This window comes from Stigmatopora argus, chromosome 1 (assembly GCF_051989625.1).
Source record: "Stigmatopora argus isolate UIUO_Sarg chromosome 1, RoL_Sarg_1.0, whole genome shotgun sequence".
NCBI classification, from domain to species: domain Eukaryota; kingdom Metazoa; phylum Chordata; class Actinopteri; order Syngnathiformes; family Syngnathidae; genus Stigmatopora; species Stigmatopora argus.
The window spans coordinates 30,104,219-30,315,104 of NC_135387.1; the positions used below are offsets into that span (position 1 = coordinate 30,104,219).

Here is a 210,886-nt window from a genome sequence, read left to right on the forward strand (position 1 = left end):
GATTTGAAAGTCATATCTCTTACTTCATTCTCATAAATCTGAATTTATTCTCTGAGTTCTTACTTTCATCTCAGAATTTTCACTTTATTCTCATAATTCTGAATTTCAAGTCAGATTTCTGACAAGAACGTCAGAATTATGATTTTAAAGTCATAATTTAGACTTCATTCTCATAAATCTGAATGTATTCTCAGAATCCTTTCATCTCAGAATTCTCCATTTATTCTCATAATTCAGAATTTCAAATCAGATTTCTGACTTGAAAATCAGAATTGTGATTTTAAAGTCATAATTTAGACTTCATTCTTCTAAATTTACTTTATTATATCATTTGACTATATTCACTCATAATTCTGACATTCTCATAATTCTCTTTCATCTCAAAATTCTCACTTTATTCTCATAATTCTCACTTTATTCTCATAATTCTCACTTTATTCTCATAATTCTCATTTTATTCTCATAATTCTCACTTTATTCTCATAATTCTCACTTTATTCTCATAATTCTCACTTTATTCTCATAATTCTCACTTTATTCTCATAATTCTCACTTTATTCTCATAATTCTCACTTTATACTCATAATTCTCACTTTATTCTCATATTTCTGAATTTCAAATTAGAATTTTGACATGAAAATCCAAATTATTATTTGAAAGTCAAAATTCTGACTTCATTCTCATAAATCTGAAATTATTCTCAGAATTCTCATTTTCATTTCAGAATTCGGACTCAATTCTCCAAATTCGGACATAAATCTGACTTTATTCTCATAATCCTGACCAAAATTCTATCTGAAATATTAGATGAGTAAAATCCGAATCACGACCACCTATTTTTTTTCCCTCCAATGGCCCGATAGCCCCGCCTTAACACCACCCCCGGCCCCGCCCACCCCAATCCAATTGGTTCTCAAAGTAAATTGCACCCAGACAGCAACAATCCAAGTACAATACATTCAATTATTTGAAGACCATCACAAGTTTAAAGTCTTAAGTATCTCATAGTAGTCATATTTAATACAAGTTCATGCACAAAGCTATGAATGTTTATCGGGGGAAGGGTACCGGCGGTCATAATAATATTTAAAAAAAAAAAATCAGATTTATCATTCATTAGCTGGAAGCGGTAAATCATTCTAAGCCACAATCCAGTTCTACATGCAGCGATTGGTCGACTGAAAACCAACACCGTGTCCATCCCGCACATGCCCCTCCCCCTTCGAACCCCGCTGACGTGCAATACAACGAGGGCCGTCCCACATTTTCTCCCCCTCCCCCTTCGAAACGTCCCATGGTTAAAAACAGAGACCATATTTGTTTTTAGAGTTTTTTTTACCTAGTCATTGCCTCCGAATACATTTTTAAAAGGACAACTTTGGCTGTCAAATCCGTCTCTTTTTGTACGTTTCGTGCGGGTAGGACATTTTTTTTTGTCAGAACGCGGGATACATTCAGATGGAAAGAAAGTACGACCATGGCTCGTTATCCTCTACCTGAAGAACAATGGATCGGATACATTCAATGCGAGCATTAGACGTCCATTGAAAACCTTTTGCATCAATTGGAACTTCGACATGCTCCAGGGGCGGAACCTAAGGGGGGTTTGGCCGGACCCGGGCCCCCGGTACGAGGGTGTGTTCGGATGGGAGAAGTGAAACAAATGTAAGATCATGTCCTTTTACCATATTTTCTTGCATATTAGCCGCCTCCGTGTATAAGCCATAGCCTTAAAATTGCCTTAAAATAGCTGAATTTTAAAATTTCTGTCGTATAAGCCGCCCCCTGATTCCCAATTTTCACCTCCATATTCATGGTTTCAATAGGGAGTACAAATGTGTTACTTTGAAGGGAAAATCTTAAGAAAAATCATGATTTTGAGATTTTGTATGAATCGAAAGGATCGTCTGCTGGATTGCACACTCAAAAAAGTAGTTGCCTGCATATAGACAAATTCAAAAAGGAAGTCATGTGAGCAGTACAACCAGGAAGTGTGTCCGTAGCGGTCTAGTTTGTCGTCTCTAGGTAAGATGGCGGTGCCCTGAGCGACCAATGGCAGGCAAGAGTGAGGTTTTTTTCACATTTTATGCTAGATACAGCATATTTTTTTACTTGAATTTCATTCATAGACCTCAAAATAAATTTTGTTTAGCGTTTTATCCGTTTATATTTTCTTTATTTTGAAATAAATGACCGTAACGGTCGCATAGTCTTGCGTTACGGTGTTTTGTGCATGTCAAGTGTAATTTGTGCGCATATAAGCCGTACCTGTGAATCAGTCATCATTTTTTTAGCGACAAATGTGGCGTGTATTCGAGAAAATACGGTATTCATTTGCCGTTTCACTTCTCCTTGCAAGGGTCGTAGGGGTGCTGGAGCCTATCCCAGCCAACTACAGGCTGAATTTGTTGCCAGCCAATCACAAAGACTCAATCATTAATACCTATGGACAATTTAAAGTCTTAGCACGCAAATTTTTTGAATGTGAGGCAGAACCAGAAACCCGAAGAAAACCCACACAGGCACAAGGAGAACATGCAAACTCCATAGAGCAAGGTCGAAACCAACCGGGGATCGAACCCTTGTTCTCCGAGCTGCGAGGCGGATGTGGCCCACCGTGGAAAATACTTTATTTCTAACTGTAACATTTTTTTAATAATTACATGATTATACTCAGGGAAATAATCTAGTGTTTTAGTAGTAAAATATATCTGGGTGTAACCCCCCCTTTCAATCAACCTTGCCATTTAGGGGGCCCGTTGAGATGGATCGCACCCGGGGCCCATTCACGTGTGTTCCGCCCCTGGCATGGTCACATTTAGGAGAACATGTTTTTTTTGCAGTAAATTGACTGATATTTCGTTGCCAGGGTAACAATCGCAAACTCGAGGCTCATTTAGTCATCTTTTTTGTTTCATTTTGGATTTCGCACACGTTATATATATTATATACATTTTTTTTAAATATACAAACAGTTGGTTTCTTCAGTGTTTGCGACAAGACAACTTGGGGAACAAAATGGACGCCGGAGAAACAAAATAGTACAAGAGAAATGCAAGATATTAACGTCCGTATAAAATAACATAAGGAAATAAAAGGAAATTCATACCTGTTAAATTGTAGAAATTCAAATTCAGGAGGTTTCTTTTTCCCGACCGCGATTACACTATTCCTGTAACTTAAAATAAAAAAACATGTTTTACAGACATTCTAAAAAGTTGCACTGTCATTCCGCTGCGATGTTTGGACATGTTTCAAAACGTCATTTTTACCTCCATGGCTGGTTCAGATATGTCGAAAAAAGGCTAAAGTTAATCCTCTGTTACTTTTAAACAACCAGGAATATTTTTTTGCCGTGTTATTTGATATTTCTATTCATATTTTCTCTTCTTTCTGAGGTTAATGTTATTGTCGGCCATTTTGGTTCTCAGCTCCAGAATGAACTTGCGGACGTGATCGTCACGTGACTTTAATTTGGTGCTTTAAGGGACACATAATACGGTCGGAAAAAACATTGACGTATCTGTATTAGTACGTATATTAGCATTGTATTATTTTTATTATTATTATTATTATTATTATTATTATTATTAGATTATTTTAGGAAAAATAAAAAGTTTAATAAAAAAGTGGCGAGATTTAGCTGGATAAAAACTCTGCAATACTTAAAAGTGAGTTTATGAACGAAATTGATATTTTGATATATTGGACACTGTGAAATCCCATGGCAGTTTGATTCATGACGTCCAATCCATTTCAACCGGGTGGGGACGAATGAACGTCCGTAAACTGGAAACAAAATGGCAGTGTTGTTGTTTCTTGTGCTGTTTTGGCTTCCTTATTTTTTCGACCAAAATGATGCCAAGAATCGTCACAATGAGCCTGAGAGTCGTATTAATTATCGAAAAAAACACGTTGATTGATCAATTCATGCATAGGGTACCAAGCGGACATTTTGTTTTTAGGGTTTTCAGGCATTTTTGCGAACACCCCCGTGTTATTACCGTATTTTCTCGCATGTTAGCTGCCTTCGCGTATAAGCCGTACCCTTAAAATAGCCTTAAAATGGTTTAATTTGACAATTTCTCTCGTATAAGCCTTTTTATAGATCTAAAACAATGTTTATTTTAGCTTTTTTATATGTATTTTTAGATTTTACAAAATGATTTTTGAACTAAAAACACAGAAAAAAATGGATTAAAAAAATACTATTATTGATTTAAAAGGGGGAAAGTCAGGAAATTTAATATACATCTATACTCTCTTTTAATTTCATCCTAAAACAGAAAGTCGGCACTCATCATTTACTTTCCCGGGCCACACAAAAGGATGCGGCGGGCCAGATTTGGCCCCCGGGCCGCCACTTTGACACGTGCGTTAGGGTGTTATAGTGTTCTGTCTTTGTCACGTTGCAGTTTCGTGCAAGTCTAATTTGTGCGCATATAAGCCCTACCCTCGATTTAATCATCTTTTTTTAAGCGACAAATACGGCCTATATGCGAGAAAATACGGTATTTGGGTGGGGGGGGTTGGAATAGTGCTTTTGTGGTTTACTAACCCACGTAATTAAACTACTGGCAGGTTTGTTTTTTGTAAAATGACGAGATTGAGTTATGTACACAAGGTAGAAAAGAAAAACGGATCGAGCGACGGCAAATATAAAAACGGATTGGATGAGAACTTGGTCCGGAAACGTTCTGGGTCGGGTCTTTCAGTCTGTGGTCTGACGTGGATGGAGATAAACGCAGGTAGAAAAAAGCACGGGCAGGAAATGGAGTTGAACGGCGAGCGGTCGCCCGACAAAAGGCGTCCGATCAGACGTAGTAGAGCCAGTAGATGAGATTAAAAAAGGAGAAAACGGAAGGGAAGATGATCCGCGACCAGCGGTCGATGGCGTTGACGTCGGTCAGGTCGGGGATTTTGATCCTCAGCTGGGAGCTCCGCCTCCTCAGACGGCTGCGTTTCATCTGAGCCGAGCGATCCAGCGAATGGCGGCTGGACGAACGCGGGGCGCCGCTCTGCTTGCGGTACTGAATGTGCGACGAGGCCGTGCTGTCCAATTGGACCATGGACTGAGAGTTCCGGATGTCCGCCACGCTGGTAGTGATTTCGCCGCCCGCCACTTCGTTGTGGATTTCCAGGGTGGTCAGGAGAATGTTCCCGTGTCCCGGTTCGGCCTGGGCGAGGGAAACGGTAGACGTTAGCGGCGTCGGTCGGTTGGAACTCGCTAGCGGTTTACGCTAATTGTGAAGACTAGATATTGGTAAATGAATAAAAATGGAGGGGTTGGGGTGCACCGATTGGTCGCTTGGCTGATCGAGTTCATGGATCGGTACGTCTTTAAAGCTTTAAAAAAGGAATTGATCTTGTCGATTGATTGTATCAAGGGGGAGTTAGCTACATTAGCCTGCTAGCATTGGTTCGGAAATGTTGGAAAGCGTCAGATTTGAATAAGCGTTTCGTAGGTGGAGGTTTGACTATGGGTGACTAAAGTATGGGTATGGTTTTGTGATCTTTGGGTATGGAGTGCAAAACTGTGGTTGTGGTTTCGTGGTCTGTGGGTACAGAGTACTAAACTGTGGGTATAGTTTATCAATCTGTGGATGGGGTTTAGTAAGATTCGGATACGGAATGTAAAATTTTGTGCAGTTTTGTGATCTGTGGGTACAGAATACTAAAATTGGGGTATAGTTTCGTAAGGTCTGCATCAGGTAAGTAAAATTTTGAGTGCAGTTTCGTAATCTGTGGGTACAGTTTAGTAATCTCCAGGTCTGGAATGCCAAAATATGGGTGGAGTTTCATAATCTGTGGGTACAGTTTAATCATCTTTGGGTCCGGAATCCAAAACTGTGGGTGCAGTTTGGTAATCTGTGGGTACAGTTTAGTAATCTCCAGGTCTGGAATGCAAAAATATGGGTGGAGTTTCATAATGTGTGGGTACATAATCCTAAAATTGGGGTATAGTTTCGTAATCTCTTGATCTGGAATGTAAAATTTTGAGTGCAGTTTCGTAATCTGTGGGTACAGAATATTAATCTGTGGGTACAGAATTCTAAAGTGTGGGTACAGTTTAGTTATCTCCAGATCTGGAATTCCAAAATATGGGTGGTTTCATAATCTGTGGGTACAGAATACTAAACTGTGGGTACAGTTTAGTAATCTCGGGGTACGGAACTCAAAACTATGGGTGCAGTTTCATAATCTGTGCATACAGAATACTAATCTGTGGGTACAGAATACTAATCTGTGGATACAGAATACTAAAGTATGGGTACAGTTTAGTAATCTCCAGGTCTGGAATGCCAAAATATGGGTGGAGATTCATAATCTGTGGGTACAGAATACTAATCTGTGGGTACAGTTTAGTAATCTTTGGGTCCGGAATGCAAAACTGTGGATGCAGTTTCATAATCTGTGCGTACAGAATACTAATCAGTGGGTACAGAATACTAATCTGTGGGTTCAGAATACTAAAGTGTGGGTACAGTTTAGTAATCTCCAGGTCTGGAATGCAAAAATATGGGTACAGTTTCATAATCTGTGGGTACAGAATACTAAAATGGGGGTATAGTTTATAAATATGTGGGTACAGTTTCGTAATCTCCGGGTCCGGAATGCAAAACCCTTGGTGTAGTTTTGTAATCTTTGGGTACAGAATACTAAAATGGGGGTATAGTTTATAAATATGTGAGTACAGTTTCGTAATCTCCGGGTCCGGAATGCAAAACTATGGTTGCAGTTTCCTAATCTGTGGGTACAGATCCTTATCTGGGACTTTTGAAAAAAACGTTGATCGGCCAGAAAAATGGCGATCGGTGCACCCCCGAACGAAGACTCAACCAGGAAGGAAATTCGATTAAATGCACGACAACGCATGCTCACGATGTGCGCAAAATGGCGGCGAGCCACGTGCAAATGTCGCAGCAACAATTTTGCGCTTATGACCAATGACTTTAGTTCATCACTAAATCCATGTCCAATCCATCTGAAGTGGAAGGGCTGGCAGCGAATAAACCGTCATTCATTCGCCGTCACTCTGATGAATGGGAAGCATCATGAAGACACATGCAGGTCCCTCCTAGCCAATGGGAGGCCGGCGGGGTGTCGGGAGACGGCCAATGGGAGAGAAACTCTTATCGTGGTCATTTCAAAATAAAATACAGGATGCATAAAGCGTATTTATTTGAAATTCTTTCGTACCCAGATACAAAGCTTTCCAATTGAAGCACTTTGTAACTTGAATATTCGTAAGTACAGGTGTTTGTAAGTAGAGGCGTTTGTAAGTAGAGACGTTTGTAAGTAGAGGTACCACTGTATAATATAATGGATACACAGAGCTGCCAAATACTACTACAAATCTTCCTACTTTACTATGCGAGTCTTTACCAAACTACAAAATACATATTTTGACCAAAAATATATTTTTCAGTAATTAACATGAAAAAAAAAAATATGTCCAAAGTTTTTGCCTGGCCATTTTAACTTCTACAAAATACATATTTTGACCATTTTTTTTATTTTTCACTAATTTACATGAAAAAAATAATAAAAATGTCCAAAGTTTTTGCCTGGCCATTTTAACTTCTACAAAATACATATTTTGACAAAAAAAAATAATTTTTCAGTAATTAACATTTGACAATAAAAAAATGTTTTGTCTCAGTAATTTCCATGAAAAAAATTAAAATGTCCAAAGTTTTTGCCAACTGCACGTTGTCATCAAATTCCATTATTTTGAAAGGAGCGCACTCACTTCCTTTACAAAAACATGTAAATTTTTCATTTTTTTGCAAGAATTAACTATTCAAAAAATAAAACTATTGGAAAATTATTAGATAATATTAAGGGTTTTTTTTGTACATTTTGAAAATTCTCTTTTGCCACTACGAAATATGATTTTTGACATTTGGCAGGTCTGGAACCAGTTTTTGAGCTCATGAAACATTGTTTACATTCAAACCGTTTTTTTAACCCTTCACCCACACGGGATGCCACCGTAATGTCTAAAAAAAACTGAAATGCAAAAGTGTGAATGGATGAAAATTTTCATGCTGATCAGCATTGATGAGCATAGAAGCATTTTTTTTTTGCTTCAGGGAACATGAAGACGAAGAAGATCCGCGTTTCCCATCTGGGCTGAAAAGAACTCACCGAGCGTGAGTGGCGAAGGCCTCTAATCTGATTGGAGCGTTTTAGGGATGCAGCCCTACTACCCGCTTCCTGAGAAAACCACAAAGTTTTTTATCATAAGACGGAATCCTCAACTTTATAGAAGCCCGTTCGCTAACGTCAATAGCATTTCCAGGTGACTTCCTGTTGATTTTGGTTATTTTCCAGGTAACTTCCTGTTGGTTTTGGGCACATCCTGGTGACTTCCTGCTGTTTTGGGGCATTGCCAGGTGACTTCCTGTTGGATTTGGGCACTTCCTGGTGAATTCCTGTTTGTTTGGGGCATTTCCAGGTGACTTCCTGTTGGGTTTGGGCACTTCACGGTGACTTCCTGCTGTTTTTAGGTACTTCCAGGTGAGTTCCTGTTGGTTTTGGGCACTTCCAGGTGACTTCCTGCTGTTTTTGGGCATTTCCAGGCGACTTCCTGATGGTTTAGGGCACTTCCAGGGACTTCCTGATGGTTTAGGGCACTTCCAGGTGAATTCCTGTTTGTTTGGGGCATTTCCAGGTGACTTCCTGTTGAGTTTGGGCACTTCACGGTGACTTTCTGCTGTTTTGGGGCATTTCCAGGTGACTTCCTGTTAGTTTTGGGCATTTCCAGGTAATTTCCTGTTGGGTTTGGGCACTTCACGGTGACTTCCTGCTGTTTTGGGGCATTTCCAGGTGACTTCCTGTTAGTTTTGGGCATTTCCAGGTAATTTCCTGTTGGGTTTGGGCACTTCACGGTGACTTCCTGCTGTTTTGGGGCATTTCCAGGTGACTTCCTGTTGGTTTTGGGCACTTCCTGGTGAATATCTGTTTGTTTGGGGCATTTCCAGGTGACTTCCTGTTGGGTTTGGGCACTTCACGGTGACTTCCTGCTGTTTTGGGGTACTTCCAGGTGGCTTCCTGTTGGTGTGGGGCATTTTTCAGGTGACTTAATGTTGGTTTTGGGCACTTCCAGGTGACTTCCTGATGGTTTAGGGCATTTCCAGGTGACTTCCTGATGGTTTAGGGCTCTTTCAGGTAATTTCTTGTTTGTTTTGGGCACTTCCAGGTGACTTCCTGTTGGTTTTGGGCACTTCCTGGTGACTTCATGTTGGTTTGGGGCATTTCCATGTGACTTCCTGTTGCTTTTGGGCATTCCTGTGAACAAATGTTCAACCGGCCCCCAGTCAAAATGGATCAGACGTCACTGGTGCAAGTAAGTGAACTTTTTGGGCCAAAAATAAACTAAAATCTAGTTGTCCCGCCCACCAAGCAAACGGAGTTGGACACCTTTGCTGGAGAAAAAAAATGACTTTTGTTGCTTTAAGAAAGAAGCTTTTCAGCAAAAAATGTATTCATTTCTCCATCACTGAACGTAAACAAAGCGTTTATTTTTATTCATTTTTTTGTTAAAACTCACCCTGGCGGCGTCGTACTTGGCGGCCCTCTCGTTGTTGGCCTTCTCGGCCTTCTCGGCCATCTTTTTTTGCATCTGAGGACCTCTCCCGAAGAAGATGTAGTTGACAAAGGCGTACTCCAGGAGGGCGAGGAAGACCATGACGAAGCAGCCCATCAAGTACATGTCGATGGCCTTCACGTAGGGGATCTTGGGCAAGGTCTCCCTCAAGTGGGTGTTGATGGTGGTCATGGTCAGCACCGTGGTGATTCCTTGGGTGGAACAACAAGAAATGATGGCGTACGTGAGGATGGAGCTCACCCCAAAAATTTTTTTGTTTGCAAAATAGATTTACAGTCATGCCTCTACTTACGAATGTCCCTAGGTACAAACGTTTCAGGCTACGATTTTTTTTTACATGCAAATGGAGATATTTTACTGGCGCGGGGCACATTTTCATATGCTTTACTACTACGACTACTACTATTACGACTACTACTAGTACTACTACCACTACAACTATTGAGAATAGTACTAGTACTACTACTACTACTACTACAGCTCCATCTATTGTGATGTATAACACAATCCCCTTCTACTACTACTACCACTACTACCACTACTACTACCACTACTACTACTAATACTACTACTGCTACTACTACCAACACTAACACTACTACTACCACTACTACTACCACTACTACTACCACTACTACTACCACTACTACTACCACTACTACCACTACTACCACTACTACTACTGTTATCACTACAAATACTACTACATCTACGACTGCTACTACTACTACCACTACTACTACAACTACTACTACTACTACCACTACTACTACAACTACTACCACTACTACTACAACTACTACGACCACTACTACTACCACTACTACTACAACTACTACTACAACCAGTACCACTACTACTACCAGTACCACCACTACTACTACTACTACTGCTACTACTGCCAACACTAACACTACTACTACCACTACTACTACTACTAATACTAGTACTGCTACTACTACTCCTACCAGTACCACTACTTCTACCACTGCTACTAATGGTACTACTACTACTATTACGACTACTACTAGTACTACTACCACCACTACTATTGTGACTACTACTAGTTGTAGTACTACTACTGCTACTACTGCATCTTCTAATTTGGTGCACCTTATATAGGAAACAAAGATAAACCATTTAATTATATATATTTTTTTATTTTTATTTTAAGGAATTCAGGTTTGTCTATCACAAAGTTACTGGGTGGTCAACATATATATATATATATATATATATATATATATATATATATATATATATATATAAAAATTTATATATAGAGAGAAAGCGGAGTAGCAAATTCTGAAAATCTGATTTCCATTGATTTAATATTTCATCATTCAAAAGCGGAGAGATGAATGGTCGCAAGCCCTTGTGCCACTTGATTGGATTTCTTCCTTGAAAGGAGCCAGAAAATCTACTGACGTGCAGTCGATGTGACAATTGGGGGCGCGAGGGGGGGGATCATCTCGGGGGACCGGACCTCGGGGTCAATTTTCTCACTCTCTATTCCGGCCTTGTCAACGGGTGACTTGCGGTTGTCGTGATAGGTCGCCGAGCCAACCATCAATTCGTGAAACCGCCATATTGTTCTACTGCTGTAGTAATTGTCATATGAAAATGTTTCCCTTTTGTAGCGTCTCCAGAATAGCAAATCATAATTATAAGAAATAATAACTAATCATAATAATTAATAACTAATAATCATCATCCTCCTCCTCCTTATCCTCCTCCTCCTCCTCCTCATCATCCTCATCCTCATCATCCTCCTCATCCTCATCATCATCATCCTCATCATCATCATCCTCATCCTCATCATCATCCTCATCCTCCTCATCCTCCTCATCCTCCTCCTCCTCCTCCTCCTCATCATCATCATCATCCTCATCATCATCCTCCTCATCCTCATCATCCTCCTCCTCATCATCATCATCCTCATCATCATCATCATCATCATCATCCTCCTCATCATCATCATCCTCATCATCATCATCATCATCATCATCATCATCATCATCATCATCATCATCATCTTCATCATCATCATCATCATCATCATCATCATCATCATCATCATCATCATCATCATCATCCTCATCCTCATCATCATCCTCATCATCATCCTCATCCTCATCCTCCTCATCCTCATCATCATCCTCCTCTTCATCCTCATCATCATCATCCTCCTCTTCCTCCTTATCCTCATGCTCATCCTCCTCCTCCTCCTCCTCCTCCTCCTCCTCCTCCTCCTCATCATCATCATCATCATCATCATCATCATAATCATAATAAAAATATTAATAATAATAAAAAGTATTAATAATAATAATAAGAAGAAGAATAATTATAATAAATAATAATAATAATAATAATAATCGCGTCGGTCCCACAATTCTGTGGTCGTGGGTTCGATCCCAGGTGGGTCCTCACTGTGTGGAGTTTGCATGTTCTCCCCGGGCTGTTGTGGGTTTTCTCTGGGTACTCCGCTTTCCTCCCACATCCCAAAAACATGCATGCTATGCTAATTGCAGACTCTAAATTGTCCCTAGCTATGATTGGTTTTCCTTCTCCTTGTGTCCTGGGATTGGCTGGCCCCCGACTCAGGGGTTCCGTAGTTGGTTGGTATAGGCTCTAGCACCCCCCCATGACCCATGTGAGGATAAGTGGTTCGGAAAATGAATAAATAAGGGGGTAATAACACTAGAGCTGCTGTTCTTTATTGTTTACTTATTTACACTTGGCATTAAATGGTGTTCTCTGTGGTTTGTTTATGGGAGGTGCGCCCCAAAATGGATTGCGCCTTATGCAGTCGCCCACATTGCCCATAGCATAAAAGCGGCGTTCTACGACAAGAGCGCCGTTCGGGCGGCTTACCGAGAGCGACCCTGGCCGCCGAGGCGTCGTAGTTGATCCAGAAGGACACCCAGGAGAGGATGGTGATCAGGATGGACGGCATGTAAGTCTGGAGAATGAAATAGCCGATGTTCCTCTTCAGTTTGAAGCTCAGGGAAAGCCGCGGGTAGGCACCTGGAAACAAAAGGACCCTTATTTCATCCTTGGCTGGGAGGCGTCGCCATGACAACTTCAGATTGTCGTCAAGATAGAGCTGGAAATGGCCCGCCATACTCTGACTTACATGCGGGATAAGTGGACTGCGTGGTTGGTTGGCTTTTTAAAAAAAAAGTATTATGAGCGGAGACATTTACACCGTTGTTTTTAACGTGGCGGTTCGAGTCGGAAGTCCGCTGGTTGAGATGGAGACGCTCAATGTCAGCAGGATTTTGGCGCGAATGTGATATGTCGGTGCGATTCGGCCGCCATGCTCGTTCAAAACAGGCATCCATAAAAATTATTTGCCGAAATTTGGGCCCGACACGATAAATAATGAAATGGGATTTGTTTTTCACCCAAAATTTATCTATCTATTCGTTCCTCAAACCATCCATCCAACCACCCATCAATCCATCTGACTACCGGTCCATCCATCCATCCATCCATCCATCTCTCCAGGCACCCACCCACCCATCCACCCATCCATCCATCCGACCACCCGTCCATTCGTCCATCCGTCTATCTCCACATCCGCCCATCAATCCATCCGACAACCCATCCATTCATCCATCCATCCAACCATCCATCTGACCACCCATCCATCCATCCATCCATCCATCCGACCACCTCTCCATTCATCCATCTGTGCATCCAGCCATCCAACCATCCATCTGACCACTCATCCATCATCCATCCGACCACTGGTCCATCCATTCATCCATCCATCCAACCATCCATCTGACCACCCATCCATCCATCCATCCATCCGACCACCGGTCCATTTGTCCATCCATCTGCCCATCCATCCGATCCCCCATCCACCCACCCATCCTTCCATCCATCCATCCATCCATCTCACAACGCCCCCACCCATCCATCCATCTATCCATCCATCCATCCAACCACCCGTCCATTCGTCTATCTGTTCACCCACCCACCCGTCCATCTGACCACCCGCCCCCATCCATCCATCCATCCATCCATCCATCCATCCATCCATCCCTCTATTTTTGCCTGACAGCAAAATCTCTGCGCCCCCTGCAACTATATTGCTAACTTAGAATCAACTCCCAATCCACCGTTCATCCTTTTTGTCTCAGTCTGGCTTCCAATAAGACAATCAAATGCTCTAACCCCGCCCCCATTTGCTTGCCCTTTCCACTTCCCGCAAAACACCCAATTTTCCCCCAAACAACAACGCAGGCAAACTGTCGCCGAGCCCCCCCAAAAATGCCCATCAAGTGCACACCTCCACACCACGCAGATGAAGGGTGTGCGAGTGAGTGTGCGCGGGGGTGTCGAGCGCACGTGTGGGTGTCGAGCCGCGCTGGCTGTACCTGCTACAAAAGAGTGGGAGGACCGAGCAGCTGCCACGGCGGCGGGAAGCGACGCCACGGCGCCGGCGGCGAAAAAGTCAAAGTTGATCCGAAGACAACGACGACAACAAAAGCCGTTTTTAACCGGGTGGCTCATTTCCACCCGTTTTATTCGTTCAGGAGAGATTTGAGATGTTGAATTTATTGATCTGTGTGGAGTTTGTATGTTCGCCCCAGGCTTGTGTGGGTTTTCTCCGGGTAGTCCGCTTTCCTCCCACATCCCCAAAACATGCACGCTAGGCTAATTGTACGCTAAATCATCCATAGCGCATACCTCTACACTCCATTTGGTGGCGCACGTGAGCCCACCCTCATTTTTTTCCGTTTTCCAAAATACATACTTGAAAAAAAAATCCCGCTCCGGCACCCCCACCACCCTTGGGAGGAAAAGCATTGTGGAAAATTATTTAATATTAGACCAAGGGTGTCTGACTCGGGTTGGTTGGCGGGCCGCTTTAACGTCAACTTGATTTGATGTGGGCCGGACCATTTTAGATATAATATTTAGATTTTTTTTTTAATAAATGGATTAAAAGAACTGGATTAAAAGCCCTGAATATTCCGTTTTTTATAGATCTAAAACAATGTTTAATTGAGCTTTTTTAATATATTTTTTTAGATTTTACAAAATGATTTTTGAACTAAAAACACAGAAAAATTGATTAAAAATGACAATTATTGATTTAAAAGAGGGAAAATCAGGAAATTTAATACACATCGGACCATTTTAGATATAATATTTAGATTTTTTCATATAAATGGATTAAAAGAACTGGATTAAAAGCCCTGAATATTCTGTTTTTTATAGATCTAAAACAATGTTTATTTTCGCTTTTTTAAAATATATTTTTAGATTTTACAAAATGATTTTTGAACTAAAACACAGAAAAAATGGATTTAAAAAATGACAATTATGGATTAAAAGAACAGGATTAAAAGCCCTGAATATTCCGTTTTTTATAGATCTAAAACAATTTTTATTTTAGATTTTACAAAATGATTTTTGAACTAAAAACACAGAAAAAAATGATTAAAAAATGACAATGATTGATTTAAAAGGGGAAAAATCAGTAAATTTAATATACATCTATACTCTTCATTTTAATTTGATCCTAAAACAGAAAGTTGGCACTCATCATTTACTTTCCCGGGCCACACAAAATGATGCGGCGGACCAGATTTGACCCCCAAGCCGCCACTTTGACACCTGTGTATTAGAGTCTGCTTCACCACACTCGCATGGGTTTTCTCCGGGTACTCCGGTTTCCTCCCACATCCCAAAAACAAGCATGCTAATCTAATTGTATGCTAACAACAAGTTAATGGTTCTTTGTCTCCTCGTGCCTTGCGATTGGCTGGCCACAAAAGAGTGTGTAAAAGACGGGTGCATTCATTTACCTGTGGAAAACACAACGTTTCTGGAAACCAGCTTGTAATCGACGATGGAAAACTGCGGCAGCTCGATGCGCGTCACCCCCGTGACGGCCGACTCGCCGCCTTTCCAGTAGAACTCGATGTCGTCCGTGGTGTAGCCATCTGCACGAGAGGAGACGCGCAAACACCGAGGTGAAACCATCTGCCGAGGAGCGCCGCAGAGTAAAAACACGCCACCTTGCCCGCTTTTTAGCGGTAAAAAAAACAACACGCCCGTTTGAAGTCGTCTCTGGAAACCGTGGGTTGTTTTGACGAGACATTTAAATCCTACCAGGCACAATATTTACTGCTTTTTTTTCTCCCTTTCCTCATACCTGGCAACTATGCCTATGTTTTGTATGGGAATTCCAATCGTGGGTGGTTAGCGTGTCGGCCTTGCAGTTTAGGGGTCGAGGGTTCGATCCCAGGTGGAGTTTGCGTGTTCTGGGGTTGCGTGGGTTTTCTCCGGGTACTCCAGTTTACTCCCACATCCCAAAAACATGCATGCTAGGGTAATTGTATGCTAAATTTTTGCTAGGTATTCGTGTGATTGGTCGTTTGTTTCACTGGGCCCTGCCATTGGCTAGCCACCAAATCAGGGATAGGCTCCGGCACCCTCCACGACCCTTGGGAGGATAAGCGTTCTGGAAAATGATTGAATATTAGAGTGTGCCTCCCCGGAATTGCATGGGTTTTCTCCAGGTACTCCGGTTCACTCCCACATCCCACAAAAATGCATGCTAGGCTAATTTTATGCTAAATCTTTGCTAGGTTTTTGTGTGATTGGGCATTTGTTTCACTGTGCCCTGCCATTGGCTGGCTATCAAATTAGGGTTGTTGCCAGGATAGGCTCCGGCACCCCCATGACCCTTAGCAGGATAAGCGTTATGGAAAATGATTGAATATTAGAGGCTGCTTCCCCGGATTTGCATGGGTTTTCTCTGGGTACTCCGGTTTCCTCCCACATTCCAAAAACATGCATGCTATGCTAATTGTATGCTAACTATGAGTTAATGGTTCTTTGTTTCCTCCTGCCTTGCTATTGGCTGGCCACAAATTCAGGGTGCTCCCTGCCTGGTGCCTAAAGACAGCTGGGATAGACTCCAGCACCCCCCATGACCCTTGTGAGGATAGGCAGTTCAAAAAATGAACAAATTTAAAACGTTATATTACAGCGAAATATAGAGGAAACACAAAAAGTTAAAAGTAAATTAAACCATTCACTCAGTTAGGGACCATTTAGCATAAAATTAGCCTAGCACGAATGTTTTTTGGAATGTGGGAGGAAACCGCAGTACCCGGAGAAAACCCACGCAAGCCCGGGGAGAACACGCAAACGCCACACAGGCGGACCGACCTGGATTTGAACCCAGGACCCCAGAGCTGTGAGGCCCACGTGCTAACCACTCAAGCCCTTGGGTGGAATTTTATTGGATGGAATTGGAAAGGAAAATGTAAAGGAAAGGACACAAAATGGAGGCTTTCGTGGGCTGGTTACTCACAGCTCTCGATCTCCAGAGTGCAGTTCTGTTCGTCCAGGGGATACCTCCGAAGATCCATCATGCACGCCGCCGTCGTGGTTATCCTGCCGAAGAAGAAATGGAACATATCACTTCTTTGCCATTTTTGTTCTGCTATTAATGATTTTAAAAATATGTATATATATATTTAAGTTCATAAAAAACTGAAACTCATAAGTGGAAGCCAATTTAGCTACTAGGACTTAGCATTGAGAAAAAAAGTAGTTATTATAGCACCCCTATTATAACTACAGTAATCCCTCAAATATAGATATAGGTTAATGTAGACCACAGGTGTCAAAGGGTGGCCCGGGGGCCAAATCTGGCCCGCCGCATCATTTTGTGTGGCCCGGGAAAGTAAATGATGAGTGCCGACTTTCTGTTTTAGGATCAAATTAAAATGAAGAGTATAGATATATATTAAATTTCCTGATTTTCCCCCTTTTAAATTAATTATTGTCATTTTTTCATCCATTTTTTCTGTGTTTTTAGTTCTAAAATCATTTTGTAAAATCTAAAAATATATGAAAAAAGCTCAAATAAACATTGTTTTAGATCATTTAAAAAATGAATATTCAGGTATTTTAATCCAGTTCTTTTAATCAATAATTGTCATTTTTTAATCATTTTTTCTGTGTTTTTAGTTCAAAAATCATTTTGTAAAATCTAAATATATATAAAAAAAGCTAAAATAAACATTGTTTTGGATCTATAAAAAACGGAATATTCAGGGATTTTAATCCAGTTCTTTTAATAAATAATTGTCATTTTTTAATCGTGTTTTTAGTTCAAAAATCATTTTGTAAAATCTAAAAATATATTTTAAAAAAAGCTAAAATAAACATTGTTTTAGATAGAAAAAAGACAGAAATAATAAACGTGCAAATTTATTTTATCTTTCGTGTACAAAAATAAAGTGGGATACAGTAAATACTGTGTAGAATTTTTTGATTTAACAAAAAATAGCTTTTTTGATTGTTTTTTTAAAAAGTGAATATTATTGTTAGTATTTTTCTTCCCAAAATGGGCGATCAAAGAGTAAATATTCTCTAATTTCCGGGATGCAATGGTTGTGAATGAGTCATTTGTCCTGCGTCATTTTCATTAAAAAAAACCTGAATAAAGGAAAGAAATTCCAAAACCCGTACCTCAAGCCGTAAAGGACGGTCCCATCCGGATGAAGCCGGATCATTCGGTTTTTAACCGTGACTCCGTGAACAAACGACTTCTTGTCGTTGAGGAAATAAGTGTCCGGAACCCACAACTGATCGGCCACTCGGTTGTCCAAGGTCAGATTGAGCGGAATTCCCACGTAGGCCAGTCGTTTGTCCCGCCAGTATTGCTGGAAATACATCGTCAACGTGTAGTCCTGTTCGAGAACACCAGGGGGAAACGTAGAGTTTGTTAGTGGAAGGTTCCAAAAACAGGTTACAAAAAAACCCAAAGCAAACCAATGACATTTTCAACAGAGTACGGTAATTATTTGAGTATAACGCGCACCCATAATTTGTGACTAAAAATTGGTATATTTTTTTTTCACTTTTACTCGGAAAATTGGTACGGAAACAAACTACAGTAATCCCTCGATTATCGCGGGTTCACGACATCGCGTTTTTTTTCTGGGGGATTTTATTTTTTTTATTTTTTTTGTAAGTTCATAAAAATGTGAAAATACACGCTGATATTTGCAAGAGGAAGCCACTCCCCTTTCCTCCGCTTGCTACTAAAACTCAGCACTAAAGTATAAATAAATAGATAAATAAATACATAGATAAATAAATACATTAATACAATTTTAAAGTTCATAAAAATGTAAAAAAAAATGTTTTATTTTTAAAGTTCATAAAAATGTGAAAATCCATGCTGAAATTTGCAAGCAGAAGCCACGCCCCTTCCTCCGCTTGCAACTAAAACTCAGCACTAAAGTAAAAATAGTTAAATAAATAAATAAATAATTTTTTAAAGTTCATAAAAATGTGAAAAAATAAATGTTTTTTAAAGTTCATAAAAATGTGAAAAAACATGTTTTATTTTTAAAGTTCATAAAAATGTGAAAATCCATGCTGAAATTTGCAAGAGCAAGCCACTCCCCTTTCCTCCGCTTGCTACTAGAACTCAGCACTAAAGTAAAAATAGTTAAATAAATAAATGGTTATTGGTATTCCCCTTTTTTGGAACACAAACTATTTTTTATTTTATTTTTATTCAAAATACAATAGATTATTTGCTATTTAAGGCTCAAAAAATAGTTTGGACAAATTTGAATGTCTAGAAAACATGAATCGATGCCAAAAATGACGTTTCATGACATCATAGCTATAATTTCCAAATTTTCCAATCCTTTGCCGCCCGGTGTCTTAAGTGGTTAGCACGTTGGCCTCACAGCTCTGGGGTCCCGGGTTCAAATCCAGGTACTGAGCCCACCTGTGTGGAGTTTGCATGTTCGCAGTTTGGCCTGCGTGGGTTTTCTCTAGGTACTCCGGCTACCTCCCACATCCCCTAAACATGCATGCTAGGCTAACTAGCTAACACTCTAAATTGCCCCTAGCTATGATTGGTTGTCCTTTATGTGCCCTGTGATTGGCTGGCCACCCTTCCAGTGTGTCCCCCCTACCCCACCTCTGGGCTGAAGTCAGCTGGGATAGGCTCCAGCACCCCCGCGACCCTAAAGCGGTTCAGAAAGTGAATAAATGAATGAGTAGCTTTGATTTAGCAATTCTTTACAGTTGTTAGAAAAAACACAATCTGTCAAAAAACAAATATCATCCCATTATCTCACTTTCCTGCTCCCAAAAAACACCCTTTCAAAATAAAACGTCCATTCTAGAGGCATAATAAAGCAAGCAAAGTCAAATGAGTGAGTTCCTTCCATCCAACAAACACTAAGCCAATTTGTACTCTTCTCCAAATAACAAAAGACCCGAGCCAAATCCCCCCATTTCCTTTCTGCTTCTCTAGCACCCCCCCCCATCCCCGAAGCCCCTCACGTACCCCCCCAAGCCCCCCACCCCCCTACACTTGAGCCAACGCCATGTCCTCCTCTTCGCCTGCTGTGGCTCTGAAAGGAAACCAGGCTGCACCAACCTGGTCCTGGCAAGCCACACACACACAAAAACACACAAAAACACACAAAAACACACACACGCGTGCTGCTACAATGTTTGACGCATAACAACAAAGCACGTTCAAGCACCCTCGTCGTTACGCAACCGCAGGTATCGCTCTTTTTTTGCGCATCCCGGGTGTGCCAGACCCACACACTCGTAAAACGTTGGAGCAAAGGCTGCTTTAAAAAAGTCCATCGAAAAACCTGGCAACCTCGGACAATTGCTGCCCTTATTAATGATCGCAATTCCCTTAATGAAGTGATTATAATAAATAATAAAGGACAAATGCAAGATATTTAATCACATAGGGCACAGTAACCGTATTTTGTCGCATATAAGCCGCCCCCGCGTATAAGCCGCACCCATAAAATGGCCTTAAAATGGTTGAATTTGACCATTTCCCTCGTATAAGCCGCCCCCTGATTCCCAATTTTCTCCTCCATATTCATGGTTTTTAATAGGGAGAACAAATGTGTTACTTTGAAGGGAAAATCCTAAGAAAAAAATCATATTTCTGAGATACTTTATGAATCAAAAGCACATTATTAGGGTCAATATCATAAGAAATTATTTCATCCGGTAATGGTTGTTTTCTTACTGCAAAACTGAAAATAACCAACAAATAATAAATGTTAATTTGCCAATATCTACAGGTGAAAAAGAGTATAGCAACGCTGTAAAGTCCATTCCACATATAAGCCGCCCCGCGTATAAGCCGCACCCTTAAAATTGCCTCAAAATGGTTGAATTTGACCATTTCCCTCGTATAAGCCGCCTCCTGATTCCCAATTTTCACCTCCATATTTGTGGTTTTAATAGGGAGTACAAATGTGTTACTTTGAAAGGAAAATCTGAAGAAAAATCATATTTCTGAGATACAAAAGTACATTATTAGGGTCAATATCATAAAGAATTAATTCATCCAGTAATGTTGTTTTCTTACTGCAAAACTGAAAATAACCAACAAATAATAAATGTTAATTTGCCGACATCTACTGGTGAAAAATAGTATAGCAAGTCTTGTGCGCATATAAGCCATACCCTTGATTCAGCCATTATTTTAGTTACAAATACGGCTTATATGCGAGAAAATACGCAAACTTGGAATCGAATCCAGAACCCCAGAACTGTGAGCCCTACGTGCTAACCACTCAAAAGCTGTCCTGTTTTGTCTGTGTTGTGCACAAAAACAGGTTTTGGAATGCGCAGGGGAAAGCAGAATACCCAGAGAAAACCCACCCAAGCCTGGGAGGACCCACCTGGGATCGAACCCTCGACCCAGAACCGTGAAGCCGACACGCTTGCCACCTCAACATACTAAGTTGTAATAAAAAAAATAAACGGGCAGATCTTCGGGTTTGCAGCAATTCTAATTAACCCGCGCGGACCACGAACTGGAAATCCTCCATTAAGCCACCCGCATAATCACATCCAGATAAGCAGAATTTTGTCTGTCCAGCAACCCGCATTTAATTGAATACTTTTTTTCTCGCGCGGCGTTAGCATTGTCACCGCTAAGTGCGTCCGGTCCCGACAGACAAACAAAAAAAAGCGACAAATGATTGGTTAAGCGGACACCGTGGACTCCAAACGAATGATGTCATTTCAAGCTTTTGTCTCGGGCGCGAGATTGGTCGCTACAGTGTGGGGGAATCCCTCCGTGATTTCCGATGACCTTTCTTTTATCTTATAGAAGAATAAAAATAACCCACAAATGGAGGGAAACGACAAAAAAAGACAGAATTGCCTTTTTTCTCGAACACGACAGCCGGCGACCAATCAGATGCGCTGGTTTAGCTAATGAACGGGGCTAAAATTATATTTGCTAGGCAATTGTTAACCCAAGCATATTTCAGTTTTTATCAAACCTGTTTTATTTTGTTTAAAATTTACAGTAGTATTTACTCATTCACTCACAAGGGTCGCGGGGGGTGCTGGAGTCTATCCCAGTCAACTATAGGCAGCAGGCGGGAGTAGTAGTGGAGAAGTATTCATGCAATATAATAATAATAGTAATAATAATAATTATATTAATAATAATGATAATAATGATAATAATGATAATAGTTATAAAAATTATAATAATGATAATAATGATAATAATGATAATAATGATAATAATGATAATGATGATAATGATGATAATGATAATAATGACGATAATAATAATAATAATAATGATAATACGGATAATAAGGATAACAATGATAATAATGATAATAATGATAATAATGATAATGATGATAATGATGACAATGATAATAATGATGATAATAATAATTATAATAAGGATAATAAGGATAACAATTATAATAATGATAACAATGATGATAATGATGATATTGATGATAATGATGATAATGATGATAATGATGATAATGATGATAATGATGATAATGACGATAATAATAATAATAGTGATAATAATAATGATAATACGGATAATAAGGATAACAATGATAATAATGATAATAATGATAATAATGGTAATAGTTATAATAGTGATGATAGTGATAATAATGATAATAATGATAATAATGACAATAATGATAATAATGATAATGATGATAATGATGACAATGATAATAATGATGATAATAATAATGATAATAAGGATAATAAGGATAATAATGATAACAATGATGATAATGATGATATTGATGATAATGATGATAATGATGATAATGATGATAATTATAATAATCAACATAATAATAATAATAATAAGATTCAAGAGCGGCCCGGTGGATGAGTTGTTAGCGTGTTGGCCTCATAACAATGGGGTCCTGGGTTCAAATCCAGGACGGTCCACCTGTTTGCATGTTTTCCCCGGGCCTGCGTGGGTTTTCTCCAGGTACTCCGATTTCCTCCCACATCCCAAAAACATGCATGGTAGGCTGATCGGACCCTCTAAACTGCCCCTAGCTATGATTGGTTGTTTGTCTCCTGGTGCCCTGCGATTGGCTGGCTTCCAATTCAGGCTGTTAGAGGCTAAAAATCAAAAGATTATAAATATATAGAGGATTTTTATCATTTTTTGCCTTTAAAAGAACAATTAAATCAGCATTTTTTGCGAGTGGTTAGCGCGTCTGCCTCACAGTTTTGGGGTCGTGGGTTCAATCCCAGGTCGGCCCTCGACTGGCTGGTGTGGGTTTTTCCGGGTACTCGGGTTCCCTCCCACATCCCAAAAGCCTGCATGCATGCTAAGCTAATATAGCATTCTAAATTGTCCCTAGCTATTATATGATTGGTTGTTTGTCTCATTGTAACCTGCGATTGGCTGGCGACCAATTCAGGGTGTCCGGTAGTCAGCTGGGATAGGCTCCAGCACCCCCTGCGACCCTAGTGAGGATAAAGCGGTTGAGAAAATGAATGAATATGAATATTTGCCTCTATGATTTAAGAAACAGGGCGTGGCCTATGGAGGCCAATCACAGTTCATCAGTCAGGAAGTCGGATGGTGAAGAAAAAGATACCCGAATAAATCTTGCCACACTGGATAAAATATGTTTGAGACCTAGATAAGATAACGAGGGTGACACAGTTAGAGCTTAGAAGTTATTCGGGTATTTTGCTGAATGCGGGAAGTTGTTTTTGAAGAAATTTGATGATAAAGTGTGAAAAAATAGCAACAAAGTAGAAAGAAAAAAGGGGCAACAATGGCATGAGGAAGACTTTTTTTTCCCGCGTTTCATGATGAATCTCTCTCGTTCGCCCACGTGCAGCCGTGGGATGACTCGTTTTTCCGCCCGTGACTGGAATTCAACGAATTCAACGTATTTCACGTGATTTATTGAATTTAAAAAGGGGTTTAATCGAATAATTAGTGATTAAATTGCCTCATTTCGTTTTTTTCATGGTAATAATATCCAACAATGGGCTATTAAAACGTAACCATTCATTCGTTTTGCCTAGCGAGGGTCGCGGGGGGTGCTAGAGCCTATCCTGGTCAAGTATATGAGCACCAGGCCTAAATTGATAGCCGGCCAATCGCAGAGCATGAGGAGACGAACCAAAAAAATTCACGCTAATGCTCATTTCTAGAGACAATTTAGCGTCCGTTAGCGTAGCAAGCCTGTTTTTTTAGATGTGGGAAGAAACCAGAGTACCCGGAAAAAACACACGCTAACGCTCATTTCTAGCGACAATTTAGCATACCATTAGCGTAGCAAGCCTGTTTTTTTAGATGTGGGAAGAAACCAGAGTACTCGGAATAAAACCATGCTAACGCTCATTTCTAGCGCCAATTTAGCGTACCGTTAGCGTAGCGAGCATGTTTTTTTAGATGTGGGAAGAAACCAGAGTACCCGGAAAAAACCCATGCTAACGCTCATTTCTAGTGACAATTTAGTGTACCATTAGCGTACTGTTAGCGTAGCAAACATTTTTTTTAAATGTGGGAAGAAACCAGAGTACCCAGCAAAAACCCATGCTAATGCTCATTTCTAGCGACAATTTAGCGTACCATTAGGGTACCATTAGCGTACCATTAGCATACCATTAGCGTACCATTAGCGTACCATTAGCGTAGCAAACATGTTTTTTTAGATGTGGAAAGAAACCAGAGTACCCAGAAAAAAACCACGCTAAGGCTAATTTCTAGCGACAATTTAGCGTTCCGTAGCATAGCAAGCAGGTTTCTTTTTTAGATATGGGAAGAAACCAGAGTACCCAGAAAAAACCCACGCAAACCCCCTAACATGGCGTCGATCGGGATCGACCAATCAGTCGCCTGCAAGGAAGATTTGATCCAGGTTATTAGTTTTCTTTGGGTATGGAATATGTCAACCGCAATACCCACACTTATTTTTAAACCCTCATATCTGACTCATTTAGCAATCGTTAAGGTCGTTAGGGTCTCATCAGGATTTAAACCGTGGCGCCGACACCCTCAGCTAACATAACCGACAGTTGCTTGTCAAGTCCTTCCTTTGATTTTGGACACAATTATTTCTTCATTTACTCTTTGGCCAGGCTGGCATTTCTGAGGTACGGTAATTAGCACCCTGGTTTATGCCCCTTTAGCATCTGCTAGCGCGCTCGTCCGGGCACGGGGGGGCCGTGAAAAAGCCACGCCGGCAAACCCGCCTCGCCAGATGTCGTCACCGTGCTATTTTCGGTAAATATTTACATCTGAAAGATCTTCCTGTATTTCTCAGGCTCTTGATTGGTCGCCAGGGTCGATTGGATCAGGGAGTTTGTTTCATCAGAAAGAGGAATGAAACATGGAGCTTCGTTAGGAAATCATCAAACGCTGCCTCACGCTGAGAACGGCGTGTTTTATTTGGACCGGCGATGTACACACATGCAAATTTGAATCATTAACATGCCAACAAATGTAGACCTGTCACTCAAATATCTCTGTGATTTATTGGAATGACACAGTATCCAATTGAATTGAATTGCATTGAATTGCATTGGGGCGGCACGGTGGATGAGTGGTTAGCGCATCGTTAGCATTTCACCAATTTCGTCATACGCAGTTTCTGGGTGTGATGACAAGTAGGTTTTTTGTTGTTGATGATGACGACCGGGCCTATGTCCGATTATTATTATTATTATTATTATTATTATTATTATTATGTCGGACTCACAGTTCTGGGGGTTTTGGGTTCAAACCCAGGTCAGTCCACCTGTGTGGAGTTTGCATGTTCTCCCTGGGCCGGTTTGGGTTTTCTCCAGGTACTCCAATTTCCACCCACAGACCGAAAACATGCATGCTAGGCTAATTATATGCTAAATCTGTCAGCTTCACAGTTCTGGGGTCCTGGGTTCAAATCCAGGTCGGTCCACCTGTGTGGAGTTTGTATGTTCTTCCCTGGCCTGTGCGGATTTTCTCCGGGTACCCCAATTTCCTCCCACATGCCAAAATCATGCATGCTAGGCTAATTGTATGCTAAAATTGTCAGCCTCACAGTTCTGGCGTCCTGGGTTCAAATCCAGGTCGGTCAACCTGTGTGGAGTTTGCATGTTGTTCCCTGGCTTCCCAGGTTTTCTCCGGGTACTCCACTTTCCATTCCAAAAACATGCATGCTAGGCTGATTGGACACTCTAAATTGCCCCTAGGTTTGAGTGTGTGTGCATGGTTGTCCGTCTCCCGAGTTTACCCTGGCCTGTGTGGGTTTTCTCCGGGTACTCCGCTTTCCTCCCACATCCCAAAAACATGCATGCTAGGCTAATATAGCATTCTAAATTGTCCCCATTGGCCACCAATTCAGGGGGTCCCCCCGGTAGGGAAATGCAAAAAATAACAACAAACAAACCAATAAATAATAAATAGTCATAACAAATAAATAAATAAACAAGCACGAATCTAATCTAATCTCATCTCATCTAATCTATAGTGTAATGTAAGGTAAAGTAATGTAATGTAATGTAATGTAATCTATAATGTAATGTAATCTAATCTAATCTATAATGTAATGTAATCTAATCTATAATGTAATGTAAGGTAATGTAATGTAAGGTAATGTAATGTAAGGTAATGTAATGTAAGGTAATGTAATGTAAGGTAATGTAATGTAAGGTAATGTAATGTAAGGTAATGTAATGTAAGGTAATGTAATCTAATCTATAATGTAATGTAATGTAATCTATAATGTAATGTAATCTAATCTATAATGTAATGTAAGGTAAGGTAATGTAATCTAATCTATAAAGTAATGTAATCTAATCTATAATGTTATGTAATGTAATCTATAATGTAAGGTAAAGTAATGTAATCTAATCTATTATGTAATGTAATCTAATCTATAATGTTATGTAATGTAATCTAATCTATAATGTTATGTAATGTAATCTATAATGTAATGTAAGGTAAGGTAATGTAATGTAATCTATAATGTAAGGTAAGGTAATGTAATGTAATATAATGTAATTTATAATGTAATGTAATCTGTAAGGTAAGGTAATGTAATGTAATCTATAATGTAATGTAATCTATAATGTAATGTAATCTATAATGTAATGTAATGTTAGGTAAGGTAATGTAATGTAATATAATGTAATGAAGCTAAACGGCTATAAAATCTAGCACTAAAGCGAGCAAGAAATTGAAGCTCCGCCCTTGACCGCATCGGCATTCGACCTCGACCAGGGCTCATAAATCCAAGCAATAACCGGGTGACGCCGGCTTTGGGCGGGATGCGTTCGGGTGAGATATGACGCCGTAAATCCACCAATGCAATTTATCAAAGGAAATTAGAGGCACACAAATGTAATCTCGCCGGATTGAGTGGTTTTTCCGCGGGACGGACTGCATGAACGATCCCAGCGAGCCACCACCAAGTGAAGTAATCATCGGGTCATTAGTATTGATCAGCGCTCACCCGCGTAGGAATCCCTCTGGGTTCCGCCACGTAAATAAGCCGGAGTGCTTTTCACTGGGTAAATATTTATAGAAGCGCGGGCATTTCCTCTGATATTTATGTTTTATGATTTTTTCTATGAGCCTGAAATGCGATTGACTTGATAAAGTCGTTCAATTCACACAAGGGGGAGGAGCTATTTATGTTAAATCCTGAAGTCAGGTGGGATCGGCTCTGGCACCCCCCATTACCTTAACAAAAAATTAGCATTTGCGCTAATTGTCGTTGTTAAGTATGACCCACGACTGCGATTGGCCGGCCACCGATTCAAGGTGTCACCTGCCTGGTGACTGAAGTCAGCTGGGATCGGCTCCGGCACCCCCGTAACCTTAACAACCTAGAAAATTAACAAATGAAGCGGCCCAGTGGACGAGTGGTTACCGCGTCGACCTCGCAGTTCTGGGGTCGGGGTTCGATCCCAGGTGGGTCCTCGCTGTGTAGAGTTTGCATGTTCCCCCCGGGCTTGTATGGGTTTTCTCTGGGTACTCCAGTTTCCTCCCACAACCCCAAAACATGCATGCTAGGCTAACGGCTAAAATTGTACATATGTAATGACCATAAAGGCATTCAATGCAATGTTCTCCCAGGGTTTGCGTGGGTTTTCTCCAGGTATTCCTTCCACATCCCGAAAACATGCATGCTAGGCTAGCTAGTTAAACACTCTAAATTGCCCCTAGCTATGATTGGTTGTTTGTCTCCTTGTTCCCTGCCGTTGGCTGGCCACCTATTCGGGTTGCCCGAAGTCAGCTGGGATCGGCTCCAGCACCCCCCAGTAGCCTTGTGGGGATAAATAGTACAAAATGAAAAAATATGAAGCGGACCGTCGGCCTCAAAGTCTTCGTGTCGAGGGTTCAATCCCAGGTGGGTCCTCACTGTGTGGAGTTTGCATGTTCTACCCGGGCTTGGGTGGGTTTTCTCTGGGTATTCGGCTTTCCTAACACATTCCCAAAACATTTATGCATCTATTTTTTAATACTCTTTGACAAGATTGGATCAGTTAAAGCAGTTCTCATTCGCTCCTTCCTTCGCACCACAGTTAAAGGTAACGTAAAGAAACCGCTGATTGATACTGAATGAGTCAACCGTGTTGCGACTTATTAGCAGCGCCATCTGCCCTCTTTCGATTCGTGCAGACTCACGCTAATCTAGATTTAGACGGCGGACCGAAATAGGACCCAAAGACTCCGCAAAGCCATTCGACGGGACGAGACGGCCCGATTTACATTCGGGAGAAAATTTAGGTCGCCGTTTTTAGGGCGTACGGGGCGAGTCCCAACCATGACGAGCCCAAAAACATTTTTTGAAGCGCCGAGCTGGCGGTTTTCCGACAGCTGTCAGATGAGAAGGCCTCCCGAGAGGTTGCACTTCCTAACACGACCTCTAGAGGTTGACAAACAGATTTTATTTGGTCTAATATGTTCATGTCATAAATTATAGTGTGGTTTCCTAATAACAGTTCATAGAAATGATTCACAAAATAAAAATATCAACAAAATCATTGCACTTGAGCATTCATATACTTTCTCAACCGCTTATCCTCACAAGGATCACGGGGGTGCTTGATCCTATCCCAGCCAACTTTAGTTGAGTATTTTTTTTCCACCAAATACTATTTAACTTTTACTTGATTACATTTTTTGAGATGCCTACTTTTACATCAGCATTCATTCCTTCATCCTATTCCTCACAAGGGTCGCTGGGGGTGCCAGAGTCTATCCCAGCTAACTACGGGCACTAGATGGCGGACACCCTGAATCGGTGGGCAGCCAATCGTAGGGCACGAGGAGACAAACAACCAATCATATCATAGCTAGGGACAATTTAGCATACAATTAGCCTAGCATGAATGTTTTTGGGGATGTGTGAGGAAACCGGAGAACCCGGAGAAAACCCACACAACCCCGGATCAAACTTGAAAAACTTCACACTGGTGGACCAACCTGGATTTGAACCCAGGACCCCAAAACCGTGAAGCCGTGAAGCCGACGCGGTAACCACTTAGCCACCGGACCGCCTTTATATGAAAAATATTATTTAAATAACGTTTTTTTGAAAAAAATAGTTTAAAAAATCTGTACAAAAGTTTTTATACAGTGTACACCAGGGGCGGGCTGCGTTAACGTCAACTCGATTTCATGTGGGCCGGACCATTTTAGATAGAATATTTAGATGTTTTTCCAATCCAATATCCTGTTTGGGGTGTTTTTTCAGAGGGTTGGAACCAATTCATTTGTTTTGAGTTCATTTCTATGGGAAACGTTCATTTGAGTTACGAGAAAATCGACATACGACCTCAGTCCCGGAACGCATGAAGCTCGTATCTCGAGGTACCACTGTATTTAAAAATTAATAGCATAAAGAAGAAGTGAATTTGCGATAATCAAGGCTGTAAAATCCAGGAAAAAAAGTTGACAGATATGGCAACACTACCCTCCCTTGAGTAAACCTAAGCTCCGCTCCATCACCCCTTCATAGTCAATGTCCACATACAATCTCCAATAGTATTCCACCGGGATTGGGCCCGCAGGCCTTAAAAGTGGAAGCGGTTTCTTCCTCCGACTAACAGTCGCAATGATATACTGCCAGCGCAGGCATTTAAATGTGGCGAGGCTTCCAAGAAGACCATCCAATCTGCCGCACATCACACGGTGGAACGTGTTGGACGGCAAACGGAGATTTACATTGACGCTTGTTACCAAGACGGCCTACGTTTAGAATTATAACGCAATTTTTTGTTTGTTTTTGCAACCAGTGGGGGTCCAGAAGAAAACGTACAAACATAAGAATGTTTCATGTCGTTAACGTTATTTATTCATTCATTTACAGTCATACCTCTACTTACAAATGCCTATGATCCATTTTAAAGGGTTTAGTTCACAGGTGTCAAAGTGGCGGCCCGGGGGCCAAATCTGGCCCGCCGAATCATTTTGTGTGGCCCGGGAAAGTAAATGATGAGTGCCGACTTTCTGTTTTAGGATCAAATTAAAATGAAGAGTATAGATGTATATTAAATTTCCTGATTTCCCCCCTTTTAAATCAATCATTGTCATTTTTTAATCCATTTTTTTCTGTGTTTTTAGTTCAAAAATCATTTTGTAAAATCAAATTTGATCCTAAAACAGAAAGTCGGCACTTTCCCGGGCCACACAAAATGATGCGGCGGGCCAGATTCGGCCCCCGGGCCACCACTTTGACACATGTGGTGTACGCATATAACAACATTTTGATTTTTTTTTAGCATTTGTACGGTTTATTATCGCTTAAAAAGGTGAATTGAAATAATTAATAAGGGGAGCAAATGGCCGAGATTGACAGGTATGGTAAAATAATCGAAAATAAAACAATGATGCCCTCACGTGCGCCCCTAAATAGAGTGCACCGAGGGCATTCGCCTACATTGACCATTGCAAAAACCAAGCAATATTTGATATCAACCTTTTTTTAAATGTAAATCCACTCACCATGTTGACTTCAGACACCATGTCTATGCTGGCCACATCTATGCTCATCCCCACGGCTACTGGGGCACCTAGAAGAGGTTAAATCGAATATTATTAGGAAAAATAGGACAACCCTTACCTGACCACAAGAAAAAATCAAACCAAAAAAGGTTTGGGCGGATTCCTCACGGATGGATAAATACCTCCAAAGTCTGGCCTGAGACGGATGTCGTACCCTTTCAGGAGTTTATCCACCGTCTCCTTGACAAAAGACATATTCCCCGGTTCGTTGACACTGAAACGACCACAAAAAAAAGAGGATGACTGTAGCCGCGCGTCACGCCAGGTTGGCCGGTAACCTTGACTCGGAAACGTCGGGGGTGCGAGAGCTCACCTTTTGGCGCAACACACTATGGACCCGACTACCAGTGCGGTCAAGACGCGCATTTGGCGCGTCTTGTGTAAAGTCAACATGTTTACAAGCACGGACGACGGCGGTAAATAAATAAATAAAGGAAAATACGAGAGAGGTCCTCGATCAACAGTAGCAAATCGGAGTCAAACGCATTGATTTATCCATGAGAAAAAGTCGGAGAGGCTTGCTTGGGGGCGATTGGAAGCAGTCAAGAGCGACGATTGGAAATAGGGCTTGACATCGTACCCCCCCTTGTTAAAGAGAGCTTTTTCCGGGCTAACTGGGGGGTTTAATAGCGCATCTTGGGGAGGGGGGGTGGACGAGGAAGCTGCTGCCGCCGCCGCCGCTGCTGCTGATGCTGGCGGCGTTGAAGGCACTCGGTTCGGTTCGGCTCGGTTCGGCGAGACTCGGCTCGTTCACGAGTCGTTCGCGCCTCGACACTTGCCCTCTGTAAGAAATGCTCACAACAGGGGCGTTCCGTTTTTTGTTTTTTTTACTACCCCGTTCACACGTAAATTGTTTCCCACGAGTGATTCAAATATCCATTTGTGTGTTTTTTAAAATCTATTTATTTATTAAAACAGCTCTTTTTGCCTAAACAAAGTTTTTTAAAATGTCAATAAACGCATTCAATTGAACTCATTTCAATTCAATATATGCTTACGTGTTTCTTAAATACATTTGATGAATATTGTGGCATTTATTTTACATTTTAATTGCAATATGATGGAATTAATCCTTGTTTTAGGACGTTTTCAATGCTGAATTCATTTCTTTTTTTTCGGATTGACAATGGTTTACGCCATTAGGCGTGACACTTTTTACAGCGTTCTCAGCACCATCTGCAGCTCCCCTTTATTTTCTCTAAAAATGGTAAGTCCCAATCCCTAGAGGAGGTCTAGTTGTGTTATTTAATTTAATTATTCAACGCTTGGAATAGATAGCAATATGATTGTGGCCGCTATTTTTAATTTTTATTATTATTATTTATTTATTTATTCAATGGACAAAGTGAATGGGCGAATGGTCATTTTGGACTTACGTACCTGCTTGTGTCATATATGGCGAACAACTTCTTATTTCCATCAACTGCATTCCTGCGGGGAAAAGGTGAAGAAAAAGAAAAGTTTTTAGTGAATATGATACATTTTATTTGACAAACTGGTGACCGTGGGCTCATTAGTGACAGGCGACCCGCTGATAATACGGTATTTGTTAGTGCACTTCATTCTCTGGGTTTGCGTCCGACCACGCTTCACTCGAGAGGTACGTAGGTTTAAAAACTTTTTTTTGCTTTTCAACGTCATATTTGCTTGCTAAAAGTTTTTGTTATAGTCGTGGTTGAACCATTAATGATACCATTTACAAGAGTTCGCTTGTTTTAGTGCTAGAATAAGCCGTACTACGGTCTATCCAGTAAACCTAATGCTAACTAGCTAGCTAACTAGCTAGCTAGCTTTAAACACCGAAGCGTTTTTTTGACAAAATGGCTGCCATGCGGTCATTAGTATCGCCTACCGTTCGTAAGGGAACAAATCCCGAGCACTAATGGTTCATTTTCCGAACCGCTTACCCTCTTATATCCACAAATAAATTACGTTTAGTCATATATTTTAAATGTAAATATTAATTAATTCATTTTCCGAACAGCTAATTCTCCTGTATCCTCAAATAAAGGACATATAGCCATATACTTTTCAATGAAAACATTCATTAATTCATTTTCCGAACAGCGTATTGTCCTATTATCCTCAAATAAAGTACATATAGCCATATACTTTTCAATGAAAACATTCATTAATTCATTTTCTGAAGCCCTTATCCTCACAAGGCTCGCGGGGGGTGCTAGAGCATATCCCAGCCAGGTGTGGGACAACACCCTGAATCGGTGGGCAGCCAATGGCAGGCCACAAGGACGACAAAAGGACAACCAATCATAGATGGATGCAATTTTAGAGTCTTAAACCAGCCAGTTTAGCATGTTTTTGGGACGTGGGAGGAAACTGAAGTACCTGATGAAAACCCTCACAAGCCCAGTACGGACATGAAAACCCCGCCCACCTGGATTTCAAACCCTCGTCCCTAGAACTGCGAAGCCGACGCGCTAACCACTCGATCGCCGTGCCGCCCACATCGCAAGTTTACACACGCACACACAATTAACTCACTGGCGCTGTAATTGACTCGGTTTGTAATAACAGTCATCACTCGGATTGAATAATTCAACACAAGATTATCCTCGACGGCGGGTCAAATTAACCACACGCCATTTGACACACCCGCATTTGAACTAACACGGGTGCCAACTCTTTTTTTTTCCCCGCAGCAATTTCACGTCGTCCCCGAGACTCGAAATGAGGCGGCGACCAAGCAACAACGGCGCCGTGTTCTCCAGGATTTTGAATGCATGGTCTCGCAGGTGGGTGTGGCTTGTCATTTTTTGGGGGGTGTTGGCCAGGGGCGTAACTAGGTTTGGAGGACACGTGGGGCTTAGCCCCCCAGGGGGAGGAGTTAAGGATATAGTAAATATTCTTGTAGACATTAAGCAATTAAAAGACATCTCAAAGAACTGGCGAAAAACTTTTTCATTCATTTTCCGAACTGCTTTTTCTCACATGGCTCGTGGGGGGTGCTGGAGCCTACCCCAGCTAACTATGGGGGACACCCTGGTGGGCAGCCAATCGCAGGGCACGAGGAGACAGACAACCAATCACTTATAACTAGGAACAATTTAGCATACGCTTAGCCTAGCATGTTTGTTTTTGGGATGTGGGAGGAAACCGGAGTACCCGGAGAAAACCCACGAGAACATGCACATTCCACAGAGTGAGGACAAAACTGGAATTGAACCCTCGACCCTAAAATTGTGAGACCGACCTGCTAACCACTCTTTCAAAAATTGTTATCACGATAAAAAATAAAGAAAAGAAAAATTATAATCGCATATTTTGGCGATTTGCGTTGATGCTCCGTGATAGCCTCTATTGCTAACATGCTAAAAACACATTTCCTCATCATCCTCTTCTCCTGGCTGTTTTTTTTCTGGACTAGCATTCATCTCACAACAGCGACCCCATTCTCCGTGGTGGCCGTGTGGTGTAATTACAGTTTACATTATCATTTTTTTCCGAAAGCTTTTAATATTATCATTGAGAAAAACATTTTTACAATAATTATCATTAAAATTTTCTCACCTACGCTAACCACAGATTTGAACAAATTTTGGAGATAATACGCTCATTTGGCAATATTTCTTTTGATTTTTCCCCCCTTTTTTGCATTCTTTTCAGGTAAAATATCTTTGTTCGAGCCCCCTTTTTTTCATTTTTATTGTTCCATCCTTTGCTCTCAAACTAAATAAACGCCAGTGTTCCAAATTTAAACCTGTTTGTGAAATTTTCCTCCATGTTCTCTCACACAGATCAAGACAGATATTTTTGGCACAAGCTTTGTTCCAGCGCCCGACACAGAAATGGTAAGTTCAGCTTCATACAGTTTGTATCCGTGAATATTTTTATTGTAATTAAAAAAGAAAAGGTACAAAGAAGTATTAAATGGATCTTTTAGAACAAAAAAATAATAATTTAAAGAGAGGAGAATATTTGCTATTCAGAAAAGGAAAATTTAGACAAATTAATCTATTAATGATCTATTTACTATAACGAAAGCTGGTGATTAATGAATAAGTCGATTAATTAAGTTGGGCATTCTTAATGAAACCGTAACGACGATTTGGGACGTCCAAAAAATAAGTTGGACAGCCTTCGTTTGCTTGGGAAAGAGAGCTGATTTTTTTAATGTAACAGCGACATCCAGTGGTTGTTTTTAATTTAAAAAAGTTATTAAGCTTCTCACTCATATGAAGATGATAAAAGTGCAATATTTTTTTTCACATTTTCATGGTATTGTCTATTTTTCAGAATTTCATATTTTAACTATCTAACCAAGCTTTCAAATGACCAAGAATAATTTCATATTTATTATTTTTTGGCCTCTTTTATTAAACAAACAATTCATAAAAAAATATATTTCCGTTACATTTACTCTATCAATTGACATGGGAATTACTTAATTAATTTTCAATTCATCAAAATGTATGTTCAGTCATTATATATTTGGTTAGCTAATTGTTGATTATTATAATTGTTTTAAAAATAAAAACAAATTAAAAAACGGCGGTCAAAAAAATTATTGCAAATTGATATTTTTAACAATGTGGAAATTTAGTTCTTAGTAAGGGAAAATGTCTTTTAATCTTTTGTTTTTCATTTAAAAAGGAAATAACTAAATATTTTTTAATTATGTTCAATAATAGTGGAAAACAGAACATATTTTTTTAAATTGTATTTATTTTTTAATAAATGTAATTTTATTTGTTTTTCATTTCAAAAGGAAACTAATTATTTTTTTAATTATGTTCAATTAAAAAGTAGAAAACAGAAAATATTTTTTTTAAATTTTATTTATTTTATAATAAACTGTATTTGATCTGTTTTTCATTTCAAAAGGAAACTAAATATTTTTAATTATGTTCAATAATAAAGTGGAAAACAGAAAATATTTTTTTAAATTTTATTTATTTTTTAAATAAATTTTATTTTATTTGTTTTTCATTTCAATTTGAAACTAAATATTTTTAATTATGTTCAATAATAAAGTGGAAAACAGAAACTATTTTTTTATTTATTTATTTATTTTTAGAGCCCAAAAGTCACTATTTAGCAAAATTTCTGTTTTCTACCTAAATAAATTGTTAATACCATTTATCCTCACAAAGTTTGTGGGGGTGCTGGAGCCCATCCCAGCTCAATATGGGTACTTAGTAGGATACACCTTAAATTGGTCGCAGGCCAATCGCAGGGCACGAGACAAACAACCAATCAAAGTCGGTTTAGCATACAATTAGCCTAGCATGCATTTTTTGGGGATGCGCGAGGAAACCGGAGTACTCATAGAAAAACCACATAGCCACGGGGAGAACGCGCAAATTCCACACAAAAACGACGGAATCCGTCAGGGAATCAAACCCTCCATCTTAGAACTGAATCTCACACTGAGGTGGGTCTCGCGGGGATTCCAAGATGGCCTCCAAACCGCCTGGTTGACTCGATTTTTGCAATATTTTGTGCTCCGCTGAATTCGTAAAGTTCACTGAACTTCAATCTTTATAATATTGCGTAAGACGCGGGAAAATGTACCCAGGGGATTTTGATTCCTTATACCTCGTTATACGGTAGTGACCTACCAATCCATAACTGTCTTTGTGAAAAAAATCGGAAACCCCGATATTTGGGGGATTACTGTAGTGGTTTGGGGTTGCATTCTACATGACTAGATGGCATCGTTAGGACACCCTTGTTGTATCGATTATTGCTATAATGCACAGACCTCTCACCTGCAGGGCATTCCTCCAAAGCGATTAAGGTTCCAGTTTGACACAGGAGTCCCATGTGGCCCCTTACCCTGTAATTGGATTGCAGTCAAATGTGCTTCCCCCGCGTAATGACGGCGTCCCGGCGATATACGGAGATAAGAGCCTCATCCTTTTAGCCCGAGAAGCTCGAGCAGATCGTTTTTTTCTTCTTTTTTTTATAAAGACCGCAAGGATCAGCGCGGCGTTATACCTGTCCTCGCCAGTCGGTCGGACCGGCCGTTTTATTTTGGGAAAGCCCCACTGATTGAAGGCTGGCCTGAATTAGTGTAGCGAACATGCGCTAATCGCCGACCTGACCAAAATAATTGTGGGCGACTTCATCCTGTTAGGTTGGCAGTCTTTTGGAGTCAGCGCTTTTTCGCTTCGCGGAACTTTCGGTTTGAGAATTTGACTGAACCAACGTTCCCAGTCGAAATGGATTGGATTCCCCAGTCAAAGTTAGCCTTTTGGGACCAAAAAAAAAAAAAAAACAGATCCCACCCACAAGAGAGCTTATTGGCTGTCCTCGTACGCCCAACGCGATATTGACAACACTTGAAAAAGTGATGTGAGGCAAATATTAAATGTACCACTGTACAGTGGTACCTCAACATACGAGTGCCCCGACCTACGAGCAATTTGAGATACTTTGGAATGTGGGAGGAAACCGGAGTACCCGGAGAAAACCCACCTAGGCCCGGGGAGAACATGCAAACTCCACACAGGTGGACCGACCTGGATTTGAACCCAGGACTCCCACTATGAGGCCGCCACGCTAACCACACATCCACCAGTCCGCCCTGGGGTCGTCTTATATTCGGGCCAATACGGTATTTCCAACATTACCCTATATTTACACCCACACACCCGTATTTGATAATACTTTTTATCCATTATTGAAGTTTTCTCGATTAAAAGTCGAAAATAAGAGCGCCGATAGTAAACGTGGGAGACTTTATCTGGGATCAGAGTCAATGAGCGACGCGGGAGAGTAGCCTATCCCTCACACAACCAGCTGTCCACGAGCCCTGGGCACAACACTTATCCCTGGTGTGAACACACATACCCACACACACACACACAAACACACACACACACAAGCCTGGGATTAATCCCCGAGCAACGAACGGCCACCCCCACGCCGACGCTCGCCGTCAGCTTTTGCATAAGACATGACATCACAGATCGAGCGATTGGTCGCCCGGGGCGTTCGCCTGTACCCATTTTATTTATTTATTGTGCAAAACGATGGACGAAATCTCGGAGGCACCTGCGTTAGTTTTGCCGTCTCGCAGATTTCATTATCTGATAGTCGCCAACCATCGAATTCGACCTGTATGCGTGCCGGAATTGGATTGGACAGCCAGCTGTGACACGTGGAGGGGTGGCGTGCGGGTCATTGAAAGGCATCTGCTTAATACTCTTATGTAAAATTGAAATGGAATGCAAGTTCATCCAGTTTTTGATCATCGAAAAATCGCTAAGTAAGGTCACCCCTATTAAAAAACACATATGTATATATATATATATAGTCGTACCTCTACTTACAAAATTAATTGGTTCCAAGACCTTTTTCGTAACTTGAAAATTTGGTAAGTAGAGGTGTACTTTATATGTAAATTCTCTTTTTCTCACACAACTACCAACTAAATGTTTTAAAATTGGTAATTAAAAATTCTAATATAATAAAATAATAATTCTGTCATAAAAACCAGAATATAGTCATACCGCTACTTATGAAATTAATTGGTTCCAAGACTTTTTTCATAACTTGAAAATTTCGTAAGTAGAAGTGTACTTTATATGTAAATGGGTCTGACCCATTTACATATAAAGTACACTTCTACTTACGAAATTTTCAAGTTATGAAAAAAGTCTTTTATTTTGAATTCCCATTATTAAGCGATTAAAAACCACAAATGCAACATACCACATATTTTCACACACACACACACACACACGTGTGTGTGAAAATATGTGGTATGTTGCATTTGTGGTTTTTAATCGCTTAATAATGGGAATTCAAAATAAAATAACGGATAAGGAAATGCATTTACTTTTTGGGGGATTTCGTCACTTGGATCTTTTTCGTATCTCGAGTCACTCATTTGCTTATAAAAAAAATTGTAACCTGAAACTATTGTACCTAGAGGCATTCGTAAGTAGAGGTATGACTGTATATAAATATATATATATATATATATATACAGTAAATAATTTTCTATTTTTACTTCAGTGCTTACGAGTTTCAGCGTGGATTTTGACATTTTTACGAACTTAAAAGACAAAAATAATAAATTTTTTAAAAAATAAAAAAAATATAAATATACAGTAAATAATTTTCTTTTTTTTACTTCAGTGCTTACGAGTTTCAGCGTGTATTTTGACATTTTTACGAACTTTAAAAGATACAAATAATACAATTAAAAAAAATATATATATAAATATTTTTTTTATTTTTATTTTTTAAATTTAAAATGTATTTTATTGTTTTTTAACTATAGTGCTGAGTCCTAGTTTCCACTTTAGCTACTAGGGCTCAGCACAAAAGCTAATATATACATATATACATATGATCATCTCTTTATTAGGTTGCTATTTTTATTTAGTTTTAATACTAAATGGCATTGTCATACATAATCATGGCATAACACTTGTTATAAATTTGAACAAATTATGCCACTTTTAAAATGTCATTTATTTCAAGAACATTATTAAAGTTAAATCTGTCCAATGCATTCTATTAAAGGGTTCATTTCTGAGGTTTGTGGATCAGGCCTAAATTTGCTTTCTCCCAAATATAGATCCAAAAAGTATGCGCAGCTAGCAAGCTAAGTGGCTAAAAATAACGAGGATAAATTTGTCGTCCTAAGGTCGTTAGTCCACATTAGCGTTTAACTTTGTTGGGGACATCGCCGCTCGCTCCTTAAAATAATCCTAACACCATCTTTAAAATTAGATTAAAAAGGGTACAAATAGAGAGGTCACGTGATGTCCAATCTAGTTCGACTGGGAGGGCCGGCAGAGATTGGTCAATCAGTGGCGGTGAAATATGATTTGAAATACAGTCATACCTCTACTTATGAATTTCTAAAAGTACGGAAATTTCAGGTTACAATTCTTTTATATAAAAGTAAATGCATTTCCTTATCCGTCATTTTATTTTGAAAATATTGTCGCGGATGCATTGATTCTCACTTTAGATCATCACTGCCCTCTACTGGGCTCTCATTGGCTGTCTCATAACAACCACTATCCATGTTTCAAGATAACTCTCTTACATAACTGTCCAACTTGCCATTTTTTATATGCTTTATTTATTTTAAGACATAAATAAATAATTTTCTTATTTTCTCTCATTTTTGTGTGTTTCCTCAAACCTTTTTATACAAAATTGGGACTTTTTAAGCAATTTTAAAGGGTTTAGTTGGTAGTCGTGTGAGGACCGTGGAACCAATTCGAGAATTTACATATAAAGTACACTTCTCCTTACGGAATTTTCAAGTTATGAAAAAAATCAATTCATTTCATAAGTAGAGGTACGACTGTATTTTACATACCGCGCATCCTCGCAAGGGTTGGTGGAGCCTATCCCAGCTGACCTCGGGCGAAAGACTGGTCGCCAGGATACACAGAGAGACATACGACCATTTGCACTCCCAATCAGTCCATACCAAAGTCAGTTAATGATTGGAATTCCCCTTATTAAGCAATTAAAAACCATACAAATACAATGCGGCACATATTTTCACACACACAAACGGTGCAAAAATATTGAGCCGGGGTGTCCCTGGGCTTAAAGTCAAAATGGTACAAAAGTATTGGGTCGGGCCATCCCCTAGGCCCAAATTGAGAACAGGGTGCAAAATTTTGGGTCGGGGTGTCCCTAGGCCCAAAGACGGTATAGATAGCAAAAGTATTGGGTCGGGCCATCCCCTAGGCCACATGTGTCAAAGTGGCGGCCCGGGGGCCAAATCTGGCCCACCGCATTATTTTGTGTGGCCCGGGAAAGTAAATCATGAGTGCTGACTTTCTGTTTTAGGTTCAAATTAAAATGAAGAGTGTAGATGTATATTAAATTTCCAGATTTTGCCCCTTTTAGATCAATAATTGTCATTTTTAATATATTTTTTTCTGTGTTTTTAGTTCAAAAATCATTTTGTAAAATGTAAAAATATATTTAAAAAAAGCTCAAATAAACATTGTTTTAGATCTATAAAAAATGAATATTCAGGGCTTTTAATCCATTTATTAAAAAAAATCTAAATATATCTAAAATGGTCCTATGTATATTAAATTTCCTGATTTTTTTCAATTATCGCGGCCATGTTTGGTCTACATTAACCGCGATATTCGAGGGATTACTGTATACGTTTTTTCATCATTTCAAATGGTGTACACCACATGTGTTAAAGTGGTGGCCCGGGGGCCAAATCTGGCCCACCGCATCATTTTGTGTGGCCCGGGAAAGTAAATGATGAGTGCTGACTTTCTGTTTTAGGATCAAATTAAAATGAACAGAGTAGATGTATATTAAATTTCCTGATTCTGCCCCTTTTAAATCAATAATTGTAATTGTTAATATTTTTTTTTCTGTTTTTAGTTCAAAAATCATTTTGTAAAATCTAAAAATATATATAAAAAAAGCTAATAAACATTGTTTTATATATATAAAAAAACTGAATATTCAGGGATTTTAATCCAGTTCTTTTAATCCATTTATTAAAAAAAATCCAAATATTATATCTAAAATGGTCCGGCCCATATGAAATCGAGTCGACATTAATGCGGCCCGCGAACCAACCCGAGTCTGACACCCTTGCCCTAGGCCCAAAGACAGAACAGATTGCAAAAGTTTTGGGTCGGGCCATCCCCTAGGCCACATGTGTCAAAGTGGCGGCCCGGGGGCCAAATCTGGCTCGCTGCATCATTTTGTGTGGCCCGGGAAAGTAAATTCTGAGCTCTGACTCTCTGTTTTAGGATCAAATTAAAATGAAGAGTGCAGATTTATATTAAATTTCCTGATTTTCCCCCTTATAAATCAATAATTGTCATTTTTTAATCCATTTTTTCTGTATTTTTAGTTCAAAAATCAAAGTTTTGGGTCGGTGCATCCTCAGGCCCAAATTCATAACAGGGTGCAAAAATATTGGACAGACCAATTTTGTTATACGCAGCTGTGTATGATGACAATAAAGGCTTTTTTTATCCCTAGGCCCAAATTCCGAACATCGGCAAGAAACGTTAACTCACCAGTTGACCAACATGGCGGCGTCGTTCCCCGATATAAAAGGAAGTTCTCCTTGGACACGGCTTAGGCAAAAGACAGGTAAAATCCAGCAGAGGAACATGTTCCTCTTCATCCCTGGCTCGCCAGTCCTCTCTCGGCCAATCAAACGTGACGTGGCTAAACACTCTCCCACTCCCAACTCGCTGCCGTCCCGGGGGTCTTCGGCTGGAGCTCGGCGAGGGCCGCCGGCGAAACCGCGATCCCGAGTGACGGTGGCGCATTCGCCACCCGATGGAATTCCTCGTCAATTCGGCCAAATAGGTCAAATTCCAACAGGATAAAAAAAAAAAAAAAAAAACACGTAAAGCCCCCCAACCCTACCCGCCTAGCCCCCCTCCATCCCACCAATTCGTCGGACGCCCCGCGCCAAAGTGCCGAGGCGCGTACCACCACCACCGTCGCCGCCGCCGCTCGGAGTTCAGGCGTCTTTGCGAGTGGCACGACCCGAGTGGGCGGGGCACGCGTCCCGGGACGGGGGAAGGCCCTCCCCCACCGACCCGAGGCCGCGCCCCTCCCCCCCCAGCCCCCCTTCACTCGCCGCTCAGAGTCTTACTGACGGCAGGATGCAGATTGTAACCGGGGATTAGGGAGATTCAAAAATCCGATTTCGCCCGGAGAACGCCTGGCGTATTAGCGCGGGTGTGCGTGCGTGCGTGTGGGTTTGCCAGGGCGAGAACGCGCTTGACTTCCGGTTTGTTTGAGTGTGCGGCCGGTCTGTCGTCATAGGGGTTTTTCTTTATTAAAATAGGACAGATTAGGACTGAGGGCAGCCTGGTGGGAGTCATTAGCTTGCCGTTATCTCGCCGTTAGCTTGACGTTAGTGCGTCAGCCTCACAGTTCTGGGGTCGAGGGTTCGATTCCCAGGTGGATCCTTACTTTGTGTAGTTTGCATGGGCTTTTGTGTCCGTTAGCTTGCCATTAGTGTGTCGGCCTAACAGTTCAGGGGTTGAGAGTTTGATTCCCAGGTGGATCCTCACTTTGTGGAGATTCCATGGGCTTTTTGTGGCCGTTAGCATGTCGGTCTCACAGGTCTGGGGTCGAGGGTTCAATTCCCAGGTGGATCCTCACTTTGTGGAGTTTGCATGGGCTTTTGTGGCCGTTAGCGCGTCGGCCTCACAGGTCTGGGATCGAGGGTTCGATTCCCAGGTGGATCCTTACTTTGTGGAGTTTGCATGGGCTTTTGTGGCCGTTAGCTTGCCATTAGTGTGTCGGCCTAACAGTTCTGGGGTTGAGGGTTTGATTCCCAGGTGGGTCCTCGCTTTGTGGAGTTTGCATGGGCTTTTGTGGCAGTTAGCTTTCCGTTACCATGTCGGCCTAACAGTTCTGGGGTCAAGGGTTCGATTCCCAGGTGGGTCCTCGCATTGTGGAGTTTGCATGGGCTTTTGTGGCCGTTAGCGTGACGGCATCACAGTTCTGGGGTCGAGGGTTCGATTCCCAGGTGCATCCTCACTTTGTGGAGTTTGCATGGGCTTTTGTGGCCGTTAGCGTGTCAGCCTCACAGTTCTGGGGTCGAGGGTTCGATTCCCAGTTGGATCCTCACTTTGTGGAGTTTGAATGGGCTTTTGTGGCCGTTAGCTTCACAGTTCTGGGGTCGAGGGTTCGTTTCCCAGGTGGGTCTTCGCTTTGTGGAGTTTGCATGATCTCCCTGGGCTTTTGTGGCTTCCCTCCGGGTACTCCGGTTTCCTCCCACATCCCAGAAACATACATGCTAGGCTACTTTAGCCCTCTAAATTGTCCCCGGCCATGATATGATTGTTTTTTTTTGTCTCTTTCGGCCCTGCGATTGGCTGGCCATCGATTCAGGGTGTCCCATTAGTCAGCTGGGATGGGCTCCAGCACCCCTGCAACTCTTGTGAGGATGAGCGGTTCAGAAAATGAATAAGGAATTGTCAGGTTGGCCATTAGACATTACACAAAAGCATGCTTGTGGACTTTCACTTGCGAGGAGGACGGAGGGACGTTGAGGACGACTCCCCAACGGCGTTCTGACCTTTCCTTTCTTTTGTCCCAGTTTCATGATATCACATTCATCTTTATATACGAAAGTTGTGCTGTATGTGTGTTTCATTGTTTATCATGTACCCACATAAAGGACTAAAGATGGGAATTAGCCCTCGGCTACAAACTTACATATTTACATATACAGTCATGCCTCTACTTATGAATGCCTCTAGGTCCGAATGTTTCAGGTTACGAAATTTTTTATATGCAAATATTTTTGAAATTTACCGTATCTTCTCGCATATTAGCCGCCCCCGTGTATAAGCCGCACCGTTAAAATGGTTGAATTTGACAATTTTCCCGGATTCTCAATTTTCACCTCCATATTCATGAATTTAATTTCCTGTTGCAATTGGGTAATTAAAGTTCACTTCCTGTTACTTTTACAGAATTTACAGGTCATTTTCTGTTGATTTTCAGTTACTTCCTGTTCCTCCAGTCACCAAAAAAGGATCAGTAAATGAAAAAAATCTACCGTATTTTCTCGCGTATAAGCCGCACGCTTAAAATGGTTGAATTTGACCATTTCCCTCGTATAAGCCGCCCCCTGATTGACAATTTTCAACTCCATTTTCATGGTTTTAATAGGGAGACCAAATGTGTTACTTTGAAGGGAAAATATTAAGAAAAATCATATTTCTGAGATACTGTATGAATCAAAAGTAGATTGTTAGCATCAATATAGTAATTTATTGAATTTTGCGGGTAATGTAGACCAGACATGGCCGTGATAATTGAAAAATTGAGTAGGGTCACCCCTATTAAAAAAAAATAATAATAATGTTTAATTTTTTTAATTAATAAAAATGTGAAAATCTAATAAAATGTGCCGTTGTATAAGCACAAATGTAAAATGCACAAAATCTCAAACATGAAAATAGAATAGAGTAAATTCAAATGATATAGAAAATAAAATAATACATATAATCAGAATTCGGTGGTTGTGGTTAGCGCGTTTGTCATCCCTAGCTAAGATAGCGGCGCCCTGAGCGAGCAATGGCAGGCACAAGTAAGCAAGTTTTTTCACATTTTATGCAAGATACGGGTTATTTTTCTTCAATTTCATTCATAGACGTCAAAATAAATTTTGTTTGGCCTTTTATCTGTTTATCTTTTCTCTATTTTGAAATAAATGACCGCATTGTCTTGCATTATGGCGTTTCGCCTTTGCCATTTTGCAGTTTCCTGCATGTCAAGTCAAATTTGTGCGCATATAAGCCGTACCCTCGATTCAGTCATCATTTTTTTTGGCAACAAATACGGCTTATATGCGAGAAAACACGACACACAACCACGCCCCCTTTACAGACCGGGGGCCCAGGTGCCCCCCTGTCGCCCCTCTAGGTTCCGCCCCTGGTTCAATCCATGTTAACTGGCACCAAATGCTCACTGCCGGCCCTCCTATATTCAGTCATTCCAGCTCTTGTCATATTTAATGTTGAGACCTTTTATTATTACCATTTTTTTTCTTCAGTTCTTGGCGGTGATTCAGTTCTCGTCTCATACCCTAAAGAGTAAACAATGTACTGAGTCCAGCACTTCCTCAATCTCACATGATCGATATTGGACTTGTCGAGGCTGCGGCTTTGGGTGTCGTGTTTATTTTTTATTGTTTTTTCATAGGTCACTCACTTTTTCCCGGAAAGAAGATTGGATATTTTGTCACCCAGACGGAGACGCCATCTTTCTTGACGCTAATCCTGTCCCGAGTGACACTTTTGGACAAATAGACTATCTCTTCTTCTGTTTTTTGGTGAGTAAATAAATCCAGCTCCAGATTTCACCGTTTTATGAACACTTTTTTTTTTAATTATACGCCCAACATTAACACATCCATCCACATTAAACTCCTATTTTTTCTACTAAAATAGTTTTTTTCATGTTGTTTTTAGTAGTTGAGTTGATTTAGTCATCTTTTTTTTGCGACAAATACGGCTTATATGCGAGAAAATACGGTGTCCATTTTGTCTTGGAGAACTGGAACAAAAATGCTTTTTAAAACAAGTGTCCGGTTTATATTCGCACAAATTACACTTGAATGCACAAAACTGCAAGGTGACAAAGACGTCATGATGCCATGACGTCATGAAGCCATGACCTCATGAAGCCATGACGTCAGGAATCCATGACGTCAGAAACCATGACGTCATGATGCCATGCCGTCATGATGCCATGCCGTCATGATGCCATGACGTCATGATGCCATGACGTCATTATGCCATGACGTCATGATGCCATGACGTCATGAAGCCATGGCGTCATGATACCATGGCGTCATGATGCCATGTCGTCATGAAGCCATGAAGTCATGACGTCAGGAAGCCATGACGTCAGGAAGCCATGACGTCAGGAAGCCATGACGTCATGATGCCATGACGTCATGATGCCATGTCGTCATGAAGCCATGACGTCATGAAGCCATGACGTCATGAAGCCATGACGTCAGGAAGCCATGACGTCAGGAAGCCATGACGTCAGAAACCATGACGTCATGATGCCATGCCGTCATGATGCCATGCCGTCATGATGCCATGCCGTCATGATGCCATGACGTCATGATGCCATGACGTCATGATGCCATGACGTCATGATGCCATGACGTCATGAAGCCATGGCGTCATGATACCATGGCGTCATGATGCCATGTCGTCATGACGTCAGGAAGCCATGACGTCAGGAAGCCATGACGTCAGGATGCCATGACGTCATGATGCCATGACGTCATGATGCCATGTCGTCATGAAGCCATGACGTCATGAAGCCATGACGTCAGGAAGCCATGACGTCAGGAAGCCATGACGTCAGGAAGCCATGACGTCATGATGCCATGACGTCATGATGCCATGGCGTCATGATGCCATGGCGTCATGAAGCCATGGCGCCATGAAGCCATGACGTCATGAAGCCATGACGTCATGAAGCCCTGACGTCATGAAGCCATGACGCCCTGATGTCATGACGCCCTGACGTCATGACGCAAGACAATACGGCCGATACGGTCATTTACTTTCAAATAAAGAAAAGATAAACAGATAAAACGCTAAAGAAAATTTATTTTGACGTCTATGAATGAAATTCAAGAAAAAAAATATATCTTGCATAAAGCGTGAAAAAAAATTAAATTCGTGCCTGCCATTGCTCGCTCAGGGTGCCGCCATCTTACCTAGGGATGACAAACTAGACGGACACACTTCCTGGTTGTACTGCTCACATGACTTCCTTTTTTAATTCGTCCACGTGCGATGATTTAAAAAAAAAATCCCTTCAAAGTAAGACATTAGTACTCCCTAATAAAACCATGAATATGGAGGTTAAAATTGTGAATCGAGGGGCGGCTTATACGAGAGAAATTGTAAAATTCAACGATTTCTAAGGCAATTTTAAGGGTACGGCGGTCAATATGCGAGAAAATACGGTATCTACCGTCAACGCAGTTCTGTTTGAAATATAATTTAATTTGAAAATTAAATAACAATAATAATTCATAATAGTAATAAAGCTGAAATGTTACATCAAAATAGGTGGTATTTGAAATCGGCTATTTCTTTCTGAAATGAAGAATCGTACTGTTTTTTTAACGCCACATGCATTTTTTAAAAATGTTTATTTTCATTTTATTTATATATTTTATTTTTTATTTTTTTATGTATGTGATATTTCCTTTAATATGTTTGACATGCATTTACAATTAATGCTTTGACAAATCCATAGGTTACTATTGTGCTTTTAGTTGTAATGTCAACTTTATCCTCTAGAGGGCAATGAAGCTTCTAAAATGGCTTCGGCTTTGTGGACGTTCAGTTTGGATTTCAATTGGTTGTTGAAAGGATAGAAAAATGTTCAGGAATATAGCATAGTATAGATAATAGATTGGACTTCACCTGCCGTCAATTATCTAAGAATGATAAAATAAATATTTATATTATACAAATTACACTTGCGGTGTTAATTCCAGTATTTAAAAATAATCATGTGAACTGAGAGCGTAAAAGGATTTGATTACATTTCAGTGCCTTTAATGGGAATAGACGCCTAAAATGAATTGGACGCTTGTTGTCATTAATGGTAGCTAATTATATTATAATAAAGTAAACATACTTCCCACAAATACATCAAGGGACCAATTAAACTTGCTGTGTTAATGCAAGGATATAAGAATAATCATTTAAAGTGGTAGTACGCCAGCAAATGATCACGCCATTGACGGTATCAGACGCTCAAATCGTATTGGACGTCCATTTCCGTCAATGGTAGCCTGTTACAAAAAAAACAAGGGCCTTTCAGGACCAATTTAACTTGCAGTGTTAATGCAAGCATATTAGAATAATCATTTAAAGTGGTAGTACGCCAGCAAATGATCACGCCATTGACGGCAACAGACGCCCAAATCGTATTGGACGTCCATTACCGTCAATGGTAGCATGTTGCAAAAAAAAAGGGCCTTTCAGGACCAATTAAACTTGCCGTGATATAAGAATAATCATTTAAAGTGGTAGTACGGCAGCAATTGATGCCCAAATCAGATTGGACGTCCATTACCGTCAATGGTAGCATGTTACAGGCCAAATTAAACTTGGTGTTAATGCAAAAATATAAAAATAATCATTTAAAGTGGTAGTACGCCAGCAAATTATGACGTCAATGATGCCCAAATCAAATTGGACGTCAACTGCCGTCAATGGCAACCAATATTAAAAAAAATAAAAACAACCCTCCCACGTACACATCAGGTGACAAATTCCACTTGTTGTGTGCCGTGATGAGTCACGAGCGACGTGGCTCGGAGGGAGGGCGCAGCTGGAAGCGCCCCACGTGACGCCCAGCACCCCCCGCGCCCTCTCCGCCGATCGCCGATCGATCGTCTGGGGAGAAGACGGGCGAGAACAAAAAAATAAAAGAGGAGCCCCGCCCCCTCGCCGGGAGAGGAGCGCCGCCAGCCCAGCTGCGCTCAGGCGCTCGCTCGCTCGCTGGCGACGAGCGAAGCGAAGGAAAGCGCGTCGAAGTTGAGGGAACGCACTCGTTTGACGAGCGCGCCGCCGTCGGAGACGCCACTTTTTTTTCCGCCGCACGCTGGCGGGGCGGGAACACGCCGTACGACACACCCGCGGCCAAAATGACCATCAAGTTGAGGGTGGTCCTCTTCTCACTCGTGGTCGTCCGCGGCGTTCGGTGAGTTTGGGCGGAAATTAACTCGCTTCCGGGGATCGGTCGGTCGCCCGAACAAAGACGCGCCGAGAGACTAACGAGGCGATTGTGTTGCAGCTGCGAGCAGCCGCCGACGCCGCCGATTGGCGGCGACCACGATGAGGAGCTCCATCATCCAGCTGTCAATCAAATGATGGCGCCCAGGTCGCACCAGGAGGACGCCACTTTGATTCTCAACAATCTCCTCAAGGATTACGACAGGACTCTGCGGCCAGATATCGGAGGTACGGCGCCCCCTCGTTAAAAGTTCACCTGGGGGTGGGGCTAATTTTAGGGAACGGGAAAACGTCCTTTAAAAGTCTGGAATGATTAATAATTGCTCGTCTTGAGCTTTGTACTTGGATTTTTGTATATACCGTATTTTCACGACTATAAGGCGCACCGCATTAAAAGGCGCACCCTTAATGAATGAGACATTTGAATTTTTGTTCCATATATAAAGGACACTGGATTATAAGGAGCCCTGTCTATTTTGGAGAAAATTTAAGACTTAAGTGGGCCTTATAGTCGTGGAAATACGGTATTTACCGTTTTTTCTCGCGTATAAGCCGCACCCTTAAATGGGCTTGAAATTGTTGGATTTCCAATTTGTCACGTTTAAGCTGCAACCAGATTGGCAATTTTCACCTCCATGTTCGTGGTTTTAATAGGGAGTACAAATGTGTTACTTTGAAGGGAAAATATTAAGAAAAATCATATTTCTGAGATACTGAATGAATCAAAAGTAGATTGTTAGGGTCAATACAGTAATTTATTGAATATTGCGGGTAATGTAGACCAGACATGGCCGTGATAATTGAAAAATTGAGAAGTAGAGTCACTCCTAATAATTTTTTTTTTTAATTAATAAAAATGTGAAAATCAAATAAAATGTGCCCTCCTTATATAAGCAGAAATATAAAATACACAAAATCTGAAATACAAATAAACAATAGAGTAAATTCAAATGGTAAAGAAAATAAAATAATTAATATAATCAGAATTTGGCGGCTAGAGTGGTTAGCGCGTCAGCCTCGCAGCTCTGGGGTTCTGGGTTCAAATCCAGATCAGTTCACTTGTGTAGAGTTTGCATGTTCTCCCCGGGCCTGTGTGGGTTTTCTCCGGGTACTCCACTTTCCTCCCACATTCCAAAAACATGCATAGTAAGCTGATTGGACACACTAAATTGCCCTGATTGGTTGTATGTCTCTTCGTGCCCTTCGATTGGCTAGCCACCAATTCAGGGTGTCCAAAATCAGCTGGGATAGGCTCCAGCACCCCCTGCGATCCTTGTAAGGTCGGTCCACCTGTGTGGCGTTTGCATGTTCACCCTGGGCCTGCCTGGGTTTTCTCCGGGTACTCCAGTTTCCTTCCAAATTCCAAAAACAATCATGCTAGGCTAATTGTACGCCTAAATTATACATAGAGGTGAGCGAATTTTAGTTTGTCTCCTTGTGCCCTGCGATTGGCTGGCCACCCATTCACGGTGTCCAAAGTCAGCTGGGATAGGCTCCAGCACCCCCGCGACCCTTGTCAAGTTGGCCCACCTGTGTGGAGTTTGCATGTTCACCCTGGGCCTGGGTTTTGTAAGGGTACTCCGGTTTCCTCCCACATTCCAAAAACATACATGCTAGGCTAGGCTAATTGTACACTAAATTATACGTAGCGGTGTAGGCTAGGCTAATTGTACTCTAAATTACGTTGCTGTGAGTGTATGTTTTTTTGTCTCCTTGTGCTCTGCGATTGGCTGGCCACCCATTCAGGGTGTCCAAAGTCAGCTGGGATAGGCTCCAGAACCCCCCGCGACCCTTGTGAGGATAAGTTTCAGAAAATTAATGAATTAATTTTTTTTATTATTTTAGTCATCTTTTCTGAAAAAGGGGAAAAATAAGTAAATTATCATAATCATCATTTAATTTTATTTTGAAACATGAAATCGACACACAATTTATTTTGGCGAGCCACCAGAGATGTGCTTTAACACCTGTGTTGTTTATTTATGGTATTTTCTTGCTCTGACCTAGTAGGATGTCTTTATTTCTATCGCGGTCGGCATTTTTTCTTACCCGAATAATACGCTGATGCGTGGACGTGGCTGGGGAATTGCTCCGTTTCGCAGTTTGGGGTAAACATCACGCCGCTTTTTTGGGGGGTGTACTTGTCGTCGTTGCTGTTTTTTTTTACCGCCAGCCGCGGGGATCCGGATTTTCACCTCAGTTTTGACACGCATCCTCATTTGCGCCTGCTGATGAAGCACCCGTGAAAAGGCGGACAAATCATTAGCAAGACCGCAGCCTGAGCGGTTAGCGCTGCGGTCGAGTCGCAGTTCCGGGGTCGTGGGTTCGATCCCAGGTGGGGCCTTGCTCTGTGGAGTTTGGATGTTCTCCCTGGGCTTGCGTGGGTTCTCTCCAGGTACTACAGTTTCCTCCCATAGCATGAACGCTAGGCTAATTGTATACGCTAAATTTGTCGGCCTCACAGCTCCAGGGTTCTGGGTTCGAATCCTGTTCGGTCGTGTGAAGTTTGCATGTTCACCCTGGGCCTGCGTGGGTTTTCTCCGGGTACTCCGGTTTCCTCCCACATCCCCAAAACATGCATGCTAGGCTAATTGTATGCCAAATTCGCCGGCTTCACAGCTTTGGGGTTCTAGGTTCGAATCCAGGTCGGTCCACGTGTGTGGAGTTTGCATATTTTTCCCGGGCCTGTGTGGGTTTTTCGCCAGGTATTCCAGTTTCCTCCCACATTTCCAAAACATACATGCTAGGCTAGGCTAATTGTATGCTAAATTGTCCCTAGCTAAGAGTGATTGGTTGTTTGTCTCCCTGTGCCCTGTGATTGGCTAGCCACCCATTCAGGGTGTCCATCTGGCTGAGATGTGATCCGACACCCCCTGCGAACCTTGTTATGCAATACAGCAAGGGTGTCAGACTCGGGTTGGTTCGCGGGCCGCTTTAACGTCGACTTGATTTCACGTGGGCTGGACCATTTTAGATATAATATTTAGATTTTTTTTATAAATGGATTAAAAGAACTGGATTAAAAGCCCTAAATATTCATTTCTTGATAGATCTAAAACAATGTTTATTTTAGCTTTTTTAAAAATATATTTTATAGATTTTACAAAATGATTTTTGAACTAAAAACACAGAAAAATAAGGATTAAAAATGACAATAATTTATTTCAAAGGGGGAAAATCAGGAAATGTAATATACATCTTTACTCTTCATTTTAATTTGATCCTAAAACAGAAAGTCGGCACTCATCATTTACTTTCCCGGGCCACACAAAATGATGCGGCGGGCCAGATTTGGCCCCCGGGCCGCCACTTTGACACCTGTGATGTAGTACATAAATCTATCAAATTCAATAAAGTACTCCTTGAGGTGATATCTCCAGTTTTAAGGCCGCCTCCCTCCCCAGAAAGTGGGTTAAACACCCACATTTAGCACAAAGCGGGACGGTTCAACGCCGCCGGGAAGCGTCGCCCGGATTTAACCTCCCGGGCGACCTTTCGGAGGACGCCTCCCCCAAGCTCGGCTCGCGTCGTCGGGGATGAATGTTTGAAAAGATCCCGTTGCCGTAACTCTGGCGTGGCCATGAATTGTTAACGCGCCGTCAAAATCCTGCGACCAAAGGAAATTTGATTTAAAAAAAAAAAAAAGCAAAACAAGTCTCTTTGGAGTTGAGAAGCAACTGAAGCTTTTATAAAGGTCAGCTGCTGCCCTTTTGTTTGAGATGTCTTTTATTGGGGAGGCAAAAAGACCACATAAAAATGCTTTTCCGCTTCTATTCCCAGGGTTTCCAAGTCATGTTGTTGTCCGCATCCGGTTACCATATTTACTCGCATTAAACTTGTATAATGACAATACAGTGGTACCTCGAGATACGAGGTTAATTCGTTCCGGGACTGAGCTCGTATGTCGATTTATTCGTATCTCAAATGAACGTTTCCAATAGAAATGAACTAAAAACAAATTAATTGGTTCCAACCCTCTGAAAAAACACCCAAAACAGGAAATTGGATTGGAAAAACATTTGTATTTGTTCTAATTTGCTGTCTATTAACAAAGTAACAAATAACTAGTGGTTTAATAGTACTAAAATGTGTTTAATAGTACTAAAGTCAGACTTTTTGCATGGCAACGCGCTCGTAACATAACAAACAAATTTAAATGAACTTGGTTATGATGCAGACACACTCAAAAATATGTTTAATCTAACCTTACACCAAACTTAATTCTAATTTTGATTGACATTTTGATATCTTTCTTGGCTCTATTGGCCCCGCCTCCACCCTGACTTTCAGATGCAACCTATCAAGGGTTGTTTGCTTTTATCTTCCCTTCAAAATATTCCCAATATGAATAATATAACAGTAATATAAATCTATATATATATTATATATATAAAAATATATATATAAAAAACAATATATATATATAAAAAAAAAATTATATATAAAATATATATATATAATATATATATATATAAATATTCCCTGCACACAAATGTCCTCACAAAAGGATAACGCACGAGCGTATTCATGGGTTTAATAGGGGGTGCAACTGTGTTACAGTAATCCCTCGATTATCGCGGTTAATGTAGACCAGACATGGCCGCGATAAACAAAAAACTGTGAAGTAGGGTCACCCCTATTTTTATATATATATATATATATATGTATATGTATATATATATATATATATATATACTTGTGTTGAGTCCTAGTGGCAAGCGGAGGACATGGGAGTGGCTTTTCACATTTTTATGAACTTATAAAATTTTATTAAAAATCTGTGATGTCGTGAAGCCGCGATATTCGAGGGATTACTGTATTTTGAAGGGGAAATCTTCAGAAAAGTAGTATTGCTGAGATATTGTATGATTTAGAAGCACATTATTAGGGTCGGTATCATAAGGAATTAATTCATACAGTAATGGTTGTTTTCTTACGGCAAAACTGAAAATAACCAACAAATAATAAATGTTACTTTGCTGACATCTACGGGTGAAAAAGAGTATATTAAGTCTTGTGCGTATTATAAGCCGTACCCTTGATTCAGTCATTTTTTTGTTACAAATACGGCTTATATGCGAGAAAATATGGTAATGGTCTTTTTGGTAGTCGATAAATCATTTAGAGGCATTCAAATTTGTCCAAATTTTTGTTTTTTAGACCCGTTTTCGCAAATGTTTTCATCTGTTTTTGACTTATTTTCATAATTTTTTCATTCCAGCATAAAGGGAAATTTTTTTTTTTAGGTTTTATTCTTTCTTTTTTTAGTTAAAAAGGAAAAAAAAACGTAAATATTTTATTTAAATTGAAAAGTAAAAAGGGGAAAGAGTCATTTTTTTCAGTTTGATGTATTAGTTTTTTTTCTAGATGATAAAATATTTTTGGATACAAAAAATGGGGGAAAAATAAGATTACATTTGTTTTATTTTTTTAGATTAAAAAAAACGTTAAAGGGAAAAACTTTTTTTTTATTGTCAAAAAAAGAAGATAATTTAAAAAAATTGTCAATATATATTTTTTTATTTACATAAAAAATACTGTCTTATATAAAAAGTTAAAATGTTATATTTTTATTTATTTTAGATTTTTTTTTAAATGGTAATTTGATAACAAAAAAATCCATGAAAATTGACATATTTTTAAAATCATAAATGGCTTTTTTTGTCTTAAAAAAGGCAAATTATTATTATCATTTATTTGACTTTTGAAACATGAATTCGACAGACGTACTTTTGCGGACCACACAAAGAGATGCGGCGGTCCGAATCTGGCCCCCGACCCGCCACTTTGACACCCGCATTATCTACTCTAGCAGTCAACTTTTCACCCGCATATTTTGAAAGCCACTTTTCCAGCCAACTCCATTGATTAAAGGACAAATTATATTCCAGGCTCGTTCGCACTTCAAAAATGTCCTCCGTAGCGTCCAAGCAAGAGAGCGGTGGACGCCCGGTACGACACGGGGGGTCTTGCTTATTAGCTTTGATTTCCCATGTTTGTCCCAGTCAAGCTAGCCCAGGGACTAATCTGGCTCTAAATTGGGTGACCGAGCCTCACCTTCGCCGATAACAAGCAATTTATGTTCCTATTGTGTCACTTTCCCTTTTGGATTCTGACCGTGATTCCCGCGTTTCGGCCGCCTGTGTGTGTGTGAGAGACAGAGAGCGAGAGACTTTGAAACTGAGAAGATAGTCATCCTTTCACTCATTTTCTGAACTGCTTTATCTTCACTAGGCTCGTGGGGGGTGCTAGAGCCTATCCCAGCGGGCGCCAGGCGGGTGACACCCTGAATCGGTGGCCAGCCAATTGCAGGGCACAAGGAGACAAATAACAATTTGCTCAGAAGCTAAGGACAATTTAGCATACAATTAGCCTAGCCTAGCATTTAGGTTTTGGAAATGTGGGAGGAAACCAGAATTCCCAGTGAAAAACCCACACAGGCCCGGGGAGAATATGAAAACTCCACATAGATGGACCGACCTGGATTAGAACCCAGAACCCCCAAAGCTGTGAAGCCGGCGAATTTAGCATACAATTAGCCTAGCATGCATGTTTTAGGGAGGTCGGAGGAAACCGGAGTACCCGGAGAAAACCCACACAGACCCAGTGTGAACATGCAAACGTCACACAAGTGGACCGACATGGGATTCGAACCCAGGACCCCAGAGCTGTGAGCCCGATGAATTTAGCATGCAATTAGCCTAGCATGCATGTTTTAGGAAAGTGGGAGGAAACCGGAGTACCCGGAGAAAACCCATGCAGGCCCATGATGAACATGCAAACTCCACACAGGTGGACCGACCTGGATTCGAACCCAGGACCCCAGGGATGTGAGGCCAATGAGTGTAGCATTCAATAAAACCTAGCATGCATGTTTTAGGGATGTGGGGGAAACCGGAGTACCCGGAGAAAACCCACGCAGACCCAGGGTGAACATGCAAACTTCACACAAGTGGACCGAAAAGGATTCGAACCCAGGACCCCAGAGCTGTGAGGCCGATGAATCTAGCTTAGCCTAGCATGTCTGTTTTGGAAATGTGGGTGGAAACTGGAGCACCCGGCAAAAAAAACACGCAGGCCCAGGGTGAACATGCAAACTTCACACAAGTGGACAGACATGGGATTCGAACCCAGGACCCCAGAGCTGTGAGGCCGACAAATTTAGCATGCAATTAGCCTAGCATGCATGTTTTAGGGATGTGGGACGAAACTGGAATACCCGGAGAAAACCCACGCAGGCCCAGCGTAAACATGCAAACTCCACACAAGTGGACCAAACAGGATTCGAACCCAGGACCCTAGAGCTGTGAGCCCGACAAATTTAGCATACAATTAGCCTAGCCTAGCATGTATGTTTTGGAAATGTAGGAGGAAAAAGCAAAAAAAACACACAGGCCCACACAGGAGAATATGCAAACTCCACACATGGATTCGAACCCAGGACCCCAAAGCTGTGAGTCCGACCTGCTAACCACTCATCCACCGGACCGGGCCGCCTCTTATAAGATATGTTGATTGACAAATGAAAAACTATATTTGCTAGAAGGCATTTTCAAAGCTAGTGCTATTCATAGATTTATTTATATATTATAGATTTATAGATAGCTATTTATATGTATCCTAGATTGCGTGCCTTTTTTTTAGTTATTTGCCAAGGCATAGCGGCCAAATCATATGATTTTTTTCTGTTGTTTTTACCAAAACTGCTAAATATGCATTTTGTATAAGCATTTTTTAATTGATTTTTTTATCCCGCCAACATTATCGCATTTCCGATCACGTGATCGATCGGGGATGAATGAATTTCACTGGTTATGAATCCGCGTGGTCTCCCCAACATTTATGTATTATTAACAGCCTTCGTCAAGAGTCCATCATTTAATTAGTGCGCCCCAAACGAGCGACGGCAGACTGCTTTTAAAAGCCACGACGCCGCATGGCGCTCGCGACATAGCTTGGACGTCAAAAGACATTCATCAGAAAGAAGCACTTCTGCTAATGTGGGACTCCATTACATTTGTTTACTCCTTCGGAAGAAGGAAAAAAAAATAGCAACCAGGCGACGGGGAAGCAACCCACAAAAACACAAAATATCATTAGGACATGGCGGAATAGCTGTAACCTAAATTGGATAAAATATTTTATTAACTGATTCTGGTAACCTCCCACTCACCCAAATTGTGCATGCTAGGCTAATTGTATGCTAACTTTATGTGTACATTATGGACGGTCCAGTGGTAAAGTGGTTATTGTGTCAGTCTCGCAGTTCTGGGGCCGAGGGTTTGATCCCAGCTGTGTCGTCACTGTATGTTCTCCCTGGACTTTTGTGGGTGTTTTTCTGGGTATTCTGGTTTCCTCCCACACCCTCAAAATGCATGCTAGGCTAATTGTACGCTAATTTTGTGTGTTCATTTTGGACGGCCCGGTGGAGAAGTGGTTAGTGCATTGGGCTAGCAGTTCTGGGGCCGAAGGCTCGATCCCAGCTGTGTCGTCACTGTGTGGCATGTATGTTCTCCCTGGACTTCTGTGTTTTTTTCTGGGTATTGTGGTTTCCTCCCACACCCTCAAAATGCATGCTAGGCTAATTGTACGCTAATTTTGTGTGTTCATTTTGGACGGCCCGGTGCAAAAGTGGTTAGCGTGTCAGTCTCGCAGTTCTGTGGCCGAGGGTTTGATCCTCACTGTGGCATTTGCATGTTCTCCCTGGACTTCTATGGGTTTTCTCTGGGTATTCTGCTTTCCTCCCACAGCCCCAAAATGTGCATGCTATGCTAATTGTATGCTAACTCTGTGTTCATTTTGGACGGCTAGGTGGAGAAGTGGTTAGCGCATCGGTCTCGCAGTTCTGGGGTCGAGGGTTTGATTCCCACCTGTGGCGTTTGCATGTTCTCCCTGGACTTATGTGGATTTTTTCTCTGGGTATTCTGCTTTCCTCCCACACCCCCAAAATGTGCATGCTAGGCTAATTATACGCTAAATTACTCCTAGCTACGACTTATTGGTCATTTCTCTCCTTGTGCCCTGCGATTGGCGCCTGTAGTTGACTGGGATGGGCTCCAGCACCCTCTGCGACCCTTTTGAGGATAAACAGTTCGAAAACCAAATGAACAAATTTCCATTTTGATGATTTTCTTTCCCCAAAGTGATGTCCAAAAATTTCAATCAATATCACAAAGTGAACAAAACATGCACCCCTACTTTCCGATACCCCAAAAATAGCCGCATCCATCGTTGCCATTGACTTTCACTACTTCTCATTTTCCCTTTCCATCGCGTATTCTTCTACCTGTGCGACCTATCCTCCGATAAATCCTCTCATTTGAACAATATTTGAATTTTTAATGGAGTCCCAACACTAAAGTAATGAACTGCTCCAACCCAAATCCTCCAATCACTCCCGTGTTTGCGTACCTTGGACGCCAGCTCCCATTCGGATCCGTGACGGCTCCTCGCCGTCCATTAATAAGCCGCGACACCTTTCCGTTGCCCCCCCCCCCCCCCCCCCGCTCTCATTACGCCGTCCCTTCTCAGATCGAGCAGTTGTCTGGCATGGACGGATTCGACGTCTTCGCACCAAAAGTTATTTCAATGAAAGCTATTTTTAAACGTGAAGATGAGTTCGCCACACGTTAGCTAACGCCGCCGTCGGGCCTCCTAGCGTGCCAAAGCTCACCCTGTTAATGAGGTGAGAAAAAAATAAGACAGTAATTGTCACTTTAGCCACGATCACTAAAGCACGCTTTGACATCTTGCCATATTTTCTCGCATATAAGCCGTATTTTGAACTAAAAAAAATGCGCATAAAAACGGCATTTGTCGCCAAAAAAAGATGACTGAATCCAGGGTATGGCTTATATGCGCATAAAAAAATGCATTTGTCGCCAAAAAATTATGACTGCATCCTGGGTACGGCTTATATGCGCATAAAAAACGGTATTTGTCGCTAAAATATGATGATTGAATCCAGGGTACGGCTTATATGCGCATAAAAACGGTATTCGTCGCAAAAAAATGATGATTGAATCCAGGGTACGGCTTATATGCGCATAAAAACGGTATTTGTCGCTAAAAAATGATGAGTAAATCCAGGGTACGGCCTATATGCGCATAAAAAATTGTATTTGTCGCTAAAAAATTGACGGAATCCAGGGTACGGCTTATATGCGCATAAAAACGGCATTTGTCGCCAAAAAAAGATGACTGAATCCAGGGTATGGCTTATATGCGCATAAAAAAATGCATTTGTCGCCAAAAAATTATGACTGCATCCAGGGCACGGCTTATATGCACATAAAAATCGGTATTTGTCGCTAAAAAATGACGACTGAATCCAGGGTACGGTTTATATGTGCCAAAAAACGGTATTTGTCGCCCCCCCTCACATTACTTCCTTTTTTAATTCGTCCAAGTGCGTTGATTTTTCTTAAAATTTTCCCTTCAAAGTAACACATTTGTACTCCCTATTAAAACCATGAATATGGAGGTGAAATTTGGGAATCAGGGGGCGGCTTATACGAGGGAAATTGTCAAATTCAACAAGCTTAGCTTATAAGGCTCATGGGCGAGCTAACTCCACTCATTTCCCTTTCGGCGCACCGATTAATTGCCCACGGCACCCCGCAGCCTCGATGAGCCTCAGCGGTGTTGAAAAGGAACAAACGGTTACAGTAAAGCTTTCTCCGGGTTTGTTGTTTTCCCGCGTTTTTTCCGCCGCTGCTTTACAAAGAGAGAAAACAACTCCGCTTGATTGCCGTTGATTTGTTTCCCAGAATTCAATCCTTGCTTTGGCTGGAGTATTCGGGGAAGCTCAACATTTAACGTGTACAGAAAAATAGGTACATTAAAATAATAATAATAAAAAATAAATAAAAAGAATAGGAGAAATAGCACAGGGTCGGTTTTCACTATAAGCAATATGGGCGACTGCACAGGGTGCCATCTAGTTGAGGGCGCACAATTCATTCATCAATTAAACTGCCAGTTGTCTAAACTATTATTCATTCATTTTCTCAATCGCTTATCATCACAAGGGTTGCGGGGGGTGATGGAGCCCAGCTATCGATGGACACCAGGCGGGGGAGACCCCGGTGGCCAGCCAATCACAGGGCACCATGAGACAAACAACCAATCACTCATAATTACAAGCTATTTAGCGCACAATTAGCATAGCATGCATGTTTTTGGGATGTGGGAGGAAACTGGAGTACCCGGAGAAAACCCACTCAAGCCCAAGGTGAACATGAAAACTCCACACAGTGAGGACCCACCTGGGATCGAACCCTCGACCCTAGAACTGTGAGACAAACCCGCTAACACGTTCATATATTCATTCATTTTCCAAACCGTTTATCCTCACAAGGGTCACAGGGGGTGATGGAGCCTTTCCCAGCTATTTATGGACATCATTTTTAATGATTATTAATTAGTTTGTTGATGATTTATCGAGAGCCGAGTGAGGGGAATCGAACGCTCGCACCTAGAACTGTGAGACAGACGCGCTAACCACTTCTCCACCGTGCCGCATTTTAAAAATGATTATTAATTACTTTGTTGAAAATTTAATTGAGGGCTGAGTGAGGGGAATCTAACCCTCGCCCCTAGAACTGCGAGGCTGACACGCTAACCACTATTCCACCGGGCCGCAATTTTTTTTTAATGATTATTAATTAGTTTTTTTTTTCTTAATGTAAGAAATGTCCAATGTTTGATCATTTTGCATCACAGAAGACTAGAATTCAATTTAATCTCTTCTATTTTCGTGGTTTAAGGTTTTCATTGGGTTTTTAATCCAGGCCTTGCTTTTTGGTGATTTCTTTGGATCGCCATTTTGAATGTGGCGTCCAACGGCTAACCATTTGGCTTTTCACTTTTTTTTTGTTCATTTTGCGTTTGACGAGTCGTGGTAATTTTCCGGGCCGGCCTCGTTGTTATGGCGAATCCATTAGCGGCTAATTGTTTACTGGAATTGCAAGTTACAACACTTTACTCCCGTTTTATTGGATGAAGCGGAATGGCGTCGCTGGCCGTGTTCCGGAAGTTGAAATGTGCCGTTGCATTTAGCAAATGAATCCACGCTGCGGCAAAAATGCACGCCGTCCGCCGCTTTGCTTTTTCTTTTCAGCCACGGAGTCTTTTAGCAAAAGAGCCACTTTAGTCCTTTCCATTTTCTCTTGTTTTCTTTCCCCCTCCAGTTTGTCAAGTGCATTTTGCTTATTTACTGTAATCAGGTATTTCATTCAAAGGGAATAATATATATATATATATATATATATATATATATATATATATATATATATATATATATATATATATATATATATATATATATATATATATATATATATATATATATATATATATATATATATACACACAGTACACATACACATATTGTACACATAGTATATACATATAGTACACATGTACACATCGTACACATATAAACATATAATACACTTTTAGATTAGATTAGATAACTTTATTCATCCCGTATTTGGGAAATTTCATTGTCACAATAGCAAGAGGGTGAGAATACAGACACAGCAAAAGACACCCTAGACATAAATAAATGAATAATAAATAAATAAAATAAAAAAATAAAAATATATATAAAAATAAATAAATAAATAAAATAACTATTAAATAAATAAAATTAAAATAAATAAAATAACAATAAAATAAATAAAATAACAATTAAATATAAAATGAAATAAATATATGATAACAATTAAATATATATAATAACAATAGAATTTAAAAAAAAATGTGAATAAATAAATGAATAAACAAGCGTGTTGCTTGTACACTAGCTTGCTCACTCATCCCTACATTGCTAGTACACAGACATATAGTACACATATACACATTTAGTACACATTTAGTAGACATATACACATTTAGTACACATACACATGGACACATACAAATATAGTACACAAAAACATTGTACACATTTGGTACACAGACACATAAACATTGTACACATATACACATAGTACACATTAATATTGTACACAGACACATACACATATAGTACACATAGACACATATAGTACACTTATAGTACACATACATAGACACATATACACATAGTATACATAAATATTGTACATAGACACATATATACATATAGTACATATAAATATTGTGAACATATAGTACACATAAACATTGTACTCACACATTGTACACATTTAGTACACACACAAACACATTTAGTACACATAAACATATTAAACATATACACAAAGTACACATTAATATTGTACACATAAACATTGTACACATATTGTACACATATAGTACACAATCACATTGTACATGTTTAGTACACATAAATAAACACATATAGTACACATATACACATAAAGTACACAATAATATTGTACACATATAGCACACATAGACACATAAATATTGTACACAGTACACATATACACGTTTTGTACACTTGGTACACATACAGATAGACATGTACACAAACATTGTACACATTTACACATATTGTACACTTTTAGTACACATACACATATTGTACACTTGGTACACATACAGATAGACACATATACACATAGTACACATACATTATACACATATACACATATTGTACATGTTTGGTACATATATACACATTGTACACATTTAGTACACATATACACAGAAACATTGTACACATATGCACATGGTACACAGACACACAGTACACCTATATAAATATAATATAAATCAAGCTCCACGGCTTTATTGTGTTGATGTGAATGGGAGTGACTTATGTTCTTTTTTATGACAAATATGATCGACAAAAATGAGTTGTTTGGGGAATGACGCTAAGAAATGCCAATGAATTTTAGTGCCTTGTGATTGAGTCCAAGACGCACGCTCATTATCTCTCTTGGAAGTCCACCACAAAGACAATCCAACGGCGCCCACGTCTTTTGTCACGCCGTGTCGCTTGCCAAATGCCGCCGTATTCGGGAGGGGATTTTCCCGGAGGAAAAAAAATCCCCGAATTTAAAACATAAATTCCATCCCATTCCTGGAGAATGTCAGTAATTGCTCATTAGGAAAAGGCAAAGATTGTTTGACATGACCACCTTTTCATTCATTTTATCAACCGTTTATCCTCACAAGGGTTGCGGGGGGTGCCGGAGCCTAACCCATCGTGCTTAGCAAGTATGATTAAAAAGTGAATTGAATGATTTTGTTGTCATTATACAAGTAGAATGAGTATTAAAGCTTTACAAAGTGCACAAATAACAAAAAAATAATAATCATAAATGGAAACAATGAAAAATAAATAAATAATCAATAAATAAGTGATAGATAAATAAGTAGTCATATAATAAGTAGGGAAGTTCATAAATCACAACAAAAACAGATACATAATCAATAAATAATAATAAAGAAATTATCCATGAATAAGTAATAAATAAATTAGTCACATAATGAGTTCACAAATAACAACAACAAACACAAACAGGTATATAATAAATAAATAATAATAAATAAATAATCAATAAATAATAATACATAAATAATAATAAAAAATCAATACATAATATTAAATAAATAAATAATCAATTAATAATATTAAATAAATAATAACAAAGAAGCAATAAATAATATTAAATAAATAATAATAATCAATAATCAATTACTAAGTGGTAAATAAATAAGTAGGGAAGTTCACAAATAACAAACACAATCAGACACTTAATCAATAAATAATAATAAATAAATTATCAATAAATAAGCAATAAATATATAAGTAGTCACATAATTTCACAAATAACAACAACAAACACAAACAGCTACAATCAATAAATAATAATGAAGACATTATCAATAAATAAGTGATAAATAATCAATAAGTGATAAATGAATAAGTAGGAAAGTTCACAAATAACAACACAAACAGATACATAATCAATAAATAATAATGAATAAATTGTCAATTAATAATAATAAATAAATTATCAATAAATTAGTAGTCAAATGATAAGTTCACAAATAACAACAAAAACAAACATACATAATCATTAAATAATAATAATTAAATACTCAATACATAATAATAAATACTAATAAATAAATAATCAATAAATAATAATAGATAAATAATCAATAAATAAGTGGTAAATAAATAAATAGGGAAGTTCACAAATAACAACAAGCAAACAGATACATAATCAATAAATAAGTCATAAATAAATAAGTAGTCACATAATAAGTAGGGAAGTTCACAAAAAACAACAACAAACAGATTTATAATCACTAAATAATCAAAAATAAATAATCAAATGAGTAATAAATAAGTATAAGCCCACATAATAAATAAGTAGTCAACATGAATTAGTAGTCACATTTGAGATTATTTATCAGTTTGTTTGTTTTGTTGTTGTTGTTGTTATTTGCGCACTTCCCTACATGTTTAGTTATGCATTTGTCACTACTTATTATATTGACGACTTATTTATTTATGAGTCATTATTTTTCATTGACTATTTATATGTCTGGTTGTTTGTTGTTGTTATTTGTTCACTCCGTGATGAAGCTTTAAATCTCATTATACTCATTTTCCACCCACTTAAAGAGCCCCATGTGGCTCTCGAGCCGCAAGTTCAACCCCACGCGGCGGCTTTGCCGAGGAAATTAGCTCCGTTTTTTTTTTTGCATTTGTTTGGGACGGAACCACAGCGGGCGGGAACTCATGAATTATTTCACAGGCTAATTAAATACTCCAGATTCACCTGGAAGGCGGCATCTGGCTCGCCGTTTCCCGCGGCCCACCCCTCCCCCGAGGTCAGCCGGGGGGGGATGCGGGGGTGCTGGGGGGGGGGGGCGTCTCGGGCCAAGGCCGACCGACAATGCGTCACTCGTTCGCCGCCAGCTCCGCCGAGACGAAGGCTCTTTATTCCTAATGGAAGCCATTCCGGAATAGAGACGGACGGGGGAGGCCAGATCTGGAGGAAGATGTAAAAGTGTCAAAAGGAGGGAGTTGAAATCACCTGCTCTCCCAGGATGCGCTACTCCCATTAGCCCCAGTTCTTTGATCCGGTTGGTGTTTTTTGGGGGGGTGGGCTTTCTTCTCCGACATAAAAGTTGTCCCTTTTGTGTAGACGAGAGATCAAAGAAGCTTTATTAATTTTTTTAAAAGATGTGTTTCGGACTTGCTCCTATGCGTTTGCTTTAGAAAACTTCCATGTGGTGTTCAGGTGGCGTCGTGCTTCAGATGAGTACTCGAATAGGCTTTTTGGGTGTTATTGTGGTGGGGAAAGTGAATGGGGATGGATGGAAAACGCTTATTGTTGCAAGTTACTGCTTTTTGGATTGGATTGCATAACTTTATTCGTCCCGTATTCGGGAAATTTCGTTGTCACGGTAGCAAAAGGGTCCAAATGCAGATATAGGGAAGGCATTTTAGATATGAATAGATAGAAAATAAGTCACTGAATATTGAATTTTACGTTAAAATTTTAATTTTAGATTACAATTTTAATTTTAAATTACAATTTAAATTTTAGATAAAAAAATGTAATTTTAAATTAAAACTAGTTTTAAATTAAAACTAGTTTTAAATTAAAACTGTAATTTTAAATTAACATTGTAATTTTAAATTACTATTTTAATTTCAAATTAAAATTTAAATCTTAATTTTAATTTTTGATTATATTAAAATTTTAATTTTAAATTTGTATTTTAATATATTAAAATTTTAATTCTAATTTTAAATTGTTATTTTAAAATATTAAAATTTTATATTTAAATTTTTATTTTTATTTATTAAAAATTTAATTTTAAATATTTATTTAAATATATTAAAATTTTAAATTTTTATTTTTATATATTAAATTATTATTATTATTATTTTTTATATATAAACATTTTAATATTAAATTTTTATTTTAATATATAAAAAATGTAACGTTGAATTTGTATTTTAATATATTAAAATGTTAATTTTAAATTGTATTTTAATTTTACATTTTATTTTATTTTTAAATTTTTATTTTTATTTTAAATTAAAAATTTTCTTTTAAATTAAATGTTTTTATTTTTATTTTAAATTATTTTTTTTTATTTTATTTTAAATTTATGATTAAAATTTTAATTTTAAATTCATATTTTAATTTTAAAAATGTTAAATATTAAAAAAAATACATCACTAAATATTGCTGGGATGACCAGGTAGGGTCAGCTGATGGCCAAATGCCATTTTACATTTCAAACCTGAACATTTTGTATGTAGAGGCATGCATTTGTAAGTAGAGGTACATTGGCGATCAACGTATGCGGCACCCCAGCAGTCTTACCGGTGGAACAGTGGTTTTTGCGACTGAACGGCTGTCCCTAATTGGCCACTTGCCGAAGCGTGACGCATCGGTGGAACGGAAGCCGGCCTCCCCGGCAGGCGTCCCGGCGGCCCTCCGTCCTACCGACGCGAACAAGGATGTGCGTGCCCGGAACAGCTCAGCGAGTCCTGGAGGAACCACGCGCTGATCCGCACACGCCTGCTTGTCCTCGCCGAGCCGCGTCTCGCCAGCAACAATAGATTTGGGAATCGCCGCGTAATTAGGGGGGGACTCGAAACTCTTCCGATTCGCCGAGCGCCAGCGGTTCACTTCAGGTTAGGTTTTTTTGCCATCAGATTACATGGATCATCATTGGGTCAGAAAATTATTTAACAGAAAAATAAGCTCTTTATATTATTTTGTTGTCATTTTTATAGAATTTATCCCAAGTAGACAGACTGTAATTACCCAAACTGAAACAGGAAGTGAACTGTAGTTACCCAAACTGTAACAGGAAGTGAACTGTACCTACCCAAAATCTAACAGGAAGTGAACTACAATTACCCAAAGTGTAACAGGAAGTGAACTGTAGTTACCTAAAATGTAACAGGAAGTGAACTGTAATTACCCAAAATTTAACAGGAAGTGAGTGAACTGTAATTGCCTAAAATGTAACAGGAAGTGAACTGTAAATGCCCAAAATGTAACAGGAAGTGAACTGTAATTGCCCAAAATGTAACAGGAAGTCAACTTAGTACCCAATATCTAACAGGAAGTCAACTAAGTACCCAAAATCTAACAGGAAGTCAACTAAGTACCCAAAATGTTACATGAAGTTAACTCTGGTTACCCAAAATGTAACAGGAAGTGAACTGTAATTACCCAAAATGTAACAGAAAGTGAACTAATTACCCAAAATGTAACAGGAAGTGAACTAATTACCCAAAATAAAACAGGAAGTGAACTGTAATTACCCAAAATAAAACAGGAAGTGAACTGTAATTACCCAAAATGTAACAGGAAGTGAACTGTGGTTAGCCGAAATGTAACAGGAAGTGAACTCTAGTTACCCAAAATGTAACAGGAAGTGAACTCTAGTTAGCCGAAATGTAACAGGAAGTGAACTGTAATTACCCAAAATGCAACAGGAAGTGAGCTGTAATTACCCAAAATGCAACAGGAAGTGAACTCTAATTACCCAAAATGCAACAGGAAGTGACCCAGAAAGCGATTCCTACTTTTCACTGGATTGGGCGCCGTTTAGGGACTTTCCCGTCCGCCTTGTCTCTGGCGACCCCTGCGTCAAGTTTGGTGAAAATCTCCTTCCTATTTTTATGCACTCTTTGACACGAAAACATTCAGGGCAAGATGGCGGGTAGATATCGCAACGTCAGGGAAACGCCGCCGAGGACGACCATGGCGACAGACGTCGTCAATTATTAAAAAGGGGAGAGAAAAAAAAACGAGTTGGGGGTTTCAAAGCGTGCCATTCGGAAATCCTTTCCATCGCTTGCCTCCGGGTAAAAGTCACGAGTACAAACGCCATTGTGTGTGTCGGCGCCGTTTGGCCACATCAAAAGACACGCCCACTTTGACATTTCATTCAAGAATCCACTTGAACGGCGTAAAAAACTGGGGTGTCATATTTATTTTTATTATTATTTTTATACAGCGGTACCTCTAAATACAACATTTTTATCTTGAGATGCAAACGACTGTTCCAATATACAAAATAAAAGCATAATTCATTTTTCGAAATCCCCAAAATGCCAATACATTTTTGTTATTTTATTTTGAAATTGTCACGGTAGCGTTTTGTCCTACTTGACAATCTCCCTACTCTCTGCTGGCCTCCCATTGGCTGTCTCCCAATAACAACTCATCTTATCATTTTTTTTAAAGTAAGCAGAAATTATTGTAATTCCTTTTTGAAAAATACAAGTTATGAAACAAATAATTTTGTATTTATTTGGGTTTAATTTATTTTATAATGGACAGCACATATTAATGAACATATCGGATGATTTAATTTTAATTTTTTTTGTTCTTTCAGTGAAGCCAACGGTGGTCGACGTGGGAATTTACGTCAACAGCATCGGGCCGGTGTCATCCATCGATATGGTAAGTTTACTTCCTGCTTAGGTGTCCAATCCAGTTGGACTGGGAAGTGTGGCGCCTGTTAGCAAAACTAACCCAAACCGCTTCACAGGATCGTCATGAGCTTTAAAAAATAGTTTTCTTTAAAAGAATTCCCTTTTAGTTTGAAGTAGGAGCTCATTGGCTCCCTCTAGTGGCGACACATGTCCAATCCAGTTTGACTGGGAAGTGTGGCGCCTGTTGGCAAAACGGACCAAATCAAACCGCTTCACATGATCGTCATGAGCTTTAAAAAATCGTTTTCTTTAAAAGTATTCCCTTTTAGTTTGACGTAGGAACTCATTGGCTCCCTCTAGTGGCGACATACGTCCAAACCAGTTTAACTGGGAGATCTGGCAGTGCTAAGAAATCTATTTTTTTCTTATTTTTATTAAGTATTAGTCCATTGATGGCAAAAGATGTCAAATCCATCCGTCAATGGCAGCTAAAAAGGTTTAAAAAAATGAAAAATAATATAAAAATGTTTTATGAAAAACATATTTTGGTTTATATCTAACTATTAAACAGCTTTTAAATGGATATCTTTCAAGCGATTGATGCTGAGAAAAAAACACACGACATTTTCAAAAGAGGAATTTGGGACAGGAAGTCGCTTAGTGATATAAAAAAAAAATGAAATATATTTTTAAAAAGCGACAAGCAGCAAATCAAAGGGAAAGAAAATATTCCCGTTTTTTTTTGTCCGTCGGCGAGCAGGTCAGCCGGCCTTTCCCCGAAAGCACATTTTTTGGCAATCACGCGCCATCCATTCCAACAATTTTTTTCTCCTCTACGTGGCACTGATTGGCCGCACGCCGCGGACAGCGGGCGCCGCCATCCAAATCCCCCGCCGTCGTGGGAGTTGATCTGCGACGCTGCTTTCCCGCCTCCAAATTTCTTCCTCTCTTTCTCCTCGGTTTCATCATTTTGGTTAAGCCGCTTCACGGGCCCAACTGGGAAGCTCCGGGCTCAAGATATGGCGACACAGATACAGGGGGTGCCTTGAGATATGAGCTTAATTCGTTCCGGGACTGAGCTCGTATGTTGATTTACTTGTAAGTCAAATGAACGTTTCCCATAGAAATGAACTAAAAATGAATTAATTGGTTCCAACCCTCTGAAAAAACACCCAAAACAGGATATTGGATTGGAAAAACATTATAATTTGTTCTAATTCGCCATCTATTAACAAAGTAACACATAACTAGTGGTTTAATAGTACTAAAATGTGTTTAATAGTACAAAAATTAGAGCGAGAGACTTTTTGCACGGTAACGCGCTCGTGACATAAAATAAACCAATTGAAATGAACTTGGATGACGATGCAGACACACTCAAAAATAAGTTGAATATAACAATACACTAAACTTAATTCTAATTTTGTTTGAAATTTTGATACTTTTTTTGGCTCCATTGGCCCCGCCTCCACCTTGACTTTCAGATGCAACCTATCGAGGGCTGTTTGCTTTTGTCTTTCCTTCAAAATACAGGGGGTACCTCGAGATATGAGCTTAATTTGTTCCGGGACTGAGCTCGTATGTCAATTTACTCGTAACTCAAATGAACGTTTCCCATAGAAATGAACTCAAAACTAATTAATTCCTTTTTAACCATCTTAAAAAACATCAAAAAGAGGATATTGGATTGGAAAAATATTTGTATTTGTTCTAATTGGCCATCTATTAACAAAGTAACAAATAACTGGTGGTTTAATACTACTAAAATGTGTTTAATAGTACTAAAATTAGAGACATTTTGCACAGCAACGCGCTCGTAACATAAATACATTTAAATGAACTTGGATGACAATGCAGACACACTCAAAAATAAGTTTTAATTAACCTTACACTAAACTTAATCGTAATTTTTTTAAAAAATTTGATACCTTTCTTGGCTCTATTGGCCCCGCCTCCACCCTGACTTTCAGATGCAACCAATCGAGGGTTGTTTGCTTTTGTTTTCCCTTCAAAATATTCCCAAAATGATGCACACAAAGCTTGAAAATCAAACCAAAAAAATCCAAAAAACAACCCTAGAAAATTATTTAATTTGAAAAACAAAAAAAACAAAAACAAAACCAATATATATATATATATATATATATATATATATATATATATATATATAAATATGTATATACGTATGTGTGTATATGTATATACGTATATGTGTATATATGTGTGTATATATATACATATATATATATGTATATACGTATATGTGTGTATATGTATATACGTATATGTGTATATATGTGTGTATATATATATACATATACATACATATATATATACATATATATACGTATATATGTATATATGTGTGTGTATATATATATATATATATATATATATATATATAAATATATATATATATATGGATATATATATATATATATGGATATATATATATATATATATATATATATATATATATATATATATATAAATATATATATATATGGATATATATGGATATATTACAAAAACAACCTCAGAAAATAAATTCATTTGAAAAACTGTTTCCCAAAAATAATAAATTCAAAAAACAATTCCCAAAAATGAATGGATTTGAAAAACAAAGCAAAAAACAAACCATAAAAAATACAATTAATTAGAAAATCAAACCAAATAGATTTCAAAAAACAACCCCAAAAATAAATTAATCTGAAAAACCCACCAGGGCTTTTTTTTTATTTTGAAGGTGAATGCAATAATCAACCGTATCCAAGATGTCGAAAAAATGCGTTAAAAAAACGGGCGACTCGGACTCGAACCGTCACCCTCGCAGTTGAAACGTCTTGCATGTCTTTGGGTGATGAAACCCATTTACCTCCAGCTCTAATTTGGTCGGGGGCGTGGCCAAAATAAAGATGAAAAGTCATGACGTATTTTGGGGGTTAGAAAAGCATCCACTTACCCACATTTCTCTCCCGCAGGAGTACCAAATCGACATCATCTTCGCCCAAACTTGGGTGGACACCCGCTTACGCTATAACAGCAGCAGCATGCGGATTCTCACCCTCAACAGGTACTCCATTCCCTCCAAAAAAATCCATGAATATCACCCGCTTTTTTTTTCAAAATCCACCACAGGATCAAAATTTGTATCTCCTGCATAACATTATTTTATTATTATTATTTTAATTTTTTTATTTAGTTTTGTTTTATTTATTTTTTAAACAAATGTATTTTTTGTTATTAATTATTATTTTTATTAGTTAATTTGTTTTGTTATTTATTATTATTATTTTGTAAAAATTTGTGTTTTTATTACTATTTTTTTATTTGCATTTTTAATTTATTTTTTATTATTATTTTCTTTTTTAAATTTAATGTATTATTTTTATTTATATTTGATTTTTTTATTTATTTTTGTAATTTATTATTATTATTTTGATTTTATTTTTATTTTTTAATTTATTATTATTATTTTTAATTTAATGCATTTTTATTTATTTATATATATATATTATTTTTATTTTATTTTTTTATTTTGTATTTTTACGACATTTTTGTATTTTTTAGCAACATGGTGGGCCTGATCTGGCTGCCCGACACCATCTTCAGGAATTCCAAAACCGCAGACTCCCATTGGATCACCACGCCCAATCAGCTGCTTCGAATCCGCGACAATGGAAAAATCCTCTACACGCTGAGGTAAGAGCTCATCTCATCAAAATATATACAATATATATATATATTTAATTTCTACAAAACATATGCAAATGACCATTCCAACATATGAAAACAAGATCCAAGTGACAAAATCCCCCAAAACGTAAATACGTTAATGCCTTTAATATCACGGTTAATGTAGAGCAAACATGGCCGTGATAATTGAAAAATCGCTAAGTAGGGTCACCCCTATTAAAAAAATATATTTATTTTTTACTTCAGTGTTGAGTCTTAGTAGCAAGAGTTTTTACGTTTTTATGAACTTGAAAAATAATAATAATAATATTTTTTTAAATCGTGAACAAGTGAATAAAAATTATTTATGTATATATATATATATGTATATATATTTAAAATCGTGAACAAGTGAATTTGTGATAAGTGAAGTCACGATAATCGAGGGAAGACTACATTTCTTCTGTCCGTTATTTTATTTTGAAATTGTTCTTCCCATCAGTGGCAGGCAGCTTAACTATAAGAAAGAACAAATTTTTAATAACTATATCTATATTTATCTATGTATGTGTGTATGTATATCAACACACTTTTAAATTTATATATATATATATATATATATATTAATGTATTTATTTATATATATATTAATGTATTTATTTATATATATATATATTAATGTATGTATTTATTTATATATATATATATATTAATGTATGTATTTTTTATATATTTATTTGTTTATTCATGTATATATTAATGAATTTATTTTTATATATTTATATATATATATTTATTTGTTTATTCATGTGAATACATTAATTAATTAATTTTTATATATATATTTATTTATTTTTTGTTTATTTTTATTTATATATTTATTTGATTTTGAACTCAAAAATTCCGACACATCAACAAATTTGGATTTTTTTTTTTTTTTTTTAATTAATTAATTAACTTATTTATGACCTATTTCCCTATGTCTAGGGTGTCTTTTGCTGTGTCTGTATTCTCACCCTCTTGCTACTGTGACAATGAAATTTCCCATATACGGCATGAATAAACTTATCTAATCTAATCACGCTTAAATGAAATTCATATCAATAAAAAAAAATCAAATCACAAAGCAGACCGGTGGACGAACAGTTAACGCGTCGGCTTTGCAGTTCTATGGCGCTGGGTTCGATCCCAGGTTTTGTCCTTACTGTATGGAATTTACATGTTCTTCCTGGGCTTAGGTGGGTTTTCTCTGGGTGCTCCACTTTCCTCCCTCATACCCCAAAAAATGCATGCTAGGCTAATTGTATGCTAAATCCTCCTTAGGTATTTGTGTGATTGGTCGTTTTTCGGAATTCTGGGTGGTGCTTAGTGAGCTGGGATAGGCTCCAGCACCCCCCGTGACCATAGTGAGGATGAGCAGTTTGGAATAGAAATGGACCAATCAAATCACGTTCAACAAATGAAAGTGGAAGGATTTCAGGTAGATCCTGGTATTTATTTTATCTTATTTTATTTATGTTTTTTGACAGCGGCCTTGGGAGAGAAAAAAAGAAAAAAAAGAAAAAAGTTTGCCACCTCCGGGTGAGATGAAGAAGGTGATTGGCCATCACGCCGCTTTTTTCCGTCGACAAAAAATGTCAGCACCTCGTTGCTTTTTTCCGACGTCGTCTCGCGGCTTCCTTTGATGGCGGAATGGAAAATGTGCGGGTGGCAAACCCCCCACCCCCCCCTCCACCCCCCCATACCAACAAAAAGCAGAACGGGGGTTTGATTCTCTGCTTTGGTTTTTTGGCGTCTTTTTATCTGGAAGAGGACAGCCGTCCGTCGATTGGCAGTAACATTTGAGGGGATCGTCATGTACAAAAAAAATCACGTTAACCACTATTGCAGGGAGATTTTTTTTCGTATCAAGCAATTTACCGTATTGGCCAGAATATCGGGCAATTCTGATTTTGGACTACGTTTTAGACTTTTACATGTGTGTGTGTGGGTGTGTTTGTGTGTGGGTGTGTGTATCTGTCTGTGTATTTGTGTATCTGTCTCTGTGTGTGTGTTTGTGTATTTTTGTGTGTGTGTGCGTTTGTGTATTCTTGAGTTTGTGTGTGGATGTGTGAGTTTGTGTGTGTTTGTGTATTATTTTTGAGTGTGTGTGTGTGTTTGTGTATTTTTGAGTTAGTGTGTGTGTGGGTGTGTATTTGTGTGGGTGTGTGTATCTGTGTGTATTTGTGTATCTCTCTGTGTATGTGTGTTTGTGTATTTTTGAGTGTGTATTTTTGAGTTTGTGTGGGGATGTGTGTGAGTTTGTGTGTGTGTGTATTTTTGAGTGTGTGTTTGTGTATTTTTGAGTGTGTTTGTGTATTTTTGAGTGTTTGTGTGTGTTTGTGTATTTTTGAGTGTGTTTGTGTATTTTTGAGTGTTTGTGTGTGTTTGTGTATTTTTGAGTTTGTGTGTGGGTGTTTATCTGTGTGTGTGTGTATTTGTGTATCTGTCTGTGTGTATGTGTTTGTGTATTTTTGAGTGTGTTTGTGTGTGTTTGTATTTTTGAGTTCGTGTGGAAGTGTGTGTGGGTGTGTGTGTGGGTGTGTGTTTGTGTATTTTTGAGTGTTTGTGTATTTTTGAGTTTGTGTGGGTGTGTGTATCTGTCTGTGTGTATGTGTGTATTTGTGTATTTTTGTGTGTGTGTATTTGTGTATCTCTCTGTGTGTGTGTTTGTGTATTTGTGTGTGTGTGTGTGTTTGTGTATTTTTGTGTGTGTGTGTGTGTTTGTGTATTTTTGAGTTTGTGTGTGGATGTGTGAGTTTGTGTGTGGGTGTGTGTTTGTGTATTATTTTTGAGTGTGTGTTTGTGTATTTTTGAGTTCGTGTGGGTGTGGAAGTGTGTGTGTGGGTGTGTATTTGTGTGGGTGTGTGTATCTGTGTGTGTGTGTATTTGTGTATCTGTCTGTGTGTATGTGTGTTTGTGTATTTTTGAGTGTGTGTATTTTTGAGTTTGTGTGGGGATGTGTGTGAGTTTGTGTTTGTTTGTGTGTGGGTTTGTGTATTTTTGAGTGTGTGTTTGTGAATTTTTGAGTTTGTGTAGGTGTGTGTATCTGTCTGTGTGTGTATTTGTGTGTATGTCTGTTTTTGTGTGTGTGTGTTTGTGTATTTTTGAGTTTGTGTGTGTGTGGATGTTAGTTTGTGTGTGTGTGTAAATATGTGCCCCGTTGAATTTGTACGGTTTTTAATGGCTTAATAAGGGGATAATTTAGTTGAGGTGGACAGGTAAGGAAGAGTGAATCTTGAAACATGGATAGTGGTTGTTATGAGACAGCCAATGAGAGCCCAGTAGACAGTAGCGATGATCATAAGTGAGAATCAATGCATCCGCGACAACATTTTCCAAATAAAATAACAGATAAGGAAATGCATTGACTTTTTCGGGGGATTTCGTCACTTGGATCTTTTTCCGTATTTCGAGTCACTCATTTGCATAGAAAATCAATTGTAACCTGAAACGTCCGTAAGTAGAGGCATTTGTAAGTAGAGGTATGACTGTATCCATTGAATCGCTGCATTTCACGGAATAACTCAGCCGTCACGATCTTGTTATTCACGTTGACACGTTGCTGTCAGTCTGTCGGGAAGAAGATGTCTGAAACGCGGGTGTCAAAAGTGTTTTTTTTTTACGTCCGTCTTTTCAGAATGACCATCAACGCCGAATGTCAGCTGCAACTGCATAATTTCCCCATGGACGAGCACTCCTGTCCTCTCGTCTTTTCCAGTTGTAAGTTGTTCTTTTTAAAGCCGGGGGACACCCAGAATTGGTCGCCAGCCAATCGCAGGGCACAAGGACTCACTTTATATTGATTTTGGTCTATTTTTGTGTCTCTTTTGATTGATTTTTTAGTATTTTTGTGTCACCAAACGGCACAAAAACATATCGATTGAAGGGTATTCTATTTTCCATTTTTTTTCACGACCTGGGCTAGTTAAAAGATTCAAAAGACATTTTTTTGGGTCCACGCTAGCAATTCTATTTTTCCTCATAAATGCGTCTTATGGAGGATTTTTTTTTCCGATCAGATGGAATCTCTTTGTAATTAAAGAATAACGGAAATTGCATTTGGAGAAGCCGCTCCAAAATAGCCGGGGGATTTTTTTTAAAGACAAGTAGCCTAAAAAAATACAAAATGCTCACCTGGAATTGGCTTTTAACGGGAACAGCTAAATATTTATGGCATTTTTGATGGCATTATATGACAAGCAATGGGTAATTTGCTAGCATAAAAGAGGCTAATTTTCTCTCCTATTTGCATTAAATACTTCTTTTTTTTATATTTTATTATTTAATAAAAACGAAAGTAAAGACATTTTAGGATATTTTTTATTTACTTAAAAAATAAGTGAATTATTCCGCTGAATTTTGTAAAAAAAAAAAAAACAAAAAAAAAATCCTTTTTGCATGAAATACTTTCTTTTTTATGTTATTATTTAATAAAAACGTGAGTAAAGACATTTTAAGATATTTTTTATTTACTTAAAAAATAAGTGAATTATTCCGCAGAATTTTTTTATTTTTTTTTAAATTCCTTTTTGCATGAAATACTTTTTAAAAATATTTTATTATTAATAAAGTGAGAGTAAAGATTTTTTATTTACTTAAAAAATAAGTGAACTATTCCGCTGAATTTATTTGTTTATTTTTAAAAATGCCTTTTTGCATGAAATACTTCCTTTGAAGTGACCCAAAAATCTACAGGAAGTGACCCAAAAATCTACAGGAAGTGACCCAAAAATCCACAGGAAGTGACCCAAAAATCCACAGGAAATGACCCAAAAATCTACAGGAAGTAACCCAAAAATCTCCAGGAAGTGACCCAAAAATCTACAAAAAATGACCTAAAAAATCTACAGGAATTGACCCAAAAATCTACAGAAAGTGACCCAAAAACCTACAGAAAGTGACCCAAAAATGTCAATGTACTTTTTGAATGGCTGCCATTGGCTAACACCCGCATGTTGTTTTTAGACGGCTACCCACGAGACGAAATCGTTTACAAGTGGAAGCGAAACTCCGTGGAAACGTCGGACCAGAAATACTGGCGTCTTTACCAGTTTGACTTCATGGGACTGCGAAACACCAGCGACGTTTTGGCCACCACTGCAGGTACTCCACACCTCCACATCGCTATTGGCCCATTTACCCGAATATAAGACAACCTCTTCTTTTGCAACTTTGAAAAAAAGACAATTTTTATACCCAAAATAATTCCATTAAATCCGAATCAAAACATCAAATTGGAGGGAAAAGTTTGTTATTTAGCCTCATTCAAATCATGCAAAAACTGTATCACATCTTAATATTCATTCATTTTCAGAACCGTTTTATCCTCATTAGGGTCGCGGGGGGTGCTGGAGCCTATCCCAGCTGACACCCTAAATTTATGGCCAGCCAATCACAGGGCAGGAGAAGACAAACAACCAATCACTTGTAGTTAGCGGCAATTTAGTCTTCAAACAGCGAGCCTAGCATGTTGTTGGAATGTGGGAGGAAACCGGAGTACCTGGAGAAAACCCACACAGGCCCCGGGAGAACATTCAAACTCCACACACATGGTATTGAACCCAGGACCCTCACCGTGAGGCCGACGTGCTAACCACTCATCCACCGGGCCGCCATCTTAATATTTGAACATTAAAATATGTAAACTAAAGTGCAATTACATTTGTAAATGAATGTTTTTTTAATGTACATTTAACCAACCACCTCACCTTTTTCACTCTTATTTCAATGCAAAAACAATCGTCTTATATTCGGGGAAATGCGGTTTTTAAGCTCTGCCCAATCGCCGCTCGTCGTTTAGCGACATCCGTCGGAATGTCGTCGTTCCGCCAGGTGCCACAAACGACACCCGCGTACGGACGGCCGGCTTCACGCGGACCGCCGCCTAATTTATTTTTAATGGCGGTTTTAATGGCCGACGCGCTCGCTGTTACAAATGAGCCGGGCTCGTAACATGACACGGTTAATGAAAGACTCGTTTTTTTTATTATTATTCTTCGGGGTGAGTCGAGTTCTACCCGGAGGGGGGGGTTGGGGGGAGGTTTCGGAGTCAAAGAGCCGCCATCACCTCAGGGGGTGCTTTAGTCAATAATGTGTGATGGAGTAGACTGAGATTAAAAAAAAAATCGAATTGTGCCGTTAGAGTTAAAATACTGACTTGAGAATTCAATTTAAAATTATGAGTCTGAAATCTGAATTCGCGGTTAGCGCGTCGGCTTCACGGTTTTGGGGTCGTGGGTTCGATGCCAAGTCGGTTCTCCTGTGTTGAGTTTGTATGTTCTCCTTGTGTGGATTTTCTTCGGGTACTCCCATTTTTCAAAAATCTGCATGCTAGGCTAGTTGTATTCTAAATTGTCCCTAGGTTTGATTGGTTGATAGGCTCCGGCACCCCCTTGACCCATGTGAGGGTAAACGGTAGAGAGAATGAATGAATGAAACCCTTTGAAATGCAAATGACCTTTTCAACATAACTGAGGAAATCCCCCAAAACATCAATACATTTCCTGCATCCCTTATTTTGTTTTGAAATGGTCGCGTTATGCGTTGTTTGACAATATCCCTCCGTTGGTGGTGGAAGTGGTAGTTTTAGAAGTCGTAGCGAATTGTGTTATGCATCGACTAGATAGCACTTTAGTAGTAGTAGTAGTAGTGGTAAGTAGTAGTAGTAGTAGTAGAAGTAGTAGTAGTAGTGATAGTAGTAGTAGCAGTAGTACTAGTAGTAGTGATAGTAGTAGTAATAGCAGTAGTATTAGTACTAGTAGCAGTAGTATTAGTACTAGTAGTAGTGGTAGTAGTAGGGGATTGTCTTAAGCATCTACTCGATAGAGATGTAGTAGCAGTAGCAGCAGTAGAAGTAGTAGTAGTAGCAGTAGTAGTAGTAGCAGTAGTAGTAGCAGCAGTAGTAGCAGTAGAAGTAGTAGAAGTAGTAGTAGGAGTAGTGGTTGTAGGGGATTGTCTTAAGGATCCACTCAATGTAGATGTAGTAGTAGCAGTATTAGATGAAGTAATCGTAATAGCAGTAGTAGTAGTAGTAGAGGTAGTAGCAGTAATAGTTGTAGTTGGAGTAGTAGTTGTAGGGGATTGTCTTAAGCATTCACTCAATGGAGATGTAGTAGTAGTAGCAGTAGTAGATGAAGTAGTAGTAGCAATAGTAGTAGAGGTGGTAGCAGTAATTGTAGTAGTTGGAGTAGTAGTTGTAGGGGATTGTCTTAAGCATTCACTCAATGGAGATGTAGTAGTAGTAGCAGTAGTAGATGAAGTAGTAGTAGTAGATGTAGTAGTAGTAGTAGTAGCAGTAGTAGTAGTAGCAGTAGTAGATGAAGTAGTAGTAGCAGTAGTAGAAGAAGTAGTAGTAGCAGTAGTAGTAGTTGTGGTTCGGAGTTGTGTTATTTATCCACTAGATGCAACTGTTGTCGTAGTGGTTAGGAGTTGTTATCCATCCACTAAATGGAGCTTTAGTCGTAATGGGTTGTGTTCTACATCCACTAAATGGAGCCCCAGTAGTTGTCATAGTAGTGATTAAGAGTTTTGTTATACATCAACTAGAAGGGCAAAGGGAAATTTCATACAATGATTCAGCAATATTGATCCATACATAAGGCGCACTTTACGTTGCCCTTATAGTGTGGAAAATATGTTAAATGGACTGTCTTCGCCTACATCACTTCCTGTAACGAACTCAGCGCTTTTTCCTCCGCTTTATTTTCGCCTGGAAAATTCTCCGGGTTGTGTCATGGGGCGAATTGAGTCAAGCACCCCCTCGGGTGGCGCCGCCACTTTAAGAGCGTCTCTTTTTTTCACCAGCCCGCCATCGCGAGCGCGTAGAAGCTCAACGCTAAGACGCAAAGTGGCAAAATTCATTTCCCTCGCCCGCCGACGTTTTGGCGAGGACGCGCCTTGGCGGAAGATTTACCGACTCGTGTAATTTCACACTCGGTGGGCACGAAGACCCCGGAGAGAGACGATTATTTGTATACAAGCGATTAAAAAGTCCATTTTCCATACGGCGTTCTCCCCTAAGCATCCAAACGCTCTTAACGCCGCCGCCGCCGCCATTTTGGTTTTTTTTTCGCAGGAGACTACGTGTTGATGACCGTGTACTTTGACCTCAGCAGAAGGATGGGCTACTTCACCATCCAGACGTACATCCCGTGCATCCTCACCGTGGTGCTCTCTTGGGTGTCCTTCTGGATTAAAAGCGACGCCACGCCGGCCAGGACGGCCCTGGGTGAGGAAATGCGGGTGTCAAAATGGCCGTCGGGTGAGGAAATACGGGTTTCAAACCGGCCTCCTGTAAGGGTCGGTTTTTGCTCCGAGCAATGTGGGCGACTATCCAGGGTGCAATTTATTTCGGGGGTGATCCAGAGCCCTTACCCATTTTTTGTGGGTTTTTGGGGGGTAAGTTTTCTAGACCATTTTTTTTCCAACCACTGTTCCACCACGGTATTCTCTCATCATTTTGTGTAGTGCTTATCCTCATAAGGGTCGCAGGGGGTGCTGGAGCCTATCCCAGGGGACAGCCTGAATTAATGGCTAGCCAATAGCAGGGCACAATGACAGCAATTGCACTAATACTTAGGGGCAAATTAGCATAAAATTAGCCTAGCATGCCTGTTTTGGGGGATGTGGGAGGAAATCGGAGTACCCAGAGAAAACCCACGCAAGCCCGGGGAGAACAGAACAAACTCCACATAGTGAGGACCCATCTGGAATCGAACCCGTGACCCCGGCTGGAACTGTGCGTCATCATACCGCCATACCAGTCATATCACCATACCAGTCATATCACCATATTAGTCATATCATCATACCAGCATACCAGTCATACCACCATACCAGTCATTTCACCACATTAGTCATATCACAATATTAGTCATATCACCATACCAGTCATACCACCATACCAGTCATATCACCATACCAGTCATACCAGCATACCAGTCATTTCACCATATTAGTCATATCACAATATTAGTCATATCACCATACCAGTCATATTACCATATTAGTCATATCACCGTACCAGTCATATCACCATACCAGTCATATCATCATTCCACCATACCAGTCATACCACCATATTAGTCATATCACCATACCAGTCATACCATCATACCAGTCATATCACCATACCAGTCATACCGCCATCAGCAAGAATCGAGCCCGCCCCTACCCGCACAAAGTCCACTACCCCATCGCGCAGCTCATATCTTAAATAGATAGATTTTTTTAAGCTATTTTTTTACCCGAATTCACTCCTAAAAATGGCGAATTTCCGATAGTTTCCAATTGGCGACATCCCTGTTCCAATTTTGTAAATCGAGGTACCACTGTACATCCAGATTTCCCTGTCAAAAGCCATCAATTGCATTTCCTCCCACGCCGCCGGCCACAAGAAAACCCGTGTCGAGCCGTCTTACAAACCTAATAAAACACTCTTCCGACGTTTAGAACGCGGGTGTGTTGCACGGAAAAGCCAAACAAGCGGCGAGTGTCCCCGCCAACAACCCCCCCCCCCGTCCGATAAACATCTCCATTCGACTGGACGACGCAAAGTCATTTAGCCTGTCGTCTCTGGTTCATCGCCCCCGTTTTCCAGTCGCGTCTGAGAGCCGGAGGGGCGGTAGGAGCGATAAGGCGAAGAAAAGGCCGCCGTAAAACAAGACCGCCAAACAAAACGGGTTGCCAGATGTCGGTGAGAAAGGAGATGATGGAAAATCGCGCCTTCCCTGAGCCGGAGAGATTGACGGGCTTTGCCGAGCCACGTCGCGCGGCCGCCAACATTTGGCGGCGGGGGGGAGGCAAGAGTCGGGCTCGATTCCGGGATGGAGTTTAGAGATTTAGTGGTACCTCTACTTACAAAATTTATTGGGTCCAGGATTTCGTAAGTAGAGGCAGGTTGTACATTCAATTAGCATCATTTGTTCCACCATCCTCAAAAAACGTGTACCTCTACTTACAAAATTTATTGGGTCCAGGACTTCTTTCATAAGTAGAGGCAGGATATGACCCAAAAATCTCCAGGAATTGACCCAAAAATCTCCAGGAAGTCACCCAAAAATCTACAGGAATTGACCCAAAAATCTCCAGGAAGTGACCCAAAAATCCACAGAAAGTGACCCAAAAATCTCCAGGAAGTCACCCAAAAATCTACAGGAAGTGATGCAAAAATCTGCAGGAAGTGACCCAAATCTCCAGGAAGTGACCCAAAAATCCACAGGAAGTGACCCAAAAATCTACAGGTAGTGACTCAAAAATCTACAGGAAGTGACCCAGAAATCTACAGAAATCTCAAAAAACGTGCACCTCCATTTATTTAACTGCATTTCAAAATAAAATAACGAAAACAAGAACCGCATTTCAAAATAAACTAACAAAAACAGGAACTGCATTTAAAAAAAACAATAATGAATCCAGGAACCCCATTTCAAAAATAAATAACAAATACAAGAACTGCGTTTCAAAATAAAATAACGAAAACAGGAACTGTATTTCAAAATAAAATAACGAATCCAGGAACTGCATTTCAAAATAAAATAATGAATACAGGAACTTCATTTCAAAATAAAATAACGAATACAAGAACTGCATTTCAAAATAAAATGCCGAATACAGGAACTGCATTTCAAAATAAAATAACAAACTGCATTTCAAATTAAAATAACAAAAACAGGAACTGCATTTCAAAATAAAACAATGAATCCAGGAACTACATTTCAAAATAAAACAAATTCAGGAACTGCATTTCAAAATAAAATAACGAAAACAGGAACTGCATTTCCAAATAAAATAACGAAAACAGGAACTGTATTTCAAAATAAAATAACAAATCCAGGAACCGCATTTCAAAATACAATAGCGAATACAAGAACTGCATTTCAAAATAAAATAACACATTTTCTGCTATTAATTATTTATCTATGTATTTTTAAAGTTCATAAAAATGTGAAAATCCACATTGAAACTCGTAAGCGGAATCCACTGTTGCAACTAGGACTTAGTCCAAGTCAGCTGGAACGGGCTCCAGCACCCCCCGCGAACCTATTGAGGATAAAGCGGTTTATCCTCAACCTCAGCGGGTTCGGAAAGGGCCAAAGTCTGAAAATGCGGGGCCACCCAAACCGCTCGCCGCCCTTGGGTGAGCTGTCCTCGCTTTTTAGCTTTATTTGACATTTTGCCTGTAAAAAGCTTTTTGTGTGAAGGATGACTTTCCCGGGGAAACCTTGGAAATAAACGTTTGTTTATTTTTTCGGGCTCCGGGAGCCACTTTAATGCGTGGTTGGCTTTTAAGCCTCTCTCGTTAAAAAAAGCAAAACAAACAAAATAAAAAACAAATGGTTAGGGTGAAAAAAAAAACAATGTATCCTAAAATTCACTTTTAAATGTTTGGTAATGTATTGTCATATGCAATATTGATTTATTTGCTGAGCTGCTTATCCTCACTGGGGTGCTGGAGCCTACCCCAGCTTTATGTAGATCGTAAGATGGATACACCTTAATTTGGTTGCCAGCCAATCACAGGGCAGGATGAGGCATACGACTATACAGTAATCCCTCGATTAGCGCGTCTTCACTTATGGCGAATTCACTACTTTGACATTTTTTCCGCTATTAATTATTCTGAAAAAGTATATATATATATATATATATATATATATATATATATATATATATATATATATTTTTTTTTTTTTAATTCCTAAAAATGTGAAAATACAGGAACTGCATTTCAAGATAGAATAATGAATACAGGAACTGCATTTCAAAATAAAATAATGAATAGAGGAACTGCATTTCAAAATAAAGTAATGAATACAGGAACTGAATTTTAAAATAAAGTAACAAATACAGGAACTGTATTTCAAAATAAAATAATGAATAGAGGAACTGCATTTCAAAATAAAGTAATGAATACAGGACCTGCATTTCAAAATAAATTAACGAATAGAGGAAGTGCATTTCAAAATAAAATAACAAATACAAGAATTGCATTTCAAAATGAAATAACAAAAACAGTAACTGCATTTCAAAATAAAATAACGAACATAAGAACTGCATTTCAAAATAAAATAACAATTACAGTAACTGCATTTCAAAATAAAATAACGAATCCAGGAACTGCATTTCAAAATAAAATAACGGATGCAGGAACTGCATTTCAAAATAAAATAACGAACACAGGAACTGCATTTCAAAATAAAATAACGAATACAGGAAGGAACTGCATTTCAAAATAAAATAATAAATTCAGGAACTGCATTTCAAAGTAAAATAATGAATACAGCTACTGCATTTACATTTTGTCACTTTGATCTTATTTTCATATGTTGGGACATTCATTTACATATCAAAGGGTTTCCTAACCTGAAAATGTTGTATCTAGAGACATTCATTTGTAAGTAGAGGTACGACTCTATTTATCAGCTAGATTCATGAATATATACACGCAGTACTTTTGGACTGGCCACACGTTGTTTTCATTGGCATCTCTCCTTTGGTTACCATGGCATCGCCCAAAGACAATTCCCAGAGTGAACCAAAGCCTCAAAAAAATAAGAGAAGCGGAATTCATTTGATGACCAAAAGAAAGAGAAGAAGAAGAAGTAAAAGAAGCAGAAGAAGAGCGTCCAACAAAGCTGGCGTTTGATGGGCGGGAGTTGTTCGTTTACCTTCGATATTATAAACGAGCGAGCGAGCCCGAGACGAGCGCTGGCTCGCCTCGTAGGCGGCTCGAAATAGAAAGCAGCCGCTCGTTTCTATGGAAACGGCCAGGGGAAACGTCGCGGTGAAAGACAGTGGGAGAGGAAATGGGGGAGAATTTTTTTTCCCGCATATAAGCCGTATTTGAAACTCAAACATATGTAGGAGTTGCATTTGGGGGGGGGGGGGGGTAGTACAACATCAAAGTGAAAAAATAAGCACATTAAAGTTGTAGCGCACTCATAAAAAACTTGTCAAAATTGATTGGACATCTATCATTGTCAATGGCAGTTTATTTTGGGTCACTTCCTTGTCATTTGAGGGTACTTGTAGGTCACTTCCTGTACATTTTGGATATTTTCTAGTGATTATTAGGGACGTTCTTGTTTAATTGTCGGTTCCTGTTGGTTTTGGGGCTTTTACAAGTGACTTCCAGTTGGTTTTGGGTCTTTCCAGGTGACTTCCTGTTGGTTTTGGGTGACTTTCTGTTAGTTTTTGGGTAACTCCAGGTGACTTCCTGTTGGTTTTGGGGATTTACAGGTGACTTCCTGTTGGTTTGGGGTGTTTACAGGTGACTTCCTGTTGGTTTTGGGGATTTCCAGGTTACTTCCTGTTGGTTTTGGGTGACTCTTGGTTTTGGGTGACTTTCTGTTGGTTTATGGGTAACTCCATGTGACTTCCTGTTTGTTTTGGGCCTTACCAGGTGACTTCCTGTTGGTTTTGGGCCTTACCAGGTGACTTCCTGTTGGTTTTGGGGATTTCCAGGTAACTGCTTGTTGGTTTTGAGCATTTGCAGGTGACTTTCTGTTGGTTTTTGGGTAACTCCAGGTGACTTCCTGTTGGTTTTTGGTTAACTCCAGGTGACTACCTGTTGGTTTTGGGCCTTTCCAGGTAACTTCCTGTTGGTTTTGGGCATTTGCAGGTAACTTTCTGTTGGTTTTTGGGTCACTCCAGGTGACTTCCTGTTGGCTTTGGGGATTTACAGGTGACTTGTTGGTTTTGGGCATTTGCAGGTGACTTTCTGTTGTTTTTTGGGTAACTGCAGGTGACTTCCTGTTGGATTTGGGTGACTTCCTGTTGGTTTTGGGTGACTTCCTGTTGGTTTTGGGCCTTTCCAGATGACTTCCTGTTGTTTTTGGGTGACTTCCTGTTGGTTTTGGGCCTTTCCAGGTGACTTCCTGTTGCTTTTGGGGTATTTCAAGGTTGCTTATGAACTCAGCGCCCGCCACCAAAGCCTCACAGGAAATTGAAGCACAACTTTGTGGTTTTCAGGCATCACCACGGTGCTGACCATGACCACGCTGAGCACGGTGGCCCGCAATTCGCTGCCCCGGGTCTCCTACGTGACGGCCATGGACCTGTTCGTCACGGTCTGCTTCCTGTTCGTCTTCGCCGCCTTGATCGAGTACGCCATGCTCAACTACTGCTCCCCCAGCGTACGCCGACCTCCGGCCAAAAGGCAGAAAGCGGTAAGCCTCCGTCCAAAAACCTTTTTTCAAGACAAATGATGGGCTTAGGATGCCAGGGGGAGGAGTCAAAGTGGCAGGGGGCGGGGCCAGGAAGACCATTAAAATGCTTTCAAATCCTATTTTTATCACAAACATTCTTTTGTTTTGTTTTTTTATTAATATTTTTTGTGGGGTAGCATGAAAACAAATTATAGATGGATTTTTTTTGAACACTTTTTCATTTATTTCTGAGATATGAATGTCATTTAAAAAAATTAATACAATGAATATACTGGCACACTAGCACATTAGCACACTAGGAAATTAGCACACTAGCAGATTAGCACATTAGCACACTAGCAGATTAGCACACTAGCAGATTAGCACACTAGCAGATTAGCCCATTAGCACACTAACAGATTAGCACACTTGCTCATTAGCACACTGGCACATTAGCACACTAGCAGATTAGCACACTAGCACATTAGCACACTAGCTAATTAGCACATTAGCACACTAGCTAATTAGCACATTAGCACACTAGCTAATTAGCACATTAGCACACTAGCAGATTAGCACTTGCACATTGGCACACTAACAGATTAGCACACTAGCACATTAGCACACTACCACACTAACACATTAGCACACTAGCATATTACCACTTTAGCAGATTAGCACACTTGCACATTAGCACACTATCATATTAGCACTCTAGCATATTAGCACACTAGCATTAGCACACTTGCACATTAGCACACTATCATATTAGCACTCTAGCATATTAGCACACTAGCATATTAGCACATAGTGCATTAGCACACTAGCAGATTAGCACATTAGCACACCAGCAGATTAGCACTCTTGTACATTAGCACACTAGCATCTTAGCCCACTAGCACATTAGCACGCTAGCGCATTAGCACACTAACACACACAGATCCCGTGACCTCCAGTGTCAAACCCGTCTCCGTCTTTTTCAGACGTACTCGTCCCTGGGCACGAGGCGCCGGCCTCCCCGGGCCGCGGCGCCCAGGGGCCACGCCCCCTTCTGGCAGGACCGCCACGACGACTTCCTGGAGCGCTGCCTGGACGGCAAAGACTGCCAGAGCTTCTTCTGCTGCTACGACGAATGCAAAGATGGCGGCTGGAGGAAAGGACGCGTCCACGTCAACATCCGCGAGTTGGACTCCTACTCGCGGGTCTTTTTCCCCACTTCCTTCCTGCTCTTCAACATCGTTTACTGGGTCAGTTACCTCTACCTCTAGTTGCCAGGAGGCGGAGCTTTCGGCCCAGTCGCCCTCCCCGACGACGCTCGGGATTGGCCGGAGGCGGGGCTTCGTTTTTCTTTTTTGGGCGCCCCCAGGTGGCCGAGCGCCCACAGTGCCTTCTCCGGAGGCGGTCCCGTTAGCTTCGACTCGTTTCGTAACCGGATGAAACCGGTTCGACGGGAAATGCCGTGTTTTCTAGTACTTTAGTAGTAAGTCCGAAAAACTGTTGAGTAGTTTATTGAAGTATTATTATTTTTTTAATTATTGGCTGCCATTCTTGACAAAAGCGTCCAATCCATTTCGACTGGGAGGGACTAGCCGTTAGCGAGTGGCTAGCGTGTTGACCTCGCGGTTCAGAGGTTGAGGTTTCCTTCTGTGTGGGTTTTCTCCGGGTGTTCCGTTACTCCAGTTTTCCTTCCCCATGCCAAAAATGTCCTTGCTAGGCTAATTTAGCACTCTAAATTGACCCTAGCTACGAGTGATTGGTTGTTTGTCTCACGGTGCGCTGTGATTGGCTGGCCTCCAGCACCCCCTGCGACCCTTGTGGATGGATGAATGAATCTTCATTTAATACTCTGGTTTTCTCCGCCCTCCCCAAAACATGCTAGCTAGGCTAATTGTACGCTAAATTACCCTTAGCTATGATTGGTTGTCGTTTCTGTCCTCGTGCCCTGTGATTGGCCGACCGCGGATTAAGGCTGTCCCCCACCTGGAGTCATCTGGGAAAGGCTCCAGCACCCCCCCACAACCCTCTAAGATTAGCGTGACCTAATTTAACACCATTCGTGGTTATCGCGTCGGCCTCACGGTTCTGGGGTCGTGAGTTCGATTCCGGGTTGATCCTCCTGTGTGGAGTTTGCATACGTGGGTTTTCTCCGGGTACTCCGGTTTCCTACCACATCCCTAAAACAAGCATGCTAGGCTAATTTAGCACAATTTGTTCCTAGCTATATGATTGTTTGTTTGTCTCATGTTGCCCTGCGATTGGCTAGTTAGCTGGGATAGGCTCCAGCACCCCCTGCGACCCTTGTGAGGTTAAGCGGTTCTGAGAATGACGTGTACGAATACGTGGGGTTTCTCCGGGTACTCCGATTTCCTCCCCATCCCACAAACATGTTAGCTAGGCTAATGCTAAATTGCCCTTAGTTACAATTGGTTTTCCTTTGTTTCCTTGTGGCCTGCAATTGATTGGCTGACCACCAATTCCACTCCCTGGTGCCCATAGTTTTACTGGGATAGGCTCCGGCCCCCCCGGCGACCCTCGTGAGGAGGCTAACCGGTTCAGAAAAGGAATTTTCCTTTCCTACTGAAAAATAAAATTAATGCAGGAATGCAATGGAGGATAAGTTGGATTTTTGGGGGGGCATTTTTTTTAAGTGATAAGAAAAAGCGAACAAATTTTAATGTAATTTTTAAAAAAAATGTTTTGGGGGATAGCTGTAGCCTAAAAACACGCACTTTTGTGAAGAAAAAAATCAAATACAGGCCCAGCCAAACTAGGAAAAAAATGACTTATAGTCCGGAAAATACAGTAAGCAAATTGCAATGGAGGATAAATTGGATTTTTTTAGGGGCATTTTTTCCCCCATCTTTTTTTGTCCCCTACTGAAAAATAAAATGAATTTGTGATGCCGGGCTCTCGTGCTGGGGCGTCCACAACTGAGGTGCTGTAAAATACATATGTGGGGGATGGGGGAAGGGGGGGAACACCCCCACGTAAGCCACAAAAGACACTAAAGTTGAGAGACGCTTTGAAAAATGGATGAGATGCGATGCCTGGGGATGGAAAGCCTCAAACAGTCGCCGCCATGTAAAATTGATGCCACACGTCGAGAAAGACACATGTATGTGGACCGCACACCCGCACAAATGCGGGTTCATCTTGACACATGGATTTCAGGTTTTTTTTTTTCACTTTTTTGTCCAATATTGTCAGTTTCTTCTCTTGGTGGCGCAAAGTTTTTGGGAGCTCCAGATGTGACGTGAATGGAAAAAAAATGCTAACTGTTGTGGGCTAGCTAGGTAGCCGTACCGTATTTTCCTGGCTATATGTTGCTATTTTTTAAATAAGTTAAAGTAATATTAAAAAGGGAACCAAGTAGGGATATTTTAATGTAACATAAGAACTGTTTTGGGATAACTTTAGCCTAAAAATACATAAAAATAAAACACAGGTGCAGCCAAACTGCGCAAAAAAATGACACTTATAGTCCGGAAAATACAGTATTGAAATTGCAATGTAGTAGAAATTGGATTTTGGGGGGCATTTTAAATTTTTATTTTTTTTTATAAAATTTAAAAAGTTAAAGTAATAAAAAAATAGGTACATTTCGTAGCCAAACTGCGAAAAAAAAGTGACTTATAGTCCGGAAAATACGGTATGTAAATTGATGAAATTAATGAGTGACATTTAACGTCAAAGTTTTATTTTTCATTGTTTTTACAACCACGTCAGTTGTTATTTAATTTTATAAAATATATTTATCTGTTTGAACAATTATTTTGATGTTTTTTTTATTTTCTTATGTATTTTAACTCACAGTACCTTGATTTACAATTTTCTTGAAGGCAACACATTGATTGGATCGACGTGAGGTTGATTTTTAACGTTTTAATGCACTCACTATTTATTTTTTTCTTTTTAAGGATACACACAACATTCTGCAAGTTGTAAAAAATGTTTTTCATAAAGTCATTTTCTTAAAAGCTTTTGCTTTTTGTTAGAAATTAATAAAGGATTTGCCATGTGCCACTCGTGGTTGGTTTGCGGGATTCCGGTTGTGACCAGTTCGCCACTCTTTACGCCTCACTGACTTTAATCAGAGAGCAAAAATAAATAAAAATAAAATACACCTGGAACAACAAACGTCCTAATTTCCATTTCACTTGACTCACCATGCATAATTCATGTGACCTATGATTATGGGTGCAAGCTAGCTAAGAACAACAAGTGGTCTGAAGGGCATCATGATCTCTTTTTAAAAGGTTAAAAAGTCTGACTAACATCGAAGAAATAGTCCGGTCGGGTTTAAAAATAATGGGACGCACTCTTATAGTATTTACAGTAAGACCCCTTCGCGCCGATAAATAAAAATACGATCACTAATTGTCATTCAAACTTAACCCATATGAGAGTTCAGTCTATTGGTCATGAACACACCTTATAAGTAAAGTTTAGACATGTTAAATAATTTTGAAACCATTTTTATTAATGGACAAAGACAATGTATATCGATGTACTCGCCACGTTAGCTTCTTATGAACCTAGCCGTCCCCTTCACGGTTTTAAGGAGAAAAAGACGAGGCTTTATTTTTGCAGTTAAATTCCATTTTAACACGATATTAAATAGGCCGAAACGCTATATATTCAAATAAAGTTGAACGTAGCTACGAATTGTTGGAAAAAAAGACAAAAAACATTGCATTTGTTAAAGCTGAAAGCAGGGGTGATGTGTGGGTCCTTGTTTTACATGATGTCGCTGAACGCACCGCGTGGCTGATTGATTGGCGAGTTTCCAGGTGCGGGAAAACTGTTGCTTCCTTTCCATGTTGTTGCCGATGACTACGCCTTACGGTAAATATGTTCTTACTTTCGTTCGCAAAGAAACATTTAAAAACACTAAGAAAGTAATAGTCGTTCGTGTAGACGCCTGAATATTAACTATATTATAGATTTATCTTAAAAAAGTAACAAATCTTGTGCAAAATACGGCTCAACCAAACAAATTGACAGACGCAATGAAATGGTAGCGGAAGTGGTGGCCAGCCAATGGCAGGACACAATGAGACAAACAACCAATCATAGCCCCGCGCAGGGTTGAACCAGGAAGAAAAACAAAGAAAAGGAAGAGGGTCGTTCGGGTGCTTTTTTAAATAATTTTAAATGACGCAGGACTGTATTTTTTAAAAAATATATTAAAATACATTACTATATATTGCACCTCCAACTCCACGTGCGTATATCATTCAAATATAGTTTTGAGTATTTTTTAAAACATTTTACAAACAATATATGAAGAAAAAAAACGTTTCGCTCCACAAAAATTGAAGAGAAATACTTCTAGCTGTTTTATTCACATCCAAGATGGCTGAAGTGTTTGTTTTGAAAAATCCACTTCCAGAAAGCCCCCTAGTGTTGTAAAAATAAAAAGATATGGCTAAAAGAACTGGAGTGATAATAGCCGCTAATGCGAAGAAAACACATCTTACCACTTAGATGAATGACTCCTGGTAAACAAAACTACCCAGTAAAAAAAAAAACACATCCCCGCTAGATGAATGTGTTTGCTACGCTACGCGCTACTTTGCTTATCAGCGGTGGAAATGTGGTGGGACTAAGCACTGACCCTTTTGCTGCCCAAGATAAACAAATCAATTCTTTGTTCAACTTACTTGATGGAGTGCGACAGCTCTTGGCGGCTAACGCCAGATAAGCACACGTTTGATAGCGACATTTGTCACACGCTGACATCGCCGGAGGTTGTTTACAATTCTGTTACTTCAGGAACATTTGGAGGAAAGTACTTCCAGGAGTACTATTTTTACCGCTCCATTTTTTTTTTTTACTTGAGTAGAGTTGTTCTCGGACTTGACCTGGATGAAAAAAAAATTAGCTTCCGCTCAAATAGTTGGTGTGTTACTTATGTAATTATTATCTTTTATTGAATAGGGAAGTGCACAAACAACAACAAACAAACAAATATTATATCTTTAAAAAATATATATATTTTTTAAACAACTAACAAACATAAATATTATATATAAAAAAATATTTCTTTAAACAACAACTAACAAACAAATATGATTTATTAAAAAATATATATATATATTTCTTTAAACAACAACAACTAACATAAATATTATATATTAAAACATATATTTTTTTAAACAACAACAATTAACAAACATAAATATTATATATTAAAAATATACATATATTTTTTAAACAACAACAACTAACAAACATAAATATTATACATTAAAACATATATTTTTTTAAACAACAACAATTAACAAACATAAATATTATATATTAAAAATATATATATATATATATTTTTTTAAACAACAACTACAACTAACAAACATAAATATTATACATTAAAACATATATTTTTTTAAACAACAACAATTAACAAACATAAATATTATATATTAAATATATATATATTTTTAAACAACAACAACTAACAAACATAAATATTATACATTAAAACATATATGTACATTTTTTTAAACAACAACAACTAACAAACATAAATATTATATATTAAATATATATATATATAAATGTTTTTTAAACAACAACAACTAACAAACATAAATATTATACATTAAAACATATATATTTTTTAAACAACAACAACAACTAACAAACATAAATATTATATATTTTAAAAAAACATTCTTTTAAACAACAACAACTAACAAACAAATATTATACATTAAAAATTTTTTTTTTTTTAAACAACAACAAACAAACATAAATATTATATATTAAAAAAAACGATAGCTCCTTTAAAAATAAGACGGCAGCGCTTTTTACGTCAAAAAATGTTCGTGTGCATGAGTTACCGTATTTACCCGCATATAAGCCGCTTTTGTCGGGCAAAAAATGACTGAATCGAGGGTACGGCTTAAATACGCATAAAAATAACATGCTTAAAACTGCGCCGTGACCAGATGACGTCATGACAAAATGGCACTGTGACGTCATGACGCAAGCGAATGCCAAAACGGTCATTTATTTCAAAATAGAGAAAAGATAAACAGATAAAACGCTAAAGAAAATTAATTTTGACGTCCATGAATGAATTTCAAGAAAAAAAACAACCCTATACGCTTGGACACCTGAATCTTAACACCATGTATTTTGCGCCATTTTTATTGTCTTCCTTCAGGTACGCCACTTGGATTCACGCATGACTACACGAAAGAAATTTGCCGAGGTATGATATAAAAAGCGTCTTATTTTTAAGGGAGCTTTCGGGAGTTTTAAAAGAGGAATGGGATTTGGAGGCGGGGCCTCCCCTGGTAAAACCCTTTGAATAAATGATGTCCCCTCTTAAGGGCCCACCGCTGTTAACCCCAAAGCCTGGAAAAGGACGATCTTTAAATGGGGCAAACGTGTTTGTCGAGTCGCGGGAGATTTTGAGATTTGCCGTTTGGGTTTTCGAATGGGGATTTTTTGTTGCTTTTTTTTTTGGTATTTCTAGGGGTGTTGGGAAGAAAAGTCGCATTATGAAGGTGTGCGACTGAGCAATGATTCAATTTATGAATGATAGCATAGCATTGGATAGTATAGTGTAGCGTAGCGTAGTGTCCCGTACTGTAGCGTAGCATAGTGTAGCGTAGCCCAACATAGCATAGGATAGTATAGCATAGCATGTTGACTAGTAGTACCATTTATTACTTATGTATTTATTATTATTTATTGAATAGGGAAGTGCACAAACAACAACAACAAACAAACATAAATATTATATATATATGATATATATTATATATATATATATATATAAAATATATCGTATATATATATTTTTAAACAACAACAACTAACAAACATAAATATTATATATTAATATATATATATATATATATTTTAAACAACAACAACAAACATAAATATTATATATTAATATATATATATATATATTATATATATATTATATATATATATATTAAAATATATAATATTTGTTTGTTGTTTAGAATATATATATTTTTAAATCAGTTATAAATGTATTTACTATTTAAAAAAATAATGTCCAAATAAAATTGTAATTCAGTTATAAATTAATGTACTATTTAGAAAAAAAACATGTCAACACTAAACAAAATAAAATTGTAATTCAGTTATAATTTTATTTACTATTTATAACAAAATTAAGTCAAAACTAAACAAAATAAAATTGTAATTCAGTTATAAATGTATTTACTATTTATAAAAAAATAAAGTCAAAACTAAACAAAAAAAAATCTAATTCAGTTATGAATTTATTTACTATTTAGAAGAAAAAAAGTCAAAATAAAATTGTAATAAAGTTATAAATTTATTTACTATTTATAAAAAATCATGTCAACACTAAACAAAATAAAATTGTAATTCAGTAATGAATTTATTTACTATTTAGAAACAATCATGTCAACACTAAACAAAATAAAATTGTAATTCAGTTATAAATGTATTTACTATTTAGAAAAAATAATGTCAAAATAAAATTGTAATTCAGTTATAAATTAATTTACTATTTAGAAAAAAACATGTCAACACTAAACAAAATTAAATTGTAATTCAGTTATAAATGTATTTACTATTTAGAAAAAATAATGTCAAAACTAAACAAAATAAAATTATAATTCAGTTATAAATTTATTCAGTGTTTATAAAAATATGTCAAAACTTAACAAAATAAAATTGTAATTCAGTTATAAATTTATTTACTATTTATGAAAAAATAAAGTCAAAATAAAATTGTAATTCAGTTATAAATTCATTTACTATTTAGAAAAAATAATGTCAAAACTAAACAAAATAAAATTGTAATTCAGTTATAAATGTATTTACTAATTAGAAAAAATAATGTCAAAACTAAACAAAATAAAACTAAGTTATAAATGTATTTAGTATTTATAAAAAATGTCAAAACTTAACAAAATAAAATTGTAATTCAGTTATAAATGTATTTATTATTCAGAAAAAATGTCAAGACTAAACAAAATAAAATAGTAATTCAGTTATAAATATATTTACTATTTAGAAAAAAATAATATCAAAACAAAACAAAATAATTAAATATATAAAGATCGTTCACCATGACATTCTCATGCTCCATTAAGGCTCAAACGAATAAGGCCGTGATCAGCCAAGCTAGAAAAATTACACTGACAAAACTATTTTATTTTGAAGGGCCCAATAAAACTAGCAGATCAAAATGGCTCTCGCGGTGACGTCGTTTGGAATACAACGAAACGGAGTGATGACCATATCTAAAATTACGTAAGAAACGACATATGCGAGGAAGACGCCGTTCACGTTTCCGAATTCGTATCCGCTTCCGGTGACTTCATCGCCCCCATCGCGTCATTTTTGTCAAGTCGTTTTTGACGACCCCCAAGTATGAAGGCTTCCTCGCGCCCTCATACACAGGAAAGTTCATTTTGGGACCCCGCACTCGGCGAACGTCCTAGTCAAACAACTCGAAGTTCGGCCACGTTAAGTCCAATTTAACGAACTTTTTTCATGAAAAAGAAGTCGACATCTTTTTAATTTTTAAGACTCTTCCTCTACGGGACACCTGTTCGCTCTTTTACAAAGTAAGTTGCCGTGCTAGCATGTGTTAGCATGAGATTCGCTCGAAGCTAGCTTTGTGTTTGTTTTGCTAGCATGAGTTGGCAAGTCGGAAATTCTGGTTCATTTTTTTAAATTAATATTACAAATAGACATTTTAAAACACTTTTTGAAAGTCATAGTTGTCAGGGTGAAGTCAGAAATGGTGCGGTTTTAGTTAAAATTCCAATTTTTAAATGAAGAAAGACTGAATTTTGGGGTTAAAGTCACTTTTCTAAAATAATAATAATAATAATTACATGCAAGACAATATTCTGACTTTTTCTGTCATGTTTAATGTTAGTTAACATTTCATATGATCAATACAGTGGTACCTTGAGATACGAGTTTAATTCGTCCCGCGACTGAGCTTGTATGTAGATTTACTCTACGTTTCCCATAGAAATGAACTAAAAACAAATTAATTGGTTCCAACCCTCTGAAAAAAACACCAAAACAGGATATTGGTTTGGAAAAACATTTTTATTTGTTCTAATTCGCCATCTATTAACAAAGTAACAAATAAGTAGCGGTTTAATAGCACTAAAATATGTTTAATAGTACTAAAATTAGAGTTTTTTTGCACGGCAACGCGCTCGTAACATAAAATAAACACATTTAAATGAACTTGGATGACGATGCAGACACACTCAAAAATAAGTTGAATCTAACCTTACACTAAACTTAATTGTAATTTTGTTTGAAATTTTGATACCTTTCTTGGCTCTATTGGCCCCGCCTCCACCCTGACTTTCAGATGCAACCTATCAAGGGCTGCTTTTGTCTTTCCTTCAAAATACAGTGGTACCTCGAGATACGACCTTAATTGGTTCCGGGACTGAGCTCGTATGTCAATTTACTTGTAACTCAAATGAACGTTTCCCATAGAAATCAAGTAAAAACAAATTAATTCATTTTTAACCCTCTGAAAAAACACCAAAAACAGGATATTGGATTGGAAAAATATTTTTATTTGTTCTAATTCGCCGTCTATTCATAAAGTAACAAATAACCAGTGGTTTAATAGTACTAAAATGTGTTTAATAGTACTAAAATTAGGTTTAATAGTACTAAAATGTGTTTAATAGTACTAAAATTAGACAGTTTTTTTTGCACGGCAACATGCTCGTAACATAAAATAAACCAATTTAAATGAACTTGGATGACGATGCAGACACACTCAAAAATAAGTTGAATCTAACCTTACACTAAACTTAATTTTAATTTCGTTTGAAATTTTGATACTTTTTTTGGCTCCATTGGCCCCGCCTCCACCCTGACTTTCAGATGCAACCAATCGAGGGTTGTTTGCTTTTGTCTTTCAAAATATTCTGAAAATGATGCACACAAATGTCCTCAAAATAGATTAACGCACGACCACTAGCCAACAAGAAGTAGCATATACTCCTCTCATATTAGCGAACAAGCGCCGCCATTCGCACTGACTAACGGGGAAAAAAACACTGGAAAAAGTTGACAGGTATGCCACTCATATTGAATGTTGCTTATTGCGCAATAAGGTTATTTGTTTTCACAAGTGCCAATTAGGGAGAAGCGCAACAGCTGGTCTCAAAGGTCAATCATGCTAATTGCGCTTGATTTGGAACGTGTGATCATTTCTTGAGGCGCTAATGCTAGCAAGACGTCAAAGCAAAATGTCAACCCCCGCTTTAAAAATATAATAATTATTAATAAATACAAGCTTGATGAATGGGGAAGTCCCCGATCAAGCCACTCATTCAGGGTGGTTCCCGTAGTTGGTCGGGATAGGCTCCAGCACCCCCGTGACCCTCGTGAGGAACAATTTCGGAATAAAAAAAAAATAAGAAATATACGCAAGAATAAATATGGGCATAAATATGTCATGAAATAAAAGCAAAAACAGGTAAAAGTGACTATATACAAAAAAATGAAAATTAAAAAAAATATGTAGAAAAAGGAATCAAGGTAAGGATAAATATGGGTGTAAAATCATGAATTAAAAGCAAAAATATAGTAGGTAAAAGTAACTATAAATACAAAAAATATGAAAAAGTAAAGTATTTGGAAATTAATTAAAAAAAAACAATTAGGAATTCAAAAACAAAGAAGTGAGAAAAAACATACAAAATAATAAATATCAATATATGAAATAAATAAATATAAATGTAAGAAATACATAAATATAAATATATTGAATATATAAATATATGAAATAAATAAATATAAATATATTTTTATAAATAAATATAAATATATTTTTATAAATAAATATAAATATATTTTTATAAATAAATATAAATATATGAAATAAATAAATATAAATATATGAAATAAATAAATATAAATATATGAAATAAATAAATATAAATATATGAAATAAATAAATATAAATATATGACATAAAAGCAAAAACAAGTAAAAGTGACTTAATATAGAAACAAATGAAAATTATACAAAAAATATGAAAAAGTAGGAAAAAAATTATGTAATGCTTTAGAAAATTATTTAAAAAAACAATTAGAATTCAAAAATAAGGAAGTGAGAAAAAGATACAAAAGAATAAATATAAATATATGAAATAAATAAATATAATATATGAAATAAATAAATATATGAAACATATAAATATATGAAATAAATACATATAAATATATGATATTTATATTTCATAAAAGCAAAAATATAGTAAGTAAAAATAATTATAAATACAAAAAATATGAAAAAGTACAAAAAATATATGTACAAATATAATAATAATGTTATAGGAAATAAATAAAAAAAGCAATTAGGAATCCAAAAACAAGGAAATGTGGAAAAATAAGTAAACACATAATAAATATGGGCATAAATACATTATGAAATAAAAGCAAAAACAAGGAAAAATGACGAAATATGAAAAGGTATTTAGAAAATCTAGGTAGAAATGAATACATAAGCGGTTCATGAAACAAATGAATGAATGACCTCTCCGACTTTGTTCAGGTAATCGAGCCAGATTTTCCACCAACGACAGCGCCGCCTTCCCGCCACGCCCCCGCGCATTTCAAAGACGTCTCGAGCGAGCCAGCGACCGTGAGCAAATATGGTGAGTGGCCGGCCACAAGGGGGCGTCGTGCCTCTCGCCCTTACTTACCGCACCCCTCGCATCGACCCACAGCGCGAGTGCATCTCCGTGCACGTGGGTCAGGCGGGCGTCCAGATTGGCAACGCCTGTTGGGAACTTTACTGCCTGGAGCACGGCATCCAACCCGACGGCCAGATGCCCAGCGACAAGACCATCGGCGGCGGCGACGACTCCTTCAATACTTTTTTCAGCGAGACGGGAGCGGGGAAGCACGTGCCCAGGGCCGTCTTCGTCGACTTGGAACCCACCGTCATTGGTGAGAGAAACATAACAATTTTAGCCACTATCAAGTTTAGGCGCTAGCAATTTTAGGCACTAGCATTTTTTTGCCACTCGCAATTTTAGCTGCCAGCAAATTTAGCCGTCAGCAAGTTTACCTGCTAGCAAGTTTACCCGCTAGCAAGTTTACCCGCTAGCATTTTTAGCCACCAGCCATTCTAGATGCTAGCAATTTTAGCCGCCAGCAATTCTAGCTGCTACCAAATTTAGTTGCAGCAATTTTAACCTCTAACAATTTTAGCCACCAGCAGTTTTGGTCGCTAGCTGTTTTGGCCGCGTAGCAATTTTAGCTTTTAGCAATTTTAGCTTCTAGCAATTTTAGCTTCTAGCATGTTTTAGCTTCTAGCATGTTTTAGCTTCTAGCATGTTTTAGCTGCTAACAATTTTTAGCTTCTAACAACTTTTAGCCTCTAGCAATTTTAGCCACCTGCAATTTTGTCCGCTAGCAATTTTAGCCGCTAGCAATTTTAGCTTCTAGCAAATTTTAGCCTCTAGCAATTTTAGCTTCTAGCATTTTTTAGCTTCTAGCTATTTTTAGCTTCTAGCAACATTAGCTTCTAGCATATTTAGCTTCTAGAAATTTTAGCTTCTAGCAATTTTTAGCTTCTAGCAACATTAGCTTCTAACATTTTAGCTTCTAGCAATTTTATCCTCTAGCAATTTTTAGCCTCTAGCAATTTTTAGCCTCTAGCAATTTTTAGCCTCTAGCAATTTTTAGCCTCTAGCAATTTTTAGCCTCTAGCAATTTTTAGCTTCTAGCAATTTTTAGCTTCTAGCAATTTTTAGCCTCTAGCAATTTTTAGCTTCTAGCAATTTTTAGCTTCTAGCAATTTTTAGCTTCTAGCAATTTTTAGCTTCTAGCAATTTTTAGCTTCTAGCAATTTTTAGCTTCTAGCAATAATTAGCCTCTAGCAATAATTAGCCTCTAGCAATTTTTAGCCTCTAGCAATTTTTAGCCTCTAGCAATTTTTAGCCTCTAGCAATTTTTAGCTTCTAGCAATTTTTAGCTTCTAGCAATTTTTAGCTTCTAGAAATTTTTAGCTTCTAGCAATTTTTAGCTTCTAGCAATTTTTAGCTTCTAGCAATTTTTAGCCTCTAGCAATTTTTTGCTTCTAGCAATTTTTAGCTTCTAGCAATTTTTAGCTTCTAGCAATTTTTAGCTTCTAGCAATTTTTAGCTTCTAGCAATTTTTAGCTTCTAGCAATTTTTAGCTTTTAGCAATTTTTAGCTTCTAGCAATTTTTAGCTTCTAGCAATTTTTAGCTTCTAGCAATTTTTAGCCTCTAGCAATTTTTAGCCTCTAGCCATTTTTAGCCTCTAGCCATTTTTAGCCTCTAGCAATTTTAGCTTCTAGCAATTCTAGCCGCTAACAGTTTTCTGGTCCACCAGATGAGGTGCGCACCGGGACCTATCGGCAGTTGTTCCATCCCGAACAGCTGATCACGGGCAAGGAAGACGCAGCCAACAACTACGCGCGCGGACACTACACCATCGGCAAAGAGATCATCGACCTGGTGCTGGACCGGATCCGCAAACTGGTGAGAAACGTCCAATGGGACGCTCTCTTTTCAACTCCTCCCACTTTTGGGCTCCCGCTAACCATTCTGACACCACCTGGTATGCTTGCTATTTTATTTTTTAGATTGAAAACTTTCTAAGGGGAAAATATGTCAAAAATATGACTTAACCCCCCCCCCCAAAAATAAATAAATGTAGTGTTTATTGGAAATTTAGCGAGAAATGTGAAGTCATTAATTACATAAATAATTTTAAAGGATAATGAATATAATGTTCATTTGAATTGTAGCAAGGAACGTGAATGTGACTCATTTTTTTTAATTAAAAAAACTTTCAAGTTTTTCAAAAAAAAATGGATAATATAATGCTAATTTGAATTTTAGCAGTGAACACAATTTTTAAAAATAAAAATATTTTTTTCTAAAGAAAAGGATCATATACTCATTTAAATTTTAGCCAGATGTGAAGTCAACATAAAATAATTTTGTTTACTAGTTTTAAACATTTTTCTTAATTTAAAAATCAAACAGAATTGTTTTTTTAATTGAAAAAGTTTATTTAAATGTAACAAATCTTCACAAAATAGTCGACTCAATAATTTAGTAGTTTATTTTATTTTTTAAAATATTTTTTAATGGAAAAATAGTTTTTTAAAGGCAATAATAAGTATGATGAAACATTTTTTTAATTGATCCTTTAAATAAAACATCTCAAAATAGTCAACACAATAATTTATTTACTTGGGGACAGTTTATTTTATTAAAAATAATAATAATGAAAAACAAATTTAGTTTTCCTTCAATGAAAGAATAATAAATATGATCTCCATTAGAATTTAAAGAAGAAATAATTTACTAACGTTCAAATTTCCCCAAAAATTTAATTGACTGAAACACAAGAAATGTTCACGAGTTTCTGCAAAATAATGTTTTTTTTAACAAATCCCAAAGAAAAGGGATTACTATCCGTGTTGATCTCATCCCGGGATCCCGGTCCGAACCCCTCCCCCCTGACCTCCTGACTCCTCCCCCTCCGCAGGCAGACCAGTGCAATAATAAGTATGATAAAACATTTTTTTAATTGATAATTTATTTAAATGAGACAAATCTTCACAAAATAATCAACACAATAATTTACTTGGGTGCACACAGTTTATTTTATTTTTAAAAATGTTTCTCTTTTTAATGGAAAAATACTTTTTTAAAGGCAATAATAAGTATGATGATTTTTTTTAATTGATAGTTTCTTTAAATGAAACAAATCTTCACAAAATAGTCAACACAATAATTTACTAGTTTATTTTAATTTTGAAAATATTTCTTTTTTTAATGGAAAAATAAAGTGATTTTAAAGGCAATAATAAGTATGATGAAACATTTTTTAAATTGATAATTTATTTAAATGAGACAAATCTTCACAAAATAACACAATAATTTATTTGGGTGCACACAGTTTATTTTATTTTTAAAAATGTTTCTTTTTTAATGGAAAAATACTTTTTTAAAGGCAATAATAAGTATGATGATTTTTTTTAATTGATAGTTTCTTTAAATGAAACAAATCTTCACAAAATAGTCAACACAATAATTTACTAGTTTATTTTAATTTTGAAAATATTTCTTTTTTTAATGGAAAAATAAAGTGATTTTAAAGGCAATAATAAGTATGATGAAACATTTTTTAATTGATAGTTTACTTAAATGAAAACAAATCTTCACAAAATAGTCCACACAATTTACTTGGGTACAGTTTATTTTATTTTTACAAATATTTCTCTTTTCATGGAAAAAATAAACTTGTGATTTTAAAGCCAATAATAAGTATGATGAATTGTTTTTAATTGATAGTTTATTTAAATGAAAAAAAACCATTTACAAAATAATCAACTCAATAATGTACTTGTACACATCATATTTATTAAAGGCAATAATAAATATGATGAAACATTTTTTTAAAGAGATAATTTAAATGAAACAAATCTTCCCAAAATAGTCAACACAATAATTTACTTGAGTCCACATTTTTTTAAATAAAAGAAAATAGTTTTTCTTTCAACAAACGGGAATAATAAATATGACCCATTTGAATTTAAAGAAGAAATAATTTCATAATGTTCAAATTCCCCAAAATCCATCGACTGAATAAACACAAGTAATGTTCTCTAATCAATAACATTTTCTAACAAATTCCAAAGAAAAGTGATTCCTGTCCGTTTTGAGTTTGCCCCGGGATCCCGGTCCGAACCCCTCCCCCCTAACCTCCCGACTCCTCCCCCTCCACAGGCGGACCAATGCACCGGCCTCCAGGGCTTCCTAGTCTTCCACAGCTTCGGCGGCGGAACCGGCTCCGGCTTCACCTCCCTGCTGATGGAGCGCCTCTCCGTGGACTACGGCAAAAAATCCAAGCTAGAGTTCGCCGTGTACCCGGCGCCGCAGGTGTCGACGGCGGTGGTGGAGCCGTACAACTCCATCCTGACCACCCACACCACGCTGGAGCACTCGGACTGCGCCTTCATGGTGGACAACGAGGCCATCTACGACATCTGCCGTCGCAACCTGGACATCGAGCGACCCACCTACACCAACCTGAACCGCCTGATCGGTCAGATCGTGTCGTCCATCACGGCCTCGCTACGCTTCGACGGCGCCCTCAACGTGGACCTGTCGGAGTTCCAGACCAACCTGGTGCCCTACCCGCGTATCCACTTCCCGCTGGCCACCTACGCGCCGATCATCTCGGCCGAGAAGGCCTACCACGAGCAGCTGACGGTCGCCGAGATCACCAACGCCTGCTTCGAGCCGGCCAATCAGATGGTCAAGTGCGACCCGCGCCACGGTAAGTACATGGCCTGCTGCCTGCTGTACCGCGGCGACGTGGTGCCCAAGGACGTCAACGCCGCCATCGCCACCATCAAGAACAAACGCACCATCCAGTTCGTGGACTGGTGCCCCACCGGCTTCAAGGTGGGCATCAATTACCAGCCCCCCACCGTGGTGCCCGGCGGCGACCTGGCCAAGGTGCAGCGCGCCGTCTGCATGCTCAGCAACACCACGGCCGTGGCCGAGGCCTGGGCACGCCTGGACCACAAGTTCGACCTGATGTACGCCAAGAGGGCGTTCGTTCACTGGTACGTGGGGGAGGGAATGGAGGAGGGGGAGTTCTCCGAGGCACGGGAGGACATGGCCGCCCTGGAGAAGGATTACGAGGAGGTCGGCGCCGATTCCATCGACGACCAGGGCGAAGAGGGGGAGGAGTATTAAAAAGGGAATGAAAGCAAACCTAACAAAAAACAAACCAAAAAAACTAAGTAAACGTAACAAAAAACAAACAAAAAAAAAACCACAAAATAGAACCCCAAAAACAAAGCTTACAGAGTAAACGTAAACCAAAGCAAATAAAGTAAACCTAATAAAAACAAACCATGCAATGCAGTTCATTTGGATTCAAGTAAACCCAAAGTAAACTAAGCTTACAAAGTAAACTAAGCTTACAAAGTAAACGTAAACAAAATAATATAAACAACATAGTAAATGTAACAAACAAACCAAAACAAAACAACAAAGCTTACAAAGTAAACGTAACAAAAACGAACCAAAGTAAATAAAGTAAACCTAATGAAAACAAACCATGCAATGCAGTTCATTTGGATCAAAGTAAACCCCCAAAAAACAAAGCTTACAAAGTAAACGTTAAAAAAAAAACATAGTAAATGTAACAAACCAAAGCTTACAAAGTAAACATAACAAAAACAAACCAAAGTAAATAAAGTAAACATAATAAAAACAAACCATGCAATGCAGTTCATTTGGATCAAAGTAAACCCCCCAAAAAAGCTTACAAAGTAAACGTAAAACAAATAATAACAACATAGTAAATGTAACAAAAACAAAACAAAACTTACAAAGTAAACGTAACAAACAAACCAAAGCAAATAAAGTAAACATAACAAAAACAAACCACGCAATTCAGTTCATTTGGATCAAAGTAAACCCCCCAAAAACAAAGCTTACAAAGTCAACGTAAAAAAATACGTTTTTGGGATTAAAGTAACCCCCCCAAAAACAAGCTTACCAGGTAAACGTAAAAAAAAAAAAAACAACATAGAAATTGTAAAAACAAACAAACCAAAAAACAAAGTAAGCGTAACAAAAACAAACCAAAGCAAATAAAGTAAACCTAACAAAAACAAACCACGCACTTCAGTTCATTTGGATCAAAGTAACTCCCCAAAAAATAAATCTTACAAAGTAAACGTCAAAAAACACAAAAAAAACTAACCATTCAATTCATTTGGATCAAAGTACTATTCTGAACAATGTTTTGCCCAAACTTTTTTTCTAGCGCAAAACTTGAAATTCCTTTTAAAAAGAAGTGTATTAGCATTTTTGAAATATTCAGAATGAATTTGGAATATAATTGAAAGGTTTTAGGCACTGGCTTCAGCTTTGGGCCCCTCCCTCGACTAATTGAAAGCGCCATCTAGTTTTTTAGATGAGAAGTGCAATGGAGGCTTAATTTAAGCCATTTAAGATATTCATTTGAATTTTAGTGGCATAATTTCTGGCTGGCTGGCCACAGCCAATGACGTGGCGGGACAGACTGGGTCCCCCAACCGCCACTTTGACATCTGTGAAGTTTTTTTGAACTGTTCTGCTCCGTTATAGTCATTTCCCTTAAAAATGCGGGGGGAAAAATACGATTCTGTTCCTCACTCGGTTGCTTTTTTTTAATTAAAAAGGAAAATGAGTTCATAATTATCTTCTATTTGCATCTTTTATGATGTTTTTTAATTTAAAAAGATATGCTAAGTGTTGAGACTTTGGGTCTTGCTAACATGCTAACTACTCTGCAACTCAAATAAAAACATTCATTTTCTCTACTGCTTATCCTCATTATGGTCACAGGGGGTGCTGGTGCCTATCCCAGCTGACTTCGCAGTAAAGTGTAAGCTCTGATGTGACCAAGGGGCCTTACTATAAATGGTCGGTGTTTTTTTTAACAAAAAGCCTCACTATACTGTCGTATTTTATGAAAAAAAAGCAAGCCTTACTATAGTATGTCGTTTTTTAAGAAAAATAGCCTTACTATACATAGTCGTTTTTTGATTTTAAAAAGCCCTATGTTGTTTTATAAGGAAAAAAGCCTTACTGTACATGCTCGTTTAAGAAAAAAACCTTACTATTCTGTCGTTTTTTAAGAAAAAAAGCTACTATACTATGTCGTTTTTTAAGGAAAAAAGCCTTACTATACTATGTCATTTTTAAGAAAAAAAGCCTTACTATACAGTCGCTTTTTAATTTAAAAAAAGCCTTAATATACTGTCGTTTTTTAAGAAAAAGGCCTCACTATACTGTCGTTTTATTTATGAAAAAAAGTCTTACTATACTATGTCGTTTTTTAAGAAAAAACCCTTACTATACATAGTCGTTTTTTAAAGAAAAAAGCCTTACTATACTATATCGTTATTTAAGAAAAAAAGCCTTGTACATTGTCGTTTTTAAATAAAAAAGCCTTACTATACATGGTCGTTTTTTTAAGAAAAAAAGCCGTACTATACTATGTTGTTTTTTAAAGAAAAAAGCCTTACTCTAGTATATGTTGTTTTTTAAGAAAAAAAGTTTTTACTATACTGTTGTTTAAGAAAAAAAAGCCTTACAATACTATGTCGTTTTTTAAGAAAAAAGCCTTACTATACATGGTCATTTTTTTAACGAAAAAAAGCTTTACTATACATGGTCTTTTTTTTTACTAAATAGAAGCCTTACTATCTATACATGGTCATTCTTTATAACAAAAAATGCCTTCTTACACGGTCAATTTTTACAATAAAACGCCTTACTATACATGGTCTTTTTTTACGAAATAGAAGCCTTACTATCTATACATGGTCATTTTTTTAACGAAAAAATGCCTTACACGGTCAATTTAAAATAAAAAAAAACGCCTTACTCTGGTCTTTTTTACGAGAAGAAAAGATAGATATGTGACTACAGATGCCTTTTTTATTGAAAGCTGAATTGGAAATACCTAAGGATGAACCTACAATTGGATAAACCTAACAGACATTTATTGCTGTCAAAGACAGCCAATGGCTTAATACTTCAAAACCAAATCATTTTTTTTTACCTGATTCCGCTGCTGTTTTATCAAACAAAGATTTCCAAGTTAGCCTTCACGTTATTAGCGACACGTTTGGACGCCTCTGGCATTCGGCATCGGGGACCGGGCCTTCTTTTTTAATCTCCACCTTTAAAAAGCAAAAGGGGGCGGGGTTTCAAAGCAAAACAACTGCAAATAGATGTGAGTACTCCCCAGGAAGGGATTTTATTAAAAGATGCACAAGTGAGATAAAAAAAAAAAAATGCATATGGCTTGACGAATGGCATCTTATCTCTGACTTGAGCCGCGGAACAACGATCATAATCGTCCCGTCCTTTTCCGATGACTCCAGGGCGGGATTAAATTCCATTTCTGCCACACGGCACTGAGGTTCTTTCCTCATAATGTGAGGGCATCCGCCTGTCTGACCTGGACTCTGGCAGCTAAGACACCAATAAGGATGAAGTCTCTACTCGGTCCCCCTTATGGACTCTAAGGACTTTGTCACTCTATGGAATTCTTTGCTTCAGGCCAAAATACAGCGCTACCTCTATTTACAAATGCTGTTAATTTGGGTACCTCTACTTACAAATGCTGTTAATTTCGGTACCTCTACTTACAAACACTGTTAATTTCGGTACCTCTACTTACAAACGCTGTTAATTTCGGTACCTCTACTTACAAATGCTGTTAATTTCGGTACCTCTACTTACAAATTGCGTTAATTTCGGTACCTCTACTTACAAATGCTGTTGATTTTGGTACCTTTCCTTACAAATGCTGTTAATTACGGTGTCTCTACTTACAAATGCTGTGGTAATTTCGGTACGTCTACTTACAAATGCTGTGGTAATTTCGGTACGTCTACTTACAAATGCTGTTAATTTCGGTACGTCTACTTACAAATGCTGTTAATTTCGGTACCTCTACTTACAAATGCTGTTAATTTCGGTGCCTCTACTTACAAATGCTGTTAATTTTGGTACCTCTACTTACAAATGCTGTTAATTTCGGTGCCTCTACTTACAAATGCTGTTGATTTCGGTGACTCCACTTACAAATGCTGTTGATTTCGGTGCCTCCACTTACAAATGCTGTTAATTTCGGTACCTCTACTTACAAATGCTGTTAATTTTGGTACCTCTACTTACAAATGTTCCTGCATAATAAAAGATCCAACTTACAAAATCCACCAAAACGTCAATACATCCCCTGTCTTGCGTTATTTTATTTTGAAATAGGCGCCGTAGCGTTGCTTCCTGCTCGACAATCTCCCTAGCTGGACTCCCATTGGCTGTCTTTTGTCCAGGTTACGAAATAGGTTCTGGAAGCAATTAATTTCAGTACCTCTACTTACGAATGCTTCTGCATACAAAAAGATCCAACTTACGAATTTCCCCAAAACATCAATACATTGGTCATTTTTTTGAAAAAGCACCATACAATACATGGTATTTTTTTTAACAAAAAAACGCCTTGGTATACTTTTTACCTTACTATACATGGTCATTTTTTTACGAAAATATGCCTTCTTACAGATGGTCTTTGATTTTTACGAGAAAAAAAGCCTTACTATACATGGTCATTCTTAAGAAAAAAACACCATGATTTTTTTTTTCTTTTTACAAAAAACACCTTACTATAAATGGTCTTTTTACGAAAAAAAGCATGGTCATTTTTTTTACTTTTTTTTTTTTAACTATAAATTCCCCTAAAACATCAATACATTGCTTGTCTCTGTTATTTTATTTTGAAATTGCCACTGTAGCATAGCTTCCTGCTCGACAATCTCCCTAGCTGGACTCCCACTGGCTGTCTTTTGTCCAGGTTACGAAATAGGTTCTGGAAGCATTTAATTTCAGTACCTCTACTTACGAATGCTTCTGCATACAAAAAGATCCAACTTACAAATTCCACCAAAACATCAATACATTGGTCTTTTTTTTTTAGAAAAAGCACCTTAACTTACCTTAACAAAAAAACACATTAGTATACTTTTTACCTTACTATACATGGTCTTTTTAAAACAAAAACACCTTAGTATACTTTTTACCTTACTATACATGGTCTTTTATTTTTACGAAAAAAAAGCCTTACTTTACATGGTCATTTTTTTACGAAAATATGCCTTCTTACAGATGGTCTTTTTGAGAAAAAAGGCCTTACAATACATGGTCATTTTTTTACCAATTTTTTTTTAACTACAAATTCCCCCAGAACATCATTACATTGCCTGTCTCCGTTATTTTATTTTGAAATGGCCGCGGTGGCATTGCGTCCTGCTCGACAATCTCCCTAGCTGGACTTCCATTGGCTGTCTTTTGTCCAGGTAGGAGAGTCGGAGGTACCTCTACTTACGAATTTGGTACCTCTACTTACGAAGTCGGTACCTCTACTTACGAATTCGGTACCTCTACTTACGAATTCGGTACCTCTACTTACGAAGTCGGTACCTCTACTTACGAATTCGGTACCTCTACTTACGAATGCTTCTGCATACAAAACGATCCAATTTACAAATCCTCCAAAACGTCAATACATTCCCCGTCTCCGTTATTTTATTTTGAAATAGCCGCCATAGCGTTGCATCCTGCCCGACAACCTCCCTAGCTGGACTCCTATTGGCTGTCTTTTGTCCAGGTTACGAAATTTCTCAAAGCAATGAATTTCATAAGTAGAGGTACCAATGTAGAACTGGCCCAGGGCGTTTTTGACGTAGAGCACCAGATTGGTGCTCCAAGTGGGCGTGACCGGAGTGGAAGAGCGTGATTGGACCTTCCGCTAGGCAAAGCACTGCCTCATTCTGTCAGTTGGGAAAGAACAGCACCAACAAGTCTGAAAGGAAAGGTGAAGAAAAACTTGATATTGATGTCCATTTTTATTTGATATATTAATTATAAGTACCTGCCCGTCACTGGAAACCAGACATGAATTCTTTCTTGATCATCTCGGGGGTTAGCGTCACCACGTCGTACCTGCGTGCAGACAACAGATGGGTCGATGGAGACCCGGCATTGCAGCGTTTTGACAAAAAAAGTAGGCTACCTTTTGTCCGTGCATCCCGTGAGATACGGCGGAGGCTGGGTGAAGGCGGCGGGCGACGTAACGGGAAGGATTTCCTTGTTGTAGTCGGCAGAGCTGGAGGGAAGGACGGCAGACGTCATCGGAGAGTCGGTTTGGACGGCGGAGACAGAACTACGACCAGTAGGAATTTAAGAGTTTCACCGTCTTCTGCTCGGCGGCGGAGTTGGTTTCCGTTCTGGTTTTTTTTATTTGGCTATTACAGTTGTGCCTCTACTTACGAATGCCTCTACTTACAAATACCTCTACTTACAAACACCTCTGCTTAAGGATACCTCTACCTACAAACACCTCTACTTACAAACACCTCTACTTATAAACACCTCTGCTTACGGACACCTCTACTTATGAATGCCTCTACTTAAGGATGCCTCTACTTATAAATGCATCTACTTATGAATGCCTCTACTTTAAAATACCTCTACTTACAAACACCTCTACTTACAGACACCTCTACTTACAGACACCTCTACTTACAGACACCTCTACTTACAGACGTCTCTACTTACAGACGTCTCTGCTTACAGAGACCTCTACTTATGAATGCCCCTACAAATACTACTTACAAATACCTCTATTTCCAAATACCTCTACTTAAGGATGCCTCTACTTACAAATGCCTTTACTTACAAATGCCTTTACTTACAAATACCTCTACCTACAAATACCTTTGTTTACAAAGACCTCTACTTACGGATACCTCTACTTACTGATGCCTCTAGATACGCAGTTTTGAGGTTATGAAATACCTCTCAATGTAAATGCATTTCTTGTATCTGTTATTTTATTTTGAAATTGACCAAGTAACATTATTGCGCCCTGGTTTACTTCCGGTTGAAGCATCTCAGAACATAACTCTGCTTACCATCTTTCCTACAAAATAAGGACACGTATCATTTTTAAAGGGTCGAATTACGCAATTTACATATAAAGTACTGCTCTACTTACGAAATATTCAAGTTACGGGAAAAAAAATCTGGAACCAATTCCTCTCTAAGCAGAGGTACGACTGTTCTTTGACGGAGGAAGCTCGTTAGCAAAATTCATTGTCTTCTTGATGTTATGTTTTAAGATAAAATTGCATTAAAAATGAGAGCTGTTTTGAGAACATTTACAGTTTTTTAAGGAATGCTTATGCTCACAAGGGTCGTGGGAGGTGCTGGAGCCTATCCCTGTTAACTACAGGCGCCAAGAGAGGGCACCCTGAATCGGTGGCCAGCCAATTACAGGCGACAAAGACACAAACAACCAATCATATCATCGCTAGGGTCATTTTAGAGTGCTAAATTAGCCTAGCATGCATGATTTTGGGATGTGGGAGGAAACCGGAATAAACCCACACAATCCCAGGAAGAACATGCAAACTCCACACATTGAGGACCCACCTGGGATCGAACCCTCGACCCAAGAACTGTGAGACCAACGCACTAACCACTCATCCGCCTTTATCGACTAGGACAACTGCTACCGACGAAGATTTTCAAACAGGAAAGAATAACGACCAGGATGAAAAACTCACATGATTAGGCGTCTATGAGTGGGCGGCGACCTACCCGTGCAGGATGTTGCTGCTCTGAGCGGCCTGTCTGGAGACGCACGTCGCGATTACCAAGTCAAAATTGTCCCATGTCTTCAGGCCTGCAATCGCTCCCTGAAAGAAAAGAAGCTTCAGTGCCGAGCAATTTGAGATGGAGAAGATTACAAATTCATTAAATGAATAGATCAAAAACAAAGCAGATATGCCAAGGTGGCAGGCCGGCTCGCATTGTAATGAGCGGCCTGTCAAAGTATAGTAATCCATCGAATATCGCGGTTAATGTGGACCAGACATGGCTGCCATAATTGAAAAATTGCAAAGAAGGTTGACAAGAGTAGCTTCCGCTTACGAGTTTCAGCGTGGAGTTTCACGTTTTAATGAACTTTTAAAATAATAATTTTGGAAAAATTAATAGCGGGAAAAAAAGTAGTGAATTCGTGGTAAGTGAAGACGTGATAATCGAGGGATTACTGTAAATCACGTTTCATGCTAAAATTCAAACAGATTACAAATTTAAAGAGAGTATTTAGTCATTTTTTTCTTTTTTGGGGAAAAACAATTAATGAAACAAGCATTTTTTAAAATTAAAATAGTTTTTTTGTTTGTTTTTAATTTAAAAAAGAAACCTTCAATATATAATATTTCGTGTTCTCTATTTTATTTTTTTTAAATATAAATAAAAAGGAAATGTTTGTTCAAATGTACTTATTTATCTTTAAAAAAATAAATTTATAAATATATTTATCTTTACAAAAAAGATTTAAAAAAAAATCATATTTGTTCTTTTTAGAAAATTAAACAATCCAAATCTAAAAAACTGAATATTTAGGCGTATTTCCCCCATATTTTTCAATTCCAAAAATATATTTAAAAAAATATATAGACAAAATGCTTCTCATTTAACCTTTCATTTTTAATGTGAATATATTTTCCCAAAAATATATATACAATTTTTCCTCAATCAATATTAACAGATTAAAAAAAAGAAATATTTCATCTTTTAATCTGTTTTATTATTATCACTGTGTTTTTTTAATATATTGAATTTGTTTTTACATTTAAAAAAAATAAACAAAATGCTTCTCATTTAACCTTTGATTTTTAATGTAAATACATTTTCTCAAAAATATATATACTGTTTTTCCTTGCAAAAAAATAAAAAATCAATATTAACAGATTAAAAAAATATCATATAGATTTGGATATATAGATATAGATATCTATATCTATATCTCATACCTGTCAACCTCTGCCGATAACTGCCCTTATAAATGATTATGATTCCCCTTACAAATACCGTACGAGTCGTACGGTGTTTGTAAGGTTTTTTGGGGGTTTGTAAGGGATTGAATCATAATCATTTATAAGGGCAGTTATCGGCAGAGGTTGACAGGTATGATATCTCTCTATATATATATATATCTTTGACTCCTTTTTATTATTATTCTTACTGTTTTTTATCAGACCCCCACCCAAAAAAAACAATTTGAAAAAAATGACTTGGACACCACTGGTGAAAATGCAATTAGATTACCTTGGGATCCAGAATCTGCGTTTGGAAGCTTTGCGACTCCATCCCGCCTACGTGACTCTCGGGGGTGGAATACCTTCAAAGATGACATCGGATGACGTGAATACACTGGTTCCCTCACTGCGGAATTTCGGGGAAGGAAACATTTACCGAGGCATCGGGCACAGGTGGAAGTCCACGTCGCTCTCCAGGTATTTGGGACTTGGCTTATAGGCCTGAAGGCCGGGAGAAGGATTCTACGACACATGAGAAAAGCCATTAAAAAGTACTTGTAAACTATTCATACATTTTCTGAACCGCGTGTGCTCGCAAGGGTCGCGGGGGGTGCTGGAGCCAATCCCAGCTAACTACTAATTTAGAGTGTTCAACAAGCTAGCCTAGCAGGTTTGTTTTTGGGATGTGGGAGGAAAGTGGAGTACCCAGAGAAAATCCACATGACATGCAAACTCCACACAGTAAGGACGGACTTGGGATCGAACCCACAACCCTAGAATTGTGAGGCTGACGCCCTCATATATACAGTAATCCCTCAAATATCGAGGTTAATGTAGACCAGACATGGCCGTGAAAAATCAAAAAAACGCGCAGTAGCATCACCCCTATTTTTACTACCATTTTACATATTTTTGCACCTATACAGAAATACAGTTATCAAAAAGTGGATATTTATTAAATATTACAGCTATAAGCATATCAAAAGACTATGTATTAATATTTAAATATAACCTATATATATATAGAGAGAGAAAATGTAAATACTTTAAATACTGTATTCATAGTGAAAATAGTTCCTCTCCACTAGATATGAATTAAAAAAAACATAAATTGGAGTTTTAAGGGGAGCGATATCCCCAATATTCGAGGGATTACTGTATATACACACAGTGGAACCTCTACTTACAAACGTCCCCACACAGTGGTACCTCCAGTTACAAACGCCAACACACACTGGTACCTCTACTTACAAAAGTCCCCACTTATTGGTACCTCTAGTTACAAACGTACCCACACAGTAGTACCTCTACTTACAAAAGTCCCCACTTATTGGTACCTCTACTTACAAACATCCCCACACACACTGGTACCTCTACTTACAAAAGTCCCCACACACAGTGGTACCTCTACTTACAAACGTCCCCCCACACAGTGGTACCTCTACTTACAAACGTCCCCCCACACAGTGGTACCTCTACTTACAAACTTCCCCACACACACTGGTACCTCTACTTACAAACGTCCCCACACACACTGGTACCTCTACTTACAAACGTCCCCACACACACTGGTACCTCTACTTACAAACGTCCCCACACAGTGGTACCTCTACTTACAAACATCCCCACACAATGGTACCTCGACTTACAAAAATCCCCACCTACAAATTATTCAGGTTACAAAACCACCTCAGTGAAAAAACATGTTTTAGCTTAGTTATGAAATGAAAAATGCCCCATACCCCTCCCCCCCCCCAAAAAAATCAAACATCCCCTGAAACGTATCTCCACTTATATAATAAATATATATTTTTTAAAAAGGTCCATACAAAGATTCTGAGCGGGTGCGCCGGAATGGGTTTGAGAAGAGCGCTGGGCAAAGTGAAGTTGAGATCACCGGCATCGTGCTCGTCCTCCTCTCCCGGCGTCGGCGAGACGAAACCGTCTTCCTAAAAAAATACCACAGAGACAACCCGGGGTAAGTGTTGGCCGCGGGTTCGATGCCGGCGGACCGCCACGTGTCGCCACTTGACTGCGTCTCCGGTGCGAAGTGGTCGGGCCAAGGTGGAGGGGATGAAGGCGTTGAAGGCGTCCCAGGCTGAGACCGGCTGGTAGCCCATTAGCTTGTAGTACTGAGGGACCTAAAGAAGAGAAGACCAAAAAGATTGGTCGCCCTGTCGCTGCGGAAGGTAGTGTGTGTATCACGGTTATTTTTCCATTCAATGGAGGAAACTGTAGAATGTTAGTACAGTCGTACCTCTACTTACGAAATTAATTGGTTCCCAAACTTTTTTCATAACGTGAATGTGGAGTATGGAATGTATTCTTATGCCTTTTGTTAGTCAATTGGTTTATTTAGTGTAGTCACTAGAAAAGAATTTTGCATGGCCTAGCGGAAATTTCCGTCCGTGACGCCTATGAGTTAGGGGCGCGTCATCTACCATGACACGCCTATTTCTTTGTTCACCTGTTTATCGATTAGTTCCAACAGTGAACATTTTGTAAGTAGAACTGTACTTTATATGTAAAATCTCTCATTCGTTCCACGGTTCTAAACCCTTAAGAATGAGTCAAAGTGTACCAATTTTGTATGAAAGATGTGAGAAAACACACAAAAGAGAGAAAATTATAAGAAAATAATTTATCAATGTCAAAAAAATGAAAATAATGGCCAAAAAATCCCGGGGAAAATGTGCCCTGCACCACTAAAACAATTCACTTTTATTTATATATATTTTTTTATAAATAAATAATTTATTTTAATATTTTTTAAATAAATAAAGAATGTATTTTAATATTGTTTTGAATAAATAAATTCTACTTTTTTCTGAATTTCAGATTTCTAAATTATGTATAAATATTAATTGTGGAGGACAAGCTAGATATTGTGATTTTTAGATGATTTTTTTTTTTTATTTGAATGTATTTTTTTGTAATCATTTGTTTTGCCTCGAAAAAAGCAGTGTCAATCATTATAATTATATCAAAGTGAAAGTAGAAAAAAGGTATTCAGTTTAATTCATTTATATTTGTAGATATTGAAAAATGTGGGGGTTTTTGACTGAATAACTAAAAAAAATAAGCACTACATTTTTGTGTTTAAAAAAGTGGATATAATTACGTATTTTTTTGAAAAAAGGGAAAAATATTAAAGATTTATTTTCATAAGCGGCATAAAATGTGGCCCCGCCACTTTCACACTTTAGTACCTACTTGGAGCTTGAAGGTAGGAACGTGTGTCGTCACCCTCACGTCAACAGCATCCACGGGTAGTGCCGAAAAATCAAGCGCCTGCATATAAAAGGCAGATTTAAAAAAATAAAAAATAATAGAATTAATTCAATAAAAACGTCTTTGTTTTCAGAAACGACAGCAAAGCAGAATTAGACTTGGCTCATCTTACTTATACATCTTAACTCAGATCAGTAAAGGGGGCCGGGCGGTCGTAGTTCACTTTAAGGTTGTTGCATGTCAAATCTAATTTGTGCGAACATAAGCCGTACCCTCGATTCAGTCATCTTTTTTTGACCGACTTTCATTGTTTTCTGGTGTACTAACCAAGGGGTCGGCTTCGTCCATGAAAAGCGGGAAGGAGGATGGAAAGATCCTGTCCGGGGAGATCTTCATGACGCACGCCTCCTCCTTTTCCACTGCAAAAAGCGGCAAAGACAGAGGTCAGTGTCCAGAGTCCGCCGACTCGCGTTGACGTCACCGAGCCGTGGTGGCCGCGTCGCGTTGGCCTGCCGTATTGAATGGTCGTAGGGGCGGGGTCATGTTTACATGGTGAAACAGCGCTAACAGGGCCGTCAAATAGCTCTACAGTCGTGCCTCTACTTACAAAATTGAAATTTTCGTAAGTAGAGGTGTACTTTATATGTAAATTCTCTCATACGTTCCACGGTGCTCACATAACTACCAACTAACTAAACCACATGTGTCAAAGTGGCGGCCCTGGGGCCAAATCTGGCCCGCCGCATCATTTTGTGTGGCCCGGGAAAGTAAATGATGAGTGCCGACTTTCTGTTTTAGGATCAAATTAAAAGGAAGAGTAGAGATGTATATTACATTTCCTGATTTTCTCCCTTTTAAATCAATAATTGTCATTTTCTAATCCATTTTTTCTGTGTTTTTAGTTCAAAAATCATTTTGTCAAATCTAAAAATAAATATTAAAAAAAAAGCTCAAATAAACATTGTTTTGGGTCTATAAAAACTGAATATTCAGGGATTTTAATCCATTTATTAAAAAAAATCTAATTATTATATCTAAAATGGTCCGGCCCACATGAAATCGAGTTGACGTTAACGCAGCCCGCGAACCAACCCGAGTCTGACACCCCTGAACTAAACCCTTTAAAATGGGTCCAAATGTCCCAATTTTGTATGAAAGATGTGAGGAAACACACAAAAATGAGAGAAAATGATAAGGAAAGGATTTATTAATGTCTTAAAATAAATAAAGCATATAAAAATGTGCCCTGCGCCACTGAAATAGTATCTCCCTCCGTGGCTGTTATACATGTAATCCCCGTGTTCGTCCGCCAGATGGCGACAAGAACCCGTTCTAGCAGGGCCGAAAGACGTCCACTTTGTAGTACAGTGTAGATTTTTACGTGTGCCCTATGTGTGTGTGTGAAAATATGTGCCATGTTGCATTTGTAGTTTTTAATCGCTTAAGGGGAATTCAAAAGAAAATAACGGATAAGGAAATGAATGCATTTACTTTTTGGGGGATTTCATAAATTGGATCTTTTTTGTATCTCGAGTCACTCATTTGCATATAAAAAAAATTGGAACCTGAAACTTTCGTACCTCTGCTTAGAGAAAGGGTGTCAGACTCGGGTTGGTTCGCGGGCCGAATTAACGTCAACTTGGTTTCATGTGGGCTGGACCATTTTAGATATAATATTTAGATTTTTTTTAAATAAATGGATTAAAAGAACTGGATTAAAAGCCCTGAATATTCCATTTTTTATCGATCTAAAACAATGTTTATTTGAGCTTTTTTTTGATATATTTTTAGATTTGACAAAATGATTTTTGAACTAAAAACACAGAAAAATGGGATTAAAAATGACAATTATTGATTTAAAAGAGGGAAAATCAGGAAATTTAATATACATCTATACTCTTCATTTGAATTTCATCCTAAAACAGAAAATCGGCACTGATGATTTACTTTCCCGGGCCGCACAAAATGATGCGGCGGGGCAGATTTGGCCCCCGGGCCGCCACTTTGACACATGTGGCTTAGAGGAAGCACCCGAGTGCAACAGATACCTTTATCGGCTGAGAGGAAGCCCGCCGCCATTTCCGGTAGATTTCTCCACAGGGCCAGGATCCGCTTCATGCGACATTGCATCACGACCTGTCAGAGAAGCAGTGCGCAATCGGGCGTTGGCTAACGTGGTGATGCGTGGGAGGAAGGACATGTGTGCTTAGTATAGCCCTGGGCCATAAAACGTAAATTATCGTCAAATAATTTTAATCGACAATGCTGTATTGGCCCGGATATAAAACTGTATTTTGGGGGGATTGAAAAGGTTGTGGGCCAATGTGGTTTTTGCATAATTTGAATGAGACAAAATAACATGCCTTTTCTCTCCAATATAGTCGTACCTCTACTTACGAAATTAATTGGTTCCAAGACTTTTTTCGTAACTTGAAAATTTAGTAAGTAGAGGTGTACTTTATATGTAAATTCTGTCATTGGTTCCACGGTCCTCACACAACTACCAATTAAACCCTTTAAAATGGGTCAAAATGTCCCAATTTTGTATGAAAGATGTGAGCAAACACACAAAAATGAGAAAATGATAAGGAAATGATTTATTAATGTCTTAAAATAAATAAAGCATATGAAAATGTGCCCTGCACCACTGAAATATCTCCCTCCGCGGCCGCTATAGATGTAATACCCATGTTTGTCTGCTAGATGGTGGCAAGAGCCCGTTCTAGCAGGGCCGAAAGCCATCCACTTTGTAGTACATTTTAGACTTTTACGTGTGCCCTATGTGTGTGTAAGGAAATTATTTATTAATGTCTTAAAATAAATAAAGCATGTAAAAATGTGCCCGGCGCCACTGAAATATCTCCCTCCGCGGCCGCTATAGATGTAATGCCCGTGTTTGTCCACCAGATGGCGACAAGAGCCCCTTCTACCAGGGCCAAAAGCCGTCTACTTTGTAGTACATTTTAGACTTTTATGTGTGCCCTTTGTGTGTGTGTGTGAAAATATGTGCCAAGTTGCGTTTTTAATTGCTTAATAAGGGGAATTCAAAATAAAATAATGGGTAAGGAAATGCATTTACTTTTGGGGGGATTTGGTCACTTGGATCTTGTTCGTATATTGAGTCACTCATTTGCATATAAAAAAAATCGTAACCTGAAACATTCATACCTAGAGGCATTGGTAAGTAGAGGCATGACTGTATTGTTATAATAATTTGTTTCAGATGTACTATCATTATTTTCCATGTTCAAAAAGTCCTTTTTTTCCCAAACTTGAGTCTTAAGAAAGAGGGAGGTCGTCTTATATTCGGGCTAATGCAGTAATACAAACAACTCTTGCTAAGATTAAACTGCAATTATGCCCAAAAACGGGAGGCGCTAATGCGACGTGAACGCTAGTTCCAGACCAACGTTCAGTCGACGAAGAAGATACTAAGGAAGAAAATAGTGTGTACCTTGCGTGCCGACTGCTGGAAGAGTTTGAGGGCCCTCTGTTTGAGCGCCCACTGAAAGTTGGGGTGAAACTGGAAGCACGGGGCTCCCTTGGGGACCTAGAGGATCCATACGTGGGTCTTAACGCCACGCTTAACACGCCGTCAAAGTATCCGAACGGACAGAATCGAAGGAGGACGTCGATTGGAGGGAACTTCAGAGGTTTGTTTACCTGCCCCGCGTCGGAGATTAGTCGGATGGAGTAAAGTTTTGGGGGTCCGCTGCTGAAGTCTTCCTCTCGTCTTACGTCCCCCTTACTGACCTGGAAGCAGTTAGTGGATGGGTGTGGTTTTAATCGAGGGTAAGGGGGCAAATAGTTTGTTAAAAATCATTGAATGATGGCATTTTTTCTTTTTCAGCCTCTTAATAGCAATTATTGTCCTTTATTTCTTTATTAAATTATTTTTGGGTGAAAAAATGGTGAATATATTTAAAGTCTTTTAAATAGAAATACAGTAATCCCTCAAATATCGCGGTTAATGTAAAAAAAAATTTTATTTCCTTCCATGCTGAAACCTAGTAGCAAGAGTGGCTACCGCTAACGAGTTTTGGAATGGATTTTCATATTTTTATGAAATTAAATATATATATATATTCAAAAAAAATTATAGTGGAAAAAAATCACGAAGTCGCGAATTCGTGATAATCGAGGGATTACTGTATTCAGAATTTTTGTATTTATTTACATTGAAAAATGAAAGGAAAAATACTAGACATTATTTTTCTTTTGATTAAAAAAAATTAGAAAAATAATATAACTGATAATAAATAGAATGTTTACCATCTATGCTGTGAGAAAAAATAAAAATTCATCGTATTTAACTCATGGACTGCCATTGACGACGTTTGACATCGAGTTCATTTTGACTGGGACTTTGAACGTCCAATCATTTGTCCCGCCCCCTCAAAATGGATAAATATGAACCTCATGTCTTTTCTATACTTTGGGGAAAAAAACCTAAAAGTGGACTAGACAAGTATAGTCTTCCCTCGATTATCGCGACTTCACTTCGCCATTTTTTGCTATTAATTATTATTTTTATTTTTTTAAAGTTCATAAAAATGTGAAAAATCCAAGAGGTACCCTACTTCACGACTTTTCAATTATCACGGCCATGTTTGGTGTACATCAAGGGTGTCAGACTCGGGTTGGTTCGCGGGCCGCTTTAACGTCAACTTGATTTCACGTGGGCTGGACCATTTTAGATATAATATTTAGATATTTTTTTAATAAATGGATTCAAAGAACTGGATTAAAACCCCTGAATATTCAGTGTTTTATAGATCTAAAACAATGTTTATTTGAGCTTTTTTAAAATATATTTTTAGATTTTAGAAAATGATTTTTGAACTAAAAACACAGAAAAAAATGATTAAAAAATGACAATAATTGATTTAAAAGGGGGAAAATCAGGAAATTTAATATACATCTATACTCTTCATTTTAATTTGGCTGGACCATTTTAGATATAATATTTACATTTTTTTTTTAATGGATTAAAAGAACTGGATTAAAAGCCCTTAATATTCCATCTTTTATAGATCTAATATAATGTTTATTTTAGCTTTTTTAAATATATTTTTAGATTTTACTAAATGATTTTTGAACTAAAAACACAGAAAAAAATGGATTAAAAAATGACAATGATTGATTTAAAAGGGGGAAAATCAGGACATTTAATATACATCTATACTCTTCATTTTAATTTGATCCTAAAACAGAAAGTCGGCACTCATGATTGACTTTCCCGGGCCACACAAAATGATTCGGCGGGCCACATTTGGCCCCCGGGCCGCCACTTTGGTACGTGGTCTACATTAACCGCAATAGTCGAGGGATTATTGTAGTTAAATAATGCCCTGCTAGGTTACACACAGAAGAAATAAAATCCATAATGGAAAGGTAAAAGGTTACCTCGTACTGTTGTAACGAAACCAGTCTGTCCTCCAATACTTGGGTCCTGGTGGAATGTGACACTGGATCTTTACCCAAATTGACTTGTCTGGGAAGGAAACAGGAAGCATATTTCTTCAATATTTCTATGTATTTTTCCCAGTCACTATTAAAAGTGTTAAAAAACACGGAAAAAATTTGATGCTCCGCCCAGTGCTTGTAGAGATCTTTGCACGAGGGAGATGTGGCGAGAAAGTATGCTCTCGTATGCTCGTATCTCAAGGTAAATATTTGCTCAGAATTTTACTCAAATCTCAAGGTAAATATTTGCTCGGAATTTTACTCGTATCTCAAGGTAAATATTTGCTCGGAATTTTACTTGTATCTCAAGGCAAACATTTGCTTGGAATTTTACTCGTATCTCAAGGTAAATATTCGCTCGGAATTTTACTGGTATCTCAAGGCAAATATTTGCTAAGAATTTTACTCGTATCTCAAGGCAAATATTTGCTAAGAATTTTACTCGTATCTCAAGGTAAATATTTGCTCGTAATTTTACTTGCATCTCAAGGTAAATATTTTCTTGGAATTTGACTCGTATGTCAAGGTAAATATTTGCTCGGAATTTTACTCGTATCTCGGGGTAAATATTTGCTCGGAATTTTACTCGTATCTCAAAGTAAATATTTGCTCGGAATTTTACTCGTATCTCAAGGTAAAAATTTGCTCGGAATTTTACTCGTATCTCAAGGTAAATATTTGCTCAGAATTTTACTCGTATTTCAAGGTAAATATTTGCTCAGAATTTTACTCATATTTCAAGGTAAATATTTGTTCAGAATTTTACTCGTATTTCAATGTAAATATTTCCTTGGAATTTTACTTAGATTTCAATGTAAATATTTGCTTGTAATTTTAATTGTATCTCAAGGTAAATAGTTGCTCGGAATTTTACACGTATCTCAAGGTAAAAATTTGCTCTGAATTTTACTCGTACCTCAAGGTAAATATTTGCTCGGAATTTGACTCGTATCTTAAATTTCACGTATGTCGGGGCACTCGTATGTCAAGGTACTACTGTAACTGAAAATGATCCGTCCGGATCGGTAAAACCTACAATTTCAGGCGATTGATTTGCTCTTCTTTAACATTTAGCTGAACCTTCTTGAGGAAAAGAGCCTCTTTCTTCTGCCTGTTCTTCAGACCTGACAAGCAAAAAATACAAAAACTAATTGGGACACAGCCACAATGAGTGGAAGGTGGAAGTTATCCGAAATGGGATGCACGTACTCTCGCTGAGGTTTTCAGCGCCAAGTTTGCTGCTGTCTTTTTGCAGCATCTTGGCCACTCCCGCGTGGGTGGCGGCATCTACCAGGAGCCTCGGTCCTGCCTTGCTCCCACGTGGACCCTGCAAGGCACCCTGCAAAAAAGATGAAAGTGGAAGAAAGACCAAGACAAATTTGAGTAGGCGATATATGATAAGTCATTGAAAATACGTGATATTATTGTCCCCAAAAAAGCCAATTAAATTAGTAATGTACTGATCTTATATCCTAATAAACGACCGGCCCATTCAAATGCAATAATGTTTTTTTAAATAAAACATACAAATTATATTAGAAAAAAAAAAAAAAAAAAATCCAATCACAATGGATAAGACGTCATTGGAAAGTTAGTTTATTGTCAAATATAGTGATATTATATCCTAATAAACCACCCATTCAAATGCAATAATGTTTATTTTTAAATAAAATAAACAAACTATATTTAAAAATATTCTGGAAATATTTTTTTTGCCAATCACAATCCACAATGTATAATTTGAAAGTCAGCTTAGTGTCAAATGTTATTGTTTCCTAACAAACTACCCATTCGATTGCAATTTTTAATATTAAAACGTGAGTTTACAGGTGAAGAAATTCATTCATCTATTAGGATCCGACAGCAGTGTCTGGTCAACATAAAAAAATTCAACTCTCTACGAAGCACGGTTTGGACAAACGTAGCGTGAGAATCTTAACATATCCATCCACACATCCATAAATCGCGCTTTACAAGGATTATATTTAAAAAATCAAAATCGTTGATTTTATCCAAAATGAATATCAAAATGCATGTTTGATCATTTGAAAGCAAATTATTAAATTTTTTGCTAACCGTATTTGTTATAATTAATGTTACTTGACGGCTATTTTTTGATTCATACAGTATCTCAGAAATACCACTTGTCAAATTTAACAAATTTAAGGCAATTTTAAGGGGGCTTATATTCAAGTAAATACGGTACATTACCTTGGGTTTTACGACATCCTTGCCGGACTTTGGTTTGATTGGACTCTGGCCTTGGATGGCTGGTAACGGTCCTTTACCTTTGGCAGGTGTGTCCTGAAGAGCAAGATCCCTATTGGGAGCAGGTAAAATAAATATATGTCAACCTTTTGTTCCAAGATAAGAAAAAAAATCCAAGTTACAAAACAAACATCTCTGAAACGCAAAAGCGTAAATCCTGCATCCGTTTTTTTTATTCTAACCTGAAAGCAAGGAGAGGGGTGGAGCTTCCAGTGACAGTACAGAGGTAGGATTTGATGTTGAACTGGGAGACCAGTAGGCGAACGGTCACCTGGCAGGTCTCAAAGCGACACGGTCGGAAGGTGATGGTGACCGCCGATTGTCCGTTGGCTGGGATCACACCTGTAAAATCAAAATTGAAAATTTTTTAAAAATTGAAAAAGAAAAATAATAACCTTTGCTCGCTGACGTCCAATCGGAAGGCTGCTTTCGTTCTTCTGCCGTGATATTGAAGGAGTTTATTGCGAGTGGACGTCCCATCCACTTGAAGTTTTCAAGTCACTACTACTTATTTATGATGTTGACTACTTATTTATTTATTCCTGATTGATTGTTTATTTATTATTATTTATTGATAATTTAGTTATTATTTTTTATTTATCCATTCATTTGTTCTTATTTGTGAACTTCCCAACTTATTTCTGTCGTTGACTACTTATTTATTACATAATGACTATTTATTATAATTATTTCTTGATTTTTTATTGATTAATATTATTATTTATTGATTATTTACATTTTTTTAATTATTTGTTTGTTGTTATTTGTGCACTTCCCAACTTATTTCTGTCGTTGACTAATTATGTTGACTACTTATTTATTTATTGATTACTTTTTATTTATTGATTTATTACCTATTGAATTATTTATTTATTATTATTTATTGATTTACTTATTTTTTGATTATTTATCCGTTCATTTGTTTATTGTTATTTGTGCACTTGCCAACTTATTTCTGTCATTGACTACTTATTTATTACATATTGATTATTTATTATTAATATTATTATTTATTTATTCATATCATTATTTATTGGTTATTTATTTATTAATATTATTATTTATTGTTTTTTTTATTTACATATTTTATCTGTTCGCTTGTTTGCTGTTATTTGTGCACTTTGTGGTGAAGCTTTAAATCTTAGACTTGTATAACGATCAAAGCCTTCAATTCAATATATTATAAGAAAACTTTTTCTTTCACCGTGCTGAGAAGGATTAGAAAAATGTTATTTATTCTTACCCGTAAGTGGGTGGATGGAGAAGGCCTCATGCGGTTCAATGAGTTGCACTTCAAACTCCAAATCAGCGGGAGATCGACAACTGAGCGGAATAATGTGGCTAATGCTATAGAAAGAGAAAAACCTTTTAAAAAAAGACTTTGTTTTTGCTTGCAAGTAGGGCTGTGCAATATGGGATTTTTATCAGCACTGTTGACAGTGACAGACATCTAATAAAGACGACTTGAAATGAGTTTAATGGTAGCAAATGCCCAATACGTTTGAAGTGAGTGGGTGTTACCTCACACTTCAAATGGACGTCTAGCGCCCTCAAAGGCGGGCAATGCATCAGTGGTGGAAAATTTAAAGATAAAATATAACTAAACTAATTAACTAACCAACCCAACCAGACAACTAAACTAACTAACTAAACTAACTAACTAAACTGACTGAAAAACATACTAGCCGCCTGACTAGCCCCCTGACTAGCCCCCTGACCAGCCCCCTGACCAGCCCCCTGACCAGGCCCCTGACCAGGCCCCTGACTAGGCCCCTGACTATGCCCCTGACTAGCCGACAGACTAGCCGACTAGCCGACAGACTAGCCGACAGACTAGCCGCCTAACTAGCCGCCTAACTAGTCAAATAAGTAACCAACTAGCCAACTAACTAGTCAAATAAGTTACCAACTAACTAGTCAAATAAGTTACCAACTAACTAGTCAAATAAGTTACCAACTCACTAGTCAAATAAGTTACCAACTCACTAGTCAAATAAGTTACCAACTCACTAGTCAAATAAGTTACCAACTAGCTAGTCAAATAAGTTACCAACTAGCTAGTCAAATAAGTAACCAATTAGCTAGTCAAATAAGTAACCAACTAACTAGTCAAATAAGTAACCAACTAACTAGCTGACTAACTAACTGACTAACTAACCATCTAGCAAACTAATTGCCCAGCCAACCGACTAACTAGCCAACTAACCAACTGCTAAACTAACTTCTAAACCGACTAACTAGCTAAATTAACATGCTAAACTAACTAAGTAGGTAACCAACTTCCAAAATAACTAGCTAAATTAACATGCTAAACTAACTGGGTAACTAACTAACTTCTAAACTAACTAGCTAAATTAACATGCTAAACTAACTAAGTAGGTAACCAACTTCCAAAATAACTAGCTAAATTAACATGCTAAACTAACTGGGTAACTAACAAACTTCTAAACTAACTAGCTAAATTAACATGTTAAACTAACTAACTTCTAAACGAACTAGCTAAATTAACATGCTAAACTAACTAACTAGCAAACTAACTAAACTAACTCGCTAACCAACTATTATCTTATCTACAATCTTATAGCCCCGAAAATACGGTACATTGCAGGGGCAGGTCTATTTATGGCGAAAATGGCAATTAGAGCGCAAAATGTCGACGGCAAGTTTACACGGCCATATCGTACAGCACTACTTTTATGCATTTTGACAGATTCCATCCACACAAACACGCACCTCTGACCAAGCGGGGCGGCGGGTAAGTCCACGCGTGCCGGGATATGCACGTGAGCGGTGGCAGGGTAAGCGTGGACTGGAATTAAAAGATTCTCGTCGTCCTGTAACAGAATGCAGATTAGAAGAGGCGCAAAAAAAACACGGGTGCGCCATGCTTACCTCGCAGTGGACCCGAATGCAGTCGGAGACCCGGGACCAATCGTGGGGGCAGAATTTAACTTTCACCGTGTAGGCCAGGCCCGGGATGAGACGACACTGGCGGGTGGGAAGCGGTCTGGGTCAACGAGGAGGTCTTCGCGTCCCGCGTTCGCCGAGACGAGACCTACTTTTTTGGCGTAGTTGGTGCGGAAATGCTTGCTCTGGGTGGGGATGATGTGAATATTGAGCACTCGCGAAGAGATGTTGATGAGTTTCTGAAGGGCGGAGGAAAGCGTTTCATTTCCAGTCCTAGACCGCCGGTGTCACAGTGAGGCGGTCCGGGGGGGGGTGGCCAGATCCCACTTGCCATTGAGAAATTGGGATCAATTAGAGCAGGGGTGTCAAAGCTCCGGCTCGCGGGGTTCTTCTGCCTGACGCCCACTTTGTAGCGCATTCATTACTGTATTTACTCGCATATAAGCCGCCTCCACGTATAAGCCGTACCTTTAAAAATGCCTTAAAATTGTGCATTTTTCAATTTCTCGCGTATAAGCCGCCCCCTGATTCCCAATGTTCACCTTCATATTCATGGTTTTAATAGGGAGTATAAATGTGTTACTTTGAAGGGAAAATCTTAAGAAAAATCATATTTCTGAGATACTGTATGAATCAAAAGCAGATTATTAGGCTTAATATCATAAGGAGTTATTTCATCCAGTAATAGTTGTTTTCTTCATGCAAATCGGAAAAGGACCAAACGGTAAATGTTACTTTGCCGACATCTACTGGTGAAAGAGAGTATAGCTCTGAGCAAGCAATGGCAGGCACAAGTGAGTTTTTTCACCTTTTAGGCACGATAAGTTTTTTTTTCTTGAATTTCATAGACGTCAAAATTAATTTAGTTTAGCGTTTTATCTGTTTCTTTTCTAAATTTTGACCAAATCACCCGCATTGTCTTGCGTCATGGCATCATGGGATCATGGCGTCATGGGATCATGGGATCATGGCGTCATGGCGTTAATTTAGTTTAGCTTTTTATCCGTTTCTTTTCTCAATTTTGAAATAAATGAACGAACCGGCCGCATTGTCTTGCGTCATGGCATCATGGCGTCATGGGATCATGGCGTCATGTCATCATGGAAACATGGCGTCATGGGATCATGGCGTCATGGGATCATGGGATAATGGCGTCATGGCATCATGGTATCATGGCGTCATGGCGTTAATTTAGTTTACCGTTTTATCTGTTTCTTTTCTCAATTTTGAAATAAATGACCGAACCGGCCGCATTGTCTTGCGTCATGGCATCATGGCGTCATGGGATCATGGCATCATGGCATCATGGCGTCATGGCGTCATGGCGTCATGGCGTCTTGGCGTCATGGGGTCATGGTGTCACGGGATCACGGCGTCACGGGATCATGGCGTCACGGCGTCATGGCGTGATGTCTTTGTCACCTTGCAGTTTCATGCATGTCATCTTCTTATGCGCATATAAGCCGTACCCTCGATTCGGTGATCTTTTTTTTTTTGTCAGACAAATTTGGCTTATATGCGAGTAAATACATTAGACTTGACATGCACAAAATGCCATAACGTACCCTGGATTTGAGCGACTAATAGGGCTAGAAAATACGGTAACTGAACTTTTTGGGCCAAAAATCCACTTAAGATTCCAAACTCGCGAACCAAACTGAGTTTGACACCCCTGAATGGCTGTGTGGGTTTTCTCACCACGGTCTTCGCGTAGTCTTTTTCCAGTTTGAAGCCGCTGAAGTGAAGTTCGGAAGGATCCACTTGGATGCGGCCATTGCTTTTTTCTTTCACGTAGATTTCTGATTGGAGGAGAGGGAAAAGTTTGGGGGAGAAAGTGAGCCGTTTGAACCCGAATATAAGACGACCCTTTTGTCTTTGAATCCGTAATGGAGTCCTCGCCACGGTTAATACGCACTGGATTCCAGGAGATGGTTGGGTACGCTGGTCCGTCCCTCGTCCACAAGCTGGGACAGGGGCAGGGGGGTCGGGGGGGCCGAGAGGGACATTCTCCTGTGGGGTCAAGGGTCATTTTTGTGTAATAAATTATTTTTTTAAGTCATATCATTTTTTTCAGTTCTCCATGATGCAAAAAGAGTGAAAACGAAATGATTTGTTTACCTTTAAATGTGGTCGTTAAAGGGTTACTACATTCATGAATTGATAGCTTTTCTTATAGATCAGATTTTTAGATATTAAAATGTATTAAAATCCTCTTTTGAACCTGTAAATGGCAAATATTGTCCTGTAGTATTGATTTTTTATTATTATTATTATTTATTTAAAAAGGGGGAAATGTTATTTTTTTTCTTTCCCTGACAGTTCTATTTATTTCCATTGGAAAAATAAAGGGGAGGAGTCAACATTTTATTTATTGTTTTTTGAATTTAAGTTTAAAAACAATACTTTAAAAAAGTAGGGAGGAGGGATAAATATTCTGTTTCTTAGATTTTAAAAAATCACGATTAGTACATAATTTACTACAGTGCATCTATACGTATTTGTAGTACAAATTAATTAAAAACAAATACATCTAGCGTAAGTAGCCGTACGGTATTTTCTCGTATATAAGCCGTATTTGTAACTAAAAAAAATGACTGAATGAAGGGTAAGTGAAAAAATTGAAAAAAATAAAAACATGCTTATTTAGTGTTTATAGAGATATTGGGGCCATTTCAGGAATAATTTTACATACTTATTGCTCCTTTAAGAAAACATTTGGCACTGATAGCATAGTGGTTCGCTCACCTGTTTCAGTCATTATTTCAGGAATAATTAAAGTGCAAATCTTACATATTGCTCCTTTATGAAAACATTTCGCACCGATAATGTAGTGGTTCACTCACCTGTTTCAGTAATTGGGTTTAAAATGTGCCCAGGGATTGACCGGCAACCCGTCTTGGGTGTCGTGTGCACGGCATAGACTCCGAGTCCCCGCAAGGCTGAAAAATAAGTCAAACGACGTCAAAATTATCGCAAAATAGGTTACCGTGCTAGCAAACAAGAAGGCTAACGAAATAAACTTTCATTATACCTCTTCTCCGGTTGGACTGGCGCCATTTTTAACGCAGAATTATCATCTTCTCTCCCAAAAAAGTGCGGCTAGCAAAAGTGCACACGTAGCCAAGCTAACTTTAGCCAATTGAAAACTTCTATTAAAATCGACCTAATTCGGCGTCGTCACTTGTTGTTTACGTCATAATCCGACGCCGGTCTTTATGACGCGTTCCAGCCATTTAATATGTGAACATGTGTCGCACATGTGGTTTTTAAATGTTGCGCAGATAAGATGCGACGGTTTGTTGATCAAAAGACGAAAAAAATGTGCACGCCGTTTTCAAATGACATGCATTTAGTTTGGCAATCGGACAAACACTGTTGTAACCATAGCAACAGTCACGTTTTGAATGCTATGGGAACCAACGCGACTCATGCGCACTTAAAAGTGAAAGTGGCGTAAAATTCCGAATGAATCCAAAAAAAAGACGTTTTAGTTTCAAAATAAGAGGTTTTTGCGGTCGTTAAAACGTTTTTCTGTTAGTCGCAACATGCACATTTTGTTTTGAAATTACGTAAAGTAGTATATGTACATAAAAATAATTGTCAGAAGTTTTAGTTTTTCCGTTTAATTTGAGCAATTGCGCATATTGCTATTATTTTGAAAGTCCAGACAAGAAACTTTAAATTACTTACGATGTCGTGTTTGACGTTGACAGCAGGTTTTCCCCGACGCTTAGTTGTTTCATGCTCACTTCGATATTAGACAAATGAGGTAAAATATATATTTTTAAAAAGTATATTCCATGGAGGAAAACTATTTTTCACCTGTTTGGCACAATGAGGAAGCAAGGTTGCATATCCACATTAAAATAACGACAATTAAAAAATTAAAACTAGGAACTTTTGGGATGCTTCTTGTTCGTTAATCAGTATATTTGACTCTTACCTACAAAGTCCGACCAGGCTATTTCTCCCACGCAATTTCCGCCTTTTTCGGCGAGAAGCTCCATCAAGGAATATTGTAACGAGCTCATTCATCGTGGTTGTCTCGGTTCCGGAAGTTGCTCAATAAACCGGAAACGTATTCAAATACAGCTGCTGCTATTCACAAATGCTGTGTGTTTCTTACCCTCTAATATTTCTATAAAATACGTGAAAACGCCCATTTTGAAGCCGTATTTAGCTGCCCTGTGTACTCCCGATTAAAAGTGTTTTTTTTTTATCTTTTCCGCGATGTATATCGCGTTTTGACATGGCGTAATTGTCGTATCCATTCAAAATCCCTCTGAATCGAGCTTTAAATAAACAACAGGTGGCTGCCCTTTCTCTTACGTCCACTGGATGGCAGCAGTCAACCACCGTGCCATAGCATGTCTGTTTCTCAGTTCAAATTATGTATCAAATTTAACTAAATACTACATTTATTCAATAAGTGAACATTGATGCGCTTAAAATGCGTTCTATTTAACATATTAACTAACTAAACAACACATACGCTAACCTGGGCTGCTAGTGTACTGAATTGTTGATACGGTTAGCATTAGCTGATGTCCTTCAGCTAATGCTAACCGTGTCAACACTCGTTCAAATAATGAACAGCACATTTATTTATTAAAAAAATGACATTCCCAAAAATTCTGTAGGGGTCTAATGTCAACTTTAGTACAGATTTATTTTTAAAAAGGCAATATTCCTTTTTTTTAGCTTGATATGATACAGAAAAGTAGCAGAAAATAGCGAGGAAGACATCTTGGATTCCTTATTTTGCTTTCAGCTTCTCCACCAATTGGACGTAGGCGGCCATGGCCTCGTCTTTGGACAGACCTGGCGGCGAGAAAATGTCTTGAACCGCCATGTCGGCCCTCCGCCGCGGGGGAAATGGGACACACGTACCTTTTTGGTCATTCCACGCGTCCCATTTTCGCCTCCCGAACAAATTCAGAATCCCCGGACGTTCTGTAGGTGGAAAGAAAACGGGTCAATCTCATTTAAACTAGCGATTAAGTGGGCGGTGATAGGGCGACCCATCATTTATCGCTATTTAGCTAAATATTCTATAATATTTAACAAATAAATGGGCTTTAAGTTCATTTGGGGGCATTTTAGGGCACTTTCTGTTGATTTTTGGGTCACTTCCTGTTGATTTGGGGGGATTAATGCGTCACTTCCTGTTCATTTGTGGGCGTACGCATCACTTCCTGGTGATTCTGGTTCACTGACAGGGATATGAAAATGGATAGAGATCACCAGGAAGTGATTTTTTTTTTAGGTTTTACAGTTGTTTTCAAAATTGAAAAAAATTAAAAATGTGTTCAATTTATTCTTTAAGATTTTAAAGTGATATATGTCTTAATATTTATTTCCAGTTTTTTTTTTAATGAAAAACAACAAAAGAAATATTAAATATTTCCCATTTCTATTAAAAAATAATAATAATTAAAAAATATTTAGCATTTGGATTTTTTTCTTTAATTTTTTTTTTTTTTTAAAGTGAGAAGAAAAATAATCTATTTTTTTAAATAAAGTGATATATAAGTCTTAACATGCATTTTCTGTTTTCCATTTTTCAAATGAAAAACAAACACAACAAAGGAAATATTCAATATTTTCCATTTCTATAAAAAACATTTTTTTCATCTAAAATAATAATAATTTGGATTTCCTAGACTATCTTTTAAAAATATGTTTATTTTATTTTAAGCTTTACAGTTGTTTTCAAAATTGAAAAATATTCAATTTATTCTTTAAGATTTTAAATTGAATTATATGTCTATGATTTATTTCCTGTTTTCCATTTTTCAAATGAAAAACAGAACAAAATAAATATTTCCCATTTCTATTTAAAAAAAACAGTATAAATGAACATTTTTTCATAAAAAAATATTTAGCATTTGGATTTTTTTCTTTAAAAAATATAAATATATAGTTTTTTTTTAAAGTGTGAAGAAAAATTATCGTTTTTTTTTTTTAAAGTGATGTATTAGTCTTAACCAGTATTTTCTGTTTTCCATTTTTCAAATGAAAAACAAACAAAACAAAGAAAATATTCAATGTTTCCCACTTCTATTAAAAAACAACATTTTTTTCATCTAAAAAAAATCATTTGGATTTCTTAGACTATCTTTTAAAAAAAATATTTTTTAAAAATTAAGAAGTGAGAGGAAAATTGATCAAAATTAAAAAAAAAAAAAGATTTTTTGCTATAAAAAGTCTCCCAAAAAAGGCCACGCGAAAATCTTGACTAATCTTTTAACTATAAAAAATAGCTTTCAATTTGATTCAAAATACGAAAGTTTTGACCACAGCGGAACGCCAAAGCAAAAAAAGCAGTTGGACACCCCTAACGTAGATACGAATCGCGCTATCGGCGTTAGCATTGTTTTCAATCTTGACAGCCAGACAACCTGTCTGTCCTCTTTTTTTGGTTCCTAAGCACACGCCCAGTTGACCCGCGCGTAACCCACTTTGTGGCGAATCTGCGGGAAAGTTCCCCAAACGGTCCTCACCGCAATTGACGTCCCCGATCGTGGCCTGCTTGTAGAAGCCGTACAGCAGGTTGACCTCGCCGTACTCGGGTTTACTTGTCAGCGTTTTCACCTGCTCCGCCGCTTTCTCGAAGGCTTCCTGCGTTGGGGAAAAAAAAGGGGGAGGAGCCGGCGGGCCCGCGGGTTGTCGCGGGAAGGGACCGAAAGATTTCGGCGGCGTCTGTCGACGGCTACTTTACCGTCATGGCCGCGGAGGGAGAGCGGAGGACGCCTGATTCGCGTTCAGACTTGCCGTTTTATGGTGGCTTCCTGCTGTCGACTTGGAGTGGGCGGGACCGAGCGCGGTACCTGCACGCCTGGGCAGCGTGCGGGAACGCATTCTTTGGATCAAATCTTCCATTTAACCCTTACGTACTGCTCATGGTAAAAGGAATGAATGGGTCATAGGGTGAAGGGAGGAGGGAGGAGGGTGCTGTCTGTCGCCGGAGATAATGGCCGGACGGATTTGACGTACGATAAGGCGCGCCTGCGATGGGGGGGTCATCTTGGAAGTTGGTTTCGTATGTGAGAAGCACTGGGTTGTAAGATGGAGTAGTGGTGGTGGTGGTGGTAGTGATAGTAGTGGTAGGGGATTGCGTTGTACAGCTATTAGATGGATCTGTAGTAGTGGAAGTAGTAGTATTGGTAGTAGTAGTTATAGTAGTAGTACTGGTAGTAGGAGTATTAGTAGGGGATTGTGTTATAAATCCACTAAGTGGATGTGTAGTATTAATAGTATTGGTAGTAGTAGCAGTGGTAGTACTGGTGGTAGTGATAGTAGTAGCAGTGGTAGTACTGGTGGTAGTGATAGTAGTAGTTGGGGATTGGGGTATAAATCCACTAGATGGATCTGTAGTAGTAGTAGTAGTACTGGTAGTAGTAGTAGTGGTAGTAGTAGTAGTAGTGGTAGTAGTACTGGTGGTAGTAGTAGTAGTGGTAGTAGTTGTAGTTGTAGTAGCACGGGTAGTAGTAGTACAGGTAGTAGTAGTTGTATCAGTAGCACTGGTAGTAGTAGTAGTAGTTGTAGTAGTAGCACTGGTAGTAGTAGTAGTACTGGTAGTAGTACTTGTAGTAGTAGCACTGGTAGTAGTAGTAGTGGTAGTAGTAGCACTGGTAGTAGTAGTAGTACTGGTAGTAGTAGTTGTAATAGTAGCACTGGTCGTAGTAGTAGTAGTACTGGTAGTAGTACTGGTAGTAGTAGTTGTAGTAGTAGTTGTAGTAGTAGCACTGGTAGTAGTAGTACTGGTAGTAGTAGTTGTAGTAGTTGCACTGGTAGTAGTAGTACTGGTAGTAGTAGTTGTAATAGTAGCACTGGTAGTAGTAGTAGTATTAGTACTGGTAGTAGTAGTTGTAGTAGTAGTACAGGTAGTAGTAGTAGTACTGGTAGATGGAAAATTCTCCAAAAACAAGGCTCTTTTTGGCCACAAGGTGGTATTATACAAACCAAAACGCCTATCTTGAATGTCCAAACTGCAAATACGTATTTATTAAAAACGACTTTAATCGAAAGTATTTAACAATCACAATTAGAACAGAAATCAGCATGAGCATGAGGAAAACACATACAAATAAAAGCTATGTTCAAAAACAGCAGATTTTGGCACAGATTGAGCAACATATTTGAGTTAAAAATAAATAAGAAGGCACAGTGAATCAACAATCTACAGTGTCATATCTTACTAATAACTATAAAAATTAAAATATTTCTGCTTTCTAAACTCATTTAGAAAACAAACTCTGGTGGACCAAAGCTCCTAAAATTAAAAATAAATCAATTAAAGTGAAAACAAAGAGGGGTATAAGTAGAAAAATAATCAATTATATTAAAAAATAAATATGGACATTAATACAACTTGAAATAAAAAGTAAAAATAACAATGAATATGTAATTTTTTTAATTGAAATAAAGTTAAAATAAAATATATAAAAATACTGAAATAACTATATAAATGTAACAAATAAAAGTACTTTATTATATTTTTTTTTACATTGTGAGTTAGTGAACAATAAAGTTGTAATTCAAAAAAGGGGGCGGTCTTAGTTGGTTTGGTTGCGTCTGTAGATGCTAACAGCTGATTAGCGTACAATGTAGCTAACGTTGATTTATACAGCGAATTATACGATCATTAAACATTCATTATACTTTATTTTTACGTAGTATATATATTTTTTAACTTGATTTCATATTTTTTTGTATTTATAGTCACTTTAACTTTTATTTCATGATATATTTATGCCCATATTTATTGTTGCGTTTATCGTTTTCTTCACTTTTCATTCATTTTCTGAACCGCTTATCCTCACAAGGCTCGCGGGGGGTGACGGATCTTATCTCCGCTAACTGTAAACACCCCGAATCGTTGGCCAACCAATCACGAGTCACAATGAAACAAACGTCCAATCACACGCACAGCTAGGAACCATTTATCCTACAATTTAGCGCTTAGCATCCATGTTTTTTTGGAATGTGGGCGGACACCGTAGTACCCTGAAAAAACCCATGTGAGCCCCCGGTTGAACACGCCAACTCCACACAAAGCAAGGACCAACTTGGAATCGAACCCTCGACCCCGGGACTGCGAGCCCGACGCGCTAACCACTTCATCACCGTGCCACCTCATTGTTTTTATCTCCCTTTTATTTATTTTTAATTTGATAAGCTTTGTTCCACCCCACGTCGCCGGGGGCAACGCTTTTAAACATGGCTGACGTTATCCGAGCGGTCGTCGTTGGGGAGGTTAAAACGCACGTGGCTCCGCCTCTCCCACCCGCGGCGGATCCGTCGGAGTGGGTGGGCCAAACAGGGCCACAGGAGAAGGAGGCGGACCAGTAGCACGGAGACTGGGAGGACCAGGACCAGTAAGAAAGTGGGCGGCAGGCAAAAGCGGTATTGGTTCGGGTCCAACGCACGGTTCCAGCCAAAGAGGAGTGTGTGGAGAGTGGACATGAACAGGGCGCAGTAGCCTAAAGTGGACTGAAGGGGGCGGGAGAGAGTCATCAATCAGTGCGGTCGGCCTTGACCAATCGACGGCCTGCACGAGAAGCTGGACGTCGGCTTACGATTATGTTGCACTTTTCTGGTTTAACACTAGAGGGAGCTATTTGTTTATTTTTTCAGTATTTTTTTAAACAAAAATAATAATGTGATGAATTGAAATAATAAATAATAATAAGAATAAAATTAAAATTATTAATAAAAAAATAAAACATGTAAATTATGAAAATATACAGTACTGGGCCGAATATAAGACGATCCTGTCGCACTTTTCTGGTTTAACACTAGAGGGAGCTACCGTAATTACTCGAATATAACACGCAGGTTTTTGCAAAATAATTAATTCCAATAGTTGGGGGTGCGTGTTATAATCAAAAACTAATTTTTTTTTATTTTTATTTTTTTATTTTTTTATTTTTTATTTTTATTTTTTTTTTATTTTATTTTTTTTTGTTACATGGCCCTTAGCCTGGTGCTTTTTCTTGCCAAATAAATTGAATTGATATTGAATTGAATAAAATAAATTACAAATTTTCGATCGAAAAAAGCATTGTCAAACTCACTTTGACGCACGGATTTTACGTCATCTCGTAGAGCCGACGCACGGATTTTACGTCATCTCGTGAAGCCGAGACCACCACTGCCCCCCTCTAGCCTCGTACCCGTCTCAGTTCACCCTCTCTCAGTTCAGTGTTATAATCAATAACTAAAATAAATGACAAATTTTCGATCGAAAAAAGCATTGTCAAACTCACTTTGACACACGGATTTTACATCATCTCGTAAAGCCAATCGGATGATGTGTTGTGGGAGGAAGAGGAAGTGGATGAAGGAAGCGTGGACGTTGATAGGATTCTCAACGAAGAGATGTATGAGAGGACAGACAAAGAGAGAGAGGAACTTTTCATTTGAAGGATTCTAATGAATAAATTTGTTTGAACAAAACAATCGTGAAACGAAGAAAAAAAGGTAAGATTTCTTATTTTCGTCAGCGGGAAATTTTAGGTGCGCACTATATTCGAGTACTGCGTTTTTCCAGATTTTTTTGGCCCAAAGTTATACCTGCGTGTTATTTTCGAGTGCGCGTTATATTCGAGTAATTACGGTAGTTGTTTATTTTTCAGTATTTTTTGTAAACATAAAAATAATAATGTGATGAATTGAAATATGATTTTCTGAACTTGAACTTTCAATGTTCATTTTCTATTTGTGAATTATGAAAGATACTGGCCCGAATATAAGACGATCCTGATTATAAGACGACCCCAAATTCAATTTCTATACACAAAATAATGATTATAAAAAGAGAAATTATTATTTTGCCTCATTCAAATCATGCAAAAACTGTCTATCACATCTAAATAAATTGCATTGACAATCAGTGTTCCGCATTCACTCAAGATATCTGGCGCCATCTAGCGTTGGGAATGGGTATAACATCTAGAACCCAAATGTAAGACCACTCCCACATTTCCACTCTCATTTCAATGCAAAAAACAGCGTCTTATATTGAGGCAAATACATTTTCATGAATCCGGTTGAAGCCTATGAGTGCCATTGACAACAATAGACGTCCAATCAGCGGCTTGCAAACGTTTGCTCCTTCCGCTGTAAATTTTGGAACTAAACCGCTGTTGGATTTACGACCCGATTAAACCGGATTGGACGTGTGTTACCCGGATGAACTTCCCGTGGCTTACCTGCACGAAGCTGAACTCTCGCCAGTTGACGTTGTTGGCCACAGAGGGCAGCGACGTGACGGCCAGCAGGGACAACAACCCGAGCGCTAGAATACCCGCGGACAAGTAGAGCTCCATCCTCCACACCTGTTCTTCGTTCCACGCCACCTCCACGTGATCTTGCACCTGCATGCCAAAAAAAATTGATTAAAATTCGATCATTTTAAACTGCAGTTACACAATCTGACCACCACGTAGAATGGGGGCGCTGTTTCGAAATGAACGCTAATTCCAGATCAACGTTCAGGACGAGGAAACGTGTTTTTAGCATGTTAGCAATAGAGGCTAACAAGGAGCCTGAACGCAAAAGGACAATAACGGCCAAAATAAGCGGTTATGAGATGCAGGACAACACCGAGCCGACCCACTAAAAGATCCAAGTGAATTCTCCCTGACTTTTTATTTTTTATTTTTTTGTTTAAATGCCTCATACCTGTGCAAAGAGCAGCCATATTGAAAATGTCCTTAACCCACTGTAATCATTTGAGGACAGCCTGTAATATTTTTCTTATTTCATGTCAATAATTATTTAATGTCTTAAAATAAATAACGCATATGAACATATGGCAAGAGCCCGTTCTACTTGGGCCGAAAGCTGTCCACTTTGTAGTACATTTTAGAATTTTGCGTGTGCCCTGTGTGTGTGTGTGTGTGTGTGTGTGAAAATATGTGCCGGTGTGTGTTTGTGTGTGTGTGTGTGTGCGTTCGTGTGTGTGTGTGTGAAAATATGTGCCAGTGTGTGTGTGTGTGTGTTAATGTGTGTGTTAGTATGTGGCTGTTTGTGTGAGTGAGTGTGTGTGTGTGTGTGAGTGTGTGTGTGTGCGTGTGTGAGTATGTGTGTGTGTGTGTGCGTGCATGTGTGTGCGTGCATGTGTGTGTGTGTGAAAATATGTGCCAGTGTGTGTTTGTGACCGTGTGCGTGTGTGTGTCAAAAGATGTGCCAGTGTGTGTTTGTGTGTGTGTGTGTGCATGCGTGTGTGTGAAAATATGTGCCAGTGTGTGTGTGTGTGTTAGTGTGTGTTAGTGTGTGTGTGCATGCGTGTGTGTGAAAATTTGTGCCAGTGTGTGTGTTAGTGTGTGTACATGCGTGTGTGTGTGTGAAAATATGTGCCAGTGTGTGTGTGTGTATGTGTGTGCGTGCATGTGTGTGTGTGTGAAAATATGTGCCAGTGTGTGTTTGTGACCGTGTGCGTGTGTGTGTCAAAAGATGTGCCAGTGTGTGTTTGTGTGTGTGTGTGTGTGCATGCGTGTGTGTGAAAATATGTGCCAGTGTGTGTGTGTGTGTTAGTGTGTGTTAGTGTGTGTGTGCATGCGTGTGTGTGAAAATTTGTGCCAGTGTGTGTGTTAGTGTGTGTGTACATGCGTGTGTGTGTGTGAAAATATGTGCCAGTGTGTGTGTGTGTGTGTGTGAAAATATGTGCCTGTGTGTGTGTGAAAATATGTGCCAGTGTGTGTGTGTGTGTGTGAGAGTGTGTGTGTGCGTGTGCATGAGTGTGTGTATGAAATATAAAATAAATAAAATATGTGCCACGTTGCATTTGTAGTTTCTAATCGCGTAATAAGGGGACTTCAAAATAAAATAATGGATAAGGAAATACATTTACTTTTTGGGGGATTTCGTAACTTGAATCTTTTTCATATCTAGAGTCACTCATTTGCATATTAAAAAATTGTAACCTGAAACATTCGTACCTACATGCATTCGTAAGTAGAAGTACGACTGTACTTTATAAAATCCTCATAGTTCATATTCCCTTTTCTTATAAAGTAAGGTAACATATTTACTTTCATAATTGAATCAGGCGGAACGCCATTTACTTACTTGATAATCATCGATATCGACTTTTTTATGGTGATACCAATTCTTGTCATATATCGCCCAGCTCTAACTATCTCATTTACGGCTAATCAAAATGCAGTTATGATACTGTAATGTTGATATGAAAAATGAAAGGCGACATTTCTTTGCTCCTCACCTGTTTGTAGGCGGCGTTGAGCAACTTGTAACGAGCCGACTGCCTCATCGGCAGACAAAGACTGTAAACGGCGTGCGTGGCGGCGCACAGGAAGCCGCACAATCCCAGCTGCTTCCTGCCGTCCATCCATTGGTCCAACCAGCCGGGAAAACGACTGTACTTGGTCCCCCGCCACAGCTGGAGGGCGGCGGCCATCACGCCCGGCGCGTAAACCAACGCCAGCATCACCAGGGCCACGGACGGCAAGGTCACGTTGACCGTCTCCACCGGCATTTTGTAGAAGAGGCTCCGCCCCCCCGTGACCAGCGGGTGCAGGACGTCGCGGACGAAGTTGTAGAGGTAGAAGAAGACGAAGAGGATGGCGGTGGCGAGGACGGGCTTCCTCCAGGAGGGGAACAGAGACAGGGGAAGGTTTTCCAGCTGGAGGGCGCCAGAGAGCGGCCCAGCGTCCACGGGAGAAAAACCCATGCGGCGACAGATGGCGAGGACCGAGCGCTTGGCGTGAGGGTTGTCGGCGCAGAGGAAAACCTGCGTCGGGAACATGGAAGGTGGTTTGATTGGTTAGCGGGTTGGCCATGGGGTGGGGGATCTGGGTTCAAGACCAGGTTCGGAAAGTTCTGTGTGGAGTTTGCGTGTTCTCGCTGAGGGTGCGTGGGTTTTCTTCGGGTTTCCTCTCACATACATGTATGCTAGGCTAATTGTATGCTCAAATGTTCATCGCTATGAGTGATTGGTTGTTTGTCTCATTGTGTGTGTTTATGTATATTTATATATATTTTTCAGCAACACGCTTATTGATTTATATATTTATTTATTTATATATGTATTTATTTACGGGTTTAATTATTTATTTATTTATTACCTATTTATTCATGTGTAAAATGTGTGTATATATATATATATTTCAGCAACACGCTTATGTATTTATTTATATATATATATATATATATATATATATATATATATATATATATATATATATATATATATGTATATATATTTATGTATATATATATGTATGTATATATTAATTTTTTTATTTATTAACTTATTTTTTACCTATTCATTTATGTCTAAAATGTATATATATACTATATATATATATGTATATATTTATTTTTTTATTTATTAACTTATTTTTTACCTATTCATTTATGTCTAAAATGTGTATATATATATATATATCTCAGCAACACGCTTATGTATTTATTTATATATTTGTTTATTTATTTTGTAACTCATTTTTACCTATTAATGTGTATATATATGTATTTCAGCACCACGCTTATTTATTTGTTTATTTATTTATTACCTATTTATGTCTAAAATCTATATATATATATATATATATATTTCAGCAACACGCTTATGTATTTATTCATATTTATATTTTTTTATATATTTTTTTATTTATGTATTTATTTATTTTTATTAATGTATTTATTTATTTTTATTAATGTATTTATCTATTTATTTTTATTTATGTATTTATTTATTTTTGTTTATGTATTTATCTATTTATTTTAATTTATGGATTTATTTATTTTTATTTATTTATTTTTATTTATTTTATTGATTTTTTTTTTTTTTTATGTATTTATTTATTCTTATTTATGTATTTATTTATTTATTTTTAACCTATTTATTTATGTCTAGGGTGTCTTTTCCTGTGTCTGTATTCTCACCCTCGTGCTACCGTGACAATGAAATTTCCGGAATACGGGACGAATAAAGTAATCTCATCTAATGCTAGGCTAATTGAACACTGCAAATTGCCCCTAGCTAAGAGTGATGGGTTGTTTGTCTCCTTGTGCCCTGTGATTGGCTGGCCACCCATTAAGTGTGAATGGGTTTGGAATTTAGAAGAAGAAAAAAGGGTCCAACCTGTCTACTTCCATCTCGAGGTCCGGTCTGAAGCGCCCACGCCGACACGGTGTTAAAGCCTTTGACCACAAAGCTCTCGGGAAAGACGTCCGCCAGTCGCTCGGCGTGGGACGGCCCGTCCGACTCGATGCGCGAGCCGTTGCTGACGTCCACCAGGATCTTGCGGGCCAACGCCGGCCTCAGTTCCGACAGGGTGGAGTGATGCTCGGGGAAGACGGCCACGAAGACCACCTCGGCCCGGCTGGCCGCTTCCAACTGGGACGTCACCTGACCACCCGGAACAGAGAAAATTACAAATAAATTAAAAAACAAGTCCCATTCATTCCTTTTTTGAGCCGCTTTAGCCTCACAATGGTCGCGGGGGGTGCTGGAGCCTATCCCAGCTGACTTCGGGACACCCTGAATTGGTGGACGGCCAATCGCAAGCCACAATGAGACCCAACGACAATTCACTCGCAGCTAGAGACAATTTAGCCTGCAATTAGCCTAGCATGAATGTTTTTGGGGACGTGGAAGGAAAGCAGAGTACCCAGGGAAAACCCACGCAAGCCCAGGGAGAACATGCAAACTCCACACAGGTGGACAGACCTGGATTTGAACCCAGGACCCTAAAACTGTGAGGCAAGACACGCTAACCACTCAAATCGCTAGCCTAATAGCAATTGGTTATTATTATTATTATTGTTAGTGTTATTATTGTTCTTTTTTACTTTTATTGTTGTTGTTCTTCTTCTTCTTCTTCTTCTTCTTCTTCTTCTTCTTGTCATTATAATAATTATTACCATTTTTATTATTTTATTACTATTTTTATTATTTTATTACTATTTTTATGTTTATTATGATTGTAATGTTTATTATGTTTATTATGTTTATTATGGTTCTGTTCTTGTTATTATTATTTTTATTATTATTGTTCTTGTTATTACTCTTTTTGTTGTTCTTATTATTATAATAATAATTATTATTATTTTATTATATTATTATTGTATTATTTTATTACTTTATTATTTAATTATTGTATTATTGTATTATTGTATTATTGTGTTATTGTATTATTGTATTATTGTATTATTTTATTACTTTATTACTTTATTATTGTATTATGTTATTATTGTGTTATTGTATTATTGTATTATTGTATTATTGTATTATTTTATTACTGTATTACTGTATTACTGTATTACTGTATTACTGTATTATTGTATTATTGTATTATTGTATTGTTATTATTGTTATTATTGTTATTATTGTTATTATTGTTATTATTGTTATTATTATTATTTTGTTATTATTATTATTCAGCTGGGATATGCTCCAGCACCCCCCGTGACCCTAGTGAGGATAAAGCGGTTCAAAAAATGAAAATTAAAAAAATATATAAGCAAAGTTCTCAAATATGGCCGCCAATAATTCCGTCTCACCTCTGCACTTCGGGGGAAGAGCGCCGCCGAGCGTTTGGGGGTTCGACTCCCGACCACCACCTGGTAGCCCGAGGCCAGAAGTCTCCCGGTAAGCGAGCGGGAGAAGTCGCCCGAGCCCAGGATGGCGACCACCGGCGTCTCCGGCTCGGACGCGCCGACCTCCGGAGGCTCGTTGTCGTCGTCGTCTTTCCGGATTAAAGCGCTTCGCATCTCGTCGGCGGGCATGGTGGCGCTGACAAAGGAAAACGCAGGAGAAATTCTTATCCGGATGATCAAGTGTACATTTTGTAATATTTGTTCGCAACCAGCGTAAAAGTGGTTAGCGCGTCAGGCTCGTGGGTCTGGGGTCGAGGGTTCGATTCCCAGTTCGGTCCTCACTGTGTGGAGTTCGTGTTTTCGCCCCGGGATTGCCTTTGTGGGTTTTCTCCGGGTACTCCGGTTTTCCCAAAAATGCTTGCTAGGCTAATTTTCCACTCTAAATTGTCCCGAGCTATGATTAGCTGTCCTTTGTTTCCTCGTGCCTTGCGATTGGCCGACCACCGATTCAGGGAGTTCCCGGCCTGGTGGTCGTAGTTAGCTGGGATAGGCTGCAGCACCCCCCGCAACCCTTGTGAGGATAAGCAGTTCGGAAAATGAATGAATGTTCCCAATCGGCAGAAGAGTAGCTCGCGGTTCTGGGTTTGATCCCAGGTGGAGTTTGCATGTTCTCCAAGGGCTCGCATGGGTTTTATCCGGGTACTCCAGTTTCCTCGTACAATACAAAAACGAGCATGCTAGGCTAATTTAGCACTCTAAATTGACCAATAGATATGATTGGGTTCCTTATTGAACGAGTGTTTATAGGAATAGCTGCTAACCCTATAAACACTCGTTCAATAAGTCATCAGCTAATGCCAACCGTTAGCATTAGCTGATGACTTCAGCTAATGCTAACCATATTCAGTGTGTGTGTGTTCCGCCTGGTGCTCATAGTTAGCTGGGATGGCTATAGCACCCCCCGCGACTCTTGTGATGATAAGAAAACAAAAAAATGGTCTGGGTATTCTATAACTTTATTGTTGAATAGCTTTGTTCAAATTGGGGGAGGACAGTATTTTTATTTATCTCACTTTAATACATTTTCGAGGTTTCGGATCGGGACTGTACAAAAGTCATGTGACTTCCATGGAAATCCTTAACAACAAAAGCATTAAAAACAAAATTCTCAATTGCATGCAACGGTAATAACAAACAAGCCGTTGCTTTTAACAGAAAGTTTAAAAACGAATATGACAGTTGAACAATTTAAAATATCAGCGTGAAATTGTGTCGAATCTGCTGACAGGAAAAAAAGACTATCGTTTGCCTCACGTTCGACATTTATTCACCTGCGAAGCGGATAAATTGTCGTTTTTCGCAACACCTCACTCAAACATAAATAAAGTTTATTTTTTGAAATTTAAATAAATTAAATGCTTTAAAATTAAGGTTACATTTCCTTCCCCCGACGAAGCTTAAGTGACACTTGCTCCGTGTCCTTGGTCGAACACGAGACAAGTTAACTTATAAAAAGTAACTTTTAGTTCGACTTTGCGAATCAATCTGTCACAAAACGCTCTATTAAGTAAAACAACAATTCATTTTTTCGCATTTAGGGTGAATAGTAATAGTTAATTATTTACTCACGCCGCATGTAGTTCTTTCTGAGGCAGTTTCGTTATTTTTTGACAAATGACGTCATCTGACCGCGCCCCCACATGTTGCAAGAAGATAAAACTGGTTCCAAATTCGCGTTTTTTTAATATAATTAATTCTTACACAAACACTTTTCCGTATCCAATAATAAAAAGTATCATTTACATAATATTACAGCAAGCCTTCTTTAATGGACCCTTGTTTTGTTAAATTTAAAGCCTTATGTGATGTGTAATTTCCACCAAACGTAGTAGTAATGTGCCTATTATTTTATTATATTTGTATTTTTTTGTCGTTCCATAATGCAGCCTTACCCAATAAATAAAGATACAAGTTAAAGATGCGTGTGATCTTATTGCATTTTATTAAAAATAGCATTCCTTACACCCCAAAAGTCTGTCGTAGGAACAAAAGACGTACACCCCCTTGTGGCCAGGAGAGGTTATTGCAATCTGAACAAAGCTTAACAGGTCGGTTACATCGAACAAAACCTGAACCTGCCAGTTTTTTGGGGGCCCGGAGATAATTAAATAATCAAGTAGAGTACAGTGACGTCATCACGGTTAACCGAGTGGCAAAAAATCCGGCATGCCAGTCGTAAAGAGTGCAGAAAATGCGAGGAGTTCTTGGGAGGTGGTTCGGGACCCCCTTTTGGTAAAAAGGTGGTCCCCGTTACTTGCAGACGGCCTCCAAAGCGTCCAGGGTTCGTTTGATGTCTCGGATCTGCGTGGCCAGGTTGTTGATGGGCTGCATGGAGCGGTCCAATTCCTCGCAGCGCGCCATTAGCGTGTACATGCCCTGGTTGGGAAATATCGAAAACACGCGGTTTTTACTGAAAAAATCATTGCAAAGTCTCGGGGGTTGCAAATGTGGGTTTATAATAGTGGCTAGTTTTAAAGATGGTGGCTAGAATAATGCTAAATCAATGTAAAATTTGCATCTAAAGTGGTACCTTGACATTCGAGTGCCCCGACATACGAGCGATTTGAGATACGAGTAAAATTTTGAGTAAATATTAATCTTGAGATATGAGACAAATTTTGATATACGAGCGGACGCGAGAGGCTGGTCATAAGAACATCATGGCCGCTGTTTTTCTGGTCGGAAATCCCTCATGTGATATCTCTACGACCACTGGGCGGAGCGTTGCATTCTTTTCAGTGTTTTTTCCCCCCCGTTAGTCAGTGCAGAATGGCGGAGCTTGTTTGCTAATACGAGAGGAGTATATACTACTTTTCGTTGGCGTTATCCTATTGTGAGGACATTTGTGTGCATCATTTTGGGAATATTTTGAAGGGCAGACAAAAGCAAACAACCCTCGATAGGTTGCATCTGAAAGTCAGGGTGGAGGCGGGGCCAGTAGAGCCAAGAAAGGTATCACAATTTTAAACAAAATTTGAATTAAATTTAGTGTAAGGTTAGATTCAACTTATTTTTGAGTGTGTCTGTATTGTCATCCAAGTTCATTTAAATTTGTTTATGTTACGAGCGCGTTCCCATGCAAAAAGTCTCAAATTTTAGTATTAAACACATTTCAGTAATATTAAACCACTAGTTATTTGTTACTTTGTTAATAGACGGCGAATTAGAAATAATAACAGGGATTTTCCAATCCAATATCCTGTTTTGGGTTTTTTTTTTCAGAGGGTTGGAACCAATTCATTAGTTTTGAGTTCATTTCTATGGGAAACGTTCATTTGAGTTACGAGTAAATCGACATACGAGCTCAGTCCCGAAACGCATTAAGCTCATATCTCGAGGTACCAGTGGTGTGAAAGTTGGACAGATCACCTTTATACTCATGTCCACCGACTCTCCCAGGCTGTCCACCGAGTCTCGATAAGTCTGGATGTATCCGACGCTCAGAGCCGTCATCTAGAACGGAGGAGAACGGAGATGGCGCTGATTGGCTGGAGGAAAGGAAGGGGGAGGAGTCGGCCACTCACGTTCTGGATGGTTCCGTTCAGGCTTCGCATCATCATTTCCACGTTCTGCGCGATGTCTTGCGTGTGTCGCTGCAGGTCGACCAGGACGCCGGGATCGATGGGCGGGATGTCCTCCAGTCGTCGTAATAATCCGCGGCTCCGGTAGATTGGACCCGAACAGTCAGCTGTCAAAGCATTTTCCACCAAAATATGACCACCGGGTTGTTAGAACGACTCACAATAACGTCAAATATGTCCATTTATTATATATAGTTATATATTAAAGAAAAAATAAAGACATTTGGCCCGAATATAAGACGATTTTTGCAGGGCATTGGAATAAGACTGAAAAAGGGTGGCACGGTGGATTAGTGGTTAGCGTGTCGGGCTCGCAGTTTTTGGGTCTTTGGTTCAAATCCAGGTCGGTCCACTTTTGTGGAGTTTGCATGTTTTGTGTGGGTTTTCTTCGGGTGCTACGGTTTCCACCCACATTCTAAAAACATGCAGGTGTCAAAGTAGCGGCCCGGGGCCCAAATCTGGCCCACCGCATTATTTTGTGCAGCCCGAAAAAAATTAATAGAGTGCAAACTTTCTGTTTTAGGATCAAATTAAAATTATAGATGACAATATTTTGTTTCCTTTTGAAATGAAAAACAAATGATTAAAAGTCGTTTTCCCTTACTAAGTAAAAAAAGCTCAAATAAACATTGTTTTAGATGTATAAAAAAAGAGTAAGATCCAGCACCACCCGCGGCCCAAATGAGGATCCAATAAAGCGGTTCAGAAATGAATGAATAAATTAAATAAGACTAGAAAAACTAGGGGTCGTCTTACATTCGGGGTCTAGATGTTATGCTCATTCACAACACTGGGTGGCGCCAGATATCATATTAAAATGTTCAGCAGATATTAAGATGATTTTTTCACGATTTGAATGCAAGCTAATAATTAGCTTTTTTCCCTCCAATATATTGTTTAGGATGTACTGTCATTATTTTACGTATAAAAATTAAATTTGGTGTTTAATTATTTATTTATTTTTTCCAAAGTTAAATTTTGAAAAAGAGGGCGTCGTCTTATCATCGGGCCAATACAGTTCACGAGAAGGAAACCCATCGTCAACCCATAAAGAAAACGATGACCCTCACAATCGCTGCAGTCCAAACTGGGCTTGGAACTCATCTTGATCTTCTGCTCCAGGTTCTTGGTGATAAAGTTGGTGAGGTCCCCCTCGTGGCTGACCGTGCCCTCCAGCTCCAGAGCCGAGGAGATGGTGGCTCGCCTGCCTTCGGATTGGCCGCCCCTGGCTCCGCCTGTTGGTGAGTTTACACACACTGCTTAGATGACAGAATTGTGTCTAAGCGTATTCAAAACCAATGAGGACCCGCACAAATCCAACAGAAAATTGAAATTGGGCGATGATGATGACTTGTGGAACGGTTTGCCTTTGCATAGGGGAAACTAATGCATGGTCGTGACCTTAAAATGCCCCCAAAGCAACAGGAAGTCACTTGGAAGTACCCTAAATGACAAGGAAGTGACCCAGAAGTACCCTAAATGGCAAGGGAGTGACCCGGAAGTACCCTAAATGACAAGGAAGTGACCCAGAAGTACCCTAAATAACAAGGGAGTGACCCGGAAGTACCCTAAATGACAAAGAAGTGACCCGGAAGTACCCTAAATGACAAGGAAGTGACCCGAAAGTACCCAAGAATAACAGGGAAGTGACCCGGAAGTACCCGTAAATGACAAGGAAGTGACCCGAAAGTACCCAAAAATAACAGGGAAGTGACCCGAAAGTACCCTAAAATGACAAGGAAGTGACCCGAAAGTGCCCGAAAATGACCCGGAAGTACCCTAAATGACAACGAAGTGACCCGGAAGTACCCGAAAACGACAAGCGACCCGAAAGTACCGAAAAATAACAGGGAAGTGACCCGTAAGTACCCAAAAATGACACGGAAGTGACCCGTAAGTACCCGAAAATGACAAGGGAGTGACCGGAAGTTCCCAAAAATGACAAGAAAGTTTTTCACGTTTTATGCAAGATACGCTTAATTTTTTTCTTGAATTACATTCGTAGACGTCAAGATAAATTTTCTTTAGCATTTCATCTGTTTATCTTTTCTCTATTCTCATTTTCTTATTGTCTTGCGTTATGGCATCATGGCGTCATGGCGTCAAGGCGTCATGGCGTCATGGTGATCATTGCGTGACGTCTTTTTCACCTTGCAGTTTCGTGCATGTCGTCTTTTTATGCGCATATAAACCGTACCATCGATTCAGTCGCCATTTCTTTTAGCGACAAATACGGCTTATATGCGAGAAAATACGGCAAGTGAACTGGCCCATCCCACATGACATCGAGTCAAAAAAAATCATTTCATCTCCAACATTATATCTACCGATCACAGACGTACCTCCACAGGTTCGGCTAATCTCGTCCAAGCTCTTGCTGTCCTGCATCCCCCGGACATTGCGGACCCAGACTTGGGCCATGACATGAGGGGGGCACGGTGCATCGTCGGCGGGGTGGAGGGACGGCGGCGGCGGCGCCAAGCGGGAGTAGGCGGTGCTGGGACCCGGCGCTGATGACGAGTAGTGACGTAAAGACTGGGACAAAATGGGGCGTATTATAAGGCAAGCTTGATACAGTTATATGATTAATAATAATAATTTTGAATTTTGAACTAAAAACAAAGAAAAAATGGATTACAAAATGACAATTATTGATTTAAAAGGGGGAAAATCAGGAAATTTTATATACATTTTAGATATGATATTTAGATATTTTTTTTATAAATGGATTAAAAGAACTGGATTAAAAGCCCTGAATATTCCGTTTTTATAGATCTAAAACAATGTTTATTTTAGCTTTTTTAAATATATTTTTAGATTTTACAAAATGATTTTTGGACTAAAAACACAGAAAAAATGGATTTAAAAATGACAATGATTGATTTAAAAGGGGGAAAATCAGGATATTTAATATACATCTATACTTAAATACTTTAATTTGATCCTAAAACAGAAAGTCGGCACTCATCATTTACTTTCCCGGGCCACACAAAATGATGCGGCGGACCAGATTTGGCCCCCGGGCCGCCACTTTGACACATGTGGTGTAAAGTTAGATTAAATTCATTTTTGAGTATGTCTGCATCATAATCCAAGTTCAATTAAATTTGTTTATTTTATGTTACGAGCGCATTGCCGTGCAAAAACTCTCTAATTTTAGTACTATTAAACACATTTTAGTAATATTAAACCACTAGTTATGTGTTACTTTGTTAATAGATGGCGAATTAGAACAAATAAAACATTTTTTTCCAATCCAATATCCTGTTTTGGGTGTTTTTTTCAGAGGGTTGGAACCAATTAATTTCTTTTGAGTTCAATTCTATGGGAAACGTTCATTTGAGTTACGAGAAAATCGACATACGAGCTCAGTCCTGGAACGAATTAAGCTCATATATCAAGGTACCACTGTAGTTACGGTAATTGTAAATGAAAGCAAATGTTGACTGGCTCACCTCAATCTCCCTTTTCTCGTTCCACCACTTGTTTTCATTCTTCTCCTCCTCTCCGCCGTCCAAGTCGGCGAGATCAGGATCTCCCCTCCAAGACATGTGTCGTCGGATCGGCACTTTCGGCGACCCGTCCCCTGGCGCCGAGGCGTTGCCAGATTGGGCCACGTCGTCAGAAGACTCCGGAGAAAAATGATTTTCCATGGCGTCGTCTCCCATTTCGGGGACTAAGCAGTAGCGCCCGTTGCGTCCTTTGAGTCCGTCCGCATGGTTTTCATGGTCCTTTGATGGAGGGTCCGAAAAGTCTGCGCGTTTCCACGAGTCGGTAAAACGAGGACTGTTTTGGGAGGAGGGAACCCCATTGAGAGTTTCTGGCAAGTCTGCGTCAATCACAGGGGAGAAGTTCATCCCTCCGCCTGCTGGGTAAAAACAGAAGATCTCATGTTAGCTTGTTTCATAGAGCTAAATCATGTTTACTTTCAAAACAAAGGTTGCCAGTTTTTTTCCTAAAATGAACCGAACTGGGTGGGTTTTACACTGTGATTGCACTGGTAATTATCCTCCTATCTGGCAACCCTGCTTTCTACTTTAAAAGTGGTGGAATGACTAAAAAAGGCATTTTCATGTCGTCATACCTCTACTTACGAATGCCCTTAGGTATGAAATTTTCAGGTTATTATTTTTTTTAATATGCAAATGAGTGACTGGAGATACAAAAAAGATCAAAGTGACAAAATCCCCCAAAAAGTAAATGTATTTCCTTATCCGTTATTTTATTTGGAAAATGTCGCGGATGCATTGTTTTTTTTTAAAACCGCGCTACTCTCTACTGGGCTCTCATTGGCTGTCTCACAACAACCACTATCCATGTTTCAAGATTCTCTCTTACATACATGTCCACCTAAGCTAATGCTCCCCTTATTAATAAATGCAATTACCCTTATTAAGTGATTAAAACTGTACAAATGCAACATAACACATATTTTCACACACAGGGCACACGTAAAAGTCCAAATTGTACTACAAAGTGGACGGCGAGATATTTCAGTGGCGCTGGGCACATTTTTACATGCTTTATTTATTTTAAGACATTAATAAATCATTTCTTTACACACACACACACACACATAGGGCACACGTAAAAGTCTAAAATGTACTACAAAGTGGACGGCTTTCGGCCCTGGTAGAACCGGCTATTGTCGCCATTTGGCGGACTAAAACGGGTATTACATCTATAACGGCCACGGAGGGAGATATTTCAGTGGCGCAGGGCACATTTTAATATGCTTTATTTATTTTAAGACATTAATAAATCATTTTCTCTCATTTTGGTGTGTTTGCTCACATCTTTCATACAAAATTGGGACACTTTGACCCATTTTAAAGCGTTTAGTTGGTAGTTGTGTGAGGACCGTGGAACGAATTAGACAATTTAAATATACGACATTTTCAAGTTACGAAAAAAGTTCTGGAACAAATTAATTTCGTAAATCGAGGCACGACTGCATTTTAAATTTTGACTATGGCTCTCACGAAATAATATTTGAAAATGTCAATTGTTTACGACTGTCTAAGTCAAAAAAGCATATAATCTTCGAACTTGTAATTAAGACACTATTTAACTGTCTTTTGATAAGGCTAACATAAAAATAACATGCTATATTATTAGCTCATCCTCGATTAAGCTTCACTGAAGCGCTAGCATGAGTGTATAATTTCACCCAAAAGGCTGAAAACAAGCCACCAAAACAAGAATGTAACGGTAATATGAGACAAAATAAATATAATGTAATAATAAATAGTACTCTGAAATGTCAAGTAGCCACCCTGCTAGCTGTGTTATTGAGTTAGCATTCGTTTCTCGGCTAACAGGCCCCTCGGACAATAATTTAAAAAACGACAACAACTGGGTGATATTGCGTGAAATATGGATTCTATATTATATGGATAATAATGTTTAATGTTGTCAACATACCAATCCGCTGCTCAATCTGATGAGGTTAACGCCAGCTGTTTATGTTATCATGAAAACAGATCAATTCGAAGTCCGTTTGGAAAAATCGTCCCCACGAAGACCTAAAGAAAGTTTGTTTTCCGCTTTAGCGTAACAATTAAACGTTCCGCCTGGATTAATAAAACATGTTTACGCGTGATTCATGGCAATAATTTTAATAAAAATGCGAGAAAATAATTAAAACAATTATTAATCCGACATTTAGATGAAATGCTGTGAAACCGAACGACTGCTAGTGTACCCATAGAAGTCATATGTACAAGGATAGAAGTCTTAAGCAGGAAACGAGCAAACGGAAACTTCCGTCGTCACATGTCGGCCATTTTGAGTCGGGGTTTTCGGTTACGATAACCGTAATTTAGTCGTGTACGTAATTTTAAACAGTAATTTGCTCGTTTAACAACATATTTCGTTGTCGGCCATTTTGTGTCGAGGACTTTCGTTTAATATGACCGTCAATTAGGCGTTTAATTTTAAATAGTAATATTTTACCCATTTTATAACATATTTTCAAACTGTTTGGTTGGTCTTAAACGTGACAGATGCAGTTATTTTACTTTGTAGTTCATAATATTTATAACATGTTCTTAAAATCAAAGTAAAATGAAAATGACGACAAATGACAAGACATTTTTTTTGTAAAATATATTTTGGTCAAAATGCAGATAGCAAAAATACAACATGTGCAATGCATTGAGAAGACAAGGCCTTACACAAAATGCAGATTTTATTTCTACATATCCACGCTAGTTTTTTTGGAATGCTGCATGATGTTGCGTTTAATTGCTAAACTAATCAAGTGCAGAGTGGAAAAAAAAACAGGCCATCACGAAATCTGCAATAAAATTGAATACCCAACAAAAGGTGTATTGCTAGATTGCTCACAAATAAAAATATGTCCCATATTCAATAAGCTACAACTTGAATTTTTCCAGTCACATAACATATATTAAATATTGAAGTCAGCTGTGCTCATCGGTCCTTTATTTTTAATGGAAAAAAAAACTATAATTTATTTCCTAGTAAGTCCAAATTTAGTGTACAACACACTTTTGGCACTTTAGGTATTTTTTTCAAAACTAATAATTCCTATTTTGGTACAATAAAATGAAAAATCATGTCTTTCCGAACTTTATTTATGGAAGTTCAGACTGAACTCAAACACAAAATTATTTCTTTTCAAATGTAAACTAATATTTAATGTACCATATTTTGCGGACTATAAGCCACGCCTTTTTTTTACATATTTTGGTTGAGCTTGCGACTTATATTCATGTAAGATTGATATCATATCTTCTGAAATATTATATTATATACCGCCCGACAATGGAGTATAAAGATGACCAACAACCAACCACCAGAGGGCACTCTTAACTTGTGATTAAGAAGCCAAGAAATTATCTTCGTCATATACTTTAAACCATAATTTAACCGAATAATAACGGGATAATAATCAGAATGTATCATTTATTTGGAGCAGTTTGTTGAAATTGATGTTATATTTACGTTTTAATTTTAATTCTTTGACTTTCCACCTACATTCTGAACAAATATGCAAACATTAATTATTTTAAAAGGAAAGAGTTGCGACATTTGACAAAAATCGTTAAATTAATCCGGAAAATATCTTTTTTTTAATTCTGGAACCAAATTAAGGAAGATATGTTCCCTGATTTATGAATATTATTATCTCCACAGAACGTTTTGTTAGCTAGCTAGATGACAAATTGTCCACTGGAAACGCTATGGACAAGCTAATAGCAACAGCTAAGCTAAGCTAAGACTGCTAACGTCAATGGATTCCATATTAGCCAAGACCAAAAGTAAACAATTGTTCGCGTGCTAAGAAAATTGAAGAAAACTAAGTAGCTAACACTTAACTAATGTGCGTCAACGTACTAGCTTGCAAAGCTAAAGGGTGTCTGTGTTAGCATATGCTATGTTAGCAGCAGCACTGTAATTTGTGAATGGCAATACGGTGGATTTGGCAACAATTTAATTCTTTTAAATTGCTTTTTTTACTTAAAGACTACATTTGAGCTACTTCACAAAATGGCGGCCATTTTCTCCAAAAAATTAACGCATTATTTGGCATGACATGTCCTTTTTTTGTCTTTTAGTCCAAAACAACTTATAGTCTGGCAAATACGGTACATAACGGTGTTAAATATCTTTTAAAAATAATAGCAATAGCAAGTCTTGTAGATAAATATCAAGCGGGCTAACCAGTTAGCATTGACTTAGCTGTATTTTAACATCTCTGGCAAACATTAGCGTGTGAATTATGTTGAAATATGATTTTTTGGGGGGGGAAATAATTCAATAGTCAGCATCCACGACAAAAAATATTGCCGTCAAAATTATTGTAGTGTTTTTTTGTCGGTTTTCGCGAGAATTTCCGGGTTGGGCGTTGACGTTTACGCGAAAATGTTGGAGATGAAGTCCCGGAAGCGTTTGGCGTACTGCTCGGGGTGCACAGTGGAGATTTCGGCCCCCGCCTGTGAGACAACAAATCAGAGGTTTGGAAAGGAAATCCAACAAAAACCCGCATTTTACTCACCCCGTGTTTGACTGTTTTGGCCGCATGGGCGGCTTTTTTCTTGGTGTCGTACTGAGTTAGGACGTCAATCAGGCCCATGAAGTAGACCTCCCTCTGGGGGGCGCCTGCAAAAATAAGGTATGCAGTATTCCCTCGATTAGCGCGGTTAATGTAGAGCAGATATGGCCGCGATAATCGAAACATTGCGAAGTAGGGTCACCCCTGTTATAACTACCGTATTTTCCCGACTATATGGCGCATTGCATTTAAAGGCGCGTGGAGTATAATTTTTTTTAGTCTCACTGTAAATATGGTTGTACTTAATTTTTTTCATTCATTTTCCATACCGCTTAGCCTCACAAGCGTTGCGGGGGGTGGGGGGATGGTTGCTGGAGCCTCTTAGCCAACTTTGGCAGTGGGCCAATCGCAAAACACGAGACAAACACCCAATCACTCCTAGCTAGGGACAATTTAGCATCACAATTAGCCTAGCATGCATTTTTTAGGATGCGGGGGGAAACCAGAGCACCAAAAAAAACCACGCAAGAACATGCAAACTCCACATCAGCAGTCCCAGGCGGACCTGGGATTGAACCCTCGACCCCAGAAATGTGAGGCCGAAGCGCTAACCACTCTTCCCCGATTTCAATTCAAGTAAAAAAACATTCCTACAAAAGCTAACCCGCAATGCAAACCTAAGCAAAAATGTACTGAAATGTCATTTTAAACAACAAATACATTTTATATTTCAGTACTCAATCCTTCTTACTCTTGTCACAATAGCCAAAATTTAATTAAATTATTACATCTCTGAAATCAAATCGCAGGATGCCTGGATCCGACTAAAAACACCTTTTTAACACAATTAGCTTCTCTCGGCAGCCATTGCGCTAACTATCGAACTCATACTAGCTTCTCGAATAAGAGCCAAGATGGCGCCCTCACCTGTACAGCTTCCCACGGCGTAGACGTCCACGTAGGGGTCGAACTCGCCGCTTCCCAGCGGCTTGCAGCACGACATGTATCCGGCGATGCCCTCGGGCGACGTGCCGTAGGGGCCCGCGGCGGGGGCGCCGGGCGTCAGGCCGTTCTCCGCCTCCTGCTCTTCTTCATTGGACACCTCTTCGCCTTCCTCTTCCTCCCGCTCGGCCCGACCCGAATCGTGGATGCCCAGCAGCAGGCTGTAATCCATGATCTTCAGTTTCACCAAGAACTGGGCACAAATAAGAACATTTTCTCGCATATTAGCCGTCCTCCACGTATAAGCCGCACCCTTAAAATGGCTGAATTTGACCATTTCTCGCGTATAAGCCGCCCCCTGGTTCACAATTTTCACCCCCAAATTCATGGTTTTAATAGGGAGTACAAATGTGTTACTTTGAAGGGAAAATCTGAGGAAAAATCATATTTCTGAGATAACATATGAATCAAAAGCATTGTCTGCTGGATTTCACACTCCAAAAAGTTGTTGCCTGCATGTCGACAAATTCAAAAAGTAAGTCATGTGAGCAGTACAACCAGGAAATCTGTTTGTAGCGGTTTACTTTGTCATCGCTAGGTAAGATGGCGGCGCCCTGAGCAAGCAATGGCAGGCACAATACGTTTTTTTCACGTTTTATGCAAGATAAGGTTTATTTTTTTCTTGAATTTCATTCATAGACTTCAAAATAATTTAATAATTGTTGTTTATCTTTTCTCTATTTTGAATTAAATGACCGTATCGGCGCATTGTCTTGCGTCATGGCGTAAAGGCGCCATGGCGTTAGGTTGTCATAGTGTTTCGTCCTTGTCACTTTGCATTTTCGTGCATGTCGTCTTTTTATGCGCATATAAGCCGCACCCTCGATTCAGTCGTCATTTTTTTAGCGACAAAAACGGCATATATGCGACAAAATACTGTACCTTTTTCCCCAAAACTATTTTCTCTAGTCATTGACATAACATATTGACAAAGATAGACAGGACATCCAACAAAAATAGGAAAAATTATCCACTTTAAAAAGTAGCATAAACGTACAAATACCCACACTTAACGTCAACAAATTTAAATGACATTAATTAGCATGCCTGCTTCAGTAGCGAATCGTTATAAATCCATAATTATTTTCTCAAGTGCGAAAACTGGTCCATGAAATGAAAAATACAAAATTTCCATCTCACCTCGATGTCACGATTGAGTTTCTCCATGAACTTCTCCTTCTGCTCGTCCGTGACATAAACCTTCTGCATGTTGTTCCTGAAGTCCACGTCCTTCAAAGTGGGAAGCTCCTTACCCTGAGATCAGAGTCCGAATATCCCGTCGTTAGCATCGACGGCTAACGAAATGCTCAGAAGTCAGGATCGTTTTTTGCTTTTCTTTACCCGTTCTTTGTCGCTTGCCTCTCGGTCCACCAGAGAACCCTGTGGATATAAACCAAAGATCCTAATCCATGTACTTTTTAGTCGTCGATGATTTTAAAAGTGTACTTTGTACTGACCTTCAAGTCGTACTTCCTGTGGACCACCAATCGGTGGCTGAACATATTCCTCATGACGATGAGGTAAGTCTCTTCGCTGTCCACGCTCACCCGGTACATTCCCAGGAATTGAGGCAGCAAGGTGCTACCGTGGCACTTCACGATGTGCTGTTGGGACGGCCATTTGCATATCAGAGGCGTTTGTAACTTGAACATTTTGTACCTAGAGGTATTTGTAAGTAGAGGCATGACTGTGTATTTTCAGAATTAGCTGGCCAGTTTGGCATAAAATATGCGAGCGGCTAGCATAACATAGGCGAGCAGCTGACATAACATAGGCGAGCGGCTGGCATAACATACGCTTGCGGCTGGCATAACATGCACTAGCGGCTAGCATAACATACGCTGGCGGCTAGGGACTAGCATAACATACGCTGGCGGCTAGCGGTTAGCATAACATACACTAGCGGCTAGCATAATATACACTGGCGCCTAGCAATTAGCATAACATACACTATCGGCTAGCATAACATACACTATCAGCTAGCATAACATACACTAGCGGCTAGCATTACATACACTAGCGGGTAGCATTACATAGACTAGCGGGTAGCATTACATAGACTAGCGGGTAGCATTACATAGACTATCGGGTAGCATTACATAGACTATCGGGTAGCATTACATAGACTATCGGGTAGCATTACATAGACTATCGGGTAGCATAACATAGACTATCGGGTAGCATAACATAGACTATCGGGTAGCATAACATAGACTATCGGCTAGCATAACATACACTAGCGGCTAGCATTACATACACTAGCGGCTAGCATTACATACACTAGCGGGTAGCATTACATAGACTAGCGGGTAGCATTACATAGACTAGCGGGTAGCATTACATAGACTAGCGGGTAGCATTACATAGACTAGCGGGTAGCATTACATAGACTATCGGGTAGCATTACATACACTAGCGGCTAGCATTACATACACTAGCGACTAGCATAACATACACTAGCGACTAGTGTCTGGCATAACATATGCGAGCTAGCAAAACATACACTAGTGGCTAGCATAACATACACTAGCGGCTAGCGTCTGGCATAACATATGCGAGCTAGCAAAACATACACTGGCGGCTAGTGGCTAGCATAACACACTGGTGGCTAGGAGCTGGCATTACATATACTAGCGGCTAGCATAACATATGCTAGCCTAGTGTCATGCTAGCGCCTTTTTCAAACGAAGCGTCCCATGTATTGACAAAAAACTGAAAATATACCAGCAAATGAGACTGCGTCTAACCTGGTGATACTCGGACAGGATGCTGTGCATGTCGGCCACGTCCTCGCTGGATATTTGCTTGACGATCAGCGTGCGGTCGTAGGAGTTGAGGAGCAGACCCTCGCCTTGGTCGTTGACGCTCCGGGTTGGGGGGCTGCGGGTCAGCGATACCTGGGAAGACAGCGTCCCAAAAAAAAATCTAATCTTGTCCTAATCTAGCCCCCGGCCCGCCACTTTAACACCCGGAGAGAGAAGTCACCTACTTGATAGTCCAGATCTTCGATACCAAAGCGTTCCCGCAGATTTCGAAAGACTTGTGGACAATATTCCTTGAATTTAAAATGTCCAGGCAGATTTTCTCTACACAAAAGAGGAAAAAAAACATTTTTTTAAAAAGGCGACTTTGGCTAGCCAAAACACGAAATTACCCAGAAGCCCTTGTGTTGTCTTACTTGTTGAACAGATGGTTGTTCACCTTGATCTTCATGTTGGCCTTGAAGTCGTCAGGGAGTAACATGACAGGCACCGGAACCTGGTTAAGGTCATTAATCTGGAAAAAAAAACATATATATTAATATATTTTAGCAGATTTTGCTATGTCCACTTTTGATAAAAACAAGCTCCTTTCCACTAAAGTCATCGTAAAACATGTATTATCTACAACTTTTTTTTTTAAATTTCTTTAGTCTTTTTTTGTTATTACAATTTTTTATATTATGTCATTAGAATTTTTTTTAAATAAATTACTACATTCATATTTATATTTTTATTTGGATTTCGGAAATTCCCTATATTTATTACCATTTAAATTTCAAAAAAATGTATTCTTCACTTTATTATCTTTTGTTCTTAATACTATAAGTGCACTTCAAATGGGAGTGGCAAAGTACCATCATGTGGACTCCAATTGGCCCCCGGGCTTCAAGTTCGAGACCCCTGTTCTATATGAAGTTAATAAAAGCTCATAAAATAAAAATATATAGTTTGAGTGTGGTACATTTATTCTTATGGGATTTTGAATGAAATCTTACTTTGCACTTGGAATAATTATGTATACACGTATATATATATATATATATATATATATATATATATATATATATATATATATATATCGGTATATATATATATATATATATATATATATATATATATATATATATATATATATATATATATATAGGTATATATATATATATATATATATATATATATATATATATATATATATCGGTATATATATATATATATATATATATATATATATATCGGTATATATATATATATATATACATATATACATATATATATATATATATATATATACATATATATATACATACATATATACACACACACATACACATATACACGCACTATGTGACCTATTTTTTATGTCTAAAATTTCTGTGTCTGTATTCTCACCCTCTTGGTACCGTGACAGTGAAATTTCCCAAATATGGCATGAATAAAGTTATATAATCTAATCTATATATGTGGAAACAAATGAAAATTACCTCACTCTTGTAACTTTACATTTTGAATATGGATTTGGTACCCAAATCTGTTTTTTTTTTAACCAATTTTAACCGATTTTATGTTGTGACGTCACACCCAGAATTCACGTTCATGTGCAGCACTAACTATTACACGTTGACAAAACCATGGTCACAGAAAGTGAATAAAAAGTGGATAGCAATTATACACTAAATTATGGATTTTTTAAATGACTTATGATTTTTTTGGGGGGGTCAGGTCACGGTATCTGAGAAACGAAGACTAATAAACATCTCATTTCATTATTAAGCTTTTTCGGTAGCTTTTCAAGATGAATTCGTGTCCAAAATACGGTGAGCTACCGTTTAAACGTCAATTGGTATCATATCTGAAAGCACCTTTTAAACCATATAACAAATAAATACAGACCGACGCAATGAATGCGACCCTTGTTTTGGTGTTTGGAACACCTGCTAGCATCTAAGCTAACCGTGCTAATGCAAGCTTCGTGCCGGCCGACTCACCGAGTGATTGACGCCCCAGATAAAGACGCTGAGGACCGGGTCGCTGGCTCGAAATACTTTAACCTTCTGCTGAACAAAGTGTTTCTTTTTGGTCTTCGTCTTGGGGGCCAGCACTACCATGGGACTAGTAGCCGACGAAGCGACCGCCGAGTTCCCGAGCGAAGCCATGGCGGCCGGAGTAGGGCTCTCCGTCCGGCGTCCGTAAACGCTTGTCCGCCAGCCGAATGCTAACCTTTTGTTTGGCTAACGGAGCGAATGTTTCCCGTTCGAGGACGACAACAATGTCAGGCGGCGTCTTGGCTAAAGTCGGACAACTTTTGCAAATGAAATGGGTGACTCATTCGTCAAGTTGAACCGCGCTCCACCGTAGACGACACACTCCCGCACCTTGGGGGCCGCGGACTTATACGTCAAGGGGGCGGCCATGTTTGATGTGGCTCGTGGAGAGGGCGGGGTTGCCAGATGGGAAGGAATTTTCCCTTGATGTGACTCGTGTCGAGAGTGAGGTTGCCAGATAAGAAGGAATTCTTCGCTTTGTGTATTTTTCATAATTTCGTCTCTCTATTTTTTTAGGCGGGGTTGCCAGATAGGAATGAATTCTTCCCAGATAGGAATTCCTCTCTATGTATTTGTCATAATTTCGTCTCATGTATTTTTTTGGGGGGGTGTTGCCAGATGGGAAGGAATTCTCCCTTGTTGATAGGTCTCATGTCGAGGGCGAGGTTGCCAGATTGGAAGGATATCTGCCATTTATGTGTTTTTCATAATTTCGTCTTTTATGTAATTTTTTAAAAATGATTTTAAAGTATTAAAAGAGAAAAATGTTCTTTTTTAGATTCACAAATGTTTTGTTTAAAAGGTAAAACATTCATATTTTAAAAAGGAGGACAATTTATTTTAAGAGAATATTTTATTTACATTAAAAGGCACAACTGGAAAACTGCAAATATTCAGTTTTCCTTATTTTTTTTAAATGTTTTTGAAATTTAAAAAAATGCTATGTAAAAATAACTAAAAAATATTTATTTATTATTAAAAAATGATCCCCATCTTATATGACCTTAATAACATTTTTTTAATAAAAATAATGAAACATTAACAAAAACAACCCCCGATTCAAGTATTTGGTTTATTTTCATACTCTTTCAGCAGTTTCCAATAAAGAAATGATCTACGATTAACCCCCCACATCCAAAATCCAAAAAAGTAGCGTCAAATACATTTGACTCTTGAACGTTTACGTGTAAAAAATATTGGCCAAAGTGGGATAAATTTGAATTCGATTACACTTTAACGAGCTGAAAGTTAGCAAAGAAAGGTCTTTTGGAAAGTAGAAAATAGGCACAGCGCAAGATTACCCAACGACCATCCCCATCTAAAAATCACCCTCATCTTCATCCTCATCCTCCTCTTCGTCCAGGTAGCGATTTTGTTTGATCATCTCTTCCACGGACATCTCAAGCTCCGCCTTCTCGTCGCCGTCATCCCCCTCCCCCTCCCAGAAGCCCACGTCCTGGGGTGAGCGACTGGCCTCCTTCTCGGGCTCCCATTGGTCTTCCTCCTTTTCGTCCGTCTCGTCCGTCTCGTCGTCGTCGTCGTCCTCCCGAGCCGCGTCCGCGTCGCTGCCGTCGAGCTCCGCCCCCTCGGCGTCTTCGCCGTCTTTCTCCGGCGCGTCTCCGCCGTCCTTCAGCGGGACGTCTTGGCCTTTTTTCCCCGAGCCGCCGCCGCCGTCGTCGGTCCCCGGGCGCTCCTTTTCCGTCTCGGCGTCGAAGAGCTCCTTGGAGGAAACGCTCCGCCCCGGCGAGAAAGCCCCCCCGGGCTGTTCGGGGGGCGGCGAGGAGTCCTCCGGGGGCCACTTGGCTCGGATGGACTTGCCGGCCCCGTCGGAGGACGCGGCCGAGCTCGCTTGCGCGTCGTCCAGGCCTGTCGCCAGAACAAATTTCATTCATTTTCAGAACCAATTATCCTCACAAGGGTTGTGGGGGGTGCTGGAGCCTATCGCAGCTAACTACGGGGACTAGGCGAGGGACACCCTGAATCGGTGGCCAGCCAATCGCAGGGCAGGAGGAGACAAAAAACAATCATTTACGCTCACTCATAGCTAGGGATTATTTAGCATACAATTAGCCTAGTATCCGTGTTTTTTGGGGGATGTGGGGGTGCTGGAGCCTATCCCAGCGAACTACGGGCACCAGGTATGGGACACCCTGAATCGGTGGCCAGCCAATTGCAGGAGACAAATGACAATTCATTCACGCTTATAATTACTTAGCATATAATTAGCCTAGCATGCATGTTTTGGGGGATATTTTTGGGGATGTGGGGGTGCTGGAGCCTATCCCAGCGAACTACAGGCACCAGAACACCCTGAATCGGTGGCCAGCCAATCGCAGGAGACGAGGAGACAAATGACATTCATTCACACTCATAGCTAGGGATTATTTAGCATACAATTAGCCTAGCATCCATGTTTTTTTTTAGTTGTGGGGGTGCTGGAGCCTATCCCAGCTAACTACGGGGGGGCACCCTGAATCGGTGGCCAGCCAATCACAGGAGACAAGGAGAAAAATGACAATTCATTCACGTTCACACTCATAGCTACGAACAATTTAGCATACAATTAGCTTAGCATACACGTATTGGGAATATTGGATAAAAGTGGAGTCCCCGGAGAAAACCCACGCCGGCCTTACCCTCGTCGCTTTCCGGTTGTGGCGGCCATGAAATCTTCAGCCTCCGCGCTTCCGCCGGCCTGTCGCTCTTCTCGGGGTAACCTTGGCCCAGAGCCTCCATGGTCGCCGTCAGGACGTTGACTTTGGCGATGGGGGACTCCTCCACGTTGGCGTCGGAGGCGCGATGGCCGGCGGCGGCGGTCCGGGGGGGCGACGTCTCGCCCGCCTCGGCTTTGCTCTCCCACAGTTCCTTGTGGGGACGGTGGCCGAAACCCTCGTCGTAGTTGCCCTTGGCTTTGAACAGCTGGCAGAAATGCGGCTTGCAGTAGACGTTGTTGTGCAGGGACGCGTAGTTAACCAAACTACAAGAAAATACATATTTCATTCAATTAAATTGATTACTAACATTGTTATTATTAAATAAGTATCATGTGATTTAAAGCTTCACCACAAAGTGGACAAACAAATCTCATCTCATTCTCTAAACCGCTTAATCTCCATTAGGTTCGCTGGGGGTGCTGGAGCCTATCCCAGCTGATTCCACACAATTTAGCATACAATTAGCCTAGCATGAATATTTTTTGGAATGTGGGAGGAAACCCGAAGGAAACCCACGCAGGCCCGGGGAGAACATGCAAACTCCACACAGGTGGACATGACCTGGATTTGAACCCGGGACCCCAGAGATGTGAGGCCGACGCGCTAACCACTTGCGCCACCGGGCCGCCTGACATAGAAATAATCAATAAATAATGACATTTAATAAGTAGTCAATAACATAAATTAGTATGAAAACAAATAAATAATAACACTAAATAATTAATAAGTAGTCAACAACAAATAAATAATCAATAAATAATAACACTAAATAATAAACAGGGCAGCCCGGTGGTTAAGTGGTTAGCGTGTCGGCCTCACAGTGGGGGATCTGGGTTCAAATCCAGGTCGGTCCACGGTACCCAGAGAAAAACCCCTGCAAGCCCAGCGAGACTAATTAGGACCCACCTGGGATTCGAACCCAGAACCCCACACCACTCTTTTACCACCAGTAACATTTACTTTTTTTTTAATTAGATTTTTTTTACTTAAGAAGAGGATTTTAAATTATTTTCAAAAATGAATATATGAAGCAGAATGTTTCCTGCCTGTGGTTGGCCGGGATGTGGGGCCAGCACCCCCTGCGACCCTTGCGGGAATAAGCGCTCGGGAAGATGAATGATCATTTTCTACACACTGACGTTTTGTTGGAATGGAAATTTCAAAAAGGGGCGGGGACACTGCTTACCTGAGTTTTGTGTTGCAGTGACAGCATCGGAAGCAAGCGCTGTGAAACACTTGCTGATTGGCTACCAGCCTCTCCAGAGGATAAACCGTCTTCTGGCAGGACACGCATGGCTCCCGCATGGGAAGGCAGAAATTCTGCAACCCCAAGAAAAGCAAAGCATCAGACCATTTGGAGCTTCTCTTATTTCACGCCCATTCTGCGACCAATCAATGACCGCTCCTACGTTTACCAGGTGAGTCAAAATGCGGACAATCGGAGAGAAAAAGAGGTGAGATTTGGGAGTGCTAAATTAGCCTAGCATCCATTTAGAGTGCTAAATTAACCTAGCATCCATGTAGTGCTAAATTAGCCTAGTATCCATTTAGAGTGCTAAATTAGCCTAGCATCCATTTAGAGTGCCAAATTAGCCTAGCATCCATTTAGAGTGCTAAATTAACCTAGCATGCATTTAGAGTCCTACATTAGCCTAACATGCATTTAGAGTGCTAAATTAGCCTAGCATCCATTTAGAGTGCTAAATTAGCCTAGCATCCATTTAGAGTGCTAAATCAGCCTAGCATCTATTTAGAGTGCTAAATTAGCCTAGCATCCATTTAGAGTGCTAAATCAGCCTAGCATCTATTTAGAGTGCTAAATTAGCCTAGCATCCATTTAGTGCAAAATCAGCCTAGCATCTATTTAGAGTGCTAAATTAGCCTAGCATCCATTTAGAGTGCTAAATCAGCCTAGCATCCATTTAGAGTGCTAAATTAGCCTAGCATCCATTTAGAGCGCTGAATTAGCCTAGCATCCATTTAGAGTGCTAAATCAGCCTAGCATCCATGTTTTTGGAATGTTTAAGGAAACCCGAGTACTTGGAGAAAACCCATGTAGGACAACATACAAACTGCATACAGGTAGACCAACCTGGATTTGAACCCAGGATACCAGAGCTGTGAGGCTGATGCCCTAACCACTCCTCCACCGTGCCGCCCCAATTTAATTAGTAGAATTTTTTTTTGAAATTTAAAGTTAGCTAAAGAGTTTGTCGACACTCACCCTGGGAGTTTTCGCCGGAGAAAAGTTTACAGCATTCTCACCATCTGTGGGATAAAAAACGTACTCGACCCCATGTGCTATATATGTTGCTAATGCTAATGCTACTTCAGAAATACGTTACCGTTGTTCTCAGCAATAAAACTTCTTCTGACGCTCGGTGGCTCCGCCTCCGCGCTCTGTAATCAAAGTGGAATAACGGTTAGCGTTAGCATCAAGTCGTTCCAACAAAGCTAATGTTAGCTTAGCTCACGGTGTCCAGAGAGAAGGGTGGCACGTTCTCCTTCTGTTTGCCGTCAAATGATTCTTGTAGATCAGTCTGGGGGACGTAAATGACTCATTAGCACACTTGAACACGTTACCCTGTGCTTGCATGGATTTTCTCCGGGTAGTCCGATTTCCTCCCACATCCTTAATTTCTGCATGCTAAGCTAATACTACGCTAAATTGTCTCTAACTCCGAGTGACAGTGAGTGGGTCCTGACTGTGTGGAGTTTGCATGTTCACCCTGGGCTTGTGTGGTTTTTCTACGGGTACTCGGTTTCCTCCCACATCCTTAATTTATGCATGCTAGGCTAATTCTACGCTAAATTGTCTCTGACTGCGAGTGACAGTGAGTGGGTCCTGACTGTGTGGAGTTTGCATGTTCACCCTGGGCTTGTGTGGTTTTTCTACGGGTACTCGGTTTCCTCCCACATCCTTAATTTATGCATGCTAGGCTAATTCTACGCTAAATTGTCTCTGACTGCGAGTGACAGTGAGTGGGTCATGACTGTGTGGAGTTTGCATGTTCACCCTGGGCTTGCGTGGGTTTTCTATGGGTACTCCAGTTTCTTTCCACAACCAGAAAATATGCATGCTAGGCTAATTCAAAGCTAAATTGCCTCTAGCTGCGAGTGACAGTGAATAGATCCTGACTCTGTGGAGTTTGCATGTTCACCCTGGGCTTGCGTGGGTTTTCTATGGGTACTCCAGTTTCTTTCCACAACCAGAAAATATGCATGCTAGGCTAATTCAAAGCTAAATTGCCTCTAGCTGCGAGTGACAGTGAATAGATCCTGACTCTGTGGAGTTTGCATGTTCACCCTGGGCTTGCGTGGGTTTTCTATGGGTACTCCAGTTTCTTTCCACAACCAGAAAATATGCATGCTAGGCTAATTCAAAGCTAAAGTGTCTCTAAACTGCGAAAGACAGTGAATAGGTAATGACTGTGTGGAGTTTGCATGTTCACCCTAGGCTTGCGTGGGTTTTCTATGGGTATTCGGTTTCCTCCCACATCCTTAATTTATGCATGCTAGGCTAATTCAAAGCTAAATTGTCTTTAGCTGGGAGTGACAGTGAGTGGGTCATGACTGTGTGGAGTTTGCATGTTCACCCTGGGCTTGTGTGGGTTTTCCATGGGTACTCCAGTTTCTTTCCACAACCAGAAAACATGCATGCTAGGCTAATTGTACGCTAAATTGTCTCTAGCTCAGTCCGGGGAAACCATTGAGTTAACACTAGATTTAAAAAAAAAATGAAAAAAAAATACATCCTTCCTTTAAAAAAAAAAAAAATTGGACAGCTGTAGTTGAATGGCTGTTTGGCAGAACTCACAGCGACTGGAGTGGCATCCTGTTTGGAAATGGCCGCCTGGTAGAGCGCCATCCTGTCCCGGAGAGGCGTCGACTCTTCCAGACTTCCGTCTGTTGTAAACACAAAACAACATGGCAACTTTCTTTAAAAATATATGTATATATAAATATATAAGTTTTTTTTAAAGGTTTCCTTTTCCCTAAATTATTAGCAGTTATGGGATTGGTTAACGTCATTAAAAACTATCATTGTTTCATTAAAAAAAATTCTTACAAAATGAGGATGCTATTAGGCTAAACCTTAGCATCATTCTCTTTATTATTACTTGAACCACTAAAGTCATAAAAATATTTGTTTTTCTGGATAAAAGGGGGATTTTCTTATAAAATATTCAAATGCTGTGCTATGCTATGCTATGCTATGCTATGCTATGCTATGCTATGCTATGCTATGCTATGCTATGCTATGCTATGCTATGCTATGCTATGCTATGCTATGCTATGCTACACTATCCTCTGCAATGCTATGCTATGCTACTAGCCAAAAGGCATTGAAAAAATATATATTTCTGGGGGTGTTTTCGTGGATTCAATTATACTGTGAGGTTCAAATCATAAAAATATAAATTCTTCTATATTTCCAAATGTATACAATTGTGTCACGAGGCTAAAGTCGTAAAAATATAAATTCATTTGAAAAAAGGGGATTCAATTATTTCCCAAAATATGAAAATGCCATGTTATTATTTTTTTTCCAGACCTGAATAAACAATAGTTGTACTAATTTAATTGTGTCTTCTTATTATCTATGTTTTGACAGGTTAATTTATAACAGACAATAGTGTTTAAACAAAAAACTTTAAATAAACAATGTCACTTTGGCTAAGCAAACCGAATTAAGAGAGAAGAAGAACGTACCCCCCAGTATCTCCTCCATTTTGGCTCTATTTCCCTTTCCTCTGGCCGACTGCTCTCTTGAAACCTTGAAAGAAAAAAGCAGGAAAACAAAATAGGACGCAATCAAACAGGCGCCGGAGACCAAAAACCGGACCCACATCGCTTCCTTCATGACACAAACACACACACACACAAAAACAAACACACACACACACACACACAAACACAGACGCTTCACACGTCAAACTACGCGATTAAGTGTTGTACATTAGAGGAATCAGAATGAAAAAAAACACTGCCACTGTGGTAAGCGTGTGTGCGTATTTGTGTGTATGTGTATGTATGTGTGTGTGTGTGTGTGTGTGTGTGTGTGTGCGTCACTTTAATCCCGGTAATGAGCTCAGAAGGCCGACAGACAACCCGTCTGAGCGAGACAAAACATGTCTCAGCTTCCTTTGGGAATATTTCTAATCACATCAGCAAAGCACGGACGTCCAATCTAGTTCCACTGGGAGGCCTGGCGGCGAACGTTTTCAAATTGTGGGTTCGCACCGTCGTAAGCAGGGCTGGTTTTTGCTATGAGCAATGTGGGTGATTGCCCAAGGCGCCGTGTGTTTGGGGGCGGCTAGTGCAGCCTGATGGTGTAGCGCACATGTGTCAAAGTGGCGGCCCGGGGGCCAAATCTGGCACGCCAAATCATTTTGTGTGGCCTGGGAAAGTCAATGATGAGTGCCGACTTTCTGTTTTAGGATCAAATTCAAATGAAGAGTATAGATGTCTATTACATTTACTGATTTTCCCCCTTTTAAATCAAAAATTGTCATTTTTTTAATCCATATTTTCTGTGTTTTTAGTTCAAAAATCATTTTGTAAAATCTAAAAATATGTTTAAAAAAAAGCTAAAATAAACATTGTTTTAGATCTATAAAAAAGTGAATATTCAGGGGTTTTAATCCATTTATTAAATATATATATATATATTATATCTAAAATGGTCCGATGTATATTAAATTTCCTGATTTTTCCCCTTTTAAATCAATAATTGTCATTTTTTAATCCATTTTTTTCTGTGTTTTTAGTTCAAAAATCATTTTGTAAATTCTAAAAATATATTTAAAAAAAAGCTCAACTAAACATTGTTTTAGATCTATAAAAACATGAATATTCAGGGATTTTAATACATTTATTAAAAAAAATCTAAATATATCTAAAATGGTCTAAATTTTCTGATTTTTCCCCTTTTAAATCAATCATTGTCATTTTTCAATCCATTTTTTCTGTGTTTTTAGTTCAAAAATCATTTTGTAAAATCTAAAAATATATTTAAAAAAAGCTAAAATAAACATTGTTTTAGATCTATAAAAAACTGAATATTCAAGGCTTTTAATCCTGTTCTTTTAATCCATTTATATTTTTAAAAAAACTAAATATTATATCTAAAATGGTCCGGCCCACATGAAATCAAGTTGACGTTAAAGCGGCCCGCGAACCAACCCGAGTCTGACTCGCGGGCTCGATTCCCGCTGGTGGCGGCATGCGAGTCCGAATGGTCGTTTGCCTCTATGTGTAAGGAGTACATACATAAAGGAAGGTCGGAACCCAACAGGAATTGAACCCTCGACCTCAGAACTTCGAGGCACACGTCCCGACCACTTGATGACCACGCCCCCCAATTTCAGGCACCAAATCAAAACGGATTGCCCCTCTATCACCATCAATGGCGACCAACAATTTCATTCATTCATTTTTTTTTGAACTGCTTACCTTCACAACGATCGCGGAGGGTGCTGGAGCCTACCCCAGCTAACCCAAGAAGACAAATAACCACAGCTAGGAACAATTTAGCATACCATTAGCCTAGCATGCACGCTTTTGGGATGTGGGAGGAAACCAGAGTACCCGCAGAAAACGCAAACTCCAAAAAGTGAAGCCCCGGGATCGAACCCAGGACCCAAGAACTGCGAGACTGACGCGCTAACCACTGGACACCGTCCCGCCGACTACCAAGTTATTAATTTCAAATCAAAACATTACAAAACCACCATTTTTGGGGGGTTGAGAACCAAAACGTTGGGTTGCCAAGATCTACTTGTGAATGGTCTTTGTCGTAGATAAAAAGCAAATAGAATCTACCTTTTGCCAAGTAGACAAACAACGGACGTTCTGTTGACGTGGTCTTCAGCTGGTGTCCAATCGCAGACTGAGCAAGCTGGCCCAGATTGCCTCGGGACACAAAGGGGATGAAGGGGTTGGAGCGTGGCGGCGGCGGGGGGTCGCGGGGGTCGCCGGAAAGGGGGGGGGGAGAAAAAGAGGGAGCGGGGGGGGCGCCTTGAAATCCAGGTCGTCTGGATGAGGTCACGCCAACGGAGCGATAGAGCTTCTTGGTAAAGATGACCTCATTTTTCAAGAATTTCCTGTCTTCTTTTTAAAGAGGGGATCCATGAAAATGTCACTTTTTATAGTGTGCATGTGAGGGGTGATAGTTGACTGAATTAACACTATACTAGGCCACAAACTAGCAGTTTCTATGTAAAATAAGGCATAAAATGTTTTAGTTTCATTTTGTTTTGGGCCAGAAAACTACAATTGTTACCTAGTGAGTAGTGGACGCTATGTTTGCGCACTGTATGTCAATGCTAACGCGAGATAGATGCCAAAATCTAGCGCCATGTTTGCGCACTATAATTGGAACCGTATGTCAATGCTAACGCGAGATAGATGCTAAAGACTAGCGCCATGTTTGCATACTAGAATTGGAAATGTATGTCAATGCTAACGCGAGAGAAATGCTAAAGGCTAGCGCCATGTAGGCGCACCAATCGATGCTAATGTGAAATAGATGCTAAAAGCTAGCGCCATGTTCGCCCACCATGATTGGAACTGTATGTCAATGCTAACTCGAGATAGATGCTAAAAGCTAGCGCCATGTTTGCGCACTGTAATTGGAACCGTATGTCAACGCTAACACGAGATAGATGCTAAAAGCTAGCGCCATGTTCACCCACCACGATTGGAACTGTATGTCAATGCTAACACGAGACATATGCTAAAAGCTAGCGCCATGTTCGCACACTACAATTGGAACCGTATGTCAATGCTAACGCGAGATAAATGCTAAAAGCTAGTGCCATGTACAATTGGAACTGTATGTCAATGCTAACGCGAGATAGATGCTAAAGGCTAGCGCCATGTTCGCGCACCACAATTGGAACTGTGTGTCAATGCTAACGCGAGATAAATAATAAAAGCTAGCGCCATGTTCGCGCACCATAATTGGAACTGTGTGTCAATGCTAACGCGAGATAGATGCTAAAAGCTAGCGCCATGTTTTCACACCACGATTGGAACTGAATGTCAAAGCTAACGCGAGATAGATGCGGAAAGCTAGCGCCATGTTTGCGCTCTACCATTGGAACTGTATGTCAATGCTAACGCAAGATAGAGGCTAAAAGCTAGCACCATGTTCGCCCACCATGATTGGAACTGAATGTCAAAGCTAACGCGAGATAGATGCGGAAAGCTAGCGCCATGTTTGCGCTCTACCATTGGAACTGTATGTCAATGCTAACGTAATTATAAATGCTAAAAGCAAGCGCTACATTCTCGCACTACAATTGGAACTGTATGTCAATGCTAACGCGAGATAAATGCTAAAAGCTAGTGCCATGTACAATTGGAACTGTATGACAATGCTAACGCGAGATAGATGCTAAAGGCTAGTGCCATGTTTGCCCACCATGATCTGTTGTCGTCTAATTCTTCTTCTAGTGATCGGCGGCCATTTTGGGGAGGACGCGTGTCAGTTGCAAATGAAAACTCGAAAATACGCATATTAGTACGCATTATTTTTTCATATTTTCATTCCGATAGTTGCACTTTTCCACCCTTTCACGTAAAAAGTTAGCATCCACTAAAACAGAGTGTTTAGCTCGTCGGCCTCGCAGTTTTAGCGTCGAGGGTTCGATCCCGGGTGGATCCTCACAGTGTAAAGTTTGCATATTCTCACCGGGCTTGCCTGGGTTTTCTCCGGGTACTCCCAGATCCCAAAAAACATGCATGCTAGGTTAACTAGTTGAACACTCTAAATGGTCGCTAGCTAGCTAGCTCCAGCACCCTTCGCGACCCTTGTAAGCGATTTAGAAAATGAATGAATATAATAAAAAGCCATTATAGAAAGCAAACAAGAAAAATGATGATTTCCGTTATTATTTTTTTGCCCGCGTGCTAACGCTAATGCTAACAATGATACAGACGTAATGGACACCCGCTTTAAAACCACATAAGACCCACCTTACCTCATTTATGTCTTAATTTTGGCCAATAATTCTGTCTCCAACACAACATATTCCAAATATTTTGACAAAAATACTCAATACTCACTGGCTGGGACGGCTTCGGCCCGTTTAAGCGCACTTGTCAGGCATCATACGATGTTGCAAAGGGGCTGCGCGGGGTGCATCAGTGGCTTTATGATGAAAGGTGATGGTTTAAAGACACCCAGGTTTGGGAGGTGTCTTTTGTCCACATAATAAGGGCAAAACTACGTGTCATACAGCCGACTCTCCCCAATCAGCCGGTTTTGGTCATTATGTCACCCTTATGTCATTTTGACATGAGCAATGTAGGCGACTGCCCAGGGTGCAATTTATTTAAGGGCGCATGAGTTGCCTATAGTTAGTTGGGGTAGCTCCAGCACCCCCTGCGAGCTTTGTGAGGATAAGTGGTATAGGAATTGAATGGGTTTTTTTTTTCAAATTGTGTGCGTTGTTCGGTTACAATGGCTGGGTGTACATAGTTAGCTCCAGCACCCCCGTGCGAACCTTTTGAGGATAAGTGGTATGGAAATTGAATGTGTATATATTTTTGTGTGGGTTGTTCAGTTGGATTGGCTGGGCCTCATTTTGGGATGTCCTAGATTTGGTGTCCATAGCTAGGTGGGATAGACTCCAGCACCCCCACGAACCTTGTGAAGATAAGCGGTATGGAAATTGAATGAATGTATTTTTTTGTGCATTGTTCAGTCAGATTGGCTGGGCCTATTTTTGGGATGTCTCTGGCTTGGTGCCAATAGTTAGCTGGAATAGACTCCAGCACCCCCGGCGAACCTTGTGAGGATGAGTGGTATGAAAATTGATTTAATGAAAATTGATTTAATGTATTTTTTTGTGTGGGTTGTTCAGTTGGATTGGCTGGGCCTCATTTTGGGATGTCCCCGGTTTGGTGTCCATAGCTAGGTGAGATAGACTCCAGCACCCCCGGCGAACCTTGTGAGGATAAGCGGTATGGAAATTGAAGGAATTTTTTTTTTTTTTCTGTGTGGGTTGTTCAGTCGGATTGGCTGGGCCTCATTTTGGGGTGTCCCCGATTTGGTGTCCATAGTTAGCTGGAATAGACTCCAGCACCCCCGCGACCCTTGTGACGATAAGTGGAATGGAATATATATATTTTTTAATTGTGTTCTTTCCGTCGCATTGGCTTACCACCGCTTCAATTGGTTACACATTCCCTGGTTCCCATAGTTAGCTTGGATATACTCCAGCACCCCCGGCGAACCTTGTCAGGATAAGTGGTATGGAAATTGAGTATTTAAAAATAAAAAAATGGTCTGTATTTCCATCGCATTGGCTTACCACCACTACAATTAGTTACACATTCCCTGGTTCCCATAGTTAGCTTGGATATACTCCAGCACCCCTGGCGAACCTTGTCAGGATAAGTGGTATGGAAATTGAGTATTTAAAAATAGAAATTTGGTCTGTATTTCCATCGCATTGGCTTACCACCAGCTTCAATAAGTTACACATTGCCTTAGCTTGGATGTACTCCAGCACCCCCCGCGACCATAATGGATAAGCAGCAGCCCGGGAATTGAATCAAAGTATTTTTTTCTCCACTTTCCGCCAGGCCCGCATGACTCCACTCCGTCACGCTCCAGTTTTAACCGTTGTGGAGATGCGGTGCAGCGGGTCAGCTGAAGGAAGACCATCATGTGACCGCCAGCGTGACGCCCCCTTTTAACCGCAAGCGAACTCATGATCGCTCGCCGCCGATGCCCGATAACGAGGGCCAATGGGAGTGGCCTCCCGGGACCGTGACGGATTGGAATTGCCAATGGGTTATTCCGTGGGCGGGTGGGCGTGGCTACGCACCTGCTCCGTCCCGCACTTTTCAAAGATCATCTTGAGGTTTTGGAGGGGGACGCTGAGGCGCTCCGAAGGGGGGACTTCGCTAGACCGGGGCTTGTCCTGATCCGGGACGTCCATACCTGCAAAAAAAATGGATTTTGTTTTTGGGAGGGAAGCGAAGAAAGTTGGATTTTAGGCCTCATTAGCTGTGGAAAATTAGACGGTAATACCTCGATTATCGCGGTTAATGCGGGTCAAGTGAAAATACGCCTATTTAAAAAAATAAAAGAATTCTTCCTGGTAGAAAGAGTGGCTTCTGGTTATGATGTTTTATTTTTATGAATGTAAAAAAAGGAATAAAAAAAAATAAAAAAATAAGATGCCTCGTGGTTGACTAGCCTGACTTCGTTGCAGGGTGGACACGGGCTCGATTCCCGCAGGCGGTGGTAGGATTGAGAGTGCGGATGGTTGTTTGTCTATGTGGGCCCTATGACTGACTGGCGACCAGTCTAGAATTAAAATGAATTATACATATATATATATATATATATATATATATATATATATATATATATATATATATATATATATATATATATATATATATATATATATATATATATATATATATATATATATATAATTAAATACATATACATTAATGAATTTTATATATATATACAATTGATTAATTTTATATATATATATATATATAATTTTAATTATATATATATATATATATATATATATATATAATTAAATACATACACATGAATGAATTTTATATATATTTATATAAAATTGATTAATTTTAACTATTTATATATATATAATTGATTTTTTTAAATTATTTATATATATATAATGAATTAATTAATTTTATATAAATATATAATTTATTAATTTATATGGTTTTAATTAAATGTATGTATGTATATATACATCTAGCATCATCATATATACATATATATATATATATATATTCAGTTTTTTTTATTTTCTGAGTTCAGTGAACTAGGTTCGCGGGGGTGCTGGAGCCTATCATAACTAACTAGGTACGGGACACCTTGAATTGCAAGGGACAATTTAGCATACAATTAGCCTAGCATGAATTTTTTGGGGGATGTGGGAGGAAACCGGAGTACCCAGAGAAAACCCACACAGAAGGAGAGAACATGCAAACTCTACACAAGTGGACCAACCTGGATTCGAACCCAGAACTGTGAGGCCGACGCGCTAACCACTCATCATCATGAAAGTAAACATTTTAAAAATAGCCCCCCAAAAAATCCTTTTTTTTAATTCCCTTATTTTTATCCAAGTTTTTTTTCAACCTAAAAAATTTAAAAAAAATAATTAAACTGAAGACAAAAATAAACATTGCAGGTTCTTGCTTCTTTTTCCATTTAAAAAAATATATATATTGAAAAAAAAATCAAAAAACAAGAAACTATTGCCTATAGAAAAAAAGCCTCCAAAATAGCATTTGTACAAATTAAAATAAACTATAAACGATCATTCTACAATTAAAAAAAAAGCTCGTCAGCGAACATAACGTCAAAAAAAAATGACGTTGCCAAAAAAGAATTTGACACCCCTCAATTAGTCCCTGGACCAAAACGCTCTTTAAACTTAAAGCTAACAGTTCTTAGCGCTATAAAAATTAGCTTCCCAAACTTTATTAGGACTTCTTAAATGTCTCAAAACCCAAAAACGAAGACAGAAAAAGACATTTTTCCCCTGAAGAGTCCTTCCAAGCCTCCAGAAATGATGACTCACCATTCCTCAAACTTAACCGGCGACCATTCCGACAAAAAAAACCCTCTGAGACAAACTCCGAACCCTTAAAAGTCCAATCTTTATCTCAAGGGAGGACGACAAAAAGAAGCGAAAGGACAACCTAGACAGGAAACAACTGCACACAAAGACAAAGAGCCATTCAAATAGAGCCTGACTACAAAGTTAGAACCCCCCAAAAACCCATAAAAAACCGAACAAGGCCCAACCTGAGAATGGCTGGAGACTGGTCGCCGTGGAGCGGTCGCTGGATCTCCGGCGTCGGACGGAGACGCTCCAGATGTGGGAGCTTTTGGGAAAAAAAGAACTGGTCGCAGAGAGACAGGAAAGAAAGGAAGGAAGGAAACTGGGAGGGAGTGACGGGAGGGGGGCGGGGCCAATGGGAAATTACAAACAGGGGTAGTCACAGATGGAAACTGGGAAAAAAAAGAAAAACAGGAAATGGAGGAGAATGCTGGAAAATGAAGGGACTTTGTGGTTTCATGCAGGGGCTGCTTTTTCCTATGGGAATCAGTGCGACTGAGTCCCGGGTAGAGTCCATTTTGGGGCGCCTCAGATTGGTTGGTTACTATATTGGAAGTTGCAGTGTGTAGATTTTATGTGGGTACAGTGGTTTCGTTGCAGATTTCATTGTTGGTAGGGTAAATTGTTTCTGGTTGGGTGTTGGGATTGTAGTGGATTGGATTTGCAGCTATGGGGTCGTGGGGTCAAATCCGGGTTGGTGGAGATGATGGCATGAAGTGGAGGGGAAATAAAGTAGCATTTTTTTTGGGAAGTATTTTTTTAAACTTGTTTATTTTTTTAGTTAACATATCACAGATTCATTTTGTGGGTGGATCGGTGGATGAGTGGTTAGCGCATTGGTCTCAAAGGTTTGGGGTCATGGGTTCAAATCTGGGTTGGTGGAGTTTGCATGAAGTGGCGTGGGAACAAAACAGCATTTTTAGGAAAGTTTTTTTTAAATTAATTTATTTTTAATTTAACATAAAACAAACTAATTGTGCAGGTGGAGCAGTGGATGAGTGGTTAGCGCATTGGCCTCACAGCTCTGGGGTCGTGGGTTCAAATCCAGGTCGGTGGAGTTTGCATGAAGTGGTGGGAAAATAAAGTTGCATTTTTTGGGGAAGTTTATTTTGTATTTTTGTATTTAAGATATCACAATCTAGTTGTGCGGGTGAATTAGCAGGTGAGTGGTTAGCGCATTGGTCTCACAGCTTTGGGGTTCGGGGTTCAAATCCAGGTCGGTGGAGTTTGCATGAAGTGGTGGGAAAATAAAGTAGCATTTTTTTTAATTTTTTTTATTTAAGATATCACAATCAAATAGTGCGGGTGGATTGGCGGATGAGTGGTTAGCGCATTGGCCTCACAGCTTTGGGGGTTGTGGGTTCAACTCTGGGTCGGTGGAGTTTGCGTGACGTGGCGGGAAAATAAAAATGGGATTTTTTGGGAAGTTTTTTTAAAAATTTATTTATTTATTATTTAACATATCACAATCTAATAGTGCGGGTGGCCCTGGTGGATGAGTGGTTATCACATTGGCCTCTGGGGCCCTGGGTTCAAATCCAGGTCGGTGGAGTTTGCATGAAGTGGCGGGGGGGAAAAAGAAGTGTTTTTGGGGATTAAAAAAAAAAAAATCATTTATGTTTTATTTAACATATCACAAACTAATTGTGCGGGTGGATCGGCGGATGAGTGGTTAGCGCATTGGCCTCACATTGGGGAGCCTGGGTTCAAATCCAGGTCGGTCCACCTGTGTGGAGTTTGCATGTTCTCCCCGGGCCTGTGTGGGTTTTCTCCGGGTACTCCGCTTTCCTCCCACATTCCAAAGACATGCATGCTAGGCTGATTGGACAATCTAAATAGCCCAATTCAGGATGGCCCGAAGTCACCTTGGATAGGCTCCAGCACCCCCGGCCGGCCCTAGTGAGGACAAACGGTCCACAAAATCCATTTGGTCTGTCTAAATGGATTGGACGTCTCTTTCCGTTAATTACAGCTAGCAAGTTAACTTATTTGATTAATAAAACGGTTCCGACCCATTTGAGATCAAAAGGTCAAGAATGTGACGCGGGAATCAAAATGAGTTTGGCAACCCTGTAATGCAAAAAACAATGCAATCGTTAGACAACTACATCTCACATGATGCTTATAGGTGATGATTTCGTCCCCCATTTTTTATTATAATACAAAAACATTCAGAGTTTCATAAAATTTGAAATTTTATCTTTAATTTAGTGGAAGTTTGTGTTTTGTACTGGCTTTTATGTATCTGGGCGGATTTGACATTCCAGACGGACTTTCATAACTGGCAACCCTGGAAGTGACGTCACAGAAACGGTGTTTACGAATGGCGGCTATGGAGACTTAGCTCGAAAACCCCGAAAGAGGAGTTTTTTGAACGCAAGAACTTCAAGTTAGGACGCGTTTTTGTAAAAACGCTTGACTATGGACGCGGCCGTGGCGACGGGAGTTTCGCTGGTGACTGGCGGGGTGAGAACGTCCTCCATTCGGCAGAGGCGCTAGTTAGCTAGCTTGCTAGCTAGCTTGTGAGCCAAGCTAGCTAAACGTTCACGACGTTCGTGAAATACTTTTAGGATTTTTTGTTGTTGACGTATTTGCTCGAGGGCTTCATTTTTTTAAGGTTTAGCTGAATTAATTGAGCATTTAATAATGTTGAAAATGTTTATTTGTGGACCTCGTTGTTCCGTGAGCAGGATCGTCACACTGCGATGTTTATTTCATTCAAGGGTCGAACTCTTGTTTTTTTTTTCGTGAGCCACGTTGTAGTTACGTTTTACTCGCGGGGCTGTGACGTCAAATTAGGGTGACGCAATTAATCGGGGGAAAACATTTTTAATATGTTTTAATTATTTAAAAGGGAAATTAGTAAATGTTCTATTTATTTAGATGGAAAAATAAAGGGAAAAGAGTAAACGTCTTCGTTTTATTTGTTTAGTTAAATTTCTGATTTGAAAAAAATAGGAGGGAAACTATTTTTTGTTTACATTTAAAAAATAAAAGGGGAAACGAGTAAACGTCTGTTTTATTTAGTACTTTTTTAAATGTTCAGATTTGAAAAAATATGTTGGGATGGTCCAATTGAGGGGAAACAATTTTTGTTTACATTTAAAAATATTTGTAGACAGTAAAATTTGGGGAACTATTTTTTGTTTACTTTCAAAAATAAAAGGGGAAAGAGTAAACGTCTCCATTTTGTTTATTAGTTTTACTAAATTTCAGATTTGACAAAAATGTTTAGATAGTAAATTCGGGGAAACAATTTTTTTGTTTACATTTAAAAAATACATTCAAAATTTTCAAATTTGAAAAATATTTTTAGACAGTAAAATGGGGGGGGTTGTTTACATTAAAAATTACATTTAAAAATATTTGTAGACAGTAAAATTGGGGTAACTATTTTTTGTTTACATTCAAAATTAAAATGGGAAAGAGTAAATGTCTCCATTTAGTTTATTAGTTTTGCTAAATTTCAGTTAAAAAAAAATTAGATGGTAAATTCGGGGAAACTAATATTTTGTTTAAATTTAAAAAAATACATTCAAAAATTGCAGATTAGAAACATATTTTTAGACAGTAAAATTGGCGGGGAAACTGTTTTTTTGTTTACATTTAAAAAAATACATTAACAAAATAAAAGGGGAAAGAGTTTTATTCATTAGTTTTTATAAATTATTGTTTTGAAAAATAATTTAAAATAGTAAAATTGGGTGAAACTGTGTTTATATTTTAAAAATGACATTCAAAAATAAAAGGGGAAAGAGTTTTATTAAAATAAAAGGGGAAGAGTAAATGTCTGTTTTATTCATTAGTTTTTCTAAATTTTCGTTTTGAAAAATAATTTAAAATAGTAAAATTAGTTGAAACTATTTTTGTTTATTTTTAAAAAATAATATTTTTTCAAATGAAAGGGTTAAACATGAAATATTTCCTTTTTGATTTAAAAAAATTAAGCTAAAAAAGGAAAAGTACTGATTTTAAATGTAAAAATGAAAGTGAAACAGTGGCTTTTTTGTGCTTTGCTAGCGCGCGGGTGGTGCTAAAGCCGCCACCAGCCCCCTGGAGAATTACCACCTGGCTCGACGGCGGACCCTACAGGTAGCGGTGAGCGCCCTCCTGACCGAGTGCGGGTTCGACTCCGCCGAGAAAGTCGCCGTGGAAACGCTGACCGAAATGATGCAGAGCTGTACGTTCAAAAGTCCTCGTCCAATCAAAGTCACGTGACCCCATCTTGATTCGTGACGCCATTTTTTTTTTCAGATATAACCGAAATCGGACGCTGTGCCAAATCGTATTGCGAACACACGGCCAGGAGCGTCCCGACTCTCTCCGATACGGTGCTGACGCTTATTGAAATGGGTGAGTTTCTTTTAATTTACCGTATTTTCTCGCATATAGGCCGTATTTGTCGCTCAAAAAATTGATGACTGAGGGTGCGGCTTATATGCGCATAAATTCGACTTGACATTTAAAGGTTTTATAGTGGCGAGGATTAAAGATGGTGGATTGAATTATGCAAATTTAATATATTAATATATATGTTCTCAATTGAATGTATTGGTTCCAAAACTTTTTTTGTATCTTGGATTTTCAGCGACTAATTCATTTTGTAAGTAGAGGTATAGATGTTTTTTGTATTTTTGTTGTTGTATTTTTGGTACATTTGTACTCCCTATTAAAACCATGAATATGGAGATGAAAGTTGTCAATCAGGGGGGCTTATACGAGAGAAATGGTCAAATTCGACCATTTAAGGCCATTTTAAGGGTGCGGCTTATACGCGGGGGCGGCTAATATGCGAGAAAATATGGTAGCTATCACCCCCAATTTTAACACCTACAACGCATTATTTAAAAATCATGTTTTTAATAAAAATAAATCTAAACAAATCAAACTGAATATTTGCTGGTTTTGTCTGATTTATTTTATTTTTTTTTCAATATTAACATCAATTTTTTAAATATTTTTTGTATATTTGTACTCCCTATTAAAAGCATGAATATGGAGGTGTAAATTGTCCATTAGGGGGCGGCTTATATGAGAGAAATAGTCAGATTCAACCATTTTAAGGGTGCGGCTTATACGCGGGGGCGGCTAATATGGCAGAAAATACGGTAGCTATCCCCCCAATTTTATCACCAAAAGCACATTATTTCAAAATCATGTTTTTAATAAAAAAATTAATAAATCAAACTGAATATTTGCAGTTTTTTTCCTATTTTTAATGATTTTATTTCAATATTAACTTCAATATTTATTAATATTGTGAATGCAAAGCCTTTACCTTCAATCTGGAAATAATCACCAACATGGATTTACATTAAACATATCACCCCCTGCTGTTCAGTCTCAGCATTGTTTTTTTTAAATATATTTTTTAAAGATTTTGTCAATTAATTTCTTTCGCGCAGGCTTCAACGTGGACACCCTGCCCGTGTACGCCAAGCGCTCGCAGAGGATGGTCATCACCGCACGTGAGAAGCTCCTCCCCCTAATATCCCCCGACTTAACCACATGGAAAGGCACCGTAAAAATGTCCGTACGTTTTGTTTCAGCTCCGGTCACCAACCAACCGATGACCCCCAAAGCCTTGTCGGCCGGACTCAAACGCACGCACCCGCCTCACATCCCGGGCCACTACCCAGAATTCCCGGACCCGCACACCTACATCAAAACCCCCGTGAGTCCCAAACTATTTTTTTGCGTCGAAAGGACGCCGAATTGAAGCGTAGAATAGCGGAACACATTTTTAAGCGGTTAGCGCATCGGCTTCGCAGTTCGGGGGTCGTGGGTTCGATCCCAGGAGGGTCCTCACTGTGTAGCGTTTGTCTATCGATTCAGGGTGCCCGTAGTTGGCTGGGATAGGCTCCAGCACCCTCCTCCCCCGCAACTTTTGCGAGAATGTGGTTTTAGAAAATGAATGACGTTTGAAGTGTCCAAGATCAACGTGTCACTTGACAAGCAGCTCAGAAAAATTCATTATTATTCTTATTTTAGTTACCCAAAAAACCTGCGGGCCGAAAATTTGCGGCGTATTTCCGGGAATAACGTGGATTCCTTACCTTCGTCCCACGCGCAGACATTCCGGGAGCCCGTGTCCGACTACCAGGTGGTGCGCGAGAAAGCGGCCACTCAGAGGCGGGACGTGGAGAGAGCGCTCACCCGCTTTATGGCCAAGACCAGCAAGACGCAGAGCCTCTTCAAAGATGACGTCACCGCCTTCCCCTGTAAGTCACGCGGCGGAATTATTGTGGGCGGAGCCCAAATATGTGGGGCAAACATTTTATTTGTGGGAAGAACCCATTGGCGTCCGCGGACTGGGACGGACGTCCAATCTGTTTCAATCACTCGGTGCTGGGCTTTCCCAGAACCAACAGGAAGTGATGCAAGTAAACAGGAAGTAAACAGGAAGTAACCCGAAAATACCAGAAATCACCAGGAAGTGAACAATGAACAGGAAATGATCTCAAATGTTCAGGAAGTGACCCCATAATGCCCCAAAGTGTGCAGGAAGTGACCCTGTAGTGGCCCAAAATGTGCAGGAAGTGACTCTGTAATGGCCCAAAATGTGCAGGAAGTGACTCCGTAGTGGCCCAAAATGTGCAGGAAGTAACCCTGTAGTGGCCCGAAATACAGGAAGTGACCCCGTAGTGAGTGGTCCAAATTGTACAGGAAGTGACCCCGTAGTGAGTGGCCCAAAATGTACAGGAAGTGACCCCGTAGTAGCCCAAAATGCGCAGGAAGTGACCCCATAGTGGCCCAAAATGTGACCCCGTAGTGGCCCAAAATGCGCAGGAAGTGATCCGGTAGTGGCCCAAAATGTGCAGGAAGTAACCCCGTAGTAGCCCAAAATGCGCAGGAAGTGACCCCATAGTGGCCCAAAATGTACAGGAAGTGACCCCGTAGTGACCCAAAATGTACAGGAAGTAACAGCATAATGCCCCCAAATGTGCAGTTAGTGACCACGTAGTGGCCCAAAATTTGCAGGAAGTGACCCCATAGTGGCCCAAAATTTGCAGGAAGTGACCCATTAGTGGTCCAAAATGTACAGGAAGTGACCCCACCATGCCCCAAAATGCAGCCTGCGACCCAGTCGAAAAAACACAAAATTTACAAGGCACGACGGCGTCCATTTCTCAACCGCGTTCTTGCCGCTGTGGCCCTCAGTGATCGCCGCGCAGCCGAGCGCCATCCCGTACCTCAGCGCCCTCTTGCCGTCCGAGCTGGAACTGCAAACGCTGGAGGACACGGATTCGTTGGAGCAGGACGACCAGGCGGACGGCGACAACACCACCGGCAACCTCATGAACGTAAGCCGCCTCCCACACACATTAGGGCGGGGCTCGGGAGTGCAAAATTCCCTTATTGCATTATTATTATTTTTACACTTATTGTCACATATACAAGTATAATGAGTTGTTGCCAGAATCCATTTGCAACAATCACCCACCAGGGGGCGTCCAACTGGGTTCACATTTCACAATAGGCCGTGCATACCTTTTTTTCTTTTTCAGGACGAATTGGCGGTGGACAAAGAAAACGCCATGCTGCCTCCAGGGGGCGCCATTCCGCCTACCAAAAACTGCGAGGACAACGTGATTGACAACCCGTACTTGAGGCCTGTGAAGAAACCCAAAGTGAGGAGGAAGAAATAAGGCCCAAGTTTTGAGACTTTCATTTTTTGGGGGGGGTGGGGGAATCCACCTGGCTCGTTGTCATGGTTACCAGGATTTCTCAGCCACTTCCTGTCTTCAAGCACTCGTTTCTAAGTGTCATTTTGAAACATTTGTTGTCAAAAGTCATTTATGGATAAATAACTTTTTTTTTGTGAATAAAAAATTGTTAAAATGTATGTTCTGTCTTTCTAAATATTAAAAAGAGACGATAGTTCATGTTTTGTCTTCTTGAAAGTTGAAATAAAATGTTTTTTCCCCATTTTTTCAAGTCACTTCCTGTTGCTATCGGTCATTTTCAGGATCACTTCCTGCTGATTTTGGGGCATTCCAGGTCACTTCCTGTTGATTTTTAGGGCATTCTGGGTCACTTCCTGTTGATTTTTAGGGCATTCTGGGTCACTTCCTGTTGATTTTTAGGGCATTCTGGGTCACTTCCTGTTGATTTCAGTCATTTTTTGGGATCATTTCCTGTTGATTTGGGTGCATTTCAAGTCACTTCCTGCTGATTTTGGGGCATTCCAGGTCACTTCCTGTTGATTTTTATGGCATTCTGGGTCACTTCCTGTTGATTTCAGTCATTGTTGGGATCACTTCCTGTTGATTTGGGTGCATTTCAAGTCACTTCCTGCTGATTTTGGGGCATTCCAGGTCACTTCCTGTTGATTTTTATGGCATTCTGGGTCACTTCCTGTTGATTTCAGTCATTTTTGGGATCACTTCCTGCTGATTTGGGTGAATTTCAAGTCACTTCCTGCTGATTTTGGGACATTCCAAGTCACTTCCTGTCGATTGCACTAATGACTAGCAATAAAAAAAATACATTTTAAATATTTATTTTATTTAAGGGGAACAAAAATAATATGACAAATATATCCTCAAAATAAACAAAAAAATGAATTTTTGTACTACGCAACATTTTTTGAGGATTGAAAACATCATAAATTATTAAATTAATTGTCAAGGTGTTGGAAGATAGGGAGCAAAAAAATGTTTAAAAATAACAAAAAAATATATATAAAAACTTTAATTAGCGCAGTAAAGAAATAGTACAGGGTGGCAGATATTTCTCATCAAATATGGTAAAACTACTAAGCGTGTATAAATTGAAATATTAATATTTTTATTTTTTAATATTATTTACTTTCTGCTGGGAGGAAATTGCTTTACGTCGGTTCTATTTCCTCATTTAGCATTTTTTTTTACTTCTAAATATATCAATGAGGATTCTAGGGTCATTCCCGTTAATTATGAATATTGATCCTTGAAAAATGACAATTTTTGTTAGTATAAAAGCCACAAAAGTTCAAGAAAAATTTTCATCCACGCTCGTCATTTGAACAAATGTTTTACAGCGGGGGACTATTTCTTGCAGCGGGTGATTAACAGACTCTAAACAACACGACACTTACTATTTTAAATTTGGTAAAAATCTACTTCAGGTAGTTGAAGGGTTAAAGCATGTAGTCGTATTAATCGGGGTGGAAAAAATATATATATAATTTTTTTTTTTTTTTTAAATCCTCCAGACTACCGTATTTTCTGGACTATAAGCGGCACTTTCGTGGGTATGGCTGCGACCTGTGTCCCACTTTCTCCCCACCCATAGTTTCCATTTATTCATTCACTCAACCACTTTATCCTCACTAGGCTCACGGGGGGTGCTGGAGCCTATCCCAACTGGCATCGGAGGCAGCCAATCGCAGGGCACCCTGAGACAAACAACCAATCATAACTAGGGCCAATTTAGAGTGTCTAATCAGCCTACCATGCTTATTTTTGGAATGTGGGAGGAAAGCGGAGTATCCGGAGAAAACCCACACAGGCCCGGGTAGAACATGCACACAGGTGGACCGACCTGGATTTGAACCCGGGACCACCACTGTGAGGCCGATGCGCTAACCACTCATCCGCAAAATTGGTTTGTGATACATTTAAAATAATAATAATAATCAAAAATAAAAATAATCAAAAAAAAATCTAAAATAAAAATCATAATAAGCAAAAATAAAAATAATAATCAAAAAAAAAAAAATGATAATCAAAAATAAAATAATAATCTAAAATAAAAAAATTATAACCCAAATTAAATGATCTAAAATAAAACAATAAAAACAATAAAAATCTAAATAATAATAATAAAAAATCAAATCAAAAATAAAACAAATAATAATCAAAAATAAAACAAATAATATTAAAAAATAAAACAAATAATATTAAAAAATAAAATCAAAAAATAAAATAAACAATAATAAAAAATAAAACAAATAATAATCAAAAATAAAACAAATAATAATCAAAAATAAAACAAATAATCAAAAAATAAAAAATAAAAATAAACAATACAAAAAAATAAAAATAATAAAAAAGCACCCCCCAAAAAAGCAATTATTTTTCCCACCTCTTGATGGCGTACTCTTTGGCTGAGGCGACTTACGGTCTGGAAAATAAGGTTAAAAGTTTGCAGCGAGCTCCTGCAAGAAAACAGTTTAGGCACTAGGGAAGGAGTGTGCGTTAGCATACGGGCTACGTAGCGCTACTAGCGCCTCACTCCGACTGAGGCACAGAGATGGACGGGCCCTTGGGGTCGTCGAAGCGGTCCATGGTGTTGAGCTGCGTGATCATTTGCAGGCCGTAGAGCAGGATGGACAGCATGAGGAGGGACGTCAGGGTCCCCATCCAAATGGCCGGCGTGAAGAAGCCGGCGCAGTCGCTGGCGTAGGAGAAATTGGTCCCGTTGGCCAATCCGAAGCCTTGAATCTAGAAAAGGTGGAGTCAGATTGCGTCATCATATAAGTCGCCATTTTATTTTTTGCAGAACAAAGTTAGATGTGAATAAAGTCAATTGCTATATTTTAAAAGTCAAGAAAACACATGTATTTATTTATTTACTACCTATTTATTTATGTCTAAAATGTATTTTCCTGTGTCTGTGTTCGAATACGGGATGAATAAAGTTATCTAATCTAAAAAATAAAAAATTGTGTTCGCGGACCACTTTAACGTCAACTCGATTTCCCGTGGGTCGGACCATTTTAGATATAATATTTAGATTTTTTTAATAAATGGATTAAAAGCCCTGAATATTCCGTTTTTTATAGATCTAAAACAATGTTTATGTTAGCTTTTTTTATATATTTTTAGATTTTACAAAATCATTTTTGAACTAAAAACACAGAAAAAAATGGATTAGAAAATTACAATTATGGATTAAAAGAACTGGATTAAAATCCCTGAATATTCCCTTTTTTATAGATCTAAAACAATGTTTATTTGAGCTTTTTTTAAATATATTTTTAGATTTTACAAAATGATTTTTGAACTAAAAACACAGAAAAAAATGATTGAAAAATTACAATTATTGATTTAAAAAGGGGAAAAAAATCAGGAAATTTAATATACATCGGCCCATTTTAGATATAATATTTAGATTTTTTTAAATTTTTATAAATGGATTAAAATAACTGGATTAAGAGCCCTGAATATTCCGTTTTTTTATAGATCTAAAACAATGTTTATTTGAGCTTTTTTAAAATATATTTTTAGATTTTACAAAATGATTTTTGAAATAAAAACACAGAAAAAATGGATTAAAAAATGACAATGATTGATTTAAAAGGGGGAAAATCAGGAAACGTAATATACATCTATACTCTTCATTTTAATTTGATCCTAAAACACAAAGTCGCCACTCATCATTGACTTTCCCGGGCCGCACAAAATGATGCGGCGGGCCAGATTTGGCCCCCGGGCCGCCACTTTGACACATGTGGGTTAGCGTGTCGCCTCACAGCTCTGGGGTCCTGGGTTCAAATCCAGGTCACGTCCACCTGTGTGGAGTTTGCATATTCTCCTCAGGCCTGCGTGGGTTTTCTCCGGGTACTCCGTTTGAGTTTTTGAGTTACGAGTAAATTGACATACGAGCTTAATCCCGGAACGAATTAAGCTCATATCTTGAGGTAACACTGTATATATTTTTTTAACTGGACATTGACCAACCGACCCGTTAGATTAACCATATTTTTAAGTGTATCTGCATCGTAATCCCACTTCTTTTAAATTTGTTTATTTTATGTTACGAACGCGTTGCCGTGCAAAAAGTCTCTCCCTAATTTTATTACTATTAAACACATTTTAGTAGTATTAAACCACTAGTTATGTGTTACTTTGTTAATAGATGGCGAATTAGAACAAATCAAAATGTTTTTGCAATCCAATATCCTGTTTTGGGTGTTTTTTCAGAGGGTTTTGACAAATTAATTTGTTTTTAATTCATTTCAATGGGAAACGTTCTTTTGAGTGACGAGTAAATCAACATACGAGCTCAGTCTTGGGACGCATTAAGCTCGTATGTTGAGGTACCGCTGTATATTGTTTATCCTCACTAACAACGTTTTTTTTCTCGCCATTTTTTTTGTTTGTTTACCTGAAAGTCGACGAAACGGAGCCTCCAATTGGCGAGGGCGGGATCGCTGGAATTGAGGGTCAGCAGGGCGTCCCCGAAGCTGGCCACCGTCTGGCAGCGGAAGGAATACTCGGATGGCGCCGAGATGGCGCGGCCGCCCGTGAACGTGGCCGTGGTGCCGTTGGAGCGCAGCTGCACCGAGTCCAGCGTGAACCAGTTCCGGGCGGACACCGGGTAAAAGCGCTGACTCATGGCGAAGCTGCAAAGTCAAAATGCAGGAAAATGACTTTATGTATGCAGTAAAAGTACAGTGGTTGAAAGAGAGGGCAAAACAAAGCTACTTCAAAGTACAGTAATCCCTCGGTTATCACGGCTTCACTTATTGTGAATTCACTACTTTGCGATATTTTTCCGCTATTAATTTTTTAAAAAAGTATTACAGTAATCCCTCGATCATCGCGAATTCACTACTTTGCGATATTTTTCCGCTATTATTTTTTTTTTCTTAATGATTACAGTAATCCCTCAAATATCGCGGCTTCACTACAGCGCAGTTTTTTTTCTGGGGAATTTTTTATTTTTTATTTTTTCATTACATTTTTTTGTAAGTTCATTAAAATGTGAAAATCCATGCTGAAACTCGCAAGCTGAAAGTTCTCTGCTTGCTACTGGAATCAGCACTAAAGTAGATAATAATAATAATATTAATAATAATAATAATAATAATGATGATGATAATAATGATGATGATAATGATGATGATGATAATGATGATGATGATGATAATAATGATGATAATAATAATAATAATGATGATGATAATAATAATAATGATGATAATAATAATAATGATGATGATAATAATGATGATGATAATAATAATGATAATAATAATAATGATGATGATAATAATAATGATGATGATAATAATAATGATGATGATAATAATGATGATAATAATAATGATGATAATAATAATGATGATGATGATAATAATAATAATAATAATAATGATGATAATAATAATAATGATGATGATAATAATAATGATGATAATAATAATGATGATGATAATAATGATAATAATAATAATGATAATAATAATGATAATAAAATAAATATATATTTGAAATAAATAAATAAAAATTATCGCGCCCATGTCTGGTCTACATTAACCGTTTTTTTTTACTTCAGTGTTGAGTATTAGCAAGCGGAGGAAAGGGGCGTGGCTTCTGCTTATGAGTTTCAGTGTGGATTTTCACATTTTTATGAACTTAAAAAAAAAAAAAAAAATTCCCCCAGGAAAAATATCTTGAAGGCTGAAGCCGCGATATTAAAGGGATTACTGTAATAAATTTAAAAATAATTATAATAGCAGAAAAATATCACCAAGTAGTGAATTCGCGATAATCGAGGGATTACTGTAGTTGTAATTTTAGTTGTTTTGTACATCCACTAGAATAGATGGAGCTTTAGAAAGTAGTGTGTTGTGTTCTCCATCCACTAGATGGAGCTGTAGTGGTTAGGAGTTGTTTTGTACATCCACTAGAATTGAGCGGATGTATAAAACAACGCCTAACCACTACAGCTCCATCTAGTGGATGGAGAACACAACAAACTACTTCTAAAGCTCCATCTAGTCACTAATATATATATATATATATATACATAAAATATATATAAATAATATATATATATATATATATATATATATATATATATATTATGTGTATATATATAATTATTTCATTTATTTATTTTTACTTTCATGCTGAGTCCTAGTAGCATTTAGCCACTAGATGGCGCTTTAGAAGGAGTAGTGTGTTGTGTCCTCCATCCACTAGATGGCCTGTAGCGGTTAGGAGTTGTGCTCATGAATACAAAGCGCTAATGGGAATTTCATACAATGATGAAGCAATATTGATCCGTATATCAAGTTATAGTAATTAGTAAGTATATTTGCGTCTTATAGAGTGTAAAATAGGGGAATTGAAAAAGGGGCATACCTGAGGCTAATGCCTGACGAGTACTGGAGGACCAGCCTGGGATGAAAACAAGAAGAAAAAGTCCATCAGGCATGTTTCAGGACAGCCTTACGTTCGTATGGACTCACAAGGCGCTGTCGGCGCCGCAGCGCGAACCCGCCAAGGAGGGCGTTTCGGCGGCGAGGTCCGTCCACTTGGGCGACGGCGAGAAGCTGACGTTGAGGTTCTGCGCCCACAGCATGATGCAGGGCCCGCCCCCGGTCCCGTTGAAAATGATCGGGGCCTTCACGTCGGGGGGCGGAGCTTGGAGTAGCGAGCGAGTGGCGCCGGCAAGGGCGACCGTCTCCCGCTCTCGAATCACCTGCGGGTTTTCCACCGGGTTAGCCGTCCGCGGGTTTAGGGAGCGCGTCAGGTGGGCGGAGCTTACTCTCGAAGGTCGGACCCCCGTGTAGATGGCGGTGTACGGCAGCATTTTGGTTGCCATGACGCTGGTGACATCGGCCAGGATGGCGTCTGAAAAATACAGGAGGAATAAATGTTTGGCAACCCGGGAAAGTCAAGCATGGAGAAGGGAGCGGGGTTGCCAGATTGGGAAGGCAGTAGCGCTAAAGTTACTTTAGGGTCAATTTAGGAGTTCAGCTCGGGGAAAAATCAGAAGGGCGAGTCTTAATTTGGGTTTTTTCAACCAATTGTAGACTCGCTGCCGGATTCTTAGGTGTCAAAGCGGTGGCACGGGGACCATAAGCGGCCTGCCAAAGTAAATCATGGGTCGACTTCATGTTTATTGCTAAAATTCCAATGAAGATTTAGCATGCTATGTAGAGAGAATATTTAGGCTTTTTAAAATTCTTTTTTGGATTAAAAAAAAAATACCTATAAATAAAAATATATATATTTAATGTTTTTTTTTCTGTTTGTTTGTTTTAAAAGCATTTTTTAATGTAAAAAAAAAATCAGGATAGATTTAACAATATTTCCTGTTTGCCGCCAATTTTGAGTTATAAAAAAATATACATTTATTAAAATGTACTTTTAAAAAAACTAAATATTAAAAATGGAATGTAAAAACAAATAAAAATAAATAAATAAAACAAAAAGAATAAAACAAATAAAAACAAAAATAAATAAAAAATAATAATAAAAAACAAAAACAAATAAAAATAAATGAAAAAATAAAAAAATAAAATAAATAAAACAAAAATAAATAAGAATAAATAAATAAAAATAAATAAAAAAATTAAAATGTTTTTAAAGTTCATAAAAAATCTGAAAATCCACTGAAACTCATAAGCTGAAGCCAGTCTTGCTACAAGGGCTCAGGACTGAAGTTGAAAATATATATATATATATATATTTCAAATAATTAATAGCAGAAAAATAAAATCGCAAAGTAGTGAATTCGCGCTAATCGAGGGATTACTGTACTTTGAGATCTCTCCCTCTTACCGTTATCACGTAGAACTTCCTTGCAAGACTTCTGCGAGCTAGACCGCAAAAACAAAGACATCACTTAACTCCGCCCCCAAAACCCAAGCGGGCCGCTTTTCAGCGAACGTCACCTCGCGCAAGACGGCAGCTCCACCAACAGCAAGTTGCCGACGGTCGTCTCCAGGCGGGCGCGTGACAGCGAGTCGGCGTCCACCGGCGTGGGCGGGACGCCCAGCCGGCGCTCCAGCAGCGCCAGCGCCGAGGAGGGCGAGCACGCCACGGCGGGGAACGTCAGCGAGGACGCCGAGTCCCGCAGCGACGCCTGGATGGCGAGTAACGAGCGGTTAGGAAAAAAATAAATAATACAATTTGACCGTGTTGAAAACTTACCCGCAGGTTCGCAAAGGCACCATCCCGCTCGTTTCCGAACACCCCCCCGAAGACGGTGAAGTCGTCCACGCTGAGCTGAAGGCAAAAAAAAAAAAATTCGACATTACAGCAAGTCCACAAATACCGTTTTTTATGCGCATATAAGCCATACACTGGATTCAGTAATCATTTTTTAGCGACAAATACCGTTTTTATGCACATATAAGCCTTACCCTGGATTCAGTCATCATTTTTTGGCAACAAATAGCGCTTTTTATGCGCATATAAGCCTTACCCTGGATTCAGTCATCATTTTTTAGCAACAAATACCGTTTCTAATGTCCATATAAGCCGCACCCTGGATTCAGTCATCATATTTTAGTGACAAATACCGTTTTTTATGTCCATATAAGCCATACCCAGGATTCAGTCATCATTTTTTTGCGACAAATACCGTTTTTATGCACATATAAGCCGCACCCCGGATTCTGTCATCATTTTTAGCGACAAATACCGTTTTATGCGCATATAAGCCGTACCCTGGATTCAGTCATCATTTTTTGCGACAAATACCATTTTTTATGCGCATATAAGCCGTACCCTGGATTCAGTCATCATTTTTTGCGACAAATACCATTTTTTATGCGCATATAAGCCTTACCTTGGATTCAGTCATCATTTTTTAGCGACAAATACCATTTTTTATGCACACATAGGCCGTAACCTAGATTCAGTCATCATTTTTTTGCGACAAATACCGTTTTATGCGCATATAAGCCGTACCCAGGATTCAGTCATAATTTTTTTGCGACCAATACCATTTTTTATGCGAATATAAGCCATACCCTGGATTCAGTCATCCTTTTTTAGCGACAAATACCGATTTTTATGCGCATATAAGCCGTATCCTGGAGTCAGTCATCATTTTTAGTGACAAATACCGTTTTTTATGCGCATATAAGCCATACCCTGGATTCAGTCATCATATTTTAGCGACAAATACGGTATTTACGCGCATATAAGCCACACCCTGGATTCAGTCATCATTTTTTAGCGACAAATACAGTATATATGCGGGGAAACCCAACATAGTGCATGTCTAACTTATAACTATGCCTTTTCTTGCTACTGTCACAATGAAATTTCCCGAATACGGGATGAATAAAGTTATCCAATCCAATCTACTAGTTTTCCCCGGACACCGAAAAAGCGGTAATGGTACTTGGACGCACGAGGGCGCTGTTTGACGGCGCAAAATCCCATATTCTGGGCTAAACCTGTACCTCACCAAAAAAAAACGGTACAGAAAGGGAAATCTTGAGGGAAAAATGATTAGGAGTCAAGGGAGGATTAATGCTGACCTCGTCTTGCAGGAAGAGAAGCACAGTGTGGGCACCCGGGCCAAAGGCGGAGCCCAGGTAACCGGCGAGGCCATCGCTGGACAGGATGTGGCCCGCCGGGGAAGGTGCCGCGAGAGGTAAACTGCACGACAAAAAAATGAATTTTATAAAAATATGCAGGACAAGGATCATTCAAATAACATTTGGACTGTTAAAGAGTTCTGAAATCGTAAAAATGATATATTTCATCATATACTAATAATTCTGACGTTACACGGTCAGATTTGTGAAATACGAGTAAGAAAACATTATCAGAATCGAGTCAGAATTCGGACTCGGAATTTTAGGACAAAAAATGACCAACTCTAGTACGTCATCATGGCAAATTTGACTCGTTTTACGTTTTAGTGTCCGGGACTTCCGTTTTTTCACAGTTATAACCCCTCGGGAAAAAACAGGAAAAGAAAATGGAACATTTTCAAAGGCTTAATAACCAGAAGTTCCCAAAAGTGCTCGTAAAAAAACGAATAATACAAAATATCAGTGGAAATGTCTCGTAATTCAACTTCAATCAATTCAACTTTGAGACTATGGACTTTTTTTCCATGTTTTGCCTATTTTCAAACACATACAAGACATATAGCTTAAAATTTACCACTTGAATAGGAATATTACGTCACTTTAGCACACAAACTATAGCGAATATGTGTTTTTTCGGTTCTCCTTAGACGTAAGTGAGAAGTTAGTTTTGCTTCGGAGCGTTAGCATTAGCATTACCGTAACAAACAGGCCTTCATTCGGGGCAACAAAGTAATATATTTACCTCCGGTTGGACCAAATGACAAGAGGCACTTGCACGGTAGAGCTCGCCGTCTTCAAATGGGCTAACACGAAGGAAAAAAGTAGAATAAGTCGGGCTATTCTGGAGCAGGTGCACGGAAATGCTTCCGCCATCTTTCACGAGTATATTAGCCTTGGAAAGGGAAGGAACTAGCACGTGACGCGCACCAGCTGACCGTCATGTGATGGCTAGGAACAAGGTATATTACGTTAGATGTCTGGCGGATGAATCGTAGGGATATGTATTGGCGGCCATTTTGCAACAGACGGCAACATCTGTCGTGTTCGGTTGCAGTGGAAGTAACGTTGCCAGATTGGTTAGTTTCCCTCAATTGGATTGATATAATTAGTTTTTTCTTGTTTTTTTTAATGTAGTTTTATTTTTTTAACCGTTTTGACGAGTTTTAACAGCTAAACCTGTATTTCTACAGCTTGAAATTCGGTCAAGTGACTACTAAAGTTGCATTTTTAACTGATTTTTTGCTAATTTCGCATTTGTAGGCAGTCAAATTCAACACAAGAATTGTAAAATTTACAAAACATTTAAATTCCTTAGTGCCCTGTTACATTTCTTACTGTTTACCTATTTTTGGTATGTTTTAAATCATTTCTTTGTTGACAAGCAAGTTAGCTTCTACTTTTCACATCAATTCTAATTTAATCATTATTCCCAGAATGCACTTCGACTCTAAAAATATTGTCAAAATTGTACTTCGACAGTGATTATTAAGGATAAAATGTGTTTTTTGACGTTTAATAGTTGAAATTATACGATTTTTAGCTTCAGCCGATATCGATATTTTACCAACACTATGCAGAGACCACTTAAAAAATAAAACAAATAAAAAATTAAACTTTGGTGGTTTTATCAATACGTTTTTGTAACATCATATATATTTGGCTGCCATTGACGGCAATAAACGTCCAATCCATTTTAACTGGAAGCCGTTTTTGAACATGAAATGATCTCTTTTTCCATCTACCGCAACACATACTCAAATTATACAAAAATAAACTTTTGGATAAAAGCATGAAATTGTGAAAAACACTGGAAATGGGGTGAAGTTTTGGCACATGAAGACATTTTTATGTGTTTATATGTGAGACAGGTTCACCTGGCGACTGTCCATGGTGCTACGTTTACAACCACCGTTATTTCTTTGTTATAACCCCCAAAATGTAACACCAAAACACGACGGGTTCGCTCACGATTCTTATAAACATTTAAAAACATAAGGCAAGTGCGTGTTAACAGACATTTCTCGCCATTTTCCGTGCCCGAGTGTTTGGGATGGCGGAGGGATACCAGTCACCCCTCCGCGTAACCCTGCGCTTTCAACTGCGAAAAAAAGCCCAAAAAAGATAATTTTTTTGCTTAAAGGAAGTTCTCGCGTTCTAAGGGGTAAGTAGATTTTCGAATTAGAAAGCGGGACGTCGGGGTGCTATTTTTGATTAGGACTCCATTGTGTGGATGCAACATGCAAAGCGGACAGGGGGCGCACTATTTTACGACGCGCATGCAGGCAGGGACTATTCCCGACTGCTTCAGGATCCGGGCCATCTTTGCTCGTCCTCTCCGGTGACATCCAGCTTGATTGAAATTCTTCGCTCTTTTCCTCGCTTTCTCATGATTTACGGACACATTTAAAAGTGTCAAGCAGCTTCCCGAAACGTTTGACGGCTTTCCTTTTTCCTCGCGGGACTCTTTTCTGGGTTTTCTCAAGAAAAAAAGGGTGAAAAAGGAAAGAGGAAGAAGAAGAAGAAGGCGAGGCGGAGACACAACATGGATGAGGAATATGATGTGATCGTTTTGGGCACGGGGCTCACGGTAAGACGCTTTTTTTTGGTTTAATTCTGCTTTCTTTGGGTGGCGAGAACATCTGGGTTGCTCGGTGATGCGGTAATATCGAGGTAGAAAACGTTGTTAGGTGGTTTTTCGGTGGGGGAGCTTGCGTGTCATGGGCCGAGGAGGTTCTGGAGGAGGGTTGGGGAGGGGCGTTTGATGGCCGCAGTCTGCAGCATCTTTTAGGCGTCACCCCGCCGCGGCTACCGCTACACAAAACCGGCTGACTCATGCTGACGTCACGCCGCGCGACGTGGTTGGGGCACATTTGCCTTGTTTTATCTGGTTCGGGTCGCCATTTCGGCTCCGAAATGGTTGGAAAATGGCTCGGCGAAATACACCGTCACCGTGCGATGACGTCATCGTGACAAACACATCGGGGATGATTGCATTTTTGGCCAAATCGGTGCGCATGCGTAGTTGAGTTTGAACAGGCCTGCATTGTTTGAGACATAAGCATCCGTTAGAAGAAAAAAAAATGAATACATTAAAAAAACAAAGGTCTGTTTTAGTCAAGTTAAGCGGACGAATTTGTGCAGGAATTATGATTTTTTTTCACTTTATTTCATTTTAATTACTGGTTGTCATCCAAGCCATTTTGAATGGGAGGGGCCAATAAACGTTTTTCATTCGCCCCTCCCAGTTTTAAATGGATTGGACATTTTTCATTTTCAATAATTTATCTTTTTTTTGCTTTTTTGAACGTCCATCTTCATTTTTTCCGCTTTTTTGACATCCATCATTTTTTCCCGTTTTTTTTTTTACATCCATCTTCATTTTTTTTGTTCCCTTGAAGCTATTAATACAAATATTAAAAACATTTCCACCCATTTACAATTCTCTCACAACGTTGTAAAAATTGTAGTACAATTTTTTTAATGTTTTGTTATGCAATTGTACATATTTTTACAAGATTTAAATTCTAACATGCATGGTTGGATGCGGCTAATTTAGCTCAATTAGCTACTACATGCTTTATTAGCGCTTTTCTGCTTCAATCTATAAATTCATAATAAATTATTATTATTATACTAATACTTATTTGTAGTTCTGAATTTATAACTTTTACTTTGGGAAGCAACAATCAGCACTTTTGTTGATTTTTTTTAACGATGTTACGGACTAAACTTGTCCTGTAAAGTGGGCGGAGCCATTTTCCCCCTATGATTTATACACATAATTACTGCAAATGAAAGTACAATTTTACCCCTTTTCTGGGCGTAGCTGGAGTGACGCACTTTGGATTCCGTCCGGCGTAAGCTAGCTAGCCGACCCCCACTACACAACAACACCCGCTATTGTAGGGAATGCTACGCTAGTTGGAAATGCTTACAAACCATGCTTTTATTCCTAAAATTCTTCAAAAAAAGCCTTGATGAAGCGCCACTTTATACACATTTACCGCATTTTCTCGCATTAAACGCTGTTTTGTCACTAAAAAAATGATGACTGAATCAAGGGTACGGCTTATATGCGCACAAATTAGACTCCAAACTGCAAGGTGACTTACTTTTTGAATTTGTCTATGTGCAGGCAACAACTTTTTTGAGTGTGCAATCCAGCAGACGGTCCTTTCGATTCATATAAAATCTCAGAAATATGATTTTTCTTAAGATTTTCCCTTCAAAGTAACACATTTGTACCCCCTATTAAAACCATGAATAGGAAGGTGAAAATTGTGAGCTAGGGGGCGGCTTATACGCGAGAAATTATAAAATTCAGCCATTTTAAGGCAGTTTTAAGGGTGTGGCTTATATGCGTGGGCGGCTTATATGCGAAAAATACTGTACTTATTTATGACTCATTTATTGATTATTTATTGTTATTATTTCTTTGCCTGTTTGTTGTTGGTATTTGTGCACTTGGTGGTGAAACTTTAAATCTCACTTGTATAATGACAATACGGTAATCCCTCGCATATCGCGGTTAATGTAGACCACATGTGTTAAAGTGGTGGCCCAGGGGCCAAATCTGGCCCGATGCATCATTTTGTGCGGCCCGGGAAAGTCAATCATGTGTCGACTTTCTGTTTTAGGATTAAATTAAAAGGAAGAGTAGAGATGTATATTAAATTTCCTGATTTTCCACCTTTTAAATCATTAATTGACATTTTTTGATCATTTTTTTCTGTGTTTTTCGTTCAAAAAATCATTTTGTAAAATCTAAAAATATATTTAAAAAAAAGCTAAAATAAACATTGTTTTAGATCTATAAAAAACTGAATATTCAGGGCTTTTAATCCAGTTCTTTTAATCAATTTATAAAAATAAAAAATATATATCTAAAATGGTCCGGCCCACGTGAAATCAAGTTGACGTTAACGCGGCCCGCGAACCAACCCGAGTCTGACACCCCTGATGTAGACCAAACATGAGTGGCTTTCGCTTATGAGTTTTAGCGTGGATTTTCACATTTTTATTAATTTAAAAAAATATATATATACTTTAAAAAATAATTAATAGCGGGAAAAAAATCGTAAAGAAGTGAATTTGCGATAAATGAAGTCGTGATAAACGAGGGATTACTGTAAAAGCATTCAATTCATTTTTTCTAAATTACCGTATTTTCACGACTATAAGCCACACTTAAAAGTCTTACATTTTCTCCAAAATAGACAGGGCGCCTTATAATCCACTGCGCCTTATATATGGAATACAATTAAAATGTGTCGTTCATTGAGGGTGCGCCTTATAATGCGGTGCGCCTTATAGTGGTGAAAATACGGTATATCGATTTTTTTCTAAATACTTTTTGAAAAATAAAATAGCATTTTGCTTGCGTTCAGAATTGTTTGTTTACCTGACATTTGTGTTTGATTTTTGCACAGGAATGCATCCTGTCCGGCATCATGTCGGTGAACGGCAAGAAGGTCCTGCACATGGACAGAAACCCGTACTACGGCGGCGAGAGTTCATCCATCACCCCCCTGGAGGAGGTAACGGCGACCACTGGCCAATGGCTTTGCCCGATGCGTTTGACGTCAGTCTGGCGCTCGCTTTCAGCTTTACAAGCGCTTCAGTCTCCCCAATAGTCCGCCCGAATCCATGGGCCGAGGACGCGACTGGAATGTGGACCTCATCCCCAAGTTTTTAATGGCTAACGGTAAGACCGCCGCCAAATGTGACAAAGACGGGAAATTTAGCGCCGCTTGTGCTGAGATTTAAGTTCTTAGGCGTGTAAAAAATTCAGTTTTAAAATAAGGAAGAAAAAAAATACATATTAAATGTTGTGCAGCGTTAGCATTAAGGCTAAATACAATGTATAGTTGGAAACGAACCAGTTTAGCCTGCTGTTAGCCATTAGCTTCATTCTCCAAAACGCAATTTTCTCTAAACAAACACTCGCTGGTTTTATATTTCCAAATGATGCCAAAAAAATTTAAAGTACAACTGATACAAAGTGTAAAGCGTCTGATTAGTGGCTAATTGCACGCATTTCTGGTGAACGTTTCAAAATAAAAGCAAAACAAGTACAACTGATGCCGCATGTGATATGAAAATAAGTGCTATTTTTGTACAAAGTGCAAACCGTGTGGTTAGCGGTTTAGCATGCGAATTTCCGGCGAACTTTTCAAAATAAAAGCAAAAAAAGTACAATTGATGCCGCACGTGGTATGAAAATACAAGTACTATTTTTTAAATTTAAAGAAGTACAACTAATACAAAGTGTAAACGGTGTGGTTAGCGGCTTAGCATGCAAATTTCCGGTGAACGTTTCAAAATAAAAGCAAAAAAGTACAACTGATGCCATATGTGGTATGAAAATACAAGTGCTATTTTTTTAAAATTTAAAGAAGTACAACTGATACAAAGTGTAAACCGTGTGGTTAGCGGCTTAGCATGCAAATTTCCGGTGAACGTTTCAAAATAAAAGCAAAAAAAGTACAGCTGATGCCGCATGTGGTATGAAAATACAAGTGCTATTTTTTAAAATTTAAAGAAGTACAACTGATACAAAGTGTAATCTGTGTGGTTAGCGGTTTAGCATGCGAATTTCCGGTGAACTTTTCAAAATAAAAGCAAAAAAGTACAACTGATGCCGCTTGTGGTATGAAAATACAAGTGCTATTTTTTAAAATTTAGAGAAGTACAACTGATACAAAGTGTAAACCGTGTGGTTAGCGGCCTAGCATGCAAATTTCCGGTGAACATTTCAAAATAAAAGCATGCCACGATCGACGTGCAAATGCAGACGTCGGCATTTCGTCTCAAATATTTTAAATTTGACACTAAAATAGCTTTAAAAAAAAATTGTGATGAAAAATCGGATTGATAGTAAATATATTTGCTAATTTTGTTGATATCATTTTGATGAAAATTAATCCTTTTGATGGGCTCTTATTGGTGGAAACCAAAAATGCCATTGCCAGTTTGAACTAATTTCATATTATTTGTATCAAATATATATTATTTGTAAAAACTATATTTTTTCATATAGTTAGTTTTATTTAGGAGGACAGTCGTACCTGTACTTACGAAATTAATTGGTTCCAAGACTATTTTCGTAACTTGAAAATTTCGTAAGTAGGTGTACTTTATATGTAAATTCTCTAATTGGTTCCACGGTCCTCACACAACTACCAACTAAACCCTTTAAAATTGGTTAAAAAGTCCCAATTTTGTATGAAAAATGTGAGGAAACATACAAAAATGAGAGAAAATTATAAGGAAATGATTTATTAATGTCTTAAAATAATTAAAGCATGTAAAAATGTGCCCTGCGCCACTGAAATATCTCCCAGCGTGGCAGTTATAGATGTAATGCCCATGTTTGTCCGCCAGATGGCGTCAAGAGCCGGTTCTACCAGGGCCGAAAGCTGTCCACTTTGTAGTACATTTTAGACTTTTACGTGTGCCCTATATGTATGTGTGAGAAAAGATGCACCATGTTTCATTTGTAGTTTTTAATTGCTTAATAAGTGTATTTCAAAATAAAATAACGGATAAGGAAATACATTTGGAGTCCCAAAATGCATTTTCATTCATTTTTACCAAAATTTGAGATGCGAGTCGACGTCCTGACCCGAAAACGCTTGCATCTCAAAAATGGCCGTCAAAGAACCGAATGAAACGAGACTTTGGTTCTGAGCAGGTCAGCTGGTCAAGATGCTGCTCTACACGGAAGTCACCCGCTACCTGGACTTCAAAGTGGTGGAGGGAAGCTTTGTGTACAAGGGAGGAAAGATCTACAAGGTGCCCTCCACCGAGACCGAGGCCCTGGCTTCCAGTAAGACCCCGGTACGGCGCCCCCTGCTGTCGACTGGCGTCTCACAACTCTCGCTCGTCCTCTAGATTTGATGGGAATGTTCGAGAAGCGCCGCTTCCGAAAGTTCCTGGTCTTCGTGGCCAACTTTGACGAGAACGACCCCAAGACCTTCGAGGGGGTGGACCCCAAGACCACCACCATGAGGGACGTTTATAAGAAGTTCGACCTGGGCCAGGACGTCATCGACTTCACCGGACACGCCCTTGCCCTCTACAGGACGGACGAGTAAGTGCGCTTTGGGTTTGAATTATTATTACAGTAATCCCTCGAATATCGCGGCTTCAATTTTCATGGAATTTTTTTTATGGGGAAAATATTTTTTATAAAAATGTGGAAATCCATGCTGAAACTCACAAGCGGAAGCCACTCCCCTTTCCTCCGCTTGCTACTATGACTCAACACCGAGCACCGAAGTAATATATATATATAAATATATATATATATATATATATATATATATATATATATATATATATATATATATATATATATATATATATTCAATCTTTCTTAGTTACAAATACGGCTTATATGCGAGAAAATACGCTACTTCATTGTGGTGGCGCGGTGGACGAGTGGTTAGCCCGTCGGCCTCGCAGTGGAGAGAGCAAGGGTTTGATACCAGTTCCAGAACTTTTTGCGTGGGTTAGCATGCATTCCCTGGCTTGCGTGGATTTTCTACGGGTACTCCGGTTTCCTCCCACATTCCAAAACATGCATGCTAGGCTAATTTAGCGCTTTAGTCGGAGTTTAACCGAAGCCGATTTTCCATTTTTGTCCTCAGATACCTGGACTTTCCATGCTTGGACACCATCAACCGAATTAAACTTTACAGCGAGTCGTTGGCGCGCTACGGGAGGAGCCCGTACCTCTACCCCTTGTACGGCCTCGGAGAACTGCCGCAGGGATTTGCAAGGTGAGAAAGAAGTTCTTATGTTTGGGTCGGTCTCCCCATCCAAAATAAGAAAACATATCTAAAGCAAACATTGTACATTGTTAGTTAGCATTCAGGCTAAGGGCGAAAGACAATTTATACAGTTGTGCTAACCAGTTTAGCTCGCCATTTACTAAAGTTGTCCTCTCCAAAATGAATGTTAATTAGCATTGAGGCTAATGGAGAAAGACAATGTATACAGTTGTGTTAACCAGTTTAGCATGCTATTAACTATAGCTGTCCTCTCCAAAAAACAATTTTAGTTAGCATTGAGGCTAATGGCGAAAGACAATGTAAAAATGTGTCAGTAGTGCTAACCACTTTTGCTCACTATTAACTAAAGCCCTCTCTAAAAATCAATTTTAGTTAGCATTGAGGCTAATGGCGAAAGACAATGTAAAGATGTGTCAGTTGTGCTAACCACTTTTGCTCGCTATTAACTAAAGCCCTCTCTAAAAATCAATTTTAGTTAGCATTGAGGCTAATGGCGAAAGTGTATACAGTTGTGCTAACCGCTTTTGCTCGATATTAACTAAAGCCCTCTCTAAAAATCAATGTTAGTTATCATTGAGGCTAATGGCGAAAGACAATGTAAATAGTTGTCAGTTGTGCTAACCACTTTAGCTCGCAATTAACTAAAGCCGTCCTCTCCAAAAATCAATGTTGGTTAGCATTGAGGCTAATGGCAAAAGACAATGTAAACAGTTGTGCTAAGCAGTTTAGCTCGCTATTAACTAAAGCTGTCCTCTCCCAAAATTAATGTTAATTAGCATTGAGGCTAATGGCGAAAAACAATGTATACTGTTGTGCTAACCACTTTAGATTGCTATTAACTAAAGCCCTCTCCAAAAATCAATGCTAGTTAGCATTGAGGCTAATGGCGAAAGTGTATACAGTTGTGCTAACCAGTTTAGCTCGCTATTAACTATCATGTAATTTTTTTTCAAAATAGCTAACGAGCGCACTTTGATGACATTCATTTTGAATCAAATCTATGTTTTTATTTATTATTATTATTTTTAATATAGTACCTGTGTTTTATTCCATTGAATTGTGGTTTATTAGGATATATTGTCACTTCATTAATGACTAAATTGTTTTTATTTTTTATGACAATAATATCGCACATCAAGGAAAATGTAAAAAGCCCACAATTTATTTTTGGCATAATTTTTTGACTTTGACACTAACGAAACTTATTTTTTCGACTCTCTTAAGGTTGAGCGCCATCTACGGGGGAACCTACATGCTGAACAAACCTGTGGATGAAATTGTCATCGAAGATGGCCACGTGGTCGGCGTCAAGTCTGAAGGCGAGGTACGCTAACGTTTCTATAATTGTTGACAGCACCATTTTGTTTGAATTACCGTATTTTCTCGCATATACGCTGTATTTGTCGCTCAAAAAAAGGACGACTGAATCGAGTGTACGGCTTATATGCGCACAAATTAGACTTGACATGCAGGAAAATGCAAGGTGACAAAGACGTCACGCCATGACGCCATCACGCCAAGATGCCATGACGCCATGATGCCATGACGCCATGATGCTATGACGCCATGATGCCATGACGCAAGACAATACGGCCGATACGGTCATTTAATTCGAAATAGAGAAAAGATAAACGGATAAAATCCTAAACAAAAATTGTTTTGACGTCTATGAATGAAATCCAATAAAAAAATAAACCTTATCTTGTATAAAACGTGAAAAAAAAACGTACTTGTACCTGCCATTGGTCGCTCAGGGCGCCGCCATCTTACCTAGCGATGAAAAACCAGACCACTACGCACTCACTTCCTGGTTGTACTGCTCACCTGACTTCTTTTTTGAATTTGTCTATGTGCAGGCAACAACTTTTTTGAGTGTGCAATCCAGCAGACGATCCTTTCGATTCATGCAAAATCTCAGATATGATTTTTCTTAAGATTTTCCCTTCAAAGTAACACATTTGTCCTCCCTATTAAAACCATGAATATGGAGGTGAAAATTGGGAATCAGGGGGCGGCTTATACGAGAGAAATTGTCAAATTCAACAATTTTAAGGCAGTACGGCTTATACGCGGATGCGGCTAATATGCGAGAAAACATCAGTCGATCGCTAGCAACGAGAGATTCCTCAAATCCCGACGTTTTTTTTACATTACCGGTTTTATCCACCAGGTGGCCCGCTGCAAGCAGCTGATCTGCGACCCCAGCTACATCCCCGAGCGGGTGCGCAAAGCGGGCCAGGTGATCCGCGTCATTTGCGTCCTCAGCCACCCCATCAAGAACACCAACGACGCCAACTCCTGTCAGATCATCATCCCCCAGAATCAGGTCAACCGCAACTCAGGTGAGCTCAAACACCCCCGCACCTCACGGCGAACCGCATCCCGCGTGGCAATTAAGATGGGTCGCCGTTTTTCCGCAGACATCTACGTGTGCATGATCTCTTACGCCCACAACGTGGCGGCCCAGGGGAAGTACATCGCCATCGTCAGCACCACGGTGGAAACCGCCGAGCCCGAGGCCGAGATACAACCCGCCTTTGAACTGCTGGAGCCCATCGACCAAAAGTAAGTCGTCCATCTTTTTTTCCCCTAAAAACGCGGGTGACAAAGTGGCGGGTGGTGGGCCAGATCCCGCGCCCCCCGCTGTCACGTTATTGTGGTTGTTGCATGGGTGTGTTTTCCTTGCCCATTTGAGTTTGATTTATTTAATAAGGGACAGCACATATTAATGAACATATTTATATTCATGTTAATGAACATCATACCTGTCAACCTCTGCCGATAACTGCCCTTATAAATGATTATGATTCCCCTTACAAACCCCCCAAAAACCTTACAAACACCGTACGACTCGTACGGTGTTTGTAAGGTTTTTGGGGGGGTTTGTAAGGGGAATCATAATCATTTATAAGGGCAGTTATCGGCAGAGGTTGCCAGGTATGTAACATATATATGTAAATATGTAAGATTGTCGCTGAGGGCTAATTGCCATGTTTTTTAAATACAGTCGTACCTCTACTTACGAAATTAATCGGTTCCAAGACTTTTTTCGTCACTTGAAAATTTTGTAAGTAGAGGTGTACTTTATATGTAAATTCTGTAATTCGTTCCAACGTCCTCAAAAAACTACCAACTCAACCCTATAAAATTGATCTACTTACAAAATTAATTGGTTCCAAGACTTTTTCCGTAACTTGAAAATTTCGTAAGTAGGTGTACTTTATATGTAAATTCTGTAATTGGTTCCAAGTTCCTCAAAAAACTACCAACTAAACCCTTTAAATTGTCCCAATTTTGTATGAAAGATGTGAGGAAACACACAAAAATGAGAGAAAATTATAAAGAAATTATTTATTAATGTCTTAAAATGAATAAAGCATATGAAAATGTGCTGAAATGCCGCTGAAATAGCTCCCTCTGCAGCCGTTATAGATGTAATACCCATGTATGTCCGCCAGATGGCGACAAGAGTCGGTTCTACCAGAGCCGAAAGCCGTCCACTTTGTAGTACATTTTAGACTTTATCGTGTGCCCTATATGTGTGTGTGTGTGTGAAAGTATGTGGTACGTTGTATTTGTAGTTTTTAATCGCTTAATGAGGGGAATTCAAAATAAAATAACGGATAAGGAAATGCATTCACTTTTTGGGGGATTTCGTCACTTGGATTTTTTTCGTATCTCCAGTCACTCATTTCCATATTAAAAAAAATGTAACCTGAAACGTTCATACCTAGAGACATTCATAAGTAGAGGTATGACTCATTGTGTCAAAATATTGCTGACTCAGGTGTTAGATTATTTCTAATGAACCTAAAATTGGACAGATTGAATTTAATTTTGCCTTGTGTGCTGTTTGCGTGATTTGTGTGCGTTTTTTCCTTAAGTGTGTCCCTCTTGGCTACCCTTCCCTTGTGTGTTTGTCATTTGTCATCAACCTCTGTCTGTGTATATAAACCCTGTGTTCTGGCATGTCTTGTTGTGGGAGTATTGTTTCTTTGTTTCCTGTGTCGGTAAGAAATGTTTGCCTATTCGTCAATGAGTTGAATTAGTTATGACTTTGGAATCTTACATGTATATGTTCATTAATGTCTTAATAATTAATTAAAGATGGCCGCCGTCCCTGAAAGGGTTAAACTAATCAATTTGTTTATTACAGGTTTGTGGCTATCAGCGATCTCTACGAGTCCACCGACGACGGCACGGAGAGCCAGGTGAGATTATTAGTCATTATAATTTTTAAAAGTGAAAGTAGGGCGTTAGCATTGCTACTTTGAGGCTAATGGCGATAGACAATGTACGCTAATAGCTCGCCATTTTGCGGATTCACTAAATCACGGTTTGGATCCGCCGAAAATATACAAAACGTTCATCGTGTAGGAATATGTAATATAAAAAAAATAGTATTTCACCCGCCACTGGGGGGCAGTGTCTAGCTTCGGTACTGCGACTCCTAGTGATGAAAAAGAGGAGCTCACCATTTTGGAGTCATTGGAGTCAATAAATCGACCGTTCGCGCTATCAAGAAGGACGATGCTAACATTAGCCATATGGCTAGCCGACTCCTGAATGGACAACATTGCCTTTAATGGCTTTCTTTTGCTCCAATAGCGTAGCCATGCTAGTAGTTGCTATATCTGTCAAATTTTCTTACCTTCCTGGATAACAGGCTCCGCCCATTCCGTTCATTCGCACCAATCATTTTGAATAATGACCTGTGTGCCGACAAATGGCGTTCACGAGAGTTGTTTTGAGGCTCCAATGGGTCAAACAGGACGTGGGGGTCATTTCAAAATAAAATAACGGATACAGGAAATGTATGTTTTGGGGGATTTCATAACTTTTGTATATTGGAATGGTCATTTGCATGGCAAAGTGTTTCGTAAGTTGTTGAAATTTTGTATGTAGAGGCATTTATTTGTAAGTAGAGGTACCTCGTTTTATTTTATTTTGACGACAACACGTTGATGATTTCCGCCAATGTGTTGCTAGATCTTCGCCTCCAGCTCGTACGACGCCACCACCCACTTTGAGACCACCTGCAACGACATCAAGGACATCTACAAGCGAATGACCGGCAGCGACTTTGACTTTGAGAACATGAAGCGCAAACAAAACGACGTGTTCGGGGAGGACGAACAGTGAGAGACGTACGGCCGGCTTCTCTCTCTTCCGCCACGCACACAAAACACGCACGCGCTACCGTTCGGCGAAAAAAACAGGACCCACGCCATCTCTCGTTCGTTTTGTCCAAACTATACGCAATTCTAACTATGGCCACTAGAGGTCCGTTTACCAGGCGCTTTGCAAAGCCATTGCCTTCCTTCTCGATTAACTATCTTTTGGCTCTCATTGGTTAACGTCTTTGCTAAGAACGGGGGTGTCAAACGTCTGGCCCGCCGCCAGGGGGGGGTCAGTTCTGCTTGCTCATTACAATTAAATGCTTTTATTTTTTTGACGAGGGCGCCGCAAAACCAGAAGTTTGAGTGAGTTGTGCGACCAAGTGCGAGTACTTTGCTCCTTAAAATGGCCCAAAACCAACAGGAAGTCACTGGAAAATGGCCCAAACCCAACAGGAAGTCACCGGGAAATGCTCAAAAATCAGCAGGAGACAACAAATGAACAAGCATCCGGAAAATCCCTCAAAATCTATATGAAGTGACCCAAAATTGACAGGAAGTGACCCGAAATTGACAGGAAGTGACCCGAAATTGACAGGAAGTGACCCGAAATTGACAGGAAGTGACCCGAAATTGACAGGAAGTGACCCGAAATTGACAGGAAGTGACCCGAAATTGACAGGAAGTGACCCGAAATTGACAGGAAGTGACCCGAAATTGACAGGAAGTGACCCGAAATTGACAGGAAGTGACCCGAAATTGACAGGAAGTGACCCGAAATTGACAGGAAGTGACCCGAAATTGACAGGAAGTGACCCGAAATTGACAGGAAGTGACCCGAAATTGACAGGAAGTTACCCGAAATTGACAGGAGGTTACTCAAATTTGACCGGAGGTTACCCAAAATTGACCGGAGGTTACCCCAAATTGACCGGAAGATATCCAAAATTAACCGGAAGTTACCCAAAATTGACCAGAAGTTAGGGTTGTCACCCACCAAAAAAAGTGGCCCATGTGGGACCCCGTTGGCATGAACGCGGCCCGCGAACCGGAGTTTGACACCCCTGTCTTAGAACCTACCGTCAGCTTCATTTTGTATTTTACAAACATTTCGCACCTGACGCCATTAGCTTCCGTGTGCTCACTTTGCGACGGTGACCTCTAGTGGCTCTTTGTCACTCCCCTCGCAAATGAGAAAATGCTAACTAGCTATTCGCCAGTAAGCACTTGCGCTGGTTTTGTTGCTTTTTTTTGAACTAGCATGTTAAAGTTTCGTGGCTCCTCATAACCTCGATAGAAAATGGACACCATTTTTTGTGGTAAGGATTCACATTTTGTTGCTAACAGTTAGTTTCATAGCCATTTTGCACATTATCCCCCCTTTCTGTTAAATTGGGATACAAACAATGTTGGCTATTGAGATTAAAAACATTACCGGAATCAAACTGCTTCCGGTACGCACCCCGTTCGATTTCAAATTAACACTCGCTACTTTGTGAGCTTTGCTAGCATCCTCACAGCCTTTTTATTTACGTGTTTGGCTCATACTAAGGTCCCGTTAGCTTAGCTTAGCTTAGCTTACTGTATAGTGGCTTCCCATTGTACTCATTAGCTTCCGGCTTCGGTACTTGTTGTCGTCCAGCTAGCCTTTAAAATGTTCCTTTTAACTTCAAGCCACGTATTTTCCTTTCCGTGACCCCAGTGATGATTTAAGACGGTCAATATTTACGTAATTTAGCTACTTTTTGTATCTTAAACGTCAAAAACCACAAAGCACAAGTTGAGCCTGCTAATTCCGTACAAAATAGACAACGTTAACACACTTGTTTGCAGCTGTTGTTAAATTAAATACACGATAAATCGAGTGTATTAAAGAACAATTGGGTTTATAAAGATTATATAGTAGCTTGGTTAAATATAAATATGGATAGCGATGACGTTTCTTGGCTTTTTAATTACAGGACAAGCGCGCCCTCTGGTGGCTGATTGTGGATTAACAGTTCTCCATAGTTGTCAAATGTGAAATTATATATTTTGTGGTGATATAAGTCACATTTGAGAAGAAAAAATACCACTCATAGTCTGAGTAATACGGTTTTTCGATTTTAAGCTCCTCCCCCAGTTCGAAAAAAAAATGGAAGTAGTTTTGTTTACATTTGAATTTGGTGCACTTATTCACTAACCGAGATTGTGACGTTTCAGAGATGAGCTAGAAGGTATAAAAAAGATAAAAAAAAGATGAAATTATAATTTTTTAAGTTAGGGGCAACCGGAAGTGAGTTTTGTCAGCACCTTTTTAGTCGATTTGCGTCGTTTGACTGCAGTGAAGGAAAACTGGAAGTAAGCCTCCATTTGTAATTGGGGTTTTGTGAATATAGTTTCTATTTAATAACCATTTTCTGCATAAATTATGTTGCTTTTTATTAAAATAAAAACTGTAGAGTCAATGAATTGGACGTTTATCGCCATCAATGAATTAAAATAAAAAAAATACTAACTTTGAGATGTGACTTGGGGCCATAACCGGTACGGATTTTTGTTTTAAATCATTTTTGTATTTTGTATTCATGATAACAACTACAATAATGATCAACCATTTAATTTTTTTTAATAATTTCGAGTGTTTCATATTTTAAAATGGTCACTTGCTCTTTAAAGTGTCTAAAAGTTGTTTTTTTAATTTACTGAAGTACATTCACTTGCTTAAGGTTAAAGGTCAAAAACGTTAATTATGTTCATAAATACTGTCATTTTTGCTTGTTGCAACACACACAAACACGCGAATATAGCACATTGTTAATGTTGTTTTTTCTTTGTATCACGTCGCATTCAGGCGATCTAAACGGTCGTTTTTTCCGGTTTCATAGTGTACGTCGTTGAACTTAACATTATGTTTTTGTGTGTGTGTTCTGAAAATAATTGTTGTCTTTCCTCATCAATATAACGACGCCTTCCTCAACATTATAGTGCTTTAACATTTTTTTTCTATTTATTGAAAAGCATAAATCCCCACATGTGGTTGTACTCTTTTAAATCTCCTTTTTTTCGGGGGGTCATTGAACGCCACTTTTTGCTGATTTCCTGACTGACTTGGATATCACGTGTCCTGTTCGATCGCTCGTCACGTGACCGGCGCCTTTGCGTGATCTTTTGTGTCAACGATAAGATGAATTCAACTATGGATGAAAGGATAGAAAAAAATAAAAAGAAGCACATGGTGAAAATCTGAAAAGTGAGCCTGACATTTTTTTCCAAAATAAAAGACTCACTTCCTGTTTGTTTTAGGGTAATTATGCATCAAATTTCATATTAGAGCAATTGCGGGTAACTTCCTGTTCATTTTAGGGCAAGTGCGGGTAACTTCCTGTTCGTTTAGAGCAAGTGCGGGTAACTTCCTGTTTTAAGGGCAAGTGCGGGTAACTTCCTGTTTTAAGGGCAAGTGCGGGTAACTTCCTGTTCGTTTTAGGGCAAGTGCGGGTAACTTCCTGTTCGTTTTAGGTCAAGTGCGGGT

General features: G+C 39.0%; 13 protein-coding genes across 24 annotated transcripts; 5 read left to right on the forward strand and 8 right to left on the reverse strand.

Moving 5' to 3' along the window:
- Nucleotides 1–4,520: 4,520 nt before the first annotated feature.
- Nucleotides 4,521–42,295, reverse strand: LOC144086065 (gamma-aminobutyric acid receptor subunit beta-3-like). 4 transcript variants are annotated; one of them, XM_077615838.1, is made up of 11 exons: nucleotides 41,972–42,295; nucleotides 32,352–32,402; nucleotides 31,094–31,185; nucleotides 30,912–30,979; nucleotides 18,125–18,345; nucleotides 16,959–17,041; nucleotides 15,442–15,579; nucleotides 12,491–12,643; nucleotides 9,557–9,804; nucleotides 8,152–8,220; nucleotides 4,521–5,177 (listed from the first exon to the last, which is right to left on the reverse strand). In XM_077615838.1, exons 1-11 carry the CDS (start codon nucleotides 42,079–42,081, stop codon nucleotides 4,815–4,817), a joined length of 1,596 nt encoding a protein of 531 aa, XP_077471964.1. In that variant the 5' UTR covers nucleotides 42,082–42,295; the 3' UTR covers nucleotides 4,521–4,814. The 4 variants fall into 4 exon arrangements, with proteins under 4 accessions (XP_077471964.1, XP_077471972.1, XP_077471979.1 ...); XM_077615846.1 differs by lacking the exon at nucleotides 8,152–8,220; XM_077615853.1 differs by lacking the exons at nucleotides 32,352–32,402; nucleotides 41,972–42,295 and adding an exon at nucleotides 31,285–31,715.
- LOC144086094 (uncharacterized) lies at nucleotides 32,208–45,797 on the forward strand. The gene is made up of 6 exons (XM_077615886.1): nucleotides 32,208–32,415; nucleotides 32,525–32,571; nucleotides 33,632–33,724; nucleotides 34,727–34,780; nucleotides 45,484–45,532; nucleotides 45,633–45,797. Exons 1-6 carry the CDS (start codon nucleotides 32,367–32,369, stop codon nucleotides 45,737–45,739), a joined length of 399 nt encoding a protein of 132 aa, XP_077472012.1. The 5' UTR covers nucleotides 32,208–32,366; the 3' UTR covers nucleotides 45,740–45,797.
- A 2,798-nt stretch (nucleotides 45,798–48,595) lies between these two features.
- LOC144086087 (gamma-aminobutyric acid receptor subunit gamma-3-like) lies at nucleotides 48,596–89,022 on the forward strand. The gene is made up of 10 exons (XM_077615874.1): nucleotides 48,596–49,178; nucleotides 49,272–49,438; nucleotides 68,555–68,622; nucleotides 71,576–71,667; nucleotides 72,165–72,296; nucleotides 75,949–76,031; nucleotides 77,277–77,414; nucleotides 80,386–80,538; nucleotides 86,283–86,479; nucleotides 87,442–89,022. Exons 1-10 carry the CDS (start codon nucleotides 49,123–49,125, stop codon nucleotides 87,724–87,726), a joined length of 1,371 nt encoding a protein of 456 aa, XP_077472000.1. The 5' UTR covers nucleotides 48,596–49,122; the 3' UTR covers nucleotides 87,727–89,022.
- A 2,169-nt stretch (nucleotides 89,023–91,191) lies between these two features.
- On the forward strand, nucleotides 91,192–104,439 carry tuba8l2 (tubulin, alpha 8 like 2). 5 transcript variants are annotated; one of them, XM_077615907.1, is made up of 6 exons: nucleotides 91,192–91,303; nucleotides 93,630–93,677; nucleotides 99,026–99,128; nucleotides 99,201–99,423; nucleotides 100,835–100,983; nucleotides 103,246–104,439. In XM_077615907.1, the coding sequence occupies exons 3-6, from the start codon at nucleotides 99,126–99,128 to the stop codon at nucleotides 104,221–104,223; spliced, it is 1,353 nt and encodes a 450-aa protein (XP_077472033.1). In that variant the 5' UTR covers nucleotides 91,192–91,303; nucleotides 93,630–93,677; nucleotides 99,026–99,125; the 3' UTR covers nucleotides 104,224–104,439. The 5 variants fall into 5 exon arrangements, with proteins under 5 accessions (XP_077472033.1, XP_077472036.1, XP_077472027.1 ...); XM_077615910.1 differs by lacking the exons at nucleotides 91,192–91,303; nucleotides 93,630–93,677 and adding an exon at nucleotides 95,690–95,731; XM_077615901.1 differs by lacking the exons at nucleotides 91,192–91,303; nucleotides 93,630–93,677 and adding an exon at nucleotides 95,738–96,048.
- A 4,666-nt stretch (nucleotides 104,440–109,105) lies between these two features.
- Nucleotides 109,106–130,225, reverse strand: LOC144086128 (cilia- and flagella-associated protein 221-like). Its single transcript, XM_077615937.1, has 26 exons — nucleotides 129,829–130,225; nucleotides 129,641–129,736; nucleotides 128,713–128,807; nucleotides 128,496–128,596; nucleotides 126,950–127,036; nucleotides 126,783–126,878; nucleotides 126,624–126,724; nucleotides 125,134–125,237; nucleotides 124,073–124,232; nucleotides 123,834–123,942; nucleotides 122,832–122,961; nucleotides 122,659–122,746; nucleotides 121,563–121,650; nucleotides 119,820–119,909; nucleotides 119,611–119,706; nucleotides 118,205–118,292; nucleotides 116,484–116,575; nucleotides 116,139–116,216; nucleotides 114,959–115,066; nucleotides 114,755–114,874; nucleotides 113,362–113,447; nucleotides 113,215–113,287; nucleotides 111,697–111,794; nucleotides 110,108–110,200; nucleotides 109,967–110,037; nucleotides 109,106–109,897 (listed from the first exon to the last, which is right to left on the reverse strand). The coding sequence occupies exons 3-25, from the start codon at nucleotides 128,801–128,803 to the stop codon at nucleotides 109,974–109,976; spliced, it is 2,241 nt and encodes a 746-aa protein (XP_077472063.1). The 5' UTR covers nucleotides 128,804–128,807; nucleotides 129,641–129,736; nucleotides 129,829–130,225; the 3' UTR covers nucleotides 109,106–109,897; nucleotides 109,967–109,973.
- Nucleotides 130,226–131,447: 1,222 nt separating this feature from the next.
- On the reverse strand, nucleotides 131,448–133,685 carry LOC144086146 (acyl-CoA-binding protein-like). Its single transcript, XM_077615960.1, has 4 exons — nucleotides 133,519–133,685; nucleotides 133,301–133,418; nucleotides 131,688–131,750; nucleotides 131,448–131,618 (listed from the first exon to the last, which is right to left on the reverse strand). Exons 1-4 carry the CDS (start codon nucleotides 133,522–133,524, stop codon nucleotides 131,554–131,556), a joined length of 252 nt encoding a protein of 83 aa, XP_077472086.1. The 5' UTR covers nucleotides 133,525–133,685; the 3' UTR covers nucleotides 131,448–131,553.
- A 1,099-nt stretch (nucleotides 133,686–134,784) lies between these two features.
- Nucleotides 134,785–145,024, reverse strand: LOC144086138 (metalloreductase STEAP3-like). The gene is made up of 6 exons (XM_077615948.1): nucleotides 144,999–145,024; nucleotides 143,334–143,565; nucleotides 141,913–142,179; nucleotides 140,029–140,556; nucleotides 138,014–138,178; nucleotides 134,785–136,292 (listed from the first exon to the last, which is right to left on the reverse strand). Exons 2-6 carry the CDS (start codon nucleotides 143,556–143,558, stop codon nucleotides 136,014–136,016), a joined length of 1,464 nt encoding a protein of 487 aa, XP_077472074.1. The 5' UTR covers nucleotides 143,559–143,565; nucleotides 144,999–145,024; the 3' UTR covers nucleotides 134,785–136,013.
- Nucleotides 145,025–145,348: 324 nt separating this feature from the next.
- borcs6 (BLOC-1 related complex subunit 6) lies at nucleotides 145,349–152,736 on the reverse strand. The gene is made up of 7 exons (XM_077616636.1): nucleotides 152,435–152,736; nucleotides 150,466–150,878; nucleotides 149,353–149,545; nucleotides 148,081–148,245; nucleotides 146,954–147,117; nucleotides 146,799–146,882; nucleotides 145,349–145,805 (listed from the first exon to the last, which is right to left on the reverse strand). The coding sequence occupies exons 2-7, from the start codon at nucleotides 150,865–150,867 to the stop codon at nucleotides 145,680–145,682; spliced, it is 1,134 nt and encodes a 377-aa protein (XP_077472762.1). The 5' UTR covers nucleotides 150,868–150,878; nucleotides 152,435–152,736; the 3' UTR covers nucleotides 145,349–145,679.
- A 364-nt stretch (nucleotides 152,737–153,100) lies between these two features.
- Nucleotides 153,101–161,195, reverse strand: LOC144086183 (phosphatidylinositol 5-phosphate 4-kinase type-2 gamma-like). The gene is made up of 10 exons (XM_077616030.1): nucleotides 160,780–161,195; nucleotides 159,211–159,308; nucleotides 159,022–159,118; nucleotides 158,780–158,929; nucleotides 157,490–157,636; nucleotides 157,374–157,412; nucleotides 157,173–157,286; nucleotides 155,958–156,225; nucleotides 155,034–155,137; nucleotides 153,101–154,971 (listed from the first exon to the last, which is right to left on the reverse strand). The coding sequence occupies exons 1-10, from the start codon at nucleotides 160,945–160,947 to the stop codon at nucleotides 154,891–154,893; spliced, it is 1,266 nt and encodes a 421-aa protein (XP_077472156.1). The 5' UTR covers nucleotides 160,948–161,195; the 3' UTR covers nucleotides 153,101–154,890.
- Nucleotides 161,196–161,889: 694 nt separating this feature from the next.
- LOC144086193 (LIM domain and actin-binding protein 1-like) lies at nucleotides 161,890–182,391 on the reverse strand. 5 transcript variants are annotated; one of them, XM_077616041.1, is made up of 11 exons: nucleotides 182,245–182,388; nucleotides 176,374–176,580; nucleotides 174,392–174,507; nucleotides 168,264–168,327; nucleotides 167,368–167,456; nucleotides 166,025–166,090; nucleotides 165,896–165,950; nucleotides 165,775–165,818; nucleotides 164,737–164,870; nucleotides 163,473–163,813; nucleotides 161,890–162,702 (listed from the first exon to the last, which is right to left on the reverse strand). In XM_077616041.1, the coding sequence occupies exons 3-11, from the start codon at nucleotides 174,503–174,505 to the stop codon at nucleotides 162,155–162,157; spliced, it is 1,455 nt and encodes a 484-aa protein (XP_077472167.1). In that variant the 5' UTR covers nucleotides 174,506–174,507; nucleotides 176,374–176,580; nucleotides 182,245–182,388; the 3' UTR covers nucleotides 161,890–162,154. The 5 variants fall into 5 exon arrangements, with proteins under 5 accessions (XP_077472167.1, XP_077472184.1, XP_077472175.1 ...); XM_077616058.1 differs by lacking the exon at nucleotides 176,374–176,580 and having other exon boundaries at nucleotides 182,245–182,391; XM_077616049.1 differs by lacking the exon at nucleotides 182,245–182,388 and having other exon boundaries at nucleotides 176,374–176,914.
- On the forward strand, nucleotides 178,467–184,126 carry taf8 (TAF8 RNA polymerase II, TATA box binding protein (TBP)-associated factor). Its single transcript, XM_077616088.1, has 8 exons — nucleotides 178,467–178,654; nucleotides 180,209–180,368; nucleotides 180,443–180,541; nucleotides 181,594–181,656; nucleotides 181,738–181,862; nucleotides 182,262–182,409; nucleotides 183,350–183,492; nucleotides 183,697–184,126. The coding sequence occupies exons 1-8, from the start codon at nucleotides 178,610–178,612 to the stop codon at nucleotides 183,835–183,837; spliced, it is 924 nt and encodes a 307-aa protein (XP_077472214.1). The 5' UTR covers nucleotides 178,467–178,609; the 3' UTR covers nucleotides 183,838–184,126.
- On the reverse strand, nucleotides 183,681–194,405 carry LOC144086229 (V-type proton ATPase subunit S1-like). The gene is made up of 11 exons (XM_077616098.1): nucleotides 194,206–194,405; nucleotides 193,404–193,524; nucleotides 192,064–192,138; nucleotides 191,805–191,995; nucleotides 191,692–191,729; nucleotides 190,673–190,758; nucleotides 190,374–190,606; nucleotides 190,267–190,302; nucleotides 188,282–188,519; nucleotides 186,257–186,615; nucleotides 183,681–183,802 (listed from the first exon to the last, which is right to left on the reverse strand). The coding sequence occupies exons 1-10, from the start codon at nucleotides 194,334–194,336 to the stop codon at nucleotides 186,403–186,405; spliced, it is 1,362 nt and encodes a 453-aa protein (XP_077472224.1). The 5' UTR covers nucleotides 194,337–194,405; the 3' UTR covers nucleotides 183,681–183,802; nucleotides 186,257–186,402.
- A 1,347-nt stretch (nucleotides 194,406–195,752) lies between these two features.
- On the forward strand, nucleotides 195,753–210,607 carry gdi1 (GDP dissociation inhibitor 1). The gene is made up of 11 exons (XM_077616110.1): nucleotides 195,753–196,050; nucleotides 198,893–199,000; nucleotides 199,068–199,167; nucleotides 201,157–201,291; nucleotides 201,357–201,555; nucleotides 202,115–202,246; nucleotides 203,483–203,582; nucleotides 204,429–204,600; nucleotides 204,679–204,823; nucleotides 206,415–206,469; nucleotides 207,248–210,607. Exons 1-11 carry the CDS (start codon nucleotides 196,006–196,008, stop codon nucleotides 207,398–207,400), a joined length of 1,344 nt encoding a protein of 447 aa, XP_077472236.1. The 5' UTR covers nucleotides 195,753–196,005; the 3' UTR covers nucleotides 207,401–210,607.
- The last annotated feature ends 279 nt before the right edge of the window (nucleotides 210,608–210,886 follow it).

What these genes read in the sequence shown, in the direction of transcription:
- LOC144086094 (XM_077615886.1), top strand. Translation starts at nt 32,367, where the DNA reads ATGGCGAACAACTTCTTATTTCCATCAACTGCATTCCTGCGGGGAAAA. An exon ending in TTGAATGCATGGTCTCGCAG is followed by an intron (nt 33,725 to 34,726) that starts GTGGGTGTGGCT and finishes TCTCTCACACAG; the next exon opens with ATCAAGACAGATATTTTTGG. An exon ending in CAGCGCCCGACACAGAAATG is followed by an intron (nt 34,781 to 45,483) that starts GTAAGTTCAGCT and finishes TTTTTTCTTCAG; the next exon opens with TTCTTGGCGGTGATTCAGTT.
- LOC144086065 (XM_077615838.1), bottom strand. Translation starts at nt 42,081, where the DNA reads ATGAAGAGGAACATGTTCCTCTGCTGGATTTTACCTGTCTTTTGCCTA. An exon ending in GCCATATATGACACAAGCAG is followed by an intron (nt 31,186 to 32,351) that starts GTACGTAAGTCC and finishes TGGTCGTTTCAG; the next exon opens with TGTCAACGAACCGGGGAATA. An exon ending in CCAAGTACGACGCCGCCAGG is followed by an intron (nt 8,221 to 9,556) that starts GTGAGTTTTAAC and finishes TGGTTTTCTCAG; the next exon opens with GAAGCGGGTAGTAGGGCTGC.
- LOC144086087 (XM_077615874.1), top strand. Translation starts at nt 49,123, where the DNA reads ATGACCATCAAGTTGAGGGTGGTCCTCTTCTCACTCGTGGTCGTCCGC. An exon ending in CGGTGTCATCCATCGATATG is followed by an intron (nt 68,623 to 71,575) that starts GTAAGTTTACTT and finishes TCTCTCCCGCAG; the next exon opens with GAGTACCAAATCGACATCAT. An exon ending in AAAATCCTCTACACGCTGAG is followed by an intron (nt 72,297 to 75,948) that starts GTAAGAGCTCAT and finishes CCGTCTTTTCAG; the next exon opens with AATGACCATCAACGCCGAAT.
- tuba8l2 (XM_077615907.1), top strand. An exon ending in CTTGGAACCCACCGTCATTG is followed by an intron (nt 99,424 to 100,834) that starts GTGAGAGAAACA and finishes CTGGTCCACCAG; the next exon opens with ATGAGGTGCGCACCGGGACC. An exon ending in TGGACCGGATCCGCAAACTG is followed by an intron (nt 100,984 to 103,245) that starts GTGAGAAACGTC and finishes CCCCCTCCACAG; the next exon opens with GCGGACCAATGCACCGGCCT.
- LOC144086128 (XM_077615937.1), bottom strand. Translation starts at nt 128,803, where the DNA reads ATGTCCCTCTCGGCCCCCCCGACCCCCCTGCCCCTGTCCCAGCTTGTG. An exon ending in GCACCAACTACGCCAAAAAA is followed by an intron (nt 126,879 to 126,949) that starts GTAGGTCTCGTC and finishes CCCACCCGCCAG; the next exon opens with TGTCGTCTCATCCCGGGCCT. An exon ending in CGCAGATTCTGGATCCCAAG is followed by an intron (nt 111,795 to 113,214) that starts GTAATCTAATTG and finishes CTTTTCTTTCAG; the next exon opens with GGAGCGATTGCAGGCCTGAA.
- LOC144086146 (XM_077615960.1), bottom strand. An exon ending in GATCGGGGACGTCAATTGCG is followed by an intron (nt 131,751 to 133,300) that starts GTGAGGACCGTT and finishes TTCCACCTACAG; the next exon opens with AACGTCCGGGGATTCTGAAT. An exon ending in CGCGTGGAATGACCAAAAAG is followed by an intron (nt 131,619 to 131,687) that starts GTACGTGTGTCC and finishes TCTCGCCGCCAG; the next exon opens with GTCTGTCCAAAGACGAGGCC.
- LOC144086138 (XM_077615948.1), bottom strand. Translation starts at nt 143,558, where the DNA reads ATGCCCGCCGACGAGATGCGAAGCGCTTTAATCCGGAAAGACGACGAC. An exon ending in TCTTCCCCCGAAGTGCAGAG is followed by an intron (nt 142,180 to 143,333) that starts GTGAGACGGAAT and finishes CCGGGTGGTCAG; the next exon opens with GTGACGTCCCAGTTGGAAGC. An exon ending in GAGAGTTCAGCTTCGTGCAG is followed by an intron (nt 136,293 to 138,013) that starts GTAAGCCACGGG and finishes CGCCCCCTTCAG; the next exon opens with TCCACTTTAGGCTACTGCGC.
- borcs6 (XM_077616636.1), bottom strand. Translation starts at nt 150,867, where the DNA reads ATGAACTTCTCCCCTGTGATTGACGCAGACTTGCCAGAAACTCTCAAT. An exon ending in ACGAGAAAAGGGAGATTGAG is followed by an intron (nt 149,546 to 150,465) that starts GTGAGCCAGTCA and finishes ATTTTGTCCCAG; the next exon opens with TCTTTACGTCACTACTCGTC. An exon ending in GATTAGCCGAACCTGTGGAG is followed by an intron (nt 148,246 to 149,352) that starts GTACGTCTGTGA and finishes ACTCACCAACAG; the next exon opens with GCGGAGCCAGGGGCGGCCAA.
- LOC144086183 (XM_077616030.1), bottom strand. Translation starts at nt 160,947, where the DNA reads ATGGCTTCGCTCGGGAACTCGGCGGTCGCTTCGTCGGCTACTAGTCCC. An exon ending in AGGCAAGCGACAAAGAACGG is followed by an intron (nt 157,287 to 157,373) that starts GTAAAGAAAAGC and finishes CTCTGATCTCAG; the next exon opens with GGTAAGGAGCTTCCCACTTT. An exon ending in AACTCAATCGTGACATCGAG is followed by an intron (nt 156,226 to 157,172) that starts GTGAGATGGAAA and finishes ATTTGTGCCCAG; the next exon opens with TTCTTGGTGAAACTGAAGAT.
- LOC144086193 (XM_077616058.1), bottom strand. Translation starts at nt 174,505, where the DNA reads ATGGACGTCCCGGATCAGGACAAGCCCCGGTCTAGCGAAGTCCCCCCT. An exon ending in AGGATGCCACTCCAGTCGCT is followed by an intron (nt 166,091 to 167,367) that starts GTGAGTTCTGCC and finishes TACGTCCCCCAG; the next exon opens with ACTGATCTACAAGAATCATT. An exon ending in ACAACCGGAAAGCGACGAGG is followed by an intron (nt 162,703 to 163,472) that starts GTAAGGCCGGCG and finishes TTCTGGCGACAG; the next exon opens with GCCTGGACGACGCGCAAGCG.
- taf8 (XM_077616088.1), top strand. Translation starts at nt 178,610, where the DNA reads ATGGACGCGGCCGTGGCGACGGGAGTTTCGCTGGTGACTGGCGGG. An exon ending in ACACCTACATCAAAACCCCC is followed by an intron (nt 181,863 to 182,261) that starts GTGAGTCCCAAA and finishes TCCCACGCGCAG; the next exon opens with ACATTCCGGGAGCCCGTGTC. An exon ending in TGACGTCACCGCCTTCCCCT is followed by an intron (nt 182,410 to 183,349) that starts GTAAGTCACGCG and finishes TGTGGCCCTCAG; the next exon opens with TGATCGCCGCGCAGCCGAGC.
- LOC144086229 (XM_077616098.1), bottom strand. Translation starts at nt 194,336, where the DNA reads ATGGCGGAAGCATTTCCGTGCACCTGCTCCAGAATAGCCCGACTTATT. An exon ending in GTGCCTTTGCGAACCTGCGG is followed by an intron (nt 191,996 to 192,063) that starts GTAAGTTTTCAA and finishes CTCGCCATCCAG; the next exon opens with GCGTCGCTGCGGGACTCGGC. An exon ending in GAGCTGCCGTCTTGCGCGAG is followed by an intron (nt 191,730 to 191,804) that starts GTGACGTTCGCT and finishes TTTGCGGTCTAG; the next exon opens with CTCGCAGAAGTCTTGCAAGG.
- gdi1 (XM_077616110.1), top strand. Translation starts at nt 196,006, where the DNA reads ATGGATGAGGAATATGATGTGATCGTTTTGGGCACGGGGCTCACG. An exon ending in CCATCACCCCCCTGGAGGAG is followed by an intron (nt 199,001 to 199,067) that starts GTAACGGCGACC and finishes GCTCGCTTTCAG; the next exon opens with CTTTACAAGCGCTTCAGTCT. An exon ending in CTGGAGCCCATCGACCAAAA is followed by an intron (nt 204,824 to 206,414) that starts GTAAGTCGTCCA and finishes TGTTTATTACAG; the next exon opens with GTTTGTGGCTATCAGCGATC.